The following is a 285,052-nucleotide window of genomic DNA, read 5'->3' as shown; positions in this document are numbered from 1 at the left end:
TGCCTGGCTGTGAACTAAGCCTAGGCAATATTCCTGACTGTCAGAAGCACTTGCTAGGATCCCCCCTCCCCATTTACTCACAATGGGAGCTTCCACAAGCTGCTACTAGTACAACTACTATGACTACTAATATACTGCTTTTTGGCAAAAATTCTCAAAGCAGTTTACATAAAAAAGAAAGAAAGATGATCCCTTCTCCCCAAAGACCGCACATTCTAAAAACACACACACAAGGTAGTCGCCAGCAACAGCCACTGGAAAGATTCTGTGCTGGAATTGGATAGGGACAATTGCTCTCTATAATGCTCAATATAAGAAATCCACCACTTTAAAAGATGCCTCTTTGCTGAGTTAGTAGGACATCTCCCAGTTGGTACTGGGAGGGTTTTATTTCTTTTTGTCCTCATCTCTCACTGCAGGCCTCCCATTTCCTAATCTGTTCCCTCCCTCCCTCGCCAGGATCCAAAGTGGCCAAAGTACACAATCATTGGCCTCCACTACAAGTGGCCACCAAATCTTCTAGCCATCAGCCACGGCCAGCTACTGCTTTCTCCCCCTCCTTCCCTCCCTCTCTCCCCCATAGTAGCATGATGCACTTGCCTCTTTCCTATGCTACCAGGAGCTGACTGGGAAGGGATCCAGAGGGAACTCACCAGACTCTTCCTGCCTATCAACTTCTTGCTTCTCTCCCCCCACTCCCAGCTGGACCCACCCTTCCTCTGCCTCCCTTCCTGGGCTTCTGAGAGGCATCATCAGGGAGGGAATGGAGTCAAATTTGGGACTCAAATCCAAGACTCTGCCAGCCACGTTGCTGTTGGGATTGTCTTGAGCCTCTGGGGCACACACATGGTGGCTGTGCCAGGCAGTGAAAATTAACTGCAGCCAGGAGAATTGAAGTGAGGAGGTGGACAAGCGCTTGGTTTAGAGGGAACGTAGCCACCAACCCTCCAGGGGAAATTCTCTCAACTTTTAACATTGATCTTTGACAGTTTAGTCTCCAGGTTCTGGGAAACCGCCCTGAACCATTTTGGAAGGGCGGTATATAAATCTAACAAATAAATAAATAACAATTCATTCCGTGTGTGTTTTTTTAACCTTCCCTCGCTGCCACCATATAAACTCTTGTTACCCTGATCTCGGTACTCACATCACCTTTGGCTGCAAGGCCGCGCGAGCGCAGGATAGGTGTATGAGTTCAGGATATAAAATGAAACAAAACTTGAGGTGTATAGAATGGAAACAAGAATCAGTTTATTATTTACAGATTAGAATAAAGAGCTCTGCAAAGCAGGGCACACCAAGCTTCTTTTCGAACTTCCTAGGTACATCAGCTGTTCTGGATAAAATGGAACACAAGGTAGGCGCGGAGCCATCCGAGCGGCGGCCCCCTCACCGTACGTCATGGGGTGTGGCTCAGGCTCCATAGGAGCCCGGAGCCAATTCCCCCCTCCCATGCCGCCCGGGTGAGCTCTTTGCCAGATATTTCAGGCAGCTCCGACGGCCCAATAAAACGTATTTCCCTTCCGCTCCCTCTCTGGAGGAAGAGAAAAGGGAAGACGTCCCGTTAGGCAGCCGACCCTGCCTGAAATGAAGAGCTGAGAGCCCGTTCCGGCTCTCAGCAGCCCAGGCCACGCCCCCTCACACATGACAAGGGGGCGTGGCCTGGGCTGCCGAGAGAGCCGGAACGAGCTCTCAGCTCTTCATTTCAGGCAGGGTCGGCTGCCTAACGGGACGTCTTCCCTTTTCTCTTCCTCCAGAGAGGGAGAGGAAGGGAAATACGTTCTACTGGGCAGTTGGAGCTGACTGAAATAACCAGTAAAGAGTTTGCCCGGGCTCTCGGCGGCCAGGGTGTGTGTGGGGGGGGGGGGAGTTCGCTCCAGGCTCCTATGGAGTCCGAGCCACGGCCTTTCCCCATTGGTGGCCTGAGTTCTTTGAACCCTTTTGCCCAATGGTGGCTCCGTCCCTGACACAAGGGGAGGTGGGATAACTTGGGTTTGTGAACTTAGTGAATTCCTCCAGACCTTCTTGTCTGTTATTAGGAGCTGCCCAGAGCACTGCTGGTTCTCCAGCCTCCACACATTCACTCTTCAAGTTCCACACAACCTCCCTGAACAATCTTTCCTGTTCAGAACACACTAGCCGATCTTTCTACCCTCAGCCCAAAACACCTCCTACTCACACTCAACTCAATCCAACTCTCCCTCTCTCTCTGCTTCAACTCCCTTTCTTTTAAATCCCTTCCCCTCTGAACCTTCTGTGTCTGGTTACTAGGGTCACCCACACAAGCTCATGCACTCACTCACCAGCTCCTGTACACGTCTCATCAAACGTTCTTACAGTTTTGTAGTTTTTACATTCTTATAGTCTCTACCAAGACCCTGGAATTTTGAGTCACTGGGTTCCCAGGAGCTCAGGTTTTTGAGAATACGCTTTCTATGCCCTTTAATAACATTGTCATGTTTTTAAGCCATCTTAAGCCTTTTATGCCTTTTATAGCTTGCACACTATGTTATGCCTCATACTTTAAGCTGGTCTAAGACCATAATAAAGATGATTTGATTTGATCTGGGATTTGATGATCTGGGAAGAGCATCTAGTTCCAAGTTCCCTCCCTGGCTTCTCCAAGATAGGGCTGAGAGAGATTCCTGCCTACAACCTTAGAGAAGCCGCTGCCAGTCTGTGAAGACAGTACTGAGCTAGATAGATCAATGGTCTGACTCAGTATATGGCAGCTTCCTATGTTCCTATGATGCCAGTTTCATTACCTGGCAGCATTTGAAGTTCGGAGTGGGAAAGAGAAAGGCACGCCTGAAACCCTGTGCAGTCTCTGCCAGTCAACACAGACAGTACTGAACTCAATGGAGCAACACTCGGACTCAGGCCTGCTCAGCTTAGGTCCCCCAGCTGTTTTTGGACTACAACTCCCATAATCCTCAGCGACAGTGGCCAATAGCCAGATTATGGAGTTGTAGGCCAACTTCTGCAGGATGGCCAAAATTGAGCAGTCTTGCTCTGACTTGTGTAAGGCAGCTTTCTCCATTCAGCACTGTGCAGGTTCTGCAAGAGCTTGAAAAGAGTCTCCAGTCCTGAGGCTGAATCTCTTTCCACAATTCAAGCTTTTTAAACCTCTTTTCTCTGCTGTGCGGATCTTCCTTGATCTTCATTAAAGCTTTGCCCATCCTTATGGACCAAAGAGCAGGCAGCACACAGCTTGGGATGGGCCTGGCTTGAAGATCACAGTCAGAAGCTAGAGATAAGATAGTGGGCAGGAAGAACAGGGCTAAATAAAAGACTGGAGCTGGAAAGGGGGAAGATCAGAGGATTGAAGCCAAAGGCTACAGCTGACTCTGAAGACGTTAAAATGTCCCCAGTTGCACCAGTGAGTGCCTTGGATATTCAGACAGGCACGGGGGTGGGGGGTGTCCTTAAGTGAGGCCAGCTGTCTAGCAGGTGGGTGGGGGTATGTGGTCTCTCTAATGGGAAGAGCAAGCTCCAGTTGCCACTCAAGAGGTGTGTTCATTGCAAAGTCATGCCTGGTGCCAAAAGCTTGTGCAGAGAACAGCTCCTCCCAGGGGCATAGCAAGGTTGGAGTGGGCCCAGAGACAAGATTTTAAAATCCACCCCCCCACTGAAGCTCAGCTCCTGAAGTAAAGAAATCTTAGATGAGGCTGAATAGTGGTAACAAAAAGCATAGTAATATAACACAGCTATGTGCCACAATAGAACTTCATCCTAAATTATGTTTTAAAAGGTTTTGTAAATTGTGGAAGATGCAAGTCATCTAATGGTACTAGAGAAAGAGATGCGGTTCTGGTAGATCCAGGTCTTAACACCCACATCAATTTCGGAGGATGAATACAACTGAAGGAAGCCCGGGCGGGTGAGTGGCTGGGGGAGTCAGTCATGTGACTTGCCTCTGGAGGGCCCCCCAAGGCAGTGGGCCCCCAGACAACTGTCTCCCCTTGCCCTATGATAGTTACGCCCCTTGCCTCCTCCTCCTTCCTAAAAGAGGTCTCCCTCAGTCGCTGGGTGTAGGTGGTTCCTGACTGCTTTCTTCCTGAAGCTCTGCTTCCTATGCTTATATGTGGTTTCTCCTCTGTGAGATTTTTTTTTTTTTTAATATAGTGAAAAATAAGATGTATCCTCTGAATGAAGCTCTTTCTGTACACTTAGCACTGAGATAGTTTCCACACGTCCTGAGGGCCCCCAAATCCTCTTTAGTCTGTCCTGGATGGTGTGGTCCATGTGCCACACTGCCAGCCTAGCAGCCAAGTGTGATCGTGACCTGCACTGGAGGCTTTAGAGTGAGGAAAGAAATATTTGGAACGGTAATATGTTGTGTGTTAAAATGTTTCTGCTAATGCATATTGGCATAAATATACCTGTTTTATATCCCTACATTCTTGTGAGTTCAGTTGCTGTTTGTGCCCTCAAGAAGAACCCACGTGTTAAAAATACTGCGTGTGTCATGGTGTGTGTGTGTGTGTGTGTAGGGGGATGATGCTTAACTTAGGGGTGGGGGGTGTCTCCAAAGGCTCCAAAATTACCTAGGTGCCCCTCTGGGGCGGATGTGTGTGTCTGTGGTTCGACTGACCTCAAATAAAACCACAGATTTTGATTCGTGCGCACTCCTAGTCTGCATGCAAATCTTCAGCTTTGCTACAGCCTTTCCCCAGTCACTGGGGCTTCTTGCAGCCCCCAGCAATTTCCCACTTAGCAGCCGCCTCCTGCCGTTTTGCCCCGTCCCTTTTCTGGGCATCCCTCCCACCACCTTGCATCTTGCCTTCCAGTGCGTTTTTACAACCACCCAATCCCTTGATGAAAGGAAAATGTGTGTGTCTATTGGGCGGGCTGGGACTTTTCCCAACAGAAAGACGCGTATATATAGCAGAAACCTCCCACACAGGCATTGATCAGGCCGCACTCTAGGAATCTAGACTCTCCCTCTCTTTAACCCTTAAAGCGAATCTGCTCCGGAAGCAAAAAGGGAGGCGATCTGACTTTCCTCTTCGCTCTGCAAAAACTGCAGACGAAAGAGCAGCGGGGAGACATTTGCTCCGGGCGATTTTTGCAAAAACAGGAGCTCATTGGATAGTGGATCTATCCTGGCGCTCTTTTCCTTCCTCTCGCCGGTCTTTTCAAGCATCCGTCCCGCTGGCCACATCCCTTTACCAGCTTTACCTACGTTCCTTTGCCTGCACCTTGAGTCCAACACTCTCCAGCGCGTTCTGGAGGAAACTGATGCTGATGCTGCAGGTGAGAAAGTCATTGAGGGGGTGCGGAGGCGGAGCGTGGAGGAATGGGGCAGGAAGCCATTCTAGAGACCCCTCAGATGATCGAGCCTCTTTCGAGGGGCTGTCCCGCTTTACCTGCCACATTCTGCCAAAGATGGAGCAACACTGGGGTACTTCCTGGCTAGAGGGATTTTTCTTGCAGGGCTGGTGGGGAAATTTCACTGGGGAAAATTTAATGCGGAATCTTGCTGATGTTCTATTATGGACCCCGCCAACATGCTCATTTTCTCCAGGGGCATTGCTAGGAGTTTAGTACCTGCCACCCTCTGATTTGAGCCTAGCAGCTGAGTTGGTGCTGGCCTGGTCTTGAGACAGAGGGCCCCCTGAAACCCAGACACACACACACACATAGTGCAGCTGCTTTCTCTTTGCCTTGCAATTGTATGGAAAGAGAAGGGACAGCCTGTGGATGAGGAAATGGGAAGAAGGCAGTGGATGCCATCCCTGGCCATTCGCATCACAGGTGCACTCAGCAGGACAGAGGCACAAGATGTAGGAAGGAGTAAGCTCCATTGCAGCAAGGTACCAGAAAGGAAGATTGCATGAAAAGGCTTTGGATTGTGAAGTTATGGGAAGAGCAAGAGGTAGCACTTGGCCTCTGGGTTGATGAATTTGATGAATCCAGTACTAAACTGTGTGAATTTTTCAACTGTATAGTACTCTTCCTCCAACTTGCTTTTTTGTGTGGTTTTGTTTATATTAATGAAATGGAGGGAGGAAATGTTTTGTGAGGGAGGTTGTAAAGTGTGTGTTCTTATCAGGAGTTCTCTCTGATTCAAAGGATTTGTTTTCTTTTCCTCAAGGAGAAGCAAAGTTTTTGTAGGTGAATTTTGCACTTGTTTGGAGAAAACAAAACTTCCTTGGCGACAAAGACTTCTTGGCTGTGTGAAATTCACCATTGGACCTTCTGGCTGTGTTGTGAATTTCGTTTGAAGTCAAAGAGAAAATGGATTTGCAAAGCCCAGCAAGTAATGAATTAGGGAAGGGAGCAGAAAAGGGTCCTCCAGACATCTGGTCTGGAAGTGACAGGGAATTCTGGGGACAAGCTGTGCAGAAGATGTTGTGTGAGGACACCACCAGCTCAGACATCCAGCAATGGAGATTTAGGCAGTTCTGCTATCAGGAGGCTGCTGGACCTCGAGAGGTCTGCAGCCGAATCCACCACCTTTTCCGTCAGTGGCTAAAGCCAGAAAGGCACACCAAGGCTCAGATCCTGGACCTGGTGATCCTGGAACAATTCCTGGCTGTTCTCCCGCTGGAGATAGAGAGCTGGGTCAGAGAATGTGGAGCGGAGACCAGTTCCCAGGCAGTGGCCCTGGCAGAAGGTTTCCTCCTGAGCCAGGCAGAGGGCAGGAAGCAGGAAAAGCAGCAGGTGAGAGCATTTGATACAGGTACTTCCAAGGGGTATAGAATGAGTGGGACACACAGAGTTGGGTGTTCCAATAGTGCTGTTTTTTAAATCTTTCAGTCTCTTTAAATAGAAATAATGTGGTTGAATTGTATTCATAAAAGCAAAAAACCTTTGTTTTTCAGGGACTGTGATGGGTTCAGCTATATCTGAACTCAAAAAATGAGGGAATTTGATGGCCTTTGATGTTCATGCCATAGGGACATGAAACCTGATGTCCACTCTAAGATATTTTGTCTGGCCACAGAAGGTTCAAAGTTTCCTCCCTGGCATCTCCAAGATAGGGCTGAGAGAGATTCCTGCCTGCAACCTTGGAGAAGCCGCTGGCAATCTGTGAAGACAATACTGAGCTAGATAGATCAATGGTCTGACTCAGTATATGGCAGCTTCCTATGTTCCTATGCCACCTTAAGTGGCGTAGTGGGGAAATGCTTGACTAACAAGCAGAAGGTTGCCGGTTTGAATCTCCGCTGGTACTGTATTGCTCCCTGCAACCTTGGAGAAGCCACTGCCAGTCTGGGTAGATAATACTGAGCTAGATGGACCTATGGTCTGACTCAGTATATGGCAGCTTCCTATGTTGTACTGAAGATGCCATAGGGACATGAAATTTTATTTTATTTTAATATCCTAAAAATGAATGAATGAATGAATCCATTCCTTTCTTAATCAGTCTCCCTTTCCCTCCACTTCAGGAACAGAGGAAGTTAGCCAAAGCAGCCACTGATCTTCCAAAGGCACAGAAGGCTCCATCAGACACCAGACAGAGGCCGTTTTTCAGGTGGATTGTGCCGGAAGGCAATGGAGGTACCATTTCCTTAGGTAAAGAGGAATGGGGTGTCTTTCATCTCAGCCTTCCTCTCTCCTAAATCTGTGGACAGCTTTTTTGTTCCCCTTGAGCCTGGGAGTGTGGAAGATGCTTCTCTCCTGTCTCTTTCATGTGTTTAGTGGTCTCAGACTATCACTCCAAAGCAAATCTCTTTCCCCTATTCATTTATTTCATTCATTAAATTAACAGCTGTGTATTCTATAGCACTTTATCAGTTAGTTTAAAAAGAGCTCTTTGAAATGGGATAGGAGAGCATCTGCAATTGTTCCCAAACGCGATGTAGAGCCTGACTGATTGATTTCACTGTAGGTGCGGGAATACAATATACCTAAAAGCATAAAATGTTTTTCCGCCTTCCTTGTTTCCCTCACAGGCAATGAAATGACTCTGGCGACTCCTCCTAGCCCTTCTCCTCTTGTTGGTGGAGTGGAAAGGGTTGCTATGCAGCCACCTGATCAGGTAGGAGAACCACCATTGAAGGAAGCAGGCCTCATCTCTCTCTACGCCTGAAAGAACCACTCTCTTTAGGCCTGCAAGATCCCCTTTCTCTTCCCCTTTCCCCCCAACATTCCCATTAGGAAGATGTTGAAAGGTGTGGAGGAAGCGTTGGATCCTGCAGAAGAACATGCAGCCAATCCTTTCACCACAATATCTGGGTAGAGAAAGTGTTTTGTTTTGTTTTTGTCTTTCAGAGTATGGTGACCCTTGAGGAGGTGGTTGTGTGTTTCTCCGAGGAGGAGTGGGCTCTGCTGGATCCTGGCCAAAGGGCTCTGCACAGGGAAGTCATGGAGGAGACTTCTGGGCATCTGGCCTGGCTGGGTAAGGCTCCCTCTTTCCCTCGACTGATGAATGTGGAAAGCAGGAATTGCAGCCATTGCTGCTCTCTATCAATGCACTGTGGGGATGTGCTGGAGGGCATCAATGGCTGGTCCATGTTCCTTGGATATTCAACGCATTCAACTAATGGAAAAAACCTTTGGTTTACAGGGATAGTTATGGGTGTGGCATGCCAAAAAGTGAGTAAATCCAATGGCTCATGATGTTTATAATGTGTGGGCAAGAGATCTGATGTCCAGTCTGAGATATTGTACCGGCCCTACAAAATCATTTTGTTTTTTAAAGATGCTTTTATTAGTGTTATATACAGAAACAGAAAGGTTACATCTCTGAGAATCCAACAAAACGAGTTAACGTACAAGGTCTTATCCATCAGAACCAAGACATAAGAAAAATACAGTGGTATTAATATAAAATCTTTAACTGGGTATCAGAAGCTATCAATAAAAGAATCTTGAACCCTAACCCTAGAGAAAAACAAAAGACAAAAAAACCTGCCCCAACCTAGTTGATCATCCTTCTATCAGGCACTCTAAGGAGGAGAGAACCAATCCAACTATGACATACAAAATAGCGGCCCTACAAAATCATAACTATGGAAACACAATTTGGCTAGGTCCACCATGCTCTAATCCACCACCTGTGTAGTCTGGTGGCAACAACACTAGCTGTGGATTAGTGTTGCAGCAGCGCTTAAGAAGAACCTGACAAAAGAAAAGCAAACCCTGTTTGGATTCAACAAGATATCAAAAATCAAGAAATAATCCAAATACTGTATGCTAATGTTTTACTATAATAATAGTGATAGAACTGAATGGCTGAAAACTATCTGGAACTATATAAATATAATAAATCCAAATCAATAAAATATATCTATATATCTCAATAAAGTTTGTGAAGGATGATTGAGAAGGTTATTAAGATTAGGCAACATGTGCCTCTGAGCATATGCTAAGTGCTGTTACCTCAGCAGGCAATAATCAGCACAATTTGGGACTAATTGTGCTGATCATTGTGGTCACACTCCAGAGGCCAACACAGAAATGAATCCACAGGCAATGAAAACCAATCAGATATACAAATCAGTTTGCACACATTATTCACATTTATTAATACCTATTTTCCCCACCCCATACACACATATATATAAACACTGTAGTTTAATCCCCTCAGAAGACTGTTTTCCATGAGGGTGAAAGCAAATCCCTTCCAAAGGAGGAGTCTCAAAGGGATGGGTATCCCACAAGTTGGATAAGGAAGCACATTCTCGGCCTGTCTGCAGTTTCAGGCCTCAGTCCCCAACTTAGTGCTGCCCCTACAGCGGGTTGATAGCAGAAAGCTGCCACCCTCTTCTCCTCGCAGTCTCCTCCACTCTTGGCCTTCTCTCCGACTGTGCTGACCCTCCTAGTCCCAGGCAGTCCCCCTGCCTCCCCCAACGCAGCCCCTGCTGCTGCATCCCAGTGGCGGGGAGTTGGAAGATCACTTGCCCTCCCTGCTTTTGTCTGAGGGGAGGTGGAGCATTCGGACAGGCTGACTTGGTCTCTTGGAAGATTTGCTGTTTCTGGAAGGGCAAAGCCTCTCGTCTGTCTGTGTCTTGTCTCCAAAGGAAGACTTGCAGTTTACACAGCCGGGCTCTTTCCTTCCTTCCTTCCTTCCTTCCTTCCTTCCTTCCTTCCTTCCTTCCTTCCTTCCTTCCTGGCTGGAAGAAGGGGAAGAGCCTTGTGTTGAGGCCTCCCAGGAAGACGACAGAGGGGCAGGTAGCAGCTTTGCGGTGTGGTGGGAAACTTGGTCAGGCTGATTGCGCCGTGATTCCTCCTCCTTTCTGCCTCATTGTCACCCACATGGGGGAGAGAGAGGGGTCAGTAATATTTGAGGGGAAAGGGGGAGCTTATAATGATGGCAAGGCTGTATCCACATTGTGTGGGAAGTGCCTATGCAATTCCATATCTTATGGAGCACGTGGCTGCCAGCTTAAGGGAAGAGCAAAACTGACATATGGCAACAGGCTAATGGTACCTGCCTAGATCTGTCTCAGGAGTAAGTCTTTTCTAGGATTCTGTCCACACCAGAGTTAACCGGACTTCCCTCATGCAGCTTGTCTCTTTGTTCTTGTAGGTGACCAGAGGGGGAGCAAAAAAGGGGGTGCACCATTGCAAAGGAAAACTGGAGCAGAAAGTCAGAGGAAGGAGAAGGTCGCTTCTGAAGGGGAAGATTCTCATTCAGTTCCAATCCAAGAAGAATGTCCCCGGGGAAAGAAACGGATTAAGATCCCTCCACAAGGAAACATCTTAACTAATGAATCGCATCTTAGTTTACATCAGATAATTCATACAGGAGAGAAACCATATCAATGCTCTGAGTGTGGGAAGAGTTTCAGCCGTTCCTTTAGCCTTACGATCCATCAAAGAGTCCATACAGGAGAGAAACCTTATACGTGCTCAGAGTGTGGAAAGAGCTTCAGTCACAATTCAGCCTTTAATTACCATCAAAGAGCCCATAGAGGAGAGAAACCTTTTACCTGCTTAGAGTGTGGAAAGAGCTTCAGTCACAACCAAGCCCTTACTTACCATCAACGAGTGCACACAGGAGAGAAACCATATACATGCTCAGTCTGTGGAAAGAGCTTCACCCAGAGCTCAAATCTTATTTCTCATCAAAGAATCCACACCGGAGAGAAACCATATACATGCTCAGTCTGTGGAAAGAGCTTCAGTAGCAAGTATGGACTTTCTTACCATGAAAGAATCCACACCGGAGAGAAACCATATACATGTTCAGAGTGTGGAAAGCATTTTAGTCACAGCCAAGCCCTTATGTACCATCAAAAAGTCCACACGGGAGAGAAACCATATACATGCTCAATGTGTGGAAAGAGCTTCAGTCACAAGTATGGGCTTGCTTCCCATCACAGAATCCATACAGGAGAGAAACCATATACATGCTCAGAGTGCGGAAAGAGCTTCAATCACATTTCAGCCTTTACTTACCATCAAAGAATCCATACAGGAGAGAAACCATATACATGCTCAATGTGTGGAAAGAGCTTCAGGCACAATTCAGCCTTTACTTGCCATCAGAGAATCCATACAGGAGAGAAACCATATATATGCTCCAAGTGTGGAAAGTGTTTCAAGCAGAAAGGCCACCTTTCTATCCATCAAAGAATCCACACAAGAGAGCAACAATGTAAGTACTAAGAGTATAGAAAGAGTTTCTTTCTGGAATAAATATTGTTTTTTAAAAAATAAAAAATAAAAAATAGAATTCACCTAGGAGAGAAACCATATAGTTGTTCAGAAACAGCCTTCTTCTTGAAGCTCCTCCTATCAGGTACCAACCATACCCAGATTTTGAGAAGACCTCTTCTGGGAAAGGAGAGGAGCTGGTCTCTGTACAAGCCTTTTGCACCAACCAAGATTTTGCAGTGAGTGCTATTCCTAAGGGACAACTAACATTTGCACTTCCCATGGGGAGGGACCAGGTAACTACACATCCAGGTTCTGAGCTTCATTTTAAGAACCTCCTTCACGGCCTTTGGGACCGCAGGACCACTAGCAATATGGGATCAGCACTGAGGTCCAGTACCAGAGGAGGCGTGCCTGCCTGGATGCCCAAGGCCTCCCTTACATCTGGCCGCCTCTGAACTAGTTCCAGGAAGGGATGGAACTTCTCTTAAGCTCCTCAGTATCAGTCTGGCATTCAAAGGTGCAACACAGTTCTATGCTGTGATCTCCTCCAGAGCTGTTGTTCCCTTTTCCAGTTCCTCCTCCCCTTTTTATTCTTAGCCTTTCACTTAATCTCCTTCTTCCTGCCTCCCACCTTTGTTTCAGTTTCTCACCTTGATATTCAAGCCAGGCTCACACCTTGAGTTGTGTAATACCTGCTTTACCTCTGATGTGTCACAGGTATGGACAAGGGCAACTTAATAAACAACAAGGAATCTGGACAGGAGAGGAAAGATGTGGAAAAGTTGGGCTGTGGAAAGAGGTTCAGCTTCAGGATGCTCCTTTCTACCCATTGTAGGACCTCCACAGAGCTGAATGTAGGACCTGCCTTATTCCTCATCAAGCCATTGGTCCATTTAGGTCTTTATTGCCTAGGTTGACTGGCAGGGACCTTCCATGGTTTTAGACAGAAATTGTGTACTTCCCAAGCCCTACCTGGAGATGCTGCTAGGAACTGAAAGAAGAAACTTCTGCATGCAAAGCAGATGCTTTGTGAGTGAGCTACGGCCACATCCCTGGTACAAAAAAAGATCTGTCAAGCACCTGGCAGCCTTCAAAATGGGACTTGTATGTTGCACATGGCTTCATGGGGCACACACTGTGCAGGACTGGGCTAAAGTCACTGGCTATATTTTGTAAGGAAAGAGAGGGGAACTGGGGAAAGAACTGCTTCTTACTCTCATCCATTCATGGTTTGGGAAAGTCTGGAGGGATCTGGCTTGTAGTGGCCTGGCTCAGGGGTAGAAAGATTGATGCAGGGAACGGAACTGGGCTATAATTTGCTTCCTCTCCCTATTCATTCATTGCGATCATTGATCAGACAGACGTACATACAAACCAATAATACTACATTCAGGTAAGAATTTGGTCATACAGAGTACACCAACAAAGAAGCCTTTTGGAGCGGCATCTAAGAAGTAAGGCCAGAAGTTAGTTGTTGGTGGATCTTGACAGCAGCTGCCCACAATCTGGCAACATGGTGAGTGATAGTAGGTTTCTTATCTGCAAGGAGGAGTGCGGCATAAAATCCAGCCGTTCTACCGGGGAAGTGTGATAATGTGAATAATAAGATTGCATCAACTATCATTATAAAAAGAGCAAAACAACAGCTCATGGTGGCAAGCCAAGTTGGACCACCAGCCTGACTTAGGCAAAGGCAGCTTCCTAAGTCTGTATGTAACTCTGACTGCGTTCCCAGCAAGTGAATGATGGAAGAGAATGAGGGGAAAGGCTCTTAATGTGAAGTTGTTGGTTAGAGAACAGCAAGGGAGACACTTGGTCTTTGTCGGTCATATGAAGCGAACCCATCAGAAAATGAATGCCTCACATTCACATTGTGTTTATGTTTAAGTATGTAAGCTTTTGAGTTATGCAAAATTCTTCCTCAGATGACACGTAGCCTGTTTCACTTCTATATTACACCTTCTTAGACAGCTCTTTTTATTTACTGAATCTGTTCTTTATGGTGTAGTGGCTAGAGTGCTGGACTAGGACCTGGGAGACCCAAGTTCAAATCCCCATTCAGCCATGAGACTTGCTGGGTAACTCTGGGCCAGTCACTTCTCTCTCAGCCTAACCTACTTCACAGGGTTGTTGTGAGGAGAAACTCAAGTATGTAGTACACCGCTCTGGGCTCCTTGGAGTAAGAGTGGGATATAAAATGTAAAATATATTTTAAAAATAAAATAAAATATCTGATCTTTTCTGATGAGTTGGTTTTTCTTGTTAATAAATATTTGAAATGAAGTTCCTAAGACCTTAGTTGTTTATGGAATCCTGTGATTAAGTCATGAGCTGAGGTAATTTATCCCTATCTAACCCTGAGAGATGGCAGCACAGATATTTCTTTTCCCCTCCCAATGTTGCTCTACAGGAACTGGTATTCCTTGTCATATTAAGAACCTAAGAACAGCCCTGCTGGATCAGACCCAAGGCCCATCTAGTCCAGCATCCTTTTTCACACAGTGGCCCACCAGATGCCGCTGAAAGCCTACAGGCAGGAGTTCAGGCCATGCCCTCTAGGGATGGCGCACACACAGGCAATACTTCCGGCCAAGAACAGGGGAAAGGGTAGCAGGGAGGTATGCTACCGCTCCATGGATTTTGCTAAAAATGGAGCGCCGGCAGGGGAAAAGCGGCGGAAGGGGAAAGTGCACCCTCCCCAGCCCTTAAAGAGGCACCACCACCACCCCGGCACTGGACCGCACCTCCCCGCTTCCATTCACATCACTAATGCCCTCTCATTCTGTTACTCCCCTGCAACTGGTAGGAGGTGGCCTATAGCCCTCAGACTAGCAATAGCACTTACGTTTATAGCACTTAGCACTTACATTTACATTTATATACCGCTCTATAGCTGGAAGCTCTCTCAGACTAGTAGCTGTTGACAGACCTCTCCTTCATGAAGTTATCCAAACCCCTCTTAAAGCCATCCAGGTTGTTGGCTGTCACCACATCTTGTAGCAGAGAATTCCACAAGTTGATTATGCGTGGTGTGAAAAAGTACTTCTGTTTGTTGGTCCTAGATTTCCCGGCAATCAATTTCATGGAATGACCCCTTGTTCTAGTGTTATGTGAGAGGGAGAAGAATTTCTCTCTATCCACTTTCTCCGCTCCATGAATGATTTTATAGACCTCTCTCATGTCTCCCCGCAGTCATCTTTTTTCTAAACTAAAAAGCCTCAGGTGTTGTAGCCTTGCCTCCATAAGAAAGGTCCTCTAGGCCCCTGATCATCTTCGTTGCCTTCTTCTGCACCTTTTCCAGTTCTACAATGTCCTTTTTTAGATGCGATGATCAGAATTGTATGCGGTACTCCAAGTGTGGCCGCACCATAGATTTCTATAAGGGCCTTATACTTAGTATTTTTATTTTCAGTCCCCTTGTTTCCACAGAGTAAGGATGCATTGCATGAAGTATAATGGATGGATGCACACACTAAGCAGCTCTCTAGTTGATCACTTTCAATGGGTAACCTTAAGGAGAGACTAAGAAAACACACACATGCTTTCTCTCTGAATAGTAGTTGCTGGGATCCAAATATAGGGGAAGAGTGTTGCCCTTGTTTATTACTTAGAATATTTATATGCTGCGTTTCAACAAAAACAAAAAGTTCTCAAAGACTTTTACATAGGAGAAGGTAGGAGAAGACTGAAAGGACTGGCAACCTAAAAAGTAATATAAGGCACCCCACCATCCCAGAAGGGTGCTGTGCTAGGGTTGAATAGGGGCAGTTTTTCTCCTTGATCATTGCAAGAGTGCCACCACTTTAGAGGGTGTCTCCTTGCCCAGTTAGTAGGGATTATGTCCTGGTGCTGAAGCTTCCCAGAGACATTTATTTGACAACCACTGCAAACAGAGTGCTGGACCCAATGAGGACTAGTAACATACCCAAGACTGCAAACTGCAAACAAAGGAGAAGTCAGGTTTCAGCTCCAAGGAACACAATCTCTCCTTACATGGACTGGGGTAGTCCCCCACCTCCACTTTTGTCCTTGAGATGAAGATGCAGCAAGTTGTGTGGATGGAACAGGAAGTGGCATCTGGTCATCCTGTATGCTTTTGCTGGCCTTTCCAGTGGATCCTTTGGTGGTGCAATGCAATGCAATGCAATGTTGCAATTCCATTGGCTTCTATCTCAGCTTCTTTTGCTTTTTCAAAAATGGTTGGCGGAGACCTTGGCAGGGCCACAGGAAACCCTCAGAAACTGCCCCAAATGACCATCCATTCATTTAGCCCAGTTTTTCTTCTGGCAGGCTTCCTGTGCCTTCAGTTTTTTGTTCTACAGCAGACAGAGATTCATCAGGTGTATCTGCTCTGGTTGAAACCATTTCATGGAACAGGGGAAGGTGAAATTTTCATATTCTCCTTTGCATTTGTGTGTGTGTAGTTAAGCTAAAATTTAACCACACATTTTTAACCACACTTTTAAAATGTACATTTGTTTGCCATATTTCCAAGTATGAAGCTTTTGATTTTGAATATATTTTTGTGTAAAATTAACATGTTCATGTTCAGTGTCTCATGAGAAAATAACTGATTTTGTGCTAATGAGCATGAACTGTCTGCTTGGCTAAGCAGGGTCTGCCTCTGTTTGCATTTGGATGGCAGACGACATGTGAACATTGTAAGATATTCCCCTTAGGGGATGGGGCCATAGCTTAGTGATAGAGCATCTGCATGCTTGCATGCAAAAATTCTTAGGTTCACTCCTTAGCATCTCTTTGTAGGGCTAGGAGAGATTCCTGCCTGAAACCTTGGAGAGCCACTGCCAATACTGAGCAAGATGTATCAATGGCCTGACCTGGTACACTTTCTATATGTAATTTTATACGATTTTTTAAAAAGTCCTTCCATTTAAGAGAAGATTTAGGGCACTTTCAAATCAACTTGTTTCAAAACACATGAACATTGTAAGTTAAGGCTCCCATATGCTTTGCCCTGTAACTAGCAAAAAAAATTATGTGAGAATCACATAATCTCATAGATTATGCTTTCTTACAGATTAAGTTCTATACAGCCACACTTTCCCTTGGTCTTAAAACCAGTCAGTGGCATGTGGGATTTGTTCAGGCAGAAAATCAACAGATGAAGCATACCCAAACACTTGTTTTAAGATACAGCCAATGGATTTCTGCCTGATACAGCCCTCAGAATGTTCCCCTACTATGGCAGCAACCATGGTGAATGTCTACAGGTCCCATTTCCTCAATCACTTGCCCAAGGAGCCAAGTTTAGTCAATTTTGCAAAAGGTCATAGGAAAGTGAGTGAACAGAAAGTGAGTGTATCTGAGTGAACAGTGGAAGTGTTTGGCGGTCACCTTCCTTCTGCTATTCCATTCTGCCTTCAGTTCCCATTTAAGCACCTCAGTTTGGGTAGCCATTTCTCTAGCACACACATGAACCCCTGAAATAGGGTCAAACAAAAATTATACAAACACAGTTGTACTTTAGATCCTTAAAAGGCAGAGGATATAATGGGTTAAACCCTGTTAAAAGTGTGTGTGGGTGGGGGAAGAGATAAGCTCAAGGAATTTAAGAGATGCAGCTTGCTAATCACTTGATAGAGATCCTCATGATGAATTTCTACAATCTCTACAAATGGACTGCTAAGAGAATATGCCATCAATACCATGCAATCAATATGTATTCCTACAGCATCCAACTGTACATTTGAAATAAACTGCAGTGGATTTTCGAGACACTTTCAGCCCTGCAAGGATATGGAGGTTGCAGAGAAGCTAAATGAGTTCTTTGTGTCTGTCTTCGTGGCAGAGGATACAGAACATATACCTGTTCCTCTATATAGGCTTTTCAGGGATGGAGGCTAAAGAACTGAGTCAGATAGAAGTGACAAGAGATGATGTTCTAAACTGTCTGGAAAAACTAAAAACTAACAAATCTCCAGGGCCGGATGGCATCCATCCAAGAGTCCTCAAAGAACTCCAGTGTGAAATTGCCGACCTCCTTGCTAAAATATATAACATATCCTTGAAATCGGGCTCTGTGCCAGAGGACTGAAAAGTAGCCAATGTAACACCGATTTTTAAAAAGAGATCCAGGGGTGATCCAGGAAATTACAGACTGGTTAACTTAACGTCCATTCCAGGCAAATTGATGGAAAGCATCCTCAAGGATAAAATTGTAAAGCACATAGAAGAACCAGCATGGCTTCTGCAAAGGTAAATCTTGCCTCACCAACCTTTTGGAGTTCTTTGAGAGTGTCAACAAGTGTGTGGATCAAGGTGATCCAGTTAACATAGTATACCTGGACTTCCAAAAAGCTTTCGAACAAGCTTCTCATCAAAGACTCCTGAGGAAACTTGGCAGTCATGGGATAAGGGGACTGCTAACTGGTTGAAAGACAGGAAACAGAGGGTAGGTATAAATGGTAAGTTTTCACAATGGATGGAAGTTAGAATTGCGGTCCCCCAGGGATCTGTACTGGGACCGCTGCTTTTTAATTTATTCATAAATGATCTAGAAGTAGGGGTAAGCAGTGAAGTGGCCAAATTGGCAGATGATACCAAACTCTCTTGGGTAGTGAAATCCAAAATGGATTGTGAGGAGCTCCAAAAGGATCTCTCCAAACTGGGGGAGTGGGCGACAAAATGGCAAATGTAGTTCAATGTTGGCAAGTGTCAAGTGATGCATATTGGGACTAAAAATCCCAACTTCAAGTATACGCTGATGGGATCTGAGCTGTTGGTGAATGACCAGGAGAGGGATCTTGGGGTCGTGGTGGACAGCTCGTTGACAGTGTCGACTCAATGTGTGGCAGCTGTGAAAAAGGCCAATTCCATGCTAGAGATCATTAGGAAGGGGATTGAAAACAAAACTGCTAATATTATAATGCCCTTATACAAAATGATGGTGCAGTCACACCTGGCGTACTGTGTACAATTCTGGCCACCACATCTAAAAAAGGACATTGTAGAACTGGAAAAGGTGCAGAAGAGGGCAACCAAGATGATCAGGGACCTAGAGCACCTTTCTTAAGAGGCAAGGCTACAACATCTGGGGCTATTTAGTTTAGAAAAAAGATGACTGTGGGGCAGGGGCGTAACTACAATTAGGCAGGGGGAGGCCGTTGTCTTGCGGCCCCCCGCCTTGGGGGGGGCCCCCTCAGAGGCTCTCCCCCACCCGATCTTCCTTTTGAAATCATTAAAAATATATATTTATCCTCCTTGTTCTGGCGCCGCCCGCTATTTGCTTGTTGTTAGTCTCCACCCAGCGCCTACCCGATCTTCCGTTTGTGGACGGTGGGGAGGGAATCGCCTAAGGCGTGTTTACTCACAGGTGATACTAAACCACCTGCCTCGTTTGCATTACAGACATATAGAAACTAGGGATGTGCACGGTCCAGAGAAGTCCGGACCGGCACCGAAGGGGGGCCTTGTTTTTAGGGCGGGGAGGGCTTGCTTAGCCCTCCCGCCTCCTTGCCCCCGCCAGCGCCCGTATTTAACATTATAGGGGCGCTGGAAACCAGCCGCCCCCCCCCCGCCGCCGCCACCACCGCCGCCGCGAAATCACTCTTAAAAACATCCAGCCCTCCCTCCCTCCCAGCGGGTAGACCGGCGGGTAGACCGGGCCTTTCCCGGCGGGTAGACCGGGCCTCCGGAGAACGGCGTGGTTTGCGGCGCGCGCATGCGCGCGCGCGCAAGCCACCATTCTCCCGGAGGCCTTCCTAGCGAGAGGAGCTCTGTGCCGGAGCTCCTCTCGCTTAGTATCTACCGACCGGGTGAGCGACTGGGTGGGTGGGTGGGTGGGCGGGCGGGCGGGCAGCTAGCTGGGAGGGAGGGAGGGCTGGATGTTTTTAAGAGTGATTTCGCGGCGGCGGCGGTGGCGGCGGCGGGGGGGGCGGCTGGTTTCCAGCGCCCCTATAATGTTAAATACGGGCGCTGGCGGGGGCAAGGAGGCGGGAGGGCTAAGCAAGCCCTCCCCGCCCTTAAAGATATACCCCCCACCCGGACCCGAACCAGCCCAGTCCGAACCGGTCCGGCAGTTCGGCCATTCTTTGGAATGGCCGCCGGACCGGTTCGGGCACACCACTAATAGAAACCAGGTTTGACGCAAACTTAACGCTTGCTGTTTGTTGATATGCTCGTGTCTTTCAAATAGCTTTTGGCAGCACTGGAGGAAGCAGCTTGGTTTGCTGGATTGCAGAGCAGGTAAATCACACTTGAGGAAAGGAGATATTTAGGCATGGTTGGGGAGTAGTTGGCTGGGCTTCGGGGCTTCCAAGCGAGCAAGCCAACGCTTTTTCCAACTCAAGCAGCTTTCCACAACTGTTAGGTAGGAGGGCAAGTAAGGCTGCAATTCCGTGCCCATTTACCTTACCTGGGAGCAAGCCCCATTGAACTCAATAGGACTGCTGCCTCCTGCCCTGACCCTCCCCGGGTGTCAGTTCTTTTTAGGGCTATATATATTCTAACCTCATTCTGAGTTCTGTCCACCCTTGGGGGGGGCCCTCAGACGCTCTCCCCCACCCAGTGCCTACCCGATCTTCCTTTTGAAGTCATTTAAAAAAAAATTTCGGGGGGGGGAATTAAGAATCTTGTCTCGGGGCCCACTCCAACCTAGTTACGCCCCTGCTGTGGGGAGACATGATAGAGGTATGTAAGATTATGCATGGTGTGGAGAAAGTGGATAGAGAGAAATTCTTCTCCCTCTCACATAACACAAAACCAGGGGTCATCCCATGAAATTGATTGCCAGGAAATTTAGGACCAACAAACGGAAATACTTTTTCACACAATGCATAGTCCACTTGTGGAATTCTCTGCCACATGATGTGGTGACAGCCAACAACCTGGAAGTCTTTAAGCAGGGTCTGGATAACTTCATGGTCTATCAGCAGCTACTAGTCAGAGGGCTATAGGCCACCTCCTGCCTCGGGGTTGGGGTGCGTCTGGGTACCAGTTGCGGGGGAGTAACAGCAGGAGAGAGGGCATGCCCTCCACTCCTGCCTGTAGGCTTCCAGCGGCATCTGGTGGGCCACTGTGTGAAACAGGATGCTGGACTAGATAGGCTTCCTTGGGTCTGATCCAGCAGGGCTGTTCTTAGGTTCTTATGAATTCCTGCTTGCACACATTCTTCCAAAGCCCACTGTCCAGTAGAAAGACTGAGGCAAAGCGCGGGTGCACGAAGCCTTATAAAGTCGGCCTAATATGCAAGATTCTACCAAGCAAAGCCACTCCGAATCCAGAGGAAACGTGTTATTGGGACTTGCAGGGACCTGGAGGGTGGATGACGCCCCGGGGCGGGTCAACTTCGCAGCAGCCCCCTGCAACCTTGCTCCCCCGTCATCAGCTGCCTCCTGCCTTTGTTGCCCCACCTCCTGTTTGGAGAGCTCCGTCTCTCCCCCGCAAGTGCCTTTTGCAGTCGCCCAAAGCAAAGAAGCGTTTGTCGGGATGGGGCGCTTGAATGATCCTTTCCCCACCGGAAGGGAGCAGAGCCGAACTCTCCCACACATGCCTGGCCGAGGCCGCTCTCTAGGAATCTGGACACTCTCTCTTTGAGCCGGAGAGGGATTCTGCTGCTGCTGCCGCCGCCGCCCCGGAAGCCAGGAAAGCTGACCTTCCTCTTCCCAAGCCGAGCTGTTTTGCCGCGGGAGGCATTTGCTCCGGGCGGTTCTTGCAGAAACAGGAGCGCACAGTGGCGAGTGGATGAATCTATCCCGGGGGCGCTTGTCCCTCCTCTCTCGCCGGCCTTTTCAAGCAGCACCCTCCCCACTTGACTCACCTTCCTTCTTGCCTGTCCCTGGGAGTCAGCCCCCTACTCTCCGGCGCGTTCTGGAGAAAGCTGATGCTGAAGCGACAGGTGAGAAATGCATGGGGGTGAGGTGGGGGGGGGAGAGTGGCATGGGGCAGGAGGAGGCGATCCTTGACCTCTCAGCTCAAGCCTCCTCCAAGGGCTCCTCCCTCATCTGCCGCATTCTGTCAAAGACAGAGCAGCACCGGGGCTGACCCCTGCAAACTTGGCAAGAGGCACCTTTTAATGTGGTGATTCTCTTTACTGAGCAGGGGGAGAGTAACTGGCCCCATCCACAGTACCTCCAGTGACTGTTGCTGGTGTCTATCATATGTTTCTTTTAGATTGTGAGCCCTTTGGGGACAGGGAGTCATCTTATTAATTAATTAATTAAATTATTATTTCTCCGTGTAAACTGCCCTGAGCCATTTTTGGAAGGACAGTATAGAAATCGAATAAATAATAATAATAATAATAATAAATAATTTTCTGCTAGAGGGATCTTTCTTGTAGAAGTGAGGAGGACTGGTGGAGCTCTTCACTGGGGAGAATCTGATGTTGGATCTTGCTGATGGTCTGCTACTATCCCATCCCCCAAGGCCCCCCCCCAGATGTCCTTTTTTCCCCAGGGGCATTGTTAGGTACTTAAAAGATCCAGGGTCCAAACCCCCAGCTGCCGCCCCTCCCTCCCATCTTGATCATGAATTCTTTTCATGCTCTCTAAAGAAATACAACTGTCTTGCAGTTCCTGAAGGCATCAATCCCGGGACATCTGTATTACATCTGACATGTTTTGGCCGGTGGTGGTGTTAAGGTCCTATTAGGATTGGGTCCTTGTCTTTGTCTTTAAATCTCATCCCCGTTCATCCATCCTTACAATAATTTACTGCAGCAGTCTTCCTACTGAATAAAACTGGAGGGTTGATTATTGTGTATTAGCATCTCACACCTGAACCTTTAAAGAAAACTGCAGCTTTTTTTGGAGGGGGGGGGAAAGAAGGAATAATACTTTTTTTTTCAGAGAGGTAATCCAACACCTTCTCCTGTGCTGCTATCTGCCACCCTCTGCTTTAAGCCTAGCATCTGAGTTGCTGTTGGTCTCGAGGCAGAGGACCACCCCAAGCTGAAAAAGCCACCCCTAGTGTAGCTGTCTTCCTCTTGCCTTGCACACAAGTGGAAAGGGAAAAGACACAGAGTGGAACAGGAAAGGGGGAGAAAGCACCAGACTCCAACCGCCCCCTCCCCAATAAATTTGTGCATTCAGTAGGGAGGTAAAGGCTCAGGACCTGGGAAGGAGTAACCTCCATCCCAGCAAGTTACTGGAAAGAAAGATTGCATGAAAAAGCTCTGGATTGTGAAGTGAGGGGGAATAGAGGAGGAAGCACAGGCCTCTGGGCTGCTGATGAATGCATCCAGTATTAAACTGTGTGAGGTGTTGAACTTTGCAGAACTCTTCGTCCAACTGTATTTAGAATGGAAGGGAAGGAGAAAATGTTTCTGAAGGAGGTTGTGAACTATATGTTCTTATCAGGACGCTCCCTGATTCATGGGATTCATTTTCCTTTCCTCAGGGGGCAGGAGAGTTTTTTTGTCTGGAGAAAAGAAAACTTCCCAAGAGAAAAAGACTTCTTGGCTGTGTGAAATTCACCATTGGACCAAGGGCATCTTCTGGCTGTGTTGGGAATTTTATCTGACATTCAAGAGAACATGGATTTGCAAAGTCCAGTAAGTAACAGATCGGGGAAGGGAGCAGAAAAGGGCCCTCCACACATCCGGTCTGGAAGTGACAGGGAATTCTGGGAACAAACCGTGCAGAAGATGCTGGGTGAGGACAGCACCAGCTCAGATGTCCAGCAATGGAGATTTAGGCAGTTCTGCTACCAAGAGGCCGCTGGACCTCGAGAGGTCTGCAGCCGAATCCACCACCTTTTCCGTCAGTGGCTGAAGCCAGAAAGGCACACCAAGGCTCAGATCCTGGACCTGGTGATCCTGGAGCAGTTCCTGGCTGTCCTCCCCCCAGAGATGGAGAGTTGGGTCAGAGAATGTGGAGCAGAGACCAGTTCCCAGGCGGTGGCCCTGGCAGAAGGTTTCCTCCTGAGCCAGGCAGAGGCCAAGAGACAGGAAGAGCAGCAGGTAAGAGCGTTTGATCCAGGCAGTTCCAAGGGGCATAGAATGGGAGGGAAACAACCAGCTGGTGTTCTGATGTTTTTATCTTTCAGTCTCTTTAAATAGAAATTGTGGTTAAATTGTTTGCATCAAAGCAAAATTAACTTTGTTTTTCAGAGATTGTTATGGGTGTGGCAGCTCCAAGTGAACTCCCCCAAAGCAAGGAAATTCGATGGCCTTTGATGTTCACACCGTGGGGAATATGAAACATGATCATAATCATGGAAACACAATTTGGCTAGGTCCTCCATGCTTCAATCCATTACCTGCATAAGCTGGTGGCAACAGCCACATCTAGGGATTAGTGTTATTCTGAAGTTGAAGAAGAATATGGTAATATGTGCCTGAGCATAGGGTGGGTGCTGTTGTCTCAGCAGGCAAGGACTACAATTGCACAGTTAGTAGAAGAGAACTAATGGAGGGCATAGCCAAATTGTATTCCCATGGTTATGATTCTGTAAAGCTGTACAATATCTTGGACCGGACATCAGGTCTCATGCCCGATGGCAGGAACATCATGGGCCATCAATATCCTCACTTTCTGGAATTCAGAAGGAGCTGCCACACTTGGAACTAAAGCTGTAAACCAAAGATTTATTCTTTAATTAATTTTGCTCACTTTTTAAAATTGGCTCCCACATGTACCACACTTAATATAAGTGCACAGAACTATGGTGCAGCCACACCTGGAGTACTGCATACAATTCTGGTCACCACATCTAAAAAGGACATTGTAGAACTGGAAAAGGTATAGAAGAGGGCAAGCAAGATGACCAGGGGCCTAGAGCACCTTCCTTATGAGGCAAGGCTACAACACCTGGGGCTTTTTAGTTTAGAAAAAAGATGACTGCCGGGAGACATGATAGAGGTCTATAAAATCATGCATGGTGTGGAGAAAGTGCATAGAAAGAAATTCTTCTCCCTCTCAAATAACACCAGAACCACTAGTCATCCCATGAAATTGATTGCCAGGAAATTCAGGACCAACAAACGGAGGTACTTTTTCACATAATGCATAATCAACTTGTGGAATTCTCTGCCACAGGATGTGGTGACAGCCAACAACCTGGATGGCTTTAAGAGGGGTTTGGATAACTTCATGGAGGAGAGGTCTATCAACAGCTACTAGTCGGACGGCTATAGGCCACCTCCAGCCTCAAAGGCAGGATGCCTCTGAATACCAGTTGCAGGGGAGTAACAGCAGGAGAGAGCGCATGCCCTCAACTCCTGCCTGTGGACTTCTCAGAGGCATCTGATGGGCCACTATGTGAAATGGGATGCTGGACTAGATGGGCCTTGGGCCTAATCCAGCAGGGCTGTTCTTATGTTTTCAGTATGAAGAACATGAAAATACTGCTTTAGTGTGGCCAGGCTTAATAAAGAGGCAGACATGCCTCTTAAAACAAGCCATAAGTTTATTGGGAAACATGTTAAATATAGAAAACTTCTATATAGACTTGTGTGGAGGGGAGCAAAAACTGTTGCTTATTGAAATGCATGAAATGGACTGGTATGGATACACGGTTGAAGTGCCCAATGGGACACCCCCCCCCCGCCCAATGATTCTAGTGATGCATAAACCAGGGTAAAGGGAGATTAGCATCAGTCAGGATGTTACCATGGTTTCCACTTTCAGCTGTAATGGCCCCAGGAAAAGGCAAGTCAGTTATGTAGAATGCTGATCAATCACTTCTTAAGAACATAAGAAAATAAGAACAGCCCGGCTGGATCGGGCCCAAGGCCCATCTAGCCCACATCCTGTTTCACACAGTGGCCCATCAGCCGTTCTTGTCTCCAGACAAACAGATAAATGGTATACAAAGTATTTTAGTTGCCCCATTTGCTGGTGGGAGAATGGAACTGAGGGCCCAGGACTTGACAGTTGTATGGTGGCCGTCCAGGCAGGCTGCCTTGTATGGTTGAACTGCTACTACCTACTGCACCACCATGCCCAGTGCTCTGTGTCTGAGTGACAGGCAGAAATTCAGTTAGTGGAGTTCTGAGGTAAATGAAGCACAATGAAGGAGGAGGCCGCTGTCAGATGAAAGTAGCTGCTAAGCAGCTGAGGCCTATGTGATAGGGGAACAGGCCCAACCTCTACCCCAGAGACATGAGTTAAAATATTCAAGTGTGATGGTTGCCCTTTATCTTCAAGAAATGTCTGCTTTCCTGGGTAAGGTGGATATTGAGCCAGATTATGCAGCCCTGACAGAGGCCCTTCCAGTGTTTCCTCTAAGGTATGCGCACGTGTGTGCGCTCACAAGTTTTTTTGACGTCCGCTTAGTAAATTTTCGATCCTGCTCAGGTTGAATCAGGAAGGCCCCACTCTGAATGCAGGTGTGCGCACACTGCTTTGATACTGCCACCCAGAACTCATTCTGCACACAGATGAAAAAAAATTAGAACCCTGGTCCCTTCTAAGCTGTTTCCAGGACTAAAGGCAATAAGGGAAGAGGACCCTGGTCAGCCTCTGTTTGCTCCCCATCCTTTATCTGCACAGTCACGCACAGTTTTGTTATTGTTGTTGTTTAAAAAGGAGGGGGAAGACATAAAAAATATTTTTCCTCATAGTTCCCTCACATAATAGGGTGAGTTTTTGGGGAATTTTTTCGAGTAATCAAAGCAGCTCTAATACGAACTTTGCACAATTAATGCCTATGTAATCTTCATTGCCGGGGAGGAACTATCCTAACATGCAGACAAATCCTTTCCCCCTCCCACTTTCTCTTTCTCCTCCTCATGAACATTGTATACTGTTGACTGACTGTATTGGATTAGATGCCATTAGATGCATGGTGTTGCAATTTCATGTGTGTTTTCCAACTCCGGCTCCTCATAACTTTGCTATTTTTCCATGGATTCATTAAAAAGCTGACACACTTCATCAGGTGATTCTGAGCTTTAAGATGCCTGCTCTGGCACAAATACTGAGAAGGAAAAGCTTTGAAGAACCATGGAAGGTTGGGGGGAGGACAGAGTGAAATAAAACAATAGGATGCTGTTTTATCTCTGCACCCATAATACACAGGCACTCCTTTGCCTGTGTAATGCATTTGTAGTGGCTGCTCTGAGAGTATTTGTACTGAAGATCCATTATCATGATATCCTAAAAGTGAATTAATCCATTCCTTTCTTAATCCCTCTTCCCTTTCTCTCACTTCAGGCACAGAAGATGTTAGCCAAGGCAGCCGCTGATCTCCTGAAAGCAGAGAACGTTCTATCACACACCAGACAGAGGTCATTGTTCAAATGGATTGTACAGGAAAGTGATGGATACACATCCCTGGGTATGGAGGGATTTGATGTATTTCATCTCAGCCTTCCTCTCTCCTAAATTTGTGGTCTATTTTTTTGTTCCCCTAAAGCATGCAAGTGTGAAAGACACTTCTTTCACAGAACAACTTGTTATGGGGCAGCTAACAAATAAAGTATGATGATTATTCTCTCCAGCCTCTTTAATGCGTTTAGTAGTTTCAGACTATAATTCCAAAGCAAAACTTTTTCCTATTCATTTATTTCATTAACAGTTGTGTATCCTACAGCTCTCTATAGGTGGTTAGAAAAAAGAGCCTGGAAAAAAGATTTTAGGGACTGATTTCACTGCGTACTGAAATGCAAAACACCTAAAAGCATAAAATGCCTTCCCATCTCCTTTCTCTCCTTCACAGGCAGTGAAATGACCCTGGCAACTTGTCCTCTTGATGGTGGAGTGCAAACCATTGCTGCACAGTCAGTGGATCAGGTAGGAAAAGAACTTTTGGAGAGAGGAACAGGCCTCACTGCCCTCTGGGCCTGAAAGAACTCCTCTCTTTCCCTTTTCTTCAGTGTTCCAATCAGGAGATATGGAAAGGTGCTGAGGAAATGTTCGCTCCTGCAGAGGAACACCCAGCCAATCCTTCTCTCACAGTGCCCAGTAGAGAAAATGTTTTCTTTTGGCTTTCAGGGTCCGGTGACGTTTGAGGAGGTGGCTGTGTGTTTCTCCGAGGAGGAGTGGGCTCTGCTGGATCCAAGCCAAAGGGCTCTGCATGGGGAAGTCACGGAGGAGAATTCTGGCCATCTGGCCTTGCTGGGTAAGTCTCCTCCCCCCCGCCGCCCGCCCTTTGCCTGATGATTGTGGGAAGCAGGAATTTCTGCTGTTGCTGGCCACTATCAATGCACTTGAGAATGTCATGGAGGATGTCAGTGGCTGGCCCACTTGGATACGCTACATATTTAACTCTCATCCTGAGTCATGATTTTTATTCATGAATAGAACTGTTTACTCTGACATAGTCCCATTAGTTACATTGGATGCCCCCAAATTTATTACTCAAAAAAATTAAGAGAGCAACAGCAGGAGATAGGGCATGCCCTCACCTCTTGCCTGGCATCTTTCCTCTGAGTCTGAAGCTGACCTATAGCCATCAGACTCGTAGTCATTGACAGACCTGTTCCCATAAAATTGGTCTGAGCCCTTTTTAAAGGAAGCCAAGCTAGGGGCCATCACCACATCTGGTGGCAGAGAATTCCATAGATTAATTATGTGCTGGGTGAAAAAGTACTTCCCTTACTTGGTGCTAAATTTCCTGGCAATCAGTTTCATGGGATGACCCCTGGTTTTGTTGTTGTTGAGAGAGGCAGAAAAATTTCGCTCTGTCTGCTGTTTCTACTCCATGCATAATAATGAATGACACTTCAGTCAGAATGCGGCAGCCAGATTGATCTCTGGGGCAACCCGGAGAGACCATATGATGCCTGTTTTGAAACAGTTACACTGGCTGCCGATACGTTTCCAGGCAAAATACAAAGTGCTGGTTATTACCTTTAAAGCCCTGAATGGCTTAGGTCCGAGATATCTTAGAGTGCCTGCTTCTGCATGATCCCCACCGCATGTTAAGGTCATCTGGGGAGGTCCGTCTCCAGTTACCACCAGTTCGTTTGGTGGCGACTCAGAGGCGGGCCTTCTCTGTAGCTGCTCCTGGGCTGTGGAATGCACTCCCAGCAGAAATTTGTAATCTTAATTCTTTACTGACCTTCAAGAGAGCCCTTAAAACCCATCTGGCCTTTCAGGGTTTTTTTCAGTTGTTTTAATGTTAACCTGGTTTTCAGGGTTTTAATTGTTTTTTAGATGTTTTTAAATTGGTGTTTATATTTGTATTTCTGTTTTAATTGTTTTTAATGATTTCTGTTTTTTAATTGTAAACCGCCCTGAGCCAGCTCGGAAGGGCGGTATAAAAATCGAATAAATAAATAATAAATAAATAAATAAATAATATCAGCAGCTACTAGTCAGAGGGCTATAGGCCACCTCCTGCCTAAAAGGCAGGATGCCTCTGAGTACCAGTTACAGGGGAGTAACAGCAGGAGAGAGGGTATGTCCTCCACTCCTGCCTGTAGGCTTCCGGCGGCATCTGGTGGGCCACTGTGTGAAACAGGATGCTGGACTAGATGGGCTTCCTTGGGCCTGATCCAGCAGGGCTGTTCTTAGGTTCTTATGAATTCCTGCTTACACACATTCTTCCAAAGCCTACTGTCCAGTTGAAAGACTGAGGCAAAGCGCGGGTGCACGAAGCCTTATAAAGTCAGCCTAATATGCAAGATTCTACAAAGATTCTCCAGTTACCACCAATTCGTTTGGTGGTGACTCAGAGGCGGGCCTTCTCTGTGGTTGCTCCTGGGCTGTGGAATGCACTCCTGGTGGAAATCCGCAATCTGAAAATATTCTTTATTGACCTTCAGGAGAGCCCTTAAAACCTATCTGTTTGGCCTGGCCTTCCAGGGTTTTTAATTAGTGTTAATTGTTTTAATGGTATAACCTGGTTTCCAGGGTTTTTCATTTGTTCTGGTTGTTTAATTGTTTTTTTATGTTTTAATTGTTAATTGATGTTTTATATTGTTTATATTTCTGTTTTAACTGTTATTGGTTTTAATAGTTTTGTTTTAATTGTAAACTGCCCTGAGCCACTTTGGAAGGGAGGTATAAAATTTGAATAAATGAATACATAAATAAATAATCATGTCCCCCCGTAGTCACCTCTTTTCCAAACTAAAAAGCCCCAGATGCTGTAGCCTTGCCTCATAAGGAAGGTGCTCCAGGCCCCAGATTTCAGACAGACTGACTTAGCCTTTCAGAAGATTTGATATAGCTGGAACTGCAAAGCTTCTCTTGTCTGTTTCTTTTTTTCCAAAGGAAGACTTCCAGTTCCGAAATCTGACCTTCCTTCCTGGCAGGATGAAGGAGAAGATCCATATATTGAGGCCTTCCAGGAAGAGGATGGATACGCAGGTAACAGCTTTGCTGTATGGTGGGAAACTGTGTCAGGCAGACCAGGTGACGAGTTCTCCTGGCAGGCCTTCTTTCTGCCTCAGTGTTGCCCTCATGACAGAGCTATCAGGGGAAATGGTCAAGGAATACCTGTGGGGAAAGGGGGAGGTGGTTATTTGTTGTTTTTGTTGATTTATTAGGCTTTCATACTGCCTCACCCAGATCGCTCTAGGTGATTCACAAATATAAAAGCAGATGATAAAACAAATAACATTGAAACAAAATAAAAACCAGTTCAAAATGATTCCAGTAATCACTGCAGGTTATAATGATGGCTAAATTGTGTTCAGACTGTGTGGGAAATGTCTGAGCAATTATGGTGCACGTGGCTGCCAGTTTAATGGAAAAACAAAAACAAACACACACCAGGTTTTTCTCTTTGTTCTTGTAGATGACAGGAGGGGGAGCAAAGAAGAGGATGTGCCATTTCAAAGGAAAACTGGAGCAGAACAGAAAATGACAAAGAGTGTTGCTTCTGAAGATGCAAATTTCCATGCAATTCCAGTCCAAGAAGAACATCACAGGAGAAAGAAAAGGATTAAGATCCCTCGACGTGGAAACATCATAACGAATGAATTGTATCTTAGTGCACATCAGGGAATCCACACAGGCATGACACCATATCAGTGCTCTGAGTGTGGGAAGGGCTACAATCATATATCCAGCTTTATAATCCATCAAAGAGTCCATACAGGAGAGAAACCTTATACATGCTTGGAGTGTGGAAAAAGCTTTGGCCAAAAGGGCCACCTTTCTTCCCATCAAAGAATCCACACAGGGGAGAAGCCATATAAATGCTCAGTATGTGGAAAGAGCTTCAGCCAGAGATCGAACCTTATTCCCCATCAAAGAATCCACACAGGAGAGAGACCATATACATGCTCAGAGTGTGGAAAAGGCTTCAGCCAGAGATCAAACCTTATTTCCCATCAACTAGTCCACACAGGAGAGAAACCGTATACATGCTCAGAGTGTGGTAAGAGCTTCAGTCGCAGTGATAAGCTTGCTTACCATCAAAGAACCCACACAGGAGAGAAACCATATATATGCTCATAGTGCAGAAAGAGCTTCATAGCAAACAGCCTTATACTGAGTCAGACCATTGGTCCATCTTAGCATCTGTTTACACAGAGTGGCAAAAGCTATCCAAAGTTTCAAGAAGGAATCTCTCTTCTACCTGGAGATGCCAGGTAGGAGAGGCCAGGGAATGAACCTGGGACCTTCTGCATGCAAGCATGCAAATGCTATCACTGAACTACATACCATGGGATATCTTACAATGCTCACATGCAGTCTTCCACCCAAATGCAAACCAAGGCAGAACCTGCTTAGCAAATTTATGCTCACTACCAGAAGGCCAGCTCTTCTCCCACTTCAGTCAGAAGGGCCACCTTTCTGTTCATCAAAGAACCCACACAAATGAGCAACCATGTATTGTAAATCCTCAGAACACAGAGTTTCTTTAGAGAATAAATGGTATTTCTCATTTTAAAAAAAGACTCCCCCCTAAGAAACCATATGTTTGCTCAGAAAACAGAAAGACCTTCAAGAAGTCTAGCAGTCTAGGCCTTGGGTTAGGGCGGTATAAAAATGTGCTAAATAAAATAAATAAATAAATAAGAAGAATGTTGTCAGGTACCCAGAGCTGGAGTAAACCTCTTCTCGGAAAGAGGAGCTGATTTCTGTATGAGCCTCTGTCACCAACCAAAATCTTGCATTGAGCTCTGTTCTTAAGGCACAACTGATTTTTGCACTTCACATGGGAGGGATCTGGTACCCTCCCATTTGGCTTCTGGCTTTAAGAACTTCCTTCACAACTTCTGGGACTGCAGTAGCAATACTGGAACAGAGCTGGCCTTCAGGACCAGCAGAGGAGTGCCTGCCTGGATGCCCAAGTCCTCCCTTACAATTGGTCTACTCTGGAGGAGGAGGAAGCAAGTCTAGGTGCAGCCCTGAATTGGAACCAGCTAGTTCCAGGAAGAGATGGGGCAGCTTGTTTCTTATAAGCTCCTCAGTATAAGCCAGGCATTCACTGCTGCAAGAGTTCTATCTTGTGGGGTCCTTCAGAGCTCTTGTTCCACTTTCCATTCTTAGCCTTTCACTTGATCATCTTCTTCCTGCTTCCCATCTTAGTCTAAGCCTCTGACCTTGCCGTTCAAACCAGGCTCACCCCCTGAGCTGTGAGCACACACTACCTGTGTGTGGTCAACCTTCCTTTGGGTCGCAAGTATGGAGAAAGATGAGCCTGAATGAACAGCAAGGAATCCAGACAAGAGAGAAGCGATGTGGAAGAGCTTGAATTGTGGGTAGAGGTTCAGTTTTAGGATGTTCCTTGTAGGATCTGTCTTATACTGAATCAGACCGTTGGTCCATTTAATCCACTATTGCCCACTCTGATTATTAGAGGCTTACCTGGAGATGCTGCTAGCAATTGAAACGGGAAACTTCTACATGCAAAGCTGATGCTTTGGAAGTGAGCAACGGCTACATCCCTGTGAAGCACCTGGGAACTTATAAAATGAGGCTAGTAGGTTGTATTGGGAACAAGCTGGGCAGTTGTGGGTTAAAGCCACAGCTTGCATTCCAATGCAAGGAACAAGAATCCAATGCAGGGAACAAGAAGGGAACAGGCCAGTAACTTGCTCCTTCTTCACTCCATGGTAAAGGCTGAATGGGTCTGGTGAACTGAATGAGGGTAAAGAAGATAATTTCCCTGTGGGGGACTGGTGTGGGTGAGAAATTCCAAGCAGACAAATGAGAGCGGTTGTAGGGTTGCAGTGAAGGAGCAGAAGCTCATTGCTGGAGCCCTGTCCTGGCATGCCCAAGGATTCCATTCCTGGCATAACCTACCAGAAGGATCTCAAAAGGAGGTTGGGAGAGGTCAGTCGCAGTGATAAGCTTGCTTACCATCAAAGAACCCACACAGGAGAGAAACCATATATATGTTCATAGTGGAGAAAGAGCTTCATAGCAAACTGCCTTATACTGAGTCAGACCATTGGTCTTCTTAATATCTTGGAGAGCTGCTAGGAATGGATAATACAAGCCAAGATGGACCAGTACCCTGAACTTGGGTCAGTGTATCTTGGACCTTGTTGCCAGAAAGTCAACAAAGAAGGGGACTGAGAGAAAAGCCTCTTGATTGCGAAGCCTTGAGTCCGATAACAGCAAAGGGGAGACTTTTGCCTTTGTGTCTGTCAATCCTATGAATCAAACCCCAGTCACAAAAGTAATGCCTCTCGTACCCATTGTGTTTATGATGCCGTATGTGAGCTTTTACTATTATGATTACCATTACTATGAAAACTTGCACCCCACTTTCTAAAAGAAGCTCTCAAAGCAGTTTCCATAGCAACAATATGATAAGTAAGATGGTTCCCTGTTCCAAAAGGGCTCACAGAGAACCAAAGATGGATACCAGCAACAACCACTGAAGAGATGCTGTGCTGGGTTTGGAGAGGGGTGGTTAATCCCCCTCTTGCTAAATATAAGAGATGCACCACTGTAAAAGGTGCCTCTTGGCTCCATTAGCAGGGATAACAGGATTATACAGAGTTCTTCATATGACATGCAGGCTGCTTCAGGGGCGTAGCTAGGGGAGAGAGGGCTGTGTTCATCCCTCTGTCTGGCGGCCCCCCAGCATGAGGGAGATCATGAAGAATATAGAGGGATGGAGCTGGAGGGCCCTCAGGAGTTGAGTGTATGTGTGTTCTTTGAACCCTTTCGCTCAATTATAGCTACGCCCCTGGGCTGCTTCACCTCTGTCTTACAGACATATTTCGCATTAGATGGATTTTCTACTCTGATCTTCTGAAGTGCTTTATTTTGAGTGTTTGATCCTTTCTGATGAGTTGGTAGTTCATGTTAATAAATACTTAACATAGAATTTCTATGACCTTAGTTGTCTCTGAAATCCTGTGATTAGGCCATGACGGAAGTAATGTATTTCTATCAAACTCTGAGAGATGGCCACACGGAGATCTCTTCTCCCCTTTCAGTGTTTCTCCCTAGGAACTGGTTTTTCCTGTCAAACTGCCTTTGAAGTAGACCTCATGACTCATAGGAAGATTCCATATACTTAATCAGACCATAGGTCCATCTAGTTAAGTATTGTCTATACAAAGACTGGCAGTGGCTTCTCCAAGGTTGCAGGCAGGAGTCTCTCTTCCGTCTAGTATGGCACACAGTGTCCTTCCCTTTGGCCCGTGCGGCAGCATTTAAGGAGGTTGAGCAGGGAGGCCTAGCCCTACCTGCCCTGCAACCCTATTTTGTAACTGAATTCATGTCCTACAGTTTTGGAAGCTGGATTTTCGTGAATGTCCATAATATGTCCAACCTCCTGCAAAAAACCTGGGTCTCGCTTTTCGCTCTGCATTGGCGCAAGTCAGCATGGGGCATAGCATGGTGGGGGAAAGGATCTTTCAATGGTAATATCACACAAGTATTAAAAAGAGAACACCCGGACTACTTGAGAGATTTGTTATTCACACTTAAAAAATGGAAGGTTGAACCAGATCTATTTAAAGGATCCTCCTCAGTTAAGCAGCTAAGGAAAACAATTTATCGTGAGATTCTAGAAGTGGGTTTCTTAAAACCTGATTTAGAACGTAAATGCTACAAACACTGCACTTCACAGTACTTGTTGCAACCCAATCACCCTATCGCTCTCTTTAAAGAGAAAAAAGTCCCTTTCCATTTATGGGAAACAAGGTGGGCTTATACCATCAAGTACTACCACTTAATGTGGCTAAGCCATGGCTCCCAGAGGACCAGCAAGAGTGCCCTAAAATCACCTGCAAACAGAAAGCTAGTGAGCTAGGCAAAACATTCAGGGAAACCCACTCACATTTCTTAAAAGAGTGTGTGGTAGCCAAAAGAGTGTGGCAGGGAGTAAGCAAGCTGTTAGAATGGCCTGATTTGGAAAAACAGACTTGGGAAGAACTAACCTCGGGTTTGAGCGATAGAACCTCCTTTCGAGGTCCCAGAAAGAAACCTTCAAGGAAAGGGGACAGAACGGGTGCCCTCATACTAGGGAATTGGAATGTTCCTCTTCTCATAATCAGGTTAGTAAACCTGTATGTCATTTCTGCAATGCTCCTGCATAGGAATAGGGAGGGAAGATGCGACCAAGAGGTTCACACAGATGAGACAGTAAATCTCTTCTGGAAAGGTTTGTATGGTTATGTGCAAAAAGACAAGAGTATCTCTTCTAAACAGCAATGGGACAAATTGTGGAAATGGACGTTGGATGTAACCCGCCCCCCCCCGATTACCTGATGTGCCTTGAAATCCACCACCCCCGAGTTACAGTACTACCTGCATATACTTCATAACTTTGTGGGTTTCCAAATCCTTGTCTGTAAATCTTTGTAGATATATATAATTGTGCTTTGGCAACGTACTGTATGCTTTGGTAGTTTGTTGGTTCAATTAAAAAAAATCTTGTTCTATTAAAAAAAAAAATCTTGTCCTATCTTGGAGATGCCAGGGAGGAAACTTGGAACCTTCTACATACAAGCATCCAGATGCTCTTCCCAGAGGGAAGGAGAGCTGGTCTTGTGGTAGCAAGAATGACTTTCTCCCTTAACTAAGCAGGGTCTACCCTGGTTGCATATGAATGGGAGACTATAAGTGTGAGCAATGTAAGATATTCCTCAGGGGATGGAGCTGCTCTGGGAAGCGCAGAAAGTTTCAAGTTCCCTCCCTGGCTTCTCCAAGTTAGGGCTAAGAGAGATGCCTGCCTGCAGCCTTGGAGAAGCCACTGCCAGTCTGTGAAAACAATACTGAACTAGACAGACAAATGGTCTTACTCAGTATATGGCAGCTTCCTATGTTCCTATGAGTGGCCCCATCCCCCAAGGGGCATATCTTCCAATGCTCACACATGTAGAAGTCATTCACACAATTGAAAACTGTGTTCTACCTGGGTTTGGGAACTGTGTATACTCCCAATTTTTGATTGTGTGGAAGCAAGGTTAGAGGAAAACCTGGGTAGAAGTGATTGTGTAGAAGCAAGGTAGGAGAAAAAGCTACCCAGGTTTTCCTCTAACCTTGCTTCCACACAATCAAAAATTGGTAGTACACACAGTTCCCAAACCTGGGTAGAACACAGTTTTCGATTGTGTGAATGATCTCGTAGTCTCCCATCAAATGCAACCAGGGTGGACCCTGTTTAGCAAAGGGGACAAGTCATGCTTGCTATCACTCATTGATCTATCAGTGGGTCTCTTCCATTAATATCTGTAATCTAAGCTAGTGGTCATCACCACATCTTGTGGAAATTAGTTCCTTAGAGTAAGAATGCATTGCATTAGGTACAATGGATAAATGCATAAAGTGGTTCTTGTGTCAATAAGTTTTGGAAGATTACCCTGATGAGACACTGAAAAAACACATACTTGCTTTCTGTTGGAATACCTGTTGCTGGGGTCCATTGATAGGGGGAGATGGTTGCCTGTATTTATTACTTATAATAAATATACTGCTTTTCAACAGAGAGAGTTCTTGAAGTGGCTTACAAAGCACAAAGAATGAGAAAATGGTTCACTGTCCCAAAGGGGCTCACAGTATGAAAGCGGGGGAAAGGAAGAATATGAATATAACGAATATTTATCTACCGCTTTTCAACAAAAGTCCCCAAAGTGGTTTACATAGATATGAATGAAAATGGCTCCCTGTCTCCAAAGGGTTCACAATCTAAAAAAGAAACACAAGATAGACAGCAGCAACAGCCACTGGAGGGATGCTGTGCTGGGGATGGATGGGGCCAGTTGCTCTCCCCCTGCTCAATAAAGAGACTCACCACTTTTAAAAGGTGCCTCTTTGTTCAGTTAGCAGCAACAAGCACTGGAGGGGTGAAGTGCTGGGGGTGGATAAGAAAGGATATTACCTTTCTATCCAGCTCTTCCAGAGTAGTGTACATTCTTTTGTGTACCTTCACAACAACTCTGAAGCAGATTAGGCTGAGGGATAAGTGATTAACCCAGTGAGTTTCACACTGACAGAGGAATTTGAACTCAGGTCTCCTCAGCCCTACCACTTGAGAAGGTGCCTCCTTGCCCACTTAGTAGGGTTATTCCCTGCTGCTGAAGCTTCCTAGAGACAACGAAGTGGCTTCTATTGTAAACTCTCTGCTGAAAGGAGCCTCTCTATTTCTGACAACTGACAAGGTTTATGTCCTCCATAATCTGAACTAACTTCTTGTTGTGAGCCACCCAGAGACAGAAGTTTGGAGTGGCATCCAAATTTTATAAACAAACATATATAAAAGTTTGGTGTAAATTGGTTTGGCGGTTCACAAGTTAGCTCGCTGCCACCTCAAACATTCATGCATCTGCCATTCTTGAAGTGGGGCGGATGATGTCATCACAAAATATGTTGTTGAAGTGTCCCTATATGGCACTACAATTGTACCAAATTGGCTACAAATCAGTCCAGGCATTGCAAAGTTGTTGGGACACCCCCTACCCCACCTCTCCAAGGTGATCTTATAAGTCCACTTTCCATGAGGAAAGTACTGTATTTACCTGAATAGAAGGCAATTTAACTTCCCATTTTAAAAATACAGGTTATATATGTATTTAACCAAAAGGAAGAGGACTCTGAATTTAAGATGACACCCCCCCAATTTCTAAAATCAAAGAACTTGGGGAAAAACTAGTCTTGGGTTCAGATAAATACAGTAGGCTAAAAAAGCAACTTCACATTTTAAAAGCTTGCATTTGTTTTTAATACACCCAGATACTTATTTATTTATTTATTATTTTACGTATTTTTATACCACCCAAAACTTACGTCTCTGGAGTTTTCATGTTGGAAGATTTTCTTTTAAAGTGTAAACTGATGATGATTATGATTAAAATTATTCTAGGGTTTTATTTTATTTTAATTTGTTTTTTAAAAGAACTTCCAAATTGACTTGTATTTCAAAACGCACAGACATTGCAAGTTAAAGTTTCCATCTTAACTGCTGTGTCTTGTAGGCAAGGAAAGCTCTGTGCAGTTTCACATATTAAGATTGTTTACAAAGTAAGCTCTATGCCTCACTATGGTCTTGGTCTTTAAAGTTGACACTGGCTTGGGGAATTTGATCAGGCAGAAATTCAACAGGTGAATATTCGTAATAGTAGGTGCTGCTTCCCCAAACACTTGCTAAATATACAGTTAATGGATTTCTGCCTGATGCATCCATAAAAATGCTTTCCCACTAGAACAGCAAGTGTGTTGAACCTCCATGCAGAAATGTCTACATGTCCCATTTTCTCAGTCACTTGCTCAACAAACCAGATTCAGCCCACTTCGCAGCAGCCCTGCTTGGAGAAGTGGTCTACATGAGTGAGACCAAGTTGGATAGAGACACTATTCTAATGATCATTCTGTATAAATCTTATGGAAACATACAGATCTATTTTTATTCCAGTATTATTGATTCATTCATTCATTCATTCAATTTCTAGACCACCCATCCAAAAATGGCTCAAGGTGGTATATTATAACGCATGCAACTGCACAGCCTTTTAATAGCATGGTTTTATTAAGAGTCTATTAAAATATCAGTGTATGGAATCCAAATACTTGGATTCTCTGTTAATGCTTGCATATACAGAGTTTTGTTTTCTCTTGTCTCTGGAATATATACCCAGGAAATCCCTTCGCATTCAGGGTGAGTAGAGCACTCCCACTGTCCATCAACACTCCCACTCTCCATCAACACTCCCACAGTCCACCAGTGGTGGCAGGAATCTCCTCCCCACATGGGCATGGGTGCCAACTCCAAAAGTGCTCTGTGCTGCCTCCTCTGCACCCACCAATGGGACGATTTTCAGGGCACGGGTGCCAGGCAGCTGCTCCTCCCCTCACCCAATTATCAGCTGTTCTGCGGTTGGACCAGGCTGACTGAGGCATAGCATTGTGTGCACCTGCTTCTGCCTTCCTTGCCTGTCCGCCCACCAATTGCAACTTTTCTCCCAGCGCAGGAATCCCAGGTTCAAAGGGGCAGAGTGGTGCCAACAAGCATGAGTACTGCACAGTGTGTGCACATGTGTGCCTGCCACCTGGAGAGAAGAGCTAGTCTTGTGGTAGCAGGCATGACTTGTCCCCATAGCTAAGCAGGGTCTGCCCTGGTTGCATCTGAATGGGAGACTTGATGTGTGAGCACTGCAAGATATTCCCCTCAGGGGATGAAGCCGCTCTGGGAAGAGCAGGTTTCAAGTTCCCTCCCTGGCTTCTCAAAAATAGGGCTGAGAGAGATTCCTGCCTGCAACCTTAGAGAAGCTGCTGCCAGTCTGTGAAGACAATACTGAGCTAGATAGACCAATGGCCTGACTCAGTATATGGCAGTTTCCTATGTTCCTATGCTGAGTTTGGCGCCTCCACTGCTGCCAATGACCCCCTAGAGTCATCCGGGCTTCTGCTGCTGCTCCATCCAGGTATTTTTGACCAGACTGTTTTCTACTAAGCTGTGTCCTGATTTGATTAGTGTGTATCCTATTTTTATTCAAGAATGCTGTGTGAAACCATGGGGTGGGTGTGAAGTACTGGATTTATGCACAAGCTAAGTAAGCTACAGCTTAGGGCCTCACATTATGAAGGGCCTTTTGAATACCAAACCCCCCCTCTAAATTTCAAGTATTACTTAACTAACTGAAAAATAAAGGGAAAAGGCAAAAAAGAGTCATGAACAGATATTAATATTCTGATAAGACAAATTTATACTTATCTGGCTACACAATTATCATATTGAGTTTATAAATCTGTGCAGAAATAACTGTGTATCAAAGTTTTATTTGACCAGGGCTCAGTTTAGACCATCACTCACCATCAGAGTTACAGGCAGCGTTCAGTGATCAATGCAGCAAGGAGCAGGAAGAGTCATGCACTGGGGTAGCACAACCCATTTTTGTAATGCTAGTGGGGGGAAGGAAAGGCTGTGCCATCAAGTTGTTGTCGACTCCTGGCAACCACAGAGCCCTGTGGTTTTCTTGGTAGAATACAGGAGGGGTTGACCATTGCCATCTCCCATGCAGTATGAGATGATGCCTTTCAGCATCTTCCTATATCGCTGCTGCCTGAAATAGGAGTTTCCCATATTGGTGTGTTTTGGGGAAACACACCAATGGGGATTCAGACCAAGAGCCTCCTGCTCTCTAGGCAGGTTGCTTCCCCGCTGCGCCACTGGCTGTAATGCTAGGGGGGCCTCTTAAGCTTCATATAGCTTAGGGCCTCAGCATGTCTTAATCCAGCTGTATGTGTCCGTTTCATACACTAATGTTCCACAGTGGGCTTTGTGTGCTCAAGAATGCTGTGTGAAACCATGGGTGTGCGTGTGTGCGTGCGTTTACAGATGCAGCAATATGTTTCATAGTTGTGTGCTCAAGCATACTGTGTGAAATCCCTGTTGTTCTTACAAGTTGCTGCTGCACTAATATTCCACTTGGTTTGTGAATGATCCAGAGACTGTGTGGATTGGAACCATCATGGGGCTTAGTTTTGGGTTGTTTTTTTAACAAATCTCTCACCTACCTGTTTGTTTCAAGTCTGCCTTATAAATGTTTCCATCGCCCGGTGCGATTTGGAGAAGATGCAAAGTACCAATTGCTTGGCTTTAGCTCTTGGAAGTAATGGAGGAACTTGGATCTCTTCAAGAGTGCAAGGAAATCTGTTTATTTGGGAATCTGTGTGTGTGTGTGTATAGAAGGAGTGGACTTGTTTTCTGTTGCAGGACCAGAAATGGTTTGAAAAAAATCACCCAGAAGGGTGGGGCGGGGCTCTAAGGCAATTGGGTCCAGGGGCCAAAATGACCTAGCTGCACCCCCGCCCCAAGCCTATCTTCTCCTTGCTGCCTTCAGCTCCACAAATGTGCACTGATGTCAGTGCATCCAGATTCAGAGGAAAGATTATTTATTTATTTATTTGTCACACTTGCATACCGCCCCAAACTTGCGTCTCTGGGCGGTTCTGAACAGTTAAAAACACATACAGAAACAGATGAAAACAAATAAAACCTGACAATTTAAAAATCAATCACGAAATTGTCCCCTGCTAACTGGGCAAAGAGGCACCTTTTAACGTGATGATTCTCTTTATTTAGCAGGGGGAGAGTAACTGGCCCTATCCACCCCCAGCACAGTACCTCCAGTGACTGCTGCTGGTGTGTGTCTTAAGTTTCTTTTTAGAATGTGAGCCCTTTGGGGACAGGGATCCATCTTATTTGTTTGTTATTTCGCTGTGTAAACCGCCCTGAGCCATTTTTGGAAGGGCGGTATAGAAATTGAATTAAATAATAACAACAACAACAACAACCTATACATTATCAAGAAGCTGAAAAAGCCTGAGTAAAAAGAGTAAAAAGTAAATGGGTTTTTAAATATTGAACTGGCGGGACTGCAAAAAGGGGGACGAAAGACGCTCCCCCATCTGGGTGCTGGAGGGGACCGCTGGGTGGGTAAGAATCCCAGGCGACCCCCCTGCAAGTTCCCCATCAGCAGCTGCCTCCTGCCTTAGCTGCCCCATCCCCCGCCTCTCTCCCTCTCCCCGCCTTTCTTGCCTTATATTTTCCGCGCAAGCGTACTTTACATTCTCCAGACCCCTCGGAGGGGTGCGTGGCGCGGATGGAAGGGAGCAAAGCCGGAACCTCCTTCTCTCCCCCCACCCTCTAGCTCCCTCTCTAGGATTCTGTACTCCTTCCCTTTAACCCTTAGAGCGTCTCTTCCCAGGAAGCAAAAGAAAGGGAAATCTCCTCCTCTTCCTCCCCGCACTGCCAACGCTGAAGAGGAAGGGATTTGCTTAAGGGGGATGCTTACAGGAACAGAGACTAATTGGAAGGTTGGATCTGCCTTGCGGGGGCCCTTTCCCTCCAATCCACCCGCCCCCGCCCGCCGCCGCTTGATTGGTAGCATCTCCCCCGCCCACGTCCCCGGGATTCAGTCCCGTGCACCCTGCCTGCACTTTGCACTCTCCGGATTCCTGCCGGGAGCTGCTGCTGCTGCTGCTACAGGTGAGAAATGCATGGGGGGCGGGGATGGGGCAGGAAAAGATCCTTGACCCCTTAGTTCAGGTTTTCTCCAGAGGGACCTCCCTCTTAACCAGCTGCGTCCTGCAAAAACCAGAAAGCAAGTGGGCCGCAGCCGCACTGGGGCATTCGGCCCCGAAGGGATTTTTCTGGGCTGGTGGAGATCTTCGCTGGGTACTCCACAGAGCGAGGTATCTGCGGCTCTTCTCAGACTTTGATACCGCTTTTCTGCCTGTCATGCTCCAGAAAGAGGCATGATATCTTTGCTTTCTTTTGGAGCAAGTCCTCCTAAACGGCGCATTGGGTTGCTAAGGAAAATTCCCTGCATGGGGAAAGCTAGGATATTAAGACATCTAAGCTTGGGTTCTGCTCTAGATGGACTGGTTAGCCTACCTAGGTGCAGAAAGACTAGCACATGTATGCATGGTTGGGTGAATAACCTTAGTTCCATTCAGACATTATGAGGTACGTGCATACAGGTATCTGGACACATGCATGTGTTTTTTCTGTGAATGACTCCTCCATCTGCATTCATTTTAAGTGTGAATCTGAATACAGACCCCTAAAAATGCAGGGTACAGTTGCAAAGTGCACTGCTATATATGTGTTCAACATAATGTGGGGATAACTGTACCTGTGTACACTGATCACCTATTGTACATGTGCTGAAAATAATATGAATATGATGGATATTTATATACCACTTTTCAACAAACCTTCCCAGAAGTGGTTTATGCAGATATAAGTAAATAAAATGACTCCCTGTCCCCAAAGGGCTTGCAGACTAAAAAAGAAACATAAGATAAACACCAGCAACAGCCACTGGAGGGATGCTGTGCTGGGGATGGATAGGGCCAGTTGCTTTCCCCCTGCTAAATAAAGAGAAACACCACTTTTAAAATGTGCCTCTTTGCTCAGTTAACATGTGGATAGGGCTTCTAACCAAAGCTATTCCTGGAGATATCCCCCCCCCCGCCAAACCAATATGTCTGAAAATAGGTAACTGCCTTATACTGAGTCAGACCATTGGTCCATCTAGCACAGTCTGCTCTGATTGTAGCAGCTCTGCAAAGTTCTAATTGCCTGATCTTGAGCATGTTTGCTGCTGGCGTTTACTCCCAGGGAATTGTGCAGAGGCTATCAGCTAATTAAACAAATGCCTGTTCTGAGCTCAGCCAGTGTTGCGTAAATTGTACTGTCCACAGAAGCGAGAGCCCTATTCACCCATTATTTTCAGCATCCACACAATGAGCTCATTCCTCCTATGCTGACAAATTTCACCATCAAGACATTTTCTAACTATAAGCCATGGTAGCTACACTCCTGATTTCTGGTTCTAATGGCAGAATGTGATCTGTCTGTCTCACCCTGAAAATAGGGCTGCTATTACAGGCTGGTCATACAGAACTTTTTCTCAAATTTATTTATTTTTAATGGAAGGGAGGGGAAAATGTTTTTGAGAGAGGGTCTGGTGTGACATTGGTGTTTTGTGGCTTTTTCTTTTTTCTGATTCTTGAGATTTGTTTTCCTCTTAGGGAGAAGCTGAGTTTTGCATGTGAACTATTTGCTTGGATGGGAACGACAATAACAAAGAAAGACTCCTTGGCCTTGGGAGACTAAGCAGTGGCCTCTTCACACTCTTCCTGCCCTGGAAATTAAAGCAGCGTTGCTTCAGGGAGACATTTGGGCCATGTTGGGAGCTTCCCCTGAGCACAGGGAGAAAATGGATTTGCGAGCCCCAGCAAGTAATAAAGCAGGGGAGGGGGCAGAAAAAGGCCCACAAGCCATCCACTCTGGGAGTGACAGCGAATTCTGGGAAAGGACTATGCAGAGGATCCTGGGAGGTGCCACCACCAACTCAGAGGCCCAGTGCTGGAGATTCAGACAATTCTGCTACCAGGAAGCCGAGGGACCGCGACAGGTTTGCAGCCAACTCCACCACCTTTGCTGTCAGTGGCTGAAGCCAGAGAGACACACAAAAGCTCAGATGCTGGACCTGGTGATCCTGGAGCAGTTCCTGGCTGTCCTTCCCCCGGAGATGGAGAGCTGGGTCAGAGAGTGCGGAGCGGAGACCAGTTCCCAGGCAGTGGCCCTGGCAGAAGGTTTCTTCCTGAGCCAGGCAGAGGCCAAGAGGAAGGAAGAGCAGCAGGTGAGAATGTTTGATCCAGGTTTGATCCAAGGGGCACAGAATGGGTGGGACAGTATGCTCATAAGTGCCCTCAGTTCCCCAACTTGGCCTGGAAAACATCCAGAGAAGGAATGTCCCAGTCTTGCTAGGCTAGTGGATCTGGATGTGTCTAGGGAGAGCCCTGCTTGGTGGAAGGCAAGACTATTGGGAGGGGCTGGATGCTCCTGCAAATAGAGCCAGAGGTTGTTTCTTCCCAGCAGGCAGTAGTCCAGCGTTTCCAGCCTTTAAAATGACTGTGCTAGCAATGGAAGCTGCAGGGACTCAAGCTGCATCAGCTTAGGGACATAGGGAGAAAGCTGCCTTCTACCCAGTCAGACTACCCAATTCATCTAGCTTAGTATTGTCTGCACAGACTGGCAGCGGCTTCTCCAAGGTTGCAGGCAGGAATCTCTCTCAGCTCTACCTTGGAGATGCCAGGGAGGGAACTTGAGACCTTCTGCATGCAAGCAGGCAGGTGCTCTTCCCAGAGTGGCCCCATATCCTCAGGGGAATATCTTACAGTGCTCATACATGCATGCTTATCAAAGGGGTCAATTCATGCTTGTTACCACCAGACCAGCTCCTCCCTCCTGCCACTTCCTTAGTTGGTAGGTTTTTGGATTCTGAGATGCTGTGTTCTGAGATGCCCTCTTCTAGTTCCTTTATATTGCCTGTGTTGGGTGAATATCTCAATCTACTGGTCCTCATGCACTTCACTAAGAAAGCCAGAGCTCCTAGTGGGCTGCATGATGTGTGTGATGAAAATATCCCAAACGTAAATAAACCCATTCCTTTTTAAATCCCTCTTCATTTTCTCCTGTTTTAGGCACAGGGGACTTTAGCCAAAGTGGCCACTTATCTTCCAAAGGCCAAGGAGGCTCCATCAGGCGCCAGGCAGGGGATCATGCAGGAGGGTGATGGTGCTTGCCCCTCCCTGGGTAAGGATGGTGTCTTTCAACTTGGCTTCTCGTTCCCTCTCTCCTGAAATCTGTGCACTGTTGGTTTTTTCATTTCCTTGAGCCTGTGTTAAGAGATTATTCTTATTATTCTTCATTCGATTTCCATACCTCCCTTCAAAAAATGGCTCAGGGCAGCTTACAGAGAGAAATCACAAATAAATAAGATGGAACCCTGTCCCCAAAGGGCTCGCAGTCTAAAAAGAAACACAAGATAGACCCCAGCAACAATCACTGGAGGTATTGTGCTGGGGGTGGATAGGACCAGTTACTCTCTCCCTACTAAATAAAGAGAAACACCACGTTAAAAGGTGCCTCTTTGCCAAGTTAGCAGGGATTAATTAGATGGCGCTCTTATGTTTTCTGTAGTTTCCCACCATAACTCCAAACCGATGCTTTGAATTTTTCTGAAACACAGTATGCAGATAGACTGATTTCACTCAGGTTACTGAAATGAAAAATGCCTATAAAGCATAAAATACTTTCTGACCTCCTTTGGAGGAGAGGATGTCTTCATTTTGAGCTACAAGAGTAAAACATGACACATATACAACTGTTTTGAAGATTTATTTAAATCAACGCCACTGGAGAAGGCTGAGAAACAGCTGAAACACATCTGGCGTATTGCAGAGAATTATTGGACAAATCCATCTGAAACTGTGGATATTTTCATAGGGATTTTTGAGATATATCCATGGAGCTCTATTGAGGGCATCATATTGACTTTTATTGCACCAACTGGAAATGACAGAGGAAATATTCTCTGGATTTTTTTTAGAGGTTATATTTATATATCTCTTATGGTCGGAGTATATTTTTTTAATATGTGAGTAATTTGAAAGATTTTAGCATTTGGGATCTATAACTTGGAACTAGGTAAAGGGTGCTGTCGAGTTGGTGTCGACCCCTGGTGACCACAGAGCCCTGTGGTTTCCTTTGGTAGAATACAGGAGGGGTTGACCATTGCCATCTCCCTCACAGTATGAGATGATGCCTTTCAGCATCTTCCTATATCGCTGTTGCCTGATAGAGGTGTTTCCCATAGTCTGGGAAACATACCAGCGGGGATTCGAACTGGCAACCTCTGGCTCGCTAGGCAAGTCATTTCCCCGCTGCACCATTAAGTGGCACCTTGGAACTAATTAAGTGTTATTATTTTTTATGCAATTTGGATTAAAGTGGGATTTTTTGGTCAAAGACCGTAAATAAAATATGATGATGATGATGATTAAAGTGGGATACCTCATGGTTTGTGTTGTTTATATATTTAAGATTGAGATTTTCATTTGGGTTCTTTTGTGTATCACTTTCTGTTTCTTTAAACCCATTAAAGGGGTTTTAATTTGACTAACTCCTTTGTTCTCCTCACAGGCAGTGAAATGACCCTGGCGACTCTTTCCTGGCCTTTTGCCCTTGATAGTGAAGTGAAAGGGGTTGCTGTGCAGTCACTGGATCAGGTAGGAGAAGAATCTTTGGAGAGAGAGGCAGGCCTCACTCTGGCCCTGAAAGAACCCTTCCCTTCCCTTCCCTTTCAGGCAATGCTGGAAAACTGTTACTGTTGCTGAGGAAACTCCTCCAGAAGAACCTTGAGCCTCCACTTTTCTCACAGTGTAGAGAAAATGCCTTCTTTGTCTTTTAGAGTCCAGTGACCTTTGAGGAGGTGGCGGTGTGTTTCTCCGAGGAGGAGTGGGCTCTGCTGGATCTAGGCCAAAGGGCCCTGCACATGGAAGTCACAGAGGAGATTTCTGCACATCTGGCCTCTCTGGGTAAAGCTCAATTTGTTCCTTGGATGTGGAAGGCAGGAATTGCTGCTCTTTCCAGTCTGTATCAGTGCACTGTGGGGATGTCCTGGAGGATGTCAAAAGCTGGCCCATGTGCCTTGGTTATTCTATGGCGGAGTGTGCACACACTACAGAACCAGAGTTCCAGCCAAGCTGCCGCAGCCCTGATTACACACGAGTCCTCCTTCTGGCCTTGGGATGGTATACCAAGATGGTCTGTGATGTACAAATCCATTAATCTTGGTATATCAAGATTCCATGCCCTACTTGTGTCATGGAACCGGAGAGCTGGTCTTGACTTGTCCCCTTAGCTAATCAGGGTCTGCCCTGGTTGCATATGAATGGGAGACTACATTGTGAGCATAGTGAGATATTCCCCTCAGGATGGGGTCACTCTAGGACAGGCCTGCTCAACTTAGGCCCCCCGGCTGTTTTTGGACTACAACTCCCATAATCCCCAGCCACAGTGGCCAATAGCCAGGGATTATGGGAGTTGTAGGCCAACATCTGCAGGAGGGCCAAAACTGAGCAGCCCTGCTCTAGGAAGAGCACCTGCATGTTAGCATACAAAACGATCCATGTTCCCTCCCTGGCAGCATCTCCAAGATAGGGCTGAGAGAGACTCATGCCTGCAACCTTGGAGAAGCCGCTGCCAGTCTGTGTGTTGTTGTTGTTGCTGTTGTTGTTTACACAGTCAGACAGGTGTTATTGACTGGTTTGTTTTATCCAGACATTGAGTCCTTCCCAAGAGTGGTGGTGGTGGTGGTGGTTGTTTACATTTATATCCCGCTCTTCCTCCAAGGAGCCCAGAGCGGTGTACTACATACTTAGGTTTCTCTTTCACAACCACCCTGTGAAGTAGGTTAGGCTGAGAGAGAAGTGACTGGCCCAGAGTCACCCAGCTAGTTTCATGGCTGAATGGGGATTTGAACTTGGGTCTCCCCGGTCGTAGTCCAGCACTCTAACCACTACACCATGCTGGCTATAGTTTAGACAATACTGAGCTTAGATAGACCAATGGTGTTCCTTCTAACAGGGATTTCCAGATGTTTACTACAACTCCCAGAATCCTCAAGCAAAAGCCATTGCAGCTGGGGATTCTGGGAGTTGAAGTCAACATCATCTGGGAATCTCTGTTAGAGGGAACACTGGCCTGACTCAGTATATGGCAGCTTCCTGTGTTCCCTTCTGTAATTGAGGTTTGAAGTGAGGGATGGATGTCCAGTTTGGTGCTGCAAGTAGGGTAGAATATGCCAAGACTGGTGAGTTTTTACGACACGCCCAGCCTCAGTATATTGTTCCCTGGACCAGAAACAGGACTTGCTTGAGGCTACAACAGCTCAGCCGAACCACCAGTTTCATGTTAGGTATGAATCTGGTCTATGTGTTTAAAGAGAGAGAGAGAAATGAGTCCTAACTGTTGCAATGTCAAATAACCACTAGAGGCCGCTTGCAGCCTTCTTTGCAAGATATGTCTGTATTTCCCTGAATCCAAGACTAATCCCCCCCCCCCTTCTTTGATGTTAGAAATTGGGAGGTTATCTTAAATTCAGAGCCCTCTTCCTTTTGAATAATTGTAAAAGGAACTGTATTCCTTTTGAATACAGGTATAACCTGTATTTAGCCCGCATTGTTTAAGGGGGTTGTTTTGCATTCAGAGTTGCCTTCTATTCGGGTAAATACAGTGCACTAAGCTGACCCTACAAGGCAACATTTCTAAACCTCTAAAGTGAGCAGTAACACTCTCCCAAGCTGGCAGAAGCCTGGGTTCACTTCAGCCCTAACCTGGTGGCCTTGTGGTAACTACGTTTGGTGGTGTCAGACATGGTTGAATGGGGAGCTTCCCTCCGGTTGGGGCCTCTTCGGCTGCCGTGAGGAATATATCAAAGCATGTTTAGCAAATAACAGTCACCTTCCAGTCACAGACCAGCTCTCCTAGTCCCAGGCAAGCACCCTGGCTCTCCCACTGCCAGCCCTGCTGTGTAGGACATGAAAGATCATTTGCCATCCCTTCTTGACCCTTTCTGTGCCTGAGGGCATTGCGGTGGTTTAGGAACATAGGAAGCTGCCATATACTGAGTCATACCCTTGGTCCGTCTAGCTCAGTATTGCCTTCACAGACTGGCAGCAGCTTCTCCAAGGTTGCAGGCAGGAGTCTCTCTCAGTCCTATCTTGAAGATGCCAGGCAGGGAACTGGGAACCTTCTGCATGCAAGCAAGCTGATGATGCTCTTCCCAGAGCAGCCTCATCCTCTGAGGGGAATAAGAACAGCCCTGCATGATCAGGCCCAAGGTCCATCTAGCCCAGCATCCTGTTTCACACAGTGGCCCACCAGATGCCGTTGGAAGCCTACAAGCAGGAGTTGAGGGCATTTATTTTATTTTTATTTATTTATTGTTGGATTTATATACTGCCTTTCATTAAAAACAATCTCAAGGTGGTTTATAAAAGTTAAAAAACATACAATAAAATGACAATAAAAATATTAAGCTAAAAATATAAAAACAAACCAAATTTAAAATCTTTAAAATACAAACATAAAAAATGATACATGAGGAAAAACACATAGAAGCAGCAATAAAAACAATCATGTAAAAGCCTGGATAAAAAGCCAAGATTTAACAAGCTTTCTAAAAACTGTGATGGGAGTCTGAGGAATGAATGGCCACTGGGAGAGCATTCCAAAGTCTGGGGGCAGCAACAGAGAAGGCCCTGTCTCGAGTGCACGACAGCCGGGCCTCCCTCATTGTTGGTACCCGGAGCAGGGCCCCCTCAGATGACCTCATCAAGTGGGCAGCAACACTTGGAAGCAGGCTGTCCCACAGATACCCCAGGCCTACACCGATAAGGGCTTTAAAGGTCAAAACCAGCACCTTGAATTGGACCAGGAAACGAACTGGCAGCCAGTGCAACTCTTTCAGAATGGGTGTGATGTGCTCCCATCAGGCAGCTCCAGATAAAACCCTAGCCGCCATGTTTTGCACTAGCTGCAGTTTCTGGATATTCTTCAAGGGCAGCCCCACGTGGAGCGCGTTACAGTAAGTATTGGTTTATTTCGGCTAGGAGCGCGTTACTGTAATCCAGCCGTGACATGACTAAGGCATGGGTAACCGTGGCCAGATCTGCCTTCTTGAGAAAGGGACGCAGCTGGCGGCACTAGCCGAAGCCGTGCAAAGGCACCCCTGGCCACCGCCTCCACCTGAGCTTCCAAAAGCAGAGCTGGGTCCAGTAGTACCCCCAAGCTGTGTACTTACTCCTTCAAGGGGAGTGCAACCCCATCCAGAACTGGTAATATCTCCTCATCCCGATTGGCTCTCCTACTGACCAACAGTACCTCCGTCTTGTCCAGATTCAATTTCAGTTTATTAGCCCACATCCAACCCATCACGGCCTCCAGCCCTCTCCCCTGCAACTGGTATCTTACAGTGCTCACGCATTGGATATCTTACAGTGCTCACGTATTTAGTCTCCCATTCAAATGCAACCAGGGTGGATCCTGCTTAGCAAAGGGGACATTGCTAAGCAGCTCTCCACCCATTTCTCAGTTTGGGCTGGCTGAGATAGGCTCTCTGAAGCTTTGTTACATCTGGAACTGCGGACGCTCTTTTGTTAGTCCCTTTTCTCCAAATGAAGACTATCGGTTCACAAACTTGACTTTCCCTTCTGGGTGGAAGTAGGAGGAGATCAACTTGTTGAGGCCTCCAAGGAAGGAGAGAGATCGGCAGGTAGTTGCTTTTCCATGTAGTGGGAAGCTCTGCCTTGCGGATCAGGCTACGGGTTCTGGGGGCAGGCCTTCCTTTCTTTTGGCTCCATATCATAAGAACATAGGAAGCTGCCTTATCCCGAGTGATTGGTCCATCTAGCTCAATATCGTCTACACTAGAGATTCTCAATGTTGGGTCCCCAGATGTTATTGGACTTCAACTCCCATAATTCTCAGCACCAGTGGCCTTTGGCTGGGGATTATGGGAGTTGAAGTCAAATAACATCTGGGGGCCCAACGTTGAGAATCCCTGGTCTACACAGACTGGCAGCGGCTTCTCCAAGTTTCCAGGAAGGAATTTTTCTCAGCCTATCTTGGAGATGTCTGGCAGGGAACTTGGAACCTTTTGCATGCAAGCCTGCAGATGCTCTTCCCAGAGCAGCCCCATCCCCTCAGGGGAATACCTTAGTGCTCACACATGTAGTCTCCCATTCAAATCCTGTGGATTTTTTGATGGGAAATATGGGTGGTTTGGTGACTGTACCTCATTCCACACTCTGAACACTTGTATGGTTTATCTCCTGTTTGGATTCTTTGATGGACGTTTAGGGTATGGTTGTGAGGTTGCTGAATATCTTTGAATGCTTTAAATTGCTGTGTTTTTGTTTTATTTTGTCTTTAGTGTGTGTGTTTTTGTGAACTGCCTAGAGCAGGGTTTTTTAACCTTGTGCCCCCAGATGTTTTTAGACTACAACTCCCATCATCCTCAGCCACAAAGGCCATATCTGGAGGTGATGGGAGTTATGGTCCAACAACATCTAGGGGCCCAAGGTTAAAAACCCTGGCCTAGAGCCTTTGGAGTCAGGTGGTATTAATTAATTAATTTAATTACTTAATTAATAACATCTGCAGGAGGGTGGCAGTTTGGCAGCCCTGCTCTACGCTGACTAGCAGCAGCTGTCCACGGGTTCAGATGGGTAATTCTTAGCCCTACTTGGAGATGCTGCCAGGAATTGAGCCTGGGACCTCCTGCATGCCAAACAGATCCTTTCCTACTGAGCTACAATCCTTCCCCAAAGTTCATTGGACTTTCCCCCTGATCTGTGGCTCCATTCTTTCCTTGCCAAGTTTCTCTCTTTGTTCTTGCAGGTGACAGGAGGGAGTGCAAAGAAGAGAACACCGTTGCTTCTGAAGAGGCAGATCTCCATGCAATTCCAAACCAAGAAGAATGTCACAGAGGAAAGAAAAGGCTTAAGATCCCTCTGCGTGTAAACATGTTAGTTAATAAATCGCACCCTAATGCACATCATAGAATCCATCCAAGAGGGAAACCATATCAGTGCTCTGAGTGTGGAAAGGGCTTCAGTCAGAGCATGCAGCTTCTTTCACATCAAAGACTCCACAGAGAACAGAACTCATTGAATATGTCAGAATGTGGAAAGAACTTGAGCGGCAGCTCAAGCAATGAGTACCAGGGAATCTTCACAGAAGATAAACCTTATAAATGTTCTGACTGTGGAAAGAGTTTCCATTGCAGGCAAGTCCTTGTTTACCATCAAAGGAATCACACAGAAGATAAACCTTATCGATGCTCAGAGTGTGGAAAGAGCTTCTGTCAAGAGAGCCACCTTATTTTCCATCAGAGAATCCACACAGGAGAGAATCCATTTATGTGCCTGGAATGTGGAAAGAGCTTCACTCGCAAACATAGTCTTACTGTCCATCGAAGAATCCACACAGGAGACAAACCATATAAGTGTTCAGAGTGTGGAAAGAGGTTCAGTCACCAAACAACCCTTATTTCCCATCAAAAAATCCACACAGGAGAGAAACCATATACATGTTCAGAGTGCGGAAAGAGCTTTAGCCAGAATGCACACCTTATATTGCATCAAAGAATCCACACGGGGGAAAGACCATATCCATGCTTGCAATGTGGAAAGAGCTTCAGCCAGAATGCACACCTTATATTGCATCAGAGAATCCACACAGGAGATAAACCATATACATGCTCAGAGTGTGGAAAGAGCTTCAGAGATAGTTCAGCCCTTATAACACATAAAGGAACCCACACCGAAAAGAAACCATATACATGCTCAGAGTGTGGAAAGAGCTTCAGTCGCAACTCTAACCTTACTATCCATCAAAGAATCCACACAGGAGAGAAACCATATCAGTGCTTGGAATGTGGGAAGAGCTTCAGTTACACCTCTAGTCTTACTATCCATCAGAGGGTACATACGGGAGAGAAACCCTATACATGTCCAGAATGTAATAAGTGCTTCAATTGCAACTCTAGCCTTACTATCCATCAGAGAATCCACACAGGAGAGAAACCTTATACATGCTCAGAGTGTGGTAAGACCTTCACTTGCAATTATAGTCTTACTATCCACCAAAGAATCCACACAGGAGATAAGCCCTATACATGCTCAGAGTGTGGAAAGAGCTTCAGTTGCAATTCTAGCCTCACTATCCATCAAAGAATCCACACAGGAGAGAAACCCTATGCATGCTCAGAGTGTGGTAAAAGCTTCAGTTCCAATTATAGCCTTACGATCCATCAAAGAGTTCACACTGGAGAGAAACCATATAAATGCTCAGAGTGTGGAAAGAGCTTCAACCACAGCTCTAGTCTTACTACCCATCAAAGAATCCACACACAAGAGAAACCATATACATGCTTAGAGTGTGGGAAGAGCTTCAGTCTCAGCTCACGGCTTACTTACCATCAAAGAATCCACACCGGGGAGAAACCGTACACGTGCTCCAAGTGTGGAAAGAGCTTCTGTCGGAGGACAGATCTTACTGCTCACCAAAAAAGAATCCACACAGAAGAGAAATCATCCGAATACGGAAAGAAGGTTGTCGGGATCCAGCCATACCCAGACTTTGAAGAGGCCTCTTCTGGGAAGGAAGAGGCACTGATACCTTCTCAAGCCACTGGCACTGACCAAAATCCCATCGTGACCATAGCCCTTTTTGGGCAGCTGGAGCTTGCCCCTACAATGGGAGAGATGTAGCACCCCCTGGACCCTCCTTCACAATCCCCAGGAGCAGTATCAATGTTTGATCAGGGTTGAGGTCCAGTCCCACTGGCTGCCTGGATGCCCAAGTACTTCCTTACTTTTAGTCTACTCTGGAGGAGGAGCTGGCCAGCCCAGGTGCAGACCCTGAATTTGGACGCAACGAGTTCCCGGAAGAGCTGGGGCTTTCTGTTCTTATAAGCTGTTCAGTATCAGCCAGGCACTCACTAATGGAACAGTTCTACCTGTGAGAGCCTCTAGGGCTTGCCGGCTGAACATGATCATGTTTAATTTGCAGGGGAGCAGGGGCCTCCAAAGGCCTTTGGGTCAGGCTCCAGAATTACCTAGGTGCACCTTTGGGTCCAAGTTCCCTGCTCCTCCAGTCTTCTGCATGGATCTGCTCTTGTTTCCTTCTCCTTTCCTTTCTTCTTGCTTTCCCGTTTGAGCCTTCCACTTAATTGTGTTCTTCCTTTCCCCTCACGTTAGCTCCAGGTTCTGATTTTGACCTTCACCGTTGACCCACACCCTGAGCTGTGTGCACTTTGCTTCCATTAGGCCACTGATATGGCTTGGAGGAGTCTGGTGAAGTGAATGAGGGTCTAGGGCAGGGCTTCTCAACTTCGGCCCTCCTGAAAATATTGGCCACTGTGGCTGGGGATTATGGGAGTTGTAGTCCAAAAACAGCTGGGGGGCCAAAGTTGAGTAGGCCTGGTCTAGGGAGTGTAAAGAAGAGGATTCCCCCCTGGAGGGTTGGTGGAGGAAATATCCCAGGCAGAGCAATGAGATGGGTGGCAGAATGTCAGAGAAGGGATCATGCTATGTTTTGGAGCACTGTCCTTGCATCCCTAAGGGTTCCACCTCTGGGGTTCCTCACCTGAAGGAACTCAAAAGGTGGGCTGGGTGAGGTCCCCCCCCCCCCGATCTTGGAGAGCTGCTGGGATTAAATAATCCAACAGCAATCGCCAAAAAATCCAAACCAACAAATGGCTAATAAAAAATGAACACAAATATGTTATCAATCCTATTAAATTCAAAATATTCCCTGATCCTTTCTTTAATATATTTTATTACTTCTGCATTTTTAAAGTCTCACTGAATTAAATTTCCACTGATTATATTTTGGAGCAGGCATTCGATCTATAATATACCTAACAGAAAAATTTAACAGAAAAAAAACACACACCAGGAAATTAGCCTTGGGCCAATTTCTGTTGAAGTTGTTATCTTGACCAATCTAGGAGATAAAAATTTCCTGTCAATCCTTGAATAGCTCTGTCTAGGTATAGTCATATTCCTTGAGGGAGTAATATTTCCAAGCATCCATTAGATGATGTTGATCTAAACTAGAAGAAACATTTTTGGAAGAACATCTACTAAAGTCATCTTATTAGATCTCTAATTGTGAGTTCATTATGCCATTAAAGTCTTCTCCTGGGATTAGCTCCTCTTCAGTAAATGCACTGATATTCTGAAAAGCTCATTATAAAAAACTGCCTCTGATACATTTGGTGTGTAGATATTTACCAGGGTTATTTTTTTAAATCCAGAATTAATCCTTTTAACGTCGCATATTTACCTTCAAGATCTGTTGGTTGATCTAAACATCTAAAGTTTAAGTTTGTTCTCAATAAAGTTGAAACACCTTGAGTTTTAGTATCAGTGCAAGCCTCATAGATCTCATAGCCACCTAAAGCTTTAAAGAAGTGTTTATATAACTTTTTCAAATGTGGTTTCTTGGATAAACACATCAACTTTTTCATTTTTAACCATTGTGCTATCCTTTCTTGTTTTAATGTTGTTGTTTAAACCATTGACAATTTGAGACAAGATATTTAAAGTCATTGTTATGTTTGTCAGTTAAATCTATACAACTTCTCTATTCAAAATATAAAGACAAAAGAGAGTCTTTATAAATGTACTGGTTGTCTTGAAATCCTTAGTAGATGTTGTTTAATATCTCCCTCTAGTTTCTGTTCCTGCTTTTCAACTCTATTTTATTTATTTATTCGATTTATTTCTATCCTCATCCTTACTCTGAATCTCAACTATGTCTGTATTCGGGGTCCTTTTGCCTCCTTGAAGTTTAGTTTGGGATTTCTTGAGGCTCCCTATCAGGAGGAAGGTGGTTTTATTGGCTACTAGTCTGGTGGCTATAGGCCAGCTCCAGCCTCCGAGGCAAGATGCCTCTAAATACCAGCTGCAGGGGAGTAACAACAGGAGAGAGGGCATGCCCTCACCTCTTGCCTGTGAGCTTCTTGGAGGCATCTGGTGGGCCACTGTGCGAAACAGGATGTTGGACTGGGTGGGCCTTGGGCCTGATCCAGCAAGGCTGGTCTTATGTTCTTCTGCCTGGGCGGGACCATGAAGCTCTTTCTTAGTAAATAATATAAGCCAAGATGGACCAACAATCTGACTCAATCAAAAGCCACATCCTTAGTTTGTACCTAATTCCAGATCTCAGTCCTATAAAGTTAATGAGGATGGGGACTGAGTGAAATGCTCTTGATTGTGAAGTCATGGATGAGAGAGCAGCAAGGGGGAAACTTTGTTTTTGTCTCTGTCAGTCATATGAACAAAATGAGAGTACGGACTCCCATAATGGGAGTCATACTTTTTCTTCTTGTTCTTTTTCACTTGCTCCATGACTTTCTCCAATTCTTTGGTGTGTGTTTTCTTTCCCCTGGAGAAAAGCTCAGATTGAGAGCTGGAGACATTCAGTTTTGCTTGTTAGGTATTTGTTTCTTTGGAGACTACAGTAAAATACTCCATGACCAAGTTCCATTCGCCTTGCAAAAATTAGCAGTGGACTCTTTCTACGACGTTTGACCTGGAAATAAAAACCACGCAAGTTCAAGCAAGGAGATATGTTGGTTTCTTTGGGAGTTGCTCTTTAGAACACAGAGAAAATGGATGCACAAGACCCGACAGACAATTATAGGAAGGGATAGAAAATGCCTGTTGACATCCAGGCTCAGAGCGCTGGGGAATTCTGCATGGAAAGAACTGTGCCGAAGATCCCGAGTGGAGACACCAGCAGCCCAGATGCCAGAGACTTTCTGGTCATTAATTCTCAAACTTGCTCTATGCTACCCACTGGGCAAGTCAATGAACTACTAACTGTGGTAGCGGAGCGTCTTCAAGATTTGGAGGAAGATTGTTGCATCCTGTTCTCCGGAGGTGTTAATTGCTTCAAGATCCTCAGTCTTCAATCTCAGGACTGAGAGTGGGACTGGATGGCCTCATGGGTTCACTTGCTGCTTGTGAAAGTGCAGCCTCCATCCTGCCAGCCACTGAAGACGCTGGTGAAAGGCTGCAGGAGAGGAAGGGGTGATTCTTTTGTGGGGTAGTGGAATAATTGAAGGAGGGATTTTTACCAAGCAAGGAAAGAGGGACAAAAACCAGGAGACCCCTTCAGTAGCACCACAAACCAGGAGACCCCTTCAGTAGCACCACTGGCTGTGAGCATCACTCAGTGGACTCCTGAGTGAGGTTCTGGGTCCAAAGCAAGTGATGTACCCCTGCGCTGAAGGTAGAGAGTGAGCTGTGACCATTAAGGGTGGGTGAGGAAAGTTAGCCCGGGAAGAAGGGAAGAACTCGCTTGGGGCCTCCAGTTTATTATCTTGGCATGGGGGCGGAGGGGGGGCACCTTGCAAGCATCCTTTGGTGTAATACAGACTTGCTTTCTTTCTTTACAAAATTAAGGTCGCATCAATGACTGAATAAAAATACAAGCATACACAGGAAAACATGTAAAACGTGCACGTCAGCAAACAGCAATAAAAACTATATACATTAAAGCTTACTTACCTTATGAAATGCTTTTACGAGAGAATGGCTTTATAACTTTCCCTAAAATCCTACCGTGCAGGCTGCGGCTTCCAGGGAGAGGGAATTGGACAGTATGGGGGCCAGTGCAGAGGAGGCCCTGCTTTGAATTTGGGTGGACTTCAGCTGGAGTCCATTGTGTACGGCCCCTCCCTGTGGGAAGAGACTCTTGCAAACTTTTCTTGCACTGCGGTGTGCCCCAACAGATAATAGCAGATAGTGTCTGTCTACACACACACATCTGGTCTGTTAAACTATGTATTCTGTGTGCATTTGTAGTAGGAGTAGTAGCTTGAATATTTTAAAAAGAGAGCCAGCGTGGTGTAGTGGTTAGAGTGCTGGACTAGGACCGGGGAGACCCGAGTTCAAATCCCCATTCAGCCATGATACTAGCTGGGTGACTCTGGGTCAGTCACTTCTCTCTCAGCCTAACCTACTTTCACAGGGTTGTTGTGAGGAGAAACTTCAGTATGTAGTACACCGCTCTGGGCTCCTTGGAGGAAGAGCAAGATATAAATATGATGATGATGATGAATAAATAAAAACAGCTATCATAACTCCGTTACATATGTTGAAGAGGGAGCTCTGGGGCAGAACTGGGACCAGTGTGTTGAAATGGCAAGGAAGCAGATTTAGGATAGACATTAAGAAGACTTTCTTAACTGTAAGTCCCACTGCAGTTGGACAGTGGTGGGATCTCCTCTGCGGGAGTTTTTAAAGCGGGCTTGGCATATATGTGCAGCCGTTTCCTGCACTGAGCAGAGGATTGGACTAGGAAGGAAGGTGAGCTGGTCCTGAGTTGTCCCCTTTGCTAAGCAGAAGGCCCCAGGTTCCCTCCCTGGCAGCATCTCCAGATAGGGCTGGGAGAGAGTCCTGCCTGCAACCTTGGAGAAGCCGCTGCCACTCTGTGTACTCAGAAGCAAAACATAGCTGACAAGCCGCTTTTCCCCCTGACCAACCCCAGCCCAGAATCTAGAGGGCTAGCCAAGTCATCTGATGTTCTAGGATCCTCTTTATTAAGTATAGGAGGGGTGGGGTGGAGAATGAGAGGGGGTAGGAGCTGGAGAAAGCTCCCCTCTTTTCCTGGGAGCTCCCTGAGATGAAGAGGGGGGCAGATTCCTCCACCCACCCTCCAAGAAATGGAGATGGAAGTTACAGAGAGCTGTGGAGCGTTAAGTTTGCTTTCTGCTGCTCCACCTGGCTGAGGGGACTGCTGGGTGTGCGGGGGGTGGGGCTTCTGATGCTTGACCTTTCCATCTGTTGGGTCAGGGCCAGGGTGGATTTGATTTAAATCACTAGCAGGGTGGATAAAAATCAATGATTTTTTTTAAAAAAATAAAATCTGATTTAAATTTTTAAAAATCTGATTTTTTGATTTTTTTTAAAAAAATCATTGATTTTTATCCACCCTGCTAGTGATTTAAATCGTGATTTAAATCAGTTTGATTTAAATCAAATCCACCCTGGTGAGGGCAGCCCTTCCAGCCCCTTGCCGGCCTCCCTGCTCCCAAAACCACCTCTGTGGGTGGGTGGGTGCTTCCCTGGGTGGTAGAGCAAGACACTGCCACAATTAGACAGGAGGAATGAAAGAAAACGCTTGGGCGCGCTGCTCCTGCTAAACCCCTTCCTTCCGGGGACTGGCGGCTGCGGTTGTCCTGGGCAGTGGTGTTCTCCTGCCAGTGCTTCGCCTTACTACTCTCTCGGGCACCTCGCTCCTCCCCTCCTTGCGGCTTCACCTGCCCTCTTCCCTCAGCCTTTTCTCCTTGCTGCCCCCACCACCGTCAACCACAAACCTGCTCTGTTCCTTCTGGGTAGATTTCTTTCTGACTGGCGGGCATGCATCGTGTGTGTGTGTGTGTGTGTGTGTGTGTGTGTTATTATTTATTCAATTTTTATACTGCCCTTCCAAAATTGGCTCAGGGTGGTTTACAATAAAACAAAAACCGGTTAAAAGCAATCAACAATTAAAAATTATAAAATACCATAAAACAATCAAACAATAAAACCATTTAAAAATCCTGAAAAACAGGTACAATTAAAACCCTTTAATACAATTACACACACATACACACACACCACACTCTGCAGCCATTCATTCACACACACACACACACACACACACTCGGACACACACAAACACACACACAAACACACCACACTCTGCAGCCATTCATTCCCTCTCCCTCTTTCTTTCTGACTGGCGGGCATGCATCTTGTGTTTGTTATTATTATTTATTCAATTTGTATACCGCCCTTCCAAAATTGGCTCAGGACAGTTTACAATAAAACAAAAACCAGTTAAAAGCAATCAACAATTAAAAATTATAAAATACCATAAAACAATCAAACAATAAAACCATTTAAAAATCCTGAAAAACAGGTACAATTAAAAACCTTTAAAACAATTACACACACGACTGCAGCCATTCATTCCCTCTCCCTCTCTTTCTTTCTGACTGGTGGGCATGCATAGTGTACACCCCCCCCATATGGCACAATCAACCCCTCCCCAATCTTACAGCGGGTGTATGATCCCTCTCCCCACTTGCTGATGTTTTCAGCAAACAGTGAGACACAACCCCTCCTGTTCCTGCTGCTGTAACTCCATGCAAGCATCTTCGCTGAGCCCCTTCTTTATTTTTATTTATTTATTACATTTATATCCCGCTCTTCCTTCAAGGAGCCCAGAGTTATGTTTGTCCCCGCAAGATATGTGACTGGCCCAGAGTCACCCAGTGAGTTTCATGGCTGAATGGGGATTTGAACTCGGGTCTCCCCGGTCCTAGTCCAACACTCTAACCACTGCACCACACTGTCTGTCTGTCTGTCTGTCTTGCTCTCTCCTTTATTTGGCAAGGAGTACTATAGGGCCTCCAGATGCAAGGAAGCCATCATTGTGCTCTCAGCCAGGAGAAGGAGCTATTCTTGCTCTCCTTCCCCCTCTCTGCTGCCCACTCTGCTGAGTCAGCTCCCTTCCCTGCAGATCCACACACTTTTCTATTTTAAAACAAGTTTCTTCTCTTCCTGCCTGATGCTTCCTTTTCCCCTTTTGTCTCTTCCTTCTTTGCTCATGCAGTCAGGCAAGGTACAGAAATGCTGGGGAGCGGGGCATCCATTGGTTCAACCCTGCTTTATTATTACTACTATTATTACTATATTATGTATTTATTAGATTTCTATTCTGCTCTTCCAAAAATGGTTCAAGGCGGTTTACACAGAGAAATAAGAGATAAATAAGATGGATCCCTGTCCCCAAAGGGCTCACAGTCTAAAAAGAAACCTAAGATAGACACCAGCAACAGTCACTGGAGGGGAGCTTGGAGGGAAGGATCTACCGTCATCTGAACTTTGCCTGCACCAAATAAGGGGACGTTGAGAGGCTGAGGGGTCATCACCTTAGGTAGGGTGTCTTTTGCTCTTTTTGCTCGGCCCCCTGCCCCCATGCAAGTCCAACCCCACAGGTGCCTGTCACCTGCTGCATCTCAGCCTCCCTAGGCTTTTTAATCCAAGGCATCATCAGCCTCTAGAATCCACCTGCTCAGACCACTGTACAAAGGCTGGCAGGAGGGGAAAACTTGAGAGTGCCAACCTGCAAAGGGGTGGGTGGGTGGGTGGAGTAGAACCCCTTGGAGTTCCCTTGTACAGCTGTACATGGACATACTGGACACACTGTATTTACCTGAATAGGGACGTGCACAAAACCAGAAAACCCATCTTGGCCCTCATCGAACCAGATTTGAACCAGGTCCAGCCCGATTCCATAGACACTCGAGCTGGCAGCTGGGCCCAGTTTGGTTTGAATCAAGCTGGTTCAAGTGGGGCTCTGAGCTTTACTGGTAAATCCTTATTGGATTTACCAGTGAAGGGGAAGGAGCAGAGGGCTTTCCTAAAACTAGTTGGGGCAGGAGGGAAGTAAAGTTTTACCTTAAAAGTGCTTGCAGCTGCAGCAGCCACTGCAGTCACGGCTGGTGGTGGTGGGGCAGCAACTCTTTCCACCCGACTGGAGCAGGCAGGGCTGGTTCCGGCCTCTGTGCATGTGTGGAGGTCATTTTAGAGGTCTCCACGCCTGAGCAGAGACCCAAACCGGCCCTGCCTGCTCTGGCAGGGGTGTGGTGGAGTCAGGGAGAATGAAGGTCTTGGGCAAGGAAGACATCGGTCTGAGGAAGAGGGAAATGCTCTTTTTAGAAGGGACCCCTTCTGTGGAAGATGAGCCCATATCCTCTCACACAGGGGATACTCTTGGGGGGGGCTCCTTGTAGTGGGCGATTCGATCATTAGAGTTATAGAGAGATGGCTTTGTGACTCGTGTGTTGACCGCACGGTGACTTGCCTGCCTGGCGCGAAGGTTGCGGACATGACGCAGTGTCTAGATAGGCTCCTGGGCAGTGCTGGGGAGGAGACAGCTGTCGTGCTGCACGTCGGCACCAACGATGTGGGGAAATGCAGTCGGGAGGTCCTGGAAGCCAAATTTAGGCTGCTCGGTAGTGTATTGAAGTCCAGGACCCCCAAGGTAGCATTCTCAGAAATGCTACCTGTTCCACATGAGACAGACAGAGCTGAGGGGGTTCAATGCGTGGATGAGGCGTTGGTGCTGAGAGGAGGGGTTTAGATTTGTTAGGCATTGGGCCACATTTTGGGGCAATTAAGGTCAGTACAAAAGGGACGGGCTGCACTTGAACCGAGATGGAACCAGATTGCTGGCGCTTAAAATCAAAAAGGTTGTAGAACAGCTTTTCTGTTAGGGCTAGAATCCAACAATATCTGGAAAACAGGGGCAATGGGGCGGCAGGGAGGTACGCTGCCGCCCCGATGGTTCCGTGTACATCCCTAGTATACGCTGATGGGATCTGAGCTGTCGGTGACTGACCAGGAGAGGGATCTTGGGGTCGTGGTGGACAGCTCATTGAAAGTGTTGATTCTATGTGCGGCAGCTGTGAAAAGGGCCAATTTCATGCTAGGGATTATTAGGAAGGGGATTGAAAATAAAACGGCTAATATTATAATGCCCTTATACAAAACTATGGTGCGGCCACACCTGGAGTACTGCGTACAATTCTGGACACAACATCTTAAAAAGGACATTGTAGAACTGGAAAAGGTGCAGAAGAGGGCAACCAAGATGACCGGGGACTTAGAGCACCTTTCTTATGAGGCAAGGCTACAACAGCCGTCTGCAGTTGCCAGTTGCCACCAGCTCATCTGGTGGTTACTTAGGGATGGGCCTTCTCCATTGCTGCCCCAAGGCTTTGGAACACACTTCCTGCTGAAATAAGAGCCTCCCCATCTCTCACAACTTTTAAAAGGGCAGTCAAGACTCATTTGTTCACCCAGGCTTTTAATTAGATATTTGTTCACCCAGGCTTTTAATTAGTTTTTACCACCCTGTCCTGGACCAGGGGTTCCCAACTGGTGGTACTCCAGATGTTGCTCAATTTCAGTTCCCATCATCCCCAGTCATCCCAGTCATGATACATTGTAGCGGGGGATGATAGGAGTTGTAGTTCAACAACAGCTGGAGTACCACAGGTGAGAACCCCTAGATTCATGGGCTACCCCAAATGCTGCATTGCCAGAAGCCATGGGTAGACCTGGCTTCCACTGCCAGTGGCTGGGGAAGATGGTCTTGTGGTAGCAAGTAGGGATGTGCCCGAATAATTACGGCACCTCTTTGAGGAGGTGCTGAAATGATTCGGCTCCCTATAGCCATAACATTTCGATGTGGGGTGAGGGGGTCCTTTAAAAGGAGGCGGGCCAGTCATGTGTTCCTCCTGGAAGCTGCCCCCTGCGCCACTGTTCTCAGAAAAGCATCCCCATGAAAGTGGCAGCCACTGTCTCCTTTAAACTGGTGGTGTGGATACCATGCAAGGGATGCTGGTGGGAGCATCCCGTTAGGGATTTGCACGGAACTGGTTTGGAGGCCCTCCGAACCGGTTCAAAGGTCTGGTGGTTCTGCCAGTTTGCAGGTGGAGAGGGGGGATATCTTTAAGGATGGGGTAGGGTGCTCTTCCTACCCACCGCATTTCATTTCCTCCACCCACCGCATTTCTCTTGCCCGCGCTGCCTTTTAAAATGGTCCAGCAGGGCGGCAGCGTAACTCCTTGCCGCCCCGTGCCTCCTCAAACTGGAAATGACCAGAAGCGCCTGGTGCACATGGTGCTTGCTCGCGCGCATGGCGTGACGTGCGTACGCGCACCAGGCACTTCCGATCTGAGGAGGCATGGGGTGGCAAGGAGTTATGCTGCTGCCACACTGGACCATTTTAAAAGGCAGCGCCAGTGTGGGCAATGCAACAGGAGGGGCAAGAGCACCTTCCCCGTCCTTGGAGATATCCCCCACCACCTTTTGTTGTCTGTTCTGTGCATATCCCTGTGGTGGGGTTGTTTAAAGGTGCCAGTGGCACGGGCTGCCGCTTTCAGCACAGGCTTCCAGGAGGGACAGGTCGGCCCTGCCCGCCTCCTCTTAAGGGAACCCCTCACAGCCCTTGGGATGGTGCCGAAGCAAATCAGTGCACATCCCTAGTAGCAAGCATGAATTGTCCCTTTGCCCTGGTTTGCATTTGAATGGGTGAGGCATGTGTGAGCACTTTACGATATACCTCTTATGGGATTGGGCCGCTCTGGGAAGAGCATCTGCATGTGGAAGGTTCCAAGTTCCCTCCCTGGCCTCTCCAAGATAGGGCCCAGAGAGACAGGTCCTGCCTGTAACCTTGGAGAAGCCGCTGCCCATCTAGGGATTCTCAACGTTGGGTCCCCAGATGTTATTGGACTCCAGCTCCCATAATCCCCAACCAAAGGCCACTGGGGCTGGGGATTATGGGAGTTTAAGTCCAAAAGCATCTGGGGGCCCAACGTTGAGAATCCCTGTGTAGACAAACTGAGCTAGATGGACCAATGCTCTGATGTGGTATATGGCAGCTTCCTAGGTCTATGAGTGGGATAGAATAAACAAGTTGCAGGTGAGGCTTGTTCCCAAATCCCACCCCGCTCTGGCCGGACCACCTCTCCTCTGCCCTGTGTTAACCCCTGATGCATAGGCAGCTGTTCGTCTGGTCAGGTCTTGCCAGAACATGAGGGGGTATACTCGTGTGAAATAGGGGCCCGTAACCCAGAATCTGATTCAAGCAAGAGGAGGCAGCCGGGGTGGGGAGTGGCAGAGGGAAGGAGCTTCACTTGCGGGTGGCTCTTTTACCACCCTCTCTTGCTCCGCCTGCTGCTGTTTGCACCGGGCGGCCGCTGCTGGAGGCGGGGTAGCTAGCTACTCACGCGCGCACTCAAGTCAATTGCGGGCTTGGCGTTTTGCTTAAAAAAAAAAAGAAGTCGGGGGGGCGGGGGAAGCGCGGTGGGGATTCTTCTGTGCCAAGCTGAAAATGTGGCAGCCCTCTCTAGACTCCTTCACTTTCTCCGCAGAGTGAGATGTCTGCGTATGCCTCTCGTTAGCGGAGCCTATGGATTTCGCTCGATTCCCATGACCCTCCTCCCGTTTCTCGCGCCAAGTTTCTCCAACAAAAAAACATTTCGTCTCGCCTTCTGTTTAGTGACCACCCAACGCCCAGCCTCCTTTTTCGATTGGTCTGCGCCATCTCCCTGGCACGCATCTCCCTCGGGCACTCCAACCCCCCCGCCCGCCACCTCGCCAGCGGCGTCTGTTCAGCCGGGCCCTTCTGGTTGCAGGTGGCGTTGCGTTGTCCGCTCCGTCCAGATGGGGGTCCCTCCCTGGTGGTGCCTCTTGCCCCTGGTGCTGGGGGGCTGCTCTGGTAAGTGGCTGGGGCGGCGTTCTACAGGTGTCCCCTTATTTGAAGAAAGTGCACGGGCGGGAATCAGGATAGAAATTGCACCCAGCTGAAGGGGCTGCTTGCACGCAAGGGGGTAAAAAGCTTTTTTTTTTTTTTTTTTTTTTTTTTTGCGGGGGCCGGGTGTGTGTGAGCAAAACGATATGGGGGGATAGATGGATGTTGGAAGGAACTCCTTTTACCCCCCCCCCTTTTTAAGAGCTAGGTTTAAAAAAACACTGGATTAAGTTCTGGTACTGCAGCTGCCAGAGAAGGGGATTTCTTTGCTAAGCAGGGTCTGCCCTGGTTTGCATTTGAATGGGGGACTACATGTATAAGCACGGTGAGATATTCCCCTCAGGGGATGGGGCCGCTCTGGGAAGAGCATCTGCATGCTTGCATGTGGAAAGTCTCAAGTTCCCTCCCTGGCATTTCCAAGATAGGGCTGAGAGAGATTCCTGACTGTAACCTTGGAGGAGCTGCTGCCAGTCTGGGTAGGCAATATTACTGTGCTAGATGAAACTGGTCTGATTCAGTAGAGGCAGCTTCCTATGTTCTCAGACTGAGCTGAGCAATAGGTGGGAAGCATTTAGACAGGCAAAACCGACCCAAGGCTGAAAGGAGGAGGGGTTTGTTGTTGGTTTTTTTAAACAAAAACTAGGCATATTGGGTCAGGGGGTGCTTGATTCTTGGCTGGGTGCCGAAGGAGGGAGCATTTATCTTTTTCTTTCATGACAACTAAGGTCTCAATCTCGGTCACCTCTTCTTAGAGTACTTTTATTCCCTCAGTGTGGGCTGTGACATATTTTGTTTGGATTCTAGGAGCTTGTCTAAAAAGTAGAAGTGAGAACCAGACAATGGAGGCTTGACAAATTACTGGCCTTAGTGATGGACATTGTGGAGGGGAAGGGGAAATGGGCTTCTCTTTATCTCCTTTCTCTGTTGCCACCCCTTCAATTTGGAATTATCTTCCCCCACCAGATTCGGTCTGCCTCCTCCCTTTCATCCTCTAAGACCTCTGAGTACCAGTTGCAGGGGAGTAACAGCAGGAGATAGGGCCTGCCCTCAACTCCTGCTGTAGGCTTCCAGTGGCATCTGGGGGGCCACTGGGAAGCTGGACTAGATGGGCCTTGGGCCTGATCCAGCAGGGCTGTTCTTATGTTCTTATCTTGTTGAAGATGTTTATTTTCCGCCAGGTGTTTGCCCTTTAAATCTCTCTCGCTTTCTCTCTTTTTAAATCTTGGATGCTGTTCTTGCTTTGTACACCACCCTGAGTCTGTGGATTGGGCGATATATTCAATCCTATATAATAAAAGGCTTCAGTGTGATCCCATGCGCCCGTGTGTTTTTCGGCAGTTCTGAGCATGCGCGGAGCACATGCTCAGAACTGCCGAAAAAGATACGGCCGCCCAGACACGGGCGGCCATGTTGTTGAAGATTAGGGGACAAATAGACCCATGTAATTCCCCCCGCGGCTGCCGCCGCCGCCCACCCACCCTCCCAGCTCCCCGAGTCCACCTTTCTTAAAACCCCCCCCATGATTAAGGGCCAAAACGGCCCATGTAAATGCCCCCGTGGCTGTCGCCGCCAACCGCCCGCCCACCCTCCCTCCCAGCTGCTGAGACCTCCTTACCCTTAGAAGACCTCTACATCCCCAGGCCACGTCCTTCGCCCGAACACATTTGCTATTTAGACAAGGAGAGAGGAGCTCGCATGCAGAGCTTCTCTCTCTTTAAAGGCTCTTCCCAAACTGGCGCTTAGGGTGCAAACGACGCAATAGGTGTCCTTTGTGACCAAAGCGCCAGTACGGGAAGAGGCTTTAAGGAGTGAGGAGCTCTGCATGCGAGCTCCTCTCTCCTTCGCTAAATAGCTAATGTGTTTGGCCGAAGGACGTGGCCTGGGGATGTAGAGGTCTTCTAAGGGTAAGGAGGTCTCGGCAGCTGGGAGGGAGGGTGGTTGGTTGGCGGTGACAGCCGAGGGGTCATTTTCATTGGCCGTTTTATCCCTTAAAGGTGGGGGGGGTTTGGAGCAAACAACAGCTGGGAGGGCGGGCGGCCGGTCGGAAGGAAGAAAAAAGGAAGAAAAAAAGGCTAGCGCCCGTTATTATAACGGGCTTAAAAATACTAGTCTTTTAATAAGTAAGTAAGTAACAGAACAGAAAAAGGGCAGCTTGAGTCAGATAAAATCTTTTTTTCTGGCACTAATGGATATCCGGTTGGTGGACACTAGAGACAGGGCCTTTTCTGTTGTGGCCCAACTTTGGAACACCCTTCAGGAAGATTTTCGCTACACTCCCTCCCTCAGCATTTAAAAAAAACCAAACAGATACAGACACATATTTTTAGAGAGACTTTAAAATGTTTTATCTGCTGCTTATACCTGTATGCGAGCTCTCCGGAGTTCATTTCCAGTGAGAGAGAGGAAGGGAAATAAATGCATCTAGCCAGCAAACACAGGCTCCAGAGAGCCCGAGCGGAGCTCTCCCTCTTTCCATTTTTGCTGCCTGACAGCCTTTATTTCCCTTTTTCTCCTTCCAGTGAGGGAGAGAAAGAGAAATAAAGCCTGTCAGGCAGCAAATGTTGCCTAAAATGGATGCTTGCTTGGGGCTCTCAGTAGCCAGAGCTATGCCCCGCTGCGGGCTTTGGCGGCCTTTTTCATTTGCGGCCCAGGTTCTTTGAACCTGTTCGCACAATGGTGGTTCTGACCCTGCCCTTTGAGTACTTGTGTGTTTCCCTGCATGGAGCAAACATTAGGTTTGATGGCAACTTCAGTCAGGAAACTGGTGCAGAGAAAGAGGTTAACATTTTCCCTGAACCAAAAAGCACCCCCACAGCTGTAATCTTTATTCTGTTCACCCCTGCCTCTGCAGAAGCCCTGAACTTAGAAAAATATGGGAAATCTCAGATCTCCTGGTGACTGTTTGGCCTATACTGCACAGGCACTCCTGTCATGTTGTTTCACCTGACCCCTCTCCCACCACCAACCTTCTGTTGCTTCTCAAATTTTCCCTTTGCACTATTCATTCTAGAAGGAAATTTTAAACTCAGAATTGCCTGCTCAATAAGTGTCATGTATAATAGACTCTGTAGAAAGATGGATAAGTTATGAAGAGCAGAAGGTGAAAAGCAGACATGAAACCTCTCCCCGCCCTTTATAACAGCACTTTCTGCATCCAAATAGGGAAGCACAGACAGACTCAATTTCTTTGGGAAACTGTCCCTTTACGGTCCATCTTCCATATGAAGTTCTTTGATGGGTTTGTCCAAGGAAATTTGTTTAGAATTTCTACAGATAGGAAGATAGATGGTATCCTAATGTCAATTTCACACCTGCTCACTTTAGCCAGATTGTTCCTGAGGAGAAAAGGTGGTGGTGGGGTGGGGTGTGAGTAGGCAGAAGAGGGAGTGGGGGAGTAAACAGCCTCTCCTCTTGTTGTCTTTAGCTTGGAAACAGCTGCACAACTCAGTTTTCCAAATTCCCATCTTAGCCATGAATGTAAGATTCTTTCACTCTACATTTCTTGCCCCCTACATTTCCCTCTAAAAAGATATATTGTTCATTTTTTAAAAAATGCAGAGGGAGGGAACTTGGCGAAGCTCTTCCGGGAGAGCGTTCCAAAGTTGGGGGACCACAACTGAAAAGGCTCTTAGACACCTTTCCCATAATCTAATGGGTGGTTCTGTGGAATGGTGTGGAATGGGACCTCTTTCCTGACTTCATGGAGAAGGCAGGATCATGGGTGAGTGGGGGATTGTACCTGGGTTTGGAGCACCCTCCACTTCAGACTTCCTAACTGCTGTCCTCTCTTCCCTTGCAGGCTCCTCCTCACGTTCCCTGAGTGCATTTTTCACACTGCTGTCAGAGCCCATCCAGGAAATGCCCGAGTTCCTTATTTTGGGGTATTTGGATGACCAGTTTATGGTTCGCTATGACAGCAACAGGAGGGCATGTTTGACTGAAGTGCCCTGGGTGAAGAAGGTTGCAGATTCAGATCAGCGCTTCTGGAGGATGTGCAGCGAGACTGCTCAAATGTTTGAGGAGAAGCTCAGAAAGGACCTGGCATTCCTACAACAACACTATGATCAGAGCAGTGGTGAGTGGAGGGTGGGAAGTCATGTATTTTCCCCTCCAGGTGCAATAGAAGGGGAAAGTGAAGTGTCAGAGCAGAGGCTAGAAAGAAAGCATGACTGCATGGGCATCCAAAGGACTTTTTCCGGGGAGGGGGGGCAAAGCCAGCAATCCAATACCTCCTTCCCTGAGAGTATGCCCCATTGAATTCAATGGGAACTGGCTCCAAAATACTGCATCAAAAATTCTAGTTACCGCTCACTTTTTAAAAATTACTGGTTAGCCAAGCTAAAAGGAAACCCAGTCTGACAGTTTTCCAAACAGGTTTTATTTTGATTTATTGATTTAGTTTTGATTTTAACTGTTAATTGATTTTAATTGTTTTTATGTGTTGTAAACCGCCCTGAGCCATTTTTGGAGGGATGGTATATCTATCAATCAATCAAAATTAAATTAAATTAAATTAAATTTGATGGTGAGGCTGTGAACCTTGTAAACTGGTAAGCTGCTGGGGTGCTTTGCAAAAGACAGTCAACATGGATAAGGAGAACAGAAATATTTGTTGTGATGACAATAAATGCAACTATATTATAATATTTATTTAATTTGTATACCACCTGACTCCAAAGGCTCTAGGCGGTTCACAAAAAGAAACACAACAAAAGGAAAATAAAACAAGCTGTTAAAATAATTTAAAATATTTAACATGTAATATAAAACATTAAGGCATCATTGAGTAATATCCCTTTAACAAGAAAACCCTTTATGTTGTGTTAAGGGCCAGGCTCTTAACAGACTTATTATTTAGGAAATATGGATATTGGATGGTATCTTATGCAGTGATTAGTTCCAGCTTTGCACTGACTTTGAGAGTTGGACGGCTGTCAGTGGCATGGAGTGGCCCTAAGTCCCAGATTTGTCTAATCACTGGAAGAGACTCCTAGAATGTCATATTGCTAAGAATGTAAAATCTAAAATGAAATGAAGGATACTTCCAGTTGGAGGAGTTTTTGCCACTTACTTCTGTTACTTCCCAAACTGAAATGCATGTGGAGAAGAAACTAAGCTTTTAGCAGTTCTACAGGGTGGTCCCCTCCCACCCCCGGCTGTTGGGGTGGGCATTGCCATGGGGTTTGTTGTCATGGAGAACACCCGCACTTCTGAATTTGTAGCCACGTCACTGGTCTGTACCTGCCCATGCCCTTCTCCACTGGCCCTATCTCCCAGCTGAGATTGTCTTTAAAAACAAAATCTGTTGTCATGCACACCTGATTTATTAAACTTCTTCAGCCTTCCACCTCCCTGCTTCTGCTCTGACACTTGAAAAGTGCAGCTTGAAAAAAGAAACAAAACAAGCCATCTTTGGTGTAGTTTAAAACATCTCCTGGTTCCCTGAATGTTGTTGCTCATCCTTAATCCATCACTTTCTGAAATCACGCCTGCTCTTTCCACCTGCCAAGACATATTTATTTATTTAACATATTTATATACCCCCCCAATACTGAATGCTTAGCTGCAGTCCTATGCACACGTTCCTGGGAGTAAAAACATAGTGGGAATAACTTCTGAGTAAACACTGTGCTGTTGAGAACACAGTCTGCTCTTTTAAAAAATGTCTATGTTAAACTGCTTCTCCAACTTTCAGTTGGAGCAGGGAGAGAATGAGCGATACAGCCCAGAATTATAATAGTGCTAAGTCAATTTTCTAGACTACTTCGAAAACAATTATCTTCCCTAAGAAATCACTAAAATGCTTGTAAATTCTTCTTCTTCTTTTTTAAGATAGTCAAAAAAAACCCTGCCAGTTTAAGACCAGAGTTAAGGCCAGGGATTCTTAACGTTGGGTTCCCAGATGTCACTGGACTTCAACTCTTATAATCCCCAGCCTCAGTGGCCTTTGGTTGGGGATTATGGGAGTTGAAGTCCAATAAGATCTGGGGACCCAGATATCTCTCCGTGAGGATCTTAGTAGGCAGCAGGGTACCGTCTTGCATTAAACTGGGTGAAAATCCTGCTCTCTTCCACTCTACCCCAGCACTTAGCGACTTTTTGCCCCTGCATGCACTACTCACCCAAGCAGACCTCCAGCGACAGAAGGGCAAGAGCTGCCCCAGGAGACAAGAGGCTCCACAAAGGCAATCTCATTTTGGCGAAAGCGCCACCAAGCCAGGAAGTTGAGCAAGGCTGATGCCTTAACACATGTGCCACATGATCAGTAAGGATGTTGTGCGGTATCACAGCTTGCCCTCCATGGTGTTTTTCTTTAATAAAATAGCTGTAATTAAAGTGGCTCACTCCACTGAAGTTGACGAAACCGCCTTATGGCAGAGGTCAAGTGCAGTTTTCCTGTCAGCATTCTGACAATGGGGGATGTGCACCAGGACTTTGTCAACTGAGAGAAGCCTGAGGTAATTCTGAAGAAATGTAAGGGAGTCACTGCTGGCCTGACAGAGGAGAGGATGCTGCAGTCCTTTGCAGACTGACTGAGCCCTGGTGGACACAGAGTTACACAATCTGTAACCCAATCAAGTTACACAATCTTGTAACTTCTCACTTTTACACATCTACACAGCTAATTATTTGCATGTGTGCATGCATATGTCTTTATGTTTTGTGATTGTGTGTGAATGAATGTCTGTGGGACTGTGTGTGCATGTTTGTGTTCCTGTATGTGTTTTTGTGCGCACATGCTTCTGTCTGGGCTATGTGTATTTGTGTGCACATATGAGTGATTGTGCGTACATGTGCACAGGCACGTTTGGTTGCGCAGGTGCATGTCTGTGCATGCAGATGTGTGTTTGAATTATGCACATGTGCAGGCATGGTTGCATACACATGTTTCTGTGTGGGGACATGTTTGTGTTGCATGCACATTTGTGCACATTAGAGAGGAGAGCTGGTCTTGTGGCAGCAAGCATGACTTGCCCCCATAGCTAAGCAGGGTCTGCCCTGGTTGCATATGAATGGGAGACTTGATGTGTGAGCACTGCAAGATATTCCCCTCAGGGGATGAAGCCGCTCTGGGAAGAGCAGAAGGTTTCAAGTTCCCTCCCTGGCTTCTCCAAGACAGGGCTGAGAGAGATTTCTGCCTGCAGTCTTGGAGAAGCTGCTGCCAGTCTGCGAAGACAATACTGAGCTAGATAGACCAATGGTCTGACTTAGTATATGGCAGCTTCCTATGTGCTGCGTGTGTGTGTGTGTGCTTGTTTTTCTGTTTGCATGTATTTCTCTCTCTCTCTGTATTCATTCCAAATACCCTTCAAACCATCAATGCTTCTCCCTCATAAGAACATAAGAACAGCCCTGCTTAAGGCCTATCTAGTCCAGCATCCTTTTCACACAGTAGCCCACCAGATGCCTCTAGGAAGCCCTCAGGCAACAGCATACTCTCTCTCCTGTTATTGTTCCCCTGCAACTTGTCCTTAGAGGTATCTTGCCTCTTAGGCTGGAGGTGGTGGCCTATAGCCCTCAGACTAGTAGCCACTGATTAGTAGCTTCACACTGCTCTAAATAGCCACCTGACTTTCCCCACTGCTCATTCCATGTCTCCCATCCCTGTGTTCCCTGATCATTCACATTCCATAACTAATGGTATAGGAATTGTACTTGCAAAACAATCCACTAGCTGGCTTCCCTTCAATGTCAGAATACTGGCAAATGTGTCAGCATTTTGGCCTCAGTTAAACTGGCCATGCTCTGTATAACTTCATTAGCCATTGGTTTTAATGGGGCAGGAAAACCTTAATAACATTTGAATTGCTGCTCAAATCTTCACCAAACCTCTGAAAGGCACCTTTCTTAGGCAAGCCTGAACAGAGTATATCAGCCATTTTAATCAAGTTTGAAAGAAATATACATGTCCAAAAAAGGACCAATGTGACATTTTCCAGGACTTTTTAACATTCTGTACAAGTCAGAAGGCTACAGGAATAGATGGAATTGCTACAGAAATATGGCAAGCAACAGAAGAAGAATTAGTCAAGGCTCTAACCAAACTATGCCAGGAAATTTGGAGAATGACACAGTGGCCAACAAATGGGAAGAGGTCAGTCTACATACCCTTACCAAAGAAAGGAGACTTAGATTGCACAAACCATTGCACAATATTCTTAATTTCATATGCTAGCAAAATAATGCTCAGGATCATCCAACGCAGATTAGAGCCCTATGTGGAAAGGGAAATGCCGGATGTTCAAGCTGGTTTCAGAAAAGGCCAAGGAACAAGAGACATCATTGCTGATGCACGCTGGATAATTGAGAAAGCCAAAGAATACCAGAAAGAAGTCAATATGTGCTTTATTGACTACAGAAGAGCCTTTGATTGCATCGATCATGTCAAGTTGTGGAATATCCTCAGGAAAATGGGCGTCCCAGAACACCTCATTGTTCTCCTGAGAAACCTATACACAGAACAGGAAGCCACAGTCCAGACAGAACATGGTGAAACAGACTAGTTCCAGATCAGCAAAGGAGTAAGACAAGGCTGTATACGTTCTCCTTTATTCAATTTATATGAGATAAGCTGGACTGGAAGAAGATGAGCATGGTTTTAAAGTTGGAGGAAGAAACATCAATAACCTGCGCTATGCTGATGACACCACTCTGATAGCTGAGAATGCAGATTATCTGCAAGCTCTTGTAATGAAAGTCAAAAAGCACACTGAAATATTGGGACTACGACTAAATGTAAAGAAGACTAAACTAATGACAATGGGTACAGCAATCAGCCTCAGAATGGATAATCAAGACACTGAAGTGGTGGATAGCTTCTGTCTTTTAGGATCAACCATCAGCAGCAAAGGATCCAGCAGTCAAGAAATACACCACAGACTAGCACTTGGTAGGGTTGCCATTGCAAAGCTCTGCTGTTGTTGTTGATGTGTGCTGCACCCACCCTATGGGAAAATGGGGACAGACAGTGCTCATTTCTGCCTGTGGGTGCCTCTTAGGAGTGCCACACTCGGAATACCACAGAAACAACAAAACCCAGTACCCCATGGGCTTGTGGGTATGGGGGTGGTTGGCACCCTATGTTCACTACACTACCAATCACTCTGGGCCACCTCGGTGCCCCCCAAGTGGAGTTATGGTGCTGCTGAAACCCCCATTATACCCTATGGGAGGAAAGCTTAAAGAAGCACAAACTTCAGAAATTCTTTAAAAATCAGCCCTTTGCCCAATTCCTTTGAAATATGGTTGGTGGCAGGCAACCATTGGAGCACTACCGCCTGACCCACTTTTGCCCCTTAAACCCCCTTTCTGCCCCAAAGATATGCAAACTTCAGAAATTCTTTAAAAATCAGCCCTTTCCCCAATTTCTTTGAAATCTGGGTGGTAGCTTCTTTGCACCCATTGGGCACTACCACCCACCACAACCCACCCTGAGCCACCCTTGTGCCACTCCCCCGAGGAATTCTAACAAAGGCTGCTGGGATCCCCATTATTCCCTATGGGAAAAATCTTAAAGATGAGTAAACTTCAAAACTTATTTAAAAATCACCCCTTTGCCTAATTTCTTTGAAATTTGGGTGGTAGCTTCCACCCATTGGAACTACTACCCCCCCTCCCCCCCACACACACTTTTGGCCCCGTGACCCTTTTTAGAAATCTGAATGGATTTGGAAAATTTGGGTACAAACCGAATCAGGGGTGATTCGGGGGATCAGATTCAGAACTAAACAAATCGGGGGTGTTTCGATTTGGGTATAAATCACAACAAAAAAATTGGTTTGTGCACACTCTTAACAGAAATCAGTTGGAGGGCAGTTGTTCAAGAGGGGAGAGAGGATGAGCTGGAGGCTTGGAGAAAAAAAGGAGTATAGAACCTTAAGAGTTTTGACAGCACCCTGAAACCAATAGCTTCCTTTACCTTGAAACCACCATGCTTTTAAGAACTTGTATTGTGAGGGCTTGGCCCTCAGTTTAACCATTCGCTGCTACCAAAAAGACTTTTAAACCTGTGTGACTGCTTAGGCTTGCAGTCACTGAACCTTCTGTCCTTTTAAAAACAAGACCAAAATTTAGTAGTGTGGTAAAATAGCACTTACAATAGCACTTACATTTATATACTGCTCTATAGCTGGAAGCTCTCTAAGCGGTTTACAATGATTTTAGCATATTGCCCCCCAACATTCTGGGTACTCATTTTACCGACCTCGGAAGGATGGAAGGCTGAGTCAACCTTGAGCCCCTGGTCAGGATCCACACGCTTAACGACGATCGGGCAAGGGGAGACAGTTGTCTAGGGGCCCCACTGCCTGGAGGGGCCCCCCAGAGGCACCTCATGTGACTCCCCATTGCCCCCTGCCCAGCCCCAAGGCCCCTCAGCCACTTGCCCTGTTCGCCGTCTCTCCTGCTTGTTCTGCTGGCCGGCAATCGAAGCAGCAGGCAAGCTGCAAAGAGCTCCTTTTCTCCCGCCTCTCAGCTGATCGGCGGGTGGGCGGGGCTTCCACGGAGGCCTCCGTGTAGGCCGCAGTGAAGCCTGAACTCGAGTAGGGCCCAAGCAAGCCAGGAAGGAGGAGGCAGCCAGAGTGTTCTCGGCAGCAGAAGACCCCTTGCTGCCCTGCTCAACCCAGACCAGCATTTGCCAGGTAGAGTGTGAACTCCTTTTTGTGGTTACCTTTCCCGCCCCCCCCCCATATATAGGGATCTGCTTGCCATAGGGCTTGGATATGGGGGGGGGGGAGGAGGGACTGAGAAGTCTCTGAATATTTATTTTGAAACAGCTTGGAAAATTTGCTGACTTAAAAAAAACCTATCTAAAAAGTCCTATAAGTGGCTTGTTTCATGGCAGAAAATTACAAAAACTATTGGAACAAACAGTATTATATTTATTTTATTCATTCATTTATAAATACACTTATGTTCAAGTTGTTTTGCAACCCAGAAGGTCTGAGTGAGAACTGTGAAGCATGTGTGGTGCTTTTATTTTATTGTGTGTGAACTGCTCCCCAATAACTCTCAGAGACTTCAGGGTAAATCTGGCCAACATGTGAATGCAGCACCTCTATTCCAGAGGAGAGGTGTGTTAAAGGGCTTTAAAAGCCTCCTGTGAAAAACCTCCTGGAATCGAACTTGACTGAATTTGTTCAGAATTCTGAGAAAACAAACATAGGCTCACCCTGCATGGTTGAAAGTCTCCTTTGCTAATCTGCAGCAAGGGGCCCATTTTAATAATTCATCTTTCTAGTGTGTTCTAGGCATTAAAAGTAGCATAAATATATAGTACTCAATGTATATCACTATATTGTGACGTGTGCGTGTGTGTATTCAGTGAAATGTATTTCCAGGCAGCATACTTATTTTGGAATATCAGACTTAAATCCTTGGGGGCCTGGGGTGTGCGGAGGCCCTGGACTTTGAGTGGGAGGGGGCATTTTAAAATCTCGTCTCTGGGCCCACTCCAACCTTGCTACGCCCCTGTCAGGATCGAACTTGTAACCTTCTGGTTACAGGCGGCAGTTTTACCACTGCGCCACCAGGGGCTCATAGGCATAAGATGGGGCTAAAATAACTGACAGAGACACCAGAAAATACTGTAAAAAGAACAGGTTTACCTAAGATAAAACGTTTCAAAAAGGTAGAAAAAACAGTACAGGAACAATTGATGAAAAATGAGGTTGCCAAGAGTACAAAAAATCCAAAATCCAAACAACTTGCTAGTCTTCTGTCCCAAGGCCTACCAGGTTTCAGCAAAACCAGTTCCCGGACTGCTACCTTCCCTAGCAGTTTCAGCCAGATCTTACACTGCTAGTGTTCTTCTGGCTCACACAACACTCAGCAGCAATTAACACAACTCTTTTCTTTCACAGCACTCCTCGGGGGCGTAGCTATAATTGAGCAGATGGGTTCAAAGAACCCACTGCCCCCAGCTCCTGAGGGGCCCTCCAGCCCCACCTCTCCCTATTTTCTTCATTATCTCCCTCACTCTGAGGGGCTGCCGGAAAGTGGGTTGAGCATGGGCCCCCTGTCCCCTAGCTACGCCCCTGGCCCTCCTTCTCCTCAGCTCTCTGCCTCCTCCAGTTGTTACACTCCCTCCCTTTTATTCCGTTCCAAAGGGATATCTTGGCCAATGAGGGAGTTTGTTCCCTCAGGCAGCCAGAACCTTCTTTCTCTGCCTAGAGACGAACCAATCATAACACTGTCTAACAACTTTCCCTCCAAAACTCTGCAGCTGACAACTTTTACCTCAGAGCCGCTTGTTAGTGGTTGCAACCTTCTTAACCCTTATTAAGCTTGGAGTGTACGCAGAACAGGGCAAGGACAAACCATGAAACACAGAGGGAAAGTGCCAGTCCTTCACATGTGCTAAAACAATTCCTTATTCCTTGTTTTAGCATTAACAAGGAATAAGAATGTTTTATTTCCGCCCCTATGTCACCAAAAGCGGTACCCTATGCTATTACATAAATAAGAGGAAGAAGGTGGGGTGTTTTTTTGTCTCTGGTCCTGCCAAAACAGATCAGAGTGGTGGCAGCAGAGATACAGGCTTGTTCCGACACTTCTCATTCTACTGTGGCTGCCTCACTCTTCCTTGCTGCTACCTTAACCTCACTGGTCATTCGTCCCACTTCCCAACCTGGCAAATGACCGGTCTGCATGCCTGGGATTAACCCTGCAGTGTGGCAAGGTGAGGCAGAGCAAGGCACCTGAGATAGGGCGAGAAGAGCAGGAATGAACTGTAGTAACTGTAGTTCGTTTTCTGACCCCCACCACATTCAGATGGGCCGCCACCGGCAGTAGGGTAGGGGATGGAGGAGTGTCTCTCTCATGCCCCCAATTTGTGTTTCTCCTTTCAGAGCTTCACACCTTACAGCTCCTTTATGACTGTGTGTTGAGCAAAGATGGGAGCAAAAGAGGATATTACAAGCTTGCCTACGATGGGAGGGACTCCATGAGCCTGGACACGGATACATTCACCTGGATGGCAGGCAGTGCCGAGGCCCAGAAGGTCAAGGGCTTGTGGGAGGCTGAACGTATGGACATCAAAATGTCAATGATTGTACTGACACAAGAATGCACTACATGGATGCAGAAATACACGGACTATTTAAATGAATCTCTGTGGAGGAGAGGTAGGGATGAGGTGGGGAAAAGCCTGCGGAGGGAGAGGTGATGCTTCTATTTGAATTTGTTAATGAACAGAAATTCATCAATGAAACATCTGCTCTGTAATAGGGATTTCAGTATAGAACTGAAAATGCGTATGGTGAGGTATTACATCTATTCAATTTTGGGAGAGGACAGGAAGCACTATACCAGGCCCGCACAACATAAGGCCCAGGGACCATATCTGGCCTGCAGGAACTTTTTTGCTGGCCCCAAAGTAGGAGTATCCTGCAGTAGGGACCATTAATAGCAGGATCCATGAAGAGCTGTAGGACTGCATGCCTAGAATTGGATCTTTAAATAAACTGTGATTGAGGAAAAGGAGGAGATGACTTGGTATTTATTTGGGGCTGGCATGCACTCCAGGTGCCCCACTGACTGAGCAGGGATAGGGCCTATTTTATGGGCACTCTTCTTGGTTAAAATTGTAGGCCCTTTGACAAGGGGAAAGATCCATAAGTAACTAATAGTTGCTTCCATGAATGTTTTTAATAATTTTAATGTCATAATGCACTGAAAATTGACCTTGGCCCCTGGAAGCCAAGTCGTGGTTGGTTCTGGCCCACTGGGGCATTTGAGTTGTATACTGAATAATGCAACTGCAGAAATCTCCTTGACACGTATCCCTCCTTTACTCAGAGAAGGGATGTCTTCAAAATGTTCCCAGATAAGGTCTCTCTCTTCACCCAGAAGCCTTGACAGTTTTTCTGAGGCAAAATGTGAATAAATATAGGAAGCTGTGTACTAAATAATCTCTTCCCTTCTTCTTTCCACACTGCTTTCCTACTCTGCCTCCTCTCCTATTCTGTGTCTCTGTCTTGTCTTAAGTCCCCTGCCTTGGTCCAGCCCTAGCAAGAGCTGGCAGTTAATGGGCGTTGCCAGGTAGACTAGAGCCATTTTCATAAAATGAAACTGAAATGAATGCTCATGCTTGATTGGATGTATCCGAAAGATCTGTTAATCCCTTTTTAAGAGAAAGTGTAGGTGTAGCATGTTTGTGATGCAATTTAATTATAAGCACGTTATTTTTAATGAGAAATCTTATATTCACACTTTAAAAAATTAAAAACAGATTTAAATGAAATTATTTTAATTTTTTTTTAAAATATAGATATAAAATTTTTACCCACCCTGATTTCTGTAGAGCCCCCAGTGGTGAGAATGGCATGGAAGATGACATCTGATGTCCAGGAAACCCTCATCTGCCGGGCATATGGCTTCTATCCCAAAGAGATTGATGCCACTTGGAAGAAGGATGAGGAGGTCTGGGAGCAGGAGACGCTCCATGGGGATGTCACCCCCAACTCAGATGGGACCTACCATACCTGGCTCAGCACTAAGATTGACTCCAAAGACAGGCATCGGTACCAGTGCCATGTGCAACATGCTAGCCTCGCAGAGCCTCTGGACCTGTCCTGGGGGAAGCCTGTAGAAAGACTACACAGTAAGGAAGGGTTCCTTTGCAGATGGGGCAGGTGTGTGGGGAACTGCAAGATGAATTTTCACCCAGGGAGGAAGGAGGGGCAAAGAGCAAGAGACCCCTCCAGCAGCACTACAGGCTGCAGATGTATCATTCAGGGAACGCGTGTATGAGCTTTTCTGTGCAGAGCACGTAATGGATATTGCAGGAAGGGGCAGGGATGTGACTGCAAACAGGGAGTGGGCAAAATGAGCCTGGGAAGCAGCTCTCTCCCATTTCCTTGTTGTGCTGCTCCCTTGTGCTAGCGTAGGACACTTGCACCTTGAAAGCACCTTTTGACTCAGTGCCTCTTTTACATCCTCTTGATCAGTGTTCCCTCTAACAGGGATTCCCAGATGTTGTTGACTACAACTCCCAGAATCCCCAGCTGCAGTGGCTTTTGCTTGAGGGAGTTGTAGTCAACAACATCTGGGATTCGCTGTTAGAGGGAACACTGGTCTTGATTCTTTATTGAAGGAATATGGCATACATGAATCAGCTAAGACCAGAGTAGACAAGTGGTTCAACATTGTCTAAGACAGGGCTGGGTGGCCTTGGTTCTCCAGCTGCTGTTGTAATACAACTCCCATTATCCCGGGCCACACTAAATTGTGGCTAGGAATGATGGAAGTCATAGTTCAACAACAGCTAGTGTGCCAAGGTTGCCTACACCTGGTCTAGGAGATGCTCAGGGAGATTGGCATGGACAGCCAGCCACAATGTCCTCCAGGCATCACTAAACTCACTCTTAGAAACAATGCAGTCCATCCTCCTTGAGGAGAGAGGCAAGTGGCAAGTAGGCTCCCCACAGAAGCTCAGTGGTAGTAGCAGGGTGGCTCCAAGGGGTAGCGCTCCCCCTCCCCCCCAAAAAATTCCCTCTCCCCTGTCCAGCAGACTGGAACTTTTGCAGCAAAGTGTCAAACTACACATAGTATATTATGCTCCTATAGCTTGAATTAAATTTTTTTTAAAAGAAGTATCATCTGTTGTTTAAAGAAGTCTCATTGACACACTTCTTTATCCCATAACAAGCAGCAGAAGCCAGGTAGGTAGGGGATTCCTTCAGCCCCCAAGGAGCCAGAGCAACCCCTGAGCTTTCTTCCTGTCCAGGAACTGGGCAGGATGATACCATGTATGCAAGGGGATACAAGGTCCTCTCTCCTGCAGATTTCAGCTGGCCTGATGCTGACCCCTGCAGACTGGTAGGTTTGGCCTCATCGAAAAAGACACTGTTTTCTAAGAAGAATCTGGCCCATTTTCTGAATAAGTTTGAAAATGTCAAGCAAGCTTCATTAATAAGGTAAATAAACTAACATTCATTACGTTCTTCTAGAAGAAAGGTAACTAATATTCATCTGCAGTTGCCACTGGCTCGTTTGGTGGCTACTCTGGAATGGGCCTTCTCCATTGCTGCCCCGAGGCTTTGGAACACACTTCCTGCTGAAATAAGAGCCTCCCCATCTCTTGCAGCTTTTAAAAAGGCAGTCAAGACACATTTGTTCACCCAGGCTTTTAATTAGATACTGTTCTAATTGTGTTTCTAGTAATTTTAATGTTTTAAATTGTTTTAATCAATGTGTTAAGCTTTTTATTTGTTTTTATTGTTTTGTTGTAAACCTCCCAGAGACTTGCATCTTGGGTGGTATACAAATGTGTTAAAACATAAAACAAACTAACATAATGTTAGTTTGTTTACCTTATTAATGACGCTTGCTTGACATTTTTCTTAAATAGTTATAGTATTTAATGTACAGCTAAATCCTGTCTCCCCTAATAATGTTCTTTGTCACTCCCTTTGCTCTCTCCAACTGGTTATTCTAGAGTCGCCCCTGGGCAGTAGCTGGCCTGACAACTTTAAATTGCCTGGAACATGGTGGTTGGCTGAAGTCTCTCAATTTTTTTTTTTTAAAAAAATTACATTTCTATCCCGCTCTTCTTCCAAGGTGCCCAGAGTGGTGTACATGGTTATGTTTAGCCTCACAACAACCTGTGAAGTAGATTAGGTTGAGAGATATGTGACTGGCCCAGAGTCACCCAGTGATTTTCATGGCTGAATGGGGATTTGAACTCAGGTCTCCCTGGTCCTAGTCCAACACTCTAACCACTACACCACACTGGCTGATGATTTGGCCTAAGCAGGAGTGGATAAACTGAGCAAATGTTTGAATGTACATGGACCGCCACTAGGGGGACCCATGCCTGCATTTCCAACTTGAATAATAATTTCCCCATAGGGATCAATGGGAAACTCAAAAATATTAATTACTCCCAAACTGCTGGGTAGAAAACTCTGAAATTTCATGCGGTGTTCCTACATGATGATTTATTTATTTATCATATTTTTATGATAAACCCCTCATCGGTTTCGCAGGCTATATGGACAACTCCCAGTAGGCCTCTGTGTGTGTTTGCTGTGAATTGCATAGTAGCTGATGCATCCTTATGCTGGAAGGAGGATACAGATGGGCAGATTAACCCTGTTGAAGCAAGAGGTGGAAATGTGTGGGTTTAATTGCTATGTGGGGACAACCTTAGTAGGCAGCAAAGAGAAACTATTGTTTGAGATCAGTCTAGGCCTTCTTTAAAGGAAGGTTTGTGAGCTTCCCTGAAAGCTTAGTGCTTGGCTCTGGTGGGCCTTCCTGGGGCGGGAATGTTGCTGTCTCTGGACCACTGAGGAGGGGTCGGGAGCTTAGTAGTTTGCCTTATGAACCCCCCACCCCTTTTAAAGCTCCCAGCATCTCCAGTTAAAGCATCTCTGCCTGAGGCCTTTGGGAGCTGCACACAGTCTGAGTAAAGCGTTGTTTGTCCCATTTCAGCCTCCATGCCCGTGTGGGTCATTGTATTGGGGGTCATGGCTGCTCTTCTGGTGGCTGGGATCATTATATGCATCAGTAAGTAAACTCTGAATGACTTCCAATATCCTTTCCGGCCACTATCTTACAGTGTAGAGCCATTTTGTGGCTCTTTAAAAAAAACCACTCTGAAATTATTATTTTTTGTTAAAAAAATCAAAGGAATTGGGGTTGTGGGGGGCATTGCTGGAGAGCAATGTACAGTACTTTATTTCTCTTATTTCTGCCCTCCCTGCTTGTTTAGCCCTTTTTTGTGTGCATAGGAACCTAACCCCAGGTTTCCCATAAGGGTAAGGTTTCTTTATTTGCAGTTTCCCTATTTGCGCCTATATACCATAGGTGAGAGCGGAACCCCCCTGAACAACTAGAGCCACCTGTACTTGGATTTTTCTCAGGCTACTGTTTCTGGAAAAGGGCTAGTGCCATAGTGGCAGTTAGGAGGAGGTTACACTCATTTCCTCAGAAATGCTACCTGTATGTAGCCTAAAACAGCTGCTCATAGACATGTGTCCTAGTTTTATGGGAGATGGCCTCAATCTAACTTGCCAGTTATGTTCAGTTTGGCCCTGGGGCATGAAAGCTGTGCAATTCTAGTTTGTCTGAGGAGGGTTCATGGTCTTGTGTGATTGACACAAACAGAGCTGATGGGAAACTCTTCTCCTTTGCATCTATATTAAGCATGACAACATGCTGGCCGGCTTCTAATCTCCCTTTTTTGAAGCAAAGTGATAGTGCATGTGGTGCTGGCCCAGCTACACAGGTTCTTGGATAAAACAAGGTATCTGGACCCATGCCAGTCTGGTTTTTGACCTGGTTATGAGACAGAAACTGCCTTGGTTGCCTTGATGGATGAACTATGCTAGGAACTAGACAGGGGGATTGTGACCCTATTGATTCTATTGGACCTTGCAACCGTTTTCTATACCATGGACCATGGAATTCTTCTGGTCCGCCTCCCTGAGTTGGGACTGAGTGGGCCAGTCTTGGACTGGTTCCGGGCCTTCTTGGAGGGATGGGTCCAGAAGGTGTTATTGGGAGACTTCTGCTGAGCCCCATGGACATTGATCTGTGGGGTCCCTCAGGGCTTGATTTTGTCCCCTCGTGTTGTTTAACATCTACACGAAAGTTGAGATTTGGGCTACGGTGTCAACAACATGCAGATGACATTCGGCTCTATCACACTTGGAGAATATTCAGAAACTGCAGCTAGTGAAAAATGAGGCAGCTAGGATTTTATCTGAAGCTGCCTGTTGGGACCATATTACACCCATTCTGAAAGAGCTGCACTGGCGACCAGTTTGTTTCCGGGTCCAATTCAAGGTGCTGGTTTGGACCTTTAAAGCCCTTCACGGTTTGGGCGCTGGATATCTGAAGGAGTGCCTGCTCCCAAGGGTTCCTGCCCATTTGACAACATCATTGAAGGGGGCTCTGCTCTGCGTGCCAACGGTGAGAGAGGCTCTGTTGTTGAGCATGCGGGACAGGGCCTTCTTAGTCATTGCCCCCAGGCTTTGGAATGCTCTCCTGGTTGGAATCTGCTCCTCAGTCTCCTAGGACTTTTAGGTCTGATTCTTTGATTTTGTCTTTGCAGAAAGGAAACGGATGGTGACGGGGATCAGGTGAGTGATGCCCCCCCCCTTCTTTGACATGTTTCTCTAACAGAAGCATGAAGGAGTAGAAGACTTGTATTTTTCAATAGATACATATAAACCATATGTATTCATTTCAATCTGTTATCACATAATGGGCTTCTGTGCTCTGAATAGAAATTCATATTTGACCTTTAGTTCAAATCTGTTCCTAAGGTGACTGTTTTGTACATTTGCTTTGCTGGCTCTTTGTAGAGAATAGGGAAGTTAGCTTGGCTTAGATGGGGTATATGTCATTTATGCAAATCAGGTACCATAAATGGTTTGTTTTCTAACCAACAAACCGCAATAACACGAAAGGGGCTTTTTCTGCTGAGTGTTGGCCATTAGGTAGTGGTCCAATGACGGTGAGATAGATCATATAATCCAAATATACAAGCTATGTAACAACAACAACAACAACAACAAATATTTATATATCGCTTTTCAACAAAAGTTTCCAAAGCGGTTTACATAGAGAAATAAATAAGATGGATCCCTGTCCCCAAAGGGCTCACAAAATAAAATGAAACATAAGGTAACCAGCAACAGTTACTGGAGGTAAGTCAGCAATTCATGATTTTTGCACACAACGCAATATTGATCACTACCCAATCATTCTAAAATGATGTCTTTCTAATCAAAATGGTCATCTTGTAATTAGCCTGGTACTCCAAGCCATCTTTTTGGGAGGAAAGGACACTCCTCTATGATAAGGGATTGTGCAAGTTTGGGCCTTGAGTTTGATTATTTATTTATTTTATTATTTATTTATTCATTCAGTTTTTATACCGCGCTTCCAAAATTGGCTCAGGGCGGTTTACAAATAAAACAAAGGCAGTTAAAATCAATCAACAATTAAAAATATGAAATACAATAGAACAATTTAAAAACCCTGAAGAACAGGTACATTAAAAAGTCTTTACAACAATTAGATTAGAGCCTTGTCTCCCTTTTTTGTGGGGGAGAATCTTTTCCCTTTTTGAGAGACTTTTTCCCCCTTTGCAGAACTTTTCTCCCCTTGGGGGATTTTTCCTCTCCTTTTGGGGTTTCCCCCCCTCTCTTTCCCCATCTTTCCTAGCTGTGGGCTTCAAGCTCTGGCTATAGTTCTTTTGACTTTTCTTCTTATTTTCATTGAATCTCCTGTTTTGAGTTCTATCCTTTGTGTGGTTGAAACTGCTTTTCAGACTGATTCAATATATTTGGTGAGATGCCTACTGAATTCCTTCATTTGTTTGAAACTCTTAAGATTTGCTCTAACCTATTTCTAATGAAACTAAAATAAAATGTTAATTTGATTTCTGGAGTGTATGGTTCATTTTCTGGGTAGAGGTCAAACAGCTGATAAGGACCCAATATACCCATAGCTAAAATCTGGCTACTGGGGAAAATTTAAAAAAATAAAAATCCAACAAGCAGTCTGGAGCTGGGAGGTGGAATAAGTAGAATAGCTGTGCATGAAGGGAGGAGGGCTAGTCACGAGGCTGATCCTGAAGCTTCTGAAGAGCTGCTGCCATAAACGGTGACCTCCAGTCCCCCATGTAGTGATCTGGGACACGCAAGTCCTTGTTGCATTTGCAGCTGGTCTGCTGCTTCTACCTGTGAATTATGAGAAGACCGCAGTGGCCCAATAAATAAAGCCTAAAGTTGGGTCAAAATGCTCCCCCCACTAATTAATGACACATTCATAGGTGGCCAAATTGGGGGTGCACTGGTGGTTTCTGGAAGGCAAAATGCCAGTATCCCCCCCCCCCAGGATTCTGAGGGGTCTTGTGGCTCCCAGCTTCTCAAAAGAGTGCTGCCACAAAACAGAGAATCTCAAGGTTTGAACGTGCTAAATTTTTAATGTAAATGTTCTATCAAGTATGCATGTCCTCTAAATGGTTGATTTGAAACGACTTGTCACTGAAGGGAGTGATAACATTGAACTGATGGAGAAGGAGGGAAAGAGGGAAGGGGCTCGGGGGAATTGAAACCCCCTTCTCATAATTTACCCAGAAATGCAGATTCCTTCCCTTTCCCAGTGACTAACAAAAAGCCTGACTGCTCTGTCAAGCCTAAATTGAGTGTGTTTGACAGCAGGTGGGCACCTTTAAGTCAGAATATGTTTTATACTCCAACTTTCTCCACATAATGCCAAGACTTCTAGCAGTGTGTTAAAAAAAAACAACAGTTAAAAGAGAGGTTAGGGTAACTTTTGCCACGGACACATGGGGGAATGTGCTTAAATTTTGAGGTTTCTGCTTCTCTGTGGCCCAAACGTCAGAGTTTTCCAGGAGTTAAGTCATCTGGGGATGTGCCAGGTGAGAATGACTGCTGCCATACATCTGCCTTTTGGTCTTGACTAAATTTGGGGAGCATCTTCCTCAGTTGCCCTGCTCCAGTAATGAAGGCAGACACTATATGTGGGGAGCAGGAACATAGGAAGCTGCCATATACTGAGTCAGACCATTGGTCTATCTAGGTCAGTATTGTCTTCACAGACTGGCAGCGGCTTCTCCAAGGTTGCAGGCAGGAGTCTCTCTCAGCCCTATCTTGAAGAAGCCAGGGAGAGAACTTGGAACCTTCTGCATGCAAACATGCAGATGCTATTCCCAGAGCAACCTCATCCCCTAAGGGGAATATCTTACTGGGTCAGACTGCTTCGTGCCCCTCTGGGTTTTCTGCTTTCCCCTGAAATTTTCATCTTAGCTTACTTGTTTTTATTCACCATCTGGAAGTATTGTCTTCGCCATCAGCTTACGGCAGTGGACCTGCTCAATCTTTATGGTGCATATTGTGATCTGTAATGGGACTGTGGTTTAGATGGCCCTCCCTGAGCTGAGGGGGTGGATTAGATGGCCCTGAGTCCCTTCTAGTTGTCTGATTCCAGTGCTTCCACACTGACGATTCAATAATGTCATAATTTTGTACTCTCCTGTTCTCTGTTTCTGTAGTTTGTGTGTAAGAAAAGAGCAGAGGGAAGAAAGAGAAATGGCCACACAACCTTCTGAAGCCGGTAAAAGCACACCTCTGGTTTCCAGACATCATAGCAACCACGCAGCTCCAACAGACCATCAGATTCCGCTTTGAACAGCTGTATAAAATTCTGCCCCCTCCACTTCAGAACTTATGGAGTATGAGGAGTTGGAAGCAGGGGCATTGCTAGGTACTTACAAGATGCGGGCCCCGAGAGCCTGACTCATGTCCACCCATCCCCATATTTTTGTGTTCATTTCTTGTGCCTCCTCCATAACCCTCCACTCAGTTTTCTCCCTTTTTGTGGTGGCAAAGCCCTAATGCTGTTGGGTTGTTGGGCATCTGCAACATAATAGCTTTTTGTTATAAACATATATTGGTTCATGCATCACAGATGACAGTGGGGGTGCTGAATTCTTAAACTGTATGTCTCTTTGGGAAGAAGGAGAGATGGAAATTTACTTGTGGAATTCTTTAATTAATTGTATGGAAGGCCTGGAATGGCTAAAACTGGAATGTAAAAAACCTACACACTGCATCTAATCTGGATTAGTGATCCAAATGCAAGTTCTGGAGTCCAAGGCTCCTTGCAAACGGATATCTAAATCCCAGCAACTCAGTTTAGTCTTGGTAGCTGATTAAACTGAGCAGAGAGTTGTTTTTTGAGATAATGGTTTTCCTGCAGAGGGATCAAGTTTTATTTCTGGGCTTGACTATACATAAGACTGCACTTTAGCACTTGGTCAGTCGGAGGCAAATTTCTGTGTCCTGCAGTGCAGTCAACAGTACTGGGCCAGGATATATTGCTTTGCTATGCAGCTCATTGGGATGGTTTTAGGCATTTCCTTCTGCCCTTGGGTGGAACCTGAAATAAATCATAACAAATAATGATATACGCTTACTTTTAATCGTCAAATTCTCTTTCTTCCAGGCAACATTGTAAGTTAGACATACGAAGCTCAACTCCCGGGTGAGTTACAAAAGCACCGGCAGCATCACCCTTCTGTGTGCTGGTCACACCTCTAACAAATAGCCTGCAGGGAGCTTTAGCTGGCTCCTCCTCTGCAGCTCTTCCTCCTGCCTGCCCAAACACAACATAAAAGTAAAGGTAAAGTGTGCCATCAAGTTGATTTCGACTCCTGGTGCCCACAGAGCCCTGTGGTTGTCTTTGGTGGAATACAGAAGGGGTTTACCATTGCCTCCTCCCACGCAGTATGAGCTGATGCCTTTCAGCATCTTCTTATATCGCTGCTGCCCAATATAGGTACCAGTAGGGATTCAAACCAGCAACCTTCTGCTTGTTAGTCAAGCATTTCCCTGCTGCAATATGGGCAACAGCAAAGCAGTGTATGTGTTTACCATGCATGCTGCCTCTTTCCTTCCAGGCCTGAGGAGTTGGGGTGGGAGGGTTTGAGCAGGCAGGAGGGGGGTGGGAGCACAAACTGAAGGATAAATAGGCTGGCTGCTGAAGAGAAGGTGGGGGACCCCACAAACACACTGATGCAGCTTGGGTTGAGGAAGAGGTTGGTGGGGTACCAGAGATCAGGGACCCTCACCAAAACATTGGGGGCACATCACAGGGTTGTTGTGGGGATAAACGTAGGCATGACCTCCACCACTCTGGGCCCGGGAACCAGTAGCAGCCCCCATCAAACCATAATTGCAGCTCCTCAACTAATTGTGTATTAGGCCTGTGTAAAGCTTTGGCCAAAGGTGTGCATGGAGTGCCGGGAAGTGTAGTCCTTTCCCAGCAGAGCTCCTAAGAGAGGGCTCCGTCTTTTGTAAAGGGCCCACCCAGTACGGAGAAAGGTGCAGTACTGTGTGGAAGTCAGCACAGTGGGAAATGGCCGTTGCACTGATGGTGGGCCCCACTTGAAAAATGAATGAAGATCGCTATCCGAAATGGTGCTTCTGCTTCTGGGGTGAACTCCAAATGGAGAGCATTGCTCTTAGCAGAGGAGTGCTGGACTGGCACACCTAGATCGCTCCCAGAGGATGCGCCAATGCCCTGGAGACCAGCCATTTTGGCAAAGGTGCTGGGGGAAAGGAGCCTATACTAGAGCGCAGACAACGTAGAATGGAAGCAGATGCAACATTGTCTTCTATTGTCATAGCATTCAGTTTGGACAGAAAGGGCCCCAGTTGTTCTCAGAAAAACCTGCAGGGAGGGAAAAGGTTGCTGGGCCAAGAAAGGGACACCATTTCCTGCCATACAACAAGTTAGGTTTTTCAGGAGTGTCCCTTTAATGAGGCAAAGTGAAGCAGGTGCCTCAGGCGGCAGATTATTGGGCTCGCAGCAGGGTGGCAAGATCCCCCCCACCCCATGGTTTCCATTGGAGCAGCTTTTTGGCCGTTGCAAATGCTGCAAGGAGTGCCTCTCCTCATACTCCTTGCAAAGAAGCACAAGGAGAGAAGAGCAGGCTGCTGGCAACCTTCCCTGCTTCCCCCCCCCAATACCACTTCAAGGCTTGCAAGGGATTGTTTTGAAAGGGGGCTGGCCCCCACCAGGGGGCAGTGTATTACACCTTGTCTCAAGCATCACAATACCCTATGATGCTTTGGGCTCTGATAGTCCAGGGACACGCATGAGTGAGTGAGAAATGGGACAGTGTTATTTAAGCCCTGCTTCCCACGCAGCTAACCTTTTGGGCTGAGGAGCACACAGGGCTTTAGCCGGTCATTCTTTGGGGGAAGGTTTGTTTTGTTTTCCTGTTTGGACTGGCATTTGATTTTTGCCTCAGAAGCTGTTGTTCAGGGAAGAGTCAGGCAGTTTTAATTTGATTGGATTCCAGTTTAGCAATTGCTAATTTATTCATTCAAATTGGTCATTAATTTCTATCCAAACCCCACCCTCCCGCAAGGGAAATGGATAGTTGCTACTTGATTGATCTTTTTGATTAATTGTTCAACATTAATAAGCATGCATTGCTCAAGGTTGGGCTTACTGATGCTTGGGGGACATCGCAACTAGCTATCTATACCAATCTCCCCGAGTATCCCTATGGGATACTCCATTCTGGTGGTGGTGGTATTATTATTATTATTATTTTATTACAATTTTGTTTCTTTTCTACAAAAAATGCATTCAAATTGGCAAAATATTTTGACAAATGTATGCATGCCATATTCCTTTAGTAAAGTTGCAATCTGTTTAATTATGTGTATGGTGTTCGTCTCTTTGTTCCTCACCTTGTTCCCCTCCCTCTTGCAAAATTTTAACTTTTCAGAGTACACCTTATGTATATCCAGATGTCATAGCAAACATGTACCTCTCCAAGCAGATATTGGTCACTCAGTGAGGTAACAAGGTTGAAGTGGGCCCTGAGCCCAGGGGTGGAGCCACCATTGTGTGGGTTTCCCTCAAAGAACCCAGGCCACCATGCCCAGGGACCATGTCTGGTGCCCCCCAAGCCACACCCCTGCACCTGAAGTCAGACGCAGGGGGCGGAGCCACATTTGCAATCAGGGCTGTGCCCCCCCGTTTACAGGTAAACTTTGACCAGCGCTGCCGGGAGCGCCTCTCCCTGCTTGCAAAGGCGCATCCCTAGCCAGGCTGGGAACCCGGTGCTGGCTGAAGCGTCTCAAAAACAGAACTGTGCGGCTCAGTTTTTGAGAAGCTTCAGCCAGTGCTGGTTTCCCAGTCCGGCCATGAACGCGTTTCTCTGCCTTTGTAAGCAGGGAGAGGTGCTCCCCGCCGTGCTGCAAACATGGTGCCGGCCAAAGTTACTTGCAAACGGGGGTGTGTGGCCTCGTTTGTGAATGTGGCTATTCCCCCTGTGTCTGACTTCAGGTGGCGGGGGCCGCTGGTGGCAGTCTGGACGGGCTGCTGGCATTCTCGCTACGCCACTGGAACCACCTTCTTCTTGATCTCCCATCCCACCCCCTGGTCTTTGCTGCAGAAGAACGATAGGGACATGGTGAAAAAATAAAACATTCTCAGCACATCCTTTCTGTCACTTCTATGCAAATAGTATCTCACTCACTCCTCATGCATGCATCACACGCACACACCCTTGGCTCAGAATTATTTTTAAAGCACATATATCTATGACAATTAGAACCACCTTTTATTTATACAACATAAAAAGTGAAGAAAAAGCTGACACCAGCCGGTAGTCCCCTCCTTGCCACCCATCCAATGGACCCATTCCCTGCCCCTGCACCCACCACTTTGAACTGTGTGAAATTATCTCCTCCTCATTCTTGATAAGTTTGCATCAGCATTTCCCCAGTACCATTATTGAGGCTGAATGAGGATTCAGGTTTCCAGAGGGATAGCAGCTGCATTACTCTCTTGCAGCAAAAATGACAAAGGACCTTGTAGAACCCTGAATGCTAATATTTACTGTAGCATTTCATGGACTATAGCCACCTCATGGTGCAGCGGGGAAATGACCTGATTGTCAAGCCAGAGTTCGCTGCTTCAGATCCCTGTTGGTATGTTTCCCAGACTATGGGAAACACCTATATCAGGCAGCAGCGATATAGGAAGTTGCTGAAAGGCATCATCTCATACTGCGCAGGAGGAGGCAATGGGAAACCCCTCCTGTATTCTACCAAAGACAACCTCAGGGCTCTGTGGGCGCCAGGAGTCAACATTGACTCCACGGCACACTTTACTTTTTACCTTTCATGGACTACTACAGAGCCAGTACATACTAATGGATCTGGACAGGCTCAACTATTGGGCCAAAGCCAACAAGATGGAGTTCAACAGAGACAAATAGAAAGTCTGGCATTTGTGTAAGAAAAAGCAAATCTGCAAGTACAGAACGGGGGAGACCTGGACTGGCAGCAGTACATGTGAAAGGGACCTAGGTATCCTGGTAAACCGCAAGTTGAACATGCGCCAGCAGTGTGATGCAGCTGCTAAAAGAGCAAGTGCAGTCTTGGGTTGGGTTAACAAAGGCATACCATACAAATCCCGAGGAGTGATAGTTCCACTCTGTTGTGCCCTGGCCAAGCCTCACCTGGAATACTGTGTCCAATTCTGGGCCTCTCATTTTAAGAAGGTCATTGATAAACTGCAATAGGTTCAGAGGAGGGCGACAGAGATGGTGAGAGATCTTGAACCCAGCTCCCATGAGGAACAGTTGAACAAGTTGGGTATGTTTAACCTGAAGAAGAGGAAACTTGTAAAGGGTCTTGGTTGGATGATATGGATTATCTGGACCAGTGGTTCCCCACCTAGGTTTCTCCAGATGTTGCTGAACTACAACTCCCATCATTCCCAGTTCAGCAACATCTGGAGGAACCTTGGCTGGGAACCACTGATCTGGACCTTTTCAATTTGACTTTTGCCCTGAGTTTGGAACTGGAACTGCCTTGGTTGCCCTGGTAGATGACCTGCACTGGGAACAAGACAGGGGGAGTGCATCTCTGTTGGTTCTGCTGGACATCTTGGCAGTGTTAAATACAACTGACCATGTCCCCAGGCCACCCCCTGGCTATGGGCCTGCGCATATGCCTCATTCTGTTTTGCTCCTGTGATAGTTATACAGTTGTCCTCATTCCCCTGTCTCCTCACTGAGAGTTTTCCTCCCTTATGGTAAAATGTGTGGCTTCTGAAAGGCTCTCAATCAGTTCTGGGTGGATTTATTCCCCAGTGTTTACCATATAGAATGGAAATTAGACCTCTGTCTTCACACCAGACCTGCTGTCCCTGCAACAGGTTTGCAGCTGAAATTGATTAATGGCAGCAACAGCTATGCAGAGTCTGAACAGTCATTTTGTAATTGTTGGAACTGGGACCCTGGCGGCAGCAGCTCTCCGCTGCAATGTCTCATAGTGACCACTGGGGTGTGTGTGTGTTTAGAGTCATGGATGAAAAGTGCTGGACTTCTCCCCTCTTTGTTCTCACTGAGTTTGTCTCTCCCAGAGATTCCTGTTGTTTAGTCTCTCTCCCTTCAGCCACAAACTTAGCTAGATTAGGCTGCAGACTTTCCTATTTTATTTGTAACTTCTCAAATAAATCCTTGTTGTTCTTCAATCCTAAAGAACTGTCTCAAGACCTCTTGCTTTGCTGCTTTCTCACCAAACTGGTTTTTTTCTGCTCAGAGGTGTATCTAGGGAAAATAGTGCCTAGGGCAAGCACTGAAATTGCACCCCCTGTCCAAACATCTGACACCCATCTTTCAGATAACTTTACCATAAGATCAGCTGAAAAATACAAGTCAAGCTCATTAAACTTTTAATATTTCAAAAACTATTTAGCAGTGGATGTAGCCAGACCAAAAAATGCTGGAAAACTACAAATTTCAGTATGCTGGGGCTCATGAAATACCTAATTCTATGTGGAGGTGTACTTGGAAAACTGAACAGAAGTGCCTGTCTAATTCTCTACTATGCATTGTAGCATCACTATTACATAAGTTCAAAAAATAAATGGAGAATTTGACTTTTCCCAGGTACTCTGTAAATAATTAAGGGATATGCAGAGTAAACTGTGTCACTGCTTATAATATATTCTAGTCTTTCAGAAAGACAGTGAAAATGAGAGAAAGAGAGCAAGAAACTCCCACTGGGCCTTAATATTAAGGATTTCACACTGATTCAAAAACAAACTCACCATTAATAGCCATATTATTAAGACATCACATTTAACTCACTTATCACAAGAAGCAAAGTAAGAGCAAATGAATATAATCCTAGTTCATAAACTTCTGATCAGTATTCACAAGCCCTGATTCTCTGTACATAGTGCCAATCTGAGTATGTGTACAGTGACTTATATTATATTACATTAATTTTTTTAACCTATAGCCCCTTTGGGGGGCTTCCTAAAGGCTGTGGGGGAATCTGCAAAGGTTACCCCTCCCTCGTCTGGCCTCTAGGGCCTCGCAGGGACGGTTTGAGCATGTGAGGTGGCCATTTTAAAATATATATATATATATATTTTTTTTAATGGCCACTGAAAACAAAATGGCTGCCGTGCATGCTCAAATGGCCTCTGTGAGGCCGGGCATGGCCTAGGGCCTCGCAGAGGCCATTTGAGCATGCGCGGTGGCCATTTTGTTTTTGGTGGCCATTTTGATTTTTAAAAATATTTTTTAAATGGCACTCCCTTCAAATGGCACCCAAGGCACGTGCCCTGCCTGCCCTACCCTAGATACGCCCCTGGTTCTGCTATTTGGGGACTGAACTGCTATTCATCTCCTGGACCTACAGTAATCAGAGCATGGTGTAGTGGTTAGAGTGCTGGACTAGGACCAGGGAGACCCGAGTTCAAATTCCCATTCAGCCGTGATACTTGCTGGGTGACTCTGGGCCAGTCACTTCTCTCTCAGCCTAACCTCCTTCACAGGGTTGTTGTGAGGAGAAACTCAAGTATGTAGTACACCGCTCTGGGCTCCTTGGAGGAAGAGCGGGATATAAATGTTAATAATAATAATAATTATTATTATTATTATTTTTATTTTTATTTTATTTTATTTTATTTTATTTTATTTATTTTATTTAAGAAGAGGTTATTTAAAAAGAATGTACCAAATTTGGAAAGAGAAGCATCCAGATACAGAAATCACAGAACAAAGGCTAGCAGACCAGAGAAGATTCATAATAAGGAATAAAGTATTCACAGGAGTTGAGCTGGAAGAACTGCAAAGAGCAACACAGGCTCAAGATATGGAAGAAGAATTACCACCAATTGAAGAAGTTGCTCAGGCGCAGATAGAGGAGGTGTTGGAAATTGAGGATGCCACTGTTACTGAACTGTTTCAAAATCAAAACCAGCAACCGCCCCTTTGCCTTCACCTCAAAAACCCAAATGCCGTTTAACAGAAAAGCAACAAGAACTAAAGCAAAAAATAACTGAGCACATGAACCAAACAACCACCAGGGTTCGACTTCCAGCTCTAAAAACAGTTGCCAAAAAACAACTCACTCAGGCATTAAAAGATGTCAATGCTGCACTTGCAGAAATAACAACCAATAATTTGCAGGAAACAAACCAACTAATGTACAGTGCAGCAACAATAACAACACAAGAGCTCAGATATAAGATCAGTGGACCTGTAAAAAAAGAAAGCAGTACATCACCTAAATGGAAGATTCGATTAGAAAATAAAATCTCCAGGCTTAGATCAGATGCTAGTAAATTGAAAGATATGAAAGATAAGAAGCTGAAGAATGAAAACACCAAACAGTATCTGATCCAAAAATACCACCTTGATTCAAGGAAAATTAGAGAAGTCCTGGAAATAATAAAGCAGCAAATAACAGCAGTGTCAAAGAAGATGAGCAGATATGAAGCCAGAATTACACAACACAGGCAGAATCTCCAATTCCAGTCGAATCAGAGACGTTTCTACCAAAGCATAGAAGGAGAAACTGCAAGAAACATAGAAACACCAAATAAAGAAGAAACAGTGCAATTCTGGTGGAAATTGTGGTACAATCCAGTAGATTATAATAAAAAAACAGGCTGGATGGAAGAGGTCAAAAAATGTAACCAACAAATGCAAGATCTAATAATAACACCAGAATTAATAAGTGAAAGAGCAAAGAAAATTAAAAATTGGACTGCGCCAGGCGACGATGAACTGCATGGCTTTTGGCTTAAACACCTAACAAGCCTTCATAAACAACTATCAAAACAGTTCAATCACATTTTGCAAGGAGGTGATATTGAACAATGGCTAACAACTGGGAAAACTCATCTCATCATGAAAGACCCAGCAAAAGGTGTAGTTCCGTAGATAGGCTCTAGCTCCCTCGCAGCTCAGGTGGAAGAGGAATGCTGCAAGTCCATCAAACAGTAGAGGAGGAGAAAAGAGGCCTTGAAGAATATATCAAGGACAGTGAAGAAGATGCACTTCAAATGGTCAATAACGCGAAACTATTCAACACCAATGTAAGAAAGCAGGCCTATAAGAAAGAACAAGTCAAGAACCGAGCAGAAAAATGGAGAAATAAGCCCCTGCATGGTCAATATTTGCACAATATAAGTGGAAAATCAGACATCACCAAGACCTGGCAATGGCTTAAGAATGGCAACTTGAAGAAAGAAACAGAGGGTTTAATACTGGCTGCACAAGAAGAGGCACTAAGAACAAATGCAATAAGAGCCAAACAGCAAGTGCCGCCTTTGTAAAGAAGCAGATGAAACAGTGGACCACCTAATCAGCTGTTGTAAAAAGATTGCACAGACTGACTACAAAAAAAAGGCATGACAAGGTAGCAGGGATGATACACTGGAACATCTGCAAAAAATACAAGCTGCCGGTAGCCAAAAATTGGTGGGACCATAAAATTGAAAAAGTGGTAGAAAAGGAAGATGTAAAAATATTATGGGACTTATGACTACAAACAGACAAACATCTGCCACACAATACACCAGATATAACTGTAGTTGAGAAGAAAGAAAAACAAGTCAAAATAATCGACATAGCAATACCAGGGGATAGCGGAATAGAAGAAAAAGAAATAGAAAAAATCACCAAATACAAAGATCTACAAATTGAAATTGAAAGGCTGTGGCAGAAAAAGACCAAAATAATTCCAGTGGTAATTGGCGCCCTGGGTACAGTTCCAAAAGACCTTGAAGAGCACCTCAACACCATAGGGGCCACAGAAATAACCATCAGCCAGTTACAAAAAGCAGCTTCACTGGGAACAGCCTATATTCTGCGACGATATCTATAACAATTGACAATAAAATTCAGCCATCCCAGGTTCTTGGGAAGGACTCGATGTCTGGATAAAACAAGCCAGTCAATAACACCTGTCTGACTGTGTAAACAAGAGAAAAAATAATAATAATAATTAATAATCTATCTTCTTTATATATATATTTCTCTTAGGCATACCTGTCACTAATCCCATGTGTGGCAGCTCTCACAACAGTTCAAGCAGCTATAGATAGCAAGGGGGATGGGTGGGAGCGAAGAAAATGGTTTTGATGGCCGGCCGGCTGGCTGGCAGGGAAACAAAATGGTGGCGAACGGCAAAGCTGGCTGGCTGGCTGGCTGGCTGGCTGGTCGGCCGGTGGGTGGGTGGGTGGGCGAGCAGGGGAAGAAGGCAGCTGGGAAGAAAGTGGCAGCAGCGGGCAGGTGGGTGGGGGAAGTAGCGGCCGGCTGGCTGATGGGTGGGTGGAGGAAGCACCAGGGGAATGGTAACAGAGGGAGGCTGGCTGGCTGGCGGGTGGGTGGGTGGGGAAGCAGAGGCAGAAGAAGGTGGTGACAGTGATGGCGGGGGGGAGGGGATGGCAGCGGTGCTGAACTAGAGGCACATGCTCTGCGCCCGGTTCAACGAGTGTGTGTGTATGTATTAGGCATACCTGTCGCTAATCCTATGTGTGGCAGCTCTCACGAGAGTTCACGAGCAGCTGCCTGGATAGCGACAGGGATGGGGGAGAAAATAGTGGTGGCAGCTGGCTGGTGGGTGGGCAAAAAAAACCATGGCGAATGAGTGTCTGGCCAAAGAAAATGGTGGCAGTGGCAGGGGCGGGCAGGCGGGAGGGAAGAAGTCGAAGACGGTGAGGGGGGCAGGGGAAGAAGACGGCAGGCAGGCAAGCGAAGGAGACAGTGGGCGGGTGGGGGTAGAAGATGGTCGGCAGGAGGAGAAGAAGACAGCCAGCTGGGGGGTCTGCAGGGGAAGAAGGCAGTGAGCGGGTGGGCCAAAATGAGGTGGCAGGGAGGCAACTGAACTAGAGGCACAGATGCTCTGTGCCCGGCCCAGCTAGTAAGCCTCTATTCTGTGACAGCTTTTGAAGGAACAACCAACTTTTAATACAGGATAAATTCTACAGAGGATAGACTACAGTCAACCTCTCGGTATTCCCCTCCCTTCTCTTAATTTCTTAGCCTCCCTTCCTTTCCTCCTTCCTCTCTGTCTCTTAAGCTCTTCATTGGTTTTCATTTTCCTTCCCATTCTTTTGCTTTTCTTTTTCGCCTTCCAGTTAGAAATAGTGTGGGAGTAGATTCAAGGAAAATTAGAGAAGTCCTGGAAATAATAAAGCAGCAAATATCAGCAGTGTCAAAGAAGATTAGCAGAAACGAAGCCAGAATTACACAACATAGGCAGAATCTCCAATTCCAGTCAAATCAGAGACGTTTCTACCAAAGCATAGAAGGAGAAACTGCAAGAAACATAGAAACACCAAAGAAGAAACAGTGCAATTCTGGGGGAAATTATGGGACAATCCAATAGATTATAATAAAAAAACAGGCTGGGTGAAAGAGGTCGAAAAATGTAACCAACAAATGCAAGAACTACTAATAATAACACCAGAATTAATAAGTGAAAAAGCAAAGAAAATTAAAAATTGGACTGCACCAGGTGACGATGAACTGCATGGCTTTTGGTTTAAACACCAAACAAGACTTCATAAACAACTATCAAAACAGTTCAATCACATTTTGCAAGGAGGTGATATTGAACAATGGCTAACAACTGGGGAAACTCATCTCATAATGAAAGACCCAGCAAAAGGTGCAGTTCCAAGTAATTTTAGACCGATAACTTGCCTGCCAACCATGTTCAAATTATTAACTAGAATAATAGCAGATGAAGTAATGCAACACTTATTAACTAACAAACAGCTTCCAGTTGAACAGAAAGGAAATTGTCCAAACACCAGAGGAACAAAAGACCAGCTGCTGATTGACAAAATGATTTTAGAAAATTGCAAGAGAAGAAAAACAAATCTAAGTGTTGCATGGATTGACTGCAAGAAAGCCTTCGATTCATTGCCTCACACATGGATACTAAAATGTTTAGAAACAACTGGTGTCAGCAAAAACATTCAGATATTTATTTGAAAAGCAATGAGCATGTGGAGTACACAGTTAACAATCAATGGTGAGACACTTGGACAGGTTAGCGTTAGAAGAGGTATTTTCCAAGTGGACTCACTATCCCCTCTCTTGTTTGTAATCGCCATGACCCCACTTTCACAAATACTAAACAAAACAGGCCTCGGATACCAAACATCTAAAACATCAAGTAAAACCAACCATCTGCTGTACATGGACGATCTGAAGTTGTATGGAAAGTCCCAGTGAGAAATCGAATCACTGCTAAACACTGTCCGTATATTCAGTAGCGATATAGCAATGGAGTTTGGACTAGACAAGTGTGCTGCATTAATAATGAACAGAGGGAAAATAAGAAAAACAGAAGGAATAGAACTGCCCAATGGAAGCAAGAGAAAGAACCTTACAAATACTTGGGCATTCTCCAGGCTGATAACATTGCACACACTGAAGTTAAAAGAAAAATTGGAAGTGAATACATCAGGAGAGTTAGAAAAACCCTAAAGTCCAAACTCAACGGCGGGAACACCATACACGCCATAAACACCTGGCCTATACCTGTTATCGGATACACTGCAGGAATAATAGACTGGACCCAGGCAGAGCTAGAGACGCTAGTTCGTAAGACCAGGAAAATAATTACAATCAATCATGCTCTGCACCTCCGCAGTGATGTAGATAGGCTATACCTCCCTTGCAGCTCAGGTGGAAGAGGAATGCTGCAAGTCTATCAAACAGTAGAGTAGGAGAAAAGAGGCCTTGAAGAATACATAAAGGACAGTGAAGAAGATGCACTTCAAATGGTCAATAATGAGAAACTATTCAACACCAATGAAACAAAGCAGGCCTACAAGAAAGAACAAGTCAAGAACCGAGCAGAAAAATGGAAAAATAAGCCACTGCATGGTCAATATTTGCACAATATAACTGAAAATCAGACATCACCAATGTTGGGAATTTTCTCTGGTAAGAGAATACCTTTTTCATTATAGCAGAGTGCACAGAGGCACAACACAGCGGAATTTGGTTAGACATGCGTGTATGCTGAGAATCAAGTAACTTGGAGCCAGTTCATAGTTTCAAATAAATATATATGGCATTTATTAAAGAACTCCATTCTATATAGGAAAGTGAGGAGTTAGAATCTCTAATCTAGCTAGCTAGTTGGATGCAGATGGATTCTGCATCTCTGTACACATGGTGCAGGGAGAGGAGCTTGCATGTTGCAAGTCAGAAGAAACAGGAAGAGAAGGGAGAGAGGAAGAAATTGAAAAGCAGGAAGTAAGTAAGTTAGTCCCTAAGAGTAGCAATCTACATTCCAAAGGGATAGTGTCAGAGCAGTAGAGAAGGGATGACCAGTGTCTTGACCCTCTATCCCTCTGACTCACTAGTCTGTCCTCCACTGTCTGAGACAAGAGACAGCGCATAGTCCTTAACTTCCAACAACCAAGACCTGGCAATGGCTTAAGAATGGCAACTTGAAGAAAGAAACAGAGGGTTTAATACTGGCTGCACAAGAACAGGCACTAAGAACAAATGCAATAAGAGCAAAAGTAGAAATATCAACAACAAACAGCAAGTGCCACCTTTGTAAAGAAGCAGATGAAACAGTGGACCACCTAATCAGCTGTTGTAAAAAGATTGCACAGACTGACTACAAAAAAAGGCATGACAAGGTAGCAGGGATGATACACTGGAACATCTGCAAAAAATACAAGCTGCCTGTAGCCAAAAATTGGTGGGACCATAAAATTGAAAAAGTGGTAGAAAAGGAAGATGTAAAAATATTATGGGACTTCCGACTACAAACAGACAAACATCTGCCACACAATACACCAGATATAACTGTAGTTGAGAAGAAAGAAAAACAAGTCAAAATAATCGACATAGCAATACCAGGGGATAGCAGAATAGAAGAAAAAGAAATAGAAAAAATCACCAAATACAAAGATCTACAAATTGAAATTGAAAGGCTGTGGCAGAAAAAGACCAAAATAATCCCAGTGGTCATTGGCACCCTGGGTGCAGTCCCAAAAGACCTTGAAGAGCACCTCAACACCATAGGGGCCACAGAAATAACCATCAGCCAGTTACAAAAAGCAGCTTCACTGGGAACAGCCTATATTCTGCGACGATATCTATAACAATTGACAATAAAATTCAGCCATCCCAGGTCCTTGGGAAGTACTCGATGTCTAGATAAAACAAACCAGTCAATAACACCTGTCTGACTGTGTAAACAAGAAATAATAATAATAATTAATAACTTGCATTCCACACTGAGTACTTTGGTATTCACAAAGAAGCAAAGGGAAGAGGTGCTTTCAACTGGCTTAAGTTTAGGAATGCACGTGTCAACAGTGGATTTTCAGGGAAACTGGCAGGAATGTTCGCCAAGGATTACTCCATGGAAAGAGAGGAAGAATTGTGATCCTAACCCTGATCATGACCCTTTTCTCTGTGCAAAAATGACTGTACCCTAATTGTGGGCAGGGATAATTCATGAAATGGTGATAACACAGAAAGCTGTGCAATGCTGTTGCCGCCTATGTTCCATCTCTCAGGCTTAGACATTGCCAACAATCACGAGAAGCCTTCATCCCTGAAATGGTACCCATGACCAAAATGTGTGAGCCTAGTTCATGGACTTATTGCAAGCTGCTTTCATCACTGGGATCAGTGTTTTTCTTCTCTGGACTGGGTGTGTGTGAGCACTGAGTCTACTGTGCTTATGGCCAAACATGAGGTGAAGCCCAGGATCTCTTCCATTTTTCCAACGTTAAAAGCAGCTGGGGTGTGTGAGAATTGCATCTTTCTGGAGAGGGGCAGTTTAACTTACCCCCAAACTATTTCCCCAATGGAAATCACATGGAATGCACACACACCCCAAAGCTGCTATTTGCTTTGGGGGAGAGAACACACACACACGTGCCTCTTAAGTTTTCTGGGTTGGTATCTATATTCCCTCCAGCAAGGAGCAATAGAAGATATGGGGGCAATTTCAGTAAAGAAGCGGGTTCAGGAAGAAGAACCTACCCACAGTGATGACCTTAAACATCTAGCTAGCCTGATCTCTTAGTTGTTTATAATGCTGGCAGCAGCAAGAGAATGCTGGTCTCTGTTTGGACTAGTGAGGGAACTAGGACAGGGCAGAAAAGGAAGATCATGAATGAATGAATGAATGCTTTATTTTGGTCTTTGACCAGCAGGAAGGAAGATCCTTCTTCTTCTTCCTTTAAAAAAAAATAAAAATGAATGCTTATATACTGCTCGGCTAAACCAAAGTTTCCAAAGCGGTTTACATAGAAAAACAAACAAGGCAGGTCTAGAAACTGAGGATTGCTCACTGAGGTCTAGAAACTTAGGACTGCAGCCTTTCTGGGATTTCCTTTGCTAGGTAAAATGTGGAGTAGGCACCTCATCTTACCATTAGGGATGTGCAAACAGATTCTTTGATGTCAAACCGGGTTCAGTTTGACTGTTTGGGGTTGAACTGAACCACCCTCTGTTCAGTCCCGAACCCGGATTGAACCCCTTCAGGGTGTATGCAAGTTTTTAAAAAAATGTTATTTATTTTTAAACTTATCCCCTCCAGGGGAGTTGTCTGAGACAGTTGGGGGGCCCATGGAGGTCCCCCCTCTGCCTGCCACTTCGGCCGTATGGCGTTCCCCCATACTCTAACTGGTGGTTCTGTGACATGGTGTGGCAAAAGACCCTTCCCTCCAGGATCAGAAGCCAGGATCATGGGAAAGGGAGAGTGAGTACCTGGATTGGGAGTGCCCTTGGCTTCAGACTCTTGGTCTCGTCCTTCTTTCCCTTGCAGGCCCCTATGCACTCACTCCCTTTACACACGGGTGTCAGAGCCCATCTGGGACATGACCCAGCTCCTGGTACTAGCAAATTTGGAGGACCAGCTTCTTGCAATGGCAACAGCATGAGGAGGTGTGTGCCTAAACTGCCCTGAGTGATGAAAGTTGAGAAGTATCAGGACTGGTGCACAGAAAGTATCCGAGAAGAAGAGGTCCAGAGGGGACCACTGCAGAAATACTGCCTCTAAGCATCTCTCTCACACACCTCCACTGATTTCTGTGTTTCCTTCATATTAAAGTGCAGGAACCAAGCGGTAGGGGATGGTATGAGAGCAATTGAGGTGGGGCAGAGAAAGAGAAATGCAGGAGAGGAAGAAGAGATGGTTGTGGGGGGAGTGGCCAATCAAATCTCTTCTTCTGGTGATCTAAAACACACACATGACCACAAATACTCCCTGCTGGGCAGGGCTGTTCCTAGGGCTATCGGGTCCAAGGCGAAGAATGATTTTGGTGCCTCCCATTCAATATAGAGATAAATTAGAAGCCAGACAGTGCACATATAAACCGATGTGCAGAAAAAAGCCCGAAAGAGGTAGGGATGTGTGAGCCAGCTCCATTTGAAATGTGGTTCGAATTGAGCCAGCCCAGTTTGGACCGTTTGGGATTCTATACATTTAATTCTCTGTGGCATACCCGTGGCTAATCCTATGTGTGGCAGCTCTCGCGAGAGTTCGGAGAGCCTCCGGATAGCAACAGAACCCCAAAGTCCCCATTGCAAGGTCATGCTTCTTTCTCGGGATGGACGCAAGAGCTGCAAGCAACTTCCCTAGAAGCTGCTACTTCTGGCACTAATTCCACAAGGACAAGGAAACTAGAATTGCCTTGATGGAGCCTCTCGTGCTGTCTGCCTCTTCCAAGAGCCCACACATGTTCGGATCTGCCTCTGTTACCGATGCCTCCTTGCGGTAGAATGCTGAGCTCTCTGAGGGGGACAGAGATTGTGGACCCACCAGCACAAACCATGTTATCCCAAACAATTAGGTCGTGCTGTAGAAACCCTCCAATTTGATCCAACAGAAGAATCACCTCTTCTTGCTCCTATGACTTGCTGTACTTGAAGGGAGCCAGTGCAATGTACTGGTTATGGTGTTGGACTAGGACCAGGGAGTTCTCCACACAACAGGCTTAACTACGAACACAACACTAACCAAAAAACCCAATGCAAAGGATTTTTAAATCTTGAATATAAACTGGGCTGCACTCTAAGGAGCAGTGAAAAACCCGAATTGTGTGTGAAGTGCTCCCTGGTAGCTCACAGGGACTTCGGGGTAAATCTGCCCAATATGTGAGTGCAACCACTCCATGCCGGAGGAGATGTGGGCTGAAAGCCAGTTGTAGAAAACTTCCTGGGAACCTCAAATCCCCATTCAGCCATGGAACTTGCAGGGTGACCCTGGACCAGCCATTTATCTCTCAGCCTCGCCTATTCCTCAGGGTTGTTGTGAGGATAAACAGAACCATGTACACCACAATGGGCTCTTTGGACGAAGAGCAGGATATACAGGTAGTAAAATAAATAGTGAACTTAAAACTATCTGGACCGGGCACAGAGCATCTGCGCCTCTAGTTCTCCCTTGTTCTCGACCCCTCGTTCTCAGCCCTTCTCCTCCTCATCCCCCTCCCCCTCCATTGTTTTTTCTCTGTGGCTGGTCACCTGGCCAGCTGCTTTTTCTGCCCACCTGCCTGCCGCCTTCAAACACCCCCCACTACACATACACACACACACGTAACTAATTTATCTTGCTGTGTAGTTATTTGTGGCTTCTCTCAAAAACCAATGTTTATCAAAATAGAAGATGACTCTGAATTTTAAACAACCTCCTTAAAACACATTATACCTGTGTTTACATGAAAGAAAAAGGACTCTGAATTTAAGATGACCACCACCACTGCTGCCCCGGATTTCTAACCTCAAAGATACAAACACAGGATATAAATACTGTAGCAATCGGCCCCTCCCTTACCCTAAAGAGTGAACCGGAAGTGAACCCTGTCCTGACTGACAGGCAGTGACCCCTGAGGGATTAGCCACTCAGCACACAGTGACCGGGATCTAGAGGGCCTGGTGCCAGGAAGGCGATGAAGGAAGATGGAGAGCAGGCTTCATGAGCACCAGCCATGAAGTTTTGCTGCCTCGTGGCCAACAGCCAGCCTGAAGGCTTCTCTCATGGAACGACATCTGCAGATCCTTGAGTGACAGGATTGCAGGAAGCTTGAATTCTCTCCTGGAGTTTGGGGTGAGCTCATGGAGAAAGGAAGCCAAGGGCTTTTTGGCTTCAGAAAGACTTAGACATGGAATAGTGTGATAGCTAGCCTGCGTTAGTCTATTTACTTTCCTGTTGTGCTTTGCAAATCCTTACACCTGGTCTATTGTGTTTTATTTTGTAACATAATCTAAGAAATTCTAGCCTGAGCCCTTTCTATCCAACCAGGGCTCTGTAGAAGTCTCTGTACCATGTAAAGGTGCTTATAAAGGTTGCTTGCAACTGGGAGATGCTTTTTGAATTATAAATGCAACTGGGTACCCAAGGATTTTAAAGTGTGCCACTCCAAATAACAGCTGAGGTGTTCTTTGAAAGTAATCTTGTAAAGTACTATTTCTTTACCTGTAACTCAAAGCTGAGAGAGCCACAGACTGAAGCAGTCTGTAGTATTTTGAATATTTTTTTCTCTTTTTGTTCTTTATATTTCACCTGCCTCTGAGTGGATTTTTAACTCAGGGAAAAGGGGTTTTACTCTGGTGCAAACATGCCTCAGTGTTAACAACCTAAAATGTTTTCCCACCACGTGGAAGCTGCACTTGGAGGGGTTTTTGTACTTTTCCACTGGCAAATGAGAAGGAGTGTTTCCTTGGAATTTCGCCCACACCAGTGAGGGAATAAACTCTGTTAGAAGGTAGGCGTGGTGGCAGCGATTACCAAAAGAACAGTTTAAAGTTTTAAAGGAACAGCCTTTGTTGAAGAAACATGGAGGGAATGGAGCAGCATTTTTCTTTCCCCCACATGGCTTGCTTTGAGACACAGGCTGGGCTTAAATCTATTCGCTACCAATACAGTGGGTCAACTTAAATATATTGTTGCTGTTCTTTACCCTCAAAGTCCTGTCGGAGGTGGCAGGTGCCATTGCTTTTCCACTTCTGGCAGAGTAGCCGTGTTAGTCTGCAGCAGCAAACACAACCGAAAGCCTTGTGACCCCTTAAAGAAGAACACATTGGCTGACATACCATGTAAGAGTCAATCAGCCCGGGAATACTGTGTGCATGCATGTTGCACAAATGGGGAAAAAAAATTGTACAAGAATTTTTCTTGCAAAAAATGCAAGAGCGAGCCCATTGTAAATAACTGATTTACCTTTGTGTAGCAGTTACATAATATTTGCATTAGCACAATTTGTCTGCAGACAGTGTTACTGCGCAGACATCTCCTATGTTGTATGTCAGCTAAGCCACACAGTGTGGCATTTACATTCATGGACTTCCATCAGATGCATGAAGTGCAATCTTCAGGCAGCAAGTTTATATCCAGTCATCCAAAAACCTTTTGGTTTAAGATGCTTTACATTTTCACTCATGCTCTGAAATGCATGGAAGTTGCAAGTTAAGGTACCCAGCTTAACTTCCACGCCATATCAACTGTAACGACTTTGTGCAATCTCTTTGTACCACCCTGCCTCACAAGGCCTCCATTACTTTGCATTTGCCCACCTTGGGCTTTCTCAGAAGTCCATTTGCCCCACCCTGAGTCCCCTTGCTGAGCCCCTCCCACCCCCTTGCATTCCCTTGCAAGTCCATGCGCCACTCCATTGCTGCCACGGGTACAATGCTATGAGGAAAGACATTTCCCAGATGCTAGTCAGACAAACAGAGAGATACGGTTTATTTTGGTCTTTGAGCAGCATAAAGTAAAATAGATTTAAACACAGTTGAAATGTGTTAACATTCAGCAGCAGATTACAAGTGATACTGTGCATGCTACGATTTATCACATTCATACTAAAAAACTGCAGCCCTGAACGAACCCTAAATATTGATCATTAAATTTTTATACCACCTTTCAAGGTGGTATAAAAGGGTGGTATAAAAAACCGTCTCAATGTGGTTTACAAAACATTTAATACCATATAAGACTATAAAACAGTTACACAATAAAAATATTAAATTGGGATATAAAAATACAAATCTAATTAAAAGTTTTAAAAACACATACAATAAATCTCTCTCTGTGTGTCTCTCTCTCTAACCAAATTAATTTCCCAGATATCCCCATGTATTTTCCCAATGATTATATGTGCCTTTCCAGGTGCCCCATGGTCTCTGGTTCCTGCAGAAGAGGCCCCTCCCAGCACTGGGAGATGGCCATGGGAGATGGCAAAAGGGGAATGCTGCAGATCAACAACCGCCATAGGATCCTAAAAGGTTAACAATTTGTTAAAAGTCACCCACTTGCCCATTTCTTTAGAGGGTTGGGTGGTAGGTAGCACCCATCATTCCCTACCACACCACTCAATTGAACATAAGAACTGCCCTGCCGGATCAGGCCAAAGGCCTATCTAGTCTAGCATCCTGTTTCACATAGTGGCCCACCAGATGCTTCTGAGAAACCCAGAGGCTAGTGGTGAGGGCAGGCCCTCTCTCCTGCTCTTGCTCCCCTGCAACTGGCATTTAGAAGCATCTTGGCTTTGGAACTTTGGTGTCCCTAGGAGCGACCCATGGGAACAATGGGGTGTTTTTGGTTTTCCCATTCTCCCCTATGGCCGAAACAGGTTGCACTCACAGAGTACACACACAGGTTTTGCACTGCAATTTGAAATGCATTTTGCAACCCTGACCTGAATTTCTTTTTCATGTCAGTACATGTTTTTAGTACATAGTTTTCAGAAAAGGCTTTGTCTTTAATACTTGGGATGTTGTAGGCATAATGAACCAAAGGGAAACCTCTGCTCTGATAGAAACAAGCACACCCACAGGCCCGTACTTGATCTGAACCAGTGTTTCTCAGCCTTTTTGGAGTCAAGGACCACTAAATTCTTCGTGCAGAGATTCAAGGTAGGTTCAATGCTACATTCTTCATGTGCAGTTTCCAGGACCAGCAGTTAGTAAAGGGGTTTCAAGTTTAAGTCTACCTATCTACCTATCTATCAGACTTCTATACTGCCCAAAACCTGCATCTCTGGGCAGTTTACAATTAATATAAGTATTAAAGTCATTAAATTTGGGATCTTTTGCAAACATGGAATATTAGGGGTTATCAACCCTGGGTCCCTAGATGCTGGTGGACTTAAACTCCCATAACCCCCAACCACAATGACATTTGGTAAAAGCTGTGATGAGAGCCTCACTACTATTCTCATGGCACCGAGAGGTTCAAAAGCAGTTATGGACTTAGCCGCCATGAAGTCATGACTAGACATGCTATGCATATGTTGGAGTGGAAATCCCAAATTCCTGGGACTGCAAAATAATCACAGAGCAAGGGATTCAGGATTTAACAGCATGCTTGCACCTGCAAGCTTCCCACAAGTTGGGCATCATCCAGCAAGACACAGACAGACATCTTGTCTGGAACAATCACCCTACAGTGTGGGACGTTGGCCAATCAGTCATATAGAGGAAATTTCCAGCCAAACAGCATTCAATGTCCCACTGATGAGATGGCCCCACCCACTTGGTAAACAGAGCCAGTCCACACTTGTACCAGGTGGGACTTCCTTCCAAAAAGGTTGGGCCTTGCTCTGGAGAAAATGGTTCCATTCATCCCAGCTCAAAGTCTGGAAAGGAGCTCCATCTCTGTACCCAGATGCAATTCCTCCAGATAAACTTTTACCTCACTTTCATTTTAATCCTAGGCTTTGTCTTCCAACCTAATGCTATCTTTTACCTAGAAAAGTTTCTACTTGCAGCTGAAATCCGTTCAAGCAGCATTTCGTCCCATAAGGAGGATGCGGCTTGGAATTCCTCCGAGTTAGTTTCTCAAGGGAACGTGTGTGCTTCTCGCCTGTACTCGCTTCAGCCATGTGTTGACAAAGGCCACTTTATGCCCCACATTGCAGTCAATGTCCAACACAATGGTAATATGTGGAAAGAAGGGAGGTGTCCTTACTGATAGCAAGCCCATTATTTCCCCCAGCAATCAAAAAGCATGGACGGAAGGAGCCTTAGAAGGACTACAGCCAGGCGTCCAGCAGTTCAGGCTCTTAGGGGAATCAGGAACAGACCCTCGGTTCATATCATGAGGACGGCCCAAGAATACCATTTTACGGGGCCCTGGCTCCCCTATCCTACTGATTGCACTGCCCTCCAGATCTTTGGCATCCAGCTTGCTGGTTCCAAGTTACACATGAGTCCTCTCAAGACCCCCTGGCTTTGCTCAGGATAAGCATTTACAAAGATGGATGGAGCAGTGGCAGATAAGACTACATCCTCTAGTGTACGTCCAGTTCTGAACGGGGACTTTTGCCATCCAGGACAAGGTGCCCATTGCTCAGAGGGGCTCAGACACTGTCATCGACGCTTCCATATTGTCACACTGATATCCCACACAAGTCCAAAAGTACCACTGAAGTGGTTAGCCAGCACACCTGAAGAGTTTCATCAGCACCCCTCTCAAGCAGAGTCCAGACTGGGAGGGCAGGATGCTGTTTGTGGCAGGCAGAAAAGTTGGCCTTCCTAATGAAGCTGTTTCCACACTCTGAGCATGTATGTGGTGTCTCTCCCTGTATGGATTATTTGGTGGACAGAAAGATTGTCTTTCTGACTGAAGCTCTTTCCACACTGTGAGCACGTGTACAGTTTCTCAGTTGTGTGGATATTTTGATGGACAGAAATTCAACCCTTCCAACTGAAGCTCCTTCCATACACTGAGCATGGATAGAGTTTTTCTCTGTAAAGAATCAACCCACTGACCGGTCTTGGCCAGCTACTCATGAGGGAGACTTTATCAGCTGAGTCACCCCTCCCTGCAATCTGAGAAACTGACTCAGATTGCTCAAAGCAACTTAATCTTGAACATTTAAGACAAAGGGTAAATAAGAGACTCTGGTAGTTTAAATTGCTGCCACCAAATCACTCCTTAATCAATTTTCTTAACTGGAATTGGAGTGATTAAAAATCCCAGTTTCAAACTTGACTTCCCCTTGCTAACCGGCAAAGATAAAAACATCTGCTCTTCCCCACCCGTATGCCTGCACATGGTGAGCTAACGATAGCTGCCTTAGTGTCCCTCTTTGGAGATGGATTGCAGGAGAGGTTTCCCCTCCCCCCCCATTTAATCAAACACACTGTGAGGGTTTCTAAAAACAGAGAAAACCCTTTTGATAAGTTGCTACAGACCAGGAGGTCTTAGGTTTCAACGTTTGGGTTGCATTTAGAAACCCTTAGCTTGATTACAAGAATATTCAAGACACCAGATCTTTTCATAGGTGGTGTGTTCTTAGTTACTCACTTACTAGGAACAGATATTTCAGAGACGCACAGCAACACTCACAACGTAAAATTACCTCTGATGCAAGTCTTCCTCCGGCACTAACGTCCGAAAGCCACAGAATAGCAATAGCAATAGCAATAGTACTTACATTTATATACCGCTCTATAGCCGGAGCTCTCTAAGCGGTTTCCAATGATTTAGCATATTGCCCCCAACATTCTGGGTACTCATTTTACCGACCTCGGAAGGATGGAAGGCTGAGTCAACCTTGAGCCCCTGGTCAGGATCGAACTTGTAACTTTCTGGTTACAGGGCGGCAGTTTTACCACTGCACCACCAGGGGCTCATTCAAGGGGCAGAATGGCTTTCTGCCCCTTGAATCTCCCCAAAGCCCTGGCGAGATCCAAGCCGCTGCAAATCTGTCTCACAAATTTCTGCAGATTCACTGAGATTGAATGTGTTCAGCACCCATCATTCCCCTCTCACCTGGTCAACTCCCTTTTCTTCTACCCAGCAGCCCTAGGAGCCCTGTCAAACAGTTCGAATGAAGTTTCTGGCAGATGGTTTGGCGGCAGGGGGCTTACCTTGAAGGAGTAGGGAGGGTGCCATTACGCCCCTCCTGCCACATTTCCCCTGCTGGCACTGCCACCGAAACTGCTGGCACGAGGCAACTGGATACCTTCTTGCAGCCGTATATCAGTGGTTTCAGTGGCAGTGCCAGCGGGGGAAAGGTGGCCGAGTAACAGCGCCTGCTCTATTCCTTAAAAGAAAACCCCTACTGCCAAACCTGTCCAAATGCTGGACCTCTGAATAGGACAGCAAAACTGGTTCATGCACATCTTTACCCTCTAGTCCTGCCTGCCTGGTTGATTGATCGGGACCCAGCATTGTCAGTCCATCCATAAAGGTCATGGGTCCTTTTCCTGTTAACTCCATCAGGGCTGGTAGGCTGCTCAGTACACTCTCGGTGGATTCTTTGATGGGCAGAAAGTTTGTACTTCTGCCTGAAGCTCTTTTCACAATCGGAACACATATATGGTTTCTCCCGTGTGGATTCTTTGATGGACAGAAAGATTACCCTTGCATCTGAAGCTCTTTCCACACTCTGAGCATGTATATGGTTTCTCCCCCGTGTGTATTCTTTGATGGGAAGAGAGATAGGCCTTCCGTCTGAAGCTCTTTCCACACTCTGAACACATATATGGTTTCTCCCCTGTGTGGATTCTTTGATGGGCAGAAAGTTTGTCCTTCCGTATGAAGCTCTTTCCACACTCTGAGCACCTATATGGTTTTTCCCCTGTGTGAATTATTTGATGGATAGAAAGCTTGTTATTCTGTCCGAAGCTCTTTCCACACTCTGTGCACGTATATGGTTTCTTCCCTGTGTGGATTATTTGATGGATAGAAAGGTTGTACTTCTGACCGAAGCTCTTTCCACACTCTGAGCACGTATATGGTTTCTCCCCTGTGTGGATTCTTTGATGGGAAGAGAGATGGGTCTTCCGTCTGAAGCTCTTTCCACACTCTGAGCACGTATATGGTTTCTCCCCTGTGTGGATTCTTTGATGGGAAGAGAGATGGGTCTTCCGTCTGAAGCTCTTTCCACACTCTGAGCACGTATATGGTTTCTCCCCTGTGTGGATTCTTTGATGGAAAGAAAGATTAAACTTGCAACTGAAGCTCTTTCCACACTCTAAGCACATATATGGCTTGTCCTGTGTATGGATTCTTTGATGGATAGAAAGCTTGTACTTCTGACCGAAGCTCTTTCCACACTCTATGCACATATATGGTCTCTCCCCTGTGTGGATTATTTGATGGGCAGAGAGATGGTCCTTCCTTCTGAAGCTCTTTCCACACTCTGAGCACGTATATGGTTTCTTCCCTGTGTGGATTCTTTGATGGACAGAAAGATTACCCTTGCAACTGAAGCTCTTTCCACACTCTGAGCATGTATATGGTTTCTCCCCTGTGTGGATTCTATGATGGACAGAAAGGTCTGACTTCCAACTTAAGCTCTTTCCACACTCTGAGCATGTATATAGTTTCTCTCCTGTGTGGTAACTTTGATAGGAAGGAAGCTTATCTCTGCCATTGAAGCTCTTTCTGTATTTAGAACATGTATCTTCTTTGCAGACACACTGGTGGACTGCAAGATCAGTATCACAACTGAATCTCTTTCCACACTCCAAGCACAGTTTCTCTCCCATATGCTTTTTTTGATGTTCATACAAGTTCAACCAATTCCTGAAGCCATTCCCACACACTGTGCATTGATAGGCTTTCATGCTTGTAGGGATGCTGTGATGTGGACCAAGGTGTGATTTATTAGCTAAGATGCTTCCACTTAGAGTCTGGTTACTAGCCTTATCTTCAACTGGAATTGCATGCAGGTCTGTCCCCTCAGAAGCTGCTGAATTCTTATTCTCTTTTTCTTCAGTTTTTCTTCTCTGCACTTTCGGAATCAAAAGAAAAGAGAATAAAATAAAAAGAGAATTTTGGTGAGGGAAGAACAAAGCCTCAACCCAAGAAAAAAACCCTAGTAACAGCACTGCAGTTAAAACCAAGGAAAAGATGTAGTGGAGGGACAAATCTTGCCATGTGCTAAGCAACGTGTGTTGATCAGAACTAAGACCAACTACATGCAGGATGTGGTATTGCAGAAGCATTTCCCTCAGGCGTTATACAATTTTTCAAACATTTTAACCTGCCCCCTTACCTCACTGGGATGGGGCCGCTCTGGGAAGAGCCTCTGCATGCTTGTATGAAGAACGTTCCAAGTTCCCTCCCTGGTATCTCCAGAGAGGGCTCCTGCCTGCCACCTTGGAGATGCCACTGCCAGTCTGGGTAGACAATACTGAGCTAGATGGACCAGTACCCTTTCTCAGTAAAAGGCAGCTTCGTATTACTCTTGTTCCAATCTCTGCAGCTATTCCTTTTTTGTCTCCCGATAGGTCTCGAGACAGGAGCGACTCATCCTAAAGAGCTGGAAGACACCCCTAAAGGAGACAGAGCTGCATCTTCTGCTGCTGCGTGTAGAGCCTCTGGCCACTGAGCACACATCAGAGGAGCAGTTGGTGGTCATCAGGCGCCCAGTGGAGGAATGGCTCCCCGGGCAGCCAAACTTCTGCAGGGGCTGCTTGATCACCAATAATGGTGCCCATGTGCTGACTGGAAGCTCCTTTCTGAGATGGCCTTGACACTTGAGCCGTTCTCCCTTGCAGCAAGCTGCTTTTGTGCTGAGACGGCAGCTCTGAGCCCGACTTTGCCTGCTGCTCTTCGCCTGGAGAAGACGATGGGTGAGCTCGAGACTACTCTGACCACTGGGGAGGCATGTACAATTAGGGATGTGTGAACAGTTCACAAATTTTAACTGTTAATGGATTTTAATGGTGTTTTAATGTAAACCGCCCTGAGCCCTTTGGAAGGGCAGTGTAAAATTATTATTATTATTATTATTATTAATTTATTTACACAGTCAGACAGGTGTTATTGACTGGTTTGTTTTATCCAGACATCGAGTCCTTCCCAAGGACCTGGGATGTCAGAATTTTGTTATCAAAATTGTTGTTGTTATTATTATTATTATTATTAATAATAATAATAATAATGGAGTTTGGACTAGCGATATAGCAATGGAGTAGCAGTAGCGATATAGCAATGGAGTTTGGACTAGACAAGTGTGCTGAATTAATAATAAACAGAGGGAAAATAAGAAAAACAGAAGGAATAGAATTGCCCAATGGAAGCAAGATCAAGAACCTGGAAGAGAAAGAACATTACAAATACTTGGGCATTCTCCAGGCTGATAACATTGCACACACTGAAGTTCAAAGGAAAATTGGAAATGAATACATCAGGAGAGTTCGAAAAATCCTAAAGTCCAAACTCAATGGCGGGACCACCACACAAGCCATAAACGCCTGGGTTATACCTGTTATCAGATACACTGCAGGAATAATAGACAGGACCCAGGCAGAGCTAGAGATGCTAGATCGTAAGACCAGGAAAATCATGACCATCAATCATGCTCTGCACCCTTGCAGTGATGTAGATAGGCTATACCTCCCTCGCAGCTCAGGTGGAAGAGGAATGCTGCAAGTCCATCAAACAGTAGAGGAGGAGAAAAGAGGCCTTGAAGAATATATCAAGGACAGTAAAGATGCACTTGAAATGGTCAATAATGAGAAACTATTCAACACCAATGAAACAAAACAGGCCTACAAGTACGAACAAGTCAAGAACCGAGGAGAAAAATGGAAAAATAAACCACTGCATGGTCAATATTTGCAAAATATAAGTGGAAAATCAGACATCACCAAGACCTGGCAATGGCTTAAGAATGGCAGCCTGAAGAAAGAAACAGAGGGCTTAATACTGGCTGCACAAGAACAGGCACTAAGTACAAATGCAAATAAGAGCAAAAGTTGAAAAATCAATAACAAACAGCAAGTGCTGCCTTTGTAAAGAAGCAGATGAAACCGTGGACCACCTAATCAGCTGTTGTAAAAGATTGCACAGACTGACTACAAACATAGGCATGACAAGGTAGCAGGGATGATACACTGGAACATCTGCAAAAAATACAAGCTACCTGTAGCCAAAACTTGGTGGGACCATAAAATTGAAAAAGTCGTCGAAAATGAAGATGCAAAAATATTATGGGACTTCCAACTACAAACAGACAAACATCTGCCACACAATACACCAGATATAACTATAGTTGAGAAGAAAGAAAAACAAGTCAAAGTAATCAACATAGCAATACCAGGGGATAGCAGAATAGAAGAAAAAGCAATGTAAAAAATCACAAAATACAATGATCTACAAATTGAAAGGCTGTGGCAGAAAAAGACCAAAGTAATCCCAGTGGTAATTGGCACCCTAGGTGCAATTCCAAAACATCCTGAAGAGCATCTCAACACCATAGGGGCCACAGAAATCACCATCAGCCAATTACAAAAAGCAACTTTACTGGGAACAGCCTATATACTGCAATGATATCTATAATAACAGCAACAATACTGATAATAAAATTCAGCCATCCCAGGTCCTTGGGAAGGACTCGATGTCTGGATAAAACAAACCAGTCAATAACACCTGTCTGATTGTAAACAAGAAATTATATTAATATGAACCTGTTTGACATCACAACGGTTTGGTTCGATGGCTTGATATCGGACCAACACCCACTCACCCCGTTCGGTATCAAGCCAACCCCCCCGCCCCCCGGCCTGTTCAGGGGGTTCGAGAGTTATATATATCACTGCTGGTGCTCTGGGGGTTTTCTGAAGGGTTCACCAGAAGTCCCCCTCCCCACGTCAATCCCCATTATTTGCTAAAATGCCCAGTTTGGGCGTTCTTCAGCCTGTTCTAGGTCTCACCCCCACGGCAGTGACCATTTTGGAGGCCGCAGCACATGACCTGGCCATGCAGAGGCCCATTGGACATGTGTGGTGGCCTCAAAAATGGCTGACACCACGGTGGTGAGGCCCAGAATGGACCAGCGTGGGGAAGTAGACACCCAACTCCCACAGCTTCGGAACAGCCCCCAGAGCAGTGGCGGTGAGTTCTATTACGCCGGTGGGCAGCAGGGGGTTAAATAATTGTTTTTCTAAACTCATGAACACCCTGAACCCAAACCTAGGTTAGTCAGGGAGTGAGAGGAGGCTGGATAAAAACCAGGAGGACAGGGCTGGAGTGCCTCCTCTGAGTGTGCAGTCTATGCCCAGTGTCAGCACTGCTTCCCGTTCCAGCAGCTCCAACGCAGCCAGTGGTACCAACTGGTAGTTCTACCGGGGCTCAAATGGGGGTGCCTTGGTGTCTTGCTAGTGATGCCCAGCAGAGTGTTCTGCAGGACCTGCCAGAACTGGTGGTGGTGGACCCCAAGATGGCTCTCATTCAGTTTGGGGCAATGCATCACTAAGTGTGTCAGAGAAAGTATTCTCTTAAATCTGAGGACGTGATTTAACAGAAGGTATTTAATAGCACGACTTCTTCAAAATGAGCCCCACCATCTGTTAAGATCATCTGGAGAAGTTCATCTATGGTTGATGCCTTGGTTTGGCAGCTACTTGGGAAGGGGCCTTCTCTGTTGCTGCCCCTGGACTTTGGAATGCGCTCCCTGTTGAAATAAGAGCCTCCCCATCTCTGGCAACTTTTAAAAAGGCACTGAAGACACATTTGTTCACCCAGGCTGTTAATTAGATTGATGGTTTTAAATTTTTAATGTTGCTTTTAAATGATTTTAATTGTAATGATTTTAATGTTTAAATGATTTTGTTTTTATTTTGATGTAAACTTCCCTGAGCCATTTTGGGAAGGGCAGTATATAAACCAAATCCATGAATAAAATAAATAAATAAGTCTGGCCGGACTTGGTAACCATTGCCGGATGGCTCCTCTCTTGCTCCCCAACCCGTGTCCAGAGTGAGAGGGTGTTCTCCAGGGCCGGGGATGTGGTGAGACCCCATCGCTCACATTTGGATGCTGACTAGGTGGAGCAGCCGGTCTTCCTGAAGGCCAATTTCCCCCTGCTGGGCTACCCCGAGCTGGATGTGGGGGGCGAGTGACTCATGGTCACCCCCACCTGCTGCAATACTAGCTCACCCTGGCCAACCCCGAATGGGTCACAGGCTGCCCGTTAGTGCTGCTGACACATGCAGACATAGATGCTCTCCACCAGCCCATGATGATGGCCTAGAGCCCCAGGGCCAGCACCCATTGGAGGCCGTTGTGGAGCACAGGTGGCTTTGTTTTGGCTTGATGGCTGGCACTGGCCCATGATGAGTTTAGACTGGTTCCCTGGCATGTATCACTGCAATTCCCTAAGCCCAGCCCTTCCTGAGGCCAACCTACTGCATACACAAAAAGAAGAAAGAAGACTTCTCTCATGTGGCTTACTTTTTTCAATCAAAGCACGTGCGTGTGTGCGTGTACACACACAGACACTCCAATTCTGTTTTCTTTTGCCGGATCTCAGATGGACAAAGGCAGATGAACGTGGTTGCCTTGCCAGGCGTGCCTGCCCTTCCTTCTCAAGAGATGAGGTTGTGCCTGGTCACTTGTGACGTGGCAAAACCTCTGTCTGCTGTGGATTTGCAGTGAGAGATTTGCTCCATGACATGTGTCTGGTTCTGTGCATTCTACAGGCACACTCAGTCAGGGTCACCTGGTAGGCCACTGTGTGACAAAGGGTGGTAGACTAGAGAGGCCTTGTGCCTGATCCAGCAGGGCTCTTCTAATGCTGTTCAACCTTCTGTCAAAAGGGTTAGGGAGTAATGGGAATACAAATCTATGGACACCAAAAAGGGGTTGTGTGGTATGTCATGATGGGAGCTACCTACTACACAACCCGCCTAGTAGAGGAAGCCACACTACAGGCCAGGGAAGCCCTAACGGGAGGGAAGTGCCATCTGGGACCATGTCAGACACCATCAAATGCAGCAAAAACAGGGCCATCAGTTAAGGGATGAAGTGAGCTGACACTTCTGGCCATTAGGAAGGGGAGGGTGGGAGTGTTTTACTGCCATCTCTAGGAATGACCCCTTTTAGGCTCAGGTTGGGACACATTCTTCTCTTTAACCAAGGGGAATCTCCAAGGAACGTGGACCAGCTGCTGACATCCTCCATGACATCCTCACAACAGACTGATACGGACCGACAATAGCAGCAATTCCTGCCTTCCACATCCATCTGCCAAGGGAAAGAGGGAGCCTTACCCAGCCAGGCCAGATGCCCAGAAGTCTCCTCCATGACTTCCCTGTGCAGAGCCCTTTGGCCAGGATCCAGCAGAGCCCACTCCTCCTCGGAGAAACACACAGCCACCTCCTCAAAGGACACGGGTCCCTGAAAGATGAAGAAAGCAGTTTCTCTATCTGGATATAGTTAGAAAAGAGATGGCTGGATATTCCTCTGAAGGATCTTCCAGAGTTGCATTAGCAGCAACTTTTGTCTTCCAAGGGGGCATTTTTAATCGAAAGAGAAAAGGGAAAGAGAAATTTTCCCACCCAGAGACAGGTGAGGCCTGCCTCTTCCTCCCATGATGCTTCTCCTACCTGATCCGGTGACTGCACAGCAACACCTTCCTCTCCACCACCAAGAGGAGAAGGACTAGAGAGACTGTTGAGGGACATTTCACAGCCTGTGAAGTAAAGAAAGGAAATGTGCTTTATGCTTTTAAGCATTTTGCATTACAGGGACCAGAGTGAAATCAATCTGTCTTGACAATGTTTTTTGGAGTCTCAGTGTGAAGTTACTGAAAGCAGTAGAGAGACTAGTGAAAAGCGTGTCTTGCACAGAGACTTAAAGGGAATGTAAAAGTAATCCATGGATTTCAGGAGAGGGCCAAGATGAAATACTCCCCAATCATCCTTACCCAGGGAGGTGGTTCCTCCATCCTCCTTCTCCTCCCGCACTATCCCCCTGATGAGCAGCCTCTGCCTGGTGTCTGACAGAGCCTTCTCTGCCTGCAGGGGATCAGTGGCCATGTTGGCTAACATGCCCAGTGCCTGGAAGAGGAGAAAGGGAAGAGGGATGAAGAAAGGGAATGGAGCATTCATTTGTATTATATTGATACCTCACACAGCTCTGGTAGAAATCCCCTCAGGGCAGACATTACAAAGATATTTTTTTAAAAAGAGGACAAGAAAACTAAGAACAATAAAGCCCTAAAGCAGGCCTGCTCAACTTAGACTCTCCCGCAGCTGTTTTTGGACTATACCTCCCATAATCCCCAGCCACAGTGGCCAATAGCCAGGAATTATGGGAGCTGTAGGCCAACACCGGCAGGAGGGCTGAAGCTGAGCGGCCCTGGCTTAAAGCAAGAGGAGATAAAGTGCCCATCAGGCAGCTGGATGAAGAACAACATCCTCAGATGATGTTTTTAAATGGCCAGGGGAAATAAAAAGTGGTTTTTTTCCAAGTTCCAAAGAGACATGAGATGGGAGTCAGTCTGGTATCTCTGGGAAATGAATCCCATAGCAGGAGCCTCACAGCTGAGAAGACCCTCCTGGGGGCAGCACAAGATACTCGGCAGAGATGCTCGACTTCCTGGGAGGGAGAGGATCCCGTTGGGAGGGGAGCTGGAGGCCCTCTCCTCCTGGCAGCCGAGACTGAAGCCGGGCTGGGCAGGCAGTCTGCCCTGGAAGCCTTACATGAGCCTGTTCTGAGGCCCTTTTACAGGCCTCCAAACTGGTTCAAACACTGGGGGGGTTTGAAGTTCGAGGGCAGGCATGTGTCTCTTTAAGGGCAAGGGAGGGTGCACTGACCCCTCCCTCCGCTTGCCCTCCGCCAGCGCCCAGTATTTGACCCCTACTGACGGGCAGCAGTGTACTTCCCTGCCACCCCCGTTTGCTCTTCGGCTGGAAGTAGCTGGTGCACGCACACTCGCACATTGCACTCACGCCTGGAGGGCACACGCACACCAGCTACTTCCGGCTGAAGAGTAAAGAGGGCAGCAGAGAAGTACGCTGCCGCCCAAAAGGACCTGTGAAATACCGGGCGCTGGTGTGGGGAAAGTGAAGAGAGGGGTAATTGCACCCTCCCTCACCCTTAAAGTGAGACACACACACCCCACCATCAGCCACCTGTGCCCGATTCCATGCACATCCCTACCCATTCACAGGCCTGGCTTGCTTAGGGAAGGTGCATGAGGACTAGTGGATTGGGATCCAAATCCAGCCCTTGCAGGATTGTAAAACTTCCCAGCCAGCGAAGAGACAGGAGGGGAGAAGCTGGTGTCACTCCCGTACCATTCCTTGCTCTCTTTGCAGCTTCCATTGCTAATACAGCAGCTTGGCTGACTGTGAGCACTAAACTTCTGCAAGATAGGAAGAAAAGGACTCTGGCTCTGCTTGCAGGAGGACCCTACTTGGCAACTGGTGGCAGAATCCTAAAGGTTCTCAGGCCCCTGAAACTACCTGGATAAAATGCTCCTGCTTCTCACCTGCTGCTCCTCCTGCCTCTTCTCTTCTGCCTGGCTCAGGAGGAAACCTTCTGCCAGGGCCACTGCCTGGGAACTGGTCTCCGCTCCGCACTCTCTGACCCAGCTCTCCATCTCCGGGGGCAGGACAGTCAGGAACTGCTCCAGGATCACCAGGTCCAGCATCTGAGCTTTGGTGTGCTTTTCTGGCTTCAGCCACTGATGGCAACGGGTGTGGAGTCTGCTGCAAACTTCTCGGGGTCCTTCAGCCTCCTGGTATGGGAGATGCCTGAGTCTCTGGCATTCAACATCGGTGCTGGTGGGGTCTCCTTTCAGGATCTTTTGCACCATTCTTTCCCAGAATTCCTTGCCACTCCCAGCCTGGATGCTTTGCGGGGTCTTTTTCTGCACCTGCCCCTGATTCATTACTGGGCTTTGCAAATCCATTTTTTCCTTTGATCCCAATGAAACTTCCAGTGCAGCCATAAGGTCTTCTTAGAACAGCAGTTAGTCTCATATGATCAAAGAGTCTTCCTTGTCAAGTCATTTCTCTCTCTCTCTCTCTAAATAAGCACTTAATTTATCTGCAAAAGTTTGCTTTTAATTGAGAAATGGCAGGCAGGGAGAGCATCCTGTGAATCAGAGAGAAGCACCAATCAACACACGTTTAAGTCACAACTTCACTGGGATAGCTCAGATTCATCAATCTTCTAGAGACAAACACTTCCTCTTCTCTTTCCTATGACAAACCTTTTAATGAAACCCCCTTTCTAGTAACTGGCTGGCATGGAGGTTCCTCCCTTCCCTTTTCGTTTGTGTGCAAAGGGGAGGGGGAGGCGACTGAGCTCAATGTAGGGGCCGGAGGAGGGTTGCATGGGGGGGGGCTCAGTAACCCCCTGAAAAGAGGACTCTTACCCAGCCCCCAACTCTGTTGTTTGTTTGTTTTTAAAATATGTGGCAGCAAAGTTGTTACTCTCACCAAGGAAGGTTGTGGGGTGTGATATGAGTGCACAGTGAACCCCCACCCCATTTATGCGATGGCAAGACTCCTACAAGAACCGATTGAAAACAGAAGGGAAATCTGAAAAGAAAGAAAGAGACCCCATCTGACTTAACAGGGCTGACAAACAAGAAGAACAACAAACCAAGTCAAGAGATAGAAGGCCGTCTGGGTGCTTAATGACTTCAGAAATGAAGATAATTTTGAATTCATTCGAAGGCATTAAGAGATCGCAATTATAAAAGCGGGAAGAGCTGGGGTGGGGACAGACCCCTGACCTAGCGAGATCCCCAGAGGAAAGGGGTAAGGAACGGGGGAGAAGAGCAGAGGAGTTGGAAGCTAGATTCAGCCATGTGGCCAGGCAGAGGGAGACCGCCAGTGTCCCAGGGGTCGCCAGGGCAGGGCCCCCCTCTCCCCCGCCACGCCCCAGTCTAGCGCCAGAAGCAGGTGGAGGAGGATCCCGCTCCCCACCGGCCCCTCCGCCTGCATCTCTCACCTGCAGCATCAGCAGCTCCCTCCAAGCTTCCGAGGGGGGGTGCAAAGTGCACGTGGAACGGGCCTGGCTCCCAGGGAAGGAAGTGCAGGGCAGGATGGTGGGGGGTGATGGTGGAAAGGTCTGGGGAGCCCCGGGATAGGCCTCTCTCCACCCCTACTGGGTCCCTCTTTCTGCAAGGCTCTCCCTAAGAAATGCCTCCCTCGGCTCCTTCCGTTTCTCTCCTCGCTCTGAAGAGGGCTGAGGAGCGATTTCCCTCGTGGCTTGCTGGGCAGGGAGAGCAGAGCTTCCAGATTCCTAGAGAGGCGGCTGGGGTGGACGATGGGAGGTTGCCAGAACCTAAGGGGTCCATCAGCCCTGCTCCAAGGCTTAAAGGGAGAGCAGAGCTTGCAGATTTCCTAGAAAGGAAAGAGGAAAGGAGCTGCGAGTTTTCAGTCTCATTTCCTCCTCTTCGCCTTCCTGGTGGAAAAGGAGCGGTTGGTTAGTATTTGATTTAAAAACCAACAGATATGACACATATCCAGGCGACTTATGTAAATTCAGAGATTTTAAAAACAGACAGCAATTCAAAGCAATGTAAAAAGTTGAGAAAACAGTAACTGAAATTTTTTATTGATAACAACAACAACAACAACAACAACAACAACAATTGTTATATAACTAAAAGCCCCCACCACTTTTGATGCCCCCACCTCCACGCAGACGCACACCTTCACCCCTCTCGGAACATTCCTCCAAAGGATCAGGAGCGGGCAAAGTACCTGTAGGATGTCTGAGGAGTTCAGAGGCTCAAGCAAGGAAATGCGGGCAGCCCAAGGCAGGGATGAGCTGCTAATGGAGAGGTGGCGGATGGGGGTCTGGCCCTCCCAGGAGATCATCCTACTCAGTACTAGGAGTGGAGGGGGGGCTTTTCTCCCCTCTTCCTGCCCGACCAACAGCCTGTTCCTCTGGGCAGCAGCAAAGCAAACTCGCTTCCCTCCCCATCTGGTTGCATTTGTTGGAAGTTAAAGGACTTTGCGCTGTCTCTTGCCTCAGATAGTGAAGGACAGACTAGTAAGTCAGAGGGCTAGAGGGTCAAGACATTTGTCATCACTTCTCAACTGCTCTGATGCTATCCCTTTGATGTGTAGATTGCTAATCTCAGGGACTTCCTTCCTCCTTCTCTCTCTTGGCAAGTTCCTCTCCCTGCACCATATGTGCAGAGAGGATGCAGAATCCAACTGCATCCAGTTAGATAGATAGATTAGAGATCCTAAATCCTCACTTTCCTATCTAGAATGGAGTTCCTTAATAAATGCCTTTTATATTGATTTGAAACTATGAATTGGCTCCAAGTTACTTTACTCTCAGCACATACACATGCCTAACTAAATCCGCTGTGTGTTGTGCCTCTGCGCACTCTGCTATAATGAGAAAGGGATTCTCTCACCACAGAGAATTTCCAACAGCATTGAGCCCAGTGTACATGTTTGGAGTGAGAGAAGGTCGTGATGGCTGGGATGGAGGCCAGGAAGAGGCTGGTGTAGGCACATCTCTTGGGGAGGAGGGCGTGTTGCATGGGGAGCCGAGGGGGAGATGTTGCCTGCGGGTGTGGGGCTCTCCTCCAGCAGGGAAAGCTTTGGTCTGTGCCTGTGGAGGCACAGGGGAGGAATCCCCTCTTGCTTCTCCACTCCCAGGACTCGCATTTCCTTTGCGGTGGTTCGTTGGGCTGATGGGGAGAAGCTTCGGTAACCAGGGGGCAGCCTAGAGCTCTGTGTGGAAGGGCATCTGTTTTGCATGCAGACTGTCCCAGGTTCAAGCCCTGGCAGTGAGAAAGACCTTCCTCTGTCTGAAGCCGCTTCAACTCACTGCTGGAAACTTTGCTTTAAGAAGGTGCTTACCATGTCACCTGTCTGTGCTCTAAGAAGCGTGGGTATTGCAAGTTAAGTGGATCATTTCTGCCCCTTGCAGTCAAGACTTGTAGAGTCTCTCCTGTCACTTCAACCTATCCAGACTTTGACTTTGCCCTTCAGCTCAACAGTGAGTTGGGGATGGTCACATATTGGGAGGTGGGTGTGGTGTAGGCCTGAACCAGACCAAAGCCATGTTACCTTTCATATATTCTGTCTGTGTAAGGGGGGCCTAGGGGATCCTGTATAATAAAGTCCCTGGCGTGCGTCCGTGTCTCCCTCGGCTGTTCTGGGCATGCGCGGAGCGCATGCCCAGAACAGCCGAGGGAGACACGACTGCCGGCACCAGGCAGCCATGTTGGCCGGTTGTTCGCCCAGCTGCGGAAAGGCCAGAGGCGGCGGCAGCAGGTGGCACTCTTGGGGCCGGCGGCGGAGGAGCCCTCCGCCCGGCCAGAAGGCCAAATGCGGCGTCGGTGGGTGGCACTCTGGGCATCGGCGGCGGAACCCTACTAGCAGCAGCAGCAGGAGGCGGCGGCGACTGGGGCCGATGCCGGCTGCGGCGGGGGGACAGGGCCCGATGGCGGCAGCGGCGGCAACGGGACAACGGAGAAGCAATGGCGGTGGCGCGTGGGGCTCATGGCTGCGGCGGCAGCCGCGGCCGCGGCGGGGTGATGTTTGATGGTTGCGGTGCCAGCCTGGCAGCGGATGGGCAGCCCGCAGTGGGCCCCGATACCAGGGGCAGAAGGTGGGAATGGGGGTAGCGGTGGCTGTCCGGCAGCCGGCTGCAATGATGGACAAGCGGCGGCAGCGGCCACGGCAGGCCGCGTGGCGTGGCGGGCCCGCAGCGGCCGGCATCAGACCCAGTCGCCGCCTCCTGCTGCTGCTTCGCCGCCGCTTCCAAACTTAACTGTTTGCCGCCCGGGAGGAGGAGTGGCAGGCCGGTAAGAAGAAAATTTAAAAATGCAGGGGGGGGGCAAGAGGGAGTGGGGCAGGGGGGAGGGGGAAGGGCAAGAGGGAGTGGGGCAGGGGGGAGGGGAAAGGGCAAGAGGGAGTGGGGGGAGAGGAAAGGGCAAGAGGGAGTGGGTGGAGGGGGAGCAAGAGGGAGGGGAGCAGCGGGGAGGGGGGAGGGCAAGAGGGAGTGGGGCAGGGGGGAGAGCAAGAGGGAGTGGGGCAGGGGGAGGGGGAGGGGCAAGAGGGAGTGAGGAAGGGGGAGGGGGAAGGGCAAGAGGGAGTGGGGCGGGGGGAGGGGGAAGGGCAAGAGGAAGTGGGTGAGAGGAGGGGCAAGTGGGAGTGGGGCAGGGGAAAGGGGCAAGAGGGACTGGGACAGGAGGGTGAGAGGGAGGGGAGGGTGAGAGAGAGGGGTGGGGGGGAGGGCAAGAGATTGGGGTGGGAGGGAGGGGAAGAGAGGCAAGAGTGTGGGGCCAGAGGAGGCGGTGGGCCTGGCCGGGTGGAGGAGGACGCGGTGCGGCCGAGGCGGTGGCAAAGCCGTGGCCTCGGCAAGAGGAGGTGGTGGGCCCAGCTGGGTGGAGGCGGCGGAGGAGTTATGGAGGAGGAGGAGTGTGGCCCCAAAGCTCTACTAGCGCCCGTTAATTTAATGGGCTTAAAGATACTAGTTCCTTATAAGGAGTTGCTTTTCTGTGCCAAGGAGGGCCAGGAGAGACTAGATAAGAAGATGATGAGGTATTCACTTTAAAGAATACATGCGCAGAAGTTAGCTGGAAATTTACAGAAAGTCCAGACAAAGGAAAGGGGCAGTGCCTATGCACCATCTCCTAGGCTATAAATATGTCATGCTTGTAAATGATCGGGGTCTTGGGTTTGAGCGATAGCTGCCAAGACCTTTGTTACTATAGAGCAAAATAAAGCCTTTTACATCCTTCTCGGCTGGTGAAGTGTTTGGCTACTGATCCAGAAAAGAACCTCTCTTTGTTGGGGTACAACAGGTGCACAGTCTTCTTGTGCAGTTGGTTTAAAAAGCTTAGTTAGAATAAAATCTGGAGCAAGTTCAAAAGTCTTCACTTCCCCTCAGATAAATTCACAGCGATTGCCTTGCGCTTTAACAGCTCTCCAAACTCACCCCTTCCTGTGCTTTCACTTTAGAGCATTCCCTCTAAGCAAGATCTGCCCAGCAACCGATGCTCCAATCCAAGCATCTTTATCTTATTGGTGATCTTTATCTTATTTCTCCCTGAGCCACTCCGGAAGCTCTCCTACTCCACATTCCTTCATGACAAGCAAGGAAAGTGCAGCAAGAAATTCCTGGGATTCCTCTACTTTGCTTCATCCAGATGAGTCATCTTCCCCAGTGGTACTTCTTGTCCTTGGGGGGCAACAGCTGCCCTCCTAGTGCTGGGAGATGGGTGCTCCTCTGGTGAGTAATGGGGTGGGGGAGTCTAAATGCCCCTCTCCATTTGCAGAGGAGGAAGGTGGGGTGGAACGTGCAGCCTCAGCAGAACTGTTATGCTGCACGAGGGAAAGTGACTTTAATGGACAAATCACTGATTTGGGGATGCAATCTGATAGTTCAGGGCGATTCTGGGCTGTTTGAGGCAGTTGCACAATTCTGATCCATTTTTGGCACAGAAGGAAATACTGGAAGTATTCCAGTGCTACAATATTGTTCTCCAGTCTGCAGCCCATTCCACTATTTCAGGAATGCAGCTTCACTGTGCGTGGGCTGTTCCGGGCAGTATCAGGCTGTTGCTTTGTCCCAGTGGACTTCCACAAAAGGACCTCTTGAGCCTTATTTACACGGGCAAGTTATCACAGGGGAGGAATAATAAGGGATAAATACCGTAGACTAGAGGAGTCTAGGTGTGCACAAACATTTACCTCTTAGTTGATCTTCAATGTGGTGGCAGAAGTGGGAAAATGTCACTCCTTGGGATGTGGGATGCACATTGGGACGAAAAACCCCAACTTCAAGTATACGCTGATGGGATCTGAGCGAGAGGAGAGGGATCCTGGGGTCGTGGTGGACAGCTCGTTGAAAGTGCTGACTCAATGTGCGGCAGCTGTGAAAAAGGCCAATTCCATGCTAGGGATCATTAGGAAGGGGATTCAAAATAAAACTGCTAATATTATAATGCCCTTATACAAAACTAGGGTGTGGCCACACTTGCTGCATACAATTCTGGTTACCACATCTAAAAAAGGACATTGTTGAACTGGAAAAGGTGCAGAAGAGGGCAACCAAGATGATCAGGGACCTAGAGCACCTTTCTTATGAGGCAAGGCTACAACACCTGGGGCTTTTTAGTTTAGAAAAAAGACAAGGACAGGGAGACATGACAGAAGTCTATAAAATCATGCATGGTGTGGAGAAAGTGGATAGAGAGAAATTCTTCTCCCTCTCACATAACAATAGAACCAGGGCAATCATGAAATTGATTTCCAGGAAATTTAGGACCAACAAACATAAGTACTTTTTCACACAACACATATTCAACTTATGGAATTCTCTGCCAAAAGATGTGGTGACACAGCGAACAACCTGGATGGCTTTAAGAGGGTTGTAGATAACTTTATGGAAGAGATGTCTATCCACAGGGTTGTTGTGAGAAGAAACCTAAATATGTAGTACACTGCTCTGGGCTCCTTGGAGGAAGAGCAGTATATAAAATGTAAAAATAAAAAATAAAAACAAACAAATTCCAAATAGAAGGTATGGAATTGAAAGGAGACACAGCCTTTGGTTGGGGTGATGAAGAGACCTCCCTAGCATGGATAATGTTAACACCCCTGCTAACTGGGCAAAGAGGCACCTTTTACCATGGTGATTCTCTTTATTTAGCAGGGGGAGAGTAACTGGCCCTATCCACCCCCAGCACAGTACTTCCAGTGACTGTTGCTGGTGTGTGTCCTATGTTTCTTTTTAGAATGTGAGCCCTTTGGGGACAGGGAGCCATCTTATTTGTTTTATTTCTCTTTGTAAACCGCCCTGAACCATTTTTGGAAGGGCAGTATAGAAATTGAATTAATAATAACAAACAACAACAACAACAACTTATGGACTGGAGCAACGAGAAACTCCTTCCACTGTCTCTCTTCATCCCCTACACCATGCCACACAGTAAGCAGTGGATCTCCACAGTTCCCTGTGGATTTTACATAAATATGGCACAACTTTCTGTAGGTCACGTTTTTGCCCATGGGTTGCTTTATAAACGTCTCTGATCTAATGCTCCATAATTTTGACAAGGCACAAAAATATAGATGCAAGAGCTGGGATTATTCTATACTCTCAAGATTTTTGTGGGCAGGCCTCAGAAATTCACCAGCTAATCTCAGCTCACCTCTGTGCCCACTAAATGCATCATGTGAAAACAGAGTTCAGGATTCTTAGTTTTTACTCTGAGACTGCAACATAGCGGGATTTCCTCCAGGAAGGCTCAGATACTCCATAACACAGCTCCAAACTAGGACAAAGTGGGCCATCTTGGCTGCTGCCAGGCATTCCAGTCTCCCCATCTTGAATTGGGCCTCCAAGACAAATGAAATGTGTGGGTGTGTGGAGGGCAAGTTATGAGTGAACACAACTGGTGACATTGATCGTGTGGTCTGGGACCTCAATATGGGGAGGAGCCCAATTTATTGAAAGACCTTCCTCCAATGCAACCTTCCAATATCGTTTTTGTCAGTTGAAATTAGAGAGAGGTGAGAGGAAAAGCCCTCTCTGCACTAGTTGGAACTGCAATCAGGTGGGGTTTTGACAGAGTGTGTGGGCAGCCACCTGTCCCTGTTCTGTCTCTGATGCTCCCACCTTGTGCATCTCCTTTTAGGGCTCTATACGTGGCAGGGCATGTATCACCGTGAGTTGAGCAGAAAAGAATGTGGAGGAGGATTTTCCCAGTATGCCTAAGATGGTAGGGACCTCATCAGCTTTGACGGATACCCTCACCTGGACAGCAACTGACACGAAGGCCCAGGTAGTCAAGAGGAAGTGGGAGGCTGAGCTTCATCGCTTCCAGAGTAGGAGGTACTTCATGGAGGAGGAATGTACTTGGTTCCTGTAGATATTCTTAGACTTAGAGTATGGAAAGAAAACTCTGTTGAGGACAGGTGAAGCTGCTGGGGAAACACTTCTACACACACTGACTGACTCCCCTTCTTGCATTCATCTGAGATGTGCAGTTGAGAGTGAGATGGTAGAATGCAGACTGTATTCAGACTGAAACTGGGGCTGATTCAGCATGGCGTCTACACCTCTCCTTGATAGCTAATCAGGAGGGTGCACTTTGTTTAACCTTTAAACATTTGGATGGCGTTTTAGGAACTCCCCTTAATTTAACTCCTCTTTCTGGAGTTTGGGTTATTATTATGACATCTGGCTGGCATTTCCTGCCTGCAGTGCTCTACTACCACTGGGCTACAGCGCCTCCCTGTCCCTTTTGTAGAGAGTTCACACACGATCTTCTCGGCGCCCTATCGGAGAATGATTATTTTACTCACTGCTATCGTGCTGCTGCGTATTAAGTTCTCTTAATGCGCCTCATCCCTGTGAAGAACTTTCACTTTCAAGGGTTCCGCCTTAGCAAGATCTGCCCGGCAACCGATGATGCAATGTGGGCGACCTTTTCCGATTGGCCAATGCCTCCCTGAGCCACTCTTTCTCCACATTTCTCCTCGGGGAGCGAAGAGAGCGCCGCGAGAAAGAAATGTTCGACGCGGGGCCCCTTCCTCTACTTGGCTCCTCTATCCAAAATGAGGCGTCTACGGGACTGGTGCTTTTTGCACCTGCGGGCAGCTGTCCTGCTAGTGCTGCAAGAGCGGGGCTCCTCTGGTGAGCAACAGAAGGGTGGGGGGCGTTTAAATTGGCAGAGGAGGCGGGTGGGCTGGGATTTGTAGTCCGAGCTGAACTTGCTGCATGGGAGCAAGCAAGGCGGGAGAGAGACTTTCGTGGGCGAAGCTGCTTCAAGGGGGGGAAGAAGATGGGGCTGGATGGAAGAAATTGCCAGCGTGGTGTAGTGGTTAGAGTGCTGGACTAGGACCGGGGAGACCCAAGTTCAAATCCTCATTCAGCCGTGAAACTAGCTGGGTGACTGTGGGCCAGTCACTTCTCCTCTCAGCCTAGCCTACTTCACAGGGTTGTTGTGAGGAGAAACTCAAGTATGTGGTACTTGGGCTCCTTGGAGGAAGAGCGGGATGTAAATAATAATAATAATAAAATAAGGAACCCTTTGCAGGGAGGGATGCCTCTCCAGGGCTAGCATTTTTGGGGGGTGGTAGTGGTGTGTCTGTTTGTTTTACTTTTAAAATGCTGGAGTCAGCTAGGAATGAGCTTCAGCTGTCAGAGAAATGAGGGTCTGTGCATTTTCAGAAGGAAGAATGGGTGAGAGGCTTTTGAACAGGGAGAATAGACCCACGGCTGAAAGCAACGTGAAGTCATTAGGAGATTTATTTATTAAACTCTTTGTGTGTGTGTGTGTGTGTGTGTGTGTGTGTGTATGGGGCATACTCATGGTTAATCCCATGTGTGGCAGCTCTCATGAGAGTTTGCGATCAGCTGCTTGGATAGTGACAGGGATGGGGTGGGGGAGAAAATGGTGGCGGCAGAGGGCAGGTGGGCAAAGAAAATGGCGGCCAGCGGTCCAAAAACGGCAGTGGTGGCGGGGCAGAAGATGAAGACGGCAGACAGGGAAGTGGGGAAGAAGACGACTGGCGGGTGGATGGGCGGAGAAGAAGATGTCTTGTGGGCAGGCAAAAAAGTGGCAGTGGAGTGTGGGGGGAGAAACGGCGGTGAACTAGAGGTGCAGATGCTCTGCGGCCAGCCCAGCTAGTTGTTGTTGTTGTTGTTCAAAAAGTCCACTCTGGGTGGGTGGGTTGGGGTGATGGTACTACAGGGGCTTTCACACTTTCTAAACTGCCCCCTCATGAAGTGGTGTTAGTTCCTCCACGGCAAAAATCCCAGAAAAGCTGCGATCTACTTTCATTACTGTGGGTTATTGTGTGTGCTGAGTCTGCCGCCGCCGCCCATAAATCCAAATTTGACAGCAGGAGACATCTATATTAGGGTGTATTTTTAAAAACCTGCATTTTAAGAAGGAAGAAAAAAAGCTTGGGGGGCCAATTTAAGCTTTCCAGATGCTTTTCTTGTCCCCATCCCCACTCCAAAACTTGGGTATGAATGCTTAGAGGAGAATGTATATGGGGGGGGGGGGGGCTACAACAATTTCAATCAGGAAATTGGTGGAAAGGTTTTATCTCCCTCCTCCTTCCTCCAATGCTGTAGTTAAATCCATTTCAACGCCTCCCTACCCCTTCACAATACAGCCACTCTCTCTCTCCCTGGCGGAGGGAGTCCAGCGGCAGCCCATGTTCAGCCGCCACCGCGCCCCCCTCGCCCTGCATCTGATGTCAGACACGGGGATGTGGTTTAGCTCCCAAATGGGGCTGCGTGGTTTGCAGCGCCGCCAGAGATACTCTCCTTGCCTTAAAGGTGCGGCCCTGTTCGGGAGCTAGATTGGGGCCAGCGCTGTGTTTGCAGTGCGGCCAGGAGCAGCGGCGGGGAGAGTGTCTCCAGCTGCACTGCCGCTTTAACTCCTGAACAGGGCCGCACAGCCGCTTTCGGGAGCTAAACCATGCCCCCATGTCTGACTTCAGATGTGGGGGCTGTTTCAGGGCTGCGAGGCGTGGCCCCTGAGGGGCAGTGGCCCGGGTCCTTTGAACCCGGTCTCCCAATGGTGGCTCTGCCCCTGTGTGCGCTCTCTCTCTCTCTCTCTGTAAAAGAGAGAGTTCCTATCAGCTGATCTGCTGACTTGAGTCTGCTTTTTTTTTGGTCACTTACAGCTGCAGAGAAAGTGATAGCTTATCAGGCAAGCGGCTGCCTGCACGGTCTGCACTAGGTGACTGCCAAGACTCGCAGCTCTCCGCGGACAGGAATATGACAAATATTTATGTATCAGTTCCCAACACTTTCTCCAGCATCTTCCACCATAAACTGCTGGGTGCGGGAACTGTGGCTTATGATCCTCACAACAACCCTGTGAAGTAGATTAGGCTGCTGCACAATTCTTTTAATGGAGTTTTTTTGGAGGGAGAAGTAAACCAGAATTTTGGGGAAGGCTCCCCATCTCCTACCCCTGAACCATTATGATCACCTTGTCCATGAATACAACACATATTTATATACCTCTTTTCAACAAAAGTCACCAAAGTGGTTTGCATAGATATAAATAAAAATGTCTTTTTAAATTTTTATTAGATTTTACAATAACTTTTATATTCAATTACATTCATTTCCTAAATCTACACATAAATATATGTTGACTTCCAGCTCACCTATCTGCACGGTTCACAATAACTATAATATAGACCACTGCTATAATAATTCAAAATATTCAAACTGCATTCAATACTGCTCAATTTTTACCCACCTCAACCTGCTGCTATTACTATATTTCAAACCCTACTGAAAAGTCCATATTGGGAAAATAATTCTTTAAATAAAGCAAAAAAGGTTCCCAATCCTCTTTAAAGCATTCAAAATTATTATCTCTTATAAATGTTGTAAGCTTTGCCATCTCGGCGTATTCCAGAATTTTTATCAACCAGTCTTCTTTTGAGGGCATTTTAGCGTTTTTCCGCTTTTGCGCATAAACTGTCCTGGCCGCTGTGGTTGCATACATTAAAAATGTTAAATTTCTTCTTAGACACTCTTCTTGTATTATTCCCAGCAGGAAGGACTCTGGCCTTTTGAAAAATGTAATTTTGAGAATTTTATTCAGTTCATTATATATCATATCCCAAAAGGCCTTTGCCCTCCTACATGACCACCACATATGTAGAAAATTTCCTTCACATTCTCCACATTTCCAACATTTGTTTGAAGAATTCTTCTACACCAACGCTAACCTTTTCAGTGTCAAATACCACCTATACATAATCTTATAATTTCTTTTAAGGTATAACATGCAGTAAATCTCAAATCCGTTTCCCATAATTTTCCCCAAGCAGTCATCTCTATGTTATGACCTACATCTTAAGCCCATTTTATCATTGTCGTTTTGACCACTTCATCTCTTGTCTCCTCCAAAAGCATCAACTTATACATCTTAGAGACTAATCTTTCATCGTTTTCACACATCTCCTTTTCAGATCTCGAAATTTGATCTACAAACCCAACCTTAAGATCCTTTTTATAAATTTCATTTAGCTGATGATACTGAAACCAATTACTAACCATACTTTGTACTTCCCTCAAATTTTTTAATTTACAGCCCTTTTATTGAAAACATAACAAATTCCTATAAGTACCCCATTTAGATTGCATGTTTATCTCTTTAAGTGCCAAAGCCTTGATTGGGCTTTACCCATAATGGAGTTTTACACTCCAACCATTCTTTATATTTTACCCATACTCCCATCAGACTCCTTCTTACATAACGATTAAGAAAGTCTTTATGTACTTTGACTTTCTCATACCACAAATATGAATGCCAGCCAAACCTTCTGTCAAATCCTTAGTCTGATTTTTATATTGTAACTGTTTTATAAATGTTGTGAGCCATCCCGAGCAGCAATGTACTGGAGGGGCGGGGTATGAATGTTTTAAATAATAAATAAATATAGACACAGAAGTCACTGGAGGGATGGTGTGGTGGGGATGGATAGGGCCAGTTGCTCTCCACTTTTAAAAGGTGCCTCTTTGCACTTTGAGCAGGGGTACTGAGGAGTACTTTGCTCTTTTGGTAGTCCACTGAGTCTAGCAGCCGAGTTGTTGCTGCTTGTAAGACCCCCACCCCACCCCGCCCCGGGTCAACAGGTGGACTGTTATGGAGAAAAAACGCCTTTCCCCTGTGCAGTCTGTCACATAGCCAGCCTATGCCCTAGAAGTCACCAGGTCTGTGCTAGGCCCCTTTCCTGTTTACAACACATTGCCTCTACTAGTCTAAGAAAAGTATTAACACAAGCTCATTGGTGCATTCCCTGCTGTTTTCTGTTTGTTGATTGGTGCTTATCTGTTTGTATTCATACCAGTGACTGTATGCAATATGACTTTAAGCAATACTGATTCGTGTAAACAGCTGCTTCGTCAGCTATGATTGGTGCCTTTTAGAATCCTCAGCTTTAGTATAACATGTCTGTAAGTAAAGTAAAGTGTGCTGTCAAGTCGGTTTCGACTCCTGGCGCCCACAGAGTCCTGTGGTTTTCTTTTGGTAGAATACAAGGGGGTTTATCGTTGCCATCTCCCACGCAGTCTGAGATGATGCCTTTCAGCATCTTCCTATATCGCTGCTGCCTGATATAGTACCAGTGGGGATTCAAACCGGCAACCTTCTGCTTTTTAGTCAAGCATTTCCCCGCTGTGCCATTAGGTGTAGGCCATATATAAGCTCTCTGCCAAAGCCTGTGTGGTCTGCTCACTTCTTGAAAGAGAGACACCCGGCCTTAGGGATGTGCATAGAACCACGGAGGCGCGGTCCGGCATTGGGGGGGTGGATAGCTTTTAGGGGGGGTAGTACTTACCCCTCCCGCTGCTTTTCCCCCTCCGGCGCTCCATTTTAGAGCAAAGTTTTTGGGGTGGCAGCATTCCTCCCTGCCGCCCCTGCCCCTGTCGTTGCCCAGAAAAAGCGGAAGTTACTTCCACGCATGCGCCTGTTGCGGTGTGCGTGTGTCCGCCGCTTCCGCCGCACGCACACCGCACATGTTGCGTGCGCACGCCGTGTGTGACGTGTGCGGCGTGTGCATGGCAGTGATAGACACGCGCGCACCGCAACGGGCGCATGCGTGGAAGTAACTTCCGCTTTTTCTGGGCAACGACGGGGGCAAGGGGCGGCAGGGAGGAACTCTGCTGCCCCAAAAACCTTTGCTCTAAAGTGGAGCGCTGGAGAGGGAAAAGCAGTGGGAGGGGTAAGTACTCCCCCCCCCGCCCCGCGCTGGACCAGCCCAATTCCGAACCGCTTCGGAGGCCTCTTACATGGCCCCCGACCAGTTCCATGCACATCCCTACCCGGCCTGTCGTGATCAATAGAAGCTTGGACTTGATGGACAATGGTGGCCTCTGCTCATTAAACGAACCCAGAATCCCCAGAATTTCTCCCTCAATTGTCTCCAGGCATGAGGATCATCCGCTGCTCCTTCCAGAACCTTCCATCGTACTCGACTACTGGGTTGCTGCTGGGGGTGAGAACTACTTGGCGTTCCCCACATGCTCAGCTACTACATTGCTGTTGGGTGTGAGAGCCACTTACCACCCCTTCCACCCAGCCTGGCAGCCAAGTTGCCACTATGCATGAGGTCACTCACTCTGGCCCTCTACTGAGCCCAGCAGATGGGTTGCTGGTGGTGGTCACGAGCTGGCTTGCTGCTGCTGGCCACCCATCACCCCCTCTACCATGCTCAACCAGTGCACTGGCATGAGGGGGCCATCACCCGCCACTCACTCCACCATCTCCCACCATATTCCACTGCTGGGTGCGAGAACTATCTGCGACCATCTCCACCATACCTAGCAGCTGGGATGCCACTGGGCATGAGGCCTGCCTGCCACCTCCCTTACACGCCCCCCACCATAATGCCCAGCAAGTTAGCTGCTGGGCATGAAGAACAGCTGTTGCCCCCTCCTGGGAGAAGCCACTGCTAGCCTGTGTACAATACTGAGCTAGATGGACCAATGGTCTGACTTGGTATAAGGCAGCTTTCTGTGTTCCTCATCATTGTTGTGACTATTATTGTTTTCAAGAAAATGTACTTGAAGGTTAGGCTAGTAGAGAGGAATTGCAACATGCTTCCTATAGAGAATTGTTTCCTATGGGGTTAAAAGGGAAGAGAGCCGGTCTTGTGGCAGCAAGCAGGAATTGTCCCCTTTGCTAAGTGGGGTCCACCCTGGTTGTATTTGAATGGGGGGGCTACATGTGAGCAGAACGCTGCAAGATATTCCCCTTAGGGGATGGGGCCACTCTAGGAAGAGCACTTGCACACAGAGGATTCCCAGTTCCCTCCCTGGCATCTCCAAGATAGGGCCAAGAGAGACCCCTGCCGGCAATCTCGGAGAAGCTGCTGCCAGTCTGTGTACTGAGCTAGATGGACCAATGGCAGATGTCTATGTAATGGACAGCTCTGTTGAATACTGTGGCATGGAATGGAAAAGGTAGGATTCTGGAAAGCGGGGTGTTGTATATGGATTTGGACAGGGCCGGCTCTTGAGAGTAAGCAAGAGATGCATTGCATCGGGGCGCAGCTTGCTTGGGGGAATGTGCCGACGATGATGGAACAGAACTTGAAGAAGCAACAGGCTCAGACAGCAACAAACTCCTCATTTGCACTGCGCACTGGTTCAGGGCGCAGTGCAGCTTGCTGGAGGAGGGTGCCAAGCGCCAAAGGAAGAGCAACGCGCTGGTGTGTGTCCCTCCAACCCGATCGCATGCTGCTGGCACCGCTGTTACTGTGCGTCATGTGGACCTGCCTGGCGCATGCGTGCAGCATCCCAACCATCTCCCACCGGCACCTCCTTTGTCTTCCCGCGCTCCAGGCTGAGACACTGTGCTTGCTGTGACTCCCCTCTGAGCTTGTTGTGGGCATTTTGGGGGAAAGGTTTAAACAACAAGCAGCAGCAACCAACCAAACCAATTCTCTAGCCTGTGTTGTTTTCCTGCGTGCGGGTCCGACCATTCCCCTTCCCTTCTCTTGAGGGAGGAGCTGCCTGAGCATATGATATCAGACAGAGTGAAAAGCTGTGGAGGAGCTGCGCCCTGAAAGGAGCTGAAAACAGGTTCCTCTTTCCCTGCTCTTGAGGGAGGAGCTGCCTGCCTGAGCATATTATATCAGCGTGAGAAGCTGTGGAGGAGCTGTTGCGCCCTGAAAAGAGCTAAAAACAGGAGCGCGTGAGTGGGACTGGGTGAGGGTGAAGGAGCTGGGACTGGGAGCCCCCTCCCCCCCCAATTGCTTTGCACCACTGGACTAGCTGGATGGATAATATAATTCAGATGGGTTAAATTTTAAAAGGGCCACCCTTGAGATTAGCAAAAACTGGGTAAAACTAAAAGAATTATTTTATTCCCCCTTCTTGAGTCTGAGAACACAATCGAAAAAAGAAATATAAGATGGACACCAGCAACAGCCACTGGAGGAATGCTGTGCTGGGGATGGATAGGGCCAGTTCTGACTGATTGATTAAGTGCTGTCAAGTTGGTGTTGACTCTTAGCAACCACATAGATAGATTCTCCCCAGGATGATCAATCTTCAGCTTGGCCTTTAAGGTCACTCAGTGGTGCATTCATTATTGTCACAAATAAGTCCATCCACCTTGCTGCTGGCCGTCCTCTTCTTCTCTTTCCTTCAACTTTCCCCAGCATTATGGACTTCTCGAGAGAGCTGGATCTTTGCATGATGTGTCTGAAGTAGGATCACTTGAGCCTGGTCATTTGTGTCTCTAGTGAACAATTCTGGCTTGATCTGTTCTATGATCCATTTGTTTGTTTTCCTGACTGTCCATGGTATCCTCAAAAGTCTTCTCCAGCACCAAAGTTCAAAAGCATCAATGCTTTTTCTATCTTACTTCTTCAGGAGTATAATTATCCTATGGTGGTTTGTTGTGACCATGAATATTCATTTACATGCATTTGCACTAAACAATTAGCACTCTGACATTTACTCAACTAAGTTTACTTCAACTAAGGTTGAAAACTTAGTATAATTATCCCAGCCAAATCCAGTATAATTATCCCAACCTGATCCATTTGTTTGGTTTCCTGGCTGTCCATGGTATCCTCAAAAGTCTTCTCCAGGACCAAAGTTCAAAAGTGCCAATGCTTTTTCTATCTTGCTGCTTCAAAGTCCATATATTATATACATAATTATATTATATACCATGTTATGTATATACTTACATAAAATCTTTGTGTATTAAATTTTGAATACACACTAATTGTATTTCGAATTTTTATTTTTTACGATAACTAAGGGCGCTCAACAGAATGTTGCATCTGGGCGCCAGATCCCCTAGAGCCGGCCCTGGATTTGGAGGGCCCTGGGCTTCAGACCTAACAGTGTTGTTCTCTCTTCCCTTGCAGGCTCTTCCTCACACTCCCTGACCTTTTTCTCCGCACTGATGTCGAAGCCCATCCCTGGCACGCACCCATTCACTGCTCTAGTGTATTTGGATGACCAGCTTATTGGTCACTATGACAGCAACAGAAGAAAGTGTCTGCCTGAACCGTCATGGGCAGAGAAAGTGGAGGAGGAGGAGGATGCCCCCTTCTGGGACTGGTGCACGAAGGTTTCCCTGACGTCTGCGAGCAGTTTCAGAGTGGACTTTTTGAACCTACAGAAATACTACAACCAGAGCAGGAGTGAGTGGAGGGTGGGAGAGGCATGTGTTCCCCCCACTTCCCAGGGCAAGCATGGGGGGAGGTATCTCTCCTGGGGATAGGCCTTTTTTTCTCTTCACAAATTCACACCCATCTCCTCCCACCCCACAAGACTTCTGCCAGAGGGTGAGGAACTGGAAGGGGTACAGAAATCTTTGTTTCATTCTTAGTGGAAAGTATAGAAGGCCAGGGTGGAAAAATAAGAGCAGTCTCCAGGAAGCAGCTACCCCTGCCCCAGGCAGAGCGACGCTGATGAATTGGCAGCCTGCAGGCAGCACAGCTCTCAGGCAGGGCAGGAGAGAGAGCAGCAACCCAGGATGTCTCCTTTGGTGCTCCCCTGGCTCTTTAGGATGAGCCACTGCTCTTTAAGAGAAAATAGCTGGTTACTTTGGAGTTAAGCTCCTGTTAAAGAGAACAGGTTCAGCCTAGCTCTGTGGCTGAGTTCTATGGCTTATCTCTGGATTGTAAACAAAATAAGTCAGTCAAGAATGGAAGATCTTTAAGCTCACATGCACAGAGAGTGTTATGAGTGTTATGTAAATTCACTGTAGCACTTTCAGGGGAAGTGTGGAAGAAATGAACTTGGTCTGTGCTTAATTTAAAGTGAAGAAACAGCTTACACTAACGGCACTTGGTTTTTTGAAGATTTCCCCCTTAGGGAATAATGGAGATTTGAGATGGCCCCATTCCTCCCTTTGGGGTGTGCCTGGGCACCCCAAAGAGGGTTCTGGGGAAAGCCATGTTGGGCCACAACCCGCCCCCCCTCCGCAAGCCCCAAGCCCCAAGTCGGTGGGGTTTATGCCCCCCCCCCAGGAATTCTTTCGTTTCTGGCCTCTTTAATAGTCTACCGTGAATCCACACAGAGTGGATTCTTTGGTTTATATATAAGTAAAGCAAGTTCTTAATAGAGATTCACTGAGAGAACTTATACAGCAACCAAGGATCCATTTTGTGTTTGGATCCTTGGTTGCTGTATAAGTTATCTCAGTGAATCTCTATTAAGAACTTGCTTTACTTATATATAAACCAAAGAATCCACTCTGTGTGGATTCATGGTAGACTGTTAAAGAGGCCAGAGAAACAAAAGGATTCATAGGAAGAAAAAACAACAACCCATAAACACCACCAGTTTGGGGCATGCGGGGGTGGGGGGAATTGTGGCACAACATGCCTTGCCCCCAAACCCACTTTGGGGTGCCCAGGCACCCGCCAAAATGGGAAAAGGGCCAGCAGGGCTGCATCAAATCCCCATTGTTCCCTATGGGGGAAATGCAAAAAATGTGTTTTTTAAAAATTATTAAAAATCACAAGAGTGCCCAATTGCTTTGGGGGTTGGGTGGCAGTTGGCACCCATGGGTGCCTGGCACCCATGGGTGCCTACCACCCCACCCAGTTTTGTGCCACTAGCAAGCCACAGTCTAACAGGCAGTGATGCAACTCAGAAGACACCAAGATGAAAACAAAAAAACCCCACCACAGACACAGACCAGCTGTGTCCGCACAGCTGCAAAAGCAAGAAAACCAAACAAAAGACTACCGCTACAGCCACAAACAAACACCTGGCAAGACACACTACGGCACAAGGCAGCAAAGCCAACCCGGCACACAAACTGCAAAGAAAAAGGGTGAGGCAAAAGCACACCACACTAAATGAGAAGTTAAAATAACACACATGAGATGTTTTTCTGCTCTTCTCTTCATGCACGTGCACCTACAAGGAAAATCCCTCTCAGAGTGGCAGGTCCACCACATCTTTGCTGGAGGCCACACAGGCCCCAGACATGTGGTGCACCAGATCACGTAGTCGTCATTGGCGATGCATGTGTGTGCATGCTAGAACTAAACTGGAGAGGGAAAAGAAAGGGTGGGCCTATACACATTGTAAGAATATATCACACACAAGTATATTCACACATGCATCTATACAGCTATAGTATATACACACACATCCAACTATACAGCTATAGTATATATACACATTGTACAAATACATTATTTACAAGTGTATACACACATCCATCTATACAGTTGTAGTATTTAAACACCAACTATCTACATGAACCAAAGCTTCCAAAACACTAGCTACACAAAAGAAAGAAACCTCTAGCCCACACCACACACCCACAAACTCTTATACACACACATGCACACAACACTTCTACACATTTACAGCAGCCAGTTCTACATATTCACATATTTACACTTTTACACATTTGTAGTTTGACATTTTCACAAATCTGCATTGTGAAAAATGTCAAACTGACATGTTCTCTCCCTTTTCAAGATCTCTCCTCCAATGTGCCCCATGCCCGCCCCCGCCTGCCCGGATATTAAGTAGTCTACGCCCCTGCCTGATTCCTTTTTTCTTGCTCTCCCACCCACTGCCAGCAGGCAGCACATTCCTGCGCAGTGCTTTCTGCGGGAGTGAGCTGGGCAGGCAGAGTGGGATTTGTGGGTGGGAAGGAGTAGAAGGTCTGGCCCTCAGAGAGGCTGGGGAGCAGATGGAGGAACTATTCCAGAGTGTGAGTGTGTGGGTATGTAGGAGGTAAAGGCAAGAAGTGTTGTTGTGTGTTTCTGAGAGCTAGACAGTGGGATACTGTTGGAGATGGACTTCCAGTGCATCGACCTTTTGCACCAACTGTCCTAATGACCACTAGGGGCATTGGGAGTAGAGACAGTGAGTCAGGGTCTCCCTATCTGTCCCTACTCTATGACCCCTGAACTGACTCTGCAGCGCTTCCTATGCTGAGTCACAATCCTTCCTTTCCTCCTAGAGAGCAGATGGAAACATCTCTCTCTCTCTCTCTCCTTACCTATCCACTATGTAGTCCTTTAGATTAGATATAGGTCTTTCCTATCCAAGTGTATTTAACCAATAAATATTTAGTATTTAGTTTTACAAGGATCTCCATGTGTTTTCTCTAAACAGCTGCAATATCTAAACTATCCTCGGCTACCTACTCTGTGACTGGAGTGTGTGCTCATTCCTTAGTGCTCTGCTGTTTTACCTATTGTGGGTAAAAACCAACAACCTCTAACAGATACAACGGTACCAGGGGTGTTGGGCCTGTCACAGGGGAGGTGGTCAGAGGATCTAATGAATTTAGAAAGGCTGGGGACATGATTTCCTAGTTTGGGAAACACTGATCCAGTGGGAAAGTCTAGATTTGGGTTGGCCACATCTCAATAACATATGAAACTCACTAAATAACAAGCTGCCTGAAAATCTGATGAACTAAATTCTTCATTGGATTATATTATCCAGGCTCCTTTCTAGCAGCATGAGATTATTCCAGGATCATAAGAACAGCCTTGCTGGATCAGGCCCAAGAAGGCCCATCTACTCCAGCATCCTGTTTCACACAGTGGCCCACCAGATGCCGCTGGAAGCCACAGGCAGGAGTTGAGGGCATGCTCTCTCTCCTGCTGTTACTCCCCTGCAACTAGGGAGCCAACAGTGCCATTTCATTTGCACTCACAAGTAAAAATAGTGCTGCTGTGCTGTGATTCAGTGACTGCCTTCAATGTACAAAGCTGCTATTGTTGGTTTGAGAGGTAAAAATGTCCATGCAAACACACATCCCACACACCTTTCTTCTTTTTATTCTAGCTTGTAGGGAATGAAAGAGTCTGAGATGATTTCTATAAAAAGTAGAATGGAAACTTCACTGCAAATGTAAGCTTACTGTGTCACAAAAGTGAACATGTAAAACCAGTGTGTTGTTAGGGAACAGACTGAAAATAAAACAGAGCGTATGATAATGCTATCATATAAACACATGGTATTGCCATAAGAAAATGTTTTAGAAGTCTGAAAAGGGCATCTAAAATTATCAAGATGTCATCTATGTTGGGAGTTCCCAACCCCAACACTTTTCCTTCCCAATAAATGGCACCACCCCTGAGATCCCCCCCCCCCGAGACTACACTGTTAGGAATGAAATATTTCTAATAGATTTTTAAATTAGTGTGCTCGCAAAAGAGAAGTTTATTTATTCATTCATTCATTCATTCATTCGATTTCTATACTGCCCTTCCAAAAATGGCTCATGGTGGTTTACACAGAGAAATAACAAACAAATAAAAGAACAGTTGGGAATTTGTGGGATTCAACTACAAATGCTATTCATTTTATCTACAATTTATCACACACACACACACACACACACACCCCTCTGGCATTTAGGTATACTGCCTCTAAGCATGGAGGTTCCACACAGCCATCATGACTAACAGCCAGTGATACTGCTCAGAGAATTTGTCTATCCTCTTTTAAAGCTGCCACATAATGGCGCAGCACGGAGGTAACTTACCTAGGGAGCAAGAGGTTGCTGGTCCGAATTCCCAATGGTAGGTTTCCCAGACTATGGGAAACACCGGTATCGGGCAGCAGCAATATAGGAAGGTGCTTAAAGGCATCATCTCATACTGCATGGGAGGAGGCAGTGGTAAACCCCTCCTGTATTCTACCAAAGAAAACCACAGGGCTCTGTGGTCACCACGAGTCAACACCAACTCAATGGCACAACTTTACCTTTACCTTTTTAAAGCCATCTGAACAAGTGGTCATCATCGCATCCTATTGCAGCAAATCCCACAAATTAATTACAGAAGTGCTTTCTTTTGGCTATCCTGACTCTCCTTCATTTTTTAGTATTACGATAGAGTAGTATAGTATAATAGTATTACGATAGACCCTATTCTCTCTCTGATAGCTTCACTTTGTGTGTCCCCTTCCAGGGCTCCACATCTGGCAGCGCATGCACGGCTGTGCGCTGAGCGGGGATGGACTCCGAGAAGCCCACTACCAGTATGCCTATGATGGGAGGGACTTCCTCAGCTTGGACATGGAGACCCTCACCTGGACAGCAGCAGATGTCATGGCCCAGTTGGTCAAGAGGAGGTGGGAGGCTCATCCTCTCCTCACTCAGAACAAGAGATACTTCACGGAGGAGAAATGCGAGTGGCTGAAGAAGTTCTTCCAGTATGGAAAGGAAGCTCTGTTGAGGAGAGGTGAGGATGGGGTGTGTGTGTGTGTGTGTGTGTGTGTGTGCGTGCGCATGGGGTGGGGGGGAGATTGTGAGGTGATGTTCCTTTATACTCCTTGCTTGCATCAATCCTATATATGCCGCTGAATGAGGTGGAGGGATGTGGGTCTGTGCCACTTCAGACTGCAGGTGGGGAAGATCCAGAATGGTTTCTGCAAAGCTCATTCCTGCCTCACTAACCTTTTGCAGTACTTTGAGAGTCAATCCACAGGCATGTGGACAGAGGTGAATGGGTTGACATTGTGTTCTTGGAATACCCAAACGTTTTCCACCAAGGTCCCCATCAAAAGCTCTTGAATAAATCCAAGCAGAGCCCTCTTCACATGTTATGTCCAGCAGTCATACAATGAGTGTACCGTGTGCACAGGCATAGATCTGTACACAGGCGCTGTTATTCCTGGAAAGACTAGGAGCAGTTTCCTGGAAATGACGGCACATACGTGAATGCTCCTAATTTCCAGGAAGCTCTTGCCCCAGGAGCAGCCGAGGTGCTCGGAGTGAAGCTGTCTGCAAGCAGCAGAACATCAAGTAGGATCCAAGCCTACCTGCACCTTGCAGTTGGGAAGAGACACTGGGTGAAACGGGAGGCCCAGCGTCGCTCTGGTAGCCACTGCTGGGGGTGGGTGGGGTAGAAGGACTACTGGCTAATAGTGTGTCCCCACCCCGGCAGCCATCCCCTTGGCTGCGGAGCAGCTGAAATTTACAAAAACAAATCACGGAGGTCCAGGGGGAGGCAAGTGGCAAGTAGCGGGAGGTTGGGTGGGGCGGGGTGGCTCTTTCCACCTTTCTGTCTTTTTAAACTTTCTCTCTCTTTCTTTCTCTCCCCTCAAGCCTGTCACATCGCTTTTTCCTTTTTCTACCCCTCCTCTTTTCTCTCTGGTCAAGCCTCCCCATCTCTCTCATCTTCCACTGGTGGAGTTTGTGGTGAAGGATCAAAACCGTGTGTGGTGAAGGATCAAGGGGTAATTTTAATCAAAATTTCAGAGAAAAACTTTTCTTAATTTTCCCCTTACAAGTGCTCCATATTAAGTGGGGTAATTTGTATGAATGAGTTCAAATCCCCATTCAGCCATGAGACTTGCTGGGTGACTCTGGGCCAGTCACTTCTCTCTCAGCCTAACCTACTTCACAGGGTTGTTGTGAGGAGAAACTTAAGAATGTAGTACTCTGGGCCACTTGGAGGAGGAGCGGGATATAAAATGTAAAATAAATAAATAAAACCATGTAATTAAATTCATTTTAATGTCACTTTAATCCTGATGAAAGAGGGAGAGTAAGATCACTTTTTCTAAAGAGAGAATTTTTCTCTGAGTATCTCTGATGTGCAGAGATGGAGATTTGCAACCCAAATTATTCTTTTGGAAGATTCGGAGAGGCTGAATCACCTAGAGGTGGAGGCCATTGTAGGTTTGAGGCTTGCCTCTTAACATTTGATCTCATTTGAGGTTTTTGTCCTCGGGACTAATTCACTTAGTAATGGGAAATAGTTTTTGTGCTTGTGAGGAGGAGATTGCTCTGCTGAGGGATTTCTTTATTTATGAATACCTTTAATTTCCTGGGGAAAGGCTCCTTAGTATATGCATACCAAAGCAGTTGTAGTTAATTTCCTCCTAAGATCTTCCCCAGTCATTTGATTTACGGGAAGACCTGTAAAGGTCTTTGGCCTTTTTGTTATCCGTTTCCAGCAGAGGAGAGGGTCACTGATGCCAAACATTCTGTCACATTCCATTGCAAAATCTCTTTTTCTGTTTTTCGGTGTGCCAATTTGGACCTGGAAAAGTCCTGGTACTGCCTGGGAGACCCATAAGCATATAGTTCTGGCTGGGAAAGAGGGTTACGTTTAGGAATTGCGTGTTTGTGATGAATTCAAAATTTAACACTATAAAACTTAACATTTTATCAACATGTCTTTTTAAAAAATCAAATTTAAATTTAGAAATCGGCTTCTATTTTTAATAAACAATATTTGTTTTTTATCCACCCTGATTCCCACAGAGCCCCCAGTAGTGAAGGTGAGACGCAAGGCAGGCTATGATGGCTGGGAGACCCTGATCTGCCGGCTCTATGGCTTCTACCCCAAGGAGATAGATGCCACCTGGAGGAAGGACGGGGAGGTCTGGGAGCAGGAGACATTCCGCGGGGGCATCACTCCCAACTCAGGTGGGACCTACCACACCTGGCTCAGCATTGAGATCGACCCCAAGGACAGGGACCAGTATCGGTGCTACGTGGAACATGATGCCCTAGAGAAACCTGTTGACTTGGCCTGGGAGGAGCCTGGTGAGAGACTGCAGGGAAGGGAATGCTCTTTTGTGGGGAAGTGGCCGATAAAGGAGATCGGGAGGAAATGAGGCAAAAAGAACACACAATGTATTTTCTAGATTCATAATAGACCAAGTGCTCAGTGTTCCCAATCTCTCTAGAAATGGTTTTGAAGTAAATAGTACCCCAAGGATACTACGAATGTCCTGTATGAATCTGCTGCTGGGGTAACAACTACCCCAAGTTTTTCGTATGTGGAAAAAATATAGGGGTTGCATTAAGCATGGTGCCAGCTGCAAAGGGGAAAAATCCATGCCTTATTTACAAAGAAAATAAAAGTAACAAAGGTGGCATGGGGGGGAACATGTCACCCTACACTGTTGTTGGTGCTACAGATACAGCAAAGTTATTGTGTGTTTAGCATCTGTGCTCCTTTTCCCAGGAGACATGGAAATAATCAGTTCTGATATAAGCATGTGAGGACATAAATAGTGATTGCAGTATTACGACAGCATGTTGTGCAGTCAATCTGATCCCTAGCATTATTAAGTACATAGTACTTTTTATTTTCTCAGGCATTGCAATAGGGGTTGTCCATACTACAATATCTGTATTAGGAAAAACTACAATTTCAGACATTATGACAAGAGGGTGATGGTAAATGAAATATTACAGGGCACTTAACTTCATTAAGGTTGCTTCTGACCTAGAACATGCAGTTGCAGAACACTGAAGAAGAAAGGTCCCCCCCCCTTTTCAAACAGATATGATCCACCCTGAGTTCAGCTGAGGGTTAAGGTCAAGCCTGATCTATGTAGGATAGGAAGCTGCCATATACTGAGTTAGACCATATGTCCATCTAGCTCAGTATTGTCTTCACAGACTGGCAGTGGCTTCTCCAAGGTTGCAGGCAGGATTCTCTCTCAGCCCTATCTTGGAGATGCCAGGGAGGGAACTTGGGACTTTCTGCATGCAAACATGTAGATGCTCTTCCCAGAGCAGTCCCATCCCCGAGGGGAATATCTTACAGTGCTCACACATGTCTCCCATTCAAATGCAAACCAGGGTGGATCCTGCTTAGCAAAGGGGACAATTCATGCTTGCTACCACAAGACCAGCTCTCCTCCCATAGGTGGCTGATAATAATCTGTCATCCTTGCAGGAAGAGGCACGTGGAAATGTAGATCCCCCAGAAGCTCAACTGGTAGTAGTCTATTTGGCAACCCTTGATAGTCTAGAACAGGGTTTCTCAACTTCTGGTCCGTGAGGAGTTGAGTGCCAGTCCATGCTGGTCGATGAGGAATTAACCCCCTCAAAAAACAATTTTGAGCTGGTGGGGGCCACCACCACCACTGAAAGCTTTCCAGAGATCATTTCTAGGAGTTCATTTCTTCCTCTAAATGAATGCAATCCCAGCAGCGAGGCCTGCCTGCCTAGAAATGAGCTCCAGAGAGCTCCCGGCAGAGTCCCCCACCAGCTCGAAATTGTTTTGGGGTGCCTGGGGGTGGGCGTGAGGGGGGGTGACCCCTTTACTTACTACTGGTCCAGGAAACTGTGCACAAAGGATGTACTGGTCCATGACTCCAAAAACGTTAAGAAACACTGGTCTAGAACAGGGCTGCAAAACCTTGGCCCTCCAGCTCTATTTGGACTCCAGCTCCCATAATCCCCAGCCACAGTGGCCAATAGCCAGGGATTTGGGGAGATATAGACCAACATCTGCAGGAGGGCCAAAGTTGGGCAGCCCTGATCTAGAACATGATGGTGGCACATGTGGAACATGGTGGTCTTCTGAAGCCTCTGGACTTGTCCTGGGAGGAGTCTGGTGAAAGATTGCAGGGGAGGAAGGGCTGGTCCCTTTGCAGGTAGGAAGGTGGGATTCCTGCCGATGAATTTTCATCCAGGGAGGAGCAGGGGTTCAAAGAAGAAGGTTTGTGAGATAACACAAGCATGCTCTACAAGGAAACTGTTGATTAATGTCAGTTGAGGCCTTTTGAAAGGAAGACAGTTTACAAGCTTCCCTGAAGGCTGTCTTGGGGGGTTCTGGTGGATCTCCCTGGGGAAGGAATGCTGCTCTTTCAGGACCATCCAGAGGGGCCTGGTGAAGTCCCAGTTTTGGTCTCAGTGCCACCCACTCAAGTATTTCTACCTGAGGCCTTGGAGAACTACATACAATTTGAGTGAAGAGATGTTTTGTCCCATTTCAGCCTCTGTGTTTAAGGGGTTCATTGTGGGAGCCACAGTGTTTGTGACAGCTGTTCTGCTGGTGGCTGGGATCATGTTAATAATCGGTAAGTAAGCTGTGGATACACTTGCTGGGTCAGATGTGTGAGTTTTTCTGTGTGTTGATTTGGAGCAGGGAACTGGCTCTTGGCTCTTTGTTCTTTGCAAAGTGCCATGTCGCAGAGATGGTGCCACACAAACAAACGAAGAAGGAAGAAGGGAACAGCTTGGGTGGGGCACTGACTGCTTTGCTGTCTTTTGCTTCTGCCCCACCTCTCCTCCAGGTGTGTAACATCTCCTGGGCTGTTGCTGTGCTGGGGCTCCTGCCACTATATAGGGCAGGCTGGCCCAAGGGCACGAGCCTCTTGGCGCGAGCTGAAGGGCAAGAGCACAAGGGCTCTTATCCTTGTGGCTCTCCGGCTTGCGCCAAGAGGCTCTCGTCCTTGTGGCTCTCAGCCGTGGGGCGAGCTGCCCAGGGCCCTGAAGATCTCTCCCCTTCTGCGCTGAGGACCCTTCTCTCTGCATTTAAGAAGCTAGCAGGAGATGTACAAGTCTGGTTCTTGTTTTTATTAAGCCAAGAAGCTGTGGTGGGTTAGTCTGGGGAGATGTGTCTGGGTGAACAAAAAAGTGGTTCTGGAGTGGGGGCGGCAATATCACAGGTAGCGGGCAGAGGGAGGTATGGCGGTGGGAGTTGGGCAGGCCGTTACAGGGGGAAACGGTCCAGCCAATTGAGGCCTGTTCCTTTTTCCGGCCCTTCTCCCAACCCTCTGACCCTAGGGAGCTCTGAGAACACTCCTTCGAGGATTAGGGTGCTGCTGCTGAATGCCAGGTCAGTTAACGCAAAAACATCTCTCATCCACGATTTGATTGTGGATGAGCGTGCTGACCTGGTATGTGTGACGGAGACCTGGTTGGATGTGCTGGGCGGGGTTGGTCTCTCTCAGCTTTGTCCTCCAGGTTTCCAGATCATTCAGCAGCCCAGCCTCAAGGGTCGGGGAGGAGGCGTTGCAGTCATCTTTCGAGAGACCCTCCCCGTTTCCAGGTGCCCGGTCAGGCAATCTCAGAATTTCGAGAGTTTGTCCTTGAGGGTGGGCCTCCGAGATAGGCTGGGGATTCTGTTGGTGTACCGACCACCCCACTGCACTTCAGTCTCCCTACCTGAGCTGGCGGGGGTGGTCTCGGAGGTGGCCTTGGGTTCCCCCAGGCTTATTGTTTTGGGGGATTTCAATGTCCATGCTGAGGCCCCCCTAGTGGGTGCGGCTCAGGATTTCATGGCCTCCATGGCAACCATGGGCCTGTCTCAATTGGTATCGGGCCCTACCCATGTGGTGGGACACACTCTGGATCTGGTTTTTGCCGACTGGGAAATAAATGATCTGGAGGTGGGGGAATTTGAGATCACTCCCTTGTCATGGATAGATCATCACCTGGTGGGGTTTAGTTTGACTGTTCCGTCTGCCCTCTGCAGGGGTGGTGGGCCGATTAAGATGGTCCGCCCCCGGAGGCTTATGGATCCGCTTGGATTCCAGACGGCCCTCAGGGAGTTTCCAGTGTCCAGAGCTGGTGACCCTGTCAAGGCCTTGGTTTATCTCTGGAATGGGGAGATGGCCCGGGCTGTTGACCCGGTTGCTCCTAAACGCCCTCTCCGGCTTGGTGGAGCCCGTTCTGCTCCTTCGATTTCCTCGGAGCTTAGGGCGATGAAGCAACTCGGGCGACGGCTGGAGCGACGCTGGAGGAAGAGTCGCCACAAATCCAACCGAACACGAGCTAGAGCCCATTTTAGGGACTAATCTGTGGTGGTGGGGGCAGCGAAGAAATGCTTTTTCTCCGCCTCCATTGCGTCTGCTCAGTGCAGACAAACAGAGCTGTTTCGTGTGGTAAAAACCTTGCTCCACACATCCCCCCAGACAATGGGGGAGGAGTCATCTACAGCTCTTTGTGATCGGTTTGCCTGTCGCTTTGCAGATAAAGTCGCTTGCATCCGTGCTGACCTGGACTCCAGAGTTTTGGCAGTTCCGGCAAACGTGCCTTTGGTACCATCTGGTCCCGTTGTTTTGGATTCTTTTCGGTTGGTGTGGCCTGAGGATGTGGACAAGATCCTGGGCAGTGTGTGGGCGACTTCGTGCGCTCTTGACCCTTGCCCTTCATGGCTAATAAAAGCTGCCAGGGAGGGGACAGGCAGATGGCTGGAGGTGATCGTTAATGCTTCAATAAGGGAGGGCAGGATGCCATCGTGCCTTAAGGAGGCGGTGGTAAGACCACTATTAAAAAAGCCCTCCCTTGATCCCTTCAACCTGGATAACTATAGACCTGTGTCTAACCTTCCCTTTTTGGGCAAGGTGATAGAGCGTGTGGTGGCGTCCCAGCTGCAGAGGGTCTTGGATGATACGGATTATCTGGACCCTTTTCAATCTGGCTTCCGCTCCGGATATGGGACTGTGACTGCCTTGGTCGCTCTAGTGGATGACCTACGCCGGGAACTAGACAGGGGGAGTGCGTCCCTGTTGGTTCTTTTGGACCTCTCGGCGGCATTCGATACCATCGACCATGGTATCCTTCTGGGCCGCCTCTCGAGTATGGGAATCGGAGGCACTGCGTTGCAGTGGTTCCGGTCCTTTCTTGGGGGGAGGGTCCAGAAGTTGGTGCTGGGGGACTACTGCTTGGCCCGGTGGCCGTTGGCCTGTGGGGTCCCGCAGGGATCAGTCTTGTCCCCCATGCTGTTTGACATCTACATGAAGCTGCTGGGAGAGGTCATCCGGGGACTTGGACTGAGTTGTCAGCAAGTTGCAGATGATACTCAGCTCTATCTCTCCTTGTCATCTGATCCTAGGGAGGCGGTGGATGTCCTGAATCGGGGGCTGGAGGCTGTGATGGGTTGGATGTGGGCTAACAAACTGAAATTGAATCCAGATAAGATGGAGGTACTGTTGGTCAGTAGGAGAGCCAATCGGGATGAGGAGATTTTACCGGTTCTGGATGGGGTTGCACTCCCCTTGAAGGAGCAAGTACGCAGCTTGGGGGTACTACTGGACCCGGCTCTGCTTTTGGAAGCTCAGGTGGAGGCGGTGGCCAGGGGTGCCTTTGCACGGTTTTGGCTGGTGCGCCAGCTGCGTCCCTTTCTTGAGAAAGCAGATCTGGCCACGGTTACCCACGCCTTAGTCACGTCGCGGCTGGATTACTGTAACGCGCTCTACATGGGGCTGCCCTTGAAGAATATCCGGAAACTGCAGCTAGTGCAAAACGCGGCAGCGAGGGTTTTATCCAGAGCTTCCCGTTGGGAGCATATCACCCTCATTCTCAAAGAGTTGCACTGGCTGCCAGTACGTTTCCGGGTCCAATTCAAGGTGCTGGTTTTGACCTTTAAAGCCCTTAACGGTTTGGGCCCGGGGTATTTGAGGGACCGCCTGCTCCCAAGGGTTGCTGCCCGCTAGACGAGGACATCTGAGGGGGCTCTGCTCCGGGTGCCGACAATGAGGGAGGCCCGGCTGTCATGCACTCGGCACAGGGCCTTCTCTGTTGCTGCTCCTAGACTCTGGAATGCTCTCCCAGTGGCCATTCATTCCTCAGACTCCATCACGGCTTTTAGAAAGCTTTTAAAGACTTGGCTTTTTACCCAGGCTTTTACATAATTGTTTTTACTGCTGCTTCGGTGTGTTTTTATCTGTTGTCTTGTTTTTTATGCTTGTTTGATATGTTTTTAGCTTGGTGTTTTTATTGCTTTGCTTTTATTGTATGTTTTAATTTTTGTAAACCGCCTTGGGGTTTTCTTTTAACGAAAGGCGGTATAGAAATGTAAAAATAATAAAAATAAAAATAAAATAAATGAAGTGCGGATGGCACAGGTTTCCTGGCCATCACTGAAATGATGATTGGACACAGATTTGAAAGTACCTGTAGATGATCTGGTCTACCCATACTCTTTAGAAGTGAGGTTCTCTACATTTGATAGCTAAATAATCCCCTGCCGAGGAACCTACAGTATCTGGATCCCATTATCCACATTTCTGGGGCACTAGTATCTACTTTGGCCTCTGACCAAATTTTCATCTGGATTATTTGAATTACAGCATTTGCATCTTGCATAAATGCCATCCTTACATTTAAGAGACTCTTTTTGCTTTTGAGCTCTCCTTCTTAGGGAGCTGGGAAGCAGATGATGTCCTGACTTTGATTGTCGTCTCCTCATTTCCTTTCTTTTCCTCCAGGAAGCTTTTGTCATGAGTTTCCAAAGTCTTAAGTATGCCAAATCTCAAGCTGCCATTTGTCTTTAAAATTTTAAATTTTGATCTTATATATATATATATTTTAAAATCTTTATAATTGTATTTTGTATCTTCTCCCTCCCTCCTTTTTTGGTCTGTTATGATTTAATCTGTTGTGTGTCTTTATCTCATGTTTTATTGTTGTGTTGTAAGCTGCCCAGAGAATAATTTAATATGAGACAGCTAACAAATTATGTATGTATGATCATCTATTGAGCTTCTATATTCTCCACTCATTCCCATGAATGGGCACTTCAGTTCTGTGCTCTCCAATGCAGCCTTCATCTACTTCTTCCTCCTAACTCTGCCAATAACAGTTGCCTGGGGAGATTTGTAGGAAGAAACTGAAGGAGCATCTGCTGCAGAGGGTTTAAGGTCCAATAGCCTTGCCTCTCTGTAGAAGGTAGGACTCGATAATCTTTGTAGGTGTCTTCTAGGTCTAACTTTCTGATTGTCTTTGCAGTGAATCTTCAAAAGCAAGAACCCTACAAAGCAGCATCAAGTAAGTGACTCCTTCATCTCTGAAATACCGAAAGCTGAAAAGCAGTATCTGTGGTGATTGTGTGTGTGTGTCTACATCTACTAACTGGGCAAAGAGGTATCTTTGAAAGCAATGACTCTCTTATATTTAGCGGAGGGTGGGGAACAACTGTCCCTATTCATCTTCTCCTTCCATTTTCTATGTAACCTGCTTTGAGCAAAAGCAGTTTATAAATATTCCAAATAAATAATGGCTGGCATGCCCACCAGTCAAATACAGGCAGTTCTGCAACACTATTAGCCACTGTAAGTGCCTATACTTTTAGTATGTACACTTTTAGCCAGTGTAAGTCCCCCCCCCCCACCTCACAAGTCCTGCTATGCTGCCTCATCATGGAGCGGTGTGTGTTCCAGGGAGGAATGAGCAAAGTATGCCGGGACGTATACTCCCAGTAGGGTCACCCAAAGTGCGAAGGTCATCCTAGCTGCCCAGCTAAAGCAAGCAGGCCCTTATTTTGGGCAGCAGCGATATAGGAAGGTGCTGGTGGCGGACGATCACTTCAGTGACAACAACAAAGGCATCATTTTACACTGCGCGGGAGAAGGCACTGGTAAACCACTCCTGTATTTTACCAAGAAAACCACATGGATAGACAAAATGGAATGATTGTCAATGTAGAGCCAGATGGGCCCCTCAGGTCGGATGGAACTCAACATGCTACTGAGGAAGAGCTGAAGATCTCTCAGTGTACCAATGGTGTTTATGATGCAGTTAGACTAAAGCCTTTTGGACGTCTAGCAGCTGATGTTGCCGTGTGGGAAAAGAAAATCCAAAGCTGTTAAGACAGAATTACAGTTGGAACGTAAGAAGCATTAATATGGGAAAGCTCGACACAGAGAAAGATAAAATGAATCGACTACAGATTGACATCTTGGGCATCAGTGAATTAAAATGGACTGGAATGGGCCACTTTCAGTCAGAAAATCATACCTTTTAATACTCAGGGCATGAAAACGAAAGAACGGTGTTGCTTTCATAGTCAGGAAGGATATAGCAATGACGGTACTTGGGTACAATGCGGTCAGTGACTGACTAATATCAACTAGATTTCATGGACAACCCTTTAACATGACAGTTATTCAAGTCTATGCCCCAACGACCGATGCAGAAGAAGAGGAAGTTGATGAGTTTTATGTTCTTCAGTCTGAAATTGACAGAACATGCAAGCAAGATGTGCTTGTGGTGGTTGGAGACTGGAATGCCAAAGTTGGAAAAGGTAAGGAGGAAAACACAGTCAGCCTATATGGCCTAGGAAACAGAAACGAAGCAGGAGAACGACTTATTAGTTCCTGCCAAGCCAATGACCTCTTCATTGCCAACACATTCTTCAAACAACCAAAGTGCCGCCTATACAGAAGGACATAATCAGATGGAGTACACAGAAATCAAATCGATTACAATGAGGTGGAAGAGCTCAGTTATAACAGCCAAGACATGGCCGGGGGCCCGATTGTAGAACAGATCATGTGCAAGTTCCAAGTCAAATTAAAGTGGAAAAACAAAGCTATCCAGCACCCACAATATGATCTTGAGAATCTACCCACCATTTTCAAGGAGAACATCAGGAACCGCTTTGAAGTTCTGAACCTCATTGATAGGGAACCAGAGGAACTGTGGAATGAAATCAAAGAAGTTGTTAAGGACGAATGTGAAAAGAGACTGCAAAAGACCAAGAAACAGAAGAAAGCAAAATGGATGTCAGAGCAGATGGTGGAAATTGCCAAGAAGAGGAGAGAAGCCAAAGTCAAGAAAGATAAAGACCTCAGGAAGGAACTTAATAGGGAATTTCAGAAAGCTGTTAGAAGAGACAAGGAGTAGTACTACAATGACATCTGTGAAGATCTTGAGGATGGAAATAAACATGGAAAAACAAGGCAAACTTCCCAAAAGATCTCTGAACTCAGAGGGAGGTTCCAACCTCAAATTGGTATGTTAAGGGATGCCAAAGGACAGATAGTAACTGATTCAGGGAAGATCAAACAGAGATGGAAGGCGTATACTGAAAATCTGTACAGCAGTGATGTCAACATCCAAGACGCTCTAGAAGATATTCCCTACTTGCAAAACTTCTTGTATGGGAAGATGATGTTAGATCAGCACTCCGGTTGTTACCAAGTCGGAAGGCTACAGGAATTGATGGAGTAGCTACAGAAATATGGCAGGCAACAGAAGAAGAAACAATCAAGGCTCTAACCAAACTATGCCAGGAAATTTGGAGAATGACACAAGTGTCCAACAGATTGGAAGAGGTCAGTCTACATACCCATACCAAAGAAAGGTGACTTAACAGATTGCACAAACAATCGCACAATTTCACATGCTAGTAAAATAATGCTCAGGATCATCCAACGCAGATTAGAACCCTACGTGGAAAGGGAAATGCTGGATGTTCAAGCTGGTTTCAGAAGAGGCCGAGGAACCAGAGACATCATTGCTGATGCACGCTGGATAATTGAGAAAGCCAAAGAATACCAGAAAAGTCAATATGTGCTTTGACTACAGAAAAGCCATTGATTGCATCAACCATGTCAAGTTGTGGAATATCCTTAGGAAAATGGGTGTCCCAGAACATCTCATTGTTCTCATGAGAGACCTATACACAGGACAGGAAGCCACAGTCCAGATGGAACATGGTGAAACAGACTGGTTCCAGATTGGCAAAGGAGTAAGACAAGGCTGTATACTTTCTCCCTCTTTATTCAATTTATATGCTGAACATATACTGAGAGAAGCTGGATTGGAAGAAGTTGAACATGGCTTTAAAGATGGAAGAAGAAACATCAAGAACCTGCGCTGCGCTGATGACACCACTCTGATAGCTGAGAATGTGGATGATCTGCAAGCTTTAGTAATGAAAGTCAAGGAGCATAGTGAAAAAATGGGACTACAACTACTGTAAATGTAAAGAAGACTAAACTAATAACAGGTACAGCAACCGGCCTCAGAATTGACAATGAAGACATTGAAGTGGTGGGTACCCTTTTAGGATTGGCCATCAACTGTAAAGATCCAGCAGTCAAGAAATACACTGCAGACTAGCACTTGGTAGGGTTGCAATGAAGGCCTTGGAAAGGCTATTTAGATGCTGTGATGTGACTATACCTACAAAGATTAGAATAGTTCGGACAATGGCTTTCCCCGTGACACTCTATGGATGCGAAAATTGGACTTTGAAGAGGCAAGATAAAAAAAGCATTGACGCTTTTGAACTTTGTTGCTGGAGAAGACTCTTGAGGATACCATGGACAGCCAGGAAAACAAATGTATCCTAGAAGAAATCAATCCAGAATTTTCACTCAAGGCAAAAATGACCAGGCTCATACTTTGGACACAGGTGAAGACCCAGCTCCCTTGAGAAGTCCATAATGCTGGGAAAAGTTGAGGGAAAGAGAAGAAGAGGACTACCGGCAGCAAGGTGGATGGGCTCGATTGGGACAGCAATGAATGTACCACTGAGAGACCTTAAAGGCCAAGTTGAAGATAGATCATCCTGGAGAGAATCTATCTATGCGGTTGTTAAGAGTCAACACCAGCACTTATTCAATCAAAGTACCTAATGGAAGCCGTGTTGGAGTGCAGTTGCGCAATGTCTGGCATATGCACAAAAGTGAACTTGTGCTAGACTGTTGGCATTTTTTAGGCCCTCGCTGAGGTGCAGGTCATTCAGAACTGCACATGTTCAACAATAAGAGTAACTAGCCAACCCGTACAGAGCATCTGTGCGCTCTTTGGGGCTGGATGTTCCCCCTCCCGCCCCACACTCTTGCCCCCCTTCCCCTCCCTCCCACTTCACTCTCTCTTGCCCGCCCGCCCTCTCTCACCCTCCTGCCCTCCCCCTCTCCCCCTTGCCCCGCTCTCTCTTGCCCTCCCTTCCTCCTCTCCTCTGCTCCTCTCTCCTGCCCTTCCCCCTCTCCTCTGCCCCACTCTCTTGCCCTCCCTCCTGCCCCACTCTCTCTTGCCCTCCCCCTTCCCTCCTCCCCATTTTACTCTCCTTACTGGGTGGCCGGCAGCCAAAAAGGGCCCCACTGCCACTCCTCCTCCCGGGCAGTGAACAGGGAAGTCCTGCAGCCCGGGTCCCTCCCACCCCAGCATCCCACAGGCGCCTGGCCTCGCTGCCTCCTGGCCAAGAGCCGTCTCCATGGCTGGGCCCAGCACCTCCGCGGCCTGGCATGCCGCCGGGCCGAGTGCCGCCTTTGTGGCCTGCTGCCACCACTTGTCATCCTCTGTGGCCGGCCTCTTCGGGGCCAGCTACCTCTCTCTCCACCCCCACCTTCTGCCTCAGTCTCCGGGCAGGGACGGGCCCAGGCTGCTGGGCTGAGTGCCGTCTCCGTGGCCGGGCCCGCCGCCTCGCCTCGCCTTGCCTCTGCGGCCGGGCTGGACCCACCATCACTGTGGCCTGGCCCACCGCCAGCCAATTCTCCTGGGTGCGCCAGCCAATCAGGTGCCTCCGCCGCCCAGCCAATCAGCTGGGCAGCCGGGACGCACATTTGAAGACACACCCAGGCGAAATAAATATATAGATACTAACTGCAGCTGGTGTAGAATGCTACTGCCAAGTTGGTGTCAGGGGCCCTTTTGTGGACCATATGGTAGGGATGTGCAAACAGGTTCGAATTCAAACCAGTTCAAATTTGAACAAAACAGGTCATTGAATTGGCAATGCCGGTCTGAGATTGAATGAAACAGAGCCTGGTTCTGTTGGAACTGGTTCGAAGGTTTGAGCCTACAAAACATGGTTGGGGTGGTAGGCATCCATGCGTGCCAACTACTACCCAAACCCCAAAGCACTTGGACACTCATGCAATTTTTAATGATTTGTTGAAGTTTCTCTCTCTCTCTCTCTCTTTTTTTTTTTTGCATTTTTCCATAGGGAATAATGGGGATTTGAGGATGCTCCAAGTGCCCCCTTGGGGGTGCCTGGGCACCAAAGTGGGTTTGGGTGCAAGGCAGGTATGGCCACAACTCCCCCCAGGAGCCCCAAGCTGGTGGAGTTCCTGGTTTTTAATTATTTTTTAAAAAAAAGATTTAGCCTGTTTCAATGTAATGAATAGGAATCCCTCCCCCATTCAGAAAAAGAACAGTCTGTGACCTGTTCTCTTTAATTGCTATGAATTGTGAACTCAGAGTTCACAGCAATTAAGGTCACACACTGTTCTCTTTCTGAATTGTGAATCACCTGCAGTTGGATTGGCAAGTTTGTAGGGCAGGGCCTGATCTGTAGCTGCATCCAGGGTCTGGAATTCCCCTCTTCTGAATCGCAGACCCATGCCATGAATAAGTGAAGCTTTCGTACATGCTTGCCCAGGCGTGAGGGAGAGAGTGGAATCCTGCCTCAGAGATGTTAGCTAGATGCCAGCTAAATGGAAAATTGCCTTAAGTTCCCATCATCATCAACGGACTCTATACTAGGGCTGTACATGATCATGTCCCATGTCCGGTGTTATCTGAATGTGTTCTGCAATGACAGAAGATGACTAGACCAATGGCTACCGTAAGTGCTGTATACAGGAGACCCTGGATAGACCAGCCTTCCTCGTTCTAGTGGGTCTCCAGGTGCCTATCAAACAATGGGTAGATCTGGCCGTCACCCAGTGCTCCAGACTCCCACTCAAACGGTGCCATGGTGGCACTGGCCCAGTTGAGCCAATTGATAGATCTGGCCTCCATACTTTTAAATTTATGTCTGTTTTTTAAAATGGTGGAAGGAGCGTCCTTATGATCTTTCCAGTTGGAAATATGGCAGGCCTCCTAGACTTCACTTTCTCTAGAAAGCAAAGATTTCTGATCATTCTTCTAATAATGAAACAGGATGCTGTTTGCCTGTATTGCATGCATGATTTGCTGTGGTTAATGTTTATGAACAGATCTTAATTGTTGGAGAAGGAGTGGAGGGGAAAATAGAGAGGAAGGGACGAGAACTGGAAAGGTGGGAGCCCTCACACTCTAGTGCAGTGTTGGGTACCAGTCCGTGAGGCATCACTAATAAAAATCACTCCCCCCCCCAAAAAAAACCCACCAGTTTTGGGCTGGCAGGGGCCACTGGGAGCTCTCCGGAGCTCATTTCCAGGCAGCCCTTGCTGCTGGATAACGTTCATTTCACTTCCTCGAAATGAACATTATCTAGCAGCGAGGGCTGCCTGGAAATGAGCTCCAGAAAGCTGCCTGAAGCCTTTTGGGGGGGGTTGGAGGTGAAGGGGGCAACCCCCTTACTAACTGCTGGTCCAGAAAACGGCACATGAATAATGTACCGGTCCATGACTCCAAAAACACTGAGAAATACTGCTCTAGTGCATACACAGCAACATAGATTCCTTCTCTTTTTCTCTACTTTGCAGCAAGCGACCTAGGATCTGACAATTCCTGCGGAGGTCAGTGTGGGAGTGTTAGCGGGTGGGAATACATCTTGCAGACAGGGCCTCTTGCCACATTCCCTGTGGGGAATGTGCTCACATTACAAAGAGCTTCTGCTTTCCTGTGGGCCACATCTCAAGACTATCCCAGAGATGATACAAATCGGGCAAGATATTGGATGAGAACTGTGTCCCGTTCAGTCTGCCCACCTGTTGTCTAGACCGAACTTAGAGAAAACTCTTCCATTCCTTTGAAGGGTGGGCTCTTCTCAGGAGGCAAATGATAGCCATGTTTGATCTTCAGGAAAGGATTTCTCCTCTGGGTCAATATTATACATATATCTGAGTTCATAACCATGGGGATACTGGCAATGGTAGACATTAGAAACCACTGCATAATCAAACCAAATATTTAAAAATCAATTTTTGCTGACTGAGGTGGACTCCAGGCTGATGGGAAGGGCAAGGCAGGCATGACATTTAGAAACACTGGACATAAAGGCCTTGAACAGCCTTTCAGATTCCCACAATACATCTGGAAGAACCAAATGCCTGCCTTTGTGGGACTGGACTCATTGCAGCTCTCCCCCTTAGCTAGATTACACGACAGATTTGCAGGGGCTTGTGCCTAACCCTTATGATCAGATCTGTGGGGTGAGTTGTGGGGGAAGGAGCTGGGGAGCCTGCAATGCGTATAACATTAGCACCATCTCTTTTCTGCATTTTGCAGGGAGCAGCCAGCAGTCTTGGAGCAACCAGGAGAGGTAAGTGGGGGGGGTGGTCTGTGTGAGAGGGTGGGCTCCCGTCTCAAAGATAGGGCTTCTTGCCACAGACTCTGTGGGGAAAGTGACCCCATCTTAAAGGGCTTCTGCTTTCCTGTGAGCCAAATCACAAGGCATTTTGAGAAATAATAAAAACTGAGACATACATTGGATGAGGACTGCCTCCCGTTCAGGCCTCTCATCTCTTCTCTGGACTGAATTTTTGGAGGGTTTCCTTCCTCTGTTACTTTGAAGAAACATGGCTTTGCTCAGGATGGAAATGGCAGTCATATTTGATCTTCAGGTAGGGATTTCTCCTCTGGGTCAAGTGACTGAGTGTCCCTTTGTGGCCTCTCTCTCCTTGTTCAGTGTGCAACTTGGCTCAATTGCTTGAGCATCGGTGCGATGCATTTGCTGTGCTGGGACCTCTAAATGTCACCCTCAGCTCTGCTTGTAGCACATTTTCTGTGTGTGCCTTGTTGTGTCAGGCTGGTGGCTTCGGCCTGTGGGGCTGGACTAGATGGCCTTTGTGTCCCCCGAGCTCTGTGACTCTAATGCCCCCACACTGAGACATCCATGATGCTGGCTAATAACCTTGCACTCTGTTGTTTTGGATTTTTTTTTAGAATCCCCTGAGAAAGGAAGCCAAGAGAATCGATGACTTGCTGTGAACTGTAGCTCCTGGGAGCCGGTGCCAGCCCTGGACACCCCACCTAATCCTGCCTCTGGCCTAGCTCCAGTTTGGGCTTATCTTTCAAACGAGATGCAACAGTATTGAGACTGATCAGCAGTGTGCCATTATTTTAAATGGAATGATTCTGGAATGAATGGTTTTTACCATTTTTCTTTTTTGTTTCACATTTTATTGTAATATTTTTAAAATAATCACATTCAACATCCACTTCAACAAAGAATAGATCATCAGGAATGATTCATAGGAGTTCTTGAGAGAACATCCATCTAGGGACAAATGTACAGTATCCTCATTGGGGCTTGCCCTTGGGGTTGCGGTGGGACATGCTGAATATTTTTTAACATAATGACCCAGAATGGGTCATTCAGAATTTAAAGGGCCCCATGCCCTCATCCCCCCCACATATGGGGGCACTTCCAGCTGCTCAGAGGGGCTAGCAGAGGGCTTTGCAGAGTCTCCACACTATGGCTTGCCCCGGAGCATGGCTGCCACTGCAGTCGCTGTGCTCTGACCCAGCCAGGCCCCTCTGGCGCACTGTGTTTGGCTATGCACAATTGTATTTCTGGCTGTGCTGTGCTGTTCTGTGCTGTGCTCTGGGCTGGATCAATACAGCTGCTGCAGGGAACGCCATGCTCTGGGGCTAGCTGCAGTGGGGAGACTCCAGGCAGCGATCTCTGCACTGCCTGCTGCTGAGCCTTCTGAGCAGCTGGGAGTGCCCCAGGTGCGCGGGGTGGGGTGCGTGATGGCTCGAAGGGGCCTTAGGGCATTGGCCCCAATTCCCACCCCCACCTCCAAAGGATGGGCCTGATCCTTACCCCTGGAATGTTTGTAATATGTCAATTTAATAGAAATATCATGTTCCCAATGTAGATGTTTTACCAGTCCAGCCTTGGTGGTGGTGTGGTATGCTGTGTCTTCCACCTTTCTGCAATATAAATTCTTGCTGCTGTTAAGAGATGTGATCTACATCTGATTTCGATACATCCTCTCTTATGCAACTAAAAAGAATGAATTTTGGCTCCTTCATTAAATTAAGGCCTGTCATTTCATTAAATATTGATATTGCCGCTTTCCAAAAATTAATTAGCGGACATGACCAAAATCTATGTAAAACATTTTCCTTAGGAATGCAACACCTCCATCACGTGATGAATTTGTTTTAGATGTAAAGGAGTCATACGCCATCAATATTCTAATTTATCCAGGCTGTTTCTAACTTAATATTGATAATTCTCATAATAATATTCAACCATAACCACATCTGTTGTTCTTCTGTGATTGGGTCCTGGAGTTCCCTATCCCACTAAAAAATATAAATAGGTGAGAGAGGGATCATTCTGCTCATTCACCAGGGGAGAGCTGGTCTTGTGGTAGCAAGCATGACTTGTCCCCCTAGCTAAGCAGGGTACACCCTGGTTGGATTTGAATGAGAGACCACATGTGAGCACTGTAAGATATTCCTCTCGGGATGGAGCCACTCTGGGAAGAGCAGAAGGTTTCAAGTTCCCTCCCTGGATTCTCCAAGATTCCTGCCTGCAACCTTGGAGAAGTCGCTGCCAGTCTGTGTAGACAGTACTCAGCTAGATAGTCCAATGGTCGGTCTCAGTATACGGCAGCTTCCTATGCTCCACAAATGATATTAACGTGCCATCAATCTTTTATTTTTAACATTTGACAACATGATTTCTGCCTTTGTGTTTTCTCTGAACATCTCATTTTTAAATTCCATTAATAAATAACCTTTCAAATTAACTTGTTGCATTAAGAGCTTTCTGTGTTCATTCCAGATCCAAAATGTGCAAACTGAAGTTGAATCCTAACAAGACAGAGGCACTGTCTGTAGGGGGTCAGGATCTGAGAGATGATTTAGAACTGTGTGTTTTGGGTTGCACTCCCTCTAAAAGATCAGCTTCGTAGTCTGGAGGAGTGCTCCTGGTGGATTCTCTTCCTGGTTTCTCAGGTTGAGGCTGTGGCCAGGAGTGCTTTTTATCAGCTTCGGCCGATACACAAGATACGTCCATTTCTGGAGACAGATGACCTTAAAACAGTAGTACATATGCTGGTAACCTCTAGGCTTGACTACTGTAATGCACTCTATGTGAGGCTGTCTTTGTACCTAGTTCGGAAACTACAATTGGTACAGAATGTGACAGCCAGATTAGTCTCTGGGTTTACCTGAAGGGACCATATAACACTGTTTCTAAAAGAATCGCACTGGCTGCTACTATGTTTTCGAATGAAATACAAAGTGCTAGGTATTACTTATAAGGCCCTCAATGGATTAGGTCCAGGGTACTTAAGAGAGCGCCTTCTCCGTTGTGAACCCTGTCGCATATTAAGATTACTTACTTCTCCGTCGTGAACCCTGTCGCATATTAAGATTACAGAGGTCCGATTACTGTGGCCGCCAACTCGTTTGGTGGCAACTCGGGACCGGGCCTTCTCTGTGGCTGCCCCGGGGATTTGGAACGCGCTCCCTGCTGAAATAAGAGCATCTCCTTCTCTGTTTGCTTTTAGGAGGACCTTAGAGACGTACCTGTTTTCCCAGGCTTTTAACTGAAATTTAAATTTTAATCTGTTTCTTTTAATCTGTTGTGGTTTGTATCTGTTTAAAATGAATTTTAAATGTTTTGTTTTATATTATGTTTTAATCTGTACACCGCCTAAAGATTTCTATACTAGGTGGTATAGAAATGCAATATTTATTTATTTTATTATTTATTTATTCGATTTCTATACCACGCTTCCAAAAAAATGGCTCAGGGCAATTTACATAGAGAAATAATAAATAAAATGGATGGATCCCTGTCCCCAAAGTGCTCACAATCTAAAAGAAACATAAGATAGACACCAGCAACAGTCACTGTAGGTACTGTGCGGTGTGTGTGTGTGTGTGTGTGTGTGTGAGAGAGAGAGAGAGAGAGAGAGAGAGAGAGAGAGAGAGAGTGTGAATAGGGCCAGTTACTCTCCCCCTGCTAAATAAAGAGAATCACCAGTTAAAAGGTGCCTCTTTGCCAAGTTAGCAGGGATTAATCCTCTATAATAAAGAGGTAGAGTGTGATCCCGTGCTGCCCGTGTCTTTTTCGGCAGTTCTGGGCATGCGCAGAGTGCATGCGCAGAACCGCCGAAAAAGATACGGCTGCCCAGGCACTGGCGGCCATGCTGGAAAGAGCGGCGGAGAAATAACGGGCTAAGGAGAAAGCAGAGACGGCAGCATGGAGAACGGCCAGGAGAGGCGGCTGTGAGGGGACTGGGAGGGCAGCGGGAGCAACAGAAAACAGCTGCCAAGACTTAGAGAGCGGCGACCGCAGAACGGACAACGGAGAAGGCAGAGACGGCAGCAGAGGGAACGGGAGGGCAGAGGCGGCCACGAGGGGACCAGAAAAACAAAAAAGCAGAAAATACAAGCAGCCGCGGCAGAGAGATTAAAAAGAGGAGACGAGACCGAGGAACACAAACTGGCGGCCATAGCGGGTCAGAGATAGAGAGCAGCGACGAGACCGGACCCGACCCGGCAGGCAGAAAAGCGGCAGGAGAAGGGACCAGCCCTGACAAAGGAAACGTCAGCTTAGAAAAAAGAGCCCAGAAGAATTAAAGTAAAACGGTGCCTTGAACAGTCGTTTGCACTACCAGACGTTTGCACTAAGCACAATACCCCCTGCCTGCCAAAACACCCGTAAGACAACAGCAACCCCCCCTCCCCCAAAGCCCAAATCCATACCATAAGACTGAGGAGAATGTCCCAGATCAAACCAGCAGCAGCAAATTCAGTCTGACGGGAGTGCCCCAAAGAACTCTATCCCCTCACCTCTCAACTGAGGCTTTTGTGGAACAGCCCGAAGGAATTAAAGAAAAACGGTGCCTTGAGCACAAATAAAAACCAGACATTTGCACTGAGCACACGAGGGACAGTTGCTCTCCCCTTGCTAAACAAACGCGTTTGTTTTACTTAGAGCGTACACAGGGCTCTCAACCACTTTGAAAGGTGACCCTTTGCCCGCCGAGACCTGCTTCGCTTCAGCGCAGCAACGTGGCTGCTGCACGTGTCCTCAGGTTCTGCCCAGAAAGGCGATGCTGGAAGGCTCTTTCCTGTTTCTCTCGCAGCAACCTGCACAGCTGCCCCCCAAGATGTTACGGATAATAAGGCCACTGCCCTTATCAAATGTATACATTTGAATGCTGCATGCAAGTGTCACAAACCTACAGCTGCTGCCCTTTCTGTTCCATAACCTTTTGGTCCCTCACCTCTGTATCCATATGCAAGCAGTCCTCAACTTAAAAAAACCCGGCTGACATAAACCCGGCTTAAAAATACTAGTAAATAAATAATAATAAATGCTGGATCTTCTTGCCGCAGGAAGTTGCAGCCTTCATCCAGGGCCGGCGCTAGGGTTTTTTGCGCCCTAGGCGAGATCACCTTCTGGCGCCCCCCCCCCTCCATCCCTACACCTGGAGAGTGGAAAGCCTTCCACAGTTCCCCAGATTGATGTAAGATATAATATGGTACTGCTATATATTTTGTGGTGGCAGCAATGTCTTCACCCCACAATATCTCAGAATGATCCAACATTATATGGCTGCCAAAAGAGGTGCCCTCTCTCATTCTCCATTTTAAGCAGTTAAAAGAAGAGTACACTGCTCTGTTGTGCTACAAAATTAGTCCCCTGTTCCAAAAATGAATGAGGAACAAAAACTAGATGCCACTCATCATTAAATGAATGGAAGCCACCAGTGTTCCCTCTAAGGCATGCACAAGCTCACTAGTTTTTTGAACTCCGCTCAGTTAACTTGAGATCCTGCTCAGGTTGAATCAAGAAGGCCCCATTCTGAATGCATGTGCATGCACACTGCCTTGATACTGTCACCCAGAACAAAACTCATTCTGTGCACAGATCAAAAACATTAGAGAGAACACTGGAAGCCACAATTAACCAAACCTAAGTTAAATGTCCAACAATGAAAAGGAAGATACTTTTGCACATGTCTATTACATGACTGAAATCTTGCCACAAATTATGGAAAGTGACTTCCAATGAAAGTTACTTTCTCCAGGTAAAAAAATTAACTGAATATGTTTGAGGCAGAAGATAAAGACAGTTTCTCCCAATATGAATACAGCCTTGTTGTTGGTTTTTTGTTCCATATTAGCAGCTGTCTGCTCCACAACATAAGGCGTCAATCTGACAAAAAAAAAATAAAAAAATAAAAAAATAAATCCTCCTTTCTCTGCTATCACAACTCCAAATGCAGAGCCTCAAGCTCTTTCAGTTGTCAAAGTCAATGAGATCATGAGACTTTGCTTCCTTCCTGAGATCCCCAAAGCCTGAATGAAAATTTAAAAAATTTGTCTTCCTTTAACGCCCTAAACATACAAGAATACTACCCCCATGGAACAGACAGTATCTAAAACAGCACATTCACCATAATCTGTCGCAGGAAATCTTGTAATAATAGTAGAAAATAGAATGTAGATTTTGCTTAACAGAACAACAACAAAAAACTAACAGAGTATCCTAGAGTGACATCTTCTTTTACATGTCAAATTAGGGCATGGTTTGGCCTCAAGTCATTTCTGATGCAGCCAAACATTGTTGATGCTACTGAAGAATGTATCACATTTCATAAACAGCTATAAAGGATAATGCTTTAGCAACCTGGAAAAATTGTAAAGCCCCCTATCCATAACTTGATCCAATCAAGAATAAAATGTGACAGAACTGAATGAAATTCAAGGGAAGGACACCAACGTGAAGAGAGAAGGCAGGGCAAGAAACAATTACCTTGGTCTTATTTTTCATTAGAAAGAGGAAATTCCCTTTCAGATGACACCATCTCTCTCTTGGCTCTGCATGCAAAAGAAGCATGATATTAAAAATAATGTTCAGACCACTCTCTCTTAATACATTGCTTCTTAAAGACAACATATTTGCTATAATGTTTGAGCAAGGGGGGGGATTGTTAACGAAAAACCAGTTTCACCGGCAGCTGACATATAACACGCTGCTAAATGCCAGATAACTTCCCAGAAGGATCCTTTTATCCTGCAGCTGACAGAACTGGTGACTGCAGCACACACACAACGGTTTTCTCTTTGCTTCACTCCACTTTGCAAAGAAGAACAGAGAACTATATCCCGCCTTCAGCACAAGACAACCATAGCTTGAACAGATAGCAAGCATGCGGCAGGACTCGGGCGGGCGGGCGGGCGGCTGGGAGGGAGGGAGGGCGGCGGCAGTGGTAGCGGTAGTTTTTACCCAAATCTGCTCGCGGCGGGGGGCGGCGGGGCCGGCGTGCGAGGGGCCTGCTCAGAAAGTCTTTCCCCTTCTACATCTCCGAACAAGAGACACTCGCCTCGCTCCCTGCTTGCTTGGCCATCCTGTATCCAAAGAAGGAGGCGGCCTTTGCAGGTGGCTGCGTGTCTTCCCTGCCTACATGTAGTGGGGTGCGCCTTCGTCAGACAATCTTAAATAAACAGTGCTCCTTTGTCAATGCTGACTCCTGAGCGGGAGCTAGAATTTTGTGTTTCTGTCTTTCAATTCGCCAGAGGAAAACAGGAGGCTTTTTCTTTTCCGTCCTTCCATGAGGATGCGGGTCGTCTGCTGCCTGCCAGCCTAGCCCGTCCGGCTCTCCTGCAAGGGGAGCAGCAACAACAACCACCACCACCACCCGTTCCTCCTCCTCCTCCGCCTTCCCGACCGAGGACAAGGGATTGCGGGTTGACTGAGGCGGCTTCCTAGTTAGCCTGTGACTGGCGGGAAGGACAACGGGAGGGGAAGAGAGAAGGAAGCGGTGGTTGGAGGCGGCGGAGGGGAGGAGCGGCTGCCTCACTCCGCGCCGCCAGGCGAAAGGAAGTGGGGCTGACGGGGAGGGAGAAGCGCTGGGACGGCACAGGCGTCGCCTCCGCTGCCATCACCGGCGGTGGGGATGTGTGGCGAGGGGGTGGCGGGGGCGGCAGGCTGGCTAGCGCGGCGCCCCCTCCATTTTGGCGCCCTAGGCAACTGCCTAGTTCGCCTTAATGGACGCGCCGGCACTGCCTTCATCTCCTTAAAAGATGTGCTATTTAGGTAATATGACATGGTATCTTGTGCTGCAGTTATAGTTGCAGCTTCATCATTTCCTTGAGCTGGGTGGGTGTCACTGGCACAGAGTGGTGGACCTAGTCCCAGATTTCACAGGAAGAGACATAAAGAGCCTATGCCAGGGATTGAACCTGGGACCACCCTCTGCATATAAAGCAGGCGCTCTTCCCACTGAGCTTCCGTTGCCATCCTGATCCGTTTTCTGGAGTTTGGTTGTTATGACATCTGGCTGGCATTTCCTGCCTGCAGTGCTCTACTACCACTGGGCTACAGCGCCTCCCTGTCCCTTTTGTTGAGAGTTCACACACGATCTTCTCGGCGCCCTATCGGAGAATGATTATTTTACTCACTGCTATCGTGCTGCTGCGCATTAAGCTCTCTTAATGCGCCTCATCCCTGTGAAGAACTTTCACTTTCAAGGGTTCCGCCTTAGCGAGATCTGCCCAATGCAATGTGGGCGACCTTTTCCGATTGGTCAATGCCGCCCTGAGCCACTGTCTTTCTCCACATTTCTCCAAATAAATACTCGACAAGGGGCTCCTTCCTCTACTTGGCTTCTCTATCCAAAATGAGGCGTCTACCGGACTGGTGCTTTTTGCACCTGCGGGCAGCTGTCCTGCTAGTGCTGCAAGAGCGGGGCTCCTCTGGTGAGCGACAGAAGCGGGGGGGGGCGTTAAATTGGCAGAAGAGGCGGGTGGGCTGGGATTTGTAGTCCGAGCTGAACTTGCTGCACGGGAGCAAGCAAGGCGGGAGAGAGACTTTCGTGGGCGAAGCTGCTTCAAGGGGGAGAAGAAGATGGGGCTGGATGGAAGGGACCCTTTGCAGGGAGGGACGCCTCTCCAGGGCTAGGATTTTTGGGTTTTTGTGTGTGTGTGTTTTACTTTTAAAATGCTGGACTCAGCTAGGAATGAGTTTCAGCTATCAGAGAAATGAGGGGTCTGTGCATTTTCAGATGGAAGAATGGGTGAGAGAGGCAGTGTTCCCTGTAAGAGGTTGCTGACTACAGCTCCCATATTCCCTAGCCAAAGGCCATTTAAGCTAGGGATTATGGGAGTTGTAGTCAACAACCTCTGGGAATCCCTCTTACAGGGAACACTGGAGAGAGGTTTTTGAACAGGGAGATTGGACCCAGGGGGATGAAAACAACGTGAAGCCATTAGGTTTTTTATTATTACTAGTATTTTTAAGGTTTTTTATTATTACTAGTATTTTTAAGCCCGTTAAAATAATGGGCGCTAGGACCTGTTGTTGTTGTTGTTTCCTTTATTCCTTCTCCCTTTCCCTTTCACCCTCCTTTCCTTTTTTCTTTTCTCTCTCTCTCTCTCTCTCTCTTTCACTCCTTCCTTTTCTCTCCCTCTTCCTCTGTTTCCTTTCCTTCCTTTCTGCTCTCTCCCTCTCTCTCCTTTCCTTCCTTTCTTCCACCTCTTCTCACTCCCATCTTTCTGTTTTATTTCTCTTTTCCTCTTTTCTTTCTTTAAAGGGCTTGCCCTCCCCTCTGTCTTTTTTTGTCCTTCTCCCTCATTCCTTTCTCCTTTTTCTTTCTTCTTCCTTCTTTCCTTACTTCTCTCTTTCCTACTTTCCCTCCCTCCCTCCCTCCTTGTTTCTTTTGTCCTTTTCCTTCCCTTCTCTCTCTTTTCTCTCCTTCCTTTTTTCCTTCTTTCCATCTTTCTATTGTCCTGTTTTCCTCCCTCTCCTCTCTCTCTCTCTCTCTCTCTCTCTCTCTCTCTCTCTCTCTCTCATCTGTCTGTCTGTCTTTGCCTTCCTCCCTCAGTCCCTTGAACGTAATACTGAAGAGGTATCTTTCTCCGCTTCCCTCCAACTTACTTTTTGGCAGACCATGCAGACCTGCCCATTGTACCATGCACTTTTTGTACTTAAGTCTGCTAAATAACTACTTTAGCTTTTTAGAAATGCAGGACAGAATTTTTAAAATAGCCCCCCCCCAAAAAAAAAACACCGACGCAACATAGCAAAAATAAACATGGGAGGGGGGCAGCACTACTTCCCTCCACAAAAGCCTCAGTTGAGAGGTGAGGGGATAGAGTTATTTGGGGCACTCCCTCCTCCATCAGACTGAATTTGCTGCTGCTGGTTTGATCTGGGACATTCTCCTCAGTCTTATGGTATGGATTTGGGCTTTGGGGGGGGGGGGGTGCTGTTTGTCAGCAACGTCTGTCAGCCGGGTTTTTTTAAGTTGAGGACTGCTTGCATATGGATACAGAGGTGAGGGACCAAAAGGTTATGGAACAGAAAGGGCAGCAGCTGTAGGTTTGTGACACTTGCATGCAGCATTCAAATGTATACATTTGATAAGGGCAGTGGCCTTATTATCCGTAACATCTTGGGGGGCAGCTGTGCAGGTTGCTGCGAGAGAAACAGGAAAGAGCCTTCCAGCATCGCCTTTCTGGGCAGAACCTGAGGACACGTGCAGCAGCCACGTTGCTGCGCTGAAGCGAAGCAGGTCTCGGTCCCCGACTCGGTGGGCAAAGGGTCACCTTTCAAAGTGGTTGAGAGCCCTGTGTACGCTCTAAGTAAAACAAACGCGTTTGTTTAGCAAGGGGAGAGCAACTGTCCCTCGTGTGCTTAGTGCAAACGTCTGGTTTTTACTTGTGCTCAAGGCACCGTTTTTCTTTAATTCCTTCGGGCTGTTCCACAAAAGCCTCAGTTGAGAGGTGAGGGGATAGAGTTCTTTGGGGCACTCCCGTCAGACTGAATTTGCTGCTGCTGGTTTGATCTGGGACATTCTCCTCAGTCTTATGGTATGGATTTGGGCTTTGGGGGAGGGGGGGTTGCTGTTGTCTTACGGGTGTTTTGGCAGGCAGGGGGTATTGTGCTTAGTGCAAACGTCTGGTAGTGCAAACGACTGTTCAAGGCACCGTTTTACTTTAATTCTTCTGGGCTCTTTTTTCTAAGCTGACGTTTCCTTTGTCAGGGCTGGTCCCTTCTCCTGCCGGGTCGGGTCCGGTCTCGTCGCTGCTCTCTATCTCTGACCCGCTATGGCCGCCAGTTTGTGTTCCTCGGTCTCGTCTCCTCTTTTTAATCTCTCTGCCGCTGCTGCTTGTATTTTTTGCTTTTTTGTTTTTCTGGTCCCCTCGTGGCCGCCTCTGCCCTCCCGTTCCCTCTGCTGCCGTCTCTGCCTTCTCCGTTGTCCGTTCTGCGGTCGCCGCTCTCTAAGTCTTGGCAGCTGTTTTCCGTTGCTCCCGCTGCCCTCCCAGTCCCCTCGCGGCTGCCTCTCCTGGCCGTTCTCCATGCTGCCATCTCTGCTTTCTCCTTAGCCCGTTATTTCTCCGCCGCTCTTTCCAGCATGGCCGCCAGTGCCTGGGCGGCCGTTTCCTTTTCCGTGGTTCTGCGCATGCGCTCTGCGCATGCCCAGAACTGCCGAAAAAGACACGGGCAGCACGGGATCACACTCTACCTCTTTATTATAGAGGATTATTATTATTAATTGTACAAGAAGTCAACGATAGGTGGGTTGGCTAGGATGATGGTACGCTACGCCTGGGGCTTTCACCCTCTCTGAACAGCCCCCTCCTTAAGTGCTCTTAGCCCCTCCATGGCAAAAATAGCAGAAAAGCTATCATCTACTTTTATTACTGTGAGCTGAGTCAGCTGCTGCTGCCACCCATAAGAGCAGATCTGACAGCAGGAGACATCTATATTACGATGTTTTGTTTTTTAAAAAATCTGCATTTTATGTAAAAAAAAAAAACCAAAAAGCCTGGGGAGCCAATATAAGTTGTCTATCTGCTTTTCCTGTTTTCCCCACAAACACACGCCAAAGCTTGGGTATGAATGCTTAAAGAAGAATGTATATTGATGGGGGGACCAAAACAATTTCCATCAGGAAATTGGTGGAAAGATTTTATCTTCCTCTTCCAGTGCTGTAGTGTAGTTTAATCTAGGGTTTCTTAACCTTGGGCCCCCAGATGTTGTTGGACTACAACTCCCATCACCCCCAGCCATGGCTGAGGATGATGCGAGTTGTAGTCCAACAACATCTGGAGGCCCAAGGTTATTAAACCCTGGTTTAATCCATTTCAATGCCTCCCTCCCCCGCCACATAGAACCACTCTCTCTCCCCCTCTCTCTGTATTTGTGTATTAGAGAGAGTAAGGAGTTCCTATCAGCAGATCTGTTGACTTTTTTCTTTTCTTTTTTGGTCAGCTGCAGCTGCAGGTAAAGTGATAGCTTATCAGGCAAGCAGCTGCCTGCATGGTCTGCACTAGATTACTGCCAAGACTTGCAAATTTGCAGCTCTTCCATGGATATGAATATGACAAATATTCCCAAAGCAGTTTACATAGATAGAAAAAAAAAAATCTGCATTTTAAGTTAGAAAAAAAAATCTTGGGGTCCAATATAAGTCTTCCATCTGCTTTTCTTGTCCCCCCCCCCACACACACGCCAAAGCTTGGGTATGAATGCTTAAAGAAGAATGTATATTGATGGGGGGACCAAAAAAATTTCCATCAGGAAACTGGAAAGCTTTTATTTTCCTCTTCCAATGCTGTAGTGTGGTTTAATCCAGGGTTTCTTAACCTTGGGCCCCCAGATGTTGTTGGACTACAACTCCCATCACACCCAGCCATGCCTGATGATGATGGGAGTTGTAGTCCAACAACATCTGGGGGCCCAAGGTTATTAAACCCTGGTTTAATCCATTTCAATGCCCCTCCCCCACCACATACAACACCCACTCTCTCTCCCTCTCTCTCTCTGTATTTGTGTATGAGAGAGAGGGAGGAGTTCCTATCAGCTGATCTGTTGACTTTTTTCTTTTTTCTTTTTTGTCAGCTATGGCTGCAGGGAAAGTGATAGCTTATCAGGCAAGCAGCTGCCTGCATGGTCTGCACTAGATTACTGCCAAGACTTGCAAATTTGCAGCTCTTCCATGGATAGGAATATGACAAATATTTCCCAAAGCAGTTTACATAGATAGAAAGAAAATGGCTCCTTGTCCCCCAAAGGCTCATAATCTTAATAAATAAATAAATCTTCAAAGGCTCTGGAGGCTTGCTGCAAGCCAGAATCAACAAGTGCTGTGAAGTGACCCTGTTCTCTTTATGGGGGAAATCCACCCATCTAGTCCATGCAGGCAGACCCTCTCTCTTGTGCCTGGTCTTCAGGGAGAAGCTGGATAACTTTCTCTTAGCAGTGCTTGAGTTCTGGATTCCCTGCATGGAGCAGGACCAGAAAAACTTACCTTGGTATTGAACAGTGTTGCTTTCTTGCCCCTGGGCCAAAGTCCAGGGCCTCCACACACACCCTCACCCACACCCCCAAATCCTCTTAGTCTGTCCTGAGTGGTGTGGTTGCTGCTGGCCCACACTGCACTAGGCAACTGAGTGTAATTATTACCTGTGCCGGGTGCTTTACAGATGGGGGGGGTTTGGAGTGTGGACACATGCATGTGTCACGGTGTGTGTGTGTGTGTGTGTGTGTGTGTAGCCGAGCTGCTCAACTTTGGCCCTCCTGCAGGTGTTGGCCTACAACTCCCATAATCCCTGGCTATTGGTCACTGTGGCTCGGAGTTATGGGAGTTGTAGTCCAAAAACAGCTGGGGGGAGCTATGTTGAGCAGGCCTGGTGTAGAGAGATAATGCTTAACATCTCTAGCAGGCATGGGGGTGCCTCCAAAGGCCTTTAGGTCCAGGCTTCAAAATTATCTCGGTGCACCTCTGGTATTGAAATATGAACAGGTATTGAAAACATTCCAGTCTATCACATCATATAACATAACTCATCAGAAAAGCTTGCCCTTGGTACTGACATTTGACAGAGTAACAACCTATTTATTTATTGATCATACGGCGATGAATATTTCTATATCTTTCCCAAAGTGGTTTACATAAATATAAATAAATATATTGATATCACATTTATATACTGCCCAATATAAAATATCTGGGCGGTTTACAATTAAAACACAACAATTAAAAGCTAAAATCATATAAAACAAATCAAAGTAGCCCTTAAAACGTAAGGGCTAAAACATTACAAATTAAAAGCCTGTTAAAATAGATAAGTTTTCAAAGTCATTTTTTAAAAGCCAGTGATGGGGATATTCTGATTTCATTTGGGAGCGTGTCCCAGAACACTGGGGCAACCTTAGAGAAGGCCTGGTTTTAGGTCAACACCAAACACCTAACTGGTGGTAACTGTAAATGGACCTCTCCTGGTTATCTTAATATGAGGCGGGATCCATGAAGAAGAAGGCAGTCTCTTAAATGCCCTGGGCCCCAGCCATTCAGGGCTCTATAGGTATTACCAGCACTTTGTATTTTGCCTGGAAACTAACTGGCAGCCAGTATAGATCTTTTAAAGTAGGAGTAATGTGGTCTCTTTGGGTGTCCCTGGAGACCAGCCTGGCTGCCACATTCTGTATCAGCTGCAGTTTCCAGACTGCACACAAAGGCAGCCTAACATAGAGCACATTGCAATAGCCAAGCCTGGATCCATCTTATTTATTTATTATTTCTCTGTAAAAACTGTTTTGTAAACTTTTGTTGAAAAGCGGTATATGAATATTTGTTGTTGTAGTAGTTGTTGTTACCAGCATACCACTGTTCTAAGATCATTTATCTGGAGAAATGGATGTAGCTGGCATATCAGCTGAAGCTGATAAAAAGCACTCCTGGCCACTGCCTCCACCTGAGATATCAGGGAGAGGTTTGGGTCCAGAAGTACTCTCGGACTATGTACCTGTTCTTTCAGGGGGAGTGTAGCTCCATCCAGAACAGGTGGATCGAAACGTCTTCTTAAGTTCTGACCTACCGCAAAGAGTATGTATCACGTCCTCTCTCCTGTTGTTGCTCCTCTGCAACTTGCATTGAGAGGCATCGTACCTCTGAGGCTGGAGATGGTTCACAGCCACCAGACTAGTAGCCCTTGATAGACCTGTCCTGTCATTGATACACTCGGGTGCAGTGGAAAACCCGAATTGCATGTGTGGACTGCTCCCCGATAACTCGCAGGGAATTTGGGGAAAATCTGGCCGATATGTGCACTTGCACCCTCCATTCCGGAGGAGATGTGAGCTAAAAGCAAAAAGCTTGCGGTAAAACTGCTGTGCGTAAAACCTCCAGCTCCCTTCCAACTCTAAAATTCTATTATTCTGTGAATGGTATTGCGAAGGACCCACCTTCTGTCTCTATGGTGAGGCATGATCATGGGAATGGAGTGTGTGGAGCACCCTTGGCTTCAGCCCTCCTCACTGTGTCTCTCTGTGGGACCCTTTATTTACTTTAAGTCCTCTAGCACTGCACGGCCCAACAACAAGGTAGCCCCAGGAAAACAGACACAGACACCAGCTGGTTTTAGTCAATCGATGATTCATGTTTATTATAGTCAAACAGCAAGCTAGCTCCTAATTCACACACACACACACACACACACACACACACACACACACACACACTCTCATACTCACCAGCCCCACTCCAAAGATGATCAGTCTTTGAAAGGGGTGTTGGAAGAAGCGTGGAGGCCTCACTCTGGGTGGTGATGCTTCTCAGGGATCTTCTGGTTTCCTGCCTGACTTACAAAGGGATGTTTCCACTCTGGCTGGTACATCTGCAGTCCACTTCCATTTCCATGATCACAAGATGTACTCATCTTATCTTTTTGTTCTATTCCCAGTTCTTTCTCCTTTACAATGTCTTTGGCAGTTCTCCCCAGTTTTCTCCGATTCTTCAGGCCTTTGACATCTTTCCCAACATTGTTCGTGTTCGAGAGAGAGTGGGGCTGGAGCACACTTGATGTTGCTCACTCATGCATCCTCTCTAATAAAACGCTTGGTGTCCGTCCGTGGATGGACACCAAGCGTGTGTCCGTGCCTCCCTGGCCTGTTCTGGGCATGCACAAAGCGCATGCCCAGAACAGAGCAGGGAGACACGACCGCCAGCACCCGGCGGCCATCTTGGGTGGCCAGAAGAAGCCGCCCCGAAGAAGCCGGGTAAGCGGCGGCGGGGGACACTGGCCGAAGCGGCGGCGAAGCCTCGGCCAGAGGACGCAGCGCGGCGGAGCCATGGCCGAGGCCTGGCCGCGCCGCCGCTTACCCAGCTTCTTCGGGGTGGCCGCTTCCGGGCCCGGCCGGAGCCGCGGGCAGCGGTGGGTGGCGGGAGGGGGAATGGCGGTGGGGGTCCGGAGCACACCGCTCCACTAGCGCCCATTATCCAACGGGCTTAAAAACACTAGTTTCTCCATACATACTGTTTGTAAGCACTACCTAAGTTTCTTAATTTGTCAAGATCACATGGCTCATAGGGTTACAGAAATGAGCTATTACAAATTAGTATATTGTTTCTTATCTCTAGATCATTATAAGCTTACATTCAGCCAAGTATTTCACTGTTACAAATTAATATATTGTTTCTTATTTCTGGATCTTTATAAACTTGCGAGTTAGCCAAGTACTTTATGCATCACTACTATCACAAAGCTAGCATAATTCTACATCTCTCCCTCCCTGGCAGGTTCCTCTTCACATTCCCTGCGTGTGCTTTACACACTGGTGTCACTGCCCATCGAGGACATGCCGAAGTTCTTTGTGGTGGGGTTTTTGGATGACCAGTTAATTGGTCACTATGATAGCAACAGGAGGTTGTGTCTGCCTGAAATGGCCTGGCTGAAGATAGAAGGGCATGGCGACTTCTGGGACTGGATCACATGGAGAATCCAGGACTCTGAGAAGAGGTTTTGGAGGGACCTGGCTACCCTACAGGAATGCTACAACCAGAGCAGAGGTGAGTGGAGGATCGGAAAACCATAGACACTCCTCTTCCAGGGCCAAGAGAAGGGAGAGGCAATTACAAAGCGGGCATGGCAGTCTTGTCCCTAGTTCTTGGTTTTGTTCTCGGTACTAGGTATTTTGGCGTGGAGGAGAGTTGGACTTGTGGTAGTAAGCATGAATTGTTCCCTTTGCTAAGCAGAGTCTTCTCTGGCTTGCATTTGAATGGGAGACTACATGTGTGAGCACTGTAAGATATTCACTTTAGGGGATGGGGCCACTCTGGGAAGAGCATCGATCTGCATCAGGCGCGTAACAACGATCGGGCAAGGGGAGACAGTTGTCTGGGGGCCCCACTGCCTGGAGGGGCCCCCCAGAGGCACCTCATGTGACTCCCCCTTGCCCCCTGCCCAGCCCCAAGGCCCCTCAGCCACTTGCCCTGTTCGCCATCTCTCCAGCTTGTTCTCCTGGCCGGCAATCGAGCAGCAGAGCTGCAAAGAGCTCCTTTTCTCCCGCCTCTCAGCTGATCGGCGGGTGGGCGGGGCTTCCACGGAGGTCTGGTGTAGGCCTCTGTGAAGCCTGAACTCGAGTAGGGCCCAAGCCAGCCAGGAAGGAGGAGGCAGCCAGAGTGGCCACCACTGGTCTCTGCAGCAGAAGACCCCTTGCTGCCAGGTAGAGTGTGAACTCCTTTTTGTGGTTACCTTCCTTCCCCACCCCCCATATATAGGCATCTGCTTGCCATAGGGCTTGGATATGGGGGGGGAGGGACTGAGAAGTCTCTGAATATTTATTTTGAAACAGCTTGGAAAATTTGCTGGCTTAAAAAAAACTATCTAAAAAGGCCTATAAGTGGCTTGTTTCATGGCAGAAAATTACAAAAACTTCTGGAAGAAACAGTGTTATATTTATTTTATTCATTCATTCATTCATTCATTTATAAATGCACTTATGTTCAAGTTGTTTTGCAACCCAGAAGGTCTGAGTGAGAACTGTGAAGCATGGCTTGTGCTTTTATTTTATTTTATTTTTCTTGTGTGTGAACTGCTCCCCAATAACTTGCAGGGACTTCAGGGTAAATCTGGCCAACATGTGAATGCAGCACCTCTATTCCAGAGGAGATGTGTGTTAAAGGGCTTTAAAAGCCTCCTGTGAAAAACCTCCTGGAATCGAACTTGACTGAATTTGTTCAGAATTCTGAGAAAACAAACATAGGCTCACCCTGCATGGTTGAAAGTCTCCTTTGCTAATCTGCAGCGAGGGATCCATTTTAATCATTCATCTTTCTAGTGTGTTCTAGGCATTAAAAGTAAAACAAATGTATAGTACTCAATGTATATCACTATATATTGTGACGTGTGCGTGTGTGTATTCAGTGAAATGTATTTGCAGGCAGCATACTTATTTTGGAATATCAGACTTAAATCCTTGGGGGCCTGGGGTGTGCGGAGGCCCTGGACTTTGAGTGGGGGGGGGCCCATTTTAAAATCTTGTCTCTGGGCCCATTCCAACCTTGCTACGCCCCTGATCTGCATGCTTGCATGCAGAAGGTTAAAAGTTCAAGATACGAGACTCCTGCTTGCAACCTTGGAGAAGCTGCTGCCAGTCTGTGTAGAATAGACAATACGGAGCTAGATGGATCAATGGTCCAACTCGGTAGAAGGCAGCTTCCTATGTTCCTCCCTCTTTCATCAGATTCAGTTTAATTAAAGCTCTTCTGATGAAGTTTATGAGGCTCCTGCCAAACACGTTGAGGTGCATCCCATCTAGTTCCAGGAGCCCTTCACGTAGGTATTGTGGGCTACAGTCCAATACTCCTACAACAACATTTTTATAGCCAGCTGTTTACTTGCAGGATCCTGCATTTTCTTTGTGCATCTTGACCTTTCACAGGAAGGAAGAAACAAACACCACTCGTGCCCCCAAATCTTTCACTTTCCTACTCCTTTCCTCGTGGTACTCATTAGATAGGTTTTGGGTTTCTTCCTGAGATATTGTAGGTTCCCACTGGATCAGCAGGAAGAGGTCGATAGGTGGGTTTGACAAGTCTTGGCAACCTCTCCATCCCATTTTGGATGTGCACACCAGAAAGGCAGCACATCCCTCTCAATGATCTGTCAGGTGTGCACACATATGGCTCCATCCCTCTACTTGTCAGGGTGGTAGTTGGTTTCCTCGCAGTCCAGAAGGACTGAGTGTCTTCCTCCTCATTCTATGGGAGCTGGGATGACCATTCTTGCTCACATGGCAGTAGGGCACCCTCCAGTTGGAGATGGAGATGCAGTGCATCAACCTTTTGCACCAACTATCCTAATGACTACTAGGGGCATTGGGAGTAGAGATAGTGAGTAAGGAAGGGTCTCCCTAACTGTTCTACCTGTCTCTACTCTATGACCCCTGATATTCAGGTATTTCCTGTTGAGCCTTACAATCCTTCCTTTCCTCTTAGAGAGTAGATGGAAACATCTCTCTCCCTCCTTACCTATTCATTATGTAGTTATATAGATTAGGACTAGGTCTTTCCTATCCAAAGTGTACTTCACCAATAAATGCTTAGTATTTAGTTCTACAAGACTCTCCATGTGTCTTCTATAAATAGCTGCAACAACTAAACTCTGCAACTACTCTGTAACTGGAGTGGGTAGCTTCTTTAGTGCTCTGTTAATTAATCTGGGGGTAAAAGTTACAACCCCCAAGAGTGGGTTACCCTCCATAGCTAGCAGTGGGGCCTCATACCTGTTGAGGAAAAAACACCCACAAGTTCACCCTTTCTTTCTCTCTTCCCCAGACCCTCACAAAACACTCTTACTCCTGTTAACAAGCCTGCTTGCAAGCTCCAAGACCTCTGTGTGTCTCTTAAAAAGAGCTTACCTACTCTATGCTCCAGCCAGCTCAGGGATGTCGCTCCACCTTCCATAGGGATGTGTCAGCTCAGTTTATTGAAATAATTCCCTCCAATGCCCCCCTTTCAGTATCAGTTTTCTCATTCTAGAGAAGAGCGATAGGGAAGCAAAGGCCCTTCCCTGCACAAAACAGGGTAGTGGTTGGAGGGGTCTGTGAATCCGACCCTGTTCTGCCTCTGTGGCTCCCACTTTTTTTGTCTCCTTTCAGGGCTTCACACCTGGCAGCGCTTGTTTGGCTGTGAAGTAAGTGAAGATGGGCGCAAAACAGGATATTATCGGTATGCCTATGATGGGAGGGACTTCATCAGCTTGGACACGGAGAGTGTCACCTGGACAGAGGCTGATATCGGGGCCCAAGTGATCAAGAGCAAGTGGGAGGCTGAGCCTCTTATCAACCAGAACAGGAAACACTTCATGGAGGAGGAATGCATTGAATTGCTGCAAGAATTCTGGGACTATGGGAAGGAAGCTTTGTCGAAGAGAGGTGAGGATGGGGGTGGAGGGGTTGTGCGTCATCTTCCATACAGTCCCCCGAGCCTTTACATTAATCCTAGACATGCAGCTGATTGAGATGGTGCAATAATGGCTGGTAACATTTCCCCCATGAGGCATGAATCCCCTGCTAACTGGGCAAAGAGGCACCTTTTAAAAATGGTGATTCTCTTTATTTAGCAGGGGGAGAGCAACTGGCTCTATCCAAGCCAGCACAGAATCCCTCTAGTGACTGTTGCTGGTGTCTGTCTTATGTTTCTTTTTGGACTGTGAGCTCTTTAGGGATAGAGATCCATCTTATTTATTTATTTTTATTATTTCTCTATGTAAATTGCTTCAGATTTTTTTTTGTTGAAAAGCAGTATATAAATATTTGTTGTTGTAGTAGTAGTAGCCACCCTAAGTGGCGCAGCAGGGAAAATGCTTGACTAATAAGCAGAAGGTTGCCAGTTCAAATCCCTGCTGGTACTATATCAGGCAGCAGCGATATAGAAAGATGCTGAAAGATATCATCTCAGACTGTGCAGGAGGAGGCAATGGTAAACCCCTCCTGTATTCTACCAAAGAAAACCACAGGGCTCTGTGGGCGCCAGGAGTCGAAATCGACTCGACTACACACTTTACCTGTAGTAGTAGTAGTGGGAAAGACTCAACATGACTTCTGTAAAGCTCAGTCCTCACTAACCTTCTAGAGCTCTTGTCAACATACATATGGGTAGTTATCTGATTGATGCTGTATTCTTGCACTTCCATAATCTTTTTGAAAAAGTTCCTCACCAAAGGTTCTTCAAAGTAAATTTAACAGTCATGGGATAAGAGGACAGTTCCTTATGTGGACTGGTAATTGGTTAAAGAACAGGAAGGGTATCTGGTTAAATAATGGGGAGCAGAGTAGGGATAAATGGAGACTTTTCACAATGGAGGCAAGTAAGAAGTGGGATCTTCCACACTTCTGTATTGGGACTAATGCTTTTTCACTTGCCTCTAATTGATCTAGAGTTAGAGTTGAACCGTGAAGTAATCAACTTCGTGAATTACACCAAATTATTTAGGGTGATGAAAACCAACATGGATTACACAGTGCTACAAAAGGAGCTCTCCAGACTTGATAAATGGGCAACAAAAAGGCAAATGAGGTTCATTGTAAAGTGATGCACAGTAAGGCAAAAGGCCATAATTTCACATATATGTTGATAGGGTTTGAGCTGTTGGTGACTAGCCAAAAAAATAAATAAGACATTAACCACTTGTGCAGATTCTAAACCAATTCAACTACTGGGACCTGGGCCATTCTCAAATGGCAATTTTACTTTGGAAGGGCAGGTGTGCATTCATATATCATCTGAACTTACTTCTAAGTCCCTGTGAGCTATCGGGGAGCACTCCGTACATGATTCAGGTTTTTAATTGTGCATTGGAGTTTAGTCCAATTGTTGTCTGGGTTAAAAGAAATTCCACTTTTTGAGTTGGGTCAAATTCAAATTGAGTTGGGTCAAATTCAAAATATCCGCTATGCCTCATAACTCGCAGTGCTTCATCTCTCTTAATCCTGCTGTAAAGTCAGCTGTCTGAGAAAGGCCCTGGTGATATTAGCCCTAATACCCTGAAGGACTCAATGGATGAGTCATGGGAAGCCTCTTCCTATTGTTAAATTACAACTAGAGGAAGAGGAAGCAACCTAGAGTTTGTCAGACTCTGACTTTCTGACCTAGGAGCCCCAGTCACCCTCTCCAAAAAGGGGTTTTCACTGCCACCACCTAGCTGCATGGCCTGGGACCTTAAAAACCACAGTCTGGACCTTCAGAGCTCCTGTGGAAGAGTCCAGAGCGTTAATACAGAACCCCTTTATCCCCAAAGGGGTAATCCTCAAAAATGTATCCCAGAGATCTTCCATAGCAAAATGACCTAAGCGGCAGAGAAGATAAGGCAGAAGAGAACACTTCCCAGCACAAGCCAAAGTGATGGTAGAAACATATAAAGAGTTTAATTTATTAACTAAAAATTAAAGAAATTTCATTTTAAAGAGATCAAGCCATTCTGCTGGAGTTCTGGGACACGGCTGCTCTGTGAGCTCAATATACCTACTGTGTGCAGAGTTTACAGACAATGGAAATGGCAAAGCAAATGCTTGGATAGTAGGCCTGTGCAGCCTGGAAAATATCAGATCTGATCCAATATATGAATTGAAATCAGATGATAAGAATTGGAATTGGATTTAGGGACACCTAAGGGTATCAAATATTGGATTGTGATTGAATGTCCAATCACAGATCTGATAAAAATTGGAAATATTTGACATAAAGGTCAAAGGGAAAACAGAAAAAGAAAAAAATCAGGAAGGGTCGGGCAGAGGGCTCAGAAACTGGGCATACATGTAGTACCTGATGACAGGATGTTGTGTGTTTAATTTGAAGTAAATTGGTGCATCATCTGACGTCTAATGATTGGGGGGGGGGAAATAGAGCCCTATAGATGGCTTATTTCCTGGCAGAAAGTTCCAAAAACGTCAGGGACTTAAGCCCCCACTTAAGTCATTCATCCACCCTCATGTGAAGGAATCTGCCCTTTGTTTTCATGTGAAAGGGGAATAGCACACCACTTTTCTGCTCTTCATTTTATATTTCCGGAATTGTTGGGCATAGGACAGGATGAGAGGAGTCTGTGTTAATTTGAAGCAAATCGGTCAATCTGTTGATTTTTTAAAAAATTCTTATGTATGAGCAGCCAGGCAGTTGGCACTAAGCCATGATAGTACTCTAATAGTACTCTCTAAACCATTAAGTGCGACTTAACAAACATCCAGAAGACTCATTTCCCCATTGACCCACAGTGTTCAATGGGAAAATAGGAAAGGAATCCTTAAGATGGGAGTGGCTGGGAAGAGGGCCCTGAAATTTGACATCTATTTAGTACAGGATGGGAGGAATCTGTGCATTTTGGGTGCATCCATTGACTTTTAATGATTTTGTGGTGGTGAATTAAAAACTGCTAAAAACTGAAGTCCTATAAGCAGCTTGTTTCATGGCAGAAAGTTACAAAAACTTCAGGAATAGAAGTTCCCCATATGAACAGTATTCCAGCATCATTTGGAGGAATCTCTACCCTCATTCTGATATTTGGGCTGAAGAAGTCTTTCCTTCTTCACAACAACCTCCCAGTGGAAAGAAGCTGTCTTAAATTGGGTCAATGTTCCTATTTTCAGAGTCCCCAATAGTGAAGGTGACACGCAAGATGGACAATGCCAGCCTGGAAATCCTCACCTGTCGGGTCCATGGTTTTTATCCCAGAGAGATTGATGCCATGTGGCTGAAGGACAGAGAAGTCTGGGAGCATGAAACACTTCATGGGGGTGTTGTCCCCAACTCAGATGGGACATACTACACCTGGCTCAGTACTGAGGTTGACCCCAAGGAGAGGGACTGCTATCAGTGCCACGTGGAACACGATGCCCTGCAGGAGCCTCTGACCATGGCCTGGGAAGGACCTGGTAAGAAACTGCAGGGAAGGAGGGCTGGTTCTTTTGTGGTCAGTGGCAGGTGAGAGACTCTGGGGTGGACATTTCCACCTAGGGAGGAAGATGATGGATCAAACGAGAGCCTATGCTCAGCAGCATCACTAGCTTCAGTAAAGACTGCTTGCAAGAACTTGTTTGTGCTTTTGGGTGCAAAGCATGATTGTGGAATACTCTCTCCATGGATAGAAGAGGATTGTCTTCCCTGGAGGCCTTCAGGAGAGCCTTAAAACCCCATATTTTTAGCCTGGCTTTTAATGATATTTGGTTTCAGTTTTAATCTGCTTCTATTTCATTCCTGATACACTCTAGGAAGGGCGGTATATAAATCAAATATATAGAAATATGTTAAATAAATAAGTTTTTTTCCCCCATAACAAAATAAAAACAACCCACCCCCCACTCCACACACACTACGTTAGCTTCCTGCAGTGTTTGACTCTGGTGGGCTTCCATGGGGAGATAATCGCTTAGTATCTGGGCCATTGTAGAGAAGGCTACACTGTTTCACCCTCACTGATATCAGAAAAGGGGATCAATTATTTTCATAGCCTTCCACTATGGTAGCTTTATAGGGATTCTTGAAAACTTGTCTGCTCAGCTGTGGACGCCAACTGGTTGTGCTACGAATCTGCTTTTGGGTTAAGATCTGAAGGAGATATCCTCATTCTCATCCTGACAATATTAAAGGGTGCATTTGGTGAGAATGTGCCTCCTGTGGGTGTAGATCTCTTTCTTCTGAGCAAGAAAGTTTTTTCTCCCTCCTCCCATTTCAGAATCTGGGTTCCAGATGAGGCCTTTGGGAACCAAGTGGGTAGCCATTGTTGCCGCCATCCTCCTCGGGGCTGGAATCTTCTTAATCTATATCAGTAAGTAAACTCTGTGTGCGCGTGCTACAGTCATTGAGAAAATGCTGGGAATGGCACAGGCTTCCTAGAAGTGGCCAACAGAACCCACAAAAACTCATGGCACTTACCCTGTCAAGTAAGCATCAGCATTGCTAACACTGGACATGTGTTACTCACCCTTTTCCTTTGTATTTCTGGGCCAGATTTGAAGTGCTTGACCTTTAAAGCCCTATACGACTTGGGAGCAGGGTAGCTGTATATATCCACCTATATAAATCTATCGAGGCCCTCCATTTGGCATCTCGGGTCTTGCTCATAGCCCCACGACTAATGGAGATTAGGTTGGCAGTGTATAAGAATCTTTTTTGGTTCTGGCCCTGGACCTTTGGAATGCCCTCCCAGAAGAATTTCTCCACGCTCCCTGCCACAGCTTAAAAAAAGAAAAATTTCTAGTAAGAACTAATCTGCCTACTTTCGTTTCACTATCCCTAAAACTGGACTAAATCTGGTCCATACTGGTTAGGCAGTTCAAAAGTTAACCCACGTGCACCTCAAATGTACATGTGTCCAACATCTTGAATCAGGGTGGATGACATCATTACAAACTACACCCTTGAGCCGTCCCTATGTGTCCCTACATCTGTAGCAAATTTGGTTCAAATCAGTTAGGCAGTTCTCAAGTTAGCCCAATTGCGCCTCAAATGTTCACTTGTCCACTATCTTGAATTGGGGTGCATGACACCACAAACCACACTGTTGAGGTGTACATGTGTGTCACTCACTACTACTGTAGCAAATTTGGTTCAAATTGGTTCAAAATTGGTTCAAACTAGAGGACAAATGAGGCAGTGCACAAGTTGGCCCTCTTGCACCTCAAACGTTCCTGCGTCTGCCATCTTGAAACAGTGGATGACATCATTACAAATTACACCATGGAGGTTCCCCTATATGTCCCTACAGCTGTAGCAAATTTGGTTCAAAGGGGTGGGATAGAAATATTTTAAATAAATATTTGTGTACAAAGGGGAGGGGAAGGTGATTGTACTGGCATCTGACTCTTTCAGTATAGGGACCCCTCACCCTCCTACCCACCTGTCCCCCTGCAACACCTCAAAAGGTGGGGAACCCACCAAAACTCCTCTGTGTTAAGAGATTGGCACCAGAAGAAAGTGTACAAAGTTCCAGGGGTGAGATATACTAATGCACAGAATGTTCCCACCTGCCAGACATCATGCAGTGAGTTGCTGGCGGGTGGTATTTTTAAAATAAAGCAAGTACTGTGGGCCAAGGACCTATTTCTGTTAGTGTTGGGAATTCTCTCTAGTAGGAGAAACCTTTTTCATTATAGCAGAGTGCACAGAGGCACACCACAACGGAATTTAGTTAGGCATGCATGTATGCTGAGAGTAAAGTAACTTGGAGCCAGTTCATAGTTTCAAATCAATATAAGTGGTATTTATTAGCGAACTCCATTCTAGATAGGAAAGTGAAGAGATAGAATCTCTATCTAGCTGGATGCAGATGGATTCTGCATCTCTGCACACATGGTGCAGGGGAGAGGAGCTTGCATGTTGCAAGGTAGAAGGAAGGGAAGGAGGGAAGAGATGAAGTGACAAGGCAGGCAGGAAGGAAGTCCCTGAGATTAGTAATCTACATATCGAAGGAATAGTGTCAGAGCAGTAGAGGACCAATGTCTTGACCCTCTAGCCCTCTGACTCACTAGTCTGTCCCCTTATGTCACTGAGACAAGAGACAGCGCATAGTCCTTCACTTCCCACAGTTAGGACCTAGCAGTGCCCCTGGCCAAAACACTCCCGACGTTTGAAGGGATTCCTTTAGAGAACATGGAAATCTTTAATTATCAAAATGGAGGAGTCTGTGGGCCTGAGCCATGTCCTGTGTGCCCAGATCTCTTACATACCCAGCAACACCCCTGTGCTGTGTTACTTATTCCATCTGTTGGAGCTGGGTGGCTGAGGCTGAGAAGCCACTTTGCTGCTCACCCCAAGCCATGATAAATGGGGCAAGACCATGCACTGATTTCATGAACATGCACTTAAGCTTGGTTACAGTATGGTATGAATACTGCCTGGATAGTCACTTCTCACAAGAGGGGGCCAGCAGGAATTGCCTTCCTCCATCACTGATGTCAGGGGTGGCTTTAGTTGCTCCTGCCACACAGTTCTTTGTAGACATGTGTCAATTATTTTCTGATGGGGAGAGGTGAAATGAGCTTCCTGCCGTTATTCTGTCTCTAAAGAGATGTCTATATAACTCTCAAAGGGATTGTGGGTAATCCCCATAAGTCCCCATTGCATGGGTGTGCTTCTCAGGATGGTGCAGTCCCAAGAGACTCAGAGAACTTTCCTAACAGAAACTCCTACTGCTGGCCATAATCCCATGGGAGCAAAAACCTGAGAACTCCCTTTAGAGAGCCATACAAAACTGATCTAACATTTTCCTACATGAACAGGCCTAGTGGGTTGATATCTGCTAAGACTTCCTAACTCTGGAAATAACAGTTGCATGGAATGTGTCTGGGTCTAGGACCTCCTTCCTCGGAGGAGCATCTGCCCAGAAAGGTTTGGGGTCCTAAAGCCCTGCTTTGCTGAAGTGGGATTTGGGAAGAGGCCACTTGCTGCTCTGAATCTCTGATTTTGTTTTTGCAGAGAAGCAGAAAAGAAATCGTTACCCAGAAGCATCAAGTGAGTGTAATTAAAAAAGGGTGGGGGCGTGAGTGGAATTCCTTTTCCTTTGAAATGTTAGTCCCACACACAGCAGTCTAGGGATGGGAAGTGGAAAAGGTGGACGGACCTGCTGTGCATGTGGGGAAGAAGTCTAGGCACTAGGCTGTCTCTGGGTCTGCAGAAGAGTTGCTGCCAGCAACACTGACTTTGACTGCCTCGTGTAATGGTTATTTGGGACAGCTGGGCCCCATTAGAAAAGCAACTGGGCTACTCTTCATATCTGTGCAGAGGCATATTTATTTGTCTGTTCGTTCGATTTCTATACCGCCCTTCCAAAAATGGCTCAGAGCGGTTTACACAGAGAGAGAAATAAATAAGTAAGTAAGTAAGATGGCTCCCTGTCCCCAAAGGGCTCACAATCTAAAAAGAAACACAAGACAGACACCAGCAACATTCACTGGAAGTACTGTGCTGGAGGTGGATAGGGCCAGTTACTCTCCCCCTGCTAAATAAAGAGAATCGCCACGTTAAAAGGTGCCTCTTTGCTTGGGGCGGGGGGCTCCAAGGGTCCAGGGGTGCCTCCAGAGGGGTTCCTGCCACCACCCCGTCCCACTGCACTGAACTGCCAAAATTTACCTTAATTTTAGCCACCCATGTGTGCGGGGTGAGCTGAGCAGACCTCGGTGGCGTGGCCGCTGGAGCGCCACGCAGTTTTCAAGGGCCACTGGGCCAGACGGGCAGGCCCAGAAGCCACTCCGCCTGCCACTGCCACAGGGTGGGGGAGGCTTGCTCAGCTCGCCCGCCCCTCTGGACGTGCACATTGGTGGCTAAAATTAAGGTTCATTTTGGCAGTTCGGCGGGGCAGGGGTGGGGTGGTGGCAGGACCCCCCACCTAATGCAGGCCTTGTGGCGGGGGCAGTCAAAATTACTTAGGTGTGCCACTGTATTTGTGTATTATAAGAGACTCCTGTAGCCCAAGGAATTAAAGGGGTACAGCAGTGCCTTTCCAGTTAGGCTGAGAAAAACCCTGCCATTATAAACCTCAGCATTGCTTTGTTATAAAGATAACTCCTGTTGAGCTAATAACTTGAAGCTTGGCATGTATGGTTTCCTTGATGAGGTGTAATAATTCCTAATTTCAGAATGGTCTGATTAAAATTTTGACAGTGTATCATCCCCCCCCCACACACACACATTTTGGTGAAACTGACTGGTGTAGTCCCTTCAGGTTTGTTTAGGAAGGCAATCCTTTATTGATTTGGTGTAGAGTTGCCATATTCTGGCTTTCCAAATCCGGGTGTCTAATTTGCATATTATTGTAAGTTGGCTTGAAAATAATTTTGCATATGCACATTAGCAGCTGCACTTTCCAGTTGATCTGTATTTGCTCTGAATATCTACCAACAATAGTTGGGGAAGATATCTTTGCCTGGCCATTTTCCTTGACATATTAACAGCAGCAATAAAACAACAACAAAAATGCACAGCTTTTTAATTAAGGCTGCAATTCTGTACACACTTATTTTAGAGAAGATTTGATTGAAACCAGCAGTGCTTACTTCTAAGTAAGCATGCATTGAATGTAAAGCCAAGCAAGTCCTTAAACACTGTAATACACAGCCTGGTAGGCAGGTAGTGATTCACATCAAAAGCAAGCTATCCTCTCAACTGCCCAATAGTGATCCCCTGCTGGTAACAAACAAGGCAACATTCCTCAGGGGATTACTGTACTTGTAAAAGTGAAACCCTCCCAGTTAGCATCCTGTGCGCTTCCTCTCTTAATCCAAGTCCAGCAGCTGAGAATAGTGACTGCATATTTTGCTCCATAACTCCACTTCTACAAGGGCTAGAGCTTAGCTTTTAAAAAAAGAAAGCTGAAATCCGTGCAAGTCCGGGTGGGCTAAGCAATCCAGGTTAGATGAACATAAGAACAGCCCTGCTGGATCAGGCACAAGGCCCATCCAGTCCAGCATCCTGTTTTACAAAGTGGCCCACTAGATGCCCTTGTGGAGCTCACAGGCAAGGGGTATATGCATGCCCTCTCTCCTGCTGTTGCTCCCCTGCATGAGAGGCATCGTGCCTCTGAGGCTGGAGGTCAGGGGCAGAGCCACCATTGGGCCAACGGGTTCAAAGAAACCGGGCCGGTGACCAATCAGGGGGCGCGGGAGCGGCCCTGACACGCCCCCCACGTCTGATGTCAGATGCGGGGGTGGTAGTTTGGCTCCCGAGCGAAGGCCGCGCGGCCCCTTCAGGAGCTAAACACAGGCTGGCGCTGCGTTCGCAGCACCAGCCAGGAGCGGCTCTTCCCTGCAAAGGCAGGGAAGAGTCACTCCTGGCTGTGTGCTGTGAATGCAGCACCAGCCTAACTAGCGCCTGAAGGGGCCACGTGGCCCCTTCAGGAGCTAAAAGACTGGCGCTGCCTTCGCAACGCAGCCCTGGAGCAGCTCTTCCCTGCAGAGCCCTGGAGCGGCTCGTCCCTGTCATGCGGCCCCTTCGGCAGTTAAAGAGCAACTGAGAGTCTTTTGGCCGACACAGGGGCGTGGCTAGCCTCAGCTTCTGACATCAGACGCGGGGTCAGCGGGGCTGCGCGGCGGCCATACACAGGCTGCCAGCGGTCCCGCTACGCCCCTGCTGGAGGTGGCCCACACATGTTCCCTGTGCTTGGACCTCTAAATGTCACCCTCAGCTCTGCTTGTAGCACATTTTTGGTGTGTGCCTTGTTGTGTCGGGCTGGTGGCTTCGGCCTGTGGGGCTGGACTAGATGGCCTTTGTGTCCCCCGCGCTCAGTGAATCTAATGCCCCCACACTGAGACATCCATGATGCTGGCTAATAACCTTGCACTCTGTTGTTTTGGATTTTTCTTAAGCATCATCTGAGATGGAAGCCAAGAGAATCGATGACTTGCTGTTAACTGTACCTCCTGAGAGCCACTGCCAGCCCTGGACACCCCGCCTAATCCTGCCTCTGGCCTAGCTCCAGTTTGGGCTTATCTTTCAAATGAGATGCAACAGTATTGAGACTGATTAGCAGTGTGCCATTATTTTAAATGGAATGATTCTGGAATGAATTATTTTTACCATTTTTCTTTTTTGTTTCACATTTTGTTGTAATATTTTTTAAATAATCACATTCAACATCCACTTCAACAAAGAACAGATCATCAGGAATGATTCATAGGAGTTCTTGAGAGAACATCCATCTAGGGACAAATGTACAGTATCCTCATTGGGGCTTGCCCTTGGGGTTGGGGTGGGACATGCTGAATGGGTCATTCAGAATTTGAAGTGCCCCCTGCCCTCATCCCCCCCCATATGCAGGCACTTGCAGCTGCTCAGAGGGGCTAGCAGAGGGCTTTGCAGAGTCTCCACACTATGGCTTGCCCTGGAGCATGGCTCCCACAGCAGTCGCTGTGCTCTGACCCAGCCAGGCCCCTCTGGCGCACTGTGTTTGGCTGTGCACAATTGTGTCTCCTTAGGAAGGAGAGCTGGTCTTGTGGTAGCAAACATGACTTGTCCCCTAAGCTAAGCAGGGTCTGCCCTGGTTGCATATGAATGAGAGACTTGATGTGTGAGCACTAAGATATTCCCCTTACGGGATGGAGCCACTCTGGGAAGAGCAGAAGGTTCCAAGTTCCCTCCCTGGCTTCTCCAAGATAGAGCTGAGAGAGATTCCTGCCTGCAACCTGGGAGAAGCCGCTGCCAGTCTGTGCAGACAATACTGAGCTAGATGGACCTATGGTCTGACTCAGTATATGGCAGCTTCCTATGTCTCTGACTGTGCTGTGCTCTGCGCTGGGTCAGTACAGCTGCTGCAGTGAAAGCCATGTTTTGGAGCTGGCTGCAGTGGGGAGACTCCAGGCAGCAATCTCTGCACTGCCCACCGCTGGTCCTTCTGAGCAGCCAGGAGTGCCCTAGGTACGGGAGGGGTGATGGCTTGAGTGGGTCTTAGGGCGCTGGCCCCAATTCCCACCCCCACCTCCAAAGGATGGGCCTGATCCTTATCCCTGGAATGTTTGTAATATGTAAGTTTAATGGAAATATGATGTTCCCAATATAGATGTTTTACCAGTCTAGCCTAGGTGGTGGTGTGGTGTGTGGTGTCTTCCACCTTTCTGCAATACAAATTCTTGCTGCTGTAAGGAGATGTGATCTACATCGGCTTTCAATACATTGTCTCCTTGAAATGTATTTTTGAAAATGAATGAATTTTGGCTCCTTCGTTAATTTATGGCCTGTCATTTCAACTAATCAGCGGACATTACCAAAATCTATGTAAAACATTTTCTTCAGGAATGCCACACTTCCATCAAGTGATTAATATGTTTTAGACGTAAAGGAGTCAGATACCATCAATATTCTAATTTATCCAGGCTGCTTCTAACTTCTATATACTTATTTCTTGTAGACGGGCCATGCGTGGTGACGTGGTAGGAAGGAGGCGATTGGCTGAGTTTGCAAGCAGAAGCACCTGATTGGGCAGTGGGGATTCCATATGCAGAGTTTGCAAGCAGAAGCACCTGATTGGGCAGTGGGGATTCCATATGCAGATAGGGCGAAGGAGCCTGTGAGAGCAGAAGCACCATGGTGATTGGGCAGTGGGGATCCCCTATGCAGATAAGGAGGAGGGGCCTGTGATGGTTCAGGTCAGTTGGAATGCAGCTGTTACTGGTCGGAAGATGTTCTGGATATAAAAGGACAGCAGGCAGGGGTCTGCAAAAAGGCAGGTCCTGAGGGAGGAAAGAGCCCCTTCAGGAGAAGGAGGATGCCGTTGTGTAAATGAACAAAATCTGTTAACTCTGGGAGGGAGGAAGAAAAAACATGAAGGGAGGGGGAAGAAAGAGTGGAGGAGAGAGAGAGAAAAAAAGAAGGGAGGGGGAAGAGAGACCGAAGGGAGGGCAAGGGACGGGCCTGAGCCTGTCAGCAGCCTGACAGGGGAATGAGCAGCCATGGCGGCACTGGCAGCAAGGAAGGGTCCAGGCAACCACTGCTGCTGTTTGGGGCTACTGAGGCCATTAATATTTAGGAGTTATAAATAAGGTCTAATATGGGTAATAATCTAATCAGGAACTAAGTGGCATTATGAACCCAATGGTTTCAAAGACCTAAGGAAATGTCACATATATCTGCTTCCGGGTTGTTGTTTTTAAAGGAGGAAATGAGAATGCATTGGGAATGGAGGATTCAGGGAAGAACTGAGAATATTCTTGTAAACTTAATTCTTAGAAGCAAATTGACACAATAGTGCAAATATTTTTAAACATATGGAACAAGATTACCGGCTATACCCTATTATATGACATTATTGTTCTGAAAGGATACAAATGACAAGCAGCTGAAGATTATGCTGTCTCTCTTTTTAGCTCCAGTTTATTATTCCCTCTTTCCTCCCCTATGGGCTTTTATTACCCGCTATGAATACTTTATAATAACACTTTGAGAAGCTTAGCTGGATGCAAACAATTCGAAGTTAACTGCGAAGGATTAGAGATCTGTATAGAGGGGTTATTTAACTGCTGAAGTTTGACAGTTTATGCTACCAACTGTAGGTTATAAAGATCAGTCAAGGCTGGATTTAGTCTCCCTCCATTTATCTCTCCGGTTTGTTTGTTTGTTTTTCATTACATGCAGAGGGGACTGTTAGAGGTTTAGCTGATCTTTACATAAGAACATAAGAACAGCCCTGCTGGATCAGGCCCAAGGCCCATCTAGTCCAAGGCCCATCCTGTTTCGCACAGTGGCCCACCAGATGCCACTGGAAGCCACACACAGGAGTTGAGGGCGTGCCCTCTATCCTGCTATTACTCTCCTGCAACTGGTACTCAGAGGCATCCTGCCTATGAGGCTGGAGGTGGCCCACAGCCCTCCGACTAGTAGCCATTGATAGACCTTTCCTCCATGAAGTCATCCAAACCCCTCTTAAAAGCCATCCAGGTTGTTGGCTGTCACCACATCCTGTGGCAGAGAGTTCCACAAGTGGATCACGTGTTGTGTGAAAAAGTACTTCCGTTTGTTGGTCCTAGACCTCCTGGCAATCAATTTCATGGAGTGACCCCTGGTTCTAGTGTTGTGTGAGAGGGAAAAGAATTTCTCTCTCTCCACACTATGCATGATTTTATAGATCTCTATCATGTCACCCCGCAGTCGTCTTTTTTCTAAACTAAAAACTAAACTAAACTAAACTAAATCTAAACGAAACTAAATCTTTGTCAATTATTTTATTATGGTTTTTGAATACCAGTCTAACAAGATGGGATATTTATATATAGGTGGGCATGTGGCCTTGTATTTACAACACACATACTATTTTTGTTATGGCAGAATTCATGTTTTATTTTCTTATTTTCTTCTCCATTGAATATTCGAACGTATCCAAGTTTTTGAATAAATTTCCTTATTATTTATATAGGTTTGAAATCAGATGCAGGACAAAATTGGAGTGAGGGAACTTATATTCTCTTTCCTCTAGAATACAGAATTTAACCACCAATACTTAACATTTTTTGAGTTTGTGGTGTGGAGCTCAGACCATAGAGTATTGGGGATGTCTGGTTCTGCGCTCAAATTACTCACATTATTTCTATTTTGTACGTCATCGTTGGGTTGGTTCCCTCTTCCTTAGATTGCCTGACAGTAGGATGATCAACCAGGTTGGGGCTGACTTTTTTCTTTTTTTCTTTAGGGTTAGGGTTCAAGATTCTTTTATTGATAGCTACTGATACCCAGTTAAGGACTTTCTATTAATACTATTGTATTTTTCTTATGTCTTGGTTTTGATGGATATGACCTTGTATGTTAACTTGTTTGGTTTTGTTGGATTCTTAGAGATGTAACCTTTCTGTTTCTACTTATAATACTAAAAGCATTTTTTTTAAAAGAAGATAATTCTCTTAACATTATTGTACCATAATGCATTCATTCTTCTTCTGAAATTGGGTTCTGGAGTTCCCTATCCCATTAAAAAATATAAATAGGCTAGAGAGGGAACATCCTGATCAACAAATGATACTGTACTAATGTCTAACAAGCCATCGATCTTTTATTTTTGACGTTTGACAACATGATTTCTGCCTTTGTGTTTTCTCCAACACCTCCTATTTTTAAATTCTGTTAACAAATATCCCTTCAAATTAACTTGTTGAGTTAAGGGCTTTCTGTGTTCATTCAAGATCTTGAAGCAGGAAATTGCAGCTTCATCATTTCCTGGCAGAGTGGTGGACCTAATCCCAGATTTCACTGGAAAAGACATAATAAAGAGCCTCTGCTAGGGATTGAACCTGCAACCTTCTGCACCTGAAACAAGCGCTCTACGCACTGAACTATAGCTCCTATTTCTAGAGCGTGGGTTATTATGACATCAGACTAAGATTTCCTGCCCGCAGAGCAAGTGCTCTACTACCATTGAGCTACAATGCCTCCTTGTGTCTTTTTTAGAGGATTCACACAGAATCTTCTCGGCGCCCTGTAAGAGAATGATTTATTTTACTCACTGCTATCGTCCTGCTGCGTATTAAGCTCTCTTAATGCGCCTCATCCCTGTGAAGAACTTTCACTTTCAAAGGCTCCGCCTTGGCGAGATCTGCCCGGCAACTGATGATGCAATGCGGGCGACCTTTTCCGATTGGCCAATGCCTCCCTGAGCCACTCTTTCTCCACATTTCTCCTCGGGGAGCGAAGAGAGCGCCGCGAGAAAGAAATACTCGACAAGGGGCTCCTTCCTCTACTTCGCTCCTCTATCCAAAATGAGGCGTCTACCGCACTGGTACTTCTTGCACCTGGGGGCAGCTGTCCTGCTAGTGCTGCAAGAGCGGGGCTCCTCTGGTGAGTAACAGAAGGGGGGGGGGGGCGTTTAAATTGGCAGAGGAGGCGGGTGGGCTGGGATTTGTAGTCCGAGCTGAACTTGCTGCATGGGAGCAAGCAATATGGCAGTGGCCGGCCAAAGAAGGCGGCGGCGGCGGCGCGGGGAAGAAGTCGAAGAAGGTGAACGGTGGGCGGGCGGGCAGGCAGGCAAAAAGGCGGTGGCAGTCGGGGGAGAAACGGCGGCGAAACAGCTAGTTGTTCAAGAAGTCCACTCTGGGTGGGTGGGTTGGGGTGATGGTACTACGGGGGCTTTGACCCATTCAAAACTGCCCCCTCATGAAGTGGTGTTAGCCCCTCCACGGCAAAAATCCCAGAAAAGTTGGAATCTACTTTTATTACGGTGGGTTATTGTGCGTGTCGCTAAGTCGACACCGACTTGACGGCTCTTAATCAATCAATCAATTGTGTGTGTGCTGAGTCTGCTGCCGTCGCCCCTAAGTCCAGATTTGACAGCAGGAGATATCTATATTAGGGTGTATTTAAAAATCCTGCATTTTAAGAAAAAGGGGGGAAAGCGGGGGGCTTGGGGCTTTGCTTGTCCGCACCCCATCTTCCAGCTGCTTTTCTTGTCCCCATCACCCCACCCCACCCCAAGGCTTGGGTATGAATGCTTAGAGGAGAATGTATATTGATGGGAGGACCACAACAATTTCAGTCGGAAAAGTGGTGGAAAGATTTTATCTTCATCTATCCATTTCAACGCCTCCCTACCCCGCCATAATACCGCCACTCTCCCTCTCACTGGCGGAGGGAGGCCAGCCGCAGCCCGGGACGGGTAGAGTGGCCAGGTTCGCTTTTAATTTAAAGCCAAACAATACTAGGGGGGGGAAGCCAGAAAAAAACAAGCAAAGTTTGGACAGTTCCCTCAAAGAAGGGGGAGAAAAGGAGGTAGTTTGAATTTTGAAACCAATATCATTAAGGATGCAAATAGGAAACAGCAACAGCATCTAGAAAAGAGGTATGTGAGTGCACATGTCACATCATCATACCTGGAAAAGAAACCTCTCTCCCATCTCTTTGTGCTGCTGCCCTTGCCCACTTCTTAGCTCAGAATCTGCCTCCAAACTCCTCACTAATTCTCTGCCTTCAGCCTGTCCTCGCTCTTGGGTCACTTGAGCTCTCCACTGTACTAAAGGAGAGCTGGTTCTGCGTATCAGCACTCAGCACCGGAAACCATTTCCCAGTGTCATCACTTGTAAAAAGCTTAGCACTTGGATAGGCGCTGCACAGATAAAGAATAAGAATGCAGAGACAAGTACTGTCTGAGGGGTGGCGGCCGGTGGCTCTTTCCCTGCGGGTGCCCCTCCACCTTGCTGTATGAGAGAGAGTAAGGAGTTCCTATCAGCTGATCTGCTGGCTTGAGTCTGCTTTTTTTTGTCAGCTGCAGCTGCAGGGAAAATGATAGCTTATCAGGCAAGCAGCTGCCTGCGCAGTCTGCACTAGGTGACTGCCAAGATTTGCAGCTCTTCCACGGATAGGAATGCAACAAATATTTATGTACCAGTTTTCAACAAAAGTTCCCAAAGCGGTTTACATAGAAAGAGAAAGAAAATGGCTCCCTGTCCCCGAAAGGCTCACAATAACAAAATAAAAATAAAATAAATCTTCAAAGACTCTGGAGGCTTGGAGCAAGCCAGAATCAACATGTGCTATGAAGTGACCCTGTTCTATTTATGGCGGGGAAATACCCATCTAGTCCATGGGGGTGGACTCCCTCTCCTGTGGCAGGTCTTCAAGGAGAAGCAGAATAATCTTCGCTTAGGGATGTTTGAGCTCTGGTTTCCCTGCATGGAGCAGGGCCAGAAGAACTTACCCTGGTATTGAACAGTGGTGCTCTCTTACCCCTGGACTTTGGGACCAAAGTCCAGGGCCTCCACAGTCCCTGGGGGCCCCCCAAATCCTCTTTAGTCTGTCCTGGGTGGAGTAGTTGCTGCTGGTTCGCACTGTACCAGGTGACTGAGTGTGATTATTATCTGTGCCGGATGCTTTAGAGACGGGGGGAGTGGGGGGACACAGGTGTGTCATGATGTATATGTGTGTGTGTGTGGAGATGATGCTTAACTTGCAGTGTTGGAGAGGGGGCCTCCAGCAGGCAGAAGGACCTCCACAGGCCTTTAGGTCCAGGCTCCAAAATTACCTAGGTGCACCTCTGCTGGACCCACAGGGCTCAGCTCAGGCCCACAGCCTCTGCCCCACCCCACTGTTTTGAGAACCGTTTTCATGCTCTGTAAAGGAATTCATTCATTCAATCATTCGATTTCTATCCTGCCCTTCTAGAAATGGCTCAGGGCGGTTTACACAGAGAAATAATAAATAAATAAGATGGAATGTAAAAGCATTCCTGTAAAGGAATGCAAAAAAATAAAAAATAAAAAATCTTCCATTTTTGAAGACCTTAATTACCAGGACAGCTTCCTTTATAGCTGGCGTGTTTAGCCCACCATAAAAAGGAAAGGTTGTGCCGTTGAGTCGGTGTCGACTCCTTGCAGCCACAGAGCCATGTGGTTTTCTTGGTAGAATACAAGAGTGCTTTACCATAGCCATCTCCTGCACAGTGTGAGATGATGCCTTTCAGCACCTTCCTATATCGCTGCTGCCTGATATAGGAGTTTCCCATATTCTGGGAAACACACCAGCAGGGATTTGAACCAGGAAAGGACTAGGCTTGAGCCCGAAACCTTTCAGAGGCCATTATAGAGGCCTCCGAAATGTTTTGGCTACCGAGGCTGTTTCAGAGGCAGTGGGGGTGGCTCTTTAAGGGTGGGGGAGGGTGCACTCACCCCTCCCGCCACATTTCCCCTGCTGGTTTTCCATTGTTTTAAAGCCCCTGGGGGCGGCAGTGTACCTCCCTGCTTCCCCGTTCCCAGCTGGAAGTAGCCGGAAGTAACAAGGCACCTGTGCGCCTGTCGTGTATGAGCGCACACCCATTTGTTGTGCATGCATTCGACAGGTGCATGCACGTTTGATACTTCCGGCCAGGAACGGGAACTGGGCAGCAGGGAGGTACGCTGCCACCCAGAGGGGCTTTAAAACAATGGAGCGCTGGCGGGGGAAGTGTGGCGGGAGGGGTGAGTGCAGCCTCCCCTGCCCTTAAGGGAGCACCCCTGTCGCCTCCGGAACACTTTCAGGCACATCCCTAGAAAGGACCTCTTGGGCCTTATTCACATGGGCAAGTTATCACAAGGGAGGAGGAATAATCATTATTTATTTATTACATTTCTATACCGCCCTATCCAAAAGTTCTGGGCAGTGTACAACAAGTAAAAAACAAAGGCAAATATAATTTAAAATAAGCTACTTAAAACAATATTAAAACAGATTTAAAAACAATTCAGAATAATTTAAAACCAATTAAAATACTGAAAAACAATTTTAAATACCTTGGAAAGCCAGGCCAAACAAGTATGCCCTTAGCACTCTCTTGTCAGCCAACAATGAGTCCAAACTACAGATATCTGTCGGGAGTGCATTCCACAGACCAGGAGCAGCTACGAAGAAGGCCCAGTTCTGAGTTGCCATAAGATGGCAATAAGGGATAAATACCACAAACTCCTAAAGAGGAGTCTAGATGTGCAAAAACATTTACCTCTTAGTTGATCTTCATGCTGATGTCAGCAGTGGGAAAATGTCAGCCTCTGCTTGGATTAGTGAGTGAAATGGAATAGAGGCAAAAAGGAAAATCCCATTTGTTGGGTTCTCAAAATCTAGAGTTTCTAGACTGTCTAGAATTTCCCTCACTTTCATGGCCCAGACTTCTGACTCAGAAGAGTCAGAGGAGGAACAGGAGGATTCGCCTGCCAGTGAGGGCTCAGAGGCACGACAACAGGATTGGGCAGGGAGACCAGACTCTGGAGCTGAGGAATCGGAACAGCTGCCAGACATGAATCCTGATCAGAAGCAGGCTGATCAGGAGGAGGCTGGGATTTCACCTGTCTTGAGAAGACGTCTCAAGAGGAAAGCTCAGTGGGAGACACGCAGGCGCAGGAGATCACAAGAGAGGAAGCAGAAGTGCTGACTCAGGGAAGCCTGATTGGCTGCTGGTTCTCTTGAGCCATATCTTAAGCAGTCTGTGATTTCCACCAATGCTGTTAGCAACTTTTGCTGACTGCGGACTGTGTTCTATTTTGAATTCTCATCTTTTTTGAGTTCCAGTTTGCCCTTGTTCTGTTCTTTCCTGCTCTGTGTTCTTGTTCCATTAGTTCCTTGCTCTGTTGTTTTCTTTTCAGTTATTACTCAGTTATTGTTAGAGGGGGGTACCTAGTTCAGTTCAGGGGACATAATTTTTACTATTTTCTTTGGGAGCCTTTTGTTTTCCTTCATGCAGCTTCGCTGCTACTTTCTGTTTAACTTTCAGGGGGAGTGCTGAAGGGGGTTGTAAATCCTGTTGGGTTAGCTGAGTTAACAGATTTATGACACTCACTAGTTAAAATGGGAGGGGCACAGACCCCATTTTTTCCAGACATATTTAGTTACTTTTGGAAATGAGGACTAAGAGGATAAGCCAAAGGCTGTATCAAAAAGCTGGGTTTGATGAAGTATACCATGTACAGGTCCGGGAAGGCAGTTTAAGAAGTAAGAGGGACTAAAATGCAGGCAAAGCTAGTCACCTCACCCATGGCAGTGGTTGTGTTTTATGGTGTGGTAAAAGACAGCCCTTCTGCCTGCATGGACAAGGCAGAATCATGGGAAGGGGGGCTTTATAGCTGGCTGGAGTATCCTCTGCTTCAGACCTCCTAACTGAGTGCCCCTCTCTTCTCTTGTAGGCTCCTCATCACATTCCTTGTATTTATCGCACATTCTGGTGTCGGAACCCATCCAGGGCATGCCCCAATTCATTGCTTTTGCATATGTGGATGACCAGCTCATTGGCCACTATGACAGTAACAGGAGGAGGTGTCTCCCTGATGTACCCTGGATGAAGAAGGCGGAGGAGGAGGATGCCAGCTTCTGGGATTGGACCACAAAGAGAGTAAAGTATTCCGAGATGCTGTTTCGAGGAGATTTACTGATCCTGCAGAAACACTACAACCACAGCAGGGGTGAGTGGAGGCTGGGAAGGGCATGGATTTCCCCTTCCATGGGCAAGAGACAGGAGATCAGGAATGAGGAGGGGAAGGGGTGGCCTTCCAGGAGAGAAGCTTCCTTTCATTTCACACCTCCACAACCACAATCATCACCCCATATGACTTTTGTCATCGCCCAGAAAGTATGGAATTGAAAGGAGACACAGACTTTGTTTGGGGTGAGGAGGAGACCTCCCTTAGTTCAACTTATGGACTGGGGCAATGAGTTTCTCCTTCCACCTTTCTCTCCTCATCCCCTGTACCATGCCAGATAGTAAGCAGTCGATCTACACAGTTCCTTGTGGGTTTTACAGAAATATGCCATAACGTTTCTTGTAGATCACATTTTTGCCCATTGGCTGCTTTATAAACATCTCTGATCTAATGCTCCATAATTTTGACAAGGCTCAAAAATATAGATGCAAGAGGTGGAATTCTATAGACTCAATATTTTTATGAGCAAGCCTCAGAAATTCACCAGCTAATCTCAGCTCACCTCTGTGCCCACTGATTGCATCATGCAAACCCAGAGTTCAGGATTTTTAGTTTTGGCTCTGAAACGGCAACATAGTGAGATTTCCACTAGCAATTCAGAAAGGCTCAGATACTCCATAAGACACAGTTCTGAACTAGAACAAAGTGGGCCATCTTGGCTGATGCCAGGCACTCCAGTCTCCCCATCTTGAATTGGGACTCCAAGACAAATGAAAAGTGAAGGGCTGGTTATAAGTGAGCATGATTGGTGACAATGCACAACATCGTGACTGATCATGTGGTCTGGGACCCCAATATGGGGAGGAGATGTCAGCCCTATTTGTTGAAAGACTCCCCTCCAATGCAACCCTTCTGATATCAGTTTTTTCAGTCTAAAAAAGTGGGTGAGGAAAGGTCCTCCCTGCACTAATTGGAATAGCAATCAGGTGGGGTGTGGGCCCCCTGCCACCCTGTTCTGTCCCTGATGCCCCCACCTTGTGGGTCTCCTTTCAGGGCTTCACACCTGGCAGCGCGTGTTTGGCTGTGAAGTCAGTGAAGAAGGACGCCAAAGAGGATATTATCGGTATGCCTATGATGGAAGGGACTTCATCAGCCTTGACAGGGAGACCCTCACTTGGATAGCAACTGATACGAAGGCCGAGATGGTCAAGAGGAAATGGGAGGCTGAACCTAGTATCTTTCAAGGGAGGAGATACTTCATGGAGGAGGAATGTACTAAGTTCCTGCAGAAATTCTTAGAGTATGGAAAGCAAACTCTGTTGAGGACAGGTGAGGCTGGTGGGGAAGGGTAACACTTCTTCTACACACTGACTCCCCTTCTTGCATTCATCTTAGACGTGCAGCTGAATGAGATGGTAGAATACAGACTGCATTCAGACCGCAGCTGAGGATGACTCAGCATGGCTTCTGCAAAGTGCAGTCCTGCCTCACTAACTCTTGAGAGTGCCACAGGAGGGATGTGGATGGATGTGATCTTTGTATGTTTGGAATTCCCAAAAGCTTTAGACAAACTCTCTCAGCAAAGGCTCTTGAGTGAACTTCACAATCCTAGGATAAGAGGAGAGGTCCTTTTATGAATTAGTAACTATACTAGATGGGTATAGTGCATTTTCTATGGTATAGAACTGGAAGCAAAGAGTAGGAATGAATGGACATCTCTCACCATGGAGGGAGATAAGGAGCTGGGTTTGCAAAGGATCAGTATTGGGATTGGTGCTTCACAGCTTGGTTATACGTGATCTGGCTGAAGGGGGTTGCCAAGTTTGCAGATTGCCAGGTTTGCAGACGATACTGGCTGATGCTGTGCAGTGTAAAGCAGACAGTGGCTGAAGTGCCTGTGTTGCTGTCAGCATATAAAACAACACCTATGGTACTGCACAAAAGCTCGCTTGCACTAAAATCTGGAAATATGCAAGTGGTGTCATGTAAATCTAAGTATTAGCACAAGAGCACACTTCTACAATGCCATAGACTTTTTTTTTAGACCTCTGCAGTAGCATGGATGGTTCAGCACTGCCCATGTTACACAGCACAACATGTCACTCTTTGAATTATTAAAGGTAAAGGTAAAGCTGTGCCTTTGAGTCAGTGTCAGTTCCTGGCGACCACAGTGCCATGTGGTTGTCTTTGGTAGAATACAGGAGGGGTTTACCATTGCCTCCTCCCGCACAGTGTGAGATGATGCCTTTCAGCATCTTCCTATATCACTGCTGCCTGATATAGGTGTTTTCCATATTCTGGGAAACATACCAGCAGGGATTTGAACCGGCAGCCTCTTGCTCAATAGGCAAGTCATTTCCCCACTGTGCCATTAGGTGGCTCTTGAAGTATTAGGGTGGTGAAAATCAATGTTGATCTCACAAAACACTCACAAAGGATTTCTCTTACTTGGGGAATGTGCAACAAAATTGCTAATGAAGTTAGAATCTTAGACTCATAGGCTGACATACTGTACAATGTTCTGACTGCCTTGTAATGGAGCATGTGTGCAGTTGTGAAGAATGCTCTTGCACAACTTTGCACATGTTTCATTGAAAGGCAGATGGGACGTTGCACAGTATGTCAGCCACAGAATTTTGGAATTAGAAGTGACCTTGAAGGTCTCCTATTCCTGCTCCCTGAAGTTCACAGTAGGTACGTTTAAACTGAAACATATTAAGGCAAAAAATAATAATTTAATGTATTTTCTGGTGCAGTCTGAACTGGCAGTGACTAACAGAGAAAGACTTCTTGGGGTTGTGGCTGACAGCTCAATCAAAATATCATTTGTTGTTTTTACCATTCTTATTGATATTATTTATATACTGCTTTTTCAACAGAAAAGTTCCCAAACCAGTTTACATATAAAAAATAATAATGGGAAGATGGTTTGTTGTCCCCAAAGGGCTCACAAACACAAGGTGGACAAAAGCAACAGCCATTAAAGGAGTGCAGTGCTGGGATTGAATAGGGCCAATTGCTCCCCTGCTGCCCAGTATCAAGAGAATCAGCTCTTTCAAAGATGCCTCTTTGCCCAGTTAGCAGGGGCATGTGGGACCTAAACCAGTTCAGCTGTTGGGACTTGGTGACATTTCTCCAAAAGTCCCCCACCCCACAAATTCACATGGGAATTGACACGAGGGCCCTTCCTTGCATTAGAAGACCACATTCTTCTTACCAGGCTGTCATGGCCGGATACCAACTGGCTCTGTGATTAAAGAGACACCAAGTGGATTTTTTCCTTCTGGCTGTCTCCACTAAACATCCCACCAGACCTCTGTCTCATACCTGCCTTAGGTAGTGTTGTATGGCACATAGGTGTGGGGTGGGGAAGTCAATATAGACAGAAACCACGAGATCGGAGTTAAAGATGTGTTTTTACTTGAGAGAGGAAAAGAGTGATTTTAACAATAGGTTTTTGGAAATGTTTCTGTATAAAGAACTATAAGAGCAAAAGAGAAAAATTAAAATGGGATAAACGCATGCAGTCACCCTTTTCTAAACAGAATCCCAACACACTCACTCTTACCAGAAGCTCCCTTCATCAGCCATTCTTTCTCCAGCATTCCTGTTTCTTTTCCACTGTGATTTCTCCACATCCAGCCTTACACTTTCCCTTGTCCCTGTCCTGCTCTGACTCGGCTTATGTCTTGCTTTCTCAAACCACAGCCTTTTTATCCCCACATGTCTTCCCACCTCCTCTTGAATAGCCAGTCAGGAGAGTGCACTTTGTTTAACCTTTAAACCTTTGGATGGGGTCTCAGCAACTCCCCTTGAATTAAACTTGATACCTTCACCCTTATATTAAAAGGTTTCTTTTAGGCCAGCAACAACTTCCAGCTGAACTTCTGACCCTTCCCCTGTACAGGAGAACTTCCAGTTTCACGGGGGTTCCATTCCCCACTGCTACTGCAAATACGGAAACTGCAAATATGGGGGCATTGGGGCAATGGGATCACGGGGGTTAGGTTCCCGGAGGTCGGGGAAATGCTACAAAAAAGGGAGCAATGGCCCTAAAAATGTGGGGAGAAGTAGCCTACCGTGATCCGTGGATCCTTGGCAACATAGCAATGCTCCCCAAAGCAGGAAAGTGGCCAACAATCATGTTGTTGTTTTTCTTCAAAAAGAGCCATTTTGAGGCTCCTGATTTCAAAATGGCAGCTGGAAATGACCTCCGAGGTCATTTCCAGCCACCTCCAACCTGCGGATATGTGAAAATTAACCCCTTAGTTGCCTTCCCCCTGCGTATACCGAGGTTGGGTGCCAATTCCTCGACTGTGGATATGCAAAACCGTGGCTATGGAATCCACAGTTAACGAGAATCTCCTTTAATTACCTCTCAAAGTAAACTTTTGACCTGGGGGAACAATTACCCAAACTAAACTTTTGTCTTGGTCATACAACCTTATTAGTTGGAACTTTTAACCCTTGTATAAAGAAGGAGAAGAAAACCACCCTGACCTCTGCACAAACAAGGTCAACCAGAAAATTAACCCATGCATCCATTTTACTACAAAAAATGGCATTCAGCTCAGTCCTTCACACAGCCAGTGGAAAGCTGCCTTAAACTGGGCTAATGTTGCTGTTTTCACAGAGCAGCCAATAGTGAAGGTTAACTATGATGGTCTGGAAACCCTCATCTGTCATGCCCATGGCTTCTATCCCAAGGAGATCGATGCCGTCTGGAGGAAGGATGGGGAGGTCTGGGAGCACGAGACCTTCCGTGGGGGTGTCACTCCCAACTCGGATGGGACCTACCACACCTGGCTCAGCGTCAAGGTCAATCCTAAAGACAGGAGCCACTACCAGTGCCACGTGGAACATGGCAGCTTGACGGAGCCCCTGGTCTTTTGCTGGGAGGAGCCTGGTAAGAGACTGCAAAGTAAGGACAGGCTGCCTCATTTGGGGCAGGGTGGCAGATGGTGAGAGCTGGATTTTCACCCAGGGAGGAAGGAGGGAGGGACAAAAACCAGGAGAACCCTTCAGCAACAGCACAAACTCCAAGAATATCACTCGTTGAATCCCTGCGTACACTTTTGGGTGCAAAGCAAGTGAGGGATGTGACCATTAAGAGGGGCTAAGCAAAGTTAGCCTGGGGAAGGGGGCAACTCCCTTCAAGGCCCCCAGATTCTTCTCTAGGCATGCAGGTGGAGAGAGGACCATGCAAGCCTCCTTTGGTTCAGTGCATCCTTTGCATCCTCTAATCCAGGGGTTCCCAATCTTGGGTTCCCAGACATTGCTGGACTTCAGCTCCAGCAGACAATGGCTGGCAACCAGACTAACACGGCACTAGTACAACACGTTTGCACTAGTGCCGTGTTAGTCTGGTTGCAAGCCATTATCACTTATGAGCAACCTGAAAATCAGCAAATGGACAGGACTGTTAGTATGAGCTGTATGATGGGGGGACATGATAGTCTTCCAGAGCCTCTGAACTTTGCCTTGGAGAGTTTGGTGCAGTGCTGTACAACTGTCTCCATCCAGCTGTTTTTGGTCTGCAACTTCCATCATCTCCCGCCACAGTGGCCAAAACTCAGGGATGATGGAAGCTGTAGTCCAGCATTTGCAGTAGGCAGAGTTGTGTAGCAATGGTCTAGTGAGGGACTTCAGGGGAGACAGCGGCAGAACCCTTTGCAGGGAGGAGAGAGGGTTTTTTGGCAGGATCTGGAAGGTGAATGCTCCCCTAGGGGAAAGGTGAGGGGCTCCCCATGAGGGAGTTTCTTCTTCAATGGGAGCAGTACCCAGGCACTGTCAGTAACTCCCAGAAGCCCCCTGTGTGTGTGTTTGGGGTGTATCCCTGGAAGAAGGATATGGGTGAACAGAGTACATAGGAACATAGGAAACTGCCATATACTGAGTCAGACCATTGGTCTATCTAGTTCAGTATTGTATTCACAGACTGGCAGCGGCTTCTCTAAGGTTGCAGGCAGGAATCTCTCTCAGCCCTATCTTGGAGAAGCCAGAGAGGGAACTTGGAACCTAGATGCTCTTCCCAGAGCGGCTTCATCCCCGGAGGGGAATATCTTGCAGTGCTCACACATCAAGTCTCCCATTCATATGCAACCAGGGCAGACCCTGCTTAGCTATTGGGACAAGTCATGCTTGCTACCACAAGACCAGCTCTCCTCAACCTTGTTGAAATGAGCAGCAGAAACATGTGGATTTTATTGCTGTGTGGGGGAAGATGCAGGTGCGCACTACCATTTAATTTAATTAATTTATTTTATTTAAAATATTTATACCCCGTCCCTCCAGTGCACTACTGCTTGGGGCAGCTCAACAATAAGATAGACACAAGATACAATAAAAGTAATAAAATTAACTAAATTAAACAAAAAGTTTGTCAGATTAAAAACCACAGTCATTATTAGGTTCAAATTAAAGGTTATTTTAAAAGCGAAAAACTGAAAATTATAAAAAGCTAAAGAACCTACCAGATATAACAAAACAAAAAAAGGAGCATTAAAAATTCCTCCTTAAAAAGGTGTGTTTTAAGATTTTTTTTAAAAAACACTGCGGGAGGAAGCATGGAGAAGCTCTTCAGGGAGAAGAATTAAATTGTTGCATGAGATTGGTCAAGGCCCTTTGAATGGAAGAAGCTTTGCTGCTGGGCTCTAGTGGGCCTCCCTGGTGAGGGAATTCTGCTCTCTCAAGGCTACTGAAGGAGGAGGACTGGAGGTCCCAGTTCCAGTGTCTCTGGTTCAAGCATCTCTGCTCGAGGCCTTGGGGAGCTGCTTGCAGTCTGACTCAAGAGATGTTTGTCTGATTTCAGCCTCCGTGCTGCTGGGAGTCATTGTGGTATCCATCTTCGCAATTCTGGTTGCTGTTCTGCTGATGGTTGGGATTGTTTGCTACAGTAAGTAACGTTAATACAGTAAATTGTTTACTACAGTAAGTAAACTGAATGGATTTGATGGATTGCATATGTGCATAGATTCTCATTTGTGAACGGCTCCTCAAATTTTGCCGCCTGAGGCAGATGCCGCCTCTGCACTAATCCGCCACTGCCTCCCACTCTTGTTTGGCACTGGCACCAGAGCATAAGAGAGGGAGCTGTAAGGAGGGGATTGGAAGAGAGCAGAGCGGGTGAGTGGGCTGCTGTCGTCCACGTTACGGAGAGAGAGAAAGGAGGAGGAAGGGGGGAGAAAAGGAGATATTTTTTCCTCCTCTTGCACGGAGATCACCTTTCTTTCACCTTGCAAAGTCCTGCAACCTCCAGTTTCCTCTTTGGTGCTTCCTCCTTTTGCAAGTTGCTGCAAAACTAAACTAGATACTGTGCCGCTGGAAGGAGAGAAGAGGAGTTGGTGTGTCACCCATGCTGTTTTCCTTCCTTATTTAAATCGATGTTGCTCTCACATCGAACTTTCCCTGACAGCAGGCTTTAATTAGTGGCATCCCATCTGCCAACTACCCCCCAACCCACAAGCCAGTGGGGCACTCAGTTTGAAGAGTTTAGAATCTTTGGTGTGTTATGAATCCTTATTGGGATGCATTATAAAAAAATCATTACACACCAAAGAGTCTACTCTAAACACCTCAAAAATTCCTCAAACAAATAACAACAACAACAACAAAACAGAGTAACCAACTGGCTTGCAGTTTGGGGGGTAGTTGGCACCTAATGTGCCCTACCCTCAAAACTGCTTTGGGCCATCTTCACACAACCCACAGGGAGTAATGGGGCCACCTCAAATCCCCATTATAACCTATGGCAGAAAAATTAAAACCACTCCAAATACAAAAATTCCTTAAAAATCACCCCTTTGCCCGATTTCTTGGGGTTTGGGTGGTAATTGCCACCCATTGGGCACTATCACCCTACCTTCTCTGGTACCCCCTGGCCCTTTAAATTATTCCTAAATAGATTCGAGATCAAATCTGAATCAAATTTGGGCTGATTCAAGGTTGACTCAAACCTGGCTGATTCAATTCAACCTCAAATTTGTTTGTTTGTTTGATTGATTTATATATTGCCCTTCCAAAAATGGCTCAGGGCAATCACAAAAAACGATTTGTGCACCTCCCTAGTCCCTAGGCAGATAATCCTCCACTTCTGTTCGCTCTTATGAGATCTCAGGATTTTTCCTGGTACTGAGAATAGTTTGAAGAAATGCCTTTATTCAGACTCTCTCAGCCAGGCTATAGAGGTCTGGTTTTCTTCTCTGGGTCTCCTGAAAAACTTGCCTCAGATTAGCCTCATAACACAAACCAGTTACAACTGCAACAAAAATATGAACTAGATTTCTATATACTACAGCTCTCTATACCCTTCTCCACATTGACTGGGTGAGGAGGAAAGAGAAGAAGACGGTGAGACTTCTCTGCAGCCCCCAAGCAAAGGAGACACTTTGCAATAGATTGTCAGCTGCTTTTGATGCTTTTAAGGGGAAAGCTCAGGAAGATTACCTGATCTGTTCTGATCCTCCCATATCTTGCTCCAAATAAGGCTATTATGGAAGTACAAAAAGTTTATCAGATAGAATAAGAATGTTTCAGCAACAATCCTGTGAGGTAGGTTAGGATGAGAAAAAGTGACTTCTTTTCATCCTACCTCATTTTCTCATCCTATCTCAGATTGTGCAAACTATCGCACAATATCCTTAATTTCACCTGCTAGCAAAATAATGCTCAAGATCATCCAGTGCAGATTAGAGCCCTATGTAGAAAGGGAAATGCCGGATGTTCAAGCTGGTTTCAGAAAAGGCCAAGGAACAAGAGACATCATTCCTGATGTATGCTGGATAATTGAGAAAGTCAAAGAAAACCAGAAAGAAGTCAATATGTGCTTTCTTGACTATAGAAAGGCCTTCGATTGGGTTGAACATGTCAAGTTGTGACATATCCTTAGGAAAATGGGTGTCCCAGAAGATCTAATTGGTCTCATAAGAAACCTATACACAGGGTAGGAAGCCAATGTCCAGACAGAACATGGTGAAACGGACTGGTTCCACATCGACAAAGGAGTAAGACAAGGCTGTATACTTTCTCCCTCTTTGTTCAATTTATATGCTGAACATATACTGAGAGGAGCTGGATTGGAAGAGGATGAGCATGGTTTTAAAGCTGAAGGAAGAAACATCAATAACCTGCACTACGCTGATGACACCACTCCGATAGCTGAGAATGTGGATGATCTGCAAGCTCTCGTAATGAAAGTCAGAGCACAGTGAAAAAATGAGACTACAATTAAATGTAAAGAAGACTAAACTAATGACAATGGGTACAGCAACCAGCCTCAGAATTGACACTGAAGTGATGGATAGCTTCTGCCTCTTAGGATCGACCATCAAAGCATCCTGCAGTCAAGAAATACGCCGCAGACTAGCACTTGGTAGGGTTGCAATAAAGGCCTTGGAAAGGATATTTAGATGCCATGACGTGTCTACACCTACAATGATTAGAATCATTCAGACTATGGTTTTCCCCGTGACACACTATGGATGCGAAAGCTGGACTTCGAAGAAGCAAGATAGAAAAGTATTGATGCTTTTGAACTTTGGTGCTGGAGAAGACTTTTGAGGATATCATGGACAGCCAGGAAAACAAACCAATGGATCATAGAGCAAATCGATCCAGAATTTTCACAAGAGGCACAAATGACCAGGCTCAAACTATCATACTTTGGACACATTATATGAAAACCCAGCTCCCTTGAGAAGTCTATGATGCTAGGACAAGTTGAAGGAAAGAGAAGAAGAGGACAACCAGCAGCAAGGTGAATGGACTCGATTACGACAGCAATGAATGCACCACTGCAAGACCTTAAAGGCCAAGTTGAAGACAGATCATCCTGGAGATAATCTATCTATGTGGTTGCTAAGAGTCGATACCGACTTGACGGCACTTAATCAATCAATCAATCTCATTTGGATAACTTCATGGAGGAGAGGTCTATCAACGGCTACTAGTTGGAGGGCTACAGGCCACTTCCAGCCTCAGAGGCACGATGCCTCTGAGTGCGAGTGTCAGGGGAGTAACAGTAGGAGAGAGGGCACACCCTCAACTCCTGCCTGTCAGCTTCCAGTGGCATCTGGTAGGCCACTGTGTGAAACAGGATGCTGGACTAGATAAGCCATGGGCCTGATCCAGCTGAGCTGTTCTTATGACTTGTGAAAGGTCATCCAGTGAGCTTTATAGCTGAGTGGGGAAGGATTTGAACTCAGATCTTTCCAATTCTAGTCAACTCCCCTCTTCTTACTTATTAATTCAGGGGTTCCTAACCTTTTTAAACAAGTGTCCCCCTTCTGTGACAAACCTTCAGCTCAGGTACTCTACAGAGATTTTCTTTGTGTGTCTACACACAAACTGAAACACACAGACACAAACACCAATGTTACATTTATGAAATGGGCTGCTCCAGTCACTGGTTTACATCCAGCCTAAGTTACTCATGAGTACTTCCACTGAAGTTGAGTAATGTAGTCTGTAATGTATGAGTAATGTTGTCTGGATGTAAGCCAGTGACTGGAGTAGCCAGTCTGATAACCATAACATTGGGTGTGTGTGTGTGTGTGTGTGTGTGTGTGTGTGCGCGCGCGTGTGCGTGCGCGTGCGCGCGTGTGCCACATATATACTTTTAAAACACAAATAGTACTGGTACCCCTAGTTGGGATTAATTTATTTTAATTATTCTGAAATTACCTAGCTGCATCCCTGCTCCTTCCTGCAACCTTAGAGAAGCCACTGGCAGACTGTGTAGACAATACTGAACTGGATGGACCAATGGTCTGACTCGGTATACGGCAGCTTCCTATGTTCCTAAGACTATTCTTCTTACTGTAGACTCTGTGGGGAAAGTGCCCCAACTTTAAAGGGCTTCTGCTTTCCTGTGAGGCAAATCTCTAGTCTTTCCCAGAAATAAGACAAACTGTTTCCTGTTCTGGCTGTCCTCTTTTCTGGATTGAACTTGTGGAGCGTTTCCTTTCTCTGTTACTCTGAAGGATCGTGGCTCTGCTCAAGATGGAAATGACAGTCTTTAAAAAAAATCTTCAGGTAGAGATTCCTCCTCTGGGTCAAAATAGCTGAGTGTCCCTTTGTGGCCTCTCTCTCCTTGTTCAGTGCACAACTTGGCTCAATTGCTTGAGCATCCGTGGAGATGCATTTGCTGTGCTGGGACCTCTAAATGTCACCCTCAGTTCTGCTTGTAGCACATTTTTCTGTGTGTGCCTTGATGTGTGTGTCAGAGACTGATGGTTTCAGCCTGGAGGCCTGGACTAGATGGCCTTTGCGTCCCCTCGAGCTCTGTGACTCCAATGCCGCCATACTGACATGTCCATGATGCTGGCTAATAACTTTGCATTCTGTTGTTTTTTATTTATTTAGCATTATCTGATAAGGAAGCCAAGAGAAACCAAGACTTGAACTCCACCTCCTGAGAGCCGCTGCCAACCCTGGACATCCCGCCTAACCCTGCCTCTGGCCCCAGCTGCAGCATCCTATCTCCAGGCAGTAGAGGGATTTGGACTGAAGGGGAATGGCTTTCAGAGGGCTTTAGGCTTATCTCTCGACTGAGATGCAATAGTATTGAGATCAATCAGCAATAGGCTAAATATTACATATTCAACATCCAGTTGAATAAAACAATTTTTAAATATTACTTATTCAACAGGGAGGAGGGCTGGTCTTGTGGTAGCAAGCATGACTTCTCCCCTTAGCTAAGCAGGGTCTACCCTGGTTGCTGAGAGAGATTCCTGCCTGCAACCTTGGAGAAGCCGCTGCCAGTCTGTGAAGACAATACTGAGCGAGATAGACCAATAGGCTGACTCACTAGAAAGCAGCTTCCTATGTTCCTAACATCTAGTTCAACAAAGGTTATATCATCATGAATAGTTCATATGCGTGTACAGAATCTTGGACTTTCTTGTTCCGGTACTGAATGAACAACATCCATTTAGGAACAAATGTATCCTCATCAGGGTTGTTTCTACTGAGGTGTGGGACCCAGGTCAAATTGGGGGGTGGGCACCCTGAATGGACACCCTGAATTCAAAATTTTAAATGATTTTAATTGTTAATTGATTGAATGTTTTAAATGATTTTAATTGTAAACCACCCAAACGCAAGTTTTGGGCAGTATAGAAATATTTTGATTTTTTTTTTAAAAAAAATAAAAAGTTGAAAGGGTCTCTTGCAGTGTTGACTGTAAGAAGGATTCCCAGATGTTGACTACAACTCCCACAATCCCCAGCCAAAGGCCATTGCCAGGGTCAGTGGTGGGCGGTGCAGAGATTCCTGTCTGGGCTCTCTGCACTGTGAATGGCCCCCAGAGCATGGCTCCTGCTGCAGTGGCTGTGCTCTGACCCAGCCAGGCCCTACAACGCACAGTAACCGGCTACACATAACAATTGAGTCTCTGGCTGGTCGATACTCTGCTCTCGTCTGGATCAGTACAGCAGCTGCAGTGAACGCCATAATCTGGGGCTGGTTGCAGTGCAGAGTCTTGAGGCAGGAATCTTGGGACCACTGCCGCTGGTCCCTCTGAGCCGCCAGGACTGCCCCACGTGGGGAAGGGGTGATGGCTCAGGGATGCTTCAGGGCATCATTGGCCCCGGTTCTCTCTCCTGCAAGGACAGCCTGATCCCTCTACCTGGAATGTATGTAATAAGTAAGTATAATAGAAAGAAACTGTTGGAAGTGAAGGACTCTGCACTGTCTCATGTCTCAATGACAGAGGGAGACAGACTAGTGAGTCAGAGTGCTAGAGGGGTCAAGACACTGGTCATCCCTTCTCTACTGTTCTGACACTGTCCCTTTGATATGAAGTTTGCTACTCTTAGGGCCTGCCTGCCTGCCTGCCTTGCCACTTGCTCTTCCTTTTCTTTTCCCTTGCAACACCCACACTGCTCTCTCCCTGCACCATGTGTGCAGAGATGCAGAATCCATCTCTCTCCATCCAGCTAGCTAGTTAGATTAGAGATCATATCTCTCCACTTTACTATCTAGAATGGAGTTCACCAATAAAGACTCCTTATATTGATTTGAAACTGAACTGGCTCCAAGTTTCTTTTGCTCTCAGCATACACGCATGCCTAGGCAGACTCCACTGTGTTTTGCCTCAGTGCATTCTGCTGTAATAGAAGGGTATCTCTTACCAGAGAGAATTCCCAACAGAAACATTGGTCTTACTGTGAAGGGTTCTTCATACACGGATGGAGGTCATTAGCTCAGTACGGGTTATCAGCTGCCACATGCTCTTTGAGACCAGTTGTACCAGTTGCAGGGGAGTAACAGCAGGAGAGAGGCCAGGCCCTCAACTGCTGCCTGTGGGCTTCCAGTGGCATCTGGGGGGACACTGTGTGAAAGAGGATGCTGGACTAGATGGGCCTTGGGCCTGATTCTGCAGGGCTGTTCTTATAAGACAGGATCCAGTTAAAATTTAGGCAGGCTAGGTTCCAGTAAATAGCCAGATGGCGCCAGAATCCCCAGTTCCAGGACTGTTGTGCAGTGATGCTCTTTAAAAACCTGCCCCCTCTGATACCCCTTTGGAGTACCGAAAGCTGTAAGGAAAATCTCTGAGGTATGGAGACCTCGCCTAACAAAACCCAAATGTGTATTCAAATATAAAGGAAGGAATATAGTGAACGTGTGGCTGCTTTATGAGAGACCAGCAATGGTACCTGCCACCTCCAGTACAAAGAAATTTTCCCGCCTCTATATGAAAAAGCTTAAGATCACTCCTGCTTCTGGGGTGGCCTCCAAGATGCGGGCATTGCTCTTGGCAGGTAACTGGATTGGTGTATCCTGGAAGACAAACTGATGAAGACAGCATCAAATGCTGTCTGGCAAAGGTGCTGGGGAAGAGCACTTACGTAAAATGACTACTGTTTCCAAGTAGAAACTTCAGCGTAAGCAGCAAGAACAGAAGATGGGAGCAGCTGCAGCCCCTTCTTCCAGTATTATTCAGTCTGGACAGAAAGGAGCCCTGTCCTACCTGGTGAAACCTTCAGGGAGGAGGACAGTTACTGGGGTCAAGGAAGAGAAACTTTCATGAACAAATCGGCTGGCCCATATTTTCCAGAGTGAACAGAAACATACAACGCTCTCTAGTTAGAGGCATGGATGTGAAGCTATACATTTGCTAGAATCCTGTTCTAGGGGCACAGTCATTCAGCGTATCTAGAAATCTGACCCCATACAGGTACTTTGGGTGCACCTGATCCTTTGGAGGAATGTTCATATGGGGTGAAGGTGTGCGTCTGTGTGGAGGTGAGGGCATCAAAAGTGGTGGGTTTTTGTATGACAGTTTTTATTATTATTTAACAATTTTAGTTACTGTGTTTGCAACTTTCTTAATTGCTTTGAACTGCTGTCTGTTTTTAAAATCTCTGAATTTATATAAGCCGCCTGGATATGTTTCATATCCGTTGGTTTTTAAATCAAATCCTAAAACAAACAAATAAATAAATAATAACCGCTCCTTTTCCACCAGAAAGCAGCAGAGGAGCAAACGGCTCTGAAAACTCACAGCTTCTTCTATCTTTGAGGCGCCTTTCTGGGAAATCTGGAAGCTCTGCTCTCCCTTTAACCCTTGGAACAGGGCTGAGCAAACCTCTCCCTCCAGCGGCTGGTGAACTACAACCCCCATCATTCCCAGAGCCGCCTCTCTAGGAACCTCGAAGCTCTGCTCTCTCTGCCCAGCAAGCCAAGGCAAGAGGGCAGGCAATCGCTCCTCTTCAGAGGAAGGAAGTAGCCCAAGAGAGGCATTTGCTTAGGGAGATTCTTGTTTAAAAAAAAAAAGGGGGGGGGACGACACCCAGGGGAGAGAGGCATATCTCGGGGCTCCCCACTCCCACCTTCCTGCCTTGCACTTCCTTCTCTGGGAGCCAGGCCCCTTCCACGTGCACTTTGCAGACCTCGGAAGCTTGGAGGGAGCCGCTGATGCTGCAGGTGAGAGATGCAGGCGGAGGGGCCGGTGGGGAGCGGGATCTTCCTCCACCTGCCTCTGGGCTAGCCTGGGGCGTGGCGGGGGAGAGGGGGGGGGGGCCTGCCGACCCCTGGGACACTGGCGGCCTCCCTCTGCCTGGCCGCAGGATGCACGCCCGCAAGCCCCCTCCCGCTGACCCCCGCCTGGCTGGCGCTACCACCACGGCTGTCATCCCCGGCAATGGAAGGCGGATGGGCTTGGGAGGGCTGAGGATCAGGGCCCTCTTTCTCCGCTGCTGCCAGACACAGGGCCCCATTACAGTTCTTCCACCCATGAAGACCCAGCTCCCTCTCTCCCTTCCTCCTACCCGCTGCCAACTGCACTTCCCCCTCGCCAAAGAGACAAATGATGAAGCCGCTCAGCTGCAGCAGCGTGGAAGCCTTTTCTGTGGCGAGGGCGGGAGGGGTTCTTGCAGAGGCCAGGACTGGGGGCCCTCTTCCCTGGGGACTCCAGAGTGGCTGGATCTGTCTTCCAACTCTTCTGCTGTCTCCCCCCCCCCCCGTTCCTTACCCCCTTTCCACTGGGGATCTGGCTAGGTCAGGGCTCGGTCCCAACCCCGGCTCTTCTCGTTCTGATAATTGCAATCTTTTAATCCCTTTGAAGGAATTCAAAATTATCTTCATTTTTGAAGCCATTAAGCACCTGGACCTCCTTCTGTCTCTTGGCTTGGTTTGCTGTTCTTCTTCTTTGTCAGCCCTGTTAAGTCAGATGGGGTCTCTTTCTTTCTTTTCAAACTTCCCTTCTGTTTTCAATCAGTTCTTGCAGGAGTCTTGCCATCCCATGAATGGCGTGGAGGGGGGGAGTCACTGTGCACTAATATCACACCCCAGGACCTTTCTTGGCTGGAGTAACAACTTTGCTGCCACACAACAAAACGAAACAAAAACAGAGTTGGGGGCTGTGTAAGAGTCCTCTTTTCAGGGGGTTACTGAGCACCTCCCTCCCATGCAGCCGCCCTCCAGTCCCTACATTGAGTAATGTCACCTCCCCCTCCCCTTTGTACACAAACGAAAAGGGAAGGGAGGAACCTCCATTCAGGCAAGTTACTAAAAAGGAGATTTCATTAAAAGATTCATCATAGGAAAGAAAAGAGGAAGTGTTTGTCTCTAGATTGATGAATTTGACCAATCAAACATTCAACTGTGTGAACTTCTGAACTATACAAAACTCTTCAAACTCTTTTACCAGCTGTTCTGGCTGTTAATGATCCCTGCCCCCACCTACTCTCCTTTAGGGTAGGATCCTTTCTACCCCTCCCACTGGGCATTCTGGGCTGGGTAGAGTAGAGTAGGCCGCCCACCATCCAATGGAAATCAAGAAAGGAATATTTATTTATGTATTACATTTATATCCCACTTTTCCTCCAAAAAGCTCAGTGCTGTGTACATGGAAATCAATAATGGATTATCACAGGACAGGTGCACTTGGTGACCCCTAGGCTCCAAGGCTTGTTGACGTGGTACTAGGGAACGTTCGTTCCCTTCCCCATAGAGCATTCCAAACCACTCCTAGAAAGTAGTTTTTTAAACGACTTGATTGCTGAGAGAATATAAGAGTTGGTAATAGGAAAAACAAACACGTTTTAGGATTCACAGGTACACTAGAAACAAAAGAAGAACCACCCAAGGCAATGTCTGTCGAAGAACCTTTCCTACCACTGTTTCTTCTCAGATGGCAGTCCTTAAAGTATCTATCTATCTATAATACACTAAGGTCCTAGGTGGCAAGCCCCTCACACACAGTGCTTTACCAATCAGAGGTAACAGAACAGGAGCACAGTGGTGATTGGACACTGCAGATATGCAGATAGGGAAGAGGAGTGGGTAGAGGGCGAGCGAATGAGCGGTGGGGAGGGGTTGGGTGGGCGGGAGGGTGGCTGACACCGAGCAATCAAGCAGGGGCTGTGGTGGGGGCCAAGGAGAGCAACAAAGTCCTAGCACACACATGCGGGTTCAGCTACTTCCTTATACTGCAGGTTTCTCAGTCCAGCCAACCTGCAGATTTCCAGGCCCTGTTACCCCCTAGATACCAACTACAATCAACCTGTGACATAAAATGTATTTTGATTGTTGCTTTTCTCTGATTCACAGGATTATCTCCCCCAACCGCGCCCCATTTCTCAATTAGAAGCAAAGTTTTGCAGCTAAATTAAGTGCTTATTTAGAGAGAGAGAAATAACTTGACAAGAAAGGCTCTTTGGGCATATGAGGCTAACTGCTGTTCTAAGAAGATCTTCTGGCTGCATTGGAAGTTTCATTGGGATCAAAGAAAAAAATGGATTTGCAAAGCCCAGTAAGTAATGAATCAGGGTTGGGAGCAGAAATAGAACCCCAAAACATCCAGGCTGGGAGTGGCAAGGAATTCTGGGAAAGAACAGTGCAAAAGATCCTGGAAGGAGACCCCACCAGCACCGATGTCGAATGCCAGATACTCAGGCAGTTCCCCTACCAGGAGGCTGAAGGACCCAGAGACCTCTGCAGCAGACTCCACACCCGTTGCCATCAGTGGCTGAAGCCCGAAAAGCACACCAAAGCTCAGATGCTGGACCTGGTGATCCTGGAGCAGTTCCTGACTGTCCTGCCCCCGGAGATGGAGAGCTGGGTCAGAGAGTGCGGAGCGGAGACCAGTTCTCAGGCGGTGGCCCTGGCAGAAGGTTTCCTCCTGAGCCAGGCAGAGGAGAAGAGACAGGAGGAGCAGCAGGTGAGAAGCAGGGCCATTTTAACCAGGTAGTTTCAGGGGCCTGAGACGCTTTAGGATTATGCCACCAGTTGCCAAGTAGTAGGTCCTCCTGTAAGCAGAGCCAGAGTCCTTTTCTTCCTATCTGTCAGAAGTTCGGTGCTTACAGTCAGCCAAGCTGCTGTACTAGAAGTGGAACCTGCAAAGAGAGCAAGGAATAGTGCAGGAGTGACACCAGCATCTCCCCTCCTGCCTCTTCGCTGGCTGGGAGGTTTTATGAGAGTTCTGGGATGTCCTCCTATTGTCCTTTTTACTGCCAGGGCTGGTTTTGTATCCCAATCCACTGGTCCTCATGCACCTTCCCTAAGCAAGCCAGGCCTGCAAGTGGTTAGGGACGTGCATGGAACCAGGAAGGGTGGCTGATGGTGCGGCAGGGGTGTTTCACTTTTAGGGCGAGGGAGGGTACACTTACCCCTCTCTCCGCTTTTCCCACACTAGCGTCCAGTATTTTACACATCCTACGGGACAGCAGCGTACTTCCCTGCTGCCCCATTTACTCTTTGGCTAGAAGTGGCCGGAAGTAGCTGGTCCATGTGCGCTCTCCAGGCATGAGCATGTTCAAACCAGTTTGGAGGCCTGTAAAAGGGCCTCCAAACAGGTTCGTGCACGTCCCTACAAGTGGGTTGCAAGGCTTCCACAGCAGGCTGCCTGCCCAGCCCAGCTTCAGCCTCTGCTGCCAGGAGGAGAGGGCCTCCAGGCCCCACCCAGCGGGATCCTCTCCCTCCCGGGCAGTCAAGCATCTCCGCCAAGTGCTTTTCCCAGATATGCCAGAATGACACCCATCTCATGTCTCCTTAATAATCGGAGAAAACACCCCTTTTTATTTCCCCTGGCCATTTAAAAATATCTGAGGATGTTGTTCTTCATCCAGCTCCCCTCACAGCGGGATCTTCTCCCTCCCAGGAAGTCAAGCATCTCCGCCAAGTGTCTTGTGCTGCCCCCAGGAGGGTCTTCTCGGCTGTGGGTCTCCTGCTATGGGATGCTTTCCCCAGAGATGCCAGATTGACGCCCATCTCATGTCTCTTTGGCACAAAAAAACCCCACCCCTTTTTATTTTATTTTATTTTAGTTTCCCTGGCTGTTTAAAAACATCATCTGAGGATGTTGTTCTTCATCCAGCTGACTGATGGGCACTTCATCTCCTCTTGCTTTATGTTAGGGCTGCTCAGCTTCGACCCTCCTGCTGGTGTTGGCCTACCACCCCCATAATCCCAGGCTATTGGCCACTTTGGCTGGGGATTATGGGAGGTATAGTCCAAAAACAGCTGGGGGAGTTTAAGTTGAGCAGGCCTGCTTTAGGTCTTTATGATTCTTACTATTCTTGTTCTCTTTCTGTTTTAATACCTTTGTAATGTCTGCCCTAAGGGGATTTCTACCAGAGTTGTCCATATAATACAAATCAATGCTCCATTCCCTTTCTTCATCCCTTTTTTCTTTCTCCTCTTTCAGGCACTGGGCATGTTAGCCAACATGGCCACGGATCCCCTGCAGGCAGAGAAGGGTCCGTCAGACACCAGGCACAGTCTGCTCTTCAGGGGGATCCTGCGGGAGGAGGAGGAGGGGGATGGAGGAACCACCTCACTGGGTAAGGATGACTGGGCTGTGTTTCATCTCGGCCCTCTCCTGAAATCCCTGGATTGCTTTTATGTTCCCTTTAAGTCTCTGTGCAAGCGATGCTTTTCTCTAGGTTCTCTTCTTTTTCCAGTAACTTCACATTGAGACTCCAAAAAACATTGTTGAGACAGATTGATTTTGCTCAGTCCCTGTAATGCAAAATGCCAAAAGCATAAAAGACATTTCTTTCTTTACCTCACAGGCTGTGAAATGTCCTTGAACATTCTCTCTAGGCCTTCTCCTCTTGGTGATGGAGAGGAAAGTGTTGCTGTGCGGTCACCAGATCAGGTAGGAAAAGCATCATGGGAGGAAGTGGCAGGCCTCACCTGTCTCTGGGTGGGGAAAAAGCTCTGTCTTTCCCTTTTCTCTTTCGATTAAAGATGCTCCCTTGGAAGACAAAAGTTGCTGCTAAAGAAACCTTAAAAGCAACTTTGGAAGATCCTTTAGAGGAACATCCATCCATGACATTAATGACAACATCCAGATAGAGAAACTGCTTTCTTCATCTTTCAGGGACCCGTGTCCTTTGAGGAGGTGGCTGTGTGTTTCTCCGAGGAGGAGTGGGCTCTGCTGGATCCTGGCCAAAGGGCTCTGCACAGGGAAGTCATGGAGGAGACTTCTGGGCATCTGGCCTGGCTGGGTAAGGCTCCCTCTTTCCCTTGGCTGATAGCCAGGAATTGCTGCTATTGCCAGTCCTTATCAGTGTGTTGTGAGGATGTCATGCAGGATGTCAGCAGCTGGTCTACATTCCTTGGATATTCCCCTTGGTTAACCTGAGCCTAAAAGGAGTCATTCCTAGAGATGGCAGTAAAGCACTCCCACCCTCCTCTTCCTAATGGGCAGAAGTGTCAGCTCACTTCAGCCCTTAACTGACGGCCCTGTTTTTGCTGCATTTGGTGGTGTCCGACATGGTCCCAGAGGGCGCTTCCCTCCAGTTAGGGCTTCCCAGGCCTGGAATGAGCTGAAGACCTCCCCACACACAGAACCTCGGATTGTCTCCCGACCCCAAAGGTCTCACAATCTAAAAAGAAACATAAGGTAAACACCAGTGCAGCCACTGGAGAGATGCTGTGCTGGGGTTGGATAGGGCCACTTGCTCTCCCCGTGCTAAATATAAGAGAATCACCACTTTAACAGGTGTCTCTTTGCTCAATTAGCTGAGGCTACCATGCTGCTGGACCAGGAAGCGGTGCTGATGCTGGGCATACACTGCACGCTCAGAGGAGGCATTCCAGGCCCCTCCTCCTGGTTTTTACCCAGCCTCATCTCACTCCCTGACTAACATCTCTCACCTGAATGGCCCCCCATTTGGGCAGTGCGTCAGGACTGACCTCATTGACATTGTTGGTTGGGTCATAAAGGCAGGCCAAAACATGCTCTGCTGATTGACAAAATGTGGTGCTGAGCTGCTCCATAACTCCAGCCCTCAGCCGACCTGCCATTGCATATTGGGGTGTGCATAAAACTGAGTTGCACAGTTCAGTTCGAGTCCGGACCGGAGTTGTACTGGCCATGTTCGGTTTTGTGCACCTCGTATAGGTTTGGGTTCAGGGTGTTCATGAGTTTTGAAAAAACATTGTTAATAGAACTTGCCGTCACCTCTCTGGGGGCTTTTCCGAGGCTGTGGGGGAGGGGTGTCTCCAGAAGTTCCAACTCCGCCCCCCCCCCCCCCCGTGGCCTCCATTGTTTTCCAAATTGCCTGGTTCGGATGGTCTTCAGCCCGTTCCGGGCCTCAGCAACGTGGTGTCGGCCATTTTGGAGGCCACTGCACATGTCCATGGTGATCAGGAAGTCCAATCGACCTCTACATGGCCAGGTCATGTGTGGCGGCCTCCAAAATGGCCACTGCCATGGGGGGAGACCCAGAACAGGCTGAAGACTGCCAAACGGGGCATTTTAACAAATAATGGGAACCGGTGGTGGTGAAGACTTCTGGAAAGCCCCTAGGAAAAGCCCCCCAAGCAGCGTTATATATAACCCCCTGATCAGGCTGGGGGGTGGGGGTTGGCTTGATACGGAATGGGATGGGTGGGTGTTGGTCCAATATCAAGCCATCAAACCAAACCGGTTCAATGTCAAACAGGTTCATTTCCCAACCTGTCTGCACATCCCTAATTGTACGTGCCTCCCCAGTGGTGAGAGTAGTCTCGAGCTCAGCCATCGTCATCTTCAGGTGAAGAGCAGTGGGCAAAGTCTGGCTCAAAGCTGCCATCTCTGCACAAAAGCTGTTTGCTGCAAGGGAGAACGGCTCGAGTGTCTAGGCCATCTCAGAAAGGAGCTTCCAGTCAGCACATGGGCACCATTATTGGTGATCAGGAAGCCCCTGCAGACGTTTGGCTGCCCGGAGAGCCATTCCTCCACCGGGCGCCTGAAGACTGCCGACTGCTCATCCGATGTGTGCTCAGTGGCCAGAGGCTGTACATGCAGCAGAAAAATATACAGCTCTGTCTCCTTTAGGTTTTTCGCTCCAGCTCTTTAGGATGAGTCTCTCCTGTCTCACACCCTTGAGACCTGCCAGGGGAGACAGCAAAGGAATAACTGCAGAGATTGGGACATAGAACATACTTTGACTGAGTCTGGTCACTGGTCCATCTAGCTCAGGATTGTCTACATAGACTAGCAGTGGCTTCTCCAAGGTGGGAGGCAGGAGCCCTCTCTGGAGATACCAGGGAGGGAACTTGGAACCTTCTTCACGCAAGCATGCAGAGGCTCTTCCCAGAGCAGCCCCATCCCAGTGAGATAATGGGGCAGGTTAAAATGATTGAAAAATTGTATTCAGCCTGAGGGAAATGCCTCTGCAATACCACATCCTGTGGAGCATGTAGCTGGACTTAGTTCTAATCAACAGACGTTGCTTAGCACATGGCGGGATTTGCCCCTCCACTTCATCTTTTCCTTGGTTTGAACTGCAATGCTGTTAATTGGGTTTTTTTCTTGGGTTGAGGCTTTGTTCCTCCCTCCCCAAAATTCTCATTTTATGCCTGCAGGTAATCAGAGGAAGAACAGAAAAAAGGAGGAAGCATCAAGGAGAAAAACTGAAGAGAAGGAGAAGAAGAATTTGGCAGTTTCTGAAGGGACAGACTTCCATGCAATTCCAGCTGAAGATAAGACTAGTAACCACACTCTGAGTAGAAGCATCTTAACTAATAAATCACACCTAGGTGCAACTCACAGCATCCGTACAAGAGTGAAAGCATATCAATGCACAGTGTGTGGGAACTGCTTCAGGAATTGGTTGAACTTGTATGAACATCAAAAAACCCATACAGAAGAGAAACTATGCTTGGACTGTGGAAAGAGATTCAGTCATGACACTGCCCTTGCTGTCCAGCAGTGTGTCTGCAAAGGGGATACATGCTCCAAATACAGAAAGAACTACAATATCATAGATAAGCTTCCTTCCCATCAAAGTTGCCACGTAGGACAGAAACCCTATGCATGCTCAGAATGTGGAAAGAGCTTCAGTTGGAAGTCAAACCTTTCTTCCCATCAAAGAATCCCCACAGGGGAGAAACCATTTACATGCAGTCTTTTTGTCCATCAAAGGATCCACACAGGGGAGAAACCTTATATGTGCTCAGAGTGTGGAAAGAGCTTCAGTGAGAAGGACAATCTTTCTGTTCATCAAAGATTACACACAAGGGAGAAACGATATACATGCTCAGAGTGTGGAAAGAGCTTCAGTTGGAAGTCAAACCTTTCTGCTCATCAAAGAATCCACACTGGGGAGAAACCTTATATGTGCTCAGAGTGTGGGAAGAGCTTCAGAAGGAAGGCCCATCTCTCTGGCCATCAAAGACTACACACAGGGGAGAAGCCATATACATGCTCAGAGTGTGGAAAGAGTTTCAATCAGAAGAGCAGTCTTTCTGCTCATCAGAGAATCCACACAGGGGAGAAACCTTATATGTGCTCAGAGTGTGGAAAGAGCTTCAGACAGAAGGATAAACTTTTTGTCCATCAAAGAATCCACACAGGTGAGAAGCCTTATATGTGCTCAGAGTGTGGAAAGAGCTTCGGACGGAAGGACAAACTTTCTGTCCATCAAAGTATCCATGCAGGGGACTGTAGTGAGTAGCCTGCCAGCACTGATGGAGTTAACAGGAAAAGAACCCATGACCTTTATTGACAGACTGGCAACCCTAGGGCCTGACCAATCAACCAGGCAGGCAAGACTAGAGGGTAATGCTATAACCTGGGACTCCAGTTCCCATAAAACTACATTTAACTCAGAACAACACTACATACAGGCCCAAGGCCTGGACCTGAGCACAACCATTTCGTGACCAAATATTAAACTCTTAAGTTACCTTTAGAATATAGTGGGGCCCTCCCTTCCCTTCCTTTCTTCACACCAGAGCTGTCTCTGAACTTCTGGAATGTAAATTAGAATTGCTAGCTTCACTCCTCCTCTGCACATATCTTAGTCTTGGAGATAAGGAAGTGCTAGCCATACAGACATAGTAAAACAAGTGTTACGAAAGCATAGCCAAAAGCAATAAGAGTGAAACTGTGACTAAAAGGGTTGATCAACATCTGAGACCACCAAATGCCAATTACCATGTCAATAGTTTGTTGTTTGATGTCAACTGGAGATTGATCTACGTATGTAATTGCTCATGTGTCCTCTTTCAGTGTATTGCTATGTCATGGATGGGTAGAACAAAGAACTTAGAAATGTATAAGTAGTTCCTTAAAGCTCTGTACCCCTTTACAACTGATTTGGGCGCTGCCTCGCCCCTGTTGTCTTAATGAATCTGCAGCAGTAAATCCTATACACTTTTCCCTGTGTGGTATCTATTATTAGCGTTGGTTACCGACAAAGGACCGGATTTTCGGTATATCAGTTTGGTGCATTGGCCGGGAAAGGGGGGAGCGGGCAAGCACCAGCTTCCTCAGTCTGGGAGCAGAGAGGCCGACCGAGGAATCCACGGGACCCCGGAACCAGCGCGCACTGGTCATCTTCACCGACTCCCGTACGGACTCCCATGGGCTTCCAACGTTCGCTGCAAACTGGTGACACAAGCAAAACGGAAAAGTGAGTATATCGGTTGATAGAGCGACTGAGGAACGGTTGATAGAGTGACCGGAGGCCGGTTGATAGAGCGACTGAAGGACCGTAGAGGGTCAAGGGTAGGGCACGAGGTAAGGCCCGCCGGCTGAGGGGGGAGAACAGTAAAGTGTCCGAAAGGCGGGCAGTCCAGTAGAGTGGGCGCGCCCCTCCTGTAGAAGCCATGGGCACCGTGTTGAGCGCTCAGAGTAAGGAAAGGGAAGTGAAACGGTGTACACCATTGCAATATATCCTAGATAATTGGAAGCAATTTGGCAAGGGTTCTCTAAAGAAGAAAATTTTGGTTAATTATTGAACAGAAATTTGGCCCTTTTTACAAATTAGAATCTGACTTAGAATGATCACAAGAAGGTACCATACATCCAGAGGTTGTTTCGAAACTGTTAAGATTTTGTACAAATGCATGTAAAGTAGATGATTTTAGGTATGCTCAATGTTTTGTTAAACTATGTGATGATGAGAGTGCGAGAAAGAAATGTGGTTTGGGAATGATTGTAACTACTGTACAGACTAAGAAGGTTTCATTTGTATACCCTGAATGTTGTCCACTCCCCTATACGTCAGCTCTACCGCTACGTGGAGCTCCCCCTACTTTTCATTTCTCCCCGCCAGCTCCTTCCTCACCATCAGGGCAAGAAGGCATTCTGCCCCATTCCAGTGCGGGAAAGCCAGGCACGATACCCCCTTTTGCTCAGTGGCCACTCAAAGGGGGAGTGTATATAAAATATATGATCTTAAGGTTATTGTGCTGTACAAAAGCTATTGCTTTTTTGGATTGTATAGAGATATAGCTCTTAGATAAAAGTATGGTTTAGTAGCTGCAACTGATGTGTAAATAGAAAGGATTTCTAATGAATACTCTGAACATGTATCCTTTGCCCCTCACCGACCTCAATCTGTTCAGAGGTTGGACCCAACCGCTCTTAATATTACCCAAGAGCTGCCTGACAAAGGGGGGGCCAAGCAAAACCATTTGTAAATAACAAAGCAAGATCAGGAAAAGGCATGCTTAAACGCACGGGGTTCCCAACACCATCCATTTCCCTGGCCACCCTAGTTAGAACACCAGAGCTTGGGGGTAAGGCAAAAGGTTCTGAAGAGGAAGAAGGGAAAGAGGGGGACCCCCACGCTATTTTCGGAGCAAGGCCCAAGCCAGCCCAAACAAGGACCACTACCCAAGACACTCGAGAAAAGGAAGCTTCCAGAGGCTTTTATCGACTAGCCACTGAAGGTGACCTATCACCAATCCCTGTTTCACTATTCGAACCCAAGATCAGATCAGAAGCGCCTCCAAATCTCAGAAACTACAAGGCTTTTATATTACAAGCCTTGAACCCTGCCCAGAGGAGCACCAGCCATCAGGGAATCCACCTACTGAATCCCCAGCTAAGCTTTTAGAACGCTTAGATCATTAGAAAGAAGCTGCAAAGCTCGAATGGGGGGGCAGGGCTTCCCCGCCTCCACTGCATTGGCAGAAGAAGCTGACAGAAGTGTTTAAAGGGAGAGAGTAGGAGCAGAAGGAAAAAGGAATGTGTAAAGGAAGAAGGCGATAAGGGTGGAGGCAAAGATCTTAGATGGCGAATATGCGAAAGAATGGAAAAGTAGAGGTGTGAAGGCATATTGGATGTTTAAAGAAGGTATGAGAAGCGGAAAAAGATACTTGGGACCTGCAAGGCAACGCCTGGGTCCAAATAAATGCAGGACAACGGGTCATTGACACCGTGAATGTGAACGGGTACTACGCCCATGGGAACGGAATGCATCGGAACCTCGTCCATCGAGAGATCCGGGAACCATGCAGAGGGAAGAGTGACCCAGCCCCCATTACCCCCACTCTTAGACCATGGAATTCAGCAAAGAGCCACCCCCTTTCTCCAAAATGAAAACCAGCCTGGCTTGGGCTAGGAACAGATTTTTCGCCAAGCTGTCTCACCTCAAAGGCTTTGGCAGAATATAACAAAGAAGAACCAAGATTGTGAAGGGGGGTGAGTCAAAGTGACTTTATGTTGTAACTAACTACTGAAATTTTCCTGAAGAAGTTCTTTGAAGATTGCCTTGTGAAGTGAAGAAAAGAAATAAGGAGCGAGACAAAGCTATGAAGAAAAGGGAACCTGTGTCATGACCCCTGCTCTCTTACCCACACGCAGCCCCCAAAGGGAATTAGTTAGAAGCTAGCACGTTAGAGCTAGCCAGGGAAACGAGTCTTGCTTTAATTTGAACTTGCTTTGTCAGGATGAGTAACCAACTATGAAAAATGTGCTGTGTTAAAATTGCGGTTTAAGTGTTTTTGGAACCTCATTATGGATAAAGGAATAACATCTTGTAAGGAGAAAGATACCATCTATAATCCATAGCTTTAAACAGAATTTTTATGTATATGTACACCTGTGTGTTATATGTTTGTCTTTGCCTAGGCCTCTCTTATAACCTGTAATACCTTCAGGTTTATCCTTGTTAAAGATGGATCCAACTCCGTTTTAGGGATCCAGATTCTCTCTTCTTTAATATCTATGGTTGAATCTTCTTCCTGAATAAGCTTGTCTTATGCCTAGAAATCTTTCTGAGTCTTTCCCCTCGTTATGGAATCAAACCTCAGTCTTGAGAGTCTTTTTGTGTTGTTTTGGCTTCATTAACTAATAGATGTATTAGAAATTGGTTGAATGCGGATACCTTATGAATTTTATACTGGGACTCAAACCTTTCTCTACAAATTGTGAAAATCAGCTAACCTACCTCTCTTAAACCAATCTATTTCTGTTTAAGGATCCAGAAATTTCCTTTTAGTGCTTGTGATTGGATTCTGACCCAACCTCTGACTATGTAATAGTGCAACTAAGATTCCCTCTCTTAAATGAGAGACAAAGAAAAGAGCCTTCTTCCCAATATTGCCTTACAGACGCAAACTGTAAGATTACTTGGATAATCGACAACCCTAGAATCCTAAAAGCTAAGCCCATTGTTTTTAAACATAATCCTTTTTGTTGTTCATTGTCTGTGCTACTGACCCACATTTATGTCTACTAGCTATATTCGTTCTAACTTTTGCCTTTCAGCTTGCCAGCAGATGTAATACCAGTTGTACGTACCCTATGCCTTGCAAACTTTAGAATTTGCGGTGCGTTACTGAACCGTTATTTACCTTTTCCAAGGTTGCAGCTGGAGCTACTCCTAGCCCTGCCTTGAAAGTGTTGCCAGAGGAGGAGAAGCCGGAGTCTCCCACAGGCTTCTCTCTCACAAGAATTTCCCCTCCATGTAATCAGAGGACGCTTTGACTATACAATCTTGTCTAAATTTTTCTCACTCTCAAAGTAATAAACCGCCCTGAGCCATTTTGGAAGGGCGGTATATAAATCAAATAAATAAATAAGTAGGTAACAGGTGGTTACCAGGACTTGGGTTTAATCTGATCAGATTAAAGGCCCCAGAAGAGGAAGCAGAACACGGGGAAGTGGAAACAGAGGACGACCAGGATAGCCAAAATCCTGCAACGAGGGAGGATACCCCAGAACGCTGAAGATAAGAAACCCTGAACTAGCCAGAAACTCTATACTAAACTAAACTGGGCGGATTGGGTCTTGAGTTACTGCAATATGCACCCTGTCACAGGACCTTTTACCATGTATGCCTGTTTAATGTATTGTCTGATTTACTCAACTTTCCTACCTAATTACGCTCAAGATGGGTGGGAAGGCAATAGCCTCATTCGAATGTACCAGTCTGCCTTAGAAACCTTTGGAAGTCATGCCACAGCCAAGTCCTGCTGGATTTGTTCTGTTCCCTCACTTCATAGTCAACCAAATCTCCCTATGACCCCAGTATCCATTACTCTGGAAGACTGGGAATCCACTCCTACAGTCACTACACCCAGCCAATACAATTCTGAGGCACTCAACAACACACAGTACCAATTGTCAAAAGAGATATGGGGAACAGAAATTCGTTTTAGTTTTGCAAATGGGCCACTACAATTGGGCATCTGGCCCAGATGCAGCCACACACTTGTATTCCAGCCACCCTAACCACAAAGGAACATGAGGAAGCACCCTGACCCACTACCAACTCCCTTACGAACTGAGATAGGCAGTAAAAGCCTAATCAAAACCACCATCCGTGCCTTCTTAACAAGACACGAGATTCTTTCTGTAAAAGTCCCTGGTCTGTACTGGCTGTGTAGTAGTAGCAGTACTGTGTAGCAGCCGCAGGCATTTGCACCCTAGGATGGATTTGGCCAGGGGGAATATACACAGCCCCCATTCACACCATCAGGTATTCCAAACACCGAGATTTTCTCTCCACTGACCCTGCCTTGTCTCTTAATACAGAGATACCAGGAACTAGGAGCTTTACACCTACATATGGGTTAGCAAAAACTTGTAATGACATCTATGCTTTGCACCAATTTATTAAGAAACTGTCTATATCTCTGGAATCACTTGTAAATGGAACTGTCACACCAAGTCCAGCTGCACGAGCTTGGACCTCCTTAGTGTTCCAAAGGACCACCATGTCCATTTCAAGATGCTGCTTCTCACAGTTGGAGCTCTAAATGGACCCTGGGTGTCTTAAAGGCCCACCTGATTCCATCTGATTCTGCCTGCTATTAAGATCTGCTGGGGTGGCCCTGGGGAAGGGGTCTTTACAGTAGTCCTGATCTGAATAGCTCCTTCTTATTTACTTATTTATTATTTATTTATCAAATTTTATTTGTTTGTTTGTTGAATTTTTAACCGTCCTACCCAATTTGGCTCAGGGCGGTGATCTTCCAGTGATCTTCTTGGATCTTCCAATGGTAGCTTCTCTCCCAGGCCACATGGAAGCTGTTGAGCCTATGACTGGGCCTCATCAGCATCTATTTACTGTAAAACTAACAAACCACCCCAGACATTCAGGGCTAAACTATATGTTTAATGTAGCATGTAGTTTCGCCTTCAGCCCACTTTTATTAGGAGAGGAGAGCTGTTCTTCTGGTAGCAAGCGTGACTTGTCCCCTTAGCTAAGCACGGTCTACCCTGGTTGCATATGAATGGGAGACTTGATGTGTGAGCACTGTAAGATATTCCCCTCAGGGGATGGAGCCGATCTGGGAAGAGCAGAAGGTTTCAGGTTCCCTCCCTGGCGTCTCCAAGATAAGACTGAGAGAGACACCTGCTGGCAACCTTGGAGAAGCTGCTGCCTGTCTGTGTAGACAACACTGAGCTAGATGGCCAATGGTCTGACACAGTATATGGCAGCTTCCTATGTTCCTATGTTCATCTGGGCTCCCTGTTCCTTACTTTCTTTCCCTCTTGACTCTTTCTGCAACTTCCCAGGCTCAGCCTCCCTCCCTGTCTGCATGGCAATGAGTCCTCTCTCATCCCTTTTTGAGCATTTTCCAACCAGCCAAACAGACTATTCACTTTCCTCCCAGAAGCCAAACTTGGGGGATGGGGCTGTGGCTGAGTGGCAGAGCATCTGCTTTGCATTGCTGGAGGTCCCAGGTTCAATCTCTGGCAGCATCTCCAGGTAGGGGTGGGAAAGTCTTCTTCCCAAAACCTTGGAGAGCTGCTGCCAGTCAGCAGAGACAATACTGATCTAGATGGACCAATGGTCTGACTCCCTATAAGGCAGCTTCCAATGTTCCTTGTTGATAGAACTGCCTTGGGGGAGATTGGTCGGCACCCCCAGTTCTGGCAAATGTGGGGAATTTAGCTTCAAAAGGAAGACAATTCCCACCAGTTTTAATTTGTGCAAGTGTCTAAACTCAAGAAAACCAGCTTGAGAGATAGTTTTTAATTAAATCAAAAGAGTTTATTGTAAGAAAAAGAAGTAAAAGCAATAATACTAAGTTACTAGGTGGCCCTAACATAAAGGCAATACAAAAATGTTTAAAAATAGACTATTGTAAGGCACATTTAGCTTAAAGTTCCAGACTGGCAATTGAATAAAATTGGTTTTTTGTTCTTTTCTTTTTACAAGTGTCTCAGAGTTGGTTTTTAACTCAGGAAAAAGAGGGTGGGGTGGAAGGGGGATTTCTCTGGTACAAAAGGATCCTCAAGCACTCAGCAGCTATTGGTTTTCTCATCACGTGTAAGCCTACACATGGAAGGTTTTTGTATTTATCCAATAGCAAAATTAAGAGAGTTTCCCTTGAGATTCCACCCCGAGTCCAGGGAGGTTCAAGCTCTGTCGATAAGAGGGATGGTGGTGGCAGCATTTTAATTCTACCGGAAATATAGATTAGTTTAGGAGAAGCCTAGCCAGGCAGCTCGCCAGGGATGATTCAGCATTTCCACCCCTCTCACATGATCCGCTCTGATACGAAGGCTGTAATTTGCTACAGTATGCAAGGCTGATTGAGATGAAAATCAGAGTCTGTAGGTGCATTAAAGAATATCCTGTGCTGGGAAGGGCTTCCCAATAACTCTATCAAAAGTTTGGATAGGCACACTTTCAAAGTTACATCACTGATTCATCCCTTTTGTGATGGAGGCTGCTGCTGCTACCATCTTAAGTGGCACAGTGGGGAAATGCTTGACTAACAAGCAGAAGGTTGCCAGTTCAAATCCCCGCTGGTACTCTATCGGGCAGCAGTGATATAGGAAGATGCTGAATGGCATCACCTCATTCTGCACAGGAGGAGGCAATGGTAAAACCCTCCTGTATTCTACCAAAGAAAACCACAGGGCTCTGTGGGCACCAGGAGTCGAAATCACCTTGACGGCACACTTTACCTGCTGCTGCTGCACTTGTCTTATCTGCTTTCCCTTCCTAGCCTAATTGCTTCATTAGCAACAGCTGTTATCTCTCCTTCAAAAGGATGAGGGGAGTTTTAGAGTTAATCCTAAGTCCAAAATGACCTCTGATGACAGACAACTCTCAATAGCTGGTTCTGGAGTCTGCTTAGCTGGGTCCCCACATAGAGATAGGAGGTGTGAAGCTACACCACTTTATAATTTGTGTTGCTGGCAGCCAAATCTAGGGGCAACCAGTCCACTGCCAACTAAGTGACTTGTGCCCATGTATAATATAAACTGGGAGCTCATATTGTGGTGCAGCTCCTGAGCATAGCAAAAGTGCAATCTCCAAGCTGGGAGATGCAGCTATAAACAGGGAGGCTTCTGGGAGCCAGGTAGAATACACTCAGCTAATAACATCCTCTAATAGCACTTATTATATATCATGTGAAAGCATTCAAAATGAAAGCCCGTTACAGCTTTAGGAATTATTTGAGGACTACATATTTGGTGAAGTTAAAGCTTATTTACTCTGGACTCTTGATACAGTATTTCTTTAACTAGTCAATGAACATATCTCTTAATATAAATAACACTTCTTCATGATGTATTTGAGATGTATTCTTTTTTATTTAATTCCTTATTATAACCCATCTGATACAAGCACTGAAAAAATCTTACCTAACATCAAACTGTCCTCTTCAAAACCCTGAACCTTTTCCACCGTGAAGCGCCGACTGATTCTGCAGCCTGTCAATCACTCAGGGTTTTGTTTGTCCGAGTTTCAAATTAGCCATTCCAACAACACCCACGAGGTATTTGAGGAACGACTTCGAGTCTCTTCTTTGCCTCTGTGGGTCTGGAACGGTTGGAGATCTTCCAGGTGGCTGGCTGCTTGGCTATATTGCATACATGATTTGCAGAGGCTTATGGCTAATGCTTATGAACAGATCTGAATTGGTGGAGAAGGAGTGGAGTAGGGAATAGAGAGGAAGGAAACTAGGAAGATGGGAGCCCCCACCCCACAATTCATACAGTGATATTGATTCCTTCTCTTTCCTTTGCAGCAAGCAGCCGAGGAAATGACAGCTCCAGCGGAGGTCATTGTGGGTCTGTGAGAGGGTGGGAATGCACAGGGGTGTGGCTATAATTGAACAGATGGGTTCAAAGAACCTGCCCCTCCCCCAGCTCCACCCCTCCCTATTTTCTTCATTATCTCCCTCACTCCAAGGGGCCACTGGGGAGGAGGGTGAACACAGGCACTCTCTCCCCTAGCTACGCCCCTGGGAATGTATCTTGAAGACAGGGCCTCTTGCCACAGATGCTGTGGGGAATGTGCCCCAATTTCTGTGGGCTTCTGCTTTCCTGTGGGCCACATCTCAAAGCTATCCCAGAAATGATACAAACTGGGGCAGACATTGGATGAGAACTGTGTGCCATTCTGTCTGCCCACCTAGACCGAACTTAGAGAAAACTCTTCCATTCCTTTGAAAGGTGGGCTCTTCTCAGGAGGCAAACGATAGCCATGTTTGATCTTCAGGAAGAGATTTATCCTCTGGGTCAATATTATACATATATCTGAGTTCATAACCATGGGGATACTGGCAATGGTAGATTTTAGGAACAACTGCATAATCAAATAAAATATTTAAAAATCCCTTTCTGCTGATTGAGGTGGACCCCAGGCTGATGGGAAGGGCAAGGCAGGCATGACATTTAGAAACACTGGACATAAAGGCCTTGAACAGCCCTCCAAATAACCACAATACATCTGGAAGAACCAAACGCCTGCCTTTGTGGGCCTGAACACATTGCAAATCTCCCACTTAGCTAGATTACATGATGGATTTACACTGGTTTGTGCCTAACCCTTATAATCAGATCTGTGGGGGCAGTTGTGGGGGAAGGAGCTGGGGAGCCTGCAATGCGCATAACATTAGCACCATCTCTTTTCTCCATTTTGCAGGGAGCAGCCAGCTGTCTGGGAACAACCAGGAGAGGTAAGTGGGGGTCTGTGAGAGAGGGCGGACTTCCATCTTGAAGACTGGAGGAGTGCTGATCTTGTGGTAGCAAGTATGAATTGTCACCTTTGCTAAGCAGGGCCCATCCTGGTTTGCATTTGAATGGGAGACTACATGTATGAGCACTGTAAGATACCTCCCTTAGGGGATGAGGCTGCTCTGGGAAGAGTATCTGAATGTTTGCATGCAGAAGGATCCAAATTCCCTCCCTAGCATTTTCAAGATAGGGCTGAGACTGACTCCTGCCCAGTGGTGCTGACAATCCCAGACTCTATCTATCTATCTATTCATTCATTCATTCATTCAATTTCTATACCACCCTTCCAAAAATGGTGCAAGACAGTTTACACAGAGAAATAACAAATAAATAAGATGGCTCCCTGTCCCCAAAGGGCTCACAAGCTCAAAAGAAATATTAGATAGACACCAGCAACAGTCACTGGAGGGGTGCTATGCTGGGGGTGGATAGGGCCAGTTATCCCCCCCCTGCTCAATAAAGAGAATCACCACATTAAAAGGTGCCTCTTTGCCAAGTGAGCAGGGGTTAACTACTTTGGGTCCGTAGTCCATCCATTTCTGATGTTTCGACGCCCGCCCTGAGGAATCGGAGCAGGAATTGCCTGCAAAGCAGAAGGGAGGATGGGGCAGGGCTGGACGAAGCTGTGGCGAGGGGGAGGCAGTGGGAGTGAGAGTGGAGGAAACTGCCCGCCACAGTGGGGTGTCAACTTGTTCTCAGAATCCTCTCATTTCTGTGCTGGATCTGCAGGCAGCATTACATTTTACCTTAGGAAGAGCTTCTTTTTTCTTTCTCTTTTCTTTCCCCTCTTGGTGGGGAGAGGAGGTTTGCCTGCCTACTTTCACTGACTAGCCTCATCTGCCTCCCACCAGGGGCAGATACACCTTTTGCCATCTATAGACAAAAAGGCTTTTGCTGCCCTTTTAAAAAAGAAGTGGCTGTTGTGCAGCGGCAGCAGTACTGTGGGGAGTGCGGGGCGAGAGGAAAGTGCATTCACATTAGAGGAGGCAGGAAGGAGGAAGGAGCTGAGCGCGCTGCCGCCACCCACACAATCAGCGACGAGCTTGTAGAGGTTAAAAAGGGGGCACTCTCCCCTCCTCTTCCCCCCTCCCTGCAGCCAGCTGCCGCAACTGTGCCCCATCCCGCTGCTGGCATTGGCGCTCTTTTAGAGACAGAGAGGTGGGGGAATATTTGAGGAGCGGCTCCTCAAATTTTGCCGCCTGAGGCAGATGCCTCCTCTGCCTCTGCACTAATCCGCCACTGCCTCCCACTCTTGTTTGGCACTGGCACCAGAGCATAAGAGAGGGAGCTGTAAGGAGGGGATTGGAAGAGAGCAGGGCGGGTGAGTGGGCTGCTGTCGTCCACGTTACGGAGAGAGAGAAAGGAGGAGGAAAGGGGGAGAAAAGGAGATATTTTTTCCTCCTCTTGCACGGAGATCACCTTTCTTTCACCTTGCAAAGTCCTGCAACCTCCAGTTTCCTCTTTGGTGCCTCCTCCTTTTGCAAGTTGCTGCAAAACTAAAGATCCCCCAAAAGGACTTCATTCTTAAGAAGAACCAAATGCTCCTCCTTGCTTGGTTTTAATTTAATATTTTGTTTAATTTATTGTTTACACACACACACACACACACAAACACACGATTCGGGGTGGATACTATGCCGCTGGAAGGAGAGAAGAGGAGTTGGTGTGTCACCCATGCTGTTTTCCTTCCTTATTTAAATCGATGTTGCTCTCACATCGAACTTTCCCTGACAGCAGGCTTTAATTAGTGGCATCCCATCTGCCAACTACCCCCCAACCCACAAGCCAGTGGGGCACTCAGTTTGAAGAGTTTAGAATCTTTGGTGTGTTATGAATCCTTATTGGGATGCATTATAAAAAAATCATTACACACCAAAGAGTCTACTCTAAACACCTCAAAAATTCCTCAAACAAATAACAACAACAACAACAAAACAGAGTAACCAACTGGCTTGCAGTTTGGGGGGTAGTTGGCACCTAATGTGCCCTACCCTCAAAACTGCTTTGGGCCATCTTCACACAACCCACAGGGAGTAATGGGGCCACCTCAAATCCCCATTATAACCTATGGCAGAAAAATTAAAACCACTCCAAATACAAAAATTCCTTAAAAATCACCCCTTTGCCCGATTTCTTGGGGTTTGGGTGGTAATTGCCACCCATTGGGCACTATCACCCTACCTTCTCTGGTACCCCCTGGCCCTTTAAATTATTCCTAAATAGATTCGAGATCAAATCTGAATCAAATTTGGGCTGATTCAAGGTTGACTCAAACCTGGCTGATTCAATTCAACCTCAAATTTGTTTGTTTGTTTGATTGATTTATATACTGCCCTTCCAAAAATGGCTCAGGGCAGTCACAAAAAACGATTTGTGCACCTCCCTAGTCCCTAGGCAGATAATCCTCCACTTCTGTTCGCTCTTATGAGATCTCAGGATTTTTCCTGGTACTGAGAATAGTTTGAAGAAATGCCTTTATTCAGACTCTCTCAGCCAGGCTATAGAGGTCTGGTTTTCTTCTCTGGGTCTCCTGAAAAACTTGCCTCAGATTAGCCTCATAACACAAACCAGTTACAACTGCAACAAAAATATGAACTAGATTTCTATATACTACAGCTCTCTATACCCTTCTCCACATTGACTGGGTGAGGAGGAAAGAGAAGAAGACGGTGAGACTTCTCTGCAGCCCCCAAGCAAAGGAGACACTTTGCAATAGATTGTCAGCCGCTTTTGATGCTTTTAAGGGGAAAGCTCAGGAAGATTACCTGATCTGTTCTGATCCTCCCATATCTTGCTCCAAATAAGGCTATTATGGAAGTACAAAAAGTGTATCAGATAGAATAGGAATGTTTCAGCAACAATCCTGTGAGGTAGGTTAGGATGAGAAAAAGTGACTTCTTTTCATCCTACCTCATTTTCTCATCCTATCTCAGATTGTGCAAACTATCGCACAATATCCTTAATTTCACCTGCTAGCAAAATAATGCTCAAGATCATCCAGTGCAGATTAGAGCCCTATGTAGAAAGGGAAATGCCGGATGTTCAAGCTGGTTTCAGAAAAGGCCGAGGAACAAGAGACATCATTGCTGATGTACGTTAGATAATTGAGAAAGCCAAAGAAAACCAGAAAGAAGTCAATATGTGCTTTCTTGACTATAGAAAGGCCTTCGATTGGGTTAAACATGTCAAGTTGTGACATATCCTTAGGAAAATGGGTGCCCCAGAACATCTAATTGTTCTCATGAGAAATCTATACACAGGGTAGGAAGCCAATGTCCAGACAGAACATGGTGAAACGGACTGGTTCCACATCGACAAAGAAGTAAGACAAGGCTGTATACTTTTTCCCTCTTTGTTCAATTTATATGCTGAACGTATACTGAGAGAAGCTGGATTGGAAGAGGATGAGGATGGTTTTAAAGCTGAAGGAAGAAACATCAATAACCTGTGCTACGCTGATGACACCACTCCGATAGCTGAGAATGTGGATGATCTGCAAGCTCTCGTAATGAAAGTCAGAGCACAGTGAAAAAATGAGACTACAATTAAATGTAAAGAAGACTAAACTAATGACAATGGGTACAGCAACCAGCCTCAGAATTGACACTGAAGTGATGGATAGCTTCTGCCTCTTAGGATCGACCATCAAAGCATCCTGCAGTCAAGAAATACGCCACAGACTAGCACTTGGTAGGGTTGCAATAAAGGCCTTGGAAAGGATATTTAGATGCCATGACGTGTCCACACCTACAACGATTAGAATCATTCAGACAATGGTTTTCCCCGTGACACTCTATGGATGCGAAAGCTGGACTTTGAAGAAGCAAGATAGAAAAGTATTGATGCTTTTGAACTTTGGTGCTGGAGAAGACTTTTGAGGATATCATGGACAGCCAGGAAAACAAACCAATGGATCATAGAGCAAATCAATCCAGAATTTTCACAAGAGGCACAAATGACCAGGCTCAAACTATCATACTTTGGACACATTATATGAAAACCCAGCTCCCTTGAGAAGTCTATGATGCTAGGACAAGTTGAAGGAAAGAGAAGAAGAGGACAACCAGCAGCAAGGTGAATGGACTCGATTACGACAGCAATGAATGCACCACTGCGAGACCTTAAAGGCCAAGTTGAAGACAGATCATCCTGGAGATAATCAATATGTAGAATTATGCTAGCTTTGTATTAGTAGTAATATATAATGTACTTGGCTAACTTGCAAGTTATAAAGATGCAGGAATATATTAAACAATAAGCAATGTATTAATGTTTAACATAGAAATAACTAGCTGAACTGCAAGCTATTAATCTAAAGATAAGAAGCAATGTATCAATTGTACTAGCTCACTTTTGTAACCCAGTCTCAGCCCTATGTACATTTTTGAGACTCAAAACTATACATTTGCTAGAATCCTGTTCTAGGGGCACAGTCATTCAGCCTATCCTGAAATCTGACCCCATACAGGTACTTTGGGTGCACCTGATCCTTTGGAGGAATGTTCATATAGGGGTGAAGGTGTGTGTCTGTGTGGAGGTGAGGGCATCAAAAGTGGTGGTATGACAGTTTTTATTATTATTTAACAATTTTAGTTACTGTGTTTTCAACTTTTTTAATTGCTTTGAATTGCTGTCTGTTTTTAAAATCTCTGAATTTATATAAGCCGCCTGGATAGGTTTCATATCCGTTGGTTTTTAAATCAAATCCTAAAACAAACAAATAAATAAATAATAACCGCTCCTTTTCCACCAGAAAGCAGCAGAGGAGCAAACGACTCTGAAAACTCACAGTTTCTTCTATCTTTGAGGCGCCTTTCTAGGAAATCTGGAAGCTCTGCTCTCCCTTTAACCCTTGGAACAGGGCTGAGCAAACCTCTCCCTCCAGCGGCTGGTGAACTACAACCCCCATCATTCCCAGAGCCGCCTCTCTAGGAAACTCGAAGCTCTGCTCTCTCTGCCCAGCAAGCCAAGGCAAGAGGGCAGGCAATCGCTCCTCTTCAGAGGAAGGAAGTAGCCCAAGAGAGGCATTTGCTTAGGGAGATTCTTGTTTAAAAAAAAAAAGGGGGGGGGACGACACCCAGGGGAGAGAGGCATATCTCGGGGCTCCCCACTCCCACCTTCCTGCCTTGCACTTCCTTCCCTGGGAGCCAGGCCCCTTCCACGTGCACTTTGCAGACCTCGGAAGCTTGGAGGGAGCCGCTGACGCTGCAGGTGAGAGATGCAGGCGGAGGGGCCGGTGGGGAGCGGGATCCTCCTCCACCTGCTTCTGGGCTAGCCTGGGGAGGGGGGTGGCCTGCCGACTCCTGGGACACTGGCGGCCTCCCTCTGCCTGGCTGCAGGATGCACGCCCGCAAGCCCCCTTCCGCAGCTCCCGCTGACCCCCGCCTGGCTGGGGGCACCACCACGGCTGTCATTCCCGGCAATGGAAGGCGGATGGGCTTGGGAGGGCTGAGGATCAGGGCCCTCTTCCTCCGCTGCTGCCATACACAGGGCCCCATTATAGTTCTTCCACCCCTGAAAACCGAGCTCCCTCCCTCCCTCCCTCCCTTCCTCCTACCCGCTGCCAACTGCACTCCCCCCTCGCCAAAGAGACAAATGATGAAGCCGCTCAGCTGAAGCGGCGTGGAAGCCTTTTCTCTTGTGGGGGCGGGAGGGGTTCTTGCAGAGGCCAGGACTGGGGGGGCCCAGGGCCGGACTGGGGGCACTGAGAGGGCGCCAGAATGTATAAGGGGAGGGCAGCAGGTTTTGAGCAGAATAGGTAATTAAGGGTGAGAGTTGGGGCGCAGGGGCACCGCGTGGGTAGGGCGCACCGGGAATATGCCCTGTTGACCTATGGGCCAGTCCGAGCCTGGGGGGCCCTCTTCCCTGGGGACTCCAGAGTGGCTGGATCTGTCTTCCAGCTCCCCTGCTCTTCTCCCCCGTTCCTTACCCCCTTTCCCCTGGGGATCTGGCTAGGTCAGGGCTCGGTCCCCACCCCGGCTCTTCTCGTTCTGATAATTGCAATCTTTTAATCCCTTTGAAGGAATTCAAAATTATCTTCATTTTTGAAGCCATTAAGCACCTGGACCTCCTTCTGTCTCTTGGCTTGGTTTGTTGTTCTGCTTGTTTGTCAGCCCTGTTAAGTCAGATGGGGTCTCTTTCTTTCTTTTCAAACTTCCCTTCTGTTTTCAATCAGTTCTTGCAGGAGTCTTGCTATCGCATGAATGGCGCGGGGTGGGGTGGGGAGTCACTGTGCACTAATATCACACCCCAGGACCTTTCTTGGCTGGAGTAACAACTTTGCTGCCACACTTAAAAAACAAACAAACAAAAAACAGAGTTGGGGGCTGGGTAAGAGTTCTCTTTTCAGGGGATTACTGAGCCGCCCCGCAGCCACCCTCTGGCCCCTACATTGAGCTCAGTCACATTCCTCTCCCTTTGTACACAAACGAAAAGGGAAGGGAGGAACCTCTATGCCAGCCAGTTACTAAAAAAGAGGATTTCATTAAAAGATTCGTCATAGGAAAGAGAAGAGGAAGTGTTTGTCTCTAGATTGATGAATGTGACCAATCAAACATTCAACTGTGTGAACTTCTGAACTATACAAAACTCTTCAAACTCTTTTACCAGCTGTTCTGGCTGTTAATGATCCCTGCCCCCACCTACTCTCCTTTAGGGTAGGATCCTTTCTACCCCTCCCACTGGGCATTCTGGGCTGGGTAGAGTAGAGTAGGCCGCCCACCATCCAATGGAAATCAAGAAAGGAATATTTATTTATTTATTACATTTATATCCCACTTTTCCTCCAAAAAGCTCAGTGCTGTGTACATGGAAATCAATAATGGATTATCACAGGACAGGTGCACTTGGTGACCCCTAGGCTCCAAGGCTTGTTGACGTGGTACTAGGGAACTTCCTTCCCCTCCCCCATACAGCATTCCAAACCACTCTTAGAAAGTAGTTTTTTAAACGACTTGATTGCTGAGAGAATATAAGAGTTGGTAATAGGAAAAACAAACACATTTGTAGGATTCACTGGCACACTAGAAACAAAAGAAGAACCACCCAAGGCAATGTCTGTTGAAGAACCTTTCCTACCCCTGTTTCTTCTCAGATGGCTGTCCTTCCTTAAAGTATCTATCTATCTATCTATAATACACTAAGGTCCTAGGTGACAAGCCCCCCCCCCCCACCACCACACACCCACAGTGCTTTACCAATCAGAGGTAAAAGAAAAGAAGCACAATGGGGATTGGACAGTGGGGATTCCATATGCAGATAGGGAAGAGGAGTGGGTAGAGGGTAAGTGAATGAGTGGTAGGAAGGGGTTGGGTGGGCGGGAGGGTGGCTGACACCGAGCAATCAAGCAGGGGCTGTGGTGGGGGTGAAGAAGAGCAACAAAGTCCTAGCACACACATGCGGGTTCAGCTACTTCCTTATACTGCAGGTTTCTCAGTCCAGCCCACCTGCAGATTTCCAGGCCCTGTTACCCCCTAGCTACCAACTACAATCAACCTGTGACATAAAATGTATTTTGATTGTTGCTTTTCTCTGATTCACAGGATTATCTCCCCCCACCGCGCCCCATTTCTCAATTAGAAGCAAAGTTTTGCAGATAAATTAAGTGCTTATTGGAGAGAGAGAAATAACTTGACAAGAAAGACTCTTTGGCCATATTGGACTAACTGCTGTTCTAAGAAGATCTTCTGGCTGCATTGGAAGATAAATTGGAGATCAAAGAAAAAAATGGATTTGCAAAGTCCAGTAAGTAATGAATTAGGGGCGGGAGCAGAAAAAGAACCCCAAAGCATCCAGGCTGGGAGTGGCAAGGGATTTTGGGAAAGAACAGTGCAAAAGATCCTGGAAGGATACCCTACCAGCACCAATTTCAAATGCCAGAGTCTCAGGCAGTTCCCCTACCAGGAGGCTGAAGGACCCAGAGACCTTTGCAGCAGACTCCACACATGTTGCCATCAGTGGCTGAAGCCCGAAAAGCACACCAAAGCTCAGATGCTGGACCTGGTGATCCTGGAGCAGTTCCTGACTGTCCTACCCTTGGAGATGGAGAGCTGGGTCAGAGAGTGCGGAGCGGAGACCAGTTCCCAGGCGGTGGCCCTGGCAGAAGGTTTCCTCCTGAGCCAGGCAGAGGAGAAGAGACAGGAGGAGCAGCAGGTGAGAAGCAGGGCCGTTTTATCCCGGTAGTTTCTGGGTCCTGAGACTCCTTAGGATTCTGCCACCAATTGCCAAGTAGGGTCCTCCTGTAAGCAGAGCCAGAGTCTTTTTCTTCCTCTCTTTCCAAAGTTCAGTGCTTTACAGTCAGTCCAACTGCTGTACTAGCAATGGAACCGCAGAAAGAGCAAATACCACATGCAGGAGTGACACCAGCTTCTTCCCTCCTGCCTCTTCGCTATCTGGGAAGTTTTACAAGAGTTCTGGGATGTCCTCCTATAGTCCTTTTTACTGCCAGGGCTGGTTTTGTCTCCCAATCCACTAGTCCTCATGCACCTTCCCTAAGCAAGCCAGGCCTGCCAGAGGGGAGGGATGTGCTTGGAACCAAGAAGGGGGGCTGACGGTGTATGTGGGGTCTCACTTTTAGGGCGAGGGAGAGTACACTTACCCCTCACTCTGCTTTTCCCACACTAGCGCCCGGTGTCTTACACATCCTACGGGGCAGCAGCATACTTCCCTGCTGCCCCATTTACTCTTTGGCTAGAAGTGGCCGAAAGTAGCTGGTCCATGTGCGCTCTCCAGGCATGAGCGTGTTCAAACCAGTTTGGAGGCCCGTAAAAGGGCCTTGGAACAGGCTCATGCACTTATGAGTGGGTTGCAAGGCTTCCAGGGCAGACTGCCTGCCCAGCCCAGCTTCAGCCTCTGCTGCCAGGAGGAGAGGGCCTCCAGCCCCCCACCCAGCGGGATCCTCTCCCTCCCGGGAAGTCAAGCATCTCCGCCAAGTGCTTTCCCCAGATATGCCAGAATGACACCCATCTCATGTCTCTTTAATAATCGGAGAAAACACCCCTTTTTATTTCCCCTGGCCATTTAAAAATATCTGAGGATGTTGTTCTTCATCCAGCTCCCCTCACAGTGGGATTCTCTCCATCCCAAGAAGTCAAGCATCTCCGCCAAGTGTCTTGTGCTGCCCCCAGGAGGGTCTTCTCGGCTGTGAGGCTCCTGCTATGGGATGCTTTTCCCAGAGGTACCAGACTGACGCCCATCTCATGTCCCTTTGACACCAAAAAACCCCATATATTTTATTTTATTTTAGTTTCCCTGGCCGTTTAAAAACGTCATCTGAGGATGCTGTTCTTCATCCAGCTGCCTGATGGGCACTTTATCTTCTCTTGCTTTATGTTACGGCTGCTCAGCTTTGACCCTCCTGCTGGTGTTGGCCTACAACTCCCATAATCCCTGGCTATTGGCCACTGTGGCTGGGGATTATGGGAGTTATAGTCCAAAAACAGCTGGGGGAGAATCTAAGTTGAGCAGGCCTGCTTTAGGTCTTTATGATTCTTACTATTCTTGTTCTCTTTCTGTTTTAATACCTTTGTAATGTCTTCCCTGTGGGGATTTCTCCCAGAGTTGCGCGACGTGTCCATATAATACAAATCAATGCTCCATTCCCTTTCTTCATCCCTCTTCCCTTTTTCCTCTTCCAGGCACTGGGCATGTTAGCCAACATGGCCACTAGTCCCCTGCAGGCAGAGAAGGCTCCGTCAGATACCAGGCAGAGGCTGCTCCTCAAGGGGATTGTGCGGAAGGAGGAGGATGATGGAGGAACCACCTCTTTGGGTAAGGATGGTTGGGGAGTATTTCATCTCGGCATCCCTCTCTCCTGAAATCCCTGGATTGCTTTTACGTTCCCTTTAAGTCTCTGTGCAAGCGATGCTTTTCTCTAGGTTATCTTCTTTTTCCAGTAACTTTACATTGAGACTCCAAAAAACATTGGTGAGACAGATTGATTTTGCTCAGTCCCTGTAATGCAAAATGCCTAAAAGCATAAAAGACATTTCCTTTCTTTACCTCACAGGATGTGAAATGTCCCTGGACATGCTTTCTAGTCCTTCTTCTCTTGTTGGTGGAGAGGAAGGTGTTGCTGTGCGGTCACCGGATCAGGTAGGAGAAGCATCATGGGAGGAAGAGGAAGGCCTCACCTGTCTCTGGGTGGGAAAAACTCTCTCTCTTTCCCTTTTCTTTTTTGATCAAAGATGCTCCCTTGGAAGACAAAAGTTGCCCCTAAAGAAACCTTGAAAGCAACTTTGAAAGATCCTTAAGAGGAACATCCGGCCATCTCTTTTCTAACAATATCCAGGTACAGAAACTGCTTTCTTCATCTTTCAGGGACCCGTGTCCTTTGAGGAGGTGGCTGTGTGTTTCTCTGAGGAGGAATGGGCTCTGCTGGATCCCAGTCAAAGGGCTCTGCACAGGGAAGTCATGGAGAAGACTTCTGGGCATCTGGCCTGGCTGGGTAAGGCTCTCTCTTTCCCTTGGCGGATGGATGTGGAAGGCAGGAATTGCTACTATTGCCAGTCCGTATCAGTCTGTTGTGAGGATGTCATGGAGGATGTCAGCAGCTGGTCCATGTTCCTTGGAGATTCCCCTTAGTTAAAGAGAAGAATGAGTCCCAACCTGAGCCTGAAAGGGGTCATTCCTAGAGATGGCAGTAAAACACTCCCACCCTCCTCTTCCTAATGGGCAGAAGTGTCAGCTTACTTCAGCCCTTAATGGGAGGGAACTTGGAACCTTCTTCACGCAAGCATGCAGAGGCTCTTCCCAGAGCGGCCCCATCCCAGTGAGATAAGGGGGCAGGTTAAAATGATTGAAAAATTGTATTCCGCCTGAGGGAAATGCCTCTGCAATACCACATCCTTTGGATCATGTAGCTGGACTTAGTTCTAATCAACAGACGCTGCTTAGCACATGGTGGGATTTGCACCTCCACTACATATTTTCCTTGGTTTGAACTGCAATGCTGTTAATTGGGTTTGTTTCTTGGGTTGAGGCTTTGTTCCTCCCTCACCAAAATTCTCTTTTTATGCCTGCAGGTAATCAGAGGAAGAACAGAAAAAAGGGGGAAGCATCAAGGAGAAAAACTGAAGAGAAGGAGAAGAATTTGGCAGTTTCTGAAGGGACAGACTTCCATGCAATTTCAGCTGAAGATAAGACTAGTAACCACACTCTGAGTAGAAGCATCTTAACTAATAAATCACACCTAGGTGCAGCTCAGAGCATCCCTACAAGAGTGAAAGCATATCAATGCACGGTGTGTGGGAACTGCTTCAGGAATTGGTTGAACTTGTATAAACATCAAAAAACCCATATTGGAGAGAAACTATGCTTGAAGTGTGGAAAGAAATTCTGTTGTGACACTGCCCCTGCTGTCCACCAGTGTGTCTGCAGAGGGGATACATGCTCCAAATACAGAAAGAACTACAATATCAGAGATAAGCTTCCTTCCCATCAAAGTTGCCACGTAGGACAGAAACCCTATGCATGCTCAGAATGTGGAAAGAGCTTCAGTTGGAAGTCAAGCCTTTCTGCCCATCAAAGAATCCACACAGGGGAGAAACCTTATATGTGCTCAGAGTGTGGGAAGAGCTTCAGTCAGAAGGCCCATCTCTCTGCCCATGAAAGACTACACACAGGGGAGAAACCATATACATGCTCAGAATGTGGAAAGAGTTTCAATCTGAAGAGCAATCTTTCTGTCCATCAAAGGATCCACACAGGGGAGAACCCATATACATGCTCAGAGTGTGGAAAGAGCTTCAGTCGGAATTCCTACCTTTCTTCCCATCAAAGAATCCACACAGGGGAGAAACCGTATACATGCTCAGAATGTGGAAAGAGCTTCAGGCAGAAGGACTCCCTTTCTGTCCATCAAAGGATCCACACAGGTGAGAAACGATATACATGCTCAGAATGTGGAAAGAGCTTCAGCTACTACTCAAAGCTTGCTCACCATTATAACATCCACACAGGAGATAAACCCTATAGATGCTCTGAGTGTGGAAAGAGCTTCAGTCAGAAGAACTCCCTTTCTTTCCATCAAAGAATCCACACAGGGGAGAAACCTTTTATGTGCTCAAAGTGTGGGAAGAGCTTCAGTTGGAAGTCAAGCCTTTCCCACCATCAAAGAATCCACACAGGGGAGAAACCATATACATTCTCAAAGTGCGGAAAGCGCTTCAGTGAGGAGGTCAGTCTTTCTGTCCATAAAAGACTACACACAGAGAAGAAACGATATACATGCGCAGAGTGTGGAAAGAGCTTCAGTTGGAAGTCAAACCTTTCTGCTCATCAAAGAATCCACACAGGGGAGAAACCTTATATGTGCTCAGAGTGTGGGAAGAGCTTCAGTCAGAAGGCCCATCTCTCTGCCCATGAAAGACTACACACAGGGGAGAAACCATATACATGCTCAGAGTGTGGAAAGAGTTTCAATCTGAAGAGCAATCTTTCTGTCCATCAAAGGATCCACACAGGGGAGAAACCATATACATGCTCAGAATGTGGAAAGAGCTTCAGGCAGAAGGATGCACTTTTTGTCCATCGAAGGATCCACACAGGGGAGAAACCATATACATGCTCAGAATGTGGAAAGAGCTTCAGAAGGAAGGGTAAACTTTCTGTCCATCAAAGTATCCACGCAGGAGAGTGTAGCGAGTAGCCTGTCAGCACTGATGGAGTTAACAGGAAAAGAACCCATGACCTTTATTGACAGACTGGCAACCCTAGGGCCTGACCAATCAACCAGGCAGGCAGGACTAGAGGGTAAGGATGTGCATGAACCACTGTGGCTCTCCTTTTCTGGACTGCCAAACCAGCTCGGAGGTCCAGCGTTTGGACCAGTTTGGCAGCGGGGATAACCTTTTAAGGAGTTGGACATTATCCCCCTCCCCGTCATATTTTCCCCACAGGCACTGCCACCGAAACCACTGGGGCAGGACTACTAGGAGGTGTGCAGTCACCCTGTGCCAGCGGTTTTGGTGGCAGTGCCAGTGGGGGAAATCACTCCAATTCCCATAAAGAAGATTTATTAAAGAGTGATTTGGTGTCTGCAATTTAAACTACTAGAGTCTCTTATTTACCTTTTTGTCTTAAAAGTTAAAGATTAAACTACTTTGTGCAATCTGAGTCAGTTTCTCACATTGCAGGGAGGGGTGACTCAGCTGATAAAGCCTCCCTCGTGAGTTGCTGGCCAAGACCAGTCAGTAGGTTGATTCTATATAAAGAGAAACTCTGTACATGCTCATTGTATGGAAAGAGCTTCAGAGAGCGTTAGGCTGCAAAACAAATCCTAGGGTTAAGATGAAAGTGAGGTAAAAGTTTATCTGGAGGACTTGCATCTGGGTACAGAGATGGAGTTCCTTTCCGACTTTGAGCTGGGATGAATGGAACCATTTTCTCCAGAGCGAGCCCCAACCTTTTTGGAAGGAAGTTCCACCTGGTACAAGCATGGACTGGCTCTGTTTACCAAGTGGGCGGGGCCATCTCATCAGTGGGACACTGAATGCTGTTTGGCTGGAAATTTCCTGTATATGACTGATTGGCCAACGTCCCACACTGTAGGGTGATTGTTCCAGCCAAGATGTCTGTTTTTGTCTTCCTGGAAGATGCCCAATTTGTGGGAAGCTTGCAAGTTCAAGCATGCTGAGTTAAATCCTGAATCCATTGCTCTGTGATTAGTTTGCAGTCCCAGGAATTTGGGATTTCCACGCCCAGCTACTGTGACTCTGACATATGCATAGCATGTCTAGTCATGACTTCGTGGGGGCTAAGTCCATAACTGCTTTTGAACCTCTCGGTGCCATGAGAATAGTAGTGAGGCTCCCATCACAGCTTTTACCACTGGATGAGGCCATGTTAAGTAAAGCTTTCTTAACTGTGTGATTGGATTTCCCTACAAGGCCCAATGACAGTGGGTGTCGTCCTTTGTGGAACCTCTGCTTGATGCCTGTCCTTTGAAGGAGCTTCCTCTCAGAATCAAGGTATTTGGAGACTCTGAATCTGCTGCAGACTACACTGAAACATACTTTTGCAGTGACTGAAGCGATATCGGTTTTGATTGGTATTGCTTCAATCCATTTTGGAAACTGTTCCAGAATTACAAGACAGAACTGATTGCCTCTGGAGGTGGTAGAAAATGAGCCAATGTAATCCATTTGGATGTGGCTCATCACAGAGTCCACGTGTTGTTCTCTAATGGGGGCTTTGACTGCTTGGTGGTTGGGATTCACATGTGCACACCACAAACATCTTTCACAAAAGGCACTCTCATCATCATACATTTCTGGCCACCATCCTGTATGCTGAACTCTTTCAAGTGTGTGGGCTGTCTACTGCTGTGTCCCATGTCATGCACAAACTGGATGAGTTCATGTCTGACTTGGCCTGGAACTATCCAGTGACGGTCTCCAGTGGCCGCTCCTCCCACCAGATTCCATCCACCTTCTCTATTTTAAACATTCCTGTGGAATCTGAGTCTGTTGAAGTGAGACCTTCAATCTTGGAGTCGTCTTCTTGAAGGCTACTTAAATCTAGAGTAGGAACTTGTCATGCTCTGAGTTGCAAGGTAGAAACAGTAGGCGAGAGGGCATGCTCTCAAAGTGCTTGTGGACTTAGCAAAGGCGTCTGGTGGGCCACTGTGTGAAACAGGAAGCGGGACTAGATAGGCCTTGGGCCTGATCCAGCAGGGCTGTTCTTCTATTTCACTTTGACTGTGGGTAATGACAGGGGTGAAGCTCGGCATGCTTGCTAGGTGTTGTTGCCTCTGGCTAAAGAGTCTGCTTTATTATTCCAGCCTTCTTTTTCTGATGTGCTGCCACGTGGGTAAGCCAGGTAGGCGCTGTTCTCTTTTGGACTAACTCTGCTGTTTTCTGCCATTTATCTGAGTCTGAAACAGGGTGTCTGTCAGATGCCTCCATTTCAGACTCAGCCATATGGGAAGCCATGTTGTGGCTGCTTTTGCTGTCTAATCCCCATTTAGCTGGCCAATTTGGGACTTAGGGGTAGGCAGCGGACACATGTGTTCCTCTCCCTCTGTGATTAAACCATAAGGGGCTGGTAAGGCTTGATATTCTTTCTTGAATGCCATGCCTAAGGCTAGGGTCCATTGGACTATGCTGTGGTCTGAAACCTGGCCGTCTTGGATGTGTCCTGCAATGATGTATTTTAGGGTCTCAGTTGGAAGCCTACTTGGGAAGGAGCAGAAGCAGCTTGTGGAGGTGAGCAAGCTTTTCTAAACAGAACGCCATCTAGCATTTCCCCCCTTCACACTAATTAACATGAAGAGGGCAGATTTTGAGGGACTTGTTTCTCTTTAAGATATACTGTAAGTCTTAGTCTGTGTGTGTGTTATTCGCCAGGGCTAGCAAACTCCAGTGTTTTTGTTTGTCCCTGCCTGGAGGGGGTGGAATCAGCTAGGCCTGTGGGAGGCCCCACATTCCTTTGACATTTCTTTGACCCACACCCTGTGCCTCAGTTGAAAGCCTACTCTCTCAAGGAGCCTGGTGGAGAAGAGAACATAAGTACATATCCCTCCCTCGTTTCCCTCATATTCTTGGGAAAGGCTGTTTGGACAGTTAAATAGTTGACGATTACAGCTGAGACCTATCCTAATAAACTATCTAATAAACAGACAATAAGCTCCCTAAATACTGTAAATAGCCAACAAAAACAGTATGAAGATAGAAGGTCATCAGGGGAAGGGTGCACTTCCCAGTGTATTGCACAGAGTGCCACATGTATGACTATTTGCCCCATGGGCAGAAGTCATGGGTGTGTGCTCAGTGCAAGGAGCTCCTGGCTCTCAGGGAACAAATCTGTTCCCTTGAGACCAAGGTGGCGGATCTGGAGAAGCTCAAATTTCAAATTTTTATTAACTTTTAACAATAATAATAACCATAACATAATAAACACAATTACAAATTGACTTCCCGCGCACCTCTTTTCGTGATAACAACTATAAATTTTACCCTTATTATAATATTAATAAAAAGCACAAATTTAAACCTTCCACCACCATTAATCTACCCAACCTGCATTTCAAATTTCAAATCCTTCTGTAAGATCCATAGTAGGAAAATAATTCTTTAAATAAATCAAAAAGGGTTTCCAATCTTCCTTGAAACGTTCTAAGCTTTGATCTCTAATCAGTGTTGTAAGTTTTGCCATTTCTGCATATTCCAAAGTTTTTATCAGCCACTCTTCTTTTGAAGGCAGTTCATTAGTCTTCCATTTCTGTGCATATAATATTCTGGCCGCCATGGAAGCATACATAAAAAAAATTAAATTATTTGTAGAAATTGCTCGTGTTATTCCTAGCAGGAAGGATTCTGGCTTCTTGGGAAATGTCACTTTGAGTATCTTCTTCAATTCATTATATATCATGTCCCAATAGGCCTTAGCCCTCCTGCAGGTCCACCACATATGAAAAAAGGTACCTTCAGTATGCCCATACTTCCAACATTTGTTTGAAACATTTTTATACATTAATGCCAGTTTTTTGGGTGTCAAATACCATCTATACATCATTTTGTAATAATTTTCCTTCAACGCATAACAAGCAGTAAATTTTAAATCACTTTTCCATAACTTCTCCCAAGCTGCCATTTCTATATTATGTCCAACATCTTGAGCCCATTTTATCATAGTTGTTTTAACCAATTCCTCTCTTGTCTCCTCCAAAAGTAACAATTTATACATTTTGGAAATTAATTTTTCATCATCTTGACATAATTCCTTCTCAAAATTCGAAATCTGATCTTCAAATCCAACTTTAAGGTCTTTCTTATACATCTCATTTAACTGATAATACTGAAACCAATTTCTAACCACATTTTGTAATTCAGTTGAAGATTTTAACCTACAATCCTTTCCATTAAAGTACAACAGATCTCTATATATACCCCCAGACATCTGCATATTTACTTCTTTACGTGATAAAGCTTCAATCGGGGATATCCATAACGGAGTTTTTGGTTCCAACCAATTTTTATATTTTAACCATACCCTCATTAAACTCCTTCTTACATAGTGATTCAGAAAATCTTTATGTACTTTAGTTTTTTCATACCATAAATAAGCATGCCATCCAAACCTTCTATCAAATCCCTCCAGATCAAGGACTCTAGGGTTTCTCAATGTTATCCATTCCTTTAGCCATGTCAAACATACAGCATCAAAATACAACTTTAAATCTGGCAAGGTAAGACCACCCCTTTCCTTTGCATCTGTTAAATTATTAAAATTTATTCTTGGTCTTTTCCCCTGCCAAACAAATTTAGTTATATCCTTCTGCCATTGCCTAAAACAAGTCAAGTTATTAATTATAGTAATAGTCTGAAAGAGAAATAGCATTTTAGGCAAAACATTCATCTTCACCACTGAAATTCTTCCCATCAAAGATAAATTCATTTTAGACCGTCTTTGCAAATCATTTTTCATTGAATTCCATGTTTTAACATAATTATTAGAAAACAGCACAGAGTTATTGTTTGTTAACCAAACTCCCAAATATTTCACTTTCTTCTCCACTTTTAACTCACTTATTTCACCAAATCTGTCTTTAGTTTTCTGGTCTATATTTTTAGTCAAAACCTTAGTTTTAGTCTTATTTATATAAAATCCAGCCAACTGGCCAAATTGCTGTATCTTGTCCAAAAGTCTTTCGATCTTATCCATTGGATTCTCTAAAAATAACACAACATCATCTGCAAAGGCTCTCAATTTATATTCTTGTCTCCCAATTTTGGGACCGTGTATTTCATCATCTTCTCTAATACTTCTACAAAGCACTTCTAAAACCAATATAAAAAGCAGTGGAGAAAGTGGACAGCCTTGTCTAGTCCCTTTTTGTATTACACAATTGTCTGATAACTCTCCATTTACAATAATCTTGGCATATTGTTCCGAGTAAATAGCTTTAATTGCTCTAATGAAATGTTTACCAGCAGTTATTTCCTGTAATAATCCCCACATAAACTTCCACGAAATATTGTCGAAAACTTTCTCTGCATCCAAAAAAATCATCGCCATCTGTTTATCATTATGTTTTTCATAATACTCCAATACATTCAAAACTGTTCTAACATTGTCTCTCAATTGTCTCTTTGGCAAGAAGCCAGCTTGATCTTCATGAATAAAATCTCTTAATACCACTTTCATTCTTCTTGCCAAAACAGCAGCAAAAAGTTTATAATCATTATTTAAAAGTGATATTGGCCTATAATTTTTGACTAATGTTAAATCTTGATCTGGCTTTGGAATTATTGTAATGTTTGCATATTTCCACGAATCTGGCATAATCCCTTTTTGTAAAATATCATTCATAGTCCATTGAAGAGGTTGTAAAATTTGATCTTTAAGTAACTTATAATACAAAGCTGAGACTCCATCTGGCCCAGGGGCCTTGTTAGGTTTAGCTTGATTTATTGCTTCTGTTATTTCCATAACTGTTATTGGAGCATTCATAATTTCTATTTGTTGGTGAGAAAGTTTTGGAATATTTTTAGTTCTAAGAAACTGCTCGATTTTTTTATCTTCTACTGTTTTGCCTTTATATAATTCTGAATAATATTTTAAAAATTCCATCCTTATTTCCTTTCCATTATAAGAGAGCCCATTTTTAGTAAATATTTTAGATATAAAGTTTTTCTTCCTCTCAAGTCTAATTTTCCAAGCTAGTAACTTGCCTGGTTTATTTGCAAACTCAAATGATCTTTGTTTAATATACTTCAAATTCTGTTCAAGTTCATTTGCTATTAACATAGAGAGTTGTTGTAAGATCTTGATAGCTTGAGATCTTTAGATCTTCTTCTTATCTTTAGTCCATATCAATTCTCTTTCCTTTTTGGAAATCTGCATCAGTAGTGCCTCTTTTTTCAATCCTCTTTGTTTTTTGAAATATACATTTTACTGTATGAAAAAACCTCTCATAACCGCTTTGCTTGCATCCCAAACAATTTTGTTATCCAATCCTTGATTTAAATTCAGTTCAAAACAATCCTTTAACTTCTTTTTGGCTTTCTCAACCACATCTGGTTTTTTCAAAAGATATTCATTCAGTCTCCACCTAAATGAAGTCACTCCTTCCTTCTTCCATGCAAAGCAAATTGGATTATGATCTGAAAAAGTCCTAGGTAGGATATCCATTGTTTTCATATGAGATATAATAGTTTTAGATGTCCAGACCATATCTATCCTAGAGTGTGATTGATATCTTTCAGAAAAGTAGGTATATTCTTTTGCATTTGAATTTTTAATTCTCCATAAATCATAAAAATCCATATGTTCTACTAATTCAAAGAATGCTTTAGGAAGTTTACCTTGTAAGTTCTTATCCGATAAATCAGATTTTCTATCCAGAGATGTCGAAACAACTCCATTGAAATCTCCCAATACAATCAGATTAACATTCGATAAATCTGCCATCTTTTGGTCCAAATAGTTATAGAATTCAACTTTCTTTTCATTAGGGGCATAGATTCCAATTATCACCGTTTTAACTCCAGATATTAAAACTTCCAATGCTAGTACCCTACCTTCTTCATCTTTAAAAATCAATTTAGGTTCAAATTGCTGTTTGACATAAAATACTACTACTCTTTTTTTTTTCTTATCTGAAGAAACAAATTCTTGTCCCAGGGCTTTATTTACCAAACATTTTCGATCCTGTTTTCTAATATGAGTCTCTTGTAAACACACTATGTCCAAATTTTGTTTCTTAAGAAAGTGGAAAACCCCATTTCATTTAATTTTTGAATTCAAACCATTTACATTCCAAGATAAAAATCTATGAGTTCGTTTGTAATCCATATAGAGTGGTTTAAGTTATATATTTATGAAGCAGGATGTTCAGAAGAAAGGTCTTTTTTATATTTCCGCCAGAATTCTTGTGCTTTGAGGAGCTCAGTGAATCTATTCCTCTTGCTCTTATAAAAGAAGGAGATTCCCTCTGGTAATTCCCATCTAAAACGTATTCCATTAGCATTTAATGCATCAACCAAAAATTTGTAATCCTTACATTTTCTTAAGATTCTGGCTGGAATCTCTTTCAAGATTTTTATCTGATGAGTTTGAATTGTTAAAGTTGTAGTAAGGTGAGCCTGAATGATTCGCTCAACTATTGATTTGGTGGGAAAATGTACTATGCAGTCTTTAATTAATTTATTTCTTATTGCAAAATCCGAATTTAAACGAAAAACTGTCTCAATCTGGGCATCCATCTCATCAGCCGTAATTCCCAAAAGTGATGCACGTTCCTCTCCAAGTAGTTAGGGGTTTCTGGAATACCTCTGAACCTTAGCAATCTCTCTTAGAATAGAAGTTCTATTCCTTCTGTTTTTGTTATTTTCCCTCTGTTCATTATTAATGCAGCACACTTGTCTAGTCCAAACTCCATTGCTATATCGCTACTGAATATATGGACTATGTTTAGCAGTGATTCGATTTCTGACTGGGACTTTCCATACAACTTCAGATTGTCCATGTACAGCAGATGGTTGATTTTACTGGATGTTTTACATGTTTGGTATCAGAGGCCTGTTTTGTTTATTATTTGTGAAAGTGGGGTCATGGCGATTACAAACAACAGAGGGGATAGTGAGTCCCCTTGGAAAATGCCTCTTCTAATGCTAACCTGTCCAAGTGTCTCGCCATTGATTGTTAACTGTGTACTCCACATGCTCATTGCTTTTTAAAATAAATATCTGAATGTTTTTGCTGACACCAGTTGTTTCTAAACATTTTAGTATCCATGTGTGTGGCAAAGAATTGAAGTCTTTCTTGTAGTCAATCCATGCAACACTTAGATTTGTTTTTCTTCTCTTGCAATTTTCTAAAATCATTTTGTCAAACAACAGCTGGTCTTTTGTGCCTCTGGTGTTCAGACAATTTCCTTTCTGTTCAACTGGAAGCTGTTTGTTAGTTAATAAGTGTTGCATCACTTCATCTGCTATTATTCCAGTTAATAATTTGAACATGGTTCGCAGACAGGTTATCGGTCTATAATTACTTGGAACTGCACCTTTTGCTGGGTCTTTCATGATGAGATGAGTTTTCCCAGTTGTTAGCCATTGTTCAATATCACCTCCTTGTAAAATGTGATTGAACTGTTTTGATAGTTGTTTATGAAGGCTTGTTAGGTGTTTAAGCCAAAAGCCATGCAGTTCATCGTCGCCTGGAGCAGTCCAATTTTTAATTTTCTTTGCTCTTTCACTTATTAATTCTGGTGTTATTATTAGATCTTGCATTTGTTGGTTACATTTTTTGACCTCTTTCATCCAGCCTGCTTTTTTATTATAATCTATTGGATTGTCCCATAATTTCCCCCAGAATTGCACTGTTTCTTCTTTATTTGGTGTTTCTAAGTTTCTTGCAGTTTCTCCTTCTATGTTTTGGTAGAAGCGTCTCTGATTCGACTGGAATTGGAGATTCTGGCTGTGGTGTGTAATTCTGGCTTCATACTTGCTAATCTTCTTTGACACTGCTGTTATTTGCGGCTTTATTATTTCCAGGACTTCTCTAATTTTCCTTGAATCTAGGTGGTATTTTTGGATCAGATACTGTTTGTTGTTTTCATTCTTCAGCTTCTTGTCTTTCATATCTTTCAATTTTCTAGCATCTGATCTAAGCCTGGAGATTTTATTTTCTAATCTAGTCTTCCATTTAGGTGATGTACTGCTTTCTTTTTTTACAGGTCCACTGATCTTATATCCGAGCTCTTGTGTTGTTATTGTTGCTGCACTGTACATTAGTTGGTTTGTTTCTTGCAAATTATTGGTTGTTATTTCTGCAAGTGCAGCATTGACATCTTTTAATACCTGAGCAAGTTGTTTTTTGGCAACTGTTTTTAGAGCTGGAAGTCGAACCCTGGTGGTTGCTTGGTTCATGTGCTCAGTTATTTTTTGCTTTAGTTCTTGTTGCTTTTCTGTTAAACGGCATTTGGATTTTTGAAGTGAAGGCAAAGGGGTGGTTGCCTGGTTTTTATTTTGAAACAGTTCAGCAACAGTGGTATCCTCTATTTCCAACACCTCCTCCACCTGCGCCTGAGCAACTGCTTCAGTTGGTGGTAATTCTTCTTCCATATCTTGAGCCTGTGTTGCTCTTTGCAGTTCTTCCAGCTCAACTCCTGTGAATACTTTATTTCTTATTATGAATCTTCTCTGGTCTGCTAGCCTTTGTTCTGTTATTTCTGTATCTGGATGCTTCTCTTTCTAAATTTGGTACATTCTTTTTAAATAACCTCTTCTAGTTGGACTAGACTTGTAATAGCAGATCATTATTTCCTTGTTGACATTTTTGGTATATTTTTTTCAGTTAAGCGACATTTCTTCCAGTAGCTTTGCTGTCTCCAGCCCTGGTTGCTCAACTGAAGATCCTGAGTCCTGTAGCCCACTTGCCACCAGATGTCCAGGGACTTTAGCACCTGGTGCGGTCCTTGTTGACCCGGGCGATGACCGATCTGGATAGATTTATTAAAGTTACATCTCACCATATTGTTGATGGGAGAGGCACTCTTTGTCTGGCTCCTCTGGTGAGACCTGTCCAGTATGGTTGGACCTCTGGCATAGCTCTCACCTTCCTCAGAGCACGCAAGCCCCACAACCACACCAAGGTAGTGCCTCACTGGGGGTATTATCATTATCATTATTATTATTTTACATTTATATCCCGCTTTTTCTCCAAGGAGCCCAGAGTGGTGTACTACATACTTAAGTTTCTCATCACAACAACCCTGTGAAGTAGGTTAGGCTGAGAGAGAAGTGACTGGCCTAGAGTCACCCAGCAAGTATCATGGGTGAATGGAGATTTGAACTTGGGTCTCCTCGGTCCTAGTCCAGCTAACCACTACACCATGCTAGATTTAGGGACTACTCCGGGGGGGGGGGAGCGAAGAAATTGTTTTTCTCCTCCATTGCATCTGCTCAGTGCAGACCAATGGAGCTGTTTCGTGCAGCAAAGACATTGCTGCACACAGCCCCCCAGATAATGGGGGAGGAATTATCTACAGCCCATTGTGATCAGTTTGCTTGTCACTCTGCAGATAAAATCGCTCACATCTGTGCTGACCTGGAAGTTCCAGCAGACGTGCCTTTGGTTCCATCTGGTCATGTTGTGTTGGATTCTTTTCTGTTGGTGCAGCCTGAGGATGTGGACAAGATCCTGTGCAGTGTGCGGGCGACATTGTGCGCTCTTGGCCCTTGCCTTTCATGGCTAATAAAAGTTGCCAGGGAGGGTACAGGCAGATGGTTGGAGGTGATCATTAATGCTTCATTAAGGGAGGGCAGGATGCCACCGTGCCTCAAGGAGGCGGTGGTAAAACCATTATTTAAAAAGCCCTCCCTTGATCCCTCCAAACTGGACAACTATAGACTTGTATCTAACCTTCCTTTTTTGGGCAAGGTGATAGAGCGTGTGGTGGTGTCCCAGCTGCAGAGGGTCTTGGATGATACAGATTATCTGGACCCTTTTCAATCTGGCTTCTGCCCTGGATATGGGACTGAAACTGCCTTGGTCGCTCTAGTGGATGACCTTCACCGGGAACTAGACAGGGGGAGTGCGTGCCTGTTGGTTCTTTTGGATCTCTCGGCGGCATTCGATACCATTGACCATGGTATCCTTCTGGACCGCCTCTGGAGTATGGGAATTGGAGGTAATGTGCTGGAGTGGCTGTGTTCCTTTCTTGGGTGGGGTGGTGTCCAGAAGATGGTGCTGGGGGACTACTGCTCAGCCACATGGCCATTGGCCTGTGGGGTCCCGCAGGGTTCGGTTTTGTCCCCCATGCTCTTTAACATCTATATGAAGCCACTGGGAGAGGTCATCCGGGGACTTGGACTGAGTTGTCAGCAATATGCAGATGACACTCAGCTCTATCTCTCTTTGTCACCTGATCCTAGGGAGGCGGTGGATGTCCTGAATTGGGGATTGGAGGCCGTGATGTGTTGGGTGTGGGCTAATATACAGACTGAATCCGGACAAGACGGAGGTACTGTTGGTCAGTAGGAGAGCCAATCGGGATGAGGAGATTTTACCAGTTCTGGATGGGGTTGCACTTCCCTTGAAGGAGTAAGTACACAGCTTGGGGGTACTACTGGACCCAGCTCTGCTTTTGGAAGCTCAGGCGGAGGCGGTGGCTAGGGGTGCCTTTGCACGGCTTTGGCTAGTGTGCCAGCTACGTCCCTTTCTCGAGAAGGCAGATCTGGCCACAGTTACCCATGCCTTAGTCACATCATGGCTGGATTACTGTAACGTGCTCTACATAGGGCTGCCCTTGAAGAATATCTGGAAACTGCAGCTAGTGCAAAATGCGGCAGCTAGGGTTTTCTCTGGAACTGCCTGGTGGGAGCACATTACACTAATTCTGAAAGTGTTGCACTGGCTGCCAGTTTGTTTCTGGTTCCAATTCAAGGTGCTGGTTTTGAACTTTAAAGCCCTTAACAGTTTGGGCCCAGGATATCTGAGGGACGGCCTGCTCCCAAGGGTTGCTGCACGCTTGACGAGATCATCTGAGGGGGCTCTTGTCTGGGTGCCGACAATGAGAGAGGCTCGGTTGTCGTGCACATGGGACAGGGCCTTCTCTGTTGCTGGCCCCAGACTTTGGAATCCTCTCCCAGTGGTCATTCACTCCTTGGACTCCATCATAGTTTTTAGAAAGCTTGTTAAATCTTGGCTTTTTATCCAGGCCTTTACTTGATTGTATCTGTGTGTTATTATGTGTGTACAGTTTTTATCTTTGTATTTTATATATTTTAAATCAGATTTGTTATATTTTAAGCTTAATACTTTTAACTGTTATTTGTATTATATGTGTTTAACTTTTGTAAACCACCTTGGGATTGTTTTTAATGAAAGGCGGTATATAAATTTAACAATAAATAAAAATAAATAAAGGGTAAGTACTAATCTCTTCCTAATAATTACTGATCTCTCCCTCATAAATCTTGAGAAAGGCTGTTTGGACAGTTAAATAGCTCACCACTAATAAACTATCTCTAAATACTGTAAACTGCCAACAGAACCAGTATGAAGATAGAAAGTCAGCAGGGGAAGGGGCACTTCCCAGTGTATTGCAAATGTATGACTATTTGCCCCATGGGCAGAAGTCATGGGTGTGCTTGGTGCAAGGAGCTCCTGGCTTTCAGGGAACAAGTTCGTTCCCTTAACACCAAGGTGGCGGATCTGGAGAAGCTCAGAGAGGCATGCGGATGAGACCTCCAGGGACATGGAGGTCTATAGAAAGGACAGGGAGGGGCACCTTGTAGATAGAGTAGCACTGTATGTTAAAGAAGGGATAGAATCTGGCCTGTTATATATACCTGTTCCTGAACCAAGCTTTTCAGGGATGGAGACTAAAGAACTGGGTCAGAGGAAGTGACAAGAGAGGATGTTCTAAACTGGAAAAACGGAAAAATAGCAAATTGCCAGGGCCAGCTGGCATCCATCCAAGAGTCCTCAAAGAACTCAAATGTGAAATTGCCGACCTCCTTGTCAAAATATATAACTTATCCCTGCAATCAGGCTCTATTCCTGAGGACTGGAAAGTAACCAATCTAACACTGATTTTCAAACAGGGATCCAGGGGCGATTAGCTTAAGTTAACCAGGCCGGTTAGCTTAACGTCCGTTCCAGGCATTTTGATGGGAAGCATCCTCAAGGATAAAATTGTAAAGCACATAGACCAATAGGCCCTGCTGGGAGAGAACAAGCATGGCGTTCCTCACAAACCTTTTGAAGTTCTTTGAGAGGGTCTACAAGTGTGTGGATCAGGGTAATCGGAGACTCCTGAGGAAACTTAGCAGTCACGGGATAAGGGGACAAGTACATGTGTAGATTGCTAACTGGTTGAATGACAGGAAACAGAGGGTAGGTATAAATTGAGAGTTTTCACAAAGGAGGGAAGTAAGAAGTGGGGTCCCCCAGGGGTTTGTACTGGGACCGCTGCTCTTTAATTTATTCATCAATGATCTAGGAGCAGGGGTAAGCAGCAAGGTGGCCAAATCTGCAGATGATACCAAACTCTTTTGGGTAGTGAAATCCAAAACGGATTGTGAGCAGCTCCAAAAGGACCTCAGATCTCCAAACTGGGGGAGTGGGCGACAAAGTGACAAATACAGTTCAGTGTTGGCAAGTGTCAAGTGATGCACATTGGGACCAAAAAACCCAACTTCAAGTATACGCTGATGGGATCTGAACTGTCGGTGACAGAACAGGAGAGGATAAACATATAAACATACGGCGAGCTGGTCTTGTGGTGCCAGTTTATGTTGACAGTACTGTTTCTCCTGCCGCTTGCGCTTCGGTACAGAGCACCCTTTCTCTTTTTCCTCTCCCAGCCCACATATAGGATAGGGAATGACCCCTTTACTTGTAAAGGGGAATCCTTGCCAAATCCTTGCCAAACAGTTCTTTCTCAGTAGTGAAACTAATGTACAGCGGGCACGAACCCTTGACCCTGTCAGTTTTTCCTAACATGAGGACTTTGCAAGCATTTTATACATATAGTCTGTTTACAGTAATGAAGAGGTTTGGGAATGTTAATGCAATTTATAATTCATTTATAATTCAAGGGATTATTTACAAAAACAACCCCAGGAGATCTAGTGCTCGTTCTTCCACACCCAGATTATATATGAGGTAGCCCATAACTAGAAAAGAGAAGTCAGAACAGTTTGATCAAGGTCTATTGAAAAACCTAAACAGGGATTAACCCCTACAGCAGTGTCACAACGTATCTTCGAAGTGGGCTTCCATACTTGCCTGTGTTGCAACACTGCAGTCCCTACGCTGTGAGCAGGGTGCCGTTCACATTTTGGATGCCGCCTTTTGGATTTTATCGCTGCAATTTAGTGCTATAACGTTGCCTGTCAGTTGCAAAAAAGTAGCTGTATTTTCCCGTTGTAGGTTCTGGGGATCATTTTCAGTTTGATCCTGCCAAGCCGAAGCACTTTATCACAGTTGTAGCGGGTAATCTGGAAAGCGCCCAGGAGAGAGCAGCAAAAAGTTGATCTCCACACCATCCTGAAGGGATTTATTGGTGGGATATTTCTGGGAAGACAATCCTTACTTTTGTACACTTGGTCTAAAGCAGACGTTGCACTAAAAAAACACACACATATACACCTTAGCTGCCTCTCTAGGAATCTGGAAGCTCTGCTCTCCTTTTAACCCTTAGAGTGACTGCCCAGCAAGCGGAGAAGGAAATCGTTGTTATTATTATTATTATTATTATTTTTCTTACATTTATATCCCGCTCTTCCTCCAAGGAGCCCAGAGCGGTGTACTACATACTTGAGTTTCTTTTTCACAACAACCCTGTGAAGTAGATTAGGCTGAGAGAGAAGTGACTGGCCCAGAGTCACCCAGCAAGTCTCATGGTTGAATGGGGATTTGAACTCGGGTCTCCCCGGTCCTAGTCCAGCACTGAGAGTTGATCTATCCTGGGCAGTCCCTTCCACCCCCATTTTCCATCCTTGCTCTGCCTTTCCTGAGAGCCAGGCCCCCACAATCACTTTGCACACATTGGATGCCCCATAGTCTGGGGAACATAGCAGCAGGGTTTTGAACCAGCAAGCTCTGGCATGCTAGTCAAGTCTATATCGAGTCTATTATATGCGCTACTATTCCTGATTATTGGCCACTGTGGCACATGCACTATGGATGTCCAACCAATTGCATAGAAGTATGTTTTTCTCTTTCTCTCAGAATATTAATGATTGGTGGTGCTAATATAGTCCAGTATACTTTGGACAGGTTTATTAAAAAAGAGGGTTTTTTCCACAGCTTGCATGTTTGCACAGTAAACAATGAAACTGCATTTTAAAATAGGAATAATATGAAGCGGTCATTTGCTTGGTGTTTTTTGCATTGGGGGTGGGGCTATGGGGTGGGGCTTCTGGGGTGGGTGTGGCTACGTGAGCACCTGCACTTCTGAATTTGCAACTACACCACACTGGCGACAGCAAATACAAACACACTTCACTAGAAGGCCCCTTATTACCTAGCTTACAGGTGAAACTCGGAAAATTAGAATATCATGCAAAAGTCCATTAATTTCAGTAATGCAAATTAAAAGGTGAAACTGATATATGAGACAGACGCATTACATGCAAAGCGAGATAAGTCAAGCCTTAATTTGTTATAATTGTGATGATCATGGCGTACAGCTCATGAAAACCCCAAATCCACAATCCCAGAAAATTAGAATATTACATGGAACCAATAAGACAAGGATTGTAGAATAGAACAATATCGGACCTCTGAAAAGTATAAGCATGCATATGTATTCAGTACTTGGTTTGGGCCCCTTTTGCAGCAATTACTGCCTCAATGCAGCGTGGCATGGATGCTATCAGCCTGTGGCACTGCTGAGGTGTTATGGAAGACCAGGATGCTTCATTAGCGGCCTTCAGCAATTCTGCATTGTTTGGTTTCATGTCTCTCATCCTTCTCTTGGCAATGCCCCATAGATTCTCTATGGGGTCAGGTCAGGCGAGTTTGCTGGCCAATCAAGCACAGTACACTGTATACTTTTCAGAGGTCCGATATTGTTCTATTCTTCAATCCTTGTCTTATTGGTTCCATGTAATATTCTAATTTTCTGAGATTGGAGATTTGGGGTTTTCATGAGCTGTACACCATGATCATCACAATTATAACAAATTAAGGCTTGACTTATCTCGCTTTGCATGTAATGTGTCTGTCTCATATATCAGTTTCACCTTTTAATTTGCATTACTGAAATTAATGGACTTTTGCACGATATTCTAATTTTCCGAGTTTCACCTGTATATACAAAAGTGTGCCGCCAAGTCAATTTTGACTCCTGGTGCCCACAGAGCCCTGTGGTTTTTCTTTGGTAGAATACAGGAGGGTTTTACCATTGCCTCTTCCCATGCAGTCTGAGATGATGCCTTTCAGCTCCTTCCTATATCGCTGCTGCACGATACAGTACCAGTAGAGATTTGAACTGGCCACCTGCTGCTTGTGTTAGTCAAGCATTTCTCCGCTGTGCCACTCAAGGTGACTGATTATATAGGAAGCAGCCCATAATTAGTAAACAGCCTGTGCCTAAACAAGCGAGAGCAGCAAAGATGTGATCTCTACACCATCATGAAGGGCTTGTGAGATATTTCTGGGAAGTCAATCCCTAGTTTTGGACACTTGGTCTAAAGCTGTTGTTGCACTTTTTAAAAACTCATATTTGTGTTTTAAAGGAGAGGGGGAAACATGACGTCCCCGGCCCACTGTTGAGCAAAGACACAGTCTGGATAGGTCGAAGCTACACTACAGGAGAGACTCTACAAGTCTTGACTGCAAGGGGCAGAAGTGATCCACTTAACTTGCAATGCCCACGCTTCTTAGAGCACAGACAGGTGACATGGTAAGCACCTTCTTAAAGCAAAGTTTCCAGCAGTGAGTGGAAGCGGCTTCAGACAGAGGAAGGTCTTTCTCACTGCCAGGACTTGAACCTGGGACAGTCTGCATGCAAAACAGATGCCCTTCCACACAGAGCTTTAGGCTGCCCCCTGGTTTACCGAAGCTTCTCCCCATCAGCCCAACGAACCCACGCAAAGGAAACACGAGTCCTGGGAGTGGAGAAGCAAGAGGGGATTCCTCCCCTGTGCCTCCACAGGCACAGACCAAAGCTTTCCCTGCTGGAGGAGAGCCCCACACCCGCAGGCAACATCTCCCCCTCGGCTCCCCCTGCAGCACGCCTTCCTACCCAAGAGATGTGCCTGTGTAGCAGCAATTTACACTGCCCCTCGATGAGCCCTGCCCGGTGCAACTGAGCATGCTCATAAGCATAGGAGCATGCTCAGTACGGTCAAATGAAGCTCCTTTTTTTTTCCTGCTCAAAACCCCTCTCAGATTTTCAATCCTGCTTAAAATATCAAAGAAAGGAAACCCAGGTTCTGCAGAAAACATCGGATGTGGTTGTATATGTAATTTTGTAATAAATTATTCTGAAACATTAAAAAAGAATGACTCCAATAGTGCATCCAAAGGACAGATGTGAATTTCTGTGAAATTCCTGGAGAACTGGCAAGAAGAGAGCATGCTCAGTCTCTCCAGTTGAAGCCAGTGCCCTTACCCTGAAGGTCAATCTAACGGAAACATCTTGAGTGCTGGCAAGAATGCTCACTTTCTCTGAAACCTGTCAGGAGCTCTTACGCTTGTTCAGAACTTCAGAACTAGTAAAAAGACTTGTGTGCTCAAAAGGATTGTAAGTTAAAAAGTTTAACTGAAATACAAGATTTGGTTAGAGATTGGTTTCAGTATCATCAGTTAAATGAGATATATAAGTAAGACTTTAAAGTTGGATTTGAGGAGCAGACTTCAAATTTTGAGAAGGAATTATGTCAAAATGATGAAAAATTAGTTTCTAAAATGTATAAACTGTTGCTTCTGGAGGAGACAAGAGAGGAAGTGGTTAAAACGACTATGATAAAGTGGGCTCAAGATGTGGGGCGTAATATAGAAATGGCAGCCTGGGAAAAGTTATGGAAAAATGATTTAAAATTTACTGCATGTTATGCTATAAAAGAAAGCTATTATAAAATGATGTATAGATGGTATCTGACACCAAAAAAATTGGCATTAATGTATAAAAATGTTTCAAACAAATGTTGGAAGTGTGGACATTCTGAAGGCACCTTTTTTCATATGTGGTGGACCTGTGGGAAGGCTAAAGCCTATTGGATATGATATATAATGAACTAAAGAAAATATTTAAAATGACATTTCCTAAGAAGCCAGAATCCTTCCTGCTGGGAATAACACAAGGTGCAATTTCTACAACTAATTTAACATTTTTTATGTATGCCTCTACGGCGGCCAGAATTATATATGCACAGAAATGGAGGAGTAGTGGACTGCCTTCAAAAGAAGACTGGCTGATAAAAATTTTGGAATATGCGGAGATGGCAAAACTTACAGCACTATTAAGAGATCAAAACCTGGAATGTTTTAAAGAAGATTGGAAACCATTCTTCTTGTATCTAAAGAATTATTTTCCTACCGTAATTGTGGTCCTCAGGAACAGGAGCACAGATCTCTTTGTAAGGCTTCACCGAAGATATATTGTATGTATTTTTAATTGGGTTCCCCTGAGGAGTGTGAAGTGTGACCTTCTTCCCTTCAAGCTTGTCCACAATGTAGGGACCTAGATAGTCGTGCTCAAATTTCGCACCCTTCCGTGTTCTCTTTCTGTGATGCAAAAGCAGTACTTTATCACCCACGCTGACATTCGTAATACCCTTTTGGGATGTTTTCCTCGCCCTGTACTGCTGCTGCTGCCTTTCTTGTGCCTTCTGAATGTTTTCCTGGGCTGCTTCCACAGTTGCTTTGAACGGCCAGTACACCAACTTGTTAAGCATAACCATCGACCTACTGTCTGTGCATGCACCCACGCACACACAGAAACACACACACACACCACTGAATGATGTTGTGGGGTTAGCGGAATATGAGAGGGTGCTGAACACTGACAATCCTCCATAAAAGAACACCCATTGGAGATGTGAAGGGGTGGGGGGTGGGGGAGTGGAATCTGCTTTGTCCCAGCGCAGAAGTTGAAGCATGGTGCCTGGATACTGATTGGATCCACCCATCGGAGGAGGACTGGGACTCAGGACAGCCTTGTGCATCAGAGATGTAGACACATCCAAAAAGCCTGCCTGGTTGAAATCTGTGGGGTAGGTGTTACCACACCTCTAGTAGGTGAACCTGTGTCCCCAAATAATATGTTGGGGCAGTGCAAACGGACTGGTGTCCAGGACTGGAACTCAGGACCTGTGCGTGCAAACAGCAGTGACTCTGCTACAACCCCACCCAATGAGAGCTTTTCACCAGCTCATAAGGGGATGTGACAGATGCAGCTAGCAAAGCTGCACAATTGATCAGGCTTGCCCATGATCCCAAAGCACAAGATGATTTTAATGCTTAGAAGATAATGAATGAAATCGTGCACATAATTTTCAAAAATGTAGTTTAATTTCTCATTTAATAACCAGGGGATGTAGAGGGACGGGGGGAGTGGGATCTTCTAGGTCCCAGCCCATGAGTGGAAGCATGCTCCCTGAAAACAGATTGGAGCACAGTGCACAACTGGAACTCAGGGCAGCCGTGTGCCCCCGAGATGAGGAACCACCAGAGAAGCCTGCCTGGTTTGGGCAAACTGACAGGGGCAGGGAAAACTGACAGCCTCGTGCATCAGAAATGCAGACCCCTTTAAAAAGCACTTCAGGGTGATACTATCTAACAGGGACAGGGGTAGTGGGATCTGCTGGGGCTGGGTCCCAGCCCAGGAATGGAAGCATGGTCCCTGGAAACTGATTGGAGCCTTGTTGAGGACCGGAACTCAGGACAGCCTTGCGCTTTCAAGATGAGGACCCCTTTAAAAAGTCCGCCTGGTTGGTACAATCTGACAGGGACAGGGATAGTGGGATCTTGTGGGTCCCAGCCCAGGAGCCAAGCATGGTCCCTGGAAACTGACTTGATCCCAGCGGAGGACTGGAACTCAGGACAGCCTAATGCATCAGAGATGCGGACCTATCAGAGAAGCGTGCCCAGTTGGTGCAATCTGACAAGGACAGGGAAAACTGACAGCCTAGTGCATCAGAGATGCAGACCCATCAGAAAAGCCTTCCTGGTTGAAATCTGTGGGGTAGGTGGAACCACACCTTTAATAGCTAAACCTGTGTCCCCCAAAAATATGTTGGGGCCAGTACAATCTGTACTCGTGTCCAGGACTGGAACTCAGGACCTGTTCGTGAAAACAGCAGTGATCCTGTTACAACCCCACACAAGGAGAGCTTCTGACCTGATCATAGAGGATGTGGCAGATGCAGCTAGCAAAATTGCACAATTGATTAGGCCTGCCCATGCTCCCAAAGCACAAGACGATTTTAATATTTTGAAGATAACGAATGACCTTGTACCCAAAAAATTTGCAAATATCTGGTACATAATTTTTAAAAATGTAGTTTAATTTCTCATTTAATAACCAAACCTCTAACAGCTGAATCTGTAACCAGGATAAAACATCTTAAACATAATTTTCAAAAAAGTAATTTTTAATGTTTTGAAGATAATGCATGACATTGCTCATAAGAGGACGTTACAGATCAATCTGTACCCAGGATGAGACATCTTAAACATAATTTTCAATAATGTAATTTTTCATGTTTTGAAGATAATGAATTACGTTACTGCCCATGTTCCCAAAGCACCAAAATATTTTAATGCTTTGTTAAAAACAACAACATTTAAAACATCTTAAACATTTTTAACAATCTTAAACATCAGTTTTAAAAAAACATTTAAAACATCTTAAACATTATTTTTAATCATCTTAAACATTTAAAACATCATAAACATTAAACATTATTACACTGCTGCAAAAGTCTCTTCAAGGTATGGGCAACTGAGTGGCTACAAATGGGGACTGAGCATGAGCAACGACACGGAAGTAGTAGCAAGATCTGAGCGGCAGCGGAAAAGATCACACTAGCGGGTCATCAAACCCTGCTGGAAACCCTGCTGGGCAGGGCTCGTCGAGGGGCAGGGTAAAGCGATGCTACAGAGGAATTTCTTAGGGAGATCCTTGCAGACAGAGGAACCCAGTAGGGGGGAGAGGCCTATCCCGGGGCTCCCCAGACCCTTCCCCCTTCACCCCCCACCCTCCTGCCTTGCACTTTCCTTCCCTGGGAGCCAGACCCCTTCCACGTGCACTTTGCACCCCTCGGAAGGTTGTGGGGAGCGGCTGATGCTGCAGGTGAGAGATGCAGGCGGAGGGGCCGGTGGGGAGCGGGATCCTCCTCAACCTGCTTCTGGGCTAGCCTGGGGCGTGGCGGGGGAGGGGGGGGCCCTGCCGACCCCTGGGACACTGGCGGCCTCCCTCTGCCTGGCCACATGGCTGAATCTAGCTTCCAACTCCTCTGCTCTTCTCCCCGTTCCTTACCCCTTTCTTCTGGGGATCTCGCTAGGTCAGGGGTCTGTCCCCACCCCAGCTCTTCCCGCTTTGATAATTGCAATCTCTTAATGCCTTCGAATGAATTCAAAATTATCTTCATTTCTGAAGTCATTAAGCACCTAGACGTCCTTCTATCTCTTGGCTTGGTTTGCTGTTCTTCTTGTTTGTCAGCTCTGTTAAGTCAGATGGGGTCTTTTTCTTTCTTTTCAGATTTCCCTTCTGTTTTCAATCAGTTCTTGTAGGAGTCTTGCCATTGCATAAATGGGGTGGGGGTTCACTGTGCACTAATATCACACCCCACAATCTTCCTTGGTGAGAGTAACAACTTTGCTGCCACATATTTAAAAAAAAACCCAGCAGAGTTGGGGGCTGGGTAAGAGTCCTCTTGTCAGGGGGTTACCGAGCCCCTCCTCCAATGAGCCACTCTCCAGCCCCTACATTGAGCTCAGTCACCTCCCCCTCCCCTTTGCACACAAACGAAAAGGGAAGGGAGGAACCTCCATTCAGGCAAGTTACTAAAAAGGAGAATTTCATTAAAAGATTCGCCATAGGAAAGAGCAGAGGAAGTGTTTGTCTCTAGAAGATTGATGAATCTGAGCTATCCCAGTGAAGTTGTGATGTAAAATGTGTGTTGATTGGTGCTTCTCTCTGATTCACAGGATTCTCTCCCTGCCCCCCATTTCTCAATTAGAAGTGAAGTTTTGCAGGTAAATCAAGTGTTTATTTGGAGAGCGATAAATAACTTGACAAGGAAGACTCTTTGATCATATAAGACTAACTGGTGTTCTAAGAAAACCTTCTGGCTGCATTGGAAGTTTCATTGGTATCAAAGAAGAAAATGGATTTGCAAAGCCCAGTAATGTATCAGGGGCAGGTGCAGAAAAAGACCCCCCAAAGCATCCAGGCTGGGAGTGGCAAGGGATTCTGGGAAAGAATGGTGCAAAAGATCCTGAAAGGAGACCCCACCAGCACCGATGTCGAATGCCAGAGACTCAGGCATCTCCCATACCAGGAGGCTGAAGGGCCCCGAGACGTTTGCAGCAGACTCCACACCCGTTGCCATCAGTGGCTGAAGCCAGAAAAGCACACCAAAGCTCAGATGCTGGACCTGGTGATCCTGGAGCAGTTCCTGACTGTCCTTCCCCCGGAGATGGAGAGCTGGGTCAGAGAATGTGGAGCAGAGACCAGTTCCCAGGCAGTGGCCCTGGCAGAAGGTTTCCTCCTGAGCCAGGCAGAGGAGAAGAGGCAGGAGGAGCAGCAGGTGAGAAGCAGGGCTGTTTTATGCAGGTAGTTTCAGGGGGCTGAGACCCTTTAGGATTATGCCACCAGTTGCCAAGTAGGGTCCTCCTGCAAGCAGAGCCAGCGTCCTTTTCTTCCTATCTGGCAGAAGTTTAGTGCTCACAGTCAGCCAAGCTGCTGTATTAGCAATGGAAGCTGCAAAGAGAGCAAGAAATGGTACGGGAGTGACACCAGCTTCTCCCCTCCTGTCTCTTCGCTGGCTGGGAAGTTTTACAATCCTGCCAGGGCTGGATTTGTATCCCAATCCACTAGTCCTCATGCACCTTCCCTAAGCAAGCCAGGCCTGTGAATGGGTAGGGATGTGCATGGAATCAGGTGCAGGTGGCTGATGGTGGGGTGTGTGTGTCTCACTTTAAGGGTGAGGGAGAGTGCAATTACCCCTCTCTTCACTTTCCCCACACCAGCGCCCGGTATTTCACAGGTCCTTTTGGGCATCAGCATACTTCTCTGCTGCCCTCTTTACTCTTCAGCCGGAAGTGGCTGGTGTGTGTGTGCCCTCCAGGCGTGAGTGCAGTGTGCGAGTGTGTGTGTGCCAGCTACTTCCAGCCGAAGAGCAAATGGGGGTGGCAGGGAAGTACACTGCTGCCCGGCAGTAGGGGTCAAATACTGGGCTCTGATGGAGGGCAAAGCGGAGGGAGGGGTCAGTGCACCCTCCCTTGCCCTTAAAGAGACACATGCCTGCCCTCGAACTTCGAACCCCCCAGTGTTTGAACCAATTTGGAGGCCTGTAAAAGGGCCTTGGAACAGGCTCATGTAAGGCTTCCAGGGCAGACTGCCTGCCCAGCCTGGCTTCAGCCTCTGCTGCCGAGAGGAGAGGGCCTCCAGCTCCCCTCCCAGTGGGATTCTCTCCCTCCCAGGAAGTCGAGCATCTCCTCCAAGTGTCTTGTGCGGCCCCCAGGAGGGTCTTCTCAGCTGTGAGGCTCCTGCTATGGGGTGCTTTCCCCAGAGATGACTGTCTGACGCCCATCTCATGTCTCTTTGGCACTCGGGAAAAACACACCCCTTTTTATTTCCTCTGGCCATTTAAAAACATCATCTGAGGATGTTGTTCTTCATCCAGCTGCCTGATGGGCACTTTATCTCCTCTTGCTTTAAGTCAGGGCAGCTCAACTTCAGCCGTCCTGCTGGTGTTGGCCTACAACTCCCATAATTCCTGGCTCTTGGCCACTGTGGCTGTGGATTATGGGAGTTATAGTCCAAAAACAGCTGGGGGAGAGTCTAAGTTGATCAGGCCTGCTTTAGGGCTTTATTGTTCATAGTTTTCATGTCCTCTTTTTAAAGAAAATGTCTTTGTATTGTCTGCCCTGAGGGGATTTCTACCAGAGCTGTGTGAGGTATCAATATAATAGAAATGAATGTTCCATTCCCTTTCTTCATCCCTCTTCCCTTTCTCCTCTTCCAGGCACTGGGTATGTTAGCCAACATGGCCACTGATCCCCTGCAGGCAGAGAAGGCTCCGTCAGATACCAGGCAGAGGCTGCTTTTCAAGGCGATCGTGCAGGAGGAGGGGGATGGAGGAACCACTTCACTGGGTAAGGATGGATGGGGTGTGTTTCATTTTGGCCCTCTCCTGAAATCCCTAGATTGCTTTTACGTTCCCTTTAAGTCCCTGTGCAAGAGACGCTTTTCTCTAGGCTCTCTGAAGTTTTCAGTAACTTCACATTGAGACTCCAAAAAACATTGTTGAGACAGATTGATTTTTCTCAGTCCCTGTAATGCAAAATGCTTAAAAGCATAAAGCACATTTCCTTTCTTTACTTCACAGGCTGTGAAATGTCCCTGAACGTTCTTTCTAGTCCTTCTCCTCTTGTTGGTGGAGAGGAAGGTATTGCTGTGCGGTCACCGGATCAGGTAGGAGAAGCATCATGGGAGGAAGAGGCAGGCCTCACCTGTCTCTGGGTGGGAAAATTTCTCTTTCCCTTTTCTCTTTTGATTAAAAATGCCCCCTTGGAAGACAAAAGTTGCTGCTAATGCAACTCTGGAAGATCCTTCAGAGGAATATCCAGCCATCTCTTTTCTAACAATATCCAGGTAGAGAAACTGCTTTCTTCATCTTTCAGGGACCCGTGTCCTTTGAGGAGGTGGCTGTGTGTTTCTCCGAGGAGGAGTGGGCTCTGCTGGATCCTGGCCAAAGGGCTCTGCACAGGGAAGTCATGGAGGAGACTTCTGGGCATCTGGCCTGGCTGGGTAAGGCTCCCTCTTTCCCTTTGATGGATGTGGAAAGCAGGAATTGCTGCTATTGCCAGTCCGTATCAATGTGTTGTGAGGATGTCAGCAGCTGGTCCACTTTTCTTGGATATTCCCCTTGGTTAAAGAGAAGATTGAGTCCCAACCTGAGCCTGAAAGGGGTCATTCCTGACTGAGTGTGCCTGCAGAATGCACAGAACCCGACACATGTCATGGAGCAAATCTCTCACTGCAAATGCACAGCAGACAGAGGTTTCGCCATGACACAAGTGACCAGACCCAACCTCATCTCTCGGGAAGGAAGGGCAGGCACACCTGGCAAGGAAACCACATTCCTCTGCCTTTATCTGAGATCCAGCAAAAGAAAACAGCATTTGAGCGTGTGTGTGTGTGTGCACACACGCACATGCTTTGATTGAAAAAAGTAAGCCACATGAGAGAAGTCTTCTTTCTTCTTTTTGTGTATGCAGTAGGTTGGCCTCAGGAAGGGGTGGGCTTAAGGAATTGCAGTGATACATGCCAGGGAACCAGTCTAGACTCATCATGGGCCAATGCCAGCCCTCAAGCCAAAACAAAACCACCTGTGCTCCACAACGGCCTCCAATGGGTGCTGGCCCTGGGGCTCTAGGCCATCATCATGGGCTGGTGGAGAGCGTGCATGTCTGCATGTGTCAGCAGCACTAGCGGGCAGCCTGTGACCCATTCGGGGTTGGCCAGGGTGAGCTGGTGCAGCAGCTGGGGGTGACCATAAGTCACTCGCCCCCCACATCCAGCTCGGGGTAGCCCAGCAGGGGGAAATTGGCCTTCAGGAAGACCGGCTGCTCCAGCGAGTCAGCATCCAAATGTGAGCGATGGGGTCTCACCACATCCCCGGCCCTGGAGAACACCCTCTCACTCTGGACACGGGTTGGGGAGCAAGAGAGCAGCCGCACGGCAATGGTTACCAAGTCCGGCCAGACTTATTTATTTATTTTATTCATAGATTTGGTTTATATACTGCCCTTCCCAAAATGGCTCAGGGAAGTTTACATCAAAATAAAAACAATTAAAATTATTTAAAACCAACATTAAAATTTTAAAACCAACAATCTAATTCAAAGCCTGGGTGAACAAATGTGTCTTCAGTGCCTTTTTAAAAGTTGCCAGAGATGGGGAGGCTCTTATTTCAACAGGGTGCGCATTCCAAAGTCCAATTTTTCTTTAACTTCAGTGTGTGCGATGTTATCAGCCTGGAGAATGCCCAAGTATTTGTAATGTTCTTTCTCTTCCAGGTTCTTGATGTTGCTTCCATTGGGCAGTTCTATTCCTTCTGTTTTTCTTATTTTTCCTCTGTTCATTATTAATGCAGCACACTTGTCTAGTCCAAACTCCATTGCTATATTGCTACTGCTCTCTATATATCGCTACTGCTACTCCATTGCTATATCGCTAGTCCAAACTCCATTATTATTATTATTATTATTATTATTAACAATATTGATAACAAAATTCTGACATCCCAGGGCCTTGGGAAGGACTCGATGTCTGGATAAAACAAACCAGTCAATAACACCTGTCTGACTGTGTAAATAAATAATAATAATAATAAAATTTTTATACTGCCATTCCAAAGGGCTCAGGGCGGTTTACATTAAAACACCATTAAAATCCATTAACAGTTAAAATTTGTGAACTGTTCACAAATACCTAATTGTACATGCCTCCCCAGTGGTCAGAGTAGTCTCGAGCTCCCCCATTGTCTTCTCCAGGCGAAGAGCAGCAGGCAAAGTCGGGCTCAGAGCTGCCGTCTCAGCACAAAAGCAGCTTGCTGCAAGGGAGAACGGCTCGAGTGTCAAGGCCATCTCAGAAAGGAGCTTCCACTCAGCACATGGGCACCATTATTGGTGATCAGGCAGCCCCTGCAGAAGTTTGGATGCCCGGGGAGCCATTCCTCCACTGGGCGCCTGATGACCACCAACTGCTCCTCCGATGTGTGCTCAGTGGCCAGAGGCTCTATACGCAGCAGCAGAAGATGCAGCTCTGTCTCCTTTAGGGGTGCCTTCCAGCGCTCTAGGATGAGTCGCTCCTGTCTCGAGACCTATCCGAAGACAAAAAAGGAATAGCTGCAGAGACTGGAACAAGATTAATATGAAGCTGCCTTTGACTAAGTCAGGCCACTGGTCCTGCTAGCTCAGGATTGTCTACCTAGACGGGCAGTGACTTCTCCAAGGTGGCAGGCAGAAGCTCTCTCTGGAGATACCAGTTAGGGAACTTGGAACCTTTTTCATTCAAGAATGCAGAGGCTCTTCCCAGAGCGGCCCCATCCCAGTGAGGTAAGGGGGCAGGTTAAAATGATTGAAAAATTGTATTCCGCCTGAGGGAAATGCTTCTGCAATACCACATCTTGCATGTAGTTGGACTAAGTTCTGATCAACAGACGCTGCTTAGCACATGGCTGGATTTGTCCCTCCACTACATCTTTTCCTTGGTTTTAACTGCAATGCTGTTTCTAGGTTTTTTTTTCTTGGGTTGAGGCTTTGTTCTTCCCTCACCAAAATTCTCTTTTTATTTTATTCTCTTTTCTTTTGATTCCGAAAGTGCAGAGAAGAAAAACTGAAGAAAAAGAGAATAAGAATTCAGCAGCTTCTGAGGGAACAGACCTGCATGCAATTCCGGTTGAAGATAAGGCTAGTAACCAGACTTTAAGTGGAAGCATCTTAACTAATAAATCACACCTTGGTCCACATCACAGTATCCATACAAGCATGAAAGCCTATCAATGCACAGTGTGTGGGAATGGCTTCAGGAATTGGTTGAGCTTGTATGAACATCAAAAAAAGCACATGGGAGAGAAACTGTGCTTGGAGTGTGGAAAGAGATTCAGTTGTGATACTGATCTTGCAGTCCACCAGTGTGTATGCAAAGAAGATACATGTTCTAAATACAGAAAGAGCTTCAATGGCAGAGATGAGCTTCCTTCCTATCAAAGTTACCACACAGGAGAGAAACTATATACATGCTCAGAGTGTGGAAAGAGTTTAAGTTGGAAGTCAGACCTTTCTGCTCATCAAAGAATCCATGTAGGGGAGAAACCATATACGTGCTCAGAGTGTGAAAGGAGCTTCATATGGAAGGAGAAACGTTCTGTCCATCATAGAATCCACACAGGGGAGAAACCATATACGTGCTCAGAGTGTGGAAAGAGCTTCGGTCAGAAGTACAAGCTTTCTATCCATCAAAGAATCCACACAGGGAAGAAACCATATACGTGTAAACAGTGTGGAAAGAGCTTCCGACAGAATGACAAGCTCATTATCCATCAAAGAATCCACACAGGGGAGAAACCATATAGGTGCTCAGAGTGTGGAAGGAGCTTCAGTCAGAACAGCAATCTCTCTGCCCATCAAAGACTTCACACAGGGGATAAACCATATAAGTGCTCAGAGTGTGGAATGAGCTTCGGTCAGAAATACAAGCTTTCTATCCATCAAAGAATCCACACAGGGGAGAAACCATATGCGTGCTTAGAGTGTGGAAAGAGCTTCAGTGATATGTGGAGCCTTTCTGCCCATCAAAAAATCCACACAGGGGAGAAACCATATATGTGTTCAGAGTGTGGAAAGAGCTTCACATACAAAAGCAATCTCTCTTCCCATCAAAGAATACACACGGGGCAGAAAGCATATTCGTGTTCAGAGTGTGGAAGGAGCTTCAGGCAGAAAGGCAGTCTTTCTACCCATCAAAGAATCCATACAGGGGAGAAACCATATTCGTGTTCAGAGTGTGGAAAGAGCTTCAGACGGAAGGGCCATCTCTCTGCCCATCAAAGACTTCACACAGGGGAGAAACCATATACGTGCACAGAGTGTGGAATGAGCTTCAGTCAGAAATACAAGCTTTCTACCCATCAAAGAATCCACACAGGGGGGAAACCATATAGGTGCTCAGATTGTGGAAAGAGCTTCAGTGCTAAGGGCAGCCTTTCTGCCCATCAAAAAATCCACACAGGGGAGAAACCATATGTGTGCTTAGAGTGTGGAAAGAGCTTCAGTGATAAGGGCAGTCTTTCTGCCCATCAAAAAATCCACACAGGGGAGAAACCATATATGTGTTCAGAGTGTGGAAAGAGCTTCAGACGGAAGGCCCATCTCTCTTCCCATCAAAGAATGCACACAAGGGAAAAACCATATTCGTGTTCAGAGTGTGGAAAGAGCTTCAGTCAGAAGGGCAGTCTTTCTGCCCATCAAAGAATCCATACAGGGGAGAAACCATATTCGTGTTCAGAGTGTGGAAAGAGCTTCAGTCAGAACAGCAATCTCTCTGCCCATCAAAGACTTCACACAGGGGAGAAACCATATACGTGCTCAGTGTGTGGAAAGAGCTACAATCAGAAGTACAAGCTTTCTGCCCATCAAAGAATCCACACAGGGGAGAAACTATATATGTGCTCAGTGTGTGGAAAGAGCTTCAATCAGAAGTACAAGCTTTCTATCCATCAAAGAATCCACACGGGAGAAACCATATATGTGCCCAGTGTGTGAAAAGAGCTTCAGGCAGAAATACAAACTTTCTGCCCATCAAAGAATCCACACAGGGGAGAAACCATATATGTGTCCAGTGTGTGGAAAGAACTTCAATCAGAAGTACAAGCTTTCTATCCATCAAAGAATCACACGGGAGAAACCATATACGTGTTCCGATTGTGAAAAGAGCTTCAGGCAGAAGTACAAACTTTCTGCCCATCAAAGAATCCACCAAGAGTGTACTGAGCAGCCTACCAGCCCTGATGGAGTTAACAGGAAAAGGACCCATGACCTTTATGGACGGACTGACAATGCTGGGTCCCGAACAATTAACCAGGCAGGCAGGACTAGAGGGTAAAGATGTGCACGAACCAGTTTTGCTGTCCTATTCAGAGGTCCAGCATTTGGACAGGTTTGGCAGTAGAGGTTTTCTTTTAAGGAATAGAGCAGGTGCTGTTACCCGGCCACCTTTCCCCCTCTGGCACTGCCACCGAAACCACTGGCGTATGGCTGCAAGAAGGTATCCAGTTGCCTCCTGCCAGCAGTTTCGGTGGCAGTGCCAGCAGGGGAAATGTGGCAGGAGGGGCATAATGGCACCCTCCCTACTCCTTCAAGGTAAGCCCCCTGCCGCCAAACCATCTGCCCGACACTTCATTCGAACTGTTTGACAGGGCTCCTAGGGCTGCTGGGTAGAAGAAAAGAGAGTTGACCAGGTGAGAGGGAAATGATGGGTGCTGAGCACATTCCATCCCAGTGAATCTGCAGAAATTGGTGAGACTGATTTGCAGGGGCTTGGATCTTGCCAGGGCTTTGGGGAGATTCAAGGGGCAGAAAGCCATGCTGTGGCTTTCGGACGTTAGTGCAGGAGGAAGTAGTGCAGGAGGAATTATTGCATCAGAGGTAGTTTTACGTTGTGAGTGTTGCTGTGCATCTCTGAAATATCTGTTCCTAGTAAGTGAGTAACTAAGAACACACCACCTACGAAAAGATCTGTTGTCTTGAATATTCTTGTAATCAAGCTAAGGGTTTCTAAATGCAACCCAAAAGTCGAAACCTAAGACCTCCTGGTCTGTAGGAACTTATCAAAAGGGTTTTCTCGGTTTTTAGAAACCCTCACAGTGTGTTTGATTAAATGTGGTTGGAGGGGGGAGGGGAAGCCTCTAGTGCAATCCATCTCCAAAGAGGGACACTAAGCCAGCTATGGTTAGCTCACCATGTGCAGGCATACAGGTGGGGAGGAGAAGTTGTTTTTATCTTTGCCGGTTAGCAAGGGGAAGTCAAATTTGAAACTGGGATTTTTAATCACTCCAATTCCAGTTAAGAAAACTTATTAAGGAGTGATTTGGTGGCAGCAATTTAAACTACCAGAGTATCTTATTTACCTTTTGTCTTAAAAGTTCAAGATTAAGTTGCTTTGAGCAATGTGAGTCAGTTTCTCAGATTGCAAGGGAGGGGTGACTCCGCTAATAAAGTCTCCCTCATGAGTAGCTGGCCAAGACCGGTCAGTGGGTTGATTCTTTACAGAGAAAAACTCTATCCATGCTCAGTGTATGGAAGGAGCTTCACTTGGAAGGGTTGAATTTCTGTCCATCAAAATATCCACACAACTGAGAAACTGTACACGTGCTCACAGTGTGGAAAGAGCTTCAGTCAGAAAGACAATCTTTCTGTCCACCAAATAATCCATACAGGGAGAGACACCACATACATGCTCAGAGTGTGGAAACAGCTTCATTAAGAAGGCCAACTTTTCTGCCTGCCACAAACAGCATCCCGCCCTCCCAGTCTGGACTCTGCTTGAGAGGGGTGCTGATGAAACTCTTCAGGAGTGCTGGCTAACCTCTTCAGTGGTACTTTTGGACTAGTGTGGGATATCAGTGTGACTATATGGAAGCGTCGATGACAGTGTCTGAGCCCCTCTGAGCAATGGGCACCTTGTCCTGGATGGCAAAAGTCCCCGTTCAGAACTGGACGTACACTAGAGGATGTAGTCTTATCTGCCACTGCTCCATCCATCTCTGTAAATGCTTATCCTGAGCAAAGCCAGGGGGTCTTGAGAGGACTCATGTGTAACTTGGAACCAGCAAGCTGGATGCCAAAGATCTGGAGGGCAGTGCAATCGGTAGGAGAGGGGAGCCAGGGCCCCGTAAAATGGTATTCTTGGGCCGTCCTCATGATATGAACCGAGGGTCTGTTCCTGATTCCCCTAAGAGCCTGAACTGCTGGACGCCTGGCTGTAGTCCTTCTAAGGCTCCTTCCGTCCATGCTTTTTGATTGCTGGGGGAAATAATGGGCTTGCTATCAGTAAGGACACCTCCCTTCTTTCCACATATTACCATTGTGTTGGACATTGACTGCAATCTGGGGCATAAAGTGGCCTTTGTCAACACATGGCTGAAGCGAGTACAGGCGAGAAGCACACACGTTCCCTTGAGAAACTAACTCGGAGGAATTCCAAGCCGCATCCCCCTTATGGGACGAAATGCTGCTTGAATGCATTTCAGCTGCAAGTAGAAACTTTTCAAGGTAAAAGATAGCATTAGTTTGGAAGACAAAGCCTAGGATTAAAATGAAAGTGAGGTAAAAGTTTATCTGGAGGACTTGCATCTGGGTACAGAGATGGAGCTCCTGTCCAGACTTTGAGCTGGGATGAATGGAACCATTTTTTCCAAAGCGAGCCCCAACCTTTTTGGAAGGAAGTTCCACCTGGTACAAGCGTGGACTGGCCCTGTTTACCAAGTGGGTGGGGCCATCTCATCAGTGGGACATTGAATGCTGTTTGGCTGGAAATTTCCTCTATATGACTGATTGGCCAACGTCCCACACAGTAGGGTGATTGTTCCAGCCAAGATGTCTGTTTTTGTCTTGCTGGATGATGCCCAACTTGTGGGAAGCTTGCAGGTGCAAGCATGCTGAGTTAAATCCTGAATCCATTGCTCTGTGATCATTTTGCAATCCCAGGAATTTGAGATTTCCACGCCCAGCTACTGTGACTCTGACATACGCATAGCATGTCTAGTCATGACTTCATGGGTCCATAACTGCTTTTGAACCTCTCGGTGCCATGAGAATAGTAGTGAGGCTCTCATCACAGATTTTACTAAATGCCATTGTGGTTGGGGGTTATGGGAGTTTAAGTCCACCAGCATCTAGGGACCCAGGGTTGAGAACCCCTAATATTCCATGTTTGCAAAAGATTCCAAATTTAATGATTTTAATGCTTATATTATTTTAATTGTAAACTGCCCAGAGATGTACGTTTTGGGCAGTATAGAAGTCTGTTTGTTAGACAGACAGACAGACAGACAGACAGACAGACAGATAGATAGATAGATAGATAGATAGATAGATAGATAGACAGACTTAAACTTGAAACCCCTTTACTAACTGCTGGTCCTGGAAACTGCACATGAAGAATGTAGCAGTCCTTGAAACTCTGCACGAAGAATTTAGTGGTCCTTGACTCCAAAAAGGCAGAGAAACACTGGTTCAGATCAAGTACAGGCCAGTGGGTGTGCTTGTTTTTATCAGTGCAGAGGTTTCCCTTTGGTTCATTATGCCTACAACATCCCAAGGATTAAAGACTGAAAGCCTTTTCTGAAAACTATGTGCTAAAAACATGTGCTGACATGAAAAAGAAATTCAGGTCAGGGTTACAAAATGCATTACACATTGCAATGTAATACCTGTGTGTGCAATCTCTGAGTGCAACCTGTTTCGGCCATAGGGGAGAATGGGGAAACCCAAAACACCCCATTGTTCCCATGGGTCGCTCCTAAGGACACCAAGGTTCCAAAGCCAAGATGCCTCTAAATGCCAGTTGCAGGGGAGCAAGAGCAGGAGAGAGGGCCTGCCCTCACCACTAGCCTCTGGGTTTCTCAGAAGCATCTGGTGGGCCACTATGTGAAACAGGATGCTCGACTAGATAGGCCTTTGGCCTGATCCGGCAGGGCAGTTCTTATGTTCAGTTGAGTGGTGTGGTAGGGCATGATGGGTGCTACCTACCACCCAACCCTCTAAAGAAATGGGCAAGTGGATGACTTTTAACAAATTGTTAACCTTTTAGGATCCTATGGTGGTTTGGGGGAAAGGTTAAAAATGTATTGATCTGCAGCATTCCCCTTTTGCCATCTCCCATGGCCATCTCCCAGTGCTAGGAGGGGCCTCTTCTGCAGGAACCAGAGACCATGGGGCACCTGGAAAGGGACATATAAGCATTGGGAAAATACATGGGGATATCTGGGAAACTAATTTGGTTAGAGAGAGAGAGAGAGAGACAAACACAGAGATTTATTGTATGTGTTTTTAAAACTTTTAATTAATTTGTATTTTTATATCCCAATTTAATATTTTTATTGTGTAACTGTTTTATAGTCTTATATGGTATTAAATGTTTTGTAAACCACATTGAGATGGTTTTTTATACCACCCTTTTATACCACCTTGAAAGGTGCTATAAAAATTTAATGATCAATATTTAGGGTTTGTTCAGGGCTGCAGTTTTTTAGTATGAATGTGATAAATCGTAGCATGCACAGTATCACTTGTAATCTGCTGCTGAATGTTAACACATTTCAACTGTGTTTAAATCTATTTTACTTTATGCTGCTCAAAGACCAAAATAAACCGTATCTATCTGTTTGTCTGATTAGCATCTGGGAAATGTCTTTCCTCATAGTATTGTACCCATGGCAGCAAGGGAGTGGCGCATGGACTTGCAAGGGAATGCGAGGAGGTGGGAGGGGCTCAGGGTGGGGCAAATGGACTTCTGAGAAAGCCCAAGGTGGGCAAATGCAAAGTAATGGAGGCCTTGTGAGGCAGGGTGGTACAAAGAGATTGCACAAAGTCGTTACAGTTGATATGGTGTGGAAGTTAAGCTGGGCACCTTAACTTGCAACTTCCATGCATTTCAGAGCATGAGTGAAAATGTAAAGCATCTTAAACCAAAAGGTTTTTGGATGACTGGATATAAACTTGCTGCCTGAAGATTGCACTTCATGCATCTGATGGAAGTCCATGAATGTAAATGCCACACTGTGTGGCTTAGCTGACATACCACATAGCAGATGTCTGCGCAGTAACACTGTCTGCAGACAAATTGTGCAAATGCAAATATTATGTAACTGCTACACAAAGGCAAATAAGTTATTTGCAATGGGCTCGCTCTTGCATTTTTCGCAAGAATGAAATTCTTGTACAATTTTTTTCCCCCCATTTGTGCAATATGCATGCACACAGTATTCCCGGGCTGATCAACCCTTACATGGTATGTCAGCCAATGTGTTCTTCTTTAAGGGGTCACAAGGCTTTCGTTTGTGTTTGCTGCTGCAGACTAACACGGCTACTCTGCCAGAAGTGGAAAAGCAATGGCACCTGCCACCACCGACAGTACTTTGAGGGTAAAGAACAGCAACAATATATTTAAGTTGACCCACTGTATTGGTAGCGAGTAGATTTAAGCCCAGCCTGTGTCTCAAAGCAAGCCATGTGGGGGAAAGAAAAATGCTGCTCCATTCCCTCCATGTTTCTTCAACAAAGGCTGTTCCTTTAAAACTTAAAACTGTTCCTGTGGTAATCGCTGCCACCACGCCTACCTTCTAACAGAGTCTATTCCCTCACTGGTGTGGGCGAAATTCCAGGGAAACGCTCCGTCTCATTTGCCAGTGGAAAAGTACAAAACCCCTCCAATGCAGCTTCCATGTGGTGGGAAAACATTTTAGGTTGTTAACACTGAGGCATGTTTGCACCAGAGTAAAACCCCTTTTTCCTGAGTTAAAAATCCACTCAGAGGCAGGTGAAATATAAAGAACAAAAAGAGAAAAAAAATATTCAAAATACTACAGACTGCTTCAGTCTGTGGCTCTCTCAGCTTTGAGTTACAGGTAAAGAAATAGTACTTTACAAGATTACTTTCAAAGAACACCTCAGCTGGTATTTGGAGTGGCACACTTTAAAATCCTTGGGTACCCAGTTGCATAGATAATTCAAAAAGCATCTCCCAGTTGCAAGCAACCTTTATAAGCACTTTTACATGGTACAGAGACTTCTACAGAGCCCTGGTTGGATAGAAAGGGCTCAGGCTAGAATTTCTTAGGTTATGTTACAAAATAAAACACAATAGACCAGGTGTAAGGATTTGCAAAGCACAAAAGGAAAGTAAATAGACTAACACAGGCTAGCTATCACACTATTCCATGTCTAAGTCTTTCTGAAGCCAAAAAGCCCTTGGCTTCCTTTCTCCATGAGCTCACCCCAAACTCCAGGAGAGAATTCAAGCTTCCTGCAATCCTGTCACTCAAGGATCTGCAGATGTCGTTCCATGAGAGAAGCCTTCAGGCTGGCTGTTGGCCACGAGGCAGCAAAACTTCATGGCTGGTGCTCATGAAGCCTGCTCTCCATCTTCCTTCATTGCCTTCCTGGCACCAGGCCCTCTAGATCCCGGTCACTGTGTGCTGAGTGGCTAATCCCTCAGGGGTCACTGCCTGTCAGTCAGGACAGGGTTCACTTCCGGTTCACTCTTTAGGGTAAGGGAGGGGCCGATTGCTACAGTATTTATATCCTGTGTTTGTATCTTTGAGGTTAGAAATCCGGGGCAGCAGTGGTGGTGGTCATCTTAAATTCAGAGTCCTTTTTCTTCCATGTAAATACAGGTATATTGTGTTTTAAGGAGGTTGTTTAAAATTCAGAGTCATCTTCTATTTTGATAAATACTGGTTTTTGAGAGAAGCCGCAAATAACTACACAGCAAGATAAATTAGTTATATGTGTGTGTGTGTGTGTGTGTGTGTAGCGGGGGGTGTTGGAAGGCGGCAGGCAGGTGGGCAGAAAAAGCAGCTGGCCAGGTGACCGGCCACAGAGAAAAAACAATGGAGGGAGAGGGGGATGAGGAGGAGAAGGGCTGAGAACGAGGGGTCGAGAACGTGGGAGAACTAGAGGCGCAGATGCTCTGTGCCTGGTCCAGATAGTTTTAAGTTCACTATTTATTTTACTACCTGTATATCCTGCTCTTCGTCCAAAGAGCCCATTGTTGTGTACATGGTTCTGTTTATCCTCACAACAACCCTGAGGGATAGGCGAGGCTGAGAGATAAATGGCTGGTCCAGGGTCACCCTGCAAGTTCCATGGCTGAATGGGGATTTGAGGCTCCCAGGAAGTTTTCTACAACTGGCTTTCAGCTCACATCTCCTCCGGCATGGAATGGTTGCACTCACATATTGGGCAGATTTTCTCCGAAGTCCCTGTGAGCTACCAGGGAGCACTTCACACACAATTTGGGTTTTTCACTGCTCCTTAGAGTGCAACCCAATTTATATTCGAGATTTAAAAATCCATTTTTTGCATTGGGTTTTTTGTTTAGTGTTGTGTTCGTAGTAAAGCCTGTTGTGTGGAGAACTCCCTGGTCCTAGTCCAACACCATAACCAGTACATTGCACTGGCTCCCTTCAAGTACAGCAAGTCATAGGAGCAAGAGGAGGTGATTCTTCTGTTGGATCAAATTGGTGGGTTTCCACAGCACGACCTAATTGTTTGGGAAAACATGGTTTGTGCTGGTGAGTCCACAATCTGGTCCTCCTCAGAGAGCTCAGCATTCTACCGCAAGGAGGCATCGGCAACAGAGGCAGATCCTAATAAGTGTGAGCTCTTGGAAGGGGCAGATAGCACAAGAGGCTCCATCAAGGCAATTCTAGTTTCCTTGTCCTTGTGGAATTAGTGCCAGAAGTAGCAGCTTCTAGGGAAGTTGCTTGCAGCTCTTGCTTCCATCCCGAGAAAGAAGCATGACCTTGCAATGGGGAATTTGGGGTTCTGTTGCTATCCGGAGGCTCTCCGAACTCTCGCGAGAGCTGCCACACATAGGATTAGCCACGGGTATGCCACAGAGAATTAAATGTATAGAATCCCAAACAGTCCAAACTGGGCTGGCTCAATTCGAACCACATTTCAAATGGAACTGGCTCAGACATCCCTACCTCTGTCGGGCTTTTTTCTGCACATCGGTTTATATGTGCACTGTCTGGCTTCTAATTTATCTCTATATTGAATGGGAGGCACCAAAATCATTCTTCGCCTTGGACCCGATAGCCCTAGGAGCAGCCCTGCCCAGCAGGGAGTATTTGTGGTCATGTGTGCGTTTTAGATCACCAGAAGAAGAGATTTGATTGGCCACTCCCCCCACAACTATCTCTTCTTCCTCTCCTGCATTTCTCTTTCTCTGCCCCACCTCAATTGTTCTCATACCATCCCCTACCGCTCGGTTCCTGCACTTTAATATGAAGGAAACACAGAAATCAGTGGAGGTGTGTGAGAGAGATGCTTAGAGGCAGTATTTCTGCAGTGGTCCCCTCTGGACCTCTTCTTCTCAGATACTTTCTGTGCACCAGTCCTGATACTTCTCAGCTTTCATCACTCAGGGCAGTTTAGGCACACACCTCCTCATGCTGTTGCCATTGCAAGAAGCTGGTCCTCCAAATTTGCTGGTACCAGGAGCTGGGTCATGTCCCAGATGGGCTCTGACACCCGTGTGTATAGGGAGTGGGTGCATAGGGGCCTGCAAGGGAAAGAAGGACGAGACCAAGAGTCTGAAGCCAAGGGCACGCCCAGTCCAGGTACTCTCTCTCCCTTTCCCATGATCCTGGCTTCTGGTCCTGGAGGGAAGGGTCTTTTGCCGCACCATGTCACAGAACCACCGGTTAGAGAATGGGGGAATGCCCTACTCAGACATTATGTGGAACCAGTGAACAGTGTAAACATACAGATCTGTGCACAGGTACCGATCACCTCTTCGTGTATGTTGAGTGCAGGCACAGCGGTACACTTCCATCTCTGCCATTCACCTTAGGGACCTTGACTCAGATTCCCTTTATAAATGACTGAATGCAGGTAGTCATTCACAGAGAAGCATAAAGGAGTGTGCAGACATCCGTACACTGGTACAACATAATGTCTGAATAGGGCCACGGTGTCTAGTGGGGCCTCTGTTCTGCCAGCAATAAAGAGAGAGTAAAAGAAGGTGGGGAGAGGGAAGGCCATAGGGAGCCACTTTGATTTCAACAGGGTTTCAAAACAGCAGCAAACCCATCACCCTGGTGTGGATATTTTTTTTAGTCCCTCCTTGCTGTCCTAGCACCAGCCCAGAGGATGCAGCTTCAGACTGAGTTGGCCAATATCACCAGGATAGGCTTTACCTTCATTGCTGCCCAGGGCAGCTTCCCTGAACACTGCAGTCCTAAACACTGGAGAGATGTCCCAGCCAAAGGTCTCCTGCTCCGCTCATGATTTCTTGTGCTCCTTACATGGTGCACTCCCAGCTCCACCAACTCAGAATACATGGTCTCACTTCTCCCCTTTCCTTCAAAACTCATCACTTCCATTTGGCTCTGGCTGATCCTCTTCTTTCTTTCCAATTGTCACCAAGCTTTAAGTATGTATGGTAAGTAAGGGTGTGCACGGAACCGGATGGTCTGGTTCGGTTTGAGTCCATACGGGTTCAGCCCCACAGCCCCTTGAAACCCACACACCCTGGTTTAGTTTTGGGGGGGGGTGTTCATGAGTGGGCTTTTTGCTGTTTTTTTTTTTTTTTACTTTCTCCTTCCAGGGGAGTTGTCCTGTGGTGGAGGGGGCAGGGTCCGCAGCGGTACCCTAACCCCCCACCAGCCTCCCTTATGCCAGAAATCATCCTGGACCAAGGCCATGCAGAGGCCTCTTGCACAGGCTGAAAACTGGCGGCCGAAGTGGCAGGGGGAGGGGGGACCTCCATGGGCCCCCCAACTGTCTCAGACAACTCCCCTGGAGGGGATAAGTTTAAAAATAAATAAAGTTTTTTTTTAAACTTGCAAACCCCTGAAGGGGTTCAATCCGAGTTCAGGACTGAACAGAGGGTGGTACAGTTCGACCCCGAACAGTCGAACTGAACCCGGTTTGACATCAAAGAACCTGTTTTGACATCCCTAATGGTAAGATGAGGTGCCTACATTTTACCTGGCAAAGGAAATCCCAGAAAGGCTGCAGTCCTATGTTTCGAGACCTCAGTGAGCAGTCCTCAGTTTCTAGACCTGTCTTGTTTGTTTTTCTATGTAAACCGCTTTGGAAACTTTGATTTAGCCAAGCAGTATATAAGCATTCATTTTTATTTATTTTTTAAAGGAAGAAGAAGAAGGATCTTCCTTCCTGCTGGTCAAAGACCAAAATAAAGCATTCATTCATTCATTCATTCATTCATGATCTTCCTTTTCTGCCCTGTCCTAGTTCCCTCACTAGTCCAAACAGAGACCAGCATTCTCTTGCTGCTTGTTATAAACAACTAAGAGATCAGGCTAGCTAGATGTTTAAGGTCATCACTGTGGGTAGGTTCTTCTCTCTGAACCCGGTTCTTTACTGAAATTGCCCCCATATCTTCTATTGCTCCTTGCCGGGAGGGAATATAGATACCAACCCAGAAAACTTAAGAGACGTGTGTGTGTGTGTTTTCTCTCCCCCAAGGCAAATAGCAGCTTTGGGGTGTGTGTGCATTCCATGCTATTTTCACTGGGAAAATAGCTTGGGGATAAGTTAAACTGCCCCTCTCCCAAAGGATACAATTCACACTCACCAGAGCTGCTTTTAACTTGGGAAACGGAAGAGATTCTACTCTACTGAGAGATCCCGGGCTTCACCTCATGTTTGGCCATAAGCACAGTAGACTCAGTGCTCACACACACCTAGTCCAGAGAAAAAAAACACTGATCCCAGTGATGAAAGCAGCTTGCAATAAGTCCATGAACTAGGCTCACACATTTTGGTCATGGGTACCATCTCAGGGATGAAGGCTTCTCGTGATTGTTGGCAATGTCTAAGCCTGAGAGATGGAACATAGGCAGCAACAGCATTGCATAGCTTTCTGTGTTATCACCATTTCATGAATTATCCCTTCCTGGCCTCCATCCCAGCCATCACAACCTTCTCTCACT

The 285,052-nt window shown here is 46.4% G+C and overlaps 7 protein-coding genes and 2 pseudogenes across 20 annotated transcripts; 8 read left to right on the top strand and 1 right to left on the bottom strand.

The window, feature by feature from the left end:
* The first annotated feature begins 4,988 nt into the window (after positions 1–4,988).
* LOC128347719 (zinc finger protein 586-like) lies at positions 4,989–13,801 on the top strand. Of its 3 annotated transcripts, none has more exons than XM_053302738.1 (6): positions 4,989–5,256; positions 6,098–6,666; positions 7,398–7,509; positions 7,905–7,990; positions 8,224–8,350; positions 10,484–13,801. In XM_053302738.1, the coding sequence occupies exons 2-6, from the start codon at positions 6,241–6,243 to the stop codon at positions 11,563–11,565; spliced, it is 1,833 nt and encodes a 610-aa protein (XP_053158713.1). In that variant the 5' UTR covers positions 4,989–5,256; positions 6,098–6,240; the 3' UTR covers positions 11,566–13,801. The 3 variants fall into 3 exon arrangements, with proteins under 3 accessions (XP_053158713.1, XP_053158711.1, XP_053158714.1); XM_053302736.1 differs by having other exon boundaries at positions 7,398–7,524; XM_053302739.1 differs by lacking the exon at positions 6,098–6,666 and having other exon boundaries at positions 7,398–7,524.
* Positions 13,802–20,973: 7,172 nt separating this feature from the next.
* LOC128347714 (zinc finger protein 883-like) lies at positions 20,974–57,258 on the top strand. Of its 3 annotated transcripts, XM_053302734.1 has the most exons (8): positions 20,974–21,412; positions 22,915–23,476; positions 26,673–26,796; positions 27,178–27,251; positions 27,453–27,579; positions 29,679–29,774; positions 30,205–30,807; positions 52,051–57,258. In XM_053302734.1, the coding sequence occupies exons 2-8, from the start codon at positions 23,051–23,053 to the stop codon at positions 53,451–53,453; spliced, it is 2,853 nt and encodes a 950-aa protein (XP_053158709.1). In that variant the 5' UTR covers positions 20,974–21,412; positions 22,915–23,050; the 3' UTR covers positions 53,454–57,258. The 3 variants fall into 3 exon arrangements, with proteins under 3 accessions (XP_053158709.1, XP_053158707.1, XP_053158708.1); XM_053302732.1 differs by lacking the exons at positions 20,974–21,412; positions 22,915–23,476; positions 26,673–26,796; ... (2 more) ...; positions 29,679–29,774; positions 30,205–30,807 and adding exons at positions 41,530–41,808; positions 43,359–43,972; positions 44,817–44,928; positions 46,318–46,403; positions 46,586–46,712 and having other exon boundaries at positions 51,580–57,258; XM_053302733.1 differs by lacking the exons at positions 20,974–21,412; positions 22,915–23,476; positions 26,673–26,796; ... (2 more) ...; positions 29,679–29,774; positions 30,205–30,807 and adding exons at positions 44,887–44,928; positions 46,318–46,403 and having other exon boundaries at positions 51,580–57,258.
* A 7,368-nt stretch (positions 57,259–64,626) lies between these two features.
* On the top strand, positions 64,627–93,118 carry LOC128347720 (major histocompatibility complex class I-related gene protein-like). The gene is made up of 8 exons (XM_053302740.1): positions 64,627–65,034; positions 68,867–69,142; positions 77,916–78,191; positions 79,370–79,669; positions 82,501–82,575; positions 84,125–84,152; positions 87,098–87,159; positions 88,051–93,118. Exons 1-8 carry the CDS (start codon positions 64,704–64,706, stop codon positions 88,065–88,067), a joined length of 1,365 nt encoding a protein of 454 aa, XP_053158715.1. The 5' UTR covers positions 64,627–64,703; the 3' UTR covers positions 88,068–93,118.
* Positions 93,119–106,592: 13,474 nt separating this feature from the next.
* On the bottom strand, positions 106,593–122,394 carry LOC128347717 (zinc finger protein 420-like; annotated as a pseudogene).
* Positions 122,395–128,309: 5,915 nt separating this feature from the next.
* Positions 128,310–161,669, top strand: LOC128347721 (major histocompatibility complex class I-related gene protein-like). 7 transcript variants are annotated; one of them, XR_008317672.1, is made up of 10 exons: positions 129,091–129,248; positions 137,480–137,758; positions 142,517–142,789; positions 144,820–145,104; positions 147,294–147,377; positions 152,035–152,073; positions 156,983–157,062; positions 158,448–158,480; positions 159,193–159,226; positions 159,850–161,669. XR_008317672.1 is itself a non-coding variant. In XM_053302741.1 (9 exons), the coding sequence occupies exons 1-9, from the start codon at positions 129,170–129,172 to the stop codon at positions 159,857–159,859; spliced, it is 1,116 nt and encodes a 371-aa protein (XP_053158716.1). In that variant the 5' UTR covers positions 129,091–129,169; the 3' UTR covers positions 159,860–161,669. The 7 variants fall into 7 exon arrangements, 2 of the variants coding, with proteins under 2 accessions (XP_053158716.1, XP_053158717.1); XR_008317673.1 differs by lacking the exon at positions 129,091–129,248 and adding an exon at positions 128,310–128,444 and having other exon boundaries at positions 156,983–158,480; XR_008317674.1 differs by lacking the exon at positions 147,294–147,377.
* A 5,858-nt stretch (positions 161,670–167,527) lies between these two features.
* On the top strand, positions 167,528–190,385 carry LOC128347722 (major histocompatibility complex class I-related gene protein-like). 2 transcript variants are annotated; one of them, XM_053302743.1, is made up of 7 exons: positions 167,528–167,643; positions 175,470–175,739; positions 178,832–179,107; positions 182,318–182,602; positions 183,403–183,495; positions 186,144–186,179; positions 189,029–190,385. In XM_053302743.1, exons 1-7 carry the CDS (start codon positions 167,565–167,567, stop codon positions 189,133–189,135), a joined length of 1,146 nt encoding a protein of 381 aa, XP_053158718.1. In that variant the 5' UTR covers positions 167,528–167,564; the 3' UTR covers positions 189,136–190,385. The 2 variants fall into 2 exon arrangements, with proteins under 2 accessions (XP_053158718.1, XP_053158720.1); XM_053302745.1 differs by lacking the exon at positions 186,144–186,179.
* Positions 190,386–190,513: 128 nt separating this feature from the next.
* LOC128347724 (major histocompatibility complex class I-related gene protein-like) lies at positions 190,514–211,177 on the top strand. 3 transcript variants are annotated; one of them, XM_053302749.1, is made up of 6 exons: positions 190,514–190,933; positions 198,782–199,057; positions 200,069–200,344; positions 203,649–203,921; positions 205,827–205,910; positions 210,377–211,177. In XM_053302749.1, exons 1-6 carry the CDS (start codon positions 190,924–190,926, stop codon positions 210,427–210,429), a joined length of 972 nt encoding a protein of 323 aa, XP_053158724.1. In that variant the 5' UTR covers positions 190,514–190,923; the 3' UTR covers positions 210,430–211,177. The 3 variants fall into 3 exon arrangements, with proteins under 3 accessions (XP_053158724.1, XP_053158722.1, XP_053158723.1); XM_053302747.1 differs by lacking the exon at positions 190,514–190,933 and adding an exon at positions 193,682–193,979; XM_053302748.1 differs by lacking the exon at positions 190,514–190,933 and adding an exon at positions 194,063–194,138.
* A 958-nt stretch (positions 211,178–212,135) lies between these two features.
* LOC128347718 (zinc finger protein with KRAB and SCAN domains 7-like) lies at positions 212,136–223,112 on the top strand. Its single transcript, XM_053302735.1, has 7 exons — positions 212,136–213,259; positions 213,483–213,940; positions 216,068–216,677; positions 218,163–218,298; positions 218,530–218,615; positions 218,841–218,967; positions 221,315–223,112. Exons 3-7 carry the CDS (start codon positions 216,252–216,254, stop codon positions 222,403–222,405), a joined length of 1,866 nt encoding a protein of 621 aa, XP_053158710.1. The 5' UTR covers positions 212,136–213,259; positions 213,483–213,940; positions 216,068–216,251; the 3' UTR covers positions 222,406–223,112.
* Positions 223,113–239,506: 16,394 nt separating this feature from the next.
* LOC128343839 (zinc finger protein 197-like) lies at positions 239,507–278,757 on the top strand (annotated as a pseudogene).
* Positions 278,758–285,052: the final 6,295 nt, after the last annotated feature.

This window comes from Hemicordylus capensis, chromosome 2, assembly GCF_027244095.1.
Source record: "Hemicordylus capensis ecotype Gifberg chromosome 2, rHemCap1.1.pri, whole genome shotgun sequence".
Taxonomy (NCBI): domain Eukaryota; kingdom Metazoa; phylum Chordata; class Lepidosauria; order Squamata; family Cordylidae; genus Hemicordylus; species Hemicordylus capensis.
This window is presented reverse-complemented; position numbering and strand designations above follow the sequence as displayed.

Excerpts from the sequence above, each read along its gene's own strand:
- LOC128347720 (XM_053302740.1), top strand. The coding sequence starts at position 64,704 with ATGCCTCTCGTTAGCGGAGCCTATGGATTTCGCTCGATTCCCATGACC. Across the intron at positions 69,143-77,915 it reads ACACTATGATCAGAGCAGTG|AGCTTCACACCTTACAGCTC; the intron begins GTGAGTGGAGGG and ends TTCTCCTTTCAG. Across the intron at positions 84,153-87,097 it reads CGGATGGTGACGGGGATCAG|TTTGTGTGTAAGAAAAGAGC; the intron begins GTGAGTGATGCC and ends CTGTTTCTGTAG.
- LOC128347718 (XM_053302735.1), top strand. The coding sequence starts at position 216,252 with ATGGATTTGCAAAGCCCAGTAAGTAATGAATCAGGGTTGGGAGCAGAA. Across the intron at positions 216,678-218,162 it reads AGAGACAGGAGGAGCAGCAG|GCACTGGGCATGTTAGCCAA; the intron begins GTGAGAAGCAGG and ends CTCCTCTTTCAG. Across the intron at positions 218,299-218,529 it reads TGGAGGAACCACCTCACTGG|GCTGTGAAATGTCCTTGAAC; the intron begins GTAAGGATGACT and ends TTTACCTCACAG.
- LOC128347719 (XM_053302736.1), top strand. The coding sequence starts at position 6,241 with ATGGATTTGCAAAGCCCAGCAAGTAATGAATTAGGGAAGGGAGCAGAA. Across the intron at positions 7,525-7,904 it reads TGGAGGTACCATTTCCTTAG|GCAATGAAATGACTCTGGCG; the intron begins GTAAAGAGGAAT and ends TTTCCCTCACAG. Across the intron at positions 8,351-10,483 it reads TGGGCATCTGGCCTGGCTGG|GTGACCAGAGGGGGAGCAAA; the intron begins GTAAGGCTCCCT and ends TTGTTCTTGTAG.
- LOC128347721 (XM_053302741.1), top strand. The coding sequence starts at position 129,170 with ATGAGGCGTCTACGGGACTGGTGCTTTTTGCACCTGCGGGCAGCTGTC. Across the intron at positions 129,249-137,479 it reads GCAAGAGCGGGGCTCCTCTG|GCTCTTCCTCACACTCCCTG; the intron begins GTGAGCAACAGA and ends CTTCCCTTGCAG. Across the intron at positions 152,074-158,447 it reads ACCCTACAAAGCAGCATCAA|CAAGCGACCTAGGATCTGAC; the intron begins GTAAGTGACTCC and ends TCTACTTTGCAG.
- LOC128347724 (XM_053302747.1), top strand. The coding sequence starts at position 193,901 with ATGAGGCGTCTACCGCACTGGTACTTCTTGCACCTGGGGGCAGCTGTC. Across the intron at positions 199,058-200,068 it reads ACACTACAACCACAGCAGGG|GGCTTCACACCTGGCAGCGC; the intron begins GTGAGTGGAGGC and ends GTCTCCTTTCAG. Across the intron at positions 200,345-203,648 it reads GCAAACTCTGTTGAGGACAG|AGCAGCCAATAGTGAAGGTT; the intron begins GTGAGGCTGGTG and ends CTGTTTTCACAG.
- LOC128347714 (XM_053302734.1), top strand. The coding sequence starts at position 23,051 with ATGGATTTGCAAAGTCCAGTAAGTAACAGATCGGGGAAGGGAGCAGAA. Across the intron at positions 26,797-27,177 it reads TGATGGATACACATCCCTGG|GCAGTGAAATGACCCTGGCA; the intron begins GTATGGAGGGAT and ends TCTCCTTCACAG. Across the intron at positions 27,580-29,678 it reads TGGCCATCTGGCCTTGCTGG|GAAGACTTCCAGTTCCGAAA; the intron begins GTAAGTCTCCTC and ends TTTTTTCCAAAG.
- LOC128347722 (XM_053302743.1), top strand. The coding sequence starts at position 167,565 with ATGAGGCGTCTACCGGACTGGTGCTTTTTGCACCTGCGGGCAGCTGTC. Across the intron at positions 182,603-183,402 it reads CATGGCCTGGGAAGGACCTG|AATCTGGGTTCCAGATGAGG; the intron begins GTAAGAAACTGC and ends CTCCCATTTCAG. Across the intron at positions 183,496-186,143 it reads AATCTTCTTAATCTATATCA|AGAAGCAGAAAAGAAATCGT; the intron begins GTAAGTAAACTC and ends TTGTTTTTGCAG.